The sequence below is a fragment of the Cygnus atratus genome, chromosome 10 (genome assembly GCF_013377495.2).
Source record: "Cygnus atratus isolate AKBS03 ecotype Queensland, Australia chromosome 10, CAtr_DNAZoo_HiC_assembly, whole genome shotgun sequence".
Classification (NCBI taxonomy): domain Eukaryota; kingdom Metazoa; phylum Chordata; class Aves; order Anseriformes; family Anatidae; genus Cygnus; species Cygnus atratus.
This window is the reverse complement of record NC_066371.1, coordinates 20,226,806-20,490,046: the sequence shown is the minus strand read 5'-3', so window position 1 is coordinate 20,490,046 and position 263,241 is coordinate 20,226,806. Positions and strand designations below refer to the sequence as shown.

The following is a 263,241-nucleotide window of genomic DNA, read 5'->3' as shown; positions in this document are numbered from 1 at the left end:
GGAACGTTCAGAGGCATGGGGCTTGGTGTGAGCTGCGTGTCTCCAGGTGGGTGCAGCGCTGCTGTCGTGCCCTGACTCGTGCCTCCTGCGTAGGAAGGGTGCTCATCTCCTTCCTTTCTGAGGGAAGCCAGATGAGACTTCTCTTAGCTGAAGCAGAGGGTAATGCGTGCAAAATGCTGCTACTTCATGGTGTTTACAATCTAAACCTCCTTTCAACCAAGCTGATGAGAATTTTTCTATTGATATGCATAGGAGCAGGATTAAATACCTGGGGAGACTTTGGGATCAGGTCTTCTAAATAAAAGAAAATCCCTTTTTTCCAGAGCCTGCTGAGATAGAGACAGGCTGCGTCATTAGTTTTCCACATCGTTCAAGCGCCTTGTCTCACCTACCCTGACATATTTAATTACATGTAATGTTTAGCACTTAAAGCAGGTAATATGCTGCACCTTCAAAGCACTGAGAGAATATTACCTAATTAATTCTTTATTGTGCGTTACATGTGTTTATGTTGCCCATACTTGGGAAATATCCTTTGAGAGTGTTAGGAGAAAAGGTGATTTGCTCTTTGTTCACTGGGAAAATTGCTTCCAGGAGGTGTTTGTAGACACAAGACACATGCTGAGGAGCTCTTAAGCTTAACACTAATTGGGTACAGCTTGCACACAGATCTGTCACACAGACACATTGCAAGAGAAATGTAGAAATATTCTCTTAAGTCAGTGCAGGAGGGGCCCAGTGATGATATATATTCAGAGTAGTAATTACTTATTTAGTCATCACATTTCTGATGGATTAAGACATTCCCGTGATACCTCTTGCTCTAGCCTGACTTTCAAAGGGTTGGTTAAATTAGCCCCTCCTATTTGCGCAGATGCTACTTATTTTCTTTATTTCAAGTCTGCTTAAACAATTGTGGGACAGCAGAGTACTAGTAATTGAGGGAGCACTATGTTTCAATATCAGCTGCATTTTGCAGGGTACAGCTGATCTACGAATACCTTTCTGTTTTTAAACTGTGAACACCTTTGAGAGGCAGAGAGAAAAGAAAAGCAACAAGTAATAAGTACAACCCGCTCCTCTAATCCTCCAGACTATCACTGATCTAATAACATGCTCTGATGCTGGGAGGTGGACGTGAGAAAGCACCTGTCCTACTTTGCCTGGGCTGACAGGAGGTCTGAAGTTCAGCCATGAAAGTTTTCACAGAATCATGGGAGACTGGATCACATTGTACCTTGCTGAGACTTTTAGGAGGTTTTTCTTATTCTGTACCCTTCTACAAAATTATTTACCACGATTACTAATTCATTGTACTAACAAACATCTCAAACGGAAGTAAAACTTCTGTTAAAGCCTCTTGAAATTTAAGGATTAGGCGTAGTTTTATTTAATGGTGATCTAGAAACAGGAGTTTCTTGTTTGGTACAATACCTTCGGCATCTCAATCATAGTGAGAGCCAAGGAGGGCACTGTGCTGACCTCTGTGACTTTTTTTTCCTCATTCTATTTCCTTAAACTTCTATGTCTAGTCAAAATCATGTTTTCTTCAAACTCATTACAAGCTTTCTAATATGTGTTGTTGAAAGTGGATCAGTGTGCACTAGTTATTTCTTAATAGTAAAATTTCATCATTTACATCAAAAATCTCCAATTTCTAATTGCTACTAAGGTATTGGTGATAGAGGCTGAAGATGCAGATGAAATCTGTGCGTATTCCAGAGCCTATTGACAGTTTCCAGAAGAATGTTTGCTTCCTCTATTTTATTGACTCTCATTATTGGCGATATCATCATTGGTAATAATGGACTACTGTGTAGATTCTCGAGTCTCACAATTCTTACTCTTCTTGCCAGGTGTCATGGAGATATTAAAAAGCTGTCCCATACCTTTGCTGGAAGCTGGGTGCTTACAGACCTTGAACTGAATGAACACCACATCTTGCTACAGCTGGTCCAGAGCTGTGCAAGCAGCTGTTGAGCCACCAGCAGTCCAGTTACATCACGGTGAGTGTTGCAGATGTGTGTCACAGGTATACAAACAAGCTCTCTAATATTTTGTGCAGCTCTGAAGGTGGCTGTGTCTTGCAAATACAGCTCCCAGTTTGGCAGAGGCCAAGTGCTCCAAGTTTCTTTAACTTCCAAGAAAGATTTTTTTTTTTCTGGCTAGTAGTGATCAAGATTTTGACATCCACCATCTTGTGTGGTCAGAGGTTAGGGGAAGAAGACTCCAGCCCTGCCAAACCCCTTTGCAGCAGGTATTGTTGCTGGCTGCTCTGTGCCCCTAGGCGGTGTTTTGTGCTGAAGCATTTGTGCAGAAAGGCTGCCATCGTGTGGCGTTGTCCCTGTCCGTGGGGACGGTGTGCAGGAGGCCCTTGCCAGCAGCCTTGCTCACACCCTACCCTCCTTATCTCTCCCCAGGGATGTTTCTCCATTTTCCTCGTCTCTGCTGATGCCCAGCCTGCCACAGGGACTGAGGCTGTAGCACGCTGGAACAAGCCTTTGCCAGCCAAGCTGCGTTTTTTTTGTTGCCGTGTTATAAAATTAGAAGCTTTGGCTTTTTTTTTGTACGTGGTGGTAATAAAGCAGAACTGAAAGCCAGTTTCAGATTAATGACCGGCAAAGCAAAAATGTCATTTTGCAGCTTAGACTTTCTGTAGAAATGTGTTGTTTCTTAGCACAGAAGTTCAGCACCTTAAACGGTAGCCTCTCCTAAAGCCCAGAGACAGGAAAGTGACAACACTAACGTTAACATCACTGCCCCTCCAAAAGCACAGCCCTCCAGGCTACAAACCCTGGCTGACCAAGGCAGTTGCTATTATGTTTGAGTTTCTGTTTCTCTTATAGTTGAAACATGTCTGAAATGTAAACTCAGACTGCTCTGGGAAGGAAGGAAAATGGACCTGGTTCTGTTGCTGGCAAAATGAGCCATTTCTTTTCCAGACCTCTATCTAAAAAACAAAGACAACCTGTGGCTTTGTGCTTGGGGTTTGGTTAGGGCTCTGAATCAGGAGCTGTGGTAGTACGTGCTTTGTGGTCATACAGGAGAAGAGTAACTGCTGTAGTGAAGCAGATTCATGGACTGTTTCACTTCTTTCTTTTCCCTGACGGTGGACAAATTAAATAATGTTCAAAGGCATGCATGGCACTCAAAGACATCCAGTATGTAATCTTCATTCCCTCAGAGGCATGGACACTGAGACTTAATGATCCACACCTTAAGAGCTTCTCCTAGCTGATCGATCAGATGCTAATATGCTGCAGGATGGATGCTAATAATGTAGGCTGGAGAGAGGAGGAGAGCTGAGTTATTCCAATCCAGTTCCTGCAGTCATCACTAAATATAGAGCTGGTACTGATGCAGCACTTCTGGGTTGGTTATGTAATGTCTGGCATGCTCTGGTTTGGAATATTTAAAAATCTTTTCATATTTATATTAATAGATGCTAAAGCTCAGCTACAACAAACAAAAGAAGGGAGCTCAGTAAACCTGAAACATGCTCCAGCGCACTGCCAGGCGGCGAGGCAGTAGCCAGCTGCCTCACTGTGCATCAGCTGAGACTGGATTTTGAGGCTTGCTGCTGACAAACCACCTGTTCTCATAATGCTCTCTTTCTACTTTTCAAGGGGGGAAATGTATCAGGCCAGATTTGGCAGCTGTAGTCTCAGGGACATCCCATAATTACAGAAGTGCTGTTCCATGTGCATAATGAAGCAGTGGAGGCTGTTGGTGTGTTTGAGCCCTGAAGAGCGCTTGCACTGCATGCCTTTCTTTATTTCCTTTAATTTGCAATATCAATTTTCCTCAAATTAATGTGAGCATCACAGTGGGGATTAGATATTCATATCGTAGAGGAATAGAGACCAAGAGATGATTATATAGTGCCCAGGATTCATGTAATCTGATGTTAGACACTCCCGAGGCAGGTACCTACATTCAGCATGGTTGTTTCACCCCTCCTTTGTGCTCAGTGAGGCCCTTCTAGGGTGCAAATCTTACGACTGTTTCATATGCCTGTCTTAGGGCAAGAGCACTGCCTTGTGGAGGAGTCTCCCCATGGTCATGCTAGCCCTGCAGGCATGGAGCTCAGATGCCTGGAGGTAGGGCACTCGCAATGAGTCCGTGACAAATGTGGGGGGAAAAAGGCTAGAGCCCTGCTGGATCAGACCAAAAGTCTAACCTAGGGTCCCATGTCTGCAGATATAGCCTAGGATGAGATCCTGGAGCAAGGCGAGCGTGTGATGATTCCCATGTATGCTTTCCTGGGCCCTTGAGATCTACAGAACCAATTTCTTGAGCTAGAGGCGGTTCTGTATTTAATAGTTCCTGACAGAAAAAACTCCTGGAGCAAAATCCTTTTAGGTGCTTGTGGACAGAGACAGTAGTATCTTTGCAGTATGTATGGATCACACAGTAGGAATGGAATTTGAGGCTCATGGTGTGAAGCTAGAGGAGAGGTACTTTAAGTCAGATCAACTTTTGTGATCATTTACATCCCTTGGTGAGGTTTTTTCTATCTGTTCCAAGTACCAGGTAAGCACTGAAGCTTGTCTGAACCCCTGAAGGGCCCAGATGCATTTTTAATTTAAATAGACACAGAGAAAGTCAGGGTGCTAGTAAGGGCTGTTGGTTTAACAATGATGAAGATAGAGGCTTCTACTCAGAGCATAGGTTCCTTACAAAGTACCCCAAAGTTTCAGAGAGCCTTGCTGCAGCACTCTGAAGGCAAGGCCCTCTTTTCACTTTGCAGCATTTCCATCTTCGGAAAGGTCCTAACTCCTACCTGGGGGTACCGGTATCCTGGGGTGTATCACCAGTGTCAAGGTGGTGGATTTCCACGTAAAAGTTTCCTGAGGTTTTCTTCAACTGCAGGGACAGCCCTGCTGAGAGGAGAACTGTCCAACACTGTGTTGAAAAACCCAGTGGGTGTTTGCCCCTACTCTCTTTGCCCTGGTGTTTGCAATGATTCTGCAACAAGGCAGGAGCTTTTAAGGAACAATGCTATGAAGACAGAGCAGATGGTGCTAATTTCACCCAGGAATGAGACAGTCTTGCAGTGGTAAAATGCCTGCTGTTCTGTTATATCCACTGGAAAATTTTAGGAGTCTAATTCTGCACTCAGCTGACTGTGTCTTGTTCCCTGATGTGGATTTACTGGGACGTTGCAGAGATTGGAGCCTTGCCTCCAGCACACACCAAGCCCTAGGGCAGCAGAGAAGCAGCACAAGTCCCAGTGAACAAATGCAGTGCAGTAAAGGAGCTGCAGTGCATTGCTCTAGGATTTGGGTTATTTCCTGAGAAATTAACATGTCAAATCAAAAGACAGAAAGGAAAGGACATGGATGCTCTTGGGGCATTTGAGATGCAGTTCAGGACCCATTTCAGGAAAACTAAAGCAGAGTAAGATCAAGTATGAATTGGTAAGATGATTGAATGTAACTTATTTCTGGTTTTAAATCCCCAGAAAGACATCTGAGCCATTTTTTCTCTTTCTCTATTTCTAAATATATGCAAGGTAAGCATGAGTCACTGACTAAAAATAAAAACAAGCCTCTTATCTTTTTGCCTGCTTAAGTAGGAAGTGGGATGTGCTGCGTTAATCAAGGCTTGATTGGAAGTCCTGTGTAGGTTGCATGTACTGAAAAGGAAGACCTGGTAAAGCATTCCTTTCTTGGGCAATTTTTCCTCTCTTGGGAGTTCTTCAGCAAGAAATACAATCCTTTGATAAGAATCTGTTACAGGGAATATCTTTGCTGGGCTCTTACTTTGTAGATAAGTGGGAAGTGTAGACACAAATTAAATTGTGATTTACTAAGGCTTCTTTGAGCCACTTTCTAACTTTGTGGGTCCCTAGTGCATCAGAGTAAAACAACAACAGTATTACAGCCCTTAAATATTTTTTTCTATTGTCTGTGTTTCATTATGTGTACGCTCAGATCAGGTATCAAAGCTTTGTCTCATTAGTTACTTTTATTTTTTGGCTGTCATGGTCTGCTGCCAGCAATTGTTAGAGTTGGTAGGCACTGTAAGGGAGCAGAAGAGTCGCCAGACCAGGTCATCTGCCTCCCAGCCTGCAAAGCCCAGCGCTTGTGTCCTGTCTGGCAAGTCAGCTTGGGGGTCCTGCTGCCTGGATGTGTCTATGCCACGGTAAATCACAATGAAAATCACAGTGAGCTTTCTTATTATTTGAGAAAACCAAGTGTGCTTTCTGATTATCCTTTTCTTTTTTTGTCCTTTTTTTCCTTTTTTCTCCCCCTTTTCCTCAGTGCTGTGCCAGTATCAACCATGTACACAAAGCACAAAAATTAAAGCAGCTCTGGGGAACATCCTTTCTCAGTCTATAAGAAAATTCCCTCTAGCATGTGCTACACGCAGGGAGTACTTGTACACAGGGATCCATTCATCTGCATGCAGTGGCTTGTCCATCATCTAGTGTTCAATAAAACATTCTGCTGAGATGAGTGTGGTAGAGCTGGGAAGTGACTGACACTCAGGGTTTCAACTTTTTTAAAATGCTTCCTGAGTTTGGGTTCACCAGCTCACAAAAGGGGACTGGTACAACTTGATTTAATATGGACATTATGACTTAGTAAGGTGGTCTGGTTATCATCTGGCTTTGCAATTTTGAAAGTATCAGTGTACGTATTTACTGTAACCTATTGCTGCAGTGTATTATACTCCTTAGGGCTTAATCCCTAATTTATCTTTAAGACACAGACACTCTATAGTTTGAGTTGTTGGTAATCAATGACACTTTTTAGGTGTAGAGGTCACTAACTCATTTGTGCACTTAGCAAAGAGACAGAAACAGAACAGCAACAAGGCTGTAACCTAACCTCAGGCAAATCACTGATTTCACTGGTGCTAGTGAAGAGCACACAAAAAAGCCTGGGACTGCTGGTGCTTCCAAGTGCTGCACACAGCTGTGTGTCCTTATGCAAATATCTGAGATAATTTATTAAAAACTGGATGATATAGGGGCTGTAGAAAGCTATTTTTGCTTCAACAGATTTTTTTTTTCCCCAATTACTATAATGCAAATCAGTGTGACTGAAATAGGGGCCCAAATAATCCGTCCCTTGTTCTACTTTTTTTTTAAATGTCTGTGAATTTCAGTGGTTTTATTTTGTTTTATTTTATTTTTGTACACCACTGCATTTTAGGGCTGGAAAAAGTCAAATTGATCAAATTTGAACTGAGTCAGGAGAAAAATGGGCTTTAAGAGGATTTAAGTGACACACTCCTGGAGCTAGGGTTGGGTTCTGCACTGCCACTGCAATTTCATACGAAAAGCAGAAATCAAAATCAGCGTATGCAAGAGTTAAAAGCATACAGTCAGGCAAATGCAGTGCAGCTCCTGCAGTGGAGATCTGCAGCAGAGGAATGGCTTATTCCTCACTTCTTATGCTTCAGGAGAAAGCTCCAGGATGCACAATGGTAAAGAGTAAAGTGCATTATGTGAGAAATGGATGAAGGGCCATAGTTAACGAGTGCTGTTGGGTAGGCACTAGCCAATTCTGCTGAAACTGTGATTTTGTCAGATAGGTAATGTTGGGCATATCCGCTGGATGCTTCCTTGCTTACTTGTTGTAGATAAGATTTCCTCACTTAAAATATCAAACCCTTGATATAAAACCTGCAAGTTTAATAGTATTTTTTTTATTCATAAAATGGTAATTACTTGGCAATCAGTGTTTATGTATGCGTGCTTCTGAACAGAACCTATATCCAGCTAGATAAAGTCACATGTGACATGATAATGACAGTATCTTTTGTGGGATGTAGTTAAATTACTGATTATTTTTGACCACAGTTCCTAGATTACTAACCTTGATAAAATTTAATTAGAACAACACAACAGCCACAAACTAAGCTTGTCAAAGGGCACATGGGCGTTATAAAGTGCTCTTCCGCTTTGTGAGTCACAGACACTGTAAAACTTGCAAATAACCTTGCAAAAGAACAGCAACTTCAGTGCTTGGCTTTGCATCTCCTAGAAAAGGAGTGTTTTATGTCATTTATATTCAAGCTGTTGTGGCTGATCATGTTAGCTCAATCGATTGTTAAGGGCTTGAGTTAATAACAATGGGTCATCTGCAATTACCATCTTGAACATACCTGCTTAGAAAGACCTCAGTTACATCTTACAAACTTTCTGAATACCTAACTGAACACAAGCTAGACACAGGGCTTGAACTGCTTATTTCTGTGCCCCTACATAACAGTATGTATGCTCTGTAATGAGTGCTGGGCTATTTAGTATTAGCGCAGTCCTTCTGCTATTTACTCTAGTCAGCCATAGGAGCATATGCAAGTTGCTGTGTGTTTTGTTGGCTGCACCTATGATTAGATGCTTGGGGCACAAATAGAAAGAATTGAATGGGAAAAAAGAAGTTATTTACTATTCTTATTTCTGTTGCAATAATACTAAAGCAATAACACAGTAACAACACTTTCACTATTAATTGAATGTGCTCAAAGTAAAGAAATAAATAAGTAAACTCTAGAGTATTAGGGTGGTGGGTTTTTGTTTTTGTTTGTTTCACTTGGAGCAATTGTATTTATCACAAATTAATTTTACTGCCCTAAACAGAGTGTCAGTGCAATTTAGGATGTTACAGACGAATAGGGCCCTCTGGCTGACAGGTATGACCAAGACCTTGACATAGTAGACAAGATAAGGTATAACATCTTTTCTTTTTTTTTTCTGCCAGAATCAAAAAATGTGCTAGATATGTTAGCTTGTGTTTTTAAAACAACATCAATGAAGTCAGAATTTGCTGCAATTTTCTGTGCCTACTTGAAAACTTAGAATTTGGTCCAGCCTATAAAGACTAATGCTGAAAAAGCATCCATTTGAAACAATGGGAATTTTTGATGTGTATTTCACTGGGGCCAGGCTGTCTCCCCAGAAGGAGGAATGGGGGAATGTTTTGGTTATTTGTATTGCTTTTTCCTGTTTCTCCTCCTTCCTTCTTTTATTTCCAAGGTCCTTTAGTAAACAATCAAAATAAAAATGAGAAAAGCTTTAAATAATTTAGGATCGAAAGTATTGGTTTCCATGTGTGTATAATCAAAATTATATTAAACAGTATACAGCTAAATAGGCCTGTGAAGGCGATAAGAATAGAAAGATAATTGTGCTCTGTTTCCTTTGACAGCAATGGGGTCCTGTCCCCAAGACCTGCTGTTTGCTCCTGTCCCTGTTCTGCCCCCTTGCTTGGGCTGCTGCAGCACCCCGGGCTCACCCTGTGAATCGGACCAGGTGACTGACACAGGTTAGTTACCCTCTTTCCCTTCTTTTTCAATGATTTATAGCCCAAGGCAGCTCCCTGATTCTGTTACGGACAAAAGCCCACAAGGCAGGGTGCAGTACAACTTGAAGTAGTACTGCTCCCCTCAAAGGCCCCCACAAGGGCAAGGTTAGGCATCACATCAGACCTCCAAAGGTTGATGTCTTGCTGCTCTGCTATTCTTGTGACCCAGCGCTCCCGGGGCTGGGTCAGAAAGCCAACTGTGCAGGCACTGGGTTTGGCTTCCGGCCATTTAGCAGCCTTGGGCCTTGGCTATTCAGAAAAGAGCCTGGTGAGTGGTAAGGGCACCATGAGGAAGGAGTGGACGGGGCAGCATCTCCCCATTCCCAAAGAGGTGATGGGATTGACTGTCCTATAAGACGTGATTTGCCCCGTGGTTACCTCAAGCTTCTGAAGATCCCACCCACCATGCTTCTGTCTCCAGTTTTATCTTTCACACTTTTTCCTGTATCTCTCTTTCCCCTTGTGTTCCTGTATTTTGTTGAGTTAAACACAGTACTCAAAGACTCTAAAATGTTCATGGCACTCGCCTAAGACTGTGGCTTGCTGTTTACAGGGTATGGAGATACGGCACTTGGGTTATTGACAATAATTTATTTGGATTAACAAATCTACAATTGAGAACACAATAATGCTGTTTGTGTTCAGCAGACTCTCAGAGAAACAGAGCATAAGAACAGAGGGTTTTGGTTAAGCCTTTAAGGGTTTTAGGACATACACTACACCTCAAAGGAGAATACTTAAGTGGCCCCATGGACATATGCCAAACACCCAGATTATCTGATAACAAAAACTCTTAAGAGCATGGACCAGGGGATTTCCTGGGGAACTGGAGCAATTAGGAGGGGAAGATACGCATCACTGTTTCAAATGGACCTGTTTACTATGGAAATAACTCTTCCCTAGAGAGCTGGCAATAGAAAAGCAGCAATATCATTTTAATTTATGTCTTGGCGATTTGAGAGTAGATTTTTTGTTGTTGTCTTTCCTGTTCATTGCGTTTACCGGAGAGTTATGGATCAGCAGTTCATGTCTGGGACAGCTGTCCTGGGAGGGCTGTTCGTAGGCTTGTTCTCATGCTGCTCAGAGCGGTTCCATGGCTGGAAATCAGCAGCTGGTGCAGCGAGCACTGGTGAGCCCCGGCTTCGCTCACCCACTGCCACCCATGCCAGAGCTGCACTGACAGAGGTGGCAGAGACTGAGCAGGAGTGGACCAGCAGCAGAGAGGGTTGAACAGAAGAAAGTTAAAGGGGAAAGGTTACTGGGGAAGGATGCAATGTCATTTTGTAGAGAGACATTTCTGGGATTTCCCTGCTGCCACGCAGTACCTGCCAATGAGTGTTCCAGAGTGAGAAACGCTGGTACCCCCCTTATTGGACACAGGGATGTATTTTGCAGAAGACAATATTGTTGGTAGCTGGGATATACTTTAAGCTCCTGGGTTTTAAATGTTTGAAGCAATGTGTTTTTGCTAAGTAGTCATAAAACAATTTTTCAATGCCTGGGCAAATGCTGGTGAGCAAAAGAAGAGCTGGAGCAAACGGCAATGGGCAGGATGCTAGGTGAACGCACTGCAGGGGCTTAAGGCTAGGCTTGTCTGTAACTGGAGGCTGAAGGCAAATTAATGGATAAATACGCACTGTGCTCAAGTCCAGAGCTACTTGAACCCCATTGACCAACCCTGCCGGGGAAAAAATCTGGTTTGGTTTTAGGGGGATTGCTTTCAATGTGATCAATTATCAGCAATTTGCTGTGTCAAATGCCTCCTGCAACTGACCAGGCAGAAATGGACTCCAAAAATGTGACATTACCCAGCTGCTCTTAATTTGAGCAAAAGCAAGCGTAAAAATTTTGGGGAGCCTTTTTACTGTTCACGTTGCTCAGCCATGCTTTCTTCGCTGATAGGGAAAATGGATTTGTTCAACTTGTACATGCAGGTTTTGTCAGGGGCTAGGAGACAGGAGCTTGTAGGGTTTAGCTGCTGACAGCCCTCTTGGTAACTGGCTCCTTGTGCCCAGCTGCAGACCGCAGATAACATCATCTTTGGGCCTGTTCCTGCAGCTCTCTGCGGGGCGAGGTGCTCTTGTTGGGGTAAGAGGGGCCAGTTCATGTTAGTCTGATCTGGCAGAAAGACAAACCTCATCCACAGAATTTTCATGGGAAAATCCAGCGTTATTCTCAGCCTGTTTTGCAACTGCTTTGACTTGAAAAGTTCTTTAAAATGAAGCACTGTGAAGTCATTGGATCTTTCCCACGCTCTCGGAGGGCAGGAGGGAAAGAAGTGGGCCATTCTGAATCAAACCTTCCTAGCTGGCCTTGGCCAACAGCTGGCTTGGTTAATGGCTTTTGCAGATGGTCTGCTTCTGCAGGACTCCCTGGTGCAGTACAGAGCTGCAGTGCCCAATAATGTCTCTGACTGGGGGGAAGGCAGGGTGAAACGCTTCTGAAATAAAACTCTGAATGACAAAATAGAGGATAAAGGGCAAAGGGATAAAAACCACTTATTCTGATTTTCAAAAGAACTTGGAAAATTGCCTTACTGGAAGTAACTGAGGGACGTAAAGTAGTTGAGTAAATAGCAATTTCAGGTTCTCTCTGGAGAGTCCTGCTGGGATGAACTAATTCAGTGTCTCGGTTAATACAGCAGGCAATGAAATGAGGCAGCTGAAAAGCCAGAGTATATTCATTCCAGCTAATTCTATTACAGAAAGGGGAAAAAGAGGCCTAATCTCCAGCAGGACAGGAAGGGCAGCTGGGAAAACTCATCTGCCCCTATAAGCACCTCCAGAACTTATTTAGGAGATCCTAATGAAGCAGAGGAGCTCAGGACCAGAGGGAAAGCATCAGCAGCTTTGTACCACGTCTGCATGCTGAAGCAGAGGTCCTCTGACAATAGTTGACCATGAGCTGAGGACGTAGATACAAAAAGACATAAAACTAAAATTAGTTCTAGGTTAGAGAAGAAAGGAAGAGATAAACAGCCACGTTAACTGGGCACTCACTGGCAGATGACTTCCATCTGGTGAATGCTTCTTAGTGCAGGTTGCAAGGACAATAATGGTGTGTACACGTGAGGAGTTTCCACATGAGCAGGCACATGGGAAAAGATCTGGGCCTTAGCCTATGTAGCCCCATGAAAACTTTTATTTCCTTCTGCCAAATGAAGACTGCTGGAGATGGAGTGACAAAACAATTCATAGGTGTGTTTAGAAACACGTGCGTGAGAGAGCAAGAAATAATACTAACTTAGGAAAATAGGTGGAGGAATTTTGTTTTTCTTTATTCAGAATTGGAGGCAAGGTAAACAGGAAGAAAATGTTTTTTACTTGTCAAGTGTATTTAAAACCACACAGAGCCAAAATGTATCACCTGTCTTGGGAAGCAACAGGCTAAAAGATAATCTAACAGTTTTGTAAGGCATAAAATGATCACACCTCTGGATAATGAGACTGTGTGTGCTCTCACATCTGTATAAAAATATCGATGATATAAACCTTCCCATTTCATACCAAGGGAATAGGCAAGAAAATATCTCCGATTTGGGTGGGTTATTCTTCATTTCCCACCTTTTTTGTAGGACACTTCGTGCTGTTGGGTACAGCAGGCACAACTCTCAGCCGCTGTGGTTTTGGCGTGTCTGGGGACTAATGCTAGTGCAGTACCTGCTTGTGAGCTTCAGAGGAAGAGAACCTCTGCTTGCAAAACAAATTAACTGAGGGATATTATAAACTGAACAGATTAAATCCTACCTGATCTGTGAAGCTTTTACCCATCATTCAGACAGGTTTCTGAATGCTCCTGAAACCTTCTCACCAGTATCAGTGTATCAGCAGGTAGCTGGAAACCCCCAAAGCCAGGTGCAAACTTCTATGGGGTGTAAGGGAGCGCTTTGGGCTGGCATTTGGCCTCTGGTCCAGCCCTACCCTGTGGCTGTGCTAATGACCTTGAGAAAGGACAAGCCTTAAACACTGATCAGGGTTTCCTAGGCCATCAGTTTCTTCCAGATGGTCATTAATCCTCAGAAAAATGCGTGCTGTGCCTCAGTTGTTAAAGCCTAATTAACCCCATAATGGCAACACCTCTGCAATAGCTACAGGTTTGCTGTTTCCTCTCTCCCACCTAACTGTACAGAAGACCTTGGTACTTCTCAGTCAAGCTGTGTGCTTTCCAAGAGGCGCAGCAGCTTGTAACCTATCAGTTACTTCCGAATAACTGCAGAAAAGATCCCTGTGGAATATAAATGTCAAATGACACCTCATACAGCTGAAGGAAATGCGTTAGCTGTTAAAAAACGTGCTGCTCCCAGGGTTGTATATGCATTCCAAATTGCTGTATACAGTGCTTCCTTGGAAGCTGTAATGCAAGGTAGGTGTGTCAGCTGTAGTACCTTCTCTTGCAAAATGTTCCGTCTCAGAATGTCCTTCAGCTGTTGGGCATTTGCATGTTGTGCCTTTCCGGGATTCCTGAGAGCTGTTCTGTCTCACTCGGAGCAGCAATGAGCTTCTGTGACTAAATATTAATTTATTTTTTCTTCTCAATTTATTTTTCTTCTCAAGCAGGGGTTGACTCAAGTCTTACCTCTCACATCTGCGATGAGTGTTGAGAATTACCGAATCCTTCTGGCTGTGGCACCCAGGGTGACAACATTGGTGCTTCACATCTTATTTTCAGCCCTATGGAGAGGGGAGATGTTAAGAGAGGAGCTAGAGCAAAGAGGGAGATCTTAATCCTCCCTCATCTTGGACATTAAGGTTTAGCTGCCTCTGGCCAGAGTTTTAAGAGCATGGTAGGATGTCACTGTCCCTCTCACTGCTCTCGTAGGAGGAGGGTGAACACCCCCATGCATCTCTGCCAGGAAGGCGTTAAGATTTTTGCCTGATGCCAGCTCCTCCAGGCCCTCTTGTTAAGCTTTTCTCTCCTAGGCAATTCCTCTAGCAGCTCTTCGGCAATACCTACCCTGTTCCAGGTCTGCAAAACTGAGTCATCAGTCTCCCTTCCATGGCTGGTCGTTGGAGTAGGAAGTGTTGTTTGCCTCCACAGATTATAAAAGAGAAGCATAATTTGTGTCTCTCCAAGCTACTTACTGTTTAGAGCGAATGTATTTAGAGGAGGGAGAGCTATTTTCGTGTCATTTATTCCTACAAATCATTCAAGCATAGTTAATTCTGGCCTGGATTTTGAAAGCTCGTCCATGCCGGCCAAATTACACATTCCCTCCAGAGTAGGCAAAAAGTCATGGTTGCAATCAATACCTAAAATCTTCCCCTTTTTTTAGGCCTATGCAGAAACCTGAAATATGCTTTGCTTTATTGCTGCCTCTATTTCATTATCTTCTAGTCCTCCTGAAGCCTCTGGAGGGAGGATTGCTGCTGAGCTGATGCTCCTTACTTGCGTGGGCTGTCTGCACCAGACTGCTCTGATACTGCACACGCAGGGCCTGGGAGCTGCTGTGCCGCGAGAGGATGTGGGAGCTGTTAGGACCATGCTTTAAAATGTCTAGTTCCTGATTTTTGCTTTTATAAATAGCTTTCAAATTGTAATAATCAACTTAAGATTTTGAGAGAAAGAATCTTTCTTTCAGAGATGTGCTAAATATATGCAGTTCCTATTTCTCCTGTTGGTATCGATACTGGGGTAAGCATGCTCGAATCACCCAGCAAGGTACTCCAGCCAGCCAAGGGACAATATAATCCCGAGTTGCCCTCTTGGAATTTCTTGGCACATTTCAAAGGCAGAATAAGATGCTCCTAAACACTGTGCTTAAGCCTGCAGTAACTTGCAGGCCAATCTTTATATATACTAAAGAAATAAGGGTCAGAAATCCCCATGGAACACACTAACCCTTTGCTATCACTATTTGCCTTGGCTTTGCCTGTTTTTCTTTTGATCCCTAGATGGTACCAGCCCACCAGTCTCAAACAATGGTACCTTTATTTTAGCTCGTAGGAGTCAGCCCTATGCACTGCGTCACCTGCCACCAGCTCAGGCCCACAGACATGGTCCCTTCCACTTGCTTGGGATGTTTTCCTGTTTATGGCATCATGTTTGCCCACTTGCTGGGGTCTGTAAAGGAAAGATCAGCATTTAAAATGGCAGTGTTCAAAATGAAGGGGGGGGGTAGCAGCTCTTTTGACTTTAATTTTGAGCACTACAGATGTATCTGAAAATGGAGTGAAGCCGAAGTCTGAAGACCTCTCACTCATCTGAGAAATCTGAGCATCTGTGCTAATTCATCAGCTCATTCAGCTGGCTGTTCAGGAGGTTTTCTTGCAGATGATAGAGGTCACCTTGAGTCAACAGCCAGACTGACTCTGATGAAAGACTGCTTGGAAAGCAGAGGGTGGAGACATTTGTTCTCCTCAGGGGCTGGGATTTGGGTACTTGGTTTCCCTCAGGGGCTGGGATTGGGTATTTGGCTTTCAGTTTTGTGGGTGTTTTTTTTTTTCGTTTTGTTGATGGTCATGGTGGTGTTAGGCTTTTTATTTGGCGTGTTTTTTTTAATTTAGTTGGACAATCTGTGTATAGAAGCTTGAAACAGAAAGGGATTTCAAAAATATATATTGTACCTAGCTGTGAGGAATAAAATTTAACACTGTTGCTTTGATAAGTGGGGAAAAACATCCAACCTGTTCTTGCAATCTACAATAAGTGTGTTGATGCTGACAGGCTTTCTTTGGGATTTACTATGGTCATTATATAAAAGAGATGGGAGAAGCTTTTTTCTTTCCTCCTAAACTCCCCTTTGGGTATTTCCATAGTGATACAACAGGTTTGGTTTGGTTTTTCTATTGCCCTCCTTTTTCTTCTTTCCCCGGGGATTAAGCTATGTATACAGGGTAGTGTAAACGATTCTCAGTTCATTTTTACATAGCCTATAGATCGCTAATTTTCCTGGGTCTACTTGTTGATCTAAGCTTTGAATTTGCTTCAGTGGAAATGGAATTAGGTTTGGAAACTATCTAGTTTAAGATAGAAACCTGTTCAAACCTATCAGGCCTACGTAAACCTCACCCTAGGATTCCTGGATGAAATATGCATGGAAAATTCCAAGGCATGGAATCTGATCAAATCGATCTGTTTTCAACTTGGATACCCGCCCAGCTGGACGCCTGAGAGCTTTTCTCCCAGATGAGCTCATCTCTACCGTACTGACGTAGAAGAATTTGATACCACCATTTTAAGGTTTTTCTAAAACAGTACGAAGTCAAAGACAGCCTGAGGAGCAAGCCTTGGCACACAGTACCATAGATCTGTCAGACTGTCCACTAGATGGAAGTGTTATCTGGTCCCTGTGTGGGCGATGTACAAATCATCTATTGCAACACGGGCAGAAACGTCCCACAGACGGGAGAGCCTGCAAAAGTCCCACTCAGAATGCCTTCCTGTCTGCTTCCAGCTCTCTCAGGTCCCATTTGAGCTGAGCAGCACGGTAAGGGGACCAACCCCTTAAGGCACATGTTTGCCCATGGCATGCTGCAGTGCAATGTGGAATTTTTTGTGTTATGTCACAGGAATTGCCCAGAGACTTAGTGCTGTGTGAACAGTGAGGCCAGGGAATGAAAACGCTCAATGAAAATCCAGCAGAAGATGATATTTTGTTCAGCTTCTCCAGCGACTGTCATTGCCTGAAACCTAAGAGACACTTTTGTCTGTTTCTGCCTTGCCTGTCTGTCCTTTTTGTCTGTTTCTGCCATGTTCTCCCTAATTATTTCTTTATTCCTTTCCTCTTTTTTCATGTTTTTTTTTTTTTTTTCAAAAGATCAAGTTCTGTATAAGCACTGTGTTATTTTACTAATGCTCCCTTCCACAGATATCAATCTACTGAGCCAGCAAACTCGTTCTCAGGGAGAAGTCCTCCTCAGACACGACAGGGAAGAGCAGCACTGCTGCAGTGCGTGTAGCCACAGTGAGAAACTGAGAGGTCAGGGATGAAGGACATTAAGTGCATAAAGCACTGAACCACATAACTGTGCCTCATGCAGTGTCTTTGCAGCGGTTTTCTGGATTAGCAGCAAGGAGGTCCTCGGAGCAGGAGCATGCAAAGGGACTGACAAACACTACTGACTGCTACCTACATGGGGCTTCGGCTTTTTCCTAGGCTTTAGCTTCACTGCCCCAACCACCTCTGGGTCCTGCGCAGTTGCTCCTTCAGCCATAACTGCCCTGTGCTCTCCTGGCATCTTCTTCGTTCCCACAGTTGAATTATTTTTTGGTTTTGATAATCCTTCCAGATTAGCTTGGCTCTTTAAGCAATTGCTTTTACCTTTGTCTCCTTGTTAACATTCTCCACACCCTCTTTTTCCTGTGCTCTTGTCTCAGGTGCCATCATGTTTACCTTCAATTGGAAATGGCCTGGGGCTAGGGAGTATGTGTAATTATGAAATGGATGATTAAATCTCATTACTCTGTAGCAATTACAGTTAATAGTGTTCTTAAGAAGCCAGGAGAATATGTATTGAATCATTGATGATATATGGAAAGGCAAGAATTCTTATATGACATTCTATCTTTAAGAAATCAGTCTTAAAGCTTGGTTGTTGTCTAAACCCTTGATATGTCCCTTATAATCTTATGCTGCATTTACTCTAGGAATAAAAGTCTGTTTGTGGCACATTGCAGCATTGGATTGTTTACTACAGAACACCATGTACTGCTAAAACTGTGATTGAAACAGTAAATTTTAAGTGGCATGGATGGAAAAAATGATGGGATCAAGAGCCCTACCCACAGTCAATTGACATCATCATCAATCTAAGGCAGCCTTATTTTTCTAAGCTACTATTTCTTTAGTTATCAGCAGGGCAGATGCAGTCGTCTGAGAGAGGAGCATTAAGCAAAAATGTTAGCAACACACTTTGAAGTCTCACAGTGTACTGGGAAAAAAAGCTTGTCCTTATCACAGCTGGTAAGGATTAACAGCAGCAACTTTGATGTAAAGTACCCTGCACCCACAAGCTTCTATATTTTCTTGGATTTTTTTTGAGAGCTAAATATTTGGAGGAATCATTTGGCACTTCAGCATATGATTAAACCCATTTGTTGTGACACAAGGCCTACTTGCTTTCAACAGAGTAGGTGTGGAGGCCTCTCTGTTCCATAGCAGCTGTTGCTCACTGCTCAGGTCCTCCCACTTCCATGCTGCTTTGCTGAGTCCCCATCTTTTCACCTGCATTTCCTCAGCGATGACAGGTCTTCTGAGGCAACTGCAGCTTCCCTGTCTGAGTGCACAACACCGGGATTTTTCCTCTTTGACTTTTGTTTTCCCATGTTACCAAACTTTGGATGACCCTGAAGCTTCACCTTTCCTGGTAGCTGGGGCTGACCAATCCTGGGGAGACAGAAACTGTGGTTGGTCGTTGTGTATCTAAATGGGTATCATAACAAGGGCAAGGTAGTGGAAGGGTGGGGTTTAGCTAGAATAACGGTGTAATACAAAAAACTCTGGCAAAAAAGAATGTTAACAACAAAAGGGCTTTAGGAACGTGTGCAAGGTACTCAGTTACAAAGGGAAATAGATGAGAGCTCACCACCAGCTGTCACATTTTGTAGATCTCCTAATTATTGCTCAAGTTACTGGGCCCCAATTTGCACAAAATAAATAAATAAAATGGTCTTCTCTCCCTCTTTTCTCTGTCTTTTTGAACTGTTACGTTAGCATAATGAAAGGAGAAGACAAAGACAAGACTGGGAAATATCAGGTGAAGAGACAGTCCACCTCACATTTCCCCCTGTACTGCCCAACTGAAGCACTGAGGCTTTATTTTAAAATCTCAAGATGTTTTGTGGCTGGGGTGATCCAGCAGGGAAGTATGCTGGGGTGTGTAAGCCCTGCTTGCCCAACCACTCCTGCTGGTCCAGTGACAGGGCGACAGAAAACCTGCAAAAAATGTTCTCTAAGATATTTGTATAGCCTAGGTATGGTCACAAAGCATGGGTCATGCGGTGAGGCGTTTGAAGTGGGAATATAAGGAATGTAAACATGCAGGAGAAAGAATTATGGCAGGAATTGAACTAAAAGCTTTGATGACAAAGCTCTAGTAAAGGAGGCTGTGGTCAGCTGCTCGTGTTTAATCTCAGGGTGGGGTGGGGCATTTAAAAGTTTACAGGATGGTGCTTACAGAAGAGAAAGGGAAGGCAAGCAGCACTAGTGAATGGCAGAAAACTGAACAGTACAGAAATTCAACCCCAGAAGTAAAGTTGCACAGGATCACAGCCTCACTGTGAACATCATATATCTGCCAGGAGTAGGGAGGGAGGAAAGGGCAACCTCAGCATCTGTTTCTCAAAACACTCTGGTTCCACTCATTCTTAGTTTACATAGACTGTAAATAATTTAGCAGAGTACAGGCTCTTGAAGCCGGGGAAAGAAGAGGCCAAGTTACAGGGTCTCATTAAGATTTCTCCAAGGGTATCTCACAAATCTCAGTTTTTTAATTGACTTTCTTATTTCTGTTCTCATTGGGAAATCACATTTTAACTAAAGCCTGCTGCAAAACCAGGAGGAAAAGCTGTAGAAAATAATTTCTTTCTTTCACTGTTTATTTTATCAATATCTGGGGAAATGGGGAAGTTTCAGTTCTGTCCAAGCTGAATCACTGGTGTAGAGAAATCTGTAGTGGTGATATGCAGACATAGGCATCTACAGCTAGCATGTATGTTTTAGGGAGCTTGGAGTTGTCAATGTATTTTTGCTTGTTTACAGAGGCAGTGAAACAGACACTTTACCCTACCAATGTTTTATCTGCATGGAGAATAAGGCAACACGGGAAGTGTTAGGACTGCGTAATAAACACAGTTTAAGTTCCCGTTTTTATTTTATTGTAACAATGCATATAAAAGGTGTGGGGTTTGTATTTTTAATCAAATTGTCTGTGAAATGACTCCTTCTACCACACCCGTCAGTATTTCCTTCTGAGCAACATTGGTTTCAAGGCTGATGTTCATGATTCAGTCTCAGCTCTTTTTCTAAAGGGAATACATGCAAGCGTCTCTCCTTGCACGTTGGTCATTATCTTGTAAGTCAGCACAAGAATTCAAGGTACCCAGTTAGAGTTCCTGTATATACTAGTTTGTTAGAAAATGTATATGAATCTTCTAAAAGTAGTAATCCTCCTGCCTTTGCCTTCCTTCCCAAAGGCTGTGGTGGGGAATCCAGTCTCCATTTTCTTTCCTGCATTTCCACTTGTGTATTTACTTCTTGTTTGCTTTGCTTCTGCTGTAGTGTCAGGATAACATCCACCCTTGTGTGAGTAGTTTGCTTAGGGGATATCATGGCTCCTTCTGCTGGAAAGAGGTTGTGGAGAACAAGATATGGAAATTATACGTGCCTTGCTTTATCTACCCTGATGCTATTTACACCGTCTGCATGGCATTTTCAAGGAAGACTGTGCAAAAGCAAAAGAGAAGGCAAACAACCATTAATACGAGGCTGCACCTGGGAAGGGCCTGTGGGATTAATGACTGAGCTATTCATGCTGGCCAACCCCCAGCTAAGTTACCACAGTTTTTATTCCCCAGACCTGAGGAAGAGATATGAAAAATACTAATATTAATAGGATATCAAGGAAAACAAAACAACTTTTTGGAAAACAAAAACAAAAAAAACAAGGAAAACAAAAAACAAGGAAAACAAAAAACTTTTCCTTGTTCAGGTAGAAGCAAAGCCAATGAAGGGGCACTGAAAGCTCGGTGCTCTGCAGAGCGTCTCTGAGGCTTTGGGAAGGAGGCAGCAATAGGAAAGAGCCAGGCTCAGGAAAATGCTTTCTTTCCTCTGTTTGTTCTTTTCTGTGAGGTCAATAGGCAGTGGAATTGGCTGGCAGGAGGTGCTGAAGTAAGGTTAGTTGCAAGCCTCCAGCCTGGGGTGCCTCGGTTAATGGGCAGAGCTCGGCTTCTGTGCATGGCTGCAAGATTCCCTTACCTCAGGGGCCAGGCCGGGGGGGAGGCTGGCAGCTCTCTGCATGGTGCAAGTTGAAGAAATGAAACATGCTGTCTGAGGGTGCCTTTAACAGGGGGCAGATGCTCTGCAGTCATGGTAGAGCTATTAGTAGAGAGGCCATTGCACGCTAGCAATGCTGCCTGAAGTGGGGAAAGCAGCAAAGTGGGAGATACTCCCCCGAGAGGCATTGGGTGGCTGGACTGAACTAGGGGAGACCTGATCTTGTGGTGGGAACAGTCCTGCTTCCAGTGGGATGCTGGACCCGCTCCCTGCAGCTGTGCCCTTCCACCCTGTTCTGCCCTGCCCCGGGGCTGGGTGCAGACCCGTATGGCTGTTCAGACATCTCTGTATACGGCAGCTCCGTGTGAGTCTTTTGGCCAGCATTAGTTAGAGAGGAATAATCTTTCTCCCAGGGCAGAGCATCTACATTTGGCTACATGCAAAGCTCAGTGAGAAGCTGTAAAACTGATGCGTTGTCTGGGGAATTGGAGCAGCAGTTAGCCTTTGTGGGCAATGCCTGTGCTGGTCACTTTCTTCTTTCTTTGGTACTTATGGAAGAGAAGGAAATATATTTAGTTCCTGCTGCTGCAATCCATTAACTGCCTTCCATTTCACAGCGGGTGCTATTTTCCTCAGGGGAAAGAGATGCAATAAACATGCTTCGAATAATGAAAACTCTCTGCCCCATTAATGGCTTTTTGAGTTATGCCTTTAGGGAGAGATTTTCAAAGGTACTACGTGAGGTCTGCTTTCTCCCTCTCCTTTAGAAACCTTTCTTTCTTACTGTACAGACTCCAGGAGTCTCTGGTCACGAGGCACAAATCGTGACAGAGCTGTGGCTTTGGCCAGCTTTCCCCTCAGATAACCAGGCTGCAATGTCCAAACAAGTGAGTTGCTGGTGGACACCACCTTGAGTTACTCCTTGCTTGTTTACACCAGACCAAACACACAGTGGATGCAAAACCTTTCCCATGGGGAGCGTGCCGTTCTCCATTCTGTACAGGTATTTTTTCTTCTCCAGGGGACAGACAGCCATCCAACTGCTCCAGAGGATAGAGGATGTAATAGGTGAGGGATTCAATAAAATACATTTTTATTCTTGTTTCTGAAACAAGGAAAAGTATTGGAGTGATTATAATAGGAAATTGTGATTTTTGGACCTCCTCCTAGCTGAGTGAGTTGTGACTACCTGCCAGAGTTTCAAGGCATATTCTACGTACCTGGTACATTATGGGTGCATGTCTCTGTATTTGCTGGATTTACTCTAGATTTGTGGCTCCCACTGACTCTAGCACTACTGGACATGCAGAGCTAGGGTAGAAATTCAAAATACAAAGTACCTGGAATACAGAGCTGTTCCCAGAAATGCATATCTACTTCTATGTGAAAGATGTTGTACTTCGTGGTTGTTACATGGCTACCATGTAGATATCAAGCTATATAGATAGTAGTAATCTATACCAAATATTCAAATAATCATTATCTAGCTTTGTGAACCTTATCTGAAGACTGTTACACAAATGCAAAGCATACCTTACAGCAGATTATTTGTTTTCAGTGCTTTTTTACCTGCAGTTTATATTTCATGGGTCTGACTCACCTTTTCCACAATAGGCAAAATGTACTTACTGGCCTCTCTCAAAAACAAATTTCCTGTGTGGCAGGAGGGACTCGTTCATGCTCTTCAGGAAGAACAGCCCCTACAAATAGGTACCTTATAAGAAAACGGAATGTACAGGATGTGCTCGGAAGAGCACAGAGTCAGCACCCAAACAATAAAAAGTCAGTCCAACAATGACACTTCATTTGTCTGTGCTATGTACGTATATGTATGTATATGTATGTATGCATAAAAGAATGTACACCAAGTTATACAATTTCCTTTAGGCTAGTTTAGCTGTAAGTTGTATGCCACAATGAAGTCAAGTTAACGTGCTTTTATCTGGTTGTGTTGCACAGGGAGAGAGTATCCCCTTCCTTACTGGACTAACAGTAGTTAAGGAGCAATTTAAAACACTCCTCCAGCCTTGCTGGCTCCCATCGTGAAGCATGATCCTGCAGACACTTAGGTAAGGAATTTTACTCATACGAATAAGATCTTTGAAGTTATTCAAATGCATAACTGTTTGCAGAAATTGGCCTGTAGTTTTCTTAATCATTGTTGGAGTTTGAGACAGATACTTCAGGTCAAAACTCTACTTTCCTTGGTCTTAACTTGGACCTAATTTCTGACTTCTCCTTGTTCCTAAATACAGGTCCAAAGCCCAGTTTGATAATTCTGGTTGGTTTATTTATGTTTCCTAAATGTTTATTTCCCTTACATTGAATTAGACTGTAGAATATATTGCCATTTTAAAGACTTTACGTAACAGTACATAACCAGCTGGCCAAGCAAAACATTTGGATTACTCTTCTGCCCACAAGAGTGTCTACATGAAGCAATGTGAAATTACTTGCATATCTGAAAGAGGTACTAGTTTAATATTCAGTGCTAACAAATAAAGATGGGGCTTATGGATTTGGAAATGCTGTGAGTGGCACTGCACTGTGCCAGGGACCATGCACCTTGGGGACAAAGAGATGCTTTCCAGGTGACTGCAACCTGATCCCCTGCACTTTGTGCTGAGCTGAGCAGGGAAAGATGGGAAAGCAAGGTGAGCTCGGGGAGACTGGAAAGAAACAGAAGCTGCAAGAGCAAAATATGCTGGTGATGAATACCGATAAAAGGTAATGGCCATGACGACTTAAAGACCACAATATGGCTAGTTTCACTGAGCTAACTAACATATGGTGCATCCTTTTCAAGCGTAATTGCTGACAGATCTGGGACATACGTGGGATATTTCTGTGGTAGGTATGTTTAAATGGAATCAGGCTTATGTTTTTGGTATCGAATGTGACGTGGGTTTTCATTTATGGTAGCACTTTGCCAGGAACCTTTTCATTGTAATGATGGACTATAATTACGACATTATTTGCATTCATTACCACCTATAATAATAGAAGGTATTGCAGTCAAGTATAGGACTATTACATTTTTAGAATTTGTGCTAAATATTGAATGACATTACCTGTAAAATACTGTGAGTTTGCTTCATAACAGGATGATAGAGGGTTTTGCTTCTTTGGATGTCGTTTCATATTAGGCTGTCTCTGGCTTCCTGCTGTTCCCATCTAACTAAAGTCTTTTTCCAGATATGATGAAAGATGTGACTTAATGCTTTGGCCAGCCTATAGTCTTTCCTGACAGGAAGAAAGCAAAAGTCCAATTCTCTTCCTGTCTACGTTTTGACCTAGGCACACTCCATTTTAATCCCCTTACAGAAGACCATTGCTCTGGATACGAATGAGGAATGTGGCACAGTACCTGTGCCTTCTGAGTTCTCTGATACTGGCTGCTCCTCTAAAGACCCAGTCTCATGTGAATGAAGGAATGGCAGCACCAAGCCAGGGAAGGATGCAAAAGGGAGGGGGTAAAAAGAAAAAGAGTGGTGCAGCAGAGTAGTTAGACTAAAATCCCCTGCTCTGATTTGTTTCTTGTTTTTCTGTTTTAATTCTCTCTTTGCCTTTCTTCTTTCCCGCTCACACTTACGAGCTTTGCAATACGGCTTGCTCAGAAAACTGTCCTTCACTACAAATGAATACAGACTGGACTGCTGATGGTTTTCTCTTGTAATGTGTTATTGACAGCCCACCATCACATGGGGAGTACTAACCAACTGTCAAAAGAAATTGGGAAGAAAGTGCACTATTTCCCCTGCATTGTACTAGTGGTCAGCCTCGTGGGCTGATGCTACAGCTGCAGATGTCTGGCCCCAGAAAGACTGCTTATGGAAATCTGTGGCATGTCTGCTTTTATCTTTTTATGGAATTAGTTTTGTTTATAGTGGCAAAGAATGTGACTCTGCTGGGCATAAGGATGTGCTTTTTAAAGTAGTACACCTCATTTATTTTAAAAAACAGAGTGTATGTAGGCTCACGCTTGCTTTTTAAAGGCAAAGAGACCTGACTCTTGGTGTCAACCAGTGAAAACAGAACAGCTGTATGCATCTATAACTGATGTGAATAAAATGATAACCAGCCCCCTGCTATGAATCCTGCATGTGAACACTCTGCAAGAACACACCCCTGTGTCTGCTCTGCAGATACACAAAAGTCACTTTGGAAAATAATTCAGATATATAAAACTGTGATAGCTACAGAAAGTAAGTACCCCATTAAGGCCTAGTTTAAGTGGTTACATTTAACAACTTGGTGCTCTGTTTCCTTGTTTTCGTGAACCCACCCATGGGGGTTCTGAACTGAGCCGTGAGGATTTTACTACATTTTAATTGTGGATTCTATAATATCCAGTAAAACCACTGCCCATATCAACACTTTAGAGTTTTCCCTTTTTTATAGGTCTGATGTTTTTCAGTTGTCTGGGATTGCCTTCTCTTCAGTTTTGTTTTCTTTTAATTTTTTTTCTCCTTTTGATAGCAGGTGTTTTTAATCAGTTATGGAAAGGCAGCTTTATTTGAAGGCTAGAGCGCAGGGGGATAGACATCAAAGAGCAAAGACTAAGGTACAAATCTATTTATCTCTAACCAGATGTATAAAATAGGGACCTATTGTTACAATCTTAAATCCACATAGTAATACTTCCAAATGCTAAAATTGAACCCTACCTCAATTACCAGGTGCAGAAATTGACCATAATGATACATTTTGCTTAGATAAAGCATGTCCATTATATTTAAAATAGCTCTATGGGATTTCCAATTATTAGTAATTAATGCAAAAATTATAGCAGATGTCAGGGAAATCTGTGAATACCCAAAATACATAAGTGGAAACAACATTAAAAAAAAAAAAAAAGAAGTACCTGCCTGTCCCATAACTCATTAGCTCAGTGCTAAAAGCACTGATTAATTTATTGCTGGATCACACCCCATTTCCTTTATGATGCTGCTGTCAGTGAGCTGCCTATGTGATAGCTCTTCCCACACACACTGTGATCTCTCTGAACACTTCTACTGAGAAGCTGTTTCCTTTTTCCAAGAGGAGTTTGCTTCTGATTTTTCTTTATTTAAACCCGATGCTCTTGTAATTAATGTTTATATAACATACTCAGAAGAAAATAACAATGGGCTCAGACCTTCTGTGAATTATTTAGTTGATTAGCTTTATAATTAATGGAATTAACTCTGCAGATTTTTTTTTCCTTAATCTAATCTAGAAATTTGGATATGAGGAACAGCGTACTTAGAATAAAACAAAATGAGTAGAGAAGGAACAGCAGCCATTTCACACCTTGTTTATCTGCCTAGCAGTGCAATGGGCATGTGAATCAAGGAGATGTAGTTTACAGTCTAGTACCAGTAGTCGGGGGAAAGTACTCTGTTTTAAATTTATGTGTCATCTGTTGAATGATACCAAGTCATTTGAAATAGATCAAATTCTGGCTGAGACCTAAGGTGCCACAGAAGTGTGCTTGCTTAGAAGTAGAGGGAGAGTAACTTCCGAAAGTGACTTTAGCATAAGCCTTGTCTTAAATTGACAGCAGATCTGATGCAACTCCTAGGCTCTGGTACAGTAATCTGAGGCTTGCTTTATGTTAGGAAACCTGGCATTGCCAGGAAGATATTCTAGTGGTGAGGAATTCATCTGATTGCAGAAATTCTTCCTAGCTGCTTTTTGTAGATTAGCTCTTCAGGAAAAATGTAGCAGGAGGTTCTGGTGGCATGCTGGGGCTCCAGCACATTGTAGGGAGTTGCACAGACACTCTTTAGCAGCACCAAAGCTTCTGTGTCCCATTGGTGTTATCACAGCATCCTCTCTGGGGCCAAAACTCTGACCCACAGATTTTATCCATGTCACCTAGATTTGGAGCAATTCAACTGACTTCAGTGATATTCCTGCTGCTTCTAACAGAGCAGCCAAAAGCAGGCTCTGGCTATGCCTGTCTCACACAAGGTAAAACATACAAATGTCTTTTCTCACACTGGTGGAAATAAGTAGAAATATTTCTTACTTGTACAGAGAAAAAGAAAATCTGTACCTGCCAAGCCCATGCTACATTTCTGTGTAACTGCCTAGCAATATTGCTCCTCTGCAAGGGGCTCTTGGTGCCTGAGACGCTTTCAAGTTACAATAGGAAGATGGATTAAAAAAAAAAGAAGTAGGATCTCAGTGATCTTTTTTGTTATCTTGGTACTCCCCGCTGTGTGGACTCACTGTGGTTTTGTGTCAGTTTAAACACGTGCCTAAATGATTTATCTAAAATGAGATAGGTTTGGTTTAGATCCAAATACGGTTGTGTTTACCTCACCAAAAGAGACCATGTAATGGCGCCTCATTTACTGCTTGTCAGTCAGGCTTGCAGAGATGGTTTAAAAGGGAATTTTTTCCTTCACACAGGCAGAGGCATGAAGCATAAACGTGGTCCCTTCCTGCAGTCCAACTGAGAAGAGGTAGTGTGGCTACTTGGGATGACCAGAGCCTTCCCACAGACCTACAGGAGTGGTGAAGCATTGTTGGGCTGCTGCCTTGTCACCTCTGGCTGCGGCAGTGGCACAGCAGCCAGTTCACACGCTCCGGTGTGAGCGGCCGGTCCACGTGCTCCCAGCCAGTACCCATGGCAGCATGCTTCCCAGCAGCTCCGAGCAAATCCAAAGGCCCAAACCAAAGAGCTGTGGTCTTTTCGAGTCTTTGGCTCTGGCTTACCTAAGTGCATCTTTGTGCATTGGAAGTCAGGTGAATGGGACAAAAGAAGAAAACTGCTGAAAAATAGGAGAGGCACCATGTGGTCTAGAGAAGCTGTAGGTGGCTGAAGGAGGCGTCAGGCTTGCAGTAAAGGGCAGGAGAAGGAAACAGGGAAATGTCTGGGGAAAAAAAATCTTCCCTTCCTCTCCAGCTTGTTCCACCCTGGCGGATTAAGAAAGTATCTTTAGCATCTGCTCCCTGCTATGCCTAGCAGATGGCATGCCAGACACACTGCTGTTTGGACCCTCCAGTCATATCTCCTTTGCAACTCCTGGCAATGGGCCAAGCGTTGATCAGCGTGGATATCTAACTGCTCAGGTCAAGGAGCACACTCTGCGTGTCCTGTGCTCCCCAAATCCAGCCAAGGCATTGCATCAGATGTTGAAGGTTAAGTCACATTTTTCTCCTGACGCTTAGACATCTTAAGAATTCAGTTTTGTGACAAGCAATGTCTGTAATTCCTCTGCTTGTTTCTTGCATGCGGCCGTCACCTCCGGCAGCTGTGTTTACTCTGCCAGTAAAAAGTTTTCACCTACTTCTCCCCTACTTATCGGCTATCAATGAATATCCGGATTTTTCAGTCACTAGAATAAATATATTCAAGCCACCTGAGCCTTTCAGGTTCTTATTTCGAAATGTCTTTTGTGTAAGAAAAGTACATTACTGTATCTCACCCAAACACGAAGCCTGTCCCAAAATGTTCTTTCCCCTGAAGCCATTTCATTTTTTTCTCTGTGTGATTAGCCCTAGCCTTGAATTCGTGGTGGCCCCTGTGCACACATCTGGGCACAGCACAGCAATTCTTGGCCTGGAAAGGGCTTGTGGATGTACATGTCTGCTAGAGCACACATTGCTCAGAGCGCTGCTCACCAGAGAGTTACTTAAGGCTGTTTCAGACCCAGTTCAGAGATTTTTGTTCTGCTATTTGCTAAAGCTGAGCAATACACAAATGCAGTATATAAAAGGAGGATGAACAATGATGTGCCGTACCACCTTATTTTCGTACATTTGAACTAATCCAACACAAGATGTAAAAGAAAGTGGTTTTTTTTTGTTGTTTTTTGTTTTTTAAAGGATTCTCATGTCTGCAGTTGTCCCACTTTTAGGTGCAGGTTAGGTTGGCTTTCCACAATCATTCAGCAGGGTTTATCAGAAAAATCAGCTTGTTTGAAGCTCATCATGTCTGCCAGTTACGCAAACATTTCGCAGCATTGAATTAAAGTGCGTACATGCTTTTGGGTTCGGACTCAGGTTAAATAACTAGCATTGCAGGGCTTTGCACCCACACTGATTTTTGTACCAGGACGGAGTATGTTGGTTAGCTCCCTCAAGAAGAAGCACTCTCCAGCTTGCTTTTAGTAGTGAAGATAGTTTGTGTATGATTCTACCATCTTGTGCTCAGTTGTTAGCTTTAAAACCTCAGCAGAAGAAAAGACCGACAGTCTATCTTCTCATCTGTTGTGTAGGGATAATAGCACCACAGCTACACTTGGTCATGACACCTTGAATGGACGGGGTGACAGTTAAGCCTTGGCATTAGCAGGGTTTGGAGACAGAGCCTGCAATGGGCAGTGACCTCTGGCTGTGCCCAGGAGGTGGCATAAATATATTTATATTATATATAAATAATATATATTTATATTATATAATATATTTATATTATAAATATATTTATGGGCACAGGCCAGGCTGTGCTCGTCCAGTCATTACAAGCTTTTGTTAGACTGCATCATTGCCTTGAATGATTGCGAGAACCTTAGCTATGACAAGCCACTCCGGTTTCCTAAACTGTCCGGAAATGCTTTTGAAATAGCTATATTTACTGCTGGACATTTTCCTTTGCATCCTGGGCAGGGCAGTTTAGCAAACTAACACAGTATGAAACCTAGTAACAAATCTTGGTTTTAAGAATGCCCTAGGAAATAAATACGAAGTGAGGTCACTTGAGCTACTGTGAGTTGATTCGCTCATCTCAATCTCAAAAACTAGTCAGGTCTCACAATTTAATTATAAACCCAGCAGTTTTCAGGATGGGAACTGAAGCCCCACATCCTGAGAGTAAGTTGTTACAAGCAAATTTCAGCTTCTGGAAAGGAGCAGCACAAAAGGTTGGCTAATTTGTTTGAGTCCAGATTTACAGAGTAAAACCTGAGCACAATGAAGGCTCAGAAAGTATGAGGCAGAAGAAAACAACCCAGTATGTATTATTATAAATATTTATGGATTAATTAGTTGTGAGTGCATGGGATTAGCAATGCTACTGATTAGGGGAAGACAAAAGAAAAACATGGAATGCCACAGATTTAAGAAGAAATCCTAATACTTAAAAACATGGTGTGGAGGAGAATCCAAGAGACAACGCTTTTATTTTCGTCACTTGGGTTTATAAAGGAATCAGAATGCTTAACACCCCCCCCCCCAAAAAAAAAAAAAAAAGTTCTAAGTCATGCAGTGACATCAGGGTGTTACAGCAGCATAAATCCAGTGCAAGAGAGTGAAGAAGCCTCTACAAGAGGATTTAGTTTCATGGAAATGGTACTAAACCTTTGTTTTCATATCCATGTCATCTGGAAAGGGAGAGCTGTATGTATGCTAAGCATGTAGGCTAAGCACATTAAATCCTGGCGACACCAAAATTGAGGAATTAAAAGTAACTTTGAGGAAATGTTACTGACTTTAAGTGAACCTCAGTGACACCCCACCTCTCGGCCTCTCTCTTTCCTTTTTTTCATCATCAGATGCATCTTCTCCCACTGAGGACACCTGTCAGAGGCATCTCTCTGTGTCCAAATCCAAATCTGCAAAATTCGTTATGAAGTAACTACCTGGATTTTAACAGATCCCTTTGGGGTGTAATACTAGAATTTACCAATGCAGCACATTCCTTGAAGAAAAAAAAAAAAAAAAAAAAGCTGAACTCTCAGGTTTCTGGTGGAATCAGGGCAGGTCTGGAGGCAGGTGGTGTGCGGCTGCCAGCCTGCCATCCCCTCCCTCAGTCCATCGGTGGGCCAGCGCAAAGCCGAGCTGCTGGTGGGCCTGTCGGCGCTGCCTGGGCCAGGAGTTCTCTTAGGAGGTAACGCAGGGGCAGAGCTTGCCGTCAGCTTCCCACAAAACGGGGTAGCCTGGAGATTTTACGCTGTGCCACCGTGGAGGTACCGGTTACACAGAGGGTATGTGAGTATTTTGTGGTATAGGCAAACTAGATGCTCGTCGTTAACAAAAAAATCTTTCCTGAGGAATTTTGAAGGGAAAAAGCTAAAGGAATTTCATATACCTGCCATGGGGTGAGGACATCAAATTCCTACTTAGATCCCAGGCAACTGTTTCAGTGTTGCATCCGTGCTCTCGGCAGAGATACAGCCCTGCACATGAGGCATGTGGAGCTCCAGGCCCTGATGAAAAACTGACCGAGGCAGGTACATGGCTAAGAGGTAAAATTCAGCCATTAAGCAATTTATTAAAGAAATAAGGGTTTATATGTACCAGGACAGAGCATGATGAGCACAGGCAGAAGTTGAAAATACCTTGAAAAAACCCTGCAGCTATGAGCAGAGGTGGTGCTTTGTGTCCTAGACCTCGTGGAGTGCTGGAGCATGTAATTGTTTGTGTTGTGTTTGGCATTCTCTTGCCAGTTTGTTACCAATTCTTTTTGACACTGGAAGAAACTCCAGACTGTGTTGGGTGTGCTAAAGGAAGGTGAAGCAGCAGGGAGCCAGGCCGCTCTGGTGCTGAGGGCAGGGTGAAGCCGTCACCTCCCCTGCCTGGGCGTGAAGCCGGGGCCTGTTCACACCGCCTCTGCGGAGCTGCTTACAACTTACAGCGGCCCAACCAAGGGGGGTGTTTGGCTCTGTTCTGCCGTCAGTGTGCTGTAGGAATTAATTCTACCTGTGGTGCAGAAATGAGTGTCCATGAGTATCCCCATTTCTGTGCCTACCTCCCATGCCATTGCCGCTGTACCTGCACAGTGGTGCAACCTGTAGCAAAAGCTGATGGCTTTTTCCTACCTGCTTGGCAGCTCCCTTTTCAAGCGGCGTGGTGAAGTTCCCCACGTATTACTGACTCACGGCTATTTATGCCAGCTGAGCTTGTTGCAACAGTTCTCCTCCCTGCTTCTCTCAGGCAGTTCTGTGCTACATGAGCATCTGGGCCCGTGGGTGTGCTTTCCTTAGGGCGGTGATGCTGGGGAACACGGGGCAGATGGCGAACTTGATGGAGCAACTGCTTGGAGATGTGAAACACTGTAAAAAACGAGATAATGGTAGTTCTTTGGTGTGAATGTCAGTCGTTGGGGCTGACAGCACTCTGTGTGATGTTGCCTACTATTAGCTCTTAAGAAGTAGTTGTGTTTTTATTTTCAGCTCTTTCTGAAGCCTGATGACTTCCAGCCGCCCTGGAAGTACTTGCTGGCAAGGGGCTAGACGCCAGGAACGTGTGCTTGGCGGTCAGTTTTCAGCCACAATCCTGCTTGGGCTGAATTAGGTTTCCCTTGTGAAGCTGTGCCTGACGAGTTAGGCTGTTGGAGATTATATTTAGTCCTTCGCAGCACACACATTACTGCGAGTGTGAGGCAAGCATCAACCACTAACCTAACTGCGAGCCCTGGACAGTGCTTTACCTTCACCCAGCGCAGGCGGGGGGCTGCGATGTGGTTAGGCTCCTGATTTTCCCCTTGCCTGCATGCAAGGTGCCCACCATCACCAGCCTCCTGGGGCTGCCTCCAGCTCCAGTGGGGGCCCGAGTGCTCGCCCAGACGCAGGGTTAGGGGCACACACGCACGGGAACTGCCATTTCGGGGGTCCCCGAAGCCCCCCGGGCTCTTCCTCCCCACGCCCGCCAGGGGCTGCTCTGATCCCTCCGGGCGCCGTGGGTGCGAGGGGCGGCCGCCGCCCCGCGCGGTGCACTGTGGGGGCTGTAGTCCTGCGGGCGGCGCTCCCCGCGGGGCGGGCGGCGGGCGGGGACTCCAAGCCCCAGAGTGCCGCGGGGCGCCGGCCCGGCCGTGCCTTTTGAATGATTTCACTGCGCTGGGCGCTCGGGGCCGGGCCGGCGGCGCGGAGCGGAGCGGGGCGGTGCGGTGCGGTGCGGTGCGGAGCCGGGCAGGGGGCAGGGGGCGGCTCGCCCCTGGATGGCCGCCCGGGGGGGCTCTGCTGGCGGCGGGGGGGCCATGCCGGGCCGCGGCTGCTAGGAGCGAGGAGTCGTTCGCCGCCGGCGGCTGCCGACATGTCGCGGGGAGCCGACATGTCGCTGGGCGCGGAGGAGGAGGAGGAGTACGGGCGGCTGGTGATGGAGTCGGAGCCCGAGTGGCTGCGCAGCGAGGTGAAGCGGCTCTGCCAGGAGCTGAGCGAGACCACCCGCGAGAAGATCCAGGCGGCCGAGTACGGGCTGGCCGTGCTGGAGGAGAAGCAGCAGCTGAAGCAGCAGTACGAGGAGCTGGAGCTCGAGTACGAGACCATCCGCGCCGAGATGGAGCAGCTCAAGGAGGTGGGCGACGGGGGACGGGGCTCCGGGCACCGGGGAGGCTCCCCGGGGAGCTCCGGGGCGGGGGGGCACCGGGGGACACCGGGAGGGGGACCCGAGGGTGCTGCGGGAGCGAAGTGGGCACCGGCTGTGGGGTCGGGGAGCAGCGGGCTCGGGAGCTGGGGGGCGTGGGGACGGCGAGGGCAGGAGCCCTGGCTTCCCAAAAAGACAGGGTGCCCAGAGCCGGAGCCCTGGCTTCCCAAAATGACGGGGTGCCCAGAGCCTGGCCTTCGCCGTCGAGGTCAGAAGTCTGACTCAGAAAGAAAAGGCTTCGCTGCCCCTCGCAGGGTGTGTTTTCTGTCTTTTCTCACCCCAGGAGCTGGTGGTGGGTCAGTCCTGGGGCTGCAGCAATAGGGGAGCCCCCTGCCTGCTTTGGGTGGCCAAGTGTTCCCCCCCCCCCCGAGCGAGCAGGGCGTGTGGGACCCGCTGCGTGCCCGCGCCGTGTGCTGCCACCGCCTCGGAGGGGGAAGGGCACGGGGCGAGCATTGGGCACTGATGGGCATCCTGGGTTGCATCTTCTGAGGGTACGGCACGAGGCAGGTGGTTGTCACGTACCTGCTCCTGTGCTGGTCTGACACCAGTATGAGATTTCTCCCCTAATGACTTAACGCGGGCCACCACGAGAATAATACAGTGGGCTTTGGTTCACATAGCTATGCTTCAGTGCAGTTCCATTTGAAATTTTTTTTTAAAGAAACCCCACATGACATCTAATCCTTGCAATGAAGTAAGCTTTGTCAGAAGAGGTGCTATGTTTTACCGGGTCAACTGATGCCTGCATTTTCCTTATGCAAGATCTTCAGGTCTAGAAGATCAGAACTGCACCACCGTAGGAAGAGTCCTTGCACGGAGTGGCACTGCCATGTCAGAACATGTAGACACACGGTTACCTCTCCTTGTGAGGGTAGCTGATGTCCTGCCAATCTACTGTGCACTGAGTCCCATGGGAACACGTTTGTCTGCCTAAGCTCTTGGTTATTTTGGTGACTGCTTCTGTGCAGGCAAACCATATGCTGCTTTTGAATTGACTTAGGCCTCGCCTTGTTTGCAGAAGATCTGATATAGCCTGAGAGGTAAATGCATGCGAATTTATTTGACCGGTGCAACCTGTGTCCTCTTGGTCTTTGGTTTAGCTCATGTCAGATGGAAATGGATGTAACATTGCAATAGAGTGTTTCAAAGGGGAAGTAAATACAAATGGATTTGTACAAATTCAGCTGAACTTGTGAACGCCCTCACTTCCTGCATCCTGTGTGTCTTTTGGTCTTCTAAATGGGGTTTTATTTTGCTTTTATTATGTTAAACAAGTACAAGCAGAGGAGGTTAATTAGTTTGCATTAAATAGCTATAAACTTGTTAACCAAATGCAGGCAGAACTGAGGGACCGCTGTAGCCAAAGCCACTTGAAAGCAGCTCAGTTCCAACTGTCCGAGTGTCAGGGTGCCCAGGCGTGTTGGCGTGACCACCGCTGGGAAGCGGCCGTGCCACCTGGGAGTCCAGGGTACTAGAAACAGCCTCGGAAAGGAGGAGAGAGTGATGGGGTAGTGCTAAAGGGAGGGAGGAATCAGCAAACCTGTTTGGTAGGTGGGATGGGGAGATGTGGCTCTGGGCGAGAGGTGAATGGACAGGTCCAGCCTCATCCAGCAAGCCAGCGCCTGACCCGCATGTGGAAGCTGGGTTGTCCCAGCCACGGGTGGCACTTCACTCCCTGGGCTGTGCCTGCATGGGTGTTGTGTGTGTAGTCTTTCAGGTGGGAAAAGGCTTGAAGACAACTTGGTTTTGTTCTTTTAGGGCTACAGCATTTCAGAGGCTTGTAAGAGAGATTTGGGACAAAAAAAAAAAAAAAAAAGAAAATGTCAGGATCAGCAATGATTCATCCCTTTTTGCTTTTAATATTCTGGAGGATTTGCTTTGTGTGCGTCCTGTTGTAATTAAGTCAAAACCTGGGAGGCAAACAATTCTGGGAACAGTTTGAGGACTCTGCTAGTCATCCTACGCAGGGAAAAAACATTGCTCCTCTAGCTCTCTTGTGATGCTGCGGAGGAATCTGGTTTTCATTAGATCTTGTAAACCTTTAGCAAATGCATGAGGCATGTTCTCAGAGGAGGAGTTTATCTTCTTTGCTGTTTATGCAACTTCTTGCTTTTCCCAGGGATGTTTAGAGGTGCCTTGCACACGAGGCTTGCCGCAGAGCAAGCTCCAGTTGCAAAGGCTTTCACCTTGGGTTACACGAGGTTGCTCCTGGGGAAGGCAGGGGAATTGCTGGTGGGGTGTCTGACTGGAAGAGGAGTGCTTTCTGTCCCTTCTTATCATGACTTTATGCAGCCTTTAAAAAAGAATTCCAGTCTCTTAAATTCTTGTTCTGTTCCCCCACTGCATCTAGAGACCTGGATAGCACAAGGCCATATTATGCCGAGTGCTGTCAAAGTTTCCTGTCCTGCTGGCTGTTGTAAATTTGGATATACTTTAATTTGTTTAATATTATGAAGCATCCCGTATCATGGCTCTGTGCATACCTTAGGTAAAGGAGCTCTGGGCTTGGGAACTTTAGAACATAGCTTGTTGAGAGTACAGGCTTTTCGGCTGTGGTTGTCAGGTCTTGCACAGCTTTCCGGCCAGGTTCTCCCCCCTGCCTGATTGGGGCAGAACTTCCTAGCCGTAACTCCCCAGCTTTATCTCTTTGGTAAGTGCACATGGCATCCTCGTTGCTGTACCCCACTTTGCAAAGATACCTTTGTACATGTGGTATTTGCAGTTCAGATCATTGTGATAAAACTGGGGAGCTGTCCCCTCCTTGCACAGAGGCTTTGCACAAAACTCTCTTCAGTTGGGGTCCTCGGAGAGCATATTTGTCCTTTTATCTATTCACATGCTGGCTTATATCTCATATTACCCCTCTCAGGGTAATTTGTGCTGTGTTTCTTCCACAGTTTTCATTTGAGATATCTAGAAAAGTGCTGTCTTCCCAGGTATACTTACTGGCTATTTTGGTCCCACCCTTACCTTTGTAAAATGAAATTAATATCGAATCTTATTAAATGTTATAGGTTAAAAATACATTTCCCAGTTCAGGCGGATGGGATGCTGGCTTCCAGTGAAATACTACATCACATTGTATGCCTATGGTTTTGATCGTCATTTTCTCCCCGCTAGGAAATGAAGCAACAAAGAGTTGTTTCTGCCGGTTGTGTTCAGCTCGGAAGGCATCCTGTGAGCCTTTGTCTGTGCTGGCGCTAATTGTACAAATGCTAGGGCTGCCTGCCTGCCCCAGCCAACATTTCCACGCTGACGGGGAAGGTGCGCAGGATTGGTGTGGCGATTCAGCTATTGGCATCCTGGTGATTTGTAGCAGAATGTGGCTGGGAAGGCTAGCTTCAAAGAGGCGTTATCTGCTTCGTTCAGTACTTCTGAGTTGCTTTTGAGATGTCAGTTAGATTTATGGTTAACTGTAGGGTTAGATATGAAACTGGCTGCTGTCCAAAGCTACTTTCAGATTAGATGTGTATGTTGTGGTGGTGGTGGTAGACTTGCATTTAAATCTTCTGAAAGCAGGGGCACGATTATATTATGAATTATTTATTTCTGTAATAATGTAGAAGTGTGCAAGTAGACTGTGGCTGTCCTTAAATCCTAAGAGCAGGTGTCAGTACACCACAGCTAATGACAAGGCCTCCTTTGTGCTTTTGTGGAGAGGGGGTGGGTGGCAAAGCTTACAAATGAAAGAAGAGCAGCAATAAAACTAGTGTCTTGTTGTTCTCTCTTGGGCTTCATCAAAATATAGCCTGCCTTTCTGTTTGTTTGGTTTTTGTTTCCCTTTCACTCTTTTCCTTTTCATGTGGTGTCTTGAAGTTGTGCTCTTGAGAGCATCAAATGCACCTAGTAACAGAAGCAGGTGCATGGTAAAGGTGTTGTGTGGCTGAGTGTCCAGGTGTACCTGTGACAGGCAAGCCAATACAAAGGTACCGCAAATGTTAAACACTTCAGGAGAGTATGCCAAATAATTTTACATATTAATTATTTTTTTTTAGGGAGGGGAAGACAAAGGGAAAGTGTTAACCAAATCTTTAGTTAACAGGAAAAGTCATTTGAGGTGACTGCGGAATGCCAGGAGAGAAAGCAGTGAGCTGTACATGACTGTTTGGTTCTCTGTAGGGTGGCAGCAGCTCTTGGTTCTGTTTTTGCCTTCCTGGACTGTGTACTGACTTCATTGCACGACATGAACCCGCTGTAGAGGGCTCCTGGATAGACCTGAATGTTTCTCTCAGGCAGCTTTCAAGTGAAACCTTGAGCTGCCTCATTTCTCATCAAGATAAAGTGGGGCTTATTCTGCTAGTGAGGTGATACGTGCCCAGGCTGAAATATTTGTGCTTCTTATTTGAATATACTGCTCAAATGGAGTGTACACTATCTGATCACGGAGGGAAGTTTGGCTTTGGTTAAGTCACTTACCTATGTAACAGTTAATTGGACGCAGGACTGGTTTAACATTTGAACTGTGTATATTCAAAAGGGGAAAAGAAATCATGCCCTTTCTTGTTGGGAAAAATGCTGAATACCTTATTGACATAAAAGCTCGTCATTGGATTTTACTTTCAAAGCATTTTACCTATTGTGCTGCTGTATTGCTATGCTCATTTTGTGTGATGGAGCATAAGGGCAGAGGAAAGAAATGGCTAGGTTAAAGTCACGTAACAAACCAGCGGTAGACGGGGATTAAATCCTCTGTGCCCCATAGTTCAGCACTTGCTTGACACCAGGTCTTTCCACGGTAGATAATGATGTTCAGTAGTAATACCCCTAAGGCCTTAGGTACACGTCTGCATCCTCCTCCTGACAAATATTCAGAGGTCATATCGATTCCTGTTGAAAGGGAAGGACCCTAGTGGCATTTGACGTTACACCCAGCCATCTACCACTGTTAAAGCAAAGGAGTTAGTGTGTAAAATAAGGGAAGTGTGTGCTGGTTTGGTTTGGTTTTCCCAGATAGACCTTGTTAAGCTGGAGTTGATTCTGGTTGTACGTATGTAAATGTAGAATAAAAAAAGGACAGCTACAAGTTGTTGGGGAACTGATCAGTTTTGCACATACTGATAGAAAATACTTAAGACTTCTGTGAGCTTCTCTTATGGATTTAATGGTGGTTATTACTTGGACAGACTCTAACACCTGCCACGCTTGAAATGTAAGGAGAGGATGGAATTGATGTCTCTGGTCTAAAGTAGGACAAACCTGTGGTGGGGTCAGCAGCCCCCAAGGAAACTAAAAGATTTACATTTTGATAAATTATGATTGGATTACATTAAGAATACAGCTACCTGTAATTTAATCTGATGTCTGGAGCAGTGTGGACACCTGCTACTGTGTTTTGGAAAAGCGGCCTTTCTTGCATATTTGTATTTTTGTGAAAACAAACCTGAACAGTTAAACACTCCAGTTTTACCTGCTGTACTGGAAATAGTAACCTGTAAGGCTTCGTGTTTTTAACTTCATTTTCTTTGCCAATGCTGCTTCATTTGCCTTGTTAAAAATCAGAAAGATTTGTTATTCCAGAAGTGAAGTGATGATTTCCTCATAGAGATGCCTAATTTTCTTCTCGTGCTTTTTCCTATAAAATGCACTTCATACTATTTAATAGAACATCAATAAATATTTGGTAGAATATTTCAGACCTTTGGGTGGCTGTCCTGGTTAGAGTATTTAAAAAAAAAAAAAAATCAGAAGTAGTGGTTTCCCTTAAGTTTCTGTAGTCTCAGCTGAGAGCTGGGACTTGAACTGTGCTGTTTCTTTTTTTTTTTTTTTGATGCTTGTCTGTGCCTTGGCCAGGAATGAGGGCTGTCCCTGACCATCCAACAAACATTAGTTTGTTTTGAATTTTCTACATTTGATTAAATTCAAGGTTTCACGAAACAAAAGTTTGGCAGCTGTAGTCCCATCTGCTGCAGTATCTTTCCCTGGAAACATGGCAGCGCCTGGTGTTGGCTGTGCTGGTGGGGCGGATGCAGTGTTCTGTGCTCTGGAACGGAGGCAAATTTCCCTTTTTATGTTTTTGTTAGCAGGTTTCTTTTGCTTTCGGATTAGGTCAGTTTCCTGATTTGGGTCCCCTGTGCGCTGCAAGTGGTTGTGCAGGTACCACAGCACTGAGACTGGGTTACAGCAGCAGCAGGTAGATGGAGAGGAGCACCTGCAGCTGGTCTTATGCTGAGCTCGACTGTGACACTGCTGCCTGAATGGCATGACCCGTACTCGCAGGGTGCTCATGGGTCCCTCTTGCAGCACTTTTTGTCTTTATCCAGAGAGGCTGCTACTACTAGACACTCAAATTTGGCATCCATCGGCGTGCAGTTCCAGATGAGGGCACTTCAGAGCTGAGGCTCTGCAGATTTGGGGTGGTGGGCTGCAGGATGAGGCTGCTGGGTGTTCAGGGAGCGCGAAGACAGGGGCACCTCCCTGTACAGCGAGATGCAAACGGCTTTGGCAGGAGGAATGCTGTGTTAACTACCACGTGCTGGCAGCTCTTCTGCCCAGGTGCTGTAGGGGCAGATTTCTTCCAAGTGGTTTTGCTGAGGGCTTGAATGAAGCTGGAGGGGTTCTGGTGGGCACCACTACGTGAGTGCCTGCTGTGTCCCTGCATATCCCGTTCATGGGGGCGGAAGTTTGTGCGGCCCCTGCTGCATCAGACATCCTGCCCCTAAACGGAAAGTCTCAGAGTCTGGCTGCGCAGGGGTTTTCTTCAGACTCTGCTGTGGTGATCCCTGCAGTTTACATGTTTCAAATCACAATTCTCACTAGCTGTTTCAAAAACCGCTGGAACAAACTCAGTAGTTTCAGGGGTATTAATACCCAATATATCCCTTTGAATTTAGGAACACATTTCTTTGAACCTGAAAGAAAATTCTGATGATTTGGAGAAGTGCCTCTCTTTCCTAGGAGTGGGGCGAGGGGGTGGGAACAGCAGTTAGTAGGGCTGTGTGCTGCCCTGGAGTTAATGGATTCACCATTTCCTCTTTCACTCTACTGTATGCGAGGTTGTGACTAATCTGTAGCAGTGTGGGGCCATAAGATGACTTCCAGAGGGTGATTCATCCTCCAGGCATTCATTCGCTTTCTTTCTCTGCTTTTGGCAGACTGTAGAGAATGGTTTGTTCAGATCTGTAACTGAGCAACAGAAGAATATAACATGGGTTTGAAATATGATCCACAAAACCTTAGCAGAGGGAAGTGACATAAATAAACTTTGCCATCCAAATGAATGTAGGAGCCTCCATTTTGGAGAATAGCTGGTTTTAAGTGGAAAAGCTGCAGAATGGTGCCTCTTCATTATTTTCCCCTTTTCTCCAGCCCTTTTCTTCCTTCTCTCCATCTCGTGCCTTCCCTCTGCTCCTTTCTCCCCGGCTCTTCTCCCTACACCGGCTGGATGTGCCCCGTGCAGCAGATGCCACCTCTGTCCCCAGCTTGCCCCAGGCTTGTGCTGCGGGTGGTGGCAGGACTAAAAGCCCTCCATCCCTGGCCCAAGAGGACCAAAAGCCCTCCATCCCCGGCCTTGTCAGCAGGCAGGCCAAAGCAGGCCGAGGCAGGCTTGGGGGAGTGCCCAGAGGGTCCTTGACCAAGAAAACCGCGTGGCTGGAGCGGATGTGGGCCGAACTGGGGATTTTGACCCAAGCCTAGTCAGAAATAGGTTTCCGTGCAGTCCCAGGGCCATGTTTGGCACTTGGGATGGGAGCAGCCGTGCCATATTAGGGCTGTGTAGCTCCCGCAGAAATGACTGGCATGTCTGGTGGTGTGCTGCAGCGGGCTGTACGGCCTGGCCTGCCCTGCCGGTATGTCGCAGTCCTTTGTCTCCTTAATCTTTGTTTTTACCCCTTAATTGCTGCCAACGTGCAGCTTGGATCTTAGCGAGCCTGTGAAGCGGTGCAGCTGAGTGCTGCGCTGCAGGCAGTGAAGTATTACGGCTGTAAATTCAGTCGGAAGCCTCTCTGCATCCAGTGCTGAACAGAACTGGCCGTGTAGTCTAGCACTGGTTCCTAAGCAAAGAAGTGTGTTGGCTTAGTGGATGAATAAGCTTATTTCTCCACTATCACTGCAGACCAAACAGATGTTTTAACTGCCCTCCAGCCTGCCCAAACCAATCAGGTTTTGTTACTTCCTATGTGCAGACTTAGTTGCATCAACAGTCCCCTTTTGAGGTCAAAACCCCTTTTTATTTTTCAGACGCTCGAGGGAAGACATTTGTTGGGAGCTTGCTGTGCCGCATGCAGAAGGGGACCGCGTGTTCCCAGCCCCACAGGGATTTTGCCAGGCTCCCTGCGTGCAGGGCTGCGGGTGTGCGGGGAGAGGGGTGGCCCTGTCACAGCCTGCCGGGGTGCCCTGCTGGTGCATGAATGGGACCTTGTGGCACAGGGGTGGTGGGAAGGAAGTTGAAAGAACTGCTTTTTTTGAGCAGGCAGTATGTGATTATTTTGTGGTTTGCTCTGATTTCATTTGGAGAGGGCATTCTCGCCTTTGAAATAGGAATCAGCTATTGTAGGGTGAATACGACTGTTCCCAAGAGTCTGTGAGCAGAAAAAATAGTCGTGTAGCATGTGACCTCAGCTTTGGGACGTTCTGTCAAAAGAAGAAAGATCATTTTGCCAAAACTTACTTTCCTAAATAAACTGTTGATTTCTGATTTAGATGGAACCGTTCAGCAGCGTTCATGATTTAAACTTTTCCATGGCACAGTTTAATCCAGTAACTTTCTGAAACTTGTATCTGTGTGAATAAGGGTCCAGTCTGATATGTGTCTTTGATTCACTGTGTTCAGCAGCTGTGTAAGCACTTCCCCTTGGCTCATTTTGGTGACACTTTTATCAAGTATTTGATTTTTAACCAAGAAATGGTTAAACACAAACTTTCTCCACTGTTTAAAAATCAGGTAATATTTTTTTAACACAAATCAACTCTCTTGGAGTGAAGAACAGGAATTGATTTCTTCGTTTCCAGGTCAGATTTTCTTGTCCCCTTCAGACTTATAGAAATGTACATAATTTGACGGCTGTAATGTCAATAGCATGAGGCTTGACCTACAACAAGAGGTGTCATTTTTCTCCCTTTCTCAAATACCTGTTCTTCTTCATGGTTCTTTTTTCTTCTTCCAACATTTGTGGCTTCAATCTTTGGCATTTCTCATTGCAAAAGTCTATTTTACACACTCGGTAATGGTTTTCATTCTGTCACTCAACAGTACTGGGATATATTCTCCCACATCTTACAGCTGCAGTGGTAGGCAGAGGGTTTTAAAAAAGCATTTGCATTTTGAATACAGTGACATATTTAGTGTGACGAAATGTGTAAGAAAATGCAAGCCTTTGTCCACCCTCTGCAGCATCAGTACTTTAAGGAGGCTTTGTCCTGGCCTTGTCCTCCAGAAAAAGACCCTGATTTTCTTTTCTCCCAGTTACAATGGAATGATAAGCTTTGTAATCTTAAATAAATCTGACCTCTCTAGCTTTTGTCAGCCAGCTCTCTGGTCTTTCATAACAATATGGATGGTTGTTTTTAAATTTGAATGGCTGGCTGGCTTTCAAGATGAATGAGATCCTGTCATGTAAAAATCTGTCTTCTGTGTACGTAACAAGTAAGTCTAGTGTGGAAGTGGGATCTTTAGCATACTGTATAGCTACACTAAATCTGCATTTAAATAGTGCAAATGAGTTAACTCCAAGTGCATGAAAACAATTTTGTTAAATTGGAATATCCCCTTGCTAAGGCACGTTTATTCAGTGTTGCTTGTGGTCTTCCTTTTCTGATGAGAAAAAGAAGGCAGGTGAAGTAGATTGCAATTTGGAGCATTACATTGGATTTATTTTTAGTTTTGCATCACAATTTCTTTCCTTCCATATTTTTAATAAAATTTTTCTTTTAAATATAAACTTTGGTTGGACCAGATCATCTCAGAGGTCTTTCCCAACCTTAATGCTTCCATGCTTCTTGGGTTTCTGTGTCATTGATTCAATCCACGATCAGTTCAGCAAACATCATATAACTTTTTCAGTCTGCTTATACTAGGAGATAATGGTTGTGTTCTTCTTGGCACTTTGGTGTTCAGAGCTGTTTTGGGTGGGCAGGAAGGCATTCGTCTGTCCCCTCCCGTCAACTGCAAAGCTTGCATAGAGCTGAAGAGGGAAGAATTGTAATTTACTTTTCCTAATTAATAAGATATTTCTGACATCTGATTATTCAGTTGTGACAAGAGCCTGTGGGAGTTCAGTGGGGTTAGAGACCATTCTGATATGACTGACTCATATGTGAGTTATGACAGTATTGCCAGAAAAACTAACTGAGGTGAGAGGGACTTAAAACATTCAAGGTCTCTCTTCTGCCATGTGCTGGACTTGCACTGGATGCGTAGAGGAGATCTGTGCCCTAACTCCTATTGGAGACCTATTCAAGAGAGAGAAAGCTGCTGCTGTGGCCTAAACAGGCGAAATCTTGGCTTTGTGCACTGAATATATATTGGCAGTATTGCCAGAGTTAAATGCCAAGACATCAGGAATTGTGCCTTAAAAATATATATATATATGCCTGCAGTCTTTTGGAGCTGAGGGGGGGCAGGTGAAATTGAGAATTAGGTTGATTTGTTTCTTTTGTGCAATGACAAAGGCTAGGAAATCCCTGAACTGCCCCAGCATTTTCCCCTTCTCTCTGGAATAGCAAAAATTCCACGACTCCGGTAGCTGGGTTTTAAATGCCAAATACTTTAAGACCTCTGATACTCCTCATACAGTTTTGGACTCACATGTATGAAGTGTTAACTGAGCATCTAACCTTGTGCAGATGTTTGCACTGCTAACCCCTTAACATAAACAAATGCATACACCAAATCATGCCCTTAACTCTGGAGCTGCTTTGAGTTTAATGTGAGTTAAGGCTCGTGCTTTCAAAGAGCCTTTGTAGCAACTTTTCTAAAAACAGCAAAAAAGTATAGTCTGTGTTGTGCTCTAATTACTTACCAAATGGGAGGTTTAATGGGAATGCAGACAGACCCTGAAATCTAATGACCAGGACAGGAATGACCTTTCTTCCCTGACAAGAGGGAAATCATGTGCTAGCATTTCCTTGGAGTTGTGCCTCGGTGTTTGGTGGGAGAGCCAGCATGTTGCAGCCTGGAAGTCGTGAGACGCCCTCGGAAATACTTGGATTTCATTCTGCAGTTGCAGCATCAGTTTTTTGTCTTGTTTTTCTCCCTCCATTTATTTTAAATGGGTTGGGAGTGTTTTAATGGGCAGGAAATGGGGATGGCTGTTCTGTGAGCACAGCTGTTTTAAATAAATTTGAAGCAGTGGAAGGGTGGTGAACTCTTTCCTTTTGGAAACGGCCAAAAGCTTTGTGGCATTGGAATATCTTGTTTGCTTTTTGAAAGAGCAAGCTTAGTTGCGTTGTTTCTGTTTTTTTTTTTTTTTTAAACTGTCCTCTTATATCCTCAGTTTACAGCATCACAAGTTTCCTTACTGTGTCAATGAGTCTGTTAAGGATGTTTTCCTCATTAAATTTTTAAGAAAGTAAGCTGAAGGAAAGGGATTTTAGATTTTATGCATTACCACTAGAGTCTAATCTTGGATTAAAATTCATTCCTTTAGTTCTGTTTAGAGATTAAATTTCTTATTCTTTTTACCCTTGGGAGAAAGGAAGTACACCCTGAAATTCCAAAAGTTATTTTCAAGTGAAACTTACGTACTTAATCAATTCTTGATAAAACTCCCTTAAAAATAGTCCACGGGATGAGCCCTTTCTCTCACACTTGTGGTGCAGTGCAGGCAATTACATACCAAATGGACTTGGCTAATTTCATGTGACCCTGCTGAATTGCATTAAGAAATCTTTTTGAACACATCAGACCTACTCAATGTAAACACAAATTTCCCCACAACACACAACTAACACCATATCAATTTGTATTTGACACTGGAAGTTAATAAAGCATAGATGTGTATTGAGTGTCGTGCAGCAGGAGGCAGCCACCTGTGTTTTTGTTTCTTCTCTGTGTACATACGCACGTGTCCAGTGAAATCTGGTGAATTCTAGCATTATGAGAAGTCTGGAAAAAAAATGATTTTTTTTTTTTGCATACAATAGCTAAACACAAGAAGAAAAGACCTTCGTTGTATATTTTTTTTTCAGAATGTGTTTTGAGGGATGTTTGTGATCATTGACTTCTTTATGTATAATGAAAGGATGTCTAAATCAGTCTCTTATGTAGACCTTGGCAGCTGCCAGTTGAGTGGGGGGGGGAAGGGTAAGAAGGGAAAAATGAGCCATTAGCTAGGCACTGAACTTTTAGCTTTAAAACCTAGGTTACAGTGAGTGTGTAGAAAACATTCCTCATGGCTGCCCAATCCTGCACTCATCAGAAACCTCCTTCCTGGAGCTGGGCTGATGGAGGATGGTTCAGCCTTGTCTGATAGCTTTTGCTTCCTCTTTTTTTTGCTCTTCTAGATTTTTTTAAAGGATGTCTGTACAGATCTAGTTTCTGCTTTCTGAGTAACTTTTCCTTGAGAGATTCATTGGATCCGTGAAAGGATTTTTGAAGGCATCTTTCCCAAATGGAGTTGGGTAGTTCTAGAGCTGCCTCTCTCATCGTCTGGCTTTTAGTCTGCATGCTTGCCATTTCACAAGGCTCTGGCTCTTTCATTCAAATCCCCTCTGGTTATGGTTGTTGAATTCAATTTCCTAATTTAATATGCATCCTTTTGGTAATTCAGTCTCAAAATTTCTTTGTTTTCAGAAGATTAAAGGAAACACTTCTTTTTCAACAAGTGTGTTCTCTCTCACCTTCCTGTCCTTCCCTACATGTAGTGTGCGTGAAAGAGCCACAGCCTTAACCGACTGGAAATGGAAAGGGAGCCTCTAAGGCTGGGGAGGACCTGAGCTGGACCCCGGGTGGGTGGCAGGTAGCTCTGTCGATGCTCCTTACTCCCACCTGTACCAAGAAAAACTGCAGCTGCTCGGCTCAGCAGACTCCAGCCAACTCCAGCCTCCTGCCTCTTAGGTCATATGTTCCCTTCTAACCCCACAGGGGGTTGGATTTGTGTTTTTTTTTTTTTTTTTTTTTTTTTTTTTGCTATTGTTGATTATGAAATCACTGAAGTTGGGGAGCAGAGTACTTTATATAACCTAAAGTTTCTGCTTTATTTTCTCATGAAGGATTTCTACTGAGAGGTCTTCAAAAGTGAAGTCTTAGAATAAAATATAAGATACTAGGAGTTTTATTTGAAATTTAATGTTACTACTCTGTTACAAACCTGTCATACTTTTCTTAAAACATCAGTCATCACTATGTGTAACTGTTGTATTCATTAGTGTTTGTGTGTATTAATGTGTGTACGTATATATTTGTGCATGTGCCTATATATATATATATAAAAGTAACCATTACACTGTCATTTCTGTATGCGCTGTGTTAACGTTATAGCACTGCCACATGTACGACTATATACACAGCTGGGTTAAAAGGAAAACGGTGAGCCTGTCCCAGGCTGCTATGTGTAGGGCACGGTGGTCGTGGGTAGGAGTGGTGATCTCCCCAGCGTAAGTAACCTCTAGGCAGAGCACTCTCGCTGTCTTGCAACTAATTCCACCAACCAACTTCAAATGGAAGTTTATCCGTGCAAGACAGGTAAGTCTGTCAGTGGTGGCCTGCTGGCTCTGACCTTACAGCAGATTTGCACATAAATCACTTGATGCTTGAGCGTATGTGGTTGCGGGGTGGTTTCTCAGGAGGTGGCATGCCGGGTGCTGTGGCAGCAGCGCAGGGGCTCTTCCACACAGCAGTGAGCAGGCACCTTTTGGGCAGGAGGATACGTGAGGTTCACCGTGCAGTGGTTGTGGGCTAGGATGGGAGGAAAGGGCTCAGGACATGCTTAGGAGAAGAAATCCGTGGTAGGAACATGCGTGTGTGCGAGGGTTTCGAGTATGACATCTGCTCGCTCCCACCTGCAGCTTTGCCCCAGCTTCATTTCAGTCGCATTTGACTCAGACACAATAGGTGAGATACAAGGCAGCTATTTTTGTAGTTTCTTCTTTTAAAGGTAATTAGTGCTTCTTGCATGAGTGCAGCCTATGTTCTTTATGGAGAGTCCAGTTCAGGAAGCTATTTAAAGATGGGCTGAAGCCAAAATATCCAAGCTAAGCCCTGGGAAATGAGACTGCTTGCACTTAGCTGGCTAAATTAGAGCGGTGTTTGGGGAGTGGGGGTGTTTTTAAACACTCCCCCCCCGCCGCCCAGTTACAATGAAGTCTTGTTCTAAGATCCTTCAGTAATCATAGAAATATTTTAAGAGCACATTTGAGTCACTTGGAATAATTCCAGCTATGGAGTTGTTTAGCTCCAGCCTCTAGCGTATTTGTGTTGCTACAGAACAGTCCATAAAAACTAAAGACTGAACCAAAGCACATACATAATTAACCACAAACCCAACGTGCCGTGCTTAACTTATTTTCTAAGTTTCTTTTCTTGGCTCAGAGGTGGTGGGGTCTCCATCTTTGGAGCCATTTGAACCCAACTGGATGCTGTCTGGAGCAACCTGCTGTAGCTGCCCCTGCCTTAAGCAGGGGGAGGGAGGGTTGGACTACATGATCTCCAGGGATCCCTTCCAGTCTCAACTATTCTGTGATTCTGTTACTCTGCTTCTTGTACTAGTTTTTATATATATATATTTTAAATTTCATATTGTGCTTAATAATATACCCCATAGTTTTGGATACAGTTCTAAAGATTGAACTCATTTTTATGATTCCACCCCCTCCCCAGTTTATTTTTAGGCAGTGAATACTTGCTGAAGGATTAAGTAGCTGAATCTAGTTTTTAGCAAGCGGGGCATGTGAGATATGGTAGTTGTTTGACTGGATTTCGGGAGGACCGAAGGAATGCTGACTGCTGTGACACTTGCAGCCTTACCTCTTAGGAAAGGAATGCAGAGATGGGTCGTCTTCTGTCAGCGTCTGGCCTTTAGCAGGCTTTATAGGTTTATTCCCACACTTGTTTTTTTTGCAGTGATCCTACTAGTCACTCTTATTTGCAGGAGTTTTGAAGTGTCATTGTTCCCCCCTCCCTGCCCTGCATTCTGCATCATTTTACCCTCTGTCCTTGCAAACTGTGTTTAACTTCTGTGGGGTTCTGGAGTAGGAAAAAGTATGTTTTGATGGAGTAATCCTGGATTAATGCTGACAATGTTTGATCATACTTTCCTGTCCTCCTGTGTCCCCAGTGGAGGAGAGTATAGTGGTGACTTGGAGAGAAACTGTGTACCCAGAACTGTCCATGTCCAGCAGAACCAGGCTGGAAGTTTGGATCTTAGCTTGTGACTCCTCCTTCCTGATTTTTAGGAAGGTGAGGTGCCTCTGAGGGCTGGGGTGCAGGCTGTGCATCAGGGCTGCCGGGCTTGAACATAGGCATGACCTGGCAGTTTGGAGGAAATCTTTCCTGTCAAAATGTTCTATATTTTATGGATACATGGCAGGGTCGAGAGATCATAGTATTCCAGCCAGTCATGTTTGAGACATCCTTCTCCTTCCCCTCAGTAATTAGGATTTACTAATAAATCAGGTTGATCATATATATTATCTTTACGGAAAGAGATGAGGAGGAGAGGTCTCTCTAAAGATCCCTCATTGCCTGTTTGATTGACTTGGGAAACAAATATAAAGCAAGCAGCAGGAGTACAAGAAGAAATGTAACAGTGGGAGAGTGCTGCTAATATCTGCTTTGAATGAAAGCTGGGTGGACCGTCGTTAGCTACTGTACTAGTTTGTAGCTGGTTGCTCTAATCTAGCCTGTGTGGCCAAGTGCCCCAAAATATAAATGAGTTATTGGGAGTGAAGGAAAAGGACCTTTTTAGCATGACACAGAGCCTGTTAATGTCAAAATTGGTCTGATGTTCCCTCTGACCTTGCCATTGTTAACGGTTTGGGTGAACACAGTAAGGCATTCATTCCTTTCATACCTCTGCTGTGTGGGGGCTGCAGCTGGAGGACGGCTCCGGGAGTCTGGCTCATCTGGGGAGGCTTTGGGGCTGGTGAAGCCCCTGTGGGGTGTCTGTTTGGTTTTAAGGTCCTTGCTCTGGGGATTGAGAACCGGCCTCAAAGAGCATTTATCAGCCTGTGGTATGCTCTGCCTCCCCTTCATCAGTGTAGCTGTGTATATAGCCTTATTTTCAGAACAGGCCTGTCCTGTACTTACTCACAATAGGCCTGAAATAGTACTAAAGTTGGCACAGTATTTCTGTGTGTGCTTCATAAGGAATGTATTTTCTCATTTCTGCTGTCCTTGTTCTCCTCTGTGACAAGCTTGTGTCCATAGAAATTGCTGGTTTTATGGAGGTATATCTCGTGCCCTGGGCTACTCTATTTGTTACATGGTGCCATGCTGTGTTAGTCATGTGTTAGCTTTGCCTTACTGCACACAATATTAGGCTTTGTATGAAGAATGTGGCCTTAATCTTCAGTAAGCACTAATGTGCAAGGGAATACAGCCTCCACAAGATGAGGAGCTCGTCCAGATCTGAGCTTAGTTCCAGTATGTCTTGGTTCAATAAGGGTCTAAAGCTAGGTTTTGCATGTAAGAGCTAGCCAGGGCTATCAAGAACAGGCCAGTATTTGGTGTCTGTGTGCACATGAATACTCTCCAGTGTTACAGTATGGGATTAACTCTTCCTGTTGTGTTTTAAGATCAGTCTCCATACTGCCTTGGGAACTGATACTGTAGCAGAGTGTAACTGTAACGGTTTCCAACCGGACTCACTAATCTAGTGTCATGAAATTGCTGCTACTTTTGCTTCTCAGTATGCAGAAAAGCATAGTAATGGAAAAGTTACATTTGAGGAATTTGAGTATGGCTAGAATACCTCTTACTTTCCTTAAATTTGAGGTCTTTATGTGCCTGAAAACAGTATCAATTTCTAATGCAACAAATAGAGTGCTCCTTCTCAGTTGGCTCAAAATCCAGCTCTGAATTTGGAAAAAACTCTTGGGTAGACAGAGAAATATTCCTTGAAGTCTTAAAAATAAAACTGATCTGCTCCAGTATGTCACTGAGCACAAAATGAGGCTCTCTGCTTCTCTCAATTTAGATGGCAATTTGTTTCTGAATTAATTATGCTTCACAAATGAGTTCTATATAGGAATTTTCTTTGAGATTGAACAGCAGGGCAGCAGCAGCAGTGAATGCAAAGAAAAGAAATGTAACAATATCCAAGAAAAATAGGTGGGATAAGTAGTGTGCTACTGAGTGTGCCCTTAGGAAGAGCCACGTGTTTGATTCTGAAAAGCAGAAGGAGAAATTGAAAGTCATGTCTGAAGAACATGGCTTTAAAACTTACTGCAGTCCTGACTTGCTCTTTATTGCGAACTCTTGCTTGCTTTTTGAAATTTGGGAAAGTGTGCTTTAGAGCAATTATATCTTCCATGTCCCAGAATAGGCCACATGTGGATGGAGATGTGCTACACCAACAAATGATCTGAACACAGAGGCGTAGCTTTATGCACTCCATGGCACTGTGAACGTCCCATGGCAGTGTCCCGTGTCACTGGCATGTGGCTGCATTAAATATGGATGGCATATCTGGGGTCTGGTTTCTCTCCAGGCCTGCTCTCCGCCTACATGTAACACATGTCTCTCAGCATATCTAATGTTGTTAGACGCTGGTCATCTGTTGGCAGTAACTTCAGCATCCAGGCCATTGCACCAGACATTGCACAAGGGATTGCGTCTTGTTCAGTCCTGGGGAGAGTGGTAGAGCAGTTGACTTTATCCGCATGCCAAGAATGTGATACTTTGCAGTGGTGTATTCGGTTAGATAAAATTACACAAACACTCTCAATATATAACTGCAAAATGTATCTCTCATTAAAAAAATAAAAAAAAATTAAGTCAAAATCCTATTGTTTGTTCTTCTAAGGTATTTAGATGTTTTGAGGGTCCAGTGTAATGCCGGGCTACTTAGACTTAGTGTTGAAGGGAACTTTAAATGTTTAGGGAACTTTAAATGTTTAGTTTTACCTTGGGTAAATGACAGTTATTCAAGTTGGGTATTGTTTTCAAATAACCCATGATACTTCTATCTGGTATGTGCTTACTTGCGAAGACTTGAGGCTGGTCATCCATTTTCCCTTCTGTAGCTGTTGCTGCAGCTGCAAGAAGGTCAGAAGTGATCTGGCTGTGTGTGAAAACTAGACCAAAGTGTAGTTCTAATATCCAGGTAAATTTAAAACTGCACTGTTCCTTGTTCCAGCTAGGATTTCTCTGTCCTATATGAAGACTTAAGACTGAGATACTGTCTGGAATAGACTTGTATCTCTGACAGAGAGAGATATTAACTTACTCTGGTTATCTAGGTTTGGTTAATGTGTGATATTCTTAAGGACTGCTATCACAGGGCTGCCGGAGGCGGTGCTTTTTGGTCTTTACCTTGGAGACAGGCATGAGCTGAGAAGTTGAAAGCAATTACCACACGAAGAGAATGAGGACAGCTGGATGCCAATTCATATCTGAAGGGCAATGTGGGCTCATAGCTATAGGCTCCTGTCTCTTCTTCCAGCTCCTGGTTCTTGCTGCCTTTAGTTTTGTTCTTCATCCCAGGTTTTTTTTTCCTTAATTGAGTTGCAGTCTCTGCCACACTGGTTCCCTTGAACAACAGTAGCACTAGGGAGATCTTGTCTCAGTGTCTCTCTCTTCTCTCATTTTTCCCAGCAGACACGTGTGCTTTGTCTCCTTTTATAAGATCTGCTTTCTCCCGTGATACTAGTAGCTCTTGCGGCTCCTAACCAGTTCTTCCGACAGCTTTCTTTTCCAGCTCCCAGCCTCCTTTCTCTGGTTCCCAGCATGCTCAGATGGCTCAGCCAGCATGGGCAGTAGCATCACCTTTCAGCCCTGGGGCTACCAGAAGTAGCAGGCGCCGTGAGGAGTGGGGAGGGAGGAAGGCTTAACCTTGGCTTCAAGCGTTGTCTATACATAGAAGTTACTACATTTCACTGAACTTTTAAAAACAAAAATAGGTTGAATTAAACTCTGCAGTAGGCTCTGGGATTTCTTATGCCATCCTAAACTGGGATTATTCCAGTCCATTGTTCGAGTACGGATGTAAGCCAGACCTCGCTGCTGCAACAAAATGTTTGAACGTGAATTCAATTTTCCTGGACCCTGTTCTGGAAGAGCATTAGGTTTGCTCCAATTTAGGTGACATTTGCAATGGGCTCCTGAGTGGCTACGAGCTACTGGATCTTGGCAGTGATCTGGCAACTCTACACCTCAGGCATGCTGCGCATCTGCTCCAGCAGAGCACTCGCTGCCCAAAAACACAGCCCAAGGCCTCTATGCCTCCTGGCCACGGGGAATGGCAGAGCAGCAGGGAGAACTGAGGTCTGCTTACCTGGCGGATCTGACACCCAGGCGGAAGAAATGCCCAGTACGATCTCTCCCCTCCCAGCAAGGGCCCTGCGCTTAGCCAGCGCCTGCCTTGGCCCTGTGCTTTATTTATGTCCGAGCCCCTCAAATGCCCGCGGCTCCTTCCTGTGCGTTGTTGCAGCTTATCTGCCCCCTGACACCACGATTTCTGATTTGCTCTTCCTGATTTGCATGCTGGTGAATGAGGGGTTTGTGTCTTTTCTTGGACTTCCCTTATGGTACAGAGGAGCCAGCAGCCACAGTCCCCCGTCCTGCAGTGGGGTCCCTGGGAGTCGCGAGGCGGCCATGGCAGTGTGGCTCGTCGCTTCGTGCTGCCTCACGGCCGCTGGTCATTGAAAGCTTTGCGGGATAAAGGCTTTTCATTGCTGCCCATGTCTGCCAGCTCCTATTGCAATTAAAGGGTAATCTTTTCTAAATGGTGCTAAATCAAGGCTAAATCCCTCCCTCATGCCGCATAAGAGGATGAATCCCCAGTTTTCTAAAAACAGCTTATTGTTTGGGCGGCTGTCCAACCCACCAGTGTAACAATGGTCCAGACACTTTGTCTACCAAGGGCACTCTCAGACTTTTTGACCTGTTACTCTGTATAGATCCTACTCAAAAATCTCCTATGGGATACATGGGGAAGGATGTGAATCACTTCCAAACTCATCCTCTTGCTTCTGGTTTGAAACTTGGAGTGAGTTTTTGCTCACTGAAGTCTTATCCTTGCTCCTATGATGGCAAGGAGATGGGGCATTTTGGTGAAGACTTTCCCTGTGGCTGTGTGAGCTGGGCCTGTATCAGCAGCAAGTTCGTCTGCTGCTGGCCATGCACAGCATAAGCGTATGTTGAGGAAAACAGTCCTGGCAGTGTGGTTGGATTTTTTTTGTTTGTTTGTTTTAAATCAGGCCAGCTACATAAAACTGTTGCTTTAGTTACTGTTATTTGACACAGCACTGCCACTACAACATAAATCAGTGAGGAGAGGGGTTAACTTTTGACCTCTCTTTGGGGATTGCTGATCTGGATTAATAAACATGATATGCAACAAATTTCGCCCTCCGGGAAAGGAGAGGGCTGCCTTTTGATCACTGTTAACACTAGGGTTTTATGCCTCTCTTTAGGCAAACTGTTGTGTCAGTAGTGCAAGCTGCAGTCAAAAATTTGTTTGCCTAAAAATATGTGGTTTTGCTTTTAAAAAGGTTTTGAGGCAAACAAGTGCAGTTGAGTAGTAAGGAGGGAGGGGGACAAGAACTGAGGCACAGATTGGTGTCCCATTCATCAATGAATGTGCTGTTGTAAAATCTATCTGAAAGCCTGCTTTCATTTCATGTTTTAATACAGAAATTCCTTAGGGAGAAATCATCAGGGGAATTTCAGTGGGATAATTCCAGCAACAGCAACTGAAATCCTGTCATATTCTAAAGTATCCCATAGACGATTTTTTTTCTGTGGTTTGCTTATGAACAGATGTACAAACGTCTGTAACACTGCTCTAAAGGTCAGACCTATTTTTTGGCTCTGTGTATGTGTGTGTAGCTACAGGCTCCAGGACCAGATAGCTCCTTACACAGTTGAATCTTGCCAGCATGTAGGACTTGGTGGTGGTTCTTGGGATGCTGGCAGATGGGTTCAAATGTGTAACCTCCTTGGGCAGGTGGGCTTAGTCAGCAGAGCCTTTATAGAGATGTTGGAATGATAATTAATGGCTACAAAAACTGCATTATATTCTTACTGAAAGTGAGCTCAAACTTGAGTAAGATGTGTTCACAGAAGTTCCGGGTGAACTTAATTCTAATAAGTTTTCAGTTAGCAGCTACCATCTGCAGCAGGTATTCAGAAAGCAGACTGCACCCATGTGAACAGCCTCTGGCTGAAGATATGTTAAAAATCTTTTAACAGACATCCCTTGTATTGAAAAACAAAAACACAAACAAAAGTGAAAAGCTGACTGATCAGTGTTGATGAAGAGTGGCCTTTGAGTTGGTCCTAGCAGCAACTAAAAACTGACATTCCCTCACACGTCCAAAACCCAAAATGAAGTTTCCTGTATGCCTTTTTTTTAAAGTTAATAATGACATTTGTTTCTTTCTAGTTGGTATGAAAGTCAGTGAGAGCACTGCTTTGGAATGTAAACATTCCTCCATGCTTCCTGCTGCTCGGCTCAGCACCCCTGCGGTCTTCTGTCCTGCCTGAAATCAGGGGTGTGATGAACTCATGAGCAAAAGAAATTGAAATTGGATTCATTCAGAGGAAGGAAAATATTGATTAAAAAATAAAAAGGAAGTATTTTACAATCATTTGTTTACTACTGCTTAAAAAGAGAGAGCCTAAATGTTGCCCTTTCTTTCCCTTTTTTATTGGGGTTTTCGTGTATACAATTCAGGCTTTTGTTGCTTAACAAGCAATTTGGGATCTGCTATTTGTGGTCAGGACTTTGTGTTTATCATCTTGGCTGTATTTGCATGGCAGAAGGTAAACCACAGAATTCTGCACACCTTTACAAAGTGGATGTACAGTCATACTGCATCTACATAAATAGCACTTCATTCCTAAGTATACAGTTGGAAACAATTACCCATGGAGCAAGGCAGCAAAAATGAGATTCTTATCTCCTGAACTGATAAAGCACATGTAATTATTTTTGAATTTGTCTGGAGGGAGGGGGGGAAATCATGTGAATTCAGACTCCTTACCTGGCAATTAATTCTTTCATGAAAGACAAGGTATGTTTGTTTTGATTTTAGCTATAAGCAGGTGTATTCTGCCACTTATTCCAGGACCTCTAATTCTGATCTGCTTTTGAAGACTCAAAAATTCATGGATTTAATTTATAGATATATATAAATATATTTATATATATTATATATATTATATAATATACTTTATATAAATATAAATATATATATGTATATATATATTTACTTCTGAATGTCTGGATCTTTGGAATAAAATAACTACGTAGTTTATTCCAGTTTCCTTGCCTTTGGTAATCTTGAACAGACTGCAAAAGCTTGGTTCTCCTAATTTCCTGTGTAATATTTTTTTTTGCAGTTCCTTGTGTGTAAATTCATCATACAATTTCAACATCTTTATTACTCTTTGTCGGAGCCTCTGTAGCACCAGTGTCATTTCAGGTTTCAGAGTGTGGTTCTGGATTTCCAAAACAGGTTTTCAAAAGCACTCAAAACTTGTTGTGGGGATCTATATTTTATTTCTAACTGTAGTTAAATTGCTCTTTGCATATATTAAACATGCTCTGAACAGTTCTCCATAGAGTTTGGTAATTCTAGTTTTTCTGTATTGAATCCTGCAAGTTCTGATGCAACTTTTAACTACCAAGGTACTTTTTTCCTTTTCTTTTGAGGTGCTTCCCAGTTCAGCCAAAAGTTTTCCTCATAGTCTTTTCCATTAATGAACAGACCTTTGGTATTACCAAAAATGATCAGTACGCTCTAGTTTTGTTAGCATGGTCATCTGTTTTAAATAATTCTGGATTCTCTTTAATAGCCCATGATCATATATAGCTAAACTGCAGTCTGTAGAAAAACTTTTTTTTTTTGACTCTTTCCTGTTGCTTGCTGCTGAGTTGCTGACAAGGGCCTGCTACTGGGTGGTTGTTTTTTTTTTTTTTTTTTTTGGAAGACTTTTTTTTTTTTTAAATAATTCCTCTGAAGATTTTTTTGAAGTCAGGAATAGACTGTGTTAACAGGTCCTCTTTGGGCTTTGCAGATTACTTCCAATTTGGATAATTCTCTTTTTATCCGGATTTCAGATTCTGGGCCTCGCTGAGATTGGTAGGCACGGAGCCTTCCACTTGTCTCAGCAGGTCTGGTTGTGCAAGTCCTGAGACTCAGGTACTTCGTCCCCTTGCCTGGGCGAAGCTTAAATCTGGCTAGATGGAACTGAGAAGCTTCTGTATGAAAAATCTGTATCTTAAATAGCTCTTTTTGAAAATCTTGAAATACATAAACAGGCTTTTCAATTTTTTCCATTTTCAAATTGTTCTCAGGTAGAAGCTTAGACCGTGCCTTACTTGTTATAAGAGCAGTTCACCATTACTTTTCCCTTTCTTCCACAGTCTGCTGAAACCAGACTAATTCTGGCCATTCACAAATGTGAACTGGAACATGGGAATTGTTCCATCTGTCCTTAAATCACCTTCTCATGGCTAGCTACCAGCAGTGGCAATGGAAGTGGCACTATTTAACCAAGAGTGGAAACATCTGTGTCATCAGCGCCAACCCCGATGGCATGCTATTTGACACAGGAGCCCATCGGACGGAAGGTGTGCTCTGTCTTACAAGTATGTTCTGGCATTTATTTGCATGAGGGCAAATCTGTCACGTGTCTTGTATGGAGGTGTATTCATATGAACAAAATATGGTGAGTAAACTCTGGAACTTGAACTTGCCGTGCACGAACCATGATGACGACCTGAGGAGTCCTCACTGGACTCCTTCCTTTATTTATTTTTAAACAAGTCATTAAGATACAGATTTTTTTCCATTGACGTCTTTTGTGGAAGGGGGAAGTATCTAAATAAACTTAATTCTGCTATGCCACCTTCTCTTATTTGTATAGAAATAGACGGGTTGCTTTGAGAAGTGGGGCCTGTTGTTTCTCATCAGTTTAATTATGGCATTCAGTGTTACTTGAGCGAAGACCATTATTTCTAGCTGAAGTGTCAGAATTCAATTCTATTATTTGCTGTTTGTATTTATAGAACTGAGCTTGAGGGAGACATGCCCTCCTTTGCAAATATGGGGAAAAGAAGCTCTGAAACGTGTCTGCCAGGAATAATTGTAGCTCTGGTGATCTTTGTGCAGGCATGCACTATTTAATTCCTCCCGTAATCAGGACTGCATAGCCTCTGTCATGGAATTCAAATGAGTTAATTGGTCTTAATTTACTTTCTCCTTATTTCCATGCTAACTTGTCTGTCACCTTTTTTTCTGCTCCCTAACAGGGGCGTCAGTCCGCAGGACTGATGTTGAAGGGTTTGTGCTTTTGTGATTCCCAGCAGATTGCTGTTGGAGATGATTTCTGCTGTAGCTGTTTTTCGTAATCAGAAATCCAACACCTACTGATAAACTCGGCTGTTTTGTGCACCCTGCACCTGTCTGCATGTTTCTGTGTGTTTAGAGGTCTAGCTTGTAGCTTCTTTGACTGCTCACCTGTATTCTTTTCGCTCTAACCTGTTTGTTTCCAGCAATTGTATTGCCTTGCAGTTCAGGCAGGATGCATAAGACAACAATAAGCTTTAATATCTTAATGTAATCCATTTGGATCTATGCCATTTTGTTGTATTGTCAGGGAGGAGGACAGAAGGGAGCAGGGAGACAGACTGTTGGGCTATATTTGGCTCCTGATCTCACTGCAGTCAGCATAGACTCCTGTCACAGGCTTCCTGTGTGCGGAGCACAAGCTGGACATTATCTGTGGCAGATGACTTCACATGGCTTCAGCTTTGCCTTTCCAGCCAGCTTTGTGCCAGCGAGGATTTCTTTGTGGTTACAATGGCAATTTTTTGTGTGTGCATGTTAGAATAAAGCTTTGTGAAGAAAGGCTGTGCTCATTAGGAGGAATAGATGTACTGAAAATGTGCATGACTGTGTTAAATGTAGACCTAAGTAAAGAAAAATTAGTGGGCAAAGGAGCTTTGAGATTCTGTAAAGCATCCTGATTTGAGTCATTTGGACTGTCCTAATTTAACGAGTGCTCAACATTTTAAACACAGGGGCCTTACATAGGTAGAAGAGTGACAAGCACTAAAGAATTGATGCTTTTAATGGAGATGTGCAATTCATAACACCAGGATCTCTGCCTTCGAAGTCTGCAAGTAGTAAGTCTTCACAACTAAAAAACACATGAAGCTTATTAAAATCAGTAAGAGCAAGCATCTGTACTGGGTGAAGCTTCATGGATGTGTTTTAATTTGTCTTATCAAAACTGGCAATGGCACAAAGAAGTGGCAAGAAGTCACTGCCAGAATGGCATATTTTCAAATCTGGGAAGGGTTTCAGAAGTGCTGAGTACTTGTTTCTTTCTGTGATAGGAATAGAATCTAACTATTTCATATGACTGAAGACTGGGTATCTCTTCTGGTATTGCCTGCTCTCTATACTTATTTTTATTGGTCTCAATCTTTAGCATCTTCCGCTTATATTTCTGCAAATGAAAGCAGAACTTAAGCCCTTAATGTAAAATTTAGGGCAGGTAGTGGGAACAAGAAAAGACTGTTCTGAAGTTGCATTTTTGAGCCAGCAGTTATAGCTGGAGTTGGAATGGAATGAGATTTGTCAATAGTTAACTACAAAGATCTTTAATTGCTCTTGTGACACATTGGAGTTACTCAGTAAGCAAAGGATAAAATGCCTTTCTCTCATACCATGGCACAGCTAGTTAATGTGTGGCTTTGGCATCCATTAAACTTTCACAATGAATCAAGGCAGCCTATCCATGCTTTCAGAAAGACCTCAGGCTTTGGTTGGGAAAGTTAGGGTGGTTAATGTTATGGATGCCTTTTTTGTTCTGGCTTTGTGTTGAATTTTGTATTGCCTTTTGATGCTGTTACGTGTCAAGGTGCTGAAGCCTTGATGCCAAGGAAATTAGAGTGGGCTTGTGTTAATGTTCATTACATCAGTGTATTAGTCTCTTAAGGCTCTGAAACAGTGCTAAAGAATCATACGGAATTGCAGTTGTTTCTCATAACTCAAGGACCAAATGCTAATTAGCAAAACCCCATGGTGTAAATTGGATTATTTGTGTGTGGCTTACTGTGTGACAATAGGAATTGAGTAACCTTGTGTAGGCATCTTTATCAGGGGCGCCAGTTGAATGATGGTCTGAGGTATGCACACAAGGTAGATGGGTAACCTGATTATCGTTCCTCAGATAGTTGTAAAATGGATATCTGGAAATACAGGGATCTACAAAAATAAAGAAAATGAATATGAAAATGTATAATGAAATTATGTTTAACTTCACATAGTATAGAATTAGTATTTAGTTATGTCCAGTAAATTACCCAGAGGCATAAAAAGGAAGCATCATTTTTTCTGATGATTGTAATTGCAAATGGTCTGCAATCCCTAAAACAGTAGGGCACTTGAAAGAGCCTACGTAAGAGGTGCCAGAGCAGCTCATGATACCGTCAAGTCTGGGCTTCGGAGACTCCGAGTCTGCTCCTAAGCTGGAAAACAAAACTGAATGTGAATCCTGAAGTTCTCTTTGAAGAGAAAGAAGAGGCATTTGCTTTACTGCTGATAGTATCATAAGAACGCAGTGATTTAGGGACCCTTTGGATGGCTACAAAGCAGTATTGTGGGGTAACTGGGCCTGGGTGCCATCTCTTCAGGTACCTTGGACGCAGAGCAGTTTGAGTGCAGGGGTTGGAGCTGTAATTGCTATGGGGGTGTGTGACTGTCCGCAGGCGGGTCTCTGCTACAGCCAGTTTAGCAAGATCTCGTGCTCTTATTGTGCCTACCAGTGAAACCAGCATGTTTCTTCATAGGCAGCGACTGCTGTAAGGCTGCCTGGGCTGTGTAAAAATAGCTGTTGCGGTTTTGGGATGTCATGTGGCCTTGCTGCTTCCTCCCTGCTTGCACAGCTTGCTGGTGGGGTGGCTGGGGAGGGATGATGCTGAAAAGGAAGCCTTCGCTTCCTGTGTGCTGTGTTTGTAGGTAATGCACCGGTGCCTTGCTGTCTGCTGGGGCTGTGGTTCCCTCTTCCCTAATGCTCCCCTTTGTTCCAGAAGGCATCTTGTGGAGATGTGTAGGCTGAAATTCACACATCCTCTCCTTTTTATTACGGAAAAAGCTTGTCCTTGAGTCATTTCTGAAGGCGATATCACCAGCAGCTAGACACTTGTGGCAGGTACCCGACAGCCTTCCCTCTAGCTGCATCGAGCATTGGCTGAGCCACGTGTTTGAGATGAAATGGTGCACACCAGTGGCTTGGTCCTGCATGTGTCGGGGTCATGCAGCTGCTCCCTACTGTCTGATCACTGAAATGGGGTTATGGGAAGGAGGCTGGTTTATTTTCTTTGTTTCCTTCCTTCTTGCTTTTTAATTCAAACCTTAAAACTAGATGCAGACACATTTAGGTCTTTATTTTTATTTTTAAACAATACACAACTGTAATGGGCAATGGTACCTGGGTGTGCTGCAGTTCAGTGTGAAGCCTGGATGCAGGCTGCAAGCAAAATTTGTGAAATGGAATCAAGGGACTCACTTGGAGTTTGCTTTAAATATTATTCATAGTACTATTTATATATTTGTATATGTATTTATTTATATAGTACTATTTATAATACTAGCTGGACACTAAACATTATGTAGTTGCAGTTGGATTAAATTCTCTGGTCCTTTGCTCAGGTTCTGAGTAGAAAATACATTTGTTATTCAGGTGTAAAGAGTTCTTAACAACAAGGCCATTAAAATAATAAGTCTGCTTTTGTAGTGCAGAAGTCACTGTTCAAGATAAATCTGAACGTATGCCTCGATCAGTTTGCTGTGTGGCAGAATGACTGAAGACCAGTGAGCCTGAAAGGCCTGACTACTAGGTTAGGTTTTGTAGAGCTCTCTGCACATGAGGTAAATGAGCAGCTGAGCTCACATGAGCACAGGCAATTTGAACATACACACTTACTATAGTCACCATTCAGTCTCTTTTACTATTTCAGTGATGAAAAATGTGCTAGGTATTTTATGTAATTAGTCAGACTTCTTTCCTTTTCCCCAAAGTGCCCATGTCTGGGTTGATGCTGGTGCTAACAGCTCCCAGGTGTGCGTGCCGGGCTGTGTTTACACAACCCTGCTGCTGACACCCTGTGGACCAGGGCTTGTTCACCCAGATGTCTGTTGTTGCCACACCAGAGGAAGCCACTATCCAGTTCAGCAAGCAGCAGGGCAGTGCGCTTTACATGAAATGTTTTGCAGGATGCGATTCACTTCCTCTTGTTGTGTCTTGAGTGGGTGGTGCCTGTTCAGTGGGCAAGCGTTCTTCTTAGGAGCGTTTCTTATACAATGGGATGCTAATTCCTATTAACTAGAGTGTGTATGTGTATAAAAAAGAGGAGACAAGAAGATAACTGCAGGATTTCATGCTCATTGTTAGCTGTATAGATAAAAGATCATTTACTGGGGAGTGAAACCTTCCACAGTGCCCTGTCTCAGTACTGAAGAGACAGGGGCGAGGCTTTAACTCTGAACTCAGTGCGTGTGGGTGGTCTTTGGTTACCAATAATTCTAGAGCGAGTGGAAGCTATATCTTCTCATCTCTAAATGCCCAAACTTGCTCCCTGTTAAAACAATAGTCTTCTCAGTTCTCTAATTGCAACTGCTGGGCTGGGGCAGAGGAGGTGAGGGAGAGGTTAAGTCTCACTCGCTGGAACTGGGTGCTGAGCCAGGGAGCCGGGCCCTCCGTGCAGGCTTAGGTTCTTGGTCGACCTTGCAGCACTCTGCAATTAAGCACTGGTTGCATAAGCAGGTTATGTTCATACTTCGTAAGTAATCTTACCAGTGTGAGAATGACATGTTATATCTTTTATTTTTATGCTAACTTTATAGAAAAGTAATTCATGGTGTAGCAGCAACATGTCACATCGTAAGAGGCTGTAACTGCAGGGAAGCAAACACAACAGACACCTAACACTGAGCAAGCTCTGCTGCAGGTCTGTGCTGCGGTGATCCTCTGAAAGGGCTGTTTTTGCTCCGTGTTCTCAGGTCTGCTAACTCAAACCACAACACTGTGTAGAAAGACAATCCAGAATTATTTGTATATTAACCGGGCTTAAACTAAAGAAACAGTAAACCTTTTAACAGAATTGAAGACAGGTTAAAAACTAGGCCTTTTTTTTTTTTTTTTTTTAAACTGGATTTTGCCCAAAGCTTTACCATTGCATCACCTCTTGGAAGATGAGTTTGGTGGCCACGTGTGGGGTAGGCTGCTATGATGGGAAATGATGTATTGTTTTGAAAAGCCTCCTGACTTCCCTGTAGGTACCAGATCAATGGTGATTTGGTATTTGTGAATCTTTTTCTGCTGACTTAGTTAAGGTTTGCATTAAGCCCCTGGGGATATTTGAGTGTGGGAGAAGGAGCCTGCTCCCACACTTGTGGAAAAGCAAGAGCTTTCACAGTGGTGAGAAACAGATGGGGAGCTGAGCTGCTCGTGGTTGTCCCAACACCCACGCAGTGGCTGCCCACTGTCTGAGCGTGGGCTGGGGCTCCGGAGGCAGCTGTGCTGGGTTGGAGGTGGGAGGCTGCCACAGGGGGACGTGGCCGCCCATGCCTACAGTGAGGCCACACATCTTCTCACTTGGTATGCCCCAGACTGCAGCCAAACTGTTTGCAGGTGTATCAACATTTGTGTATGTGTGGAGCAATTACATTGTTTTCATTTTAGTATATGTGGAGGACATTATGCATATACTTGCTTTGTCAGTTAGGGATGATAACTCCTAAATTTAAAGATTAAATACAATTACACATCTCTTTAGAGGTTCTTAATTCTATTGTTTTCTTTGCACAAATTTGTAGTGGTAACAAAATTTTGACTGGGAATAGCATCATGGTAAGATATACGAGGCTAAAGGTAAAAGAGCAAAAAAAGCGCATGCACAGAGGAACGATGCTGTTGCTAAAGGTATTGAATGTTAGTTAATAGTAATCTCCACGTCAAGCTGTCTTCATGGGTTGAAGGTAAAGATAAGGAATACATTACCATGAGCAGTGGTACCTCTGTAACACATTTACTCAGTTTTCAGGGACTTACTGATCAGGTGCTTGCTGAACAGCAACTGGTATCTTCATGTTTAATAGCACTTAAAGTTTTTTCTCTGCTGTGAATTTGCTCGATATTTTAATAACAAAGGCTTGGGAATGTATTTATGATAACCCTACACTGTTCTGTATGAAGTGTGTTTTTCAGTAAGATTTTCTTGAGTTTTAAGTAAAGAGCTAACATTATAAGAAGGAATAAGCTTTTCCTCACGTTTCTGTTGTACCCCTTTGACCATTTCTATTGACATTTCTATTGTATTCCTGACATTTGTATTGTACCCCTATTGTACCTTTATTGTACACCCTTTGAATGTTCATCACACCTTTTTAGGACCATTAAAAGGCTTTAGTTACAGCTTACATTTTGTAGCCAGCTGCCAGAGAACTAGTGTAATATTTACAGATCACTGATCTTGGTTTTTGATTTATTTTTCTAATTATTTCATTGTAGGTAATACCTACATTATATTTCTTCACTGTTGTTTGATATGTGAGTCCTGACAGTTGCTCACCTCTTGAGTGCCTGCAGAAGAGTGACAGTCTAACAGGATGCTTTTTTATAATCTATTTGCAATCTCCTCTTGATTCATACGCAGGAGAAGATGGCCCATTTAACAGGATCAAACTGATGTTTTGACGTGGCCTGTACAAAAAAAGCATTCCATAAAACTTAGCCCAAGGATTTAAAAATCAACAATTGATTATCAAAATTTCTGTGGTGTGATTTTAAAAAGACCGAATATTACATGTGCTTTGATACCCCGGTGGACAGTGAAGGGCACCCTTTGTACTTGTGGGTAGAAGTTCATAGTCTTTTCTACTCTCACACTAATAAATGGTGCTAATGTTCAGTAGCATTAACTCCTTATCTTGTATAGCTTTCTGTGGCATCTTTCTTTTCTTTGAGGCCTAGGCTTGAACTGTGGTCCTAAAGCGCAGATGTCTGCGTGAAACAGACAAGACCGTTAGCTCATCGATCTGTTATGATGCAGAGGGAGAAAAATGCCTCTGGGTAGTGCTTTTTTTTATTCTTCCCTCTCCCCTTTGCGCACCAGGCTTGAAACTATCCTGAAGAGAGGCCTCTGTGCGGACTTCTTTCTGTAATATTCCCCTTCACCTTCCTACCCACCCCACGTTCTTCCTTTGCTTTGTTTAAAAGGAAGCATGTATGTACACCCCCCCCCCCCCCCCCCCCCCACGACCCTGTAATACAAGCTCAGCAAGATGCACTTGGGGCCTTCTAATTTTCCTTCCCCACTGCAGTTACGGTAATTTTTCTCCCCCCTCAAAAAAAAACAACCCAAAACATCTCTTGGCTGGGTGCTTGGTCCCAGAAGGGCTGGCGCAGCTGATGGTTAGCCACTTACTCGCAGGCAGGCTTTGAAGCCGGCCTCTTGGTGGGTGGCTTTCCCAGGAAGATGAATGTCAGAGGAGCTGTGGGTTCTGATGTGGCGGTGGGGGCACCGTCCTGCTAATTGTACCCAGCATTTGTGGGGGCACCATCCTGCTAATTGTCCCCAACATAGGACAGGGAGGGTGAGGGGGAACGTTCCACACTGTCGGTAGATGAATTTTGGTGCCAGTTGGGTGTGTGTGTGAGCGACAGATCATCTTTTGGAAAGATGTGCGTGCTGGTTTGTAGTGCCAGCTGGGTAACAAAGCAGCTCCTCCTTCACATCTTCCACTGCCAGGCTTGTGGTGAGGGCAAGTCCCTCCCTCCCACAGGGAGGGAACAGTGATGAATGAAATGCCCTGTGACTAATGTCCTCTAGCTTTTAACTCCACACTCTCCAGCCATCCCCCTTGGAAGTCAGCAGGCAGTAATGTGTATGGGCAGGGCTGGCAGCTCGCTGACGCCGACAGGAGAGGACGCGGATGCCAAGCACACTTCGGTGCTTGTGGTTAAAGAAGGATATACGATGGGTAGTGTTCCCTGCTTTGCTCATCAATATGAAGCCGTAAATCTCTGAGTTATTGTAAAGAACAACTGAAGGAAAATACTTTGATTTTGGTCTAATGACATATATATATATATATATATATATACACGTATATATATTTTTTAAAAGAAAATTAAGGGCAGTCATCTTGATTAACTGTGCTTTTTTATTGGTGGTTTGGGTTCTTTTCAATTTCTGGTGGATAAACCCCTTATAAAAGAGTAGCTAATGACAGCCCCTTAGAAGGGGAGCTTCTACAAATCCTATTCAATTTACATCAGACAAAAAGCTGGAATACAGCTACTAGAGGGCTCCCAAATGGCAAGTGAGCATCTGTGTGGTGTATTTGGTGACAGCACATATGTAATGCTGCTCTCCTAGTGCACACACACACATCACTGTGCTTATCAAACCCTTGAAAAAGGCATGGGATTACTTCCAGTTAAGTTGTCTCTTATATCACCTTACTCCTGTGCCTGCTTTTCTGCTCAGTGAGTTTTAAAGTAATTTCCGTTCTTTTTAACATGCCTCTCAGTCAAATACACGTGCACTTTGCTTGTCAGTTCAGCAGTGTGCTTGGGATGGTGGGCTGTACGCTGCGGCAACAAGCTGCAGCCCCTAAACTTCTCTGAGCGAGAGAAAGCAAGGGTTAATGCCTCACATCAGCTCATCTTTTGCGTTCAATTAGCTCCACATAGCAGCGTGTCACTGCGGAGGAAAGGGCAGTGTGGCATTTATTAAAGACTGCCCCTTGTTGCCTGACGTTTCAGCACTGCGTGCTGCTGGATGCTTACGTAGCCTGGAGAATGGGGAGAAATGCGCTCCCCGGGCGGCCTGGTGCCCTCAGGAGCAGCGCGCAGACAAACGTTGGCTTCGCTCAAGCAGAAATGAGCACAAAGGACACTCGTGTCCTATTTTCCTGCATGTTTCTTTTATGAAAAGGTTCAAGGAGAAAAGTACGTGCTGTTGTGCATGTAGGCCGCGGGCTGTTAGTGAGGCCCCATCCCACACTTGCAGCTGACAGGGTTAAAGAGAGCCTGCTGCGACCAGGCCTTCTGGCCCCAGGGCGTTCGCAGTTAGGCAGGAGTTGGTGGTTTGCAGCCAGCGTACTGATTGGGGTTGGATCGATCCCATTTTCATCAGCGTTTTCAACCCCCTTTTATACTTTTGAAGATTACTTTTTAATCTCAGAAAATTGTTTATTAAAGTAATAGTCTGAGGAATTAGGAAAGCTGAAATTACAGAAACGTGTCGGCTTTCGTAAGTGTGTAGTGCTGGTGCTTGCAGGACAGAAGATCAAACTGCAATGAAAAATACTCTTTTATAATTGCCTTCCAGTCTGTTGTCTGATACTGGATGTTACGGAGTAACTGTGCTCATTCTGCAGATTTTGCTTCTGAAGAGATGGCCCTTGGCACTGCTGTGGGTTAGACATGGAGGCTGGCGGTGTGATCATGTGAAAATACGTGGGCAGTGCTCGTCCTGGCTCAGGGTGCAATTTAGGAGAGGGCTGTGTAAACCCCAAGCAAGTGCAACAGTGAAGTACAAAAGCAAAACTTGTTTGTTGTGTCCCCCCCTCCTTTTTTTGCAGGCTTACTGCCATGTCTTCTCTACTTCACAGGGCGCTGAGACTTTCGCTTCTCTCATGTAGGGCAGGAAAATGAGCAGAAAATGATGAAATGGCTTTCCTAACAGTAATGTGAGAAATTCACTGAAGAGCTGGGAATAAAACCAGTCTCTTGTCTTCTGGTTATTTATTGCTCTTAGTGCTTAACTTTCTTACTTAGCAAAGATTTTTATTTTTTTGTCTAAAGGGAAGCAATTGCAAAAATTGCACTCTAATATAAGCAAGCAGTTTTATGAGCAGGGATTTTTGGTGGTGGTTGTTTTTTGTGTAGTGGACTTCTTGATTTTTTTATTTTTTTTTTCTTTGAGATGTCTTCCTTTATTCTTTGGGAGCAGTGAAATTGGGGTGTGAACAGGAAAAAACTAATCTCCTTGGCAGTCCAGTTGAAACTTGTGAAACTCCTCTGTGCCTCGGACTGACCGGGTTAGGAAAGGGCAGTACCTGAACACAGTATGACCATCACAGAAGGATTTTTCTATCTTTTCCTCTTGGCCCACTCTTCTCTAGCATAAGATTTAGCAGCTGTGCCAGTTTGGGGGGTTAGGCTCATGTCAGTGATCTAGCTTTATGCAGATGGTGTTGTCGTATTAGTGACCAGCCTTTTGGCCTCTGAAGTGATTTCAGCCTCTTACCATCATTCTCATGCTGAATCATAGAGAATGAACTAAAGATTTGATGAACTAGTAAGATGAAAAAGACCCAAGAATTAAATAGTAAGATTAAACTAGGTTGTACATCCGGGGTGTATATGCGTGTATCTTTTTTTTTTCTGGATCTCTTTATCAAACTATTTCAGAAAAGGCTTTTTGGCTTGTATCCAAATTTGGATTGCCACATGTGTTGTATGTTAATAGTTTTATTGACAGATCTTGAGAAACTGCTTCACATCCACAAGCCACAATGTTGTTTTGCTTTGGAGAATCCAGGATCTGGCTTAGAATTTACATCAGCCATTACCTTTTTGTTTTTCTTTGGACATTTGAATGTGTGTGTGTGTGATCAGTTACTGTTACTTATGTATTTACCTGTGCGGATACATTTGCTTTGATCCTCAATTTTAATTAACAGACTTTAAATATATTCATGTTTTCTAAGGACAACTTATGTAACAAAGGATTGACTTTCCTCCCTTCCCTCTCTTATCCTATTCCTTGCCCTTTCTTTGTTCTTCTCAAGTGTGTCACTCAAATGTGACACCTAACAGAAAGCGTGCAGGTAAATCCTTGTGTGGTTTTCTTCTGAGATTTTTTTTGAAGTGTTTTGGTTTCATTTTGAACAATAACAGATAACTTATATATCACCTTTCTTTTCATGTAGCACTCTCTATTTAGTGCTGTGGTGACCAGACATGGCCAGGATATTTAGATAATTGTGTGTGATTAAATCATACCAGCAGGAATAAATTCTCAATGTAGGTATTTGCTAGCAGAGAGGAGGACCAATGAATTTGAAGGGTGCCTGACCAGGAGACTGCAGGCTTCGTGTTTATTCCTTCCCTCATGCTGACTGATGTTTAACCTTGAATGTGTTATTTAACCGCTTTGTGTCTGTTTTCCTCATGAAAAATGGGCTGTGACACACGTTCTTTTCTGCAAGAGTAGATTCTCCACGATGAGAGAGTGTAAAACTGTTATATGTAAGGTAGAAAGCTGATGTAAATTGCCTGTCACTTCACTTGTTCCATCAGCTTCAGAGAGCAGCAGCAACCTGAGATGTATGTGCAAATTACCCAGTGTTATGTGGATATATTAAATGGAGATCCTTTTGTAGTCTAACACAAATGTTGACCATGCAGTTCTTCTCTCAGGAAACAGAACTGAGCAACTGAAATCTGAGACATGGATTTGTTAACCTTAGCTGTGCTTATTTTTGTCCTGTGCTGTGTCAGAGACACTTAACACTCCTGAAATCTCTTACCTTGTACGAAATCCAAAAGCTTTTTCTGAAAATGTGTCCCATTACATACCACTCTTAGGTTAACATTATGCATAATACAATCCATTGCAGCATGTGTATGGTACATGTGTCAGACAGAAGGATACAGTGCGACTAATCAGTGACCAATTTTTTTTTATGCTTTTTAATAGCAGAGAGCTATTGGCTAACAGTGTCTGGTTTAATCTTAACAAATCATGGGGAAGCTCGTATGAATTATGCATGACAGCCTGACCCATTTGCAGGCAAATTTGTTTGTGGTGCAAGGCAGGTCACGTGCAGGCTGCAGGATGGCATTTGCGATTAAGCCTCCTGACTGCAGCAGTGCTCGCAGTGGTGGTCTTGCTTGATTTGTCTTAAGTTTGCTTATTGTTCCCTCTCATAGGAAATGGTGGGGAAAGATTTTAAAAATTCTCAGTTTGCATAGCCTACTGGTCTAAAGGTACTGTTTCATCAGGACACTTGGTAAATCTAGTGGTAGTTGAAAATAATTGATGTTTATTTTTGTATTTTGTGCTTAAGCAAAAGTACTTCCTATAATACAATTGAGGCCATTTTGTGGGATGACATGTTAAAGAGATTTTACAAATGACAGAGAATCACCTTTTCCCCTCCTTGCTATGTTTTATGTGTAAACCATGAAGAGGTGAGGAACCACCTGAAATTTTCACTCTGCTGTGGGATAGTGGCATGGGACAGCCCAAAGGATTTCTCTTTCTGTCAAGAGTGTCCAGAAATAATTTCTATTTTATACCTGGTCTTGAGATGGTTTTGGCATAGGCAGGCATCCATATCATGAAAACTTAAAAACTAAGAAGAAAGTAGTTTGAATGTCTAAGACTAGTGTGGAATCAGTGCTGAAAAAGCGCAGCTACAAGTGACTAAAGAAATGTCTAGCTTCTTTAGGAATAAATCTCAAAATCATAATTTTCTTGTCCTAAAGTATCTAGCTTCTACCCTTTTTGCATTACAAAACAACCAGGCTGTACTTTTTTTCTCCTGCAATCATCACTTTTTTTTTCCCTGTAATTGCTCATTGTGTTTTTTTTCTCCAGGTAGCTGTTAGCTTGAACTTCTGTGGCTGAGAACAAATGTTGCACGAACGTTCTGTCTTCACTGCTTCTGCCTGCACTTGTTTGGCTTATGATGTGTTATTTTTGCCTATGCTCATTAAGGTGGACTTGGTTCAGTACTTTGCTTGCTTATGAGTTCTGGTCCAAGCTTTGTTGCTGAGTGAGGAACCAAACGGGAGGGATTGAAATGGCTAAGAATAATTCCCAGATTGACTCGCTGGTGAGGCTGCAAGCCTTGCCACAGGGAGTGGGCAGGGGAGCAGCCCTGCCACACCTGAGCTGTGATCTGGGAGGGCAAGGAGAGGGTGTCTGAGAAACATGCTCTTGGTGCTCCTCATGCTGGATCTTGTGCATTTCTAAATCTCATGACTCAAGGGGTGTCACGTTAGCACCTTTTCACATGAATTCACTTTGGAAGCAAACTGATTCTTAGCTGCTTCAGCAATTTCCACACCTGAAGCCAAACTCAGGTGAATAATTCCTTTAGCATGTCTAGACCCCTTCATTCACACCTCTAAGAGGAGTCTATGCCGAACCACAAAAGCAATGGAAATGGAGCGTTTATATCTAAACAAAACAGTCAAATGCTAATGATTTTAAGTGGTGTATGTCCTAAATCGCTCTGAGCAATTTCCACTGCCTTCACTGAGCTTGTTTTATCCCCCCTCACCCTCCTCTTTATTTTGGTGGGTCATATCATTCATGTTTGTTGGGAGAGGTGAGATGGCTGCAGCCCCTTCCCAGTTGCGTCCAGCCCTGCGAGTTTGTGGCCACTCGCTCTTGTAACCACAGGTGGAGTTGCTGCTTGGCTATTGATTTGGGCACGGCTGCGTTTAGCCCTCGGAACCGTGTGAGTTTGTATAGCTTGTGTCCAGCTAACTAAGCTGACAGGCTAAATTAGACTTTTATCAGCAAACCTTTCCATCCCAGCAGCAGTGCACCGAAGCAGTGCATTCTCAATATAGTCTCCAGTGTGTTTCTACCATTTGGGGAAAAAAAAAAACCAACAACAAACTTCTAAATCATCTGTGGAATGTCCCTCTAATCTGTGAGGGAGAACACTGTGATCTTATAAGGCGTTTGTATTTATTTCTTCCTGCTGAAGTGAACCCTTGTTAAATCTGGAGTACATCTGGTGATGGTGAAGGGAAGGGAAGGCGGCAGGCACGCAGCGGCCTGCTCCTCGATGGCACTGTCACAGCTGTTCTGATCCGCTGTGGCTGGTGGTTTAGGGCAGGAAAGCTGCCTGGCCGGCTTCTCTTCTGCCCTGCTATGAACACTGAAGGTTGCTGCAGGCCCTGGTGTGGCCGTGTCAGCCCCTTGCTCAGAATGAAAGGCAGCGTTGGGCCGGGCGAGGGGCTGAGGCAGTGGAAGCACAGGGTTAGCCCGTGCTGGCAGCGTGGCTGTGTTTATGGAGCACGCCACAAGGCTTGTGTCTCTGTGGCGTTAGGCTTCTGGGACAAGTCTAGTGCACGTGTTTAAGGACATTACTGAGCAGCTGTTAGTCCAGTGCTGGTCTGCTAGCTGAAGAATGCATATGTGACTGCTTCACTTTCATTTTAAATTTTCATATATATGAATGCATTGCACCAGAGGGATGTAATACCTCCTTTTATCCAACTCCTGGCTCACTGCAAAGAGGCTTAAATCTCTTCAGAGTACTGTCTTTACACTTTGCTGTTTGCTGTTTCAGATCATTATGGTCGTAATGAATTTTTTATTACGAAAAATGTGCGATGCTTGTTGAAGCCATGAAAACCTCTTATTTTGGTTCTGATTAGCAGAAAAAAATATGAGCTGAACTGGTGCTAAAATTTTGTAATTAAATTCAGAGGCTGACGGTGCAGAAACATGAACAAAAATGTGAGTGGCTTTTAGTGCTAATTATTCTTCTGATGCATATTAACATATCCTGATTAGTTTAATATTGATAATTAAAATGAAGTGGAATTAAAATGAAGTGGAGTTGCTAGGAGCAAAATTTGCAAATGTGGGATTTTCACTTGGGGGGAAGAGAATACCAGTATTACTTAGTGCCATTTGAAAACTGCTTGCAAGTGAAATTCTAGCTTGTATGTGACCTGGCTAGCTTTCTTGATGAGGAATGCTCTTCAGAATAAATTTGAGAGCCATATTTAGCCTCAGATTGCAGATGGGTTTACGAATAGCTTGTCAGAAAAGCTGCGGTCTGCACTTCAGCAGGCAGAGCTGTCCTGTGCAGGTGAAACTCCCCAAATCACAAAGCTGGGGCGAGGTGGGAACAGAGCATGAGATGATGCAGCAGTTGTCATCACTGGCCCGCTCTAGCGGGCTGGGTGGCTCAGTTAAAGCATTTCTTCTCTCATCTCTCTGTTGTGCCTATTTTTTGTTTTTACATGCGCTTTGGCATGAAATTTTAAGAGCAGCTGGTCCATCAGAGGAAGGAAGATAAGCTTCCTGTTGAGTGCTGGAGGGCAAAAGGGAATGGGCAAAGTGAGGCTCTGTGCCCTGTTAACACTGACTGCTTACAAGCATAGCATAGGTTTAGCTGTGCGATGGTAGGTTGTGGAGCTCAGACCTGTGAAAGATCAGCTGTTCCTTCTGTGTAACAAGGGGTTGCCATAATGAATCACAGCTGTCATCTGTTTAGTCCAGCATGGTTCTGCCAATCAACAGGATCCAGGAAAAAAAAAAAGGCATTAGGAAGATGCAGACTGAAGCTACCAGCCTGAGGTGGCAATCCCTACTGATTAGAGACATTCGTAAGCCACAGCGCCTGAACTTTAGTAACTTGTCCAAAATGCATTGACCTTTGCTTATGCACCTGTAAGTTGTTACTGTGTTTTGTATGCCAAAGTGTCTGATGTTTCATTGGTATTTTCATCTCAGTGATCAGATTTTGTCCTGTGACAGTGTGCTATAATTTACTTTAATGATTTTATTGAAATATTCTGCTTTCTCTTCTTTCTGTTAGGCACTTGGAAAAAGCAAATTTGTAGTTACTTCAGAAATGCACGTAACTTTCATTCCAACCTGGATATAAAGTGTTACTTATTCTACTGCAAGTACATTACTAGCATCTTGAGTCGCCTTCTGTTGGAGGATTTGTGGTTAAACTTTCACCTGAAGCTAGCATTTATTTTCCTTTGCAGTGATAGGTCTCTGAATTTCATTTTCCTAGATCCACTTTCAGTTACAGATAACTGACAGGACTTGAAGAATTGATCTTTGACTGTCTTTTTTTTCTTCTTTTTGCTCTTTTGGTATCATACCCACTTTATGGAATAAGCTGGGAAATGTGCTTAAAATTCAGTACCAAAAGCAAGAAATGTCTGCAAGAGGCTTAGCATTTTTATGCTGTTGATCTTATCCAGAGCTTATATACCAAATATTAATGTTGGCTGGAAATCTGTGATAAGCAGAGAGCCTGTAACTGTGTCTGCTTTCCTAGCTTTGTATTTATGCGAGTAAAAGTGATCTGACTGCTCAAGACAGCAAAATAACCAACAGTACAAAGAAGGTTCGTACAGAGGAGTTTGGGGAACAAAGAAACGTTGGGCAACTCTAGATTTATATGCTCAATAGTGGGGGAAATTAAGTCTTGGCCTCTAAAATATGTAATTTTGAAAACTGCAATACTAGCATTTTCAAAGAGTTTTGTCATCTCTGAACGAGCTGGAGCACGTAGGTGCTAGATGGTGTGCATTGTGTAATCCATGTCCATAAAGGTGGTGGTGGTGCCTTTTTTTTTTTTCCTTCCTTGAAAAACTAGGAATGAAGGAGGCAATACCCTGCCCATCAAAGAGGGGTGCCTGGGCCAGTTCCAGAAAGTCTTACAGATTTATTATGTGTTTACTTCAGTAGTAAGGTGATTTGGGGTCTTTTTTTTTTGTCTTCCAACATTATTTTTGAGGTAAGTTGATTAGCAAAAACATGTCTTTTGTCCCTCTGCAAGCCTTGTTTGCATGTTGCAGCCTTATACTTCAGCTGAGAGAGTAAAGAAGGGAAACTAGATGTTACCAGTAAATGTGATTAAAATATAATATGCATCTGTGCTCTGTAGAGTACAGTGTGTGTGACTGCGTGTGGGGCACCTAAAAAGTTAGCAGGTATTATAATGCAAAATAAATAACCCCACCACTGTTGGGACATCTGCCCACCAGCCTTATTTACCAACTTATAAGTCAGCGTGCTCCAAGGACTGCAGACAAGGTGGAGCTGTGCTTTGGGAAAAGAAAATTAAAAAAGGGTGGTTAATTTAAATTATGCTTTCTCATCCTCTTTCTTTGCCCTTTTAACTGTTTTCATTTAAGGAAACAGAACCGCTATGTGGTATGAAAATTCGGTAGCATAAGCGTCATTAACTGGAAGACGTGTTACTGTCCTGGTCACCAAGGTGTCTGTCCCTCTCCTGTGGATGAAGAGGAAAATTCTGAAAAAAACCTCAAAGCTTGGGTTTATTGAATGAAAGGTCAACACCCTTGAGATGCTGTGGAGCAGAAGTGTGATAACCTTCCTGAACGCCAGACGGAAGGAGGGTGTACTAAAATGGAGAGCTTGTCTCCCCAGCTCCAGTCTCAGCCTGCCCAGGTGACGTTGGGGCAATGCATGGGGTGTCCCAAGTTTCCTCCTGGGAGCGCTCTCAGTCAAGTTGTGCGGCTTGAGCACAGCGTTAAAGCCACTTAGAGGATGAAAATATCCTTAGCTAGTGTTCATTCACAAGTGTTCAAAGCAATTTATATGTGGAGTTGCTTATGCTATGTCGTTAAGTCTTTTCTAGACCAAGAACCACATATTCAAGGAGAAAGCTGTATGCCTACTTCAGAGTGCGACGGAGTAGCACACAGTTACACAAAGGACCGAAAGGTCATTTGCCCTCCTGTGTGTGAGGAGGCATTAGTGAGCTCATTACTGCTGTCTGCAAATGATAGCCAAAGCACAGTACTTGGCTCTAGGCTACCTGGAGACTGGTTAGGCAAGTACTTGCAGCTCTTTGAAGATCGGACCTTTGTTTTTGGTGTCCGCCATGCTCCAGAATGGCCATTTTCCCTTTTGTTACTACTTAACTGTTTCTGTCTAGCAATCAAAGAATGCGTGATAATCTGACCAAAGAAAGAAAGTGTTCTTTCTTTTAAAGTCATTTTGACTTGTATATAAGGCTAAAGGCTTATACTAGCAAAACGTTTTTGTATTTAATTTTGTTCAAGTTCTTCACGTTGGTAACAAGCCGAAGAAGCACATTTTTGTCTGAGGAAGTCAAACTGCATGTGACTAGGATGACACATACTGTCCAGGCGTCAGTTTGTGTTGTGGAGCCCTGACTCCCATCAAGATTTTATTCTCTCTTAATCCTTCAAATCATGTATTCTTTATAAGCAACTGTCTTCCTCTGCCTCCTTGTGTTTGTTTTTTAATCCTAACAGTGTTTCAGTATACCAGCAATGAGACATGAATTAGTGTGCAATTTATCTTACAAAACTCCTTCACTGAAATATTTTTGTTTTCCGTTTTATTGAGTGTTTACTTATGCACAGGAAGCTCCCCGTCATTTTGACGGAGAGAGATGTTACTTCTGCTCTTTGTTGCTCTGTAACATCTCCAGGGTTGTGGGTTTTTTTTTTTTTTTGGTGACTTCCCTTGGCAGTGCAACTGCTTTAAGCAGCTCTGGGGCTATTTCTTCTCCTTCCCATTCCTGCTCCTGTTCAGCCTGAGCTGAGCACTGGATGCAGACGGGTGCCGTGTTCCCCACGGTGCCTGGGGAAGGTGGGCTGAAGACCACATGTATGATGGGTGGGGAATGGCGGTTTTGGGCAGTTTCAGGTTGTGTTAAAACCTGAGGAGGGCTTTTTCCATCTCTTGTGCAGCTTTCTCTGAAGAAATAGATGGAAGCTACTTGTGCCTGTGTCAGCATAAATTGTTTCTTTGAGCACATTTAGCTGAGTAAATAGCAAAATAGTATTTTGGTTCATGAACTCTTGAACTCTATTTCTGTGTTTTCTATAATGTTAAAGCAAAAGTGGCTGGGCAGATGCTGGGCTTCTGCATGTGTGCAGGTTTATAGGCTTCATGCATGTCAGTAAAAAGTCGGTCTGCCTTTTTAATAGCTTGATTTAAAACAGACCTGGACTGTTTTACTCCATAGGAGGTAACTGCATTGCCCTGTAATTTTGGACAATTTTGTTCAAGTTAAATTTCCTGTTCCACGCAGGCTGTTACAATTATGAAAATGGCTGGTAACGGGAATGCATGGGGGTTGGTTAGAGGTATGTACAAGAGAGATCATGGAGCATGGTTAAAAGGGAAGTAGTTTTTAACTATTCCCTTATAGACCCACCCAGATGGAGCTGTTCCAGGCTGCCTGCTCTGGTGACCATGTCTGTTACAAAGGTGCCCTGTATCTCGTGCAGTCTCAGTGCTGATGCCAGCCTCCTGACCCCAGGCAGTACTGCTGTCGAGCTAACGGTAGCTTCCTGCTGAAACTTCACAAGCTTCCTGGATGAGAGTAAATGACCACCTTGCTGTGCAGAAATAACCAGGGCCCACAAAAGTTATCATGGATAGGGCTGATTTCTGCAGCTGGTCCAAGGGAGCCGATGTCTGTAGCTCCCCTTTGGTTCGGATAGTCTTGCCATTCAGGACAAGGCATAATAAAAGGACATTTCTAAAATGGGAGTCCAGCTGTATTACAGCATGGAAAATCTTTCAAATGTAAAAGCGGTGATAGCTTACTGAACTTCATCTCTCCTTCACTGGGGAATAGAAGGAAGCATCTATAAACAACAAATGACAGAGAGGAGAACAGAGTAACATACCTGCAAGTCTCAGAACAAAAGGTATTCTCTTTTATTAAAACATGTCAAACTTGTAAACTGACAAAAACCCCCATCATGTAAGAGTGTAACTTAATATATGGAACATACTGCTGTAGGATGTTTAGAGGCTAAAATTGCATAAAACCGTGAAAAATAAAGGGATATTTTACAAACATAGCTAAATGTTAATAGCTCTGCCAAATTTACGTTAAGGCTTCTGCTTCAAGGCTTAAGGCAATCCACACCTCTGCGAGATTATGGGGTTTCTTGTGCCTTTCTCTAAAGCATCTGCCGTTAGCCTTTATAGGGGACAGGATATTGGATTAAAAAAGAAGTCTCATCATCTATGCCAGTTTGTGTGTTCACATAGTCACTGGCAATAGCGGCTTCTGGAAAATGATTAAATTCTCTTCATTGTTAGAGAGACCCAAGGCTTAGCATCTGGATTCAAAGTTGTAAGAGGAAATTAGTCATTATCCTCAATATTTTTTCTCCTTTAGAGAAATTGCTAAGTTACTTGCTTGAATCATGCTCAGACTCCGCCATCTGGCTGATCAGATGTGGCTTTGAGTATCGCGAACCTTCAGCATGTCCTGCACGGGCATCCCACTGCCAACAGTGTGATGGCACCTCGCTAGGCAAATGGGTGCTCAGAGTCGCTTTCTCTGTGCCATAATATTTGAAATAAATGTACGTCTGTAAGAGGTAGATGTTAATTCTTCATGGAAAAATGATAGTGTATTTCAGAAGGAGCGTGTATTTTTTTTTCTATCCGTTTAACATTTATGGAGATCTTAGGTATTAGGCTTTTAATCTGCTTTGCTGAAACTCATTTGACAAGGACTCGTGCAGATGGTGCTTTACTTTCTGTCTGAAATGTGACGCTTTTTAATTTCCCTTGGGCCATCTCAGTGAATCTGGCTAGAATTTCCTCAGTGGATATTTGTCTCCCGCTTCTCTGATTTGCTCATCTGAAATAAAATTCAGTCTGATAGGAGCAGTAGGTGGGTGTCTTCCTCTGTAGGCAGAGCCGGCGTCTTTGATCACCTGTTTCAGCCATGGTATATTTGGTGATTACTGTACCATGAATGTATCTGGGCTACTATACGGAAGTAAAAAATACTGAAATCTCCTTCTGTTCAAAACAGATTTTTTTTGTATGCATTGGCAGTATGTACTAGCTGAAAAGCTAGTAGAAGATGACTAGTTGAAAACGTAATGCATGTCTGAACAAGGAATTTTACAAGATGCTGATCTTGACCTGGCTGAATGTCTTGTGTTACTGGTGACTGTGGGAACCTGCTGTATGGACATTGGCATCCCAAAAGATGCTGTGGCACTTGAAGGCTCCATACACATCTTGGGTTGGACTGTGTGGTACATGCAGTTGTAGCAATGTGAAGACAGCGTTCATTGATCACACTGACTTTGGTTTGTATGCCAGGCAAACTGTTACAAGTAGATACCTACTTAAATGTTAAACTGCTTGCTTTAGATCATTTCTTAGTGTAAGTCTAGCTGCTTGTTTGTTGAGCACTGATATTAGAGTATTGCCTGGTAGAGTTTCAGACAAAATGAAAACCCCCAAGAAACAAGTAGTAGGAGTTTTTTTTGTTTGTTTAAAAAAAAGGAAAGAAAGTCAGGTCTAAACAGATGCATGTTTTGCTGAAGAGGTTATACGTCTGACCTGCCTCTAACTCCCTTTGTTGGTGCACTGCTAGGGATAAAGTCAGCGAGAGCAGCCAGCAGAGCTGTTGGGTGAGCACATGCTGACCTACTTCAGCCAGGATGACCCAGGTTAGCTTAACCTGGTGGCAGAGCAGCTCTGTGAGCCTGCCCCGCTTCTGGCTGAAGTGGGTTAGCAGGTTTGAGGGGGCAGTAATCTCCAGCAATGAGCAGCCGAGCGTGGTGATAAGTGTCTCTGGCGTAGCTGGATCAGGAAAAGTAGAAAAGAACAGGCTGCTGGTGCTAAATCTGTTTTCAGTGATGCAGTCGTTGAAGAAGTGGGTCTGACCCAGGTATGCAAAATGCATGCACACAGAAGTTTCTGGTCATCTCATGATTGTCTTGTTGCAAGCCAGAGTCTTGCTTTAGCAGCAGACTTGAGTTAACACATTGGTGTTCTCTTTTACAGAGGTTTTATAAACCCTTGTAGGGTTTATACGAAGTTCTACCAAAGTAACCTATGCATCTCAAAACACTGTTTGCGTGGATGATGCACGTTACTTTCAAGAGCCCTGCGTTAGCAACTTGATAATATTTAAGGGTCTAATCCCAGGAGGGGAGGGTGTAGAAAAAAGTTGCTTTGTTTTGTATCAGAAAAACATGTTCTGAAAACAGGAAGAAAATAGTTCTAACTATTTAAAATGGAAGCTATTTATGCACAATTCTGGGTTTACTAACAGAAGGTCTTTCTGACTGTCCTAGGCTTTTGGGCAGGCCCATACCAACCACAAGAAGGTAGCAGCAGATGGAGAGAGCAGAGAGGAGACCTTGATTCAGGAGTCGGCTACCAAGGAAGAGTACTACATGAAGAAGGTTATGGAGCTGCAGACAGAACTGAAGCAGCTCAGAAATGTCCTTGCCAACACCCAGTCTGAAAACGAACGCCTTAATTCTGTTGCACAGGAACTGAAAGAGGTAAGCAAAAGTGAACAATGCACATCACAGCAGGTATTGTGGTTATGTTTTTTGTGCTATGTAACCACATTGAGAAATATTCTTGAGCTGCTCAATATCTGTTAATGCTGATAAATTTGGTTGTCTCCCACGTTAAATCCAGCTGAAGCTGTAATTCAGCAGTGTAGTAAATCCAGCTTTCCGATTCCATCCACTGAACCAGCCTGTCATGGCCACAGTGGTTCTGAACCAGTACAAATTCCCTCTTCCTTGTTCAAATACCTCCTAGTTCTGCAAAAAGTACCATATTGCATTCTAGGTCACTTGACAGAAATGTGACTGTGTGTCCAGGCCAGAGCAGTACTGCGGGTGCTGCACACTGGTGCCCTCAATCAGAGAACTACTGGCTTAAAAAGCAGATGGATCTGTTTAGGCCAAGCACAAAGAAGTTTGGGATGTACTTTTTCTGCCCTGCTCTCCATAGAGATTTTATTGCTGCAAAATATTTGGGGCATAGCTTGTCCTTCTTATACATTGCCAGTTGCTTTTTCCACAATTTTATAAGGATGTGGGAGCACAACAAAACACTGAACTGCACAAAAGGAGTAACAGTAAAGTTTGCCTTGTGTTTTTTCTCATGACAGTGATGGTTTTTACTTTTTCACAGGTTGCTTAACTTACTGTCTCAACGTAGCTTCCACTTTTTTTTGCTTTAGTATTGAAACTGCCTGTTTTTGATGAGAAATAATCACTGAGGAGTTGACTAAACAATATAATTACTTATGAAATCTGTAGCTCAGATTGTTTTAAGAGCTCAAACCATTGCTTAAATGTAGACTGAGTAAAAAGACTACAAAGACTGCAAACCACAGATGGATGTGGTAAAAAAGTCCCCAGTTATTACTCATGAGGTTTCTTGCACCTTCCTTTGAAGCAGTATGTATTTGACTCTTCTGGCCCTGAAACAATCAACAAGCTGTCTCTGCCAGAAGAGAAGGTTATCTAAGAGCCGAGGTCTTAATCTTGGTGCATTTCACATGACCAAAACTGAAAATCACAAGTGTCTGAATTTACTTTAGGGGATTATAACAAATATGTGGATAATATTTGGTAGTGGAATTCACAAGGAGATGAAAAGCCTTATGTTGCCTCTTTCTGGAAAGTGAAGGTTACTTCTGTGGAGAAGTGGGGTTCAATAGTACCTCGTTTTGGGGTGCAACAGAAGTAGATTGGGGATGGGGGGGGGGGGTGCATGGGACTGTCACAGGTGATCAAACAAGCCAGGCTAGTTCACCTTTAATTTTGTGGATCCTGGCTGAGGGATAATGGAGCTGGAATCAATCCATGTGCTCTTGCTTAGCCAAGCAACCAGTTGCTGCAAGCACACACACAACTCTTGTCTTTATTTCCTAACTTAAAAGAGAAGCTCCCCACCCAAGAAGTAGCAGCATTATGTCGGTAACGGATTCCAAGCGCTGCCCAAAGCGTGCTGATCGGCAGATTTCAATCCAGCTCGCTGAGTCACTGCAGTTGGAGGTGATTTTCCTTCTAGATACCGTCATATTTCAACTACTCTGCCATATTTGCTTGGAGCTGCATATTCCTTTACAGAACGCTTGGATGAGCTGGTTTTAGTGTTCTTTCTTGTGCTTTGTCCTCCCACCTCACCCACTCAGCCTTGTGCACAAACATGCTTGCATACGGTGGAAGCTGTTCTGTCCTTTCCCCTGGCACCCTTTGAGAGCTGAGCAGCATGTGAGGAGGGAAAGTAGCTGATGTCAGGTTTCTTGTGAAGATTCTCATTTTTTAAAGCTTCTGTTGTTTTTTTTTAAAGTGTTCTTCTGAAATGGGGAAGATAAAATTAGTTGCTTGAAAATAAATTGGTGGTGGTGGTCAACATTGTGTTTGATTCTAAACTTTGAAACTGAACTCAAAAAAAAAAAAAAACGAAACAAAAAAACTGAATTCTATTTTTAAAATAAATAAATCAAAACCTGATGTGATAGATAATAACCCTTGCTGTTATGGGGGTTTCTCTGCAGGTGGCTTTGGCAGCCAGTGGTTACATATCGCTTTGTGTCATCTCAGTGTGTTCTTTCTTCTTGCCTTCCCTTTTTAGTCCGAGCTTTTTCTTCTGTTGACCATAAATTGTGGTGTGGTGAAGAGGGGAGGAGACAGAAGAGAAATAGCATGAAAGTTTTAGTGTGAAAATGAAAACATCTGGGCCAATTGACCATGTGTGTTTTGGGATTCTTCCTCTTAGGATGCCAATTAGTGTATTGCATTTTGCTTTGAATCACTTTTTAATCACCTATATCAAATGACAAAGGCACAGTGTGTGAACAGAGATACCAGGATTCTCCTGGCCCACAGAAAAATTCAAGCCAACATGACTTTCCTGAGAGACTTGGCTTTGCTGTAGTACAGCACATCAGAAAGCGGCAGAAATTCAAATAGCTGCTGTTTCACCACTGTTGTTGAGGTAAGTGGAAACAGGAGGATGTGCACAAGCCTTCTGTGATGATTTATAGATAAATAGCAAATGAGTCTGGAAATATTCTGTGAGAGAAATCAAGAACATTGTGGCTATTGTAAACCAGTGAGCAAGATGAGTGCTGCGGCTTTCCCCAGCCCCTGCAGCCATGCTTAGCCTGGGTCTCGTGGTAGAAGTTTCTTGTTGACATTGGTCCAAGGAAATTCTGTGTCTCCTTTGCTGTGAAGAATGCTTCTGTAGTCCAGCGGCAGAAAGTGTTGGGCTGAAGGTGGAATATGATCTACTGTTTTATACCACAGAGACATAGTGGAAATTCCTTCCTCGGGTTTTTCTGACTGCTGATGAAAGAAAAACTACAGCAGCTCTTCTCCATTATGTTGTAGAGAGTGTTTATAGATGGGTCTATCCTTTATAATGTGTGTTCTGGAAGTTCTGTCTTACTGCCTGTCCGGAGACCTGACTTGCAAGATGGCTGGGGAAACAGGAAACTTTACTTCTATTGCAACTCTTCTGGACTTAATCCAGGCAACGGGGGGATGTGGAAAACGCTTGATAATGTGTAATGTGTAATGCATCCTCTGGCTGTGAAGAGGTCTTCTGTCAAAACTAAAAGGAAGTGGTGGTGGTGGTTTAGAAGTGCTGGGGGAGGGCAGAAAAGGCAGGAAACTAACGGGGCTGAATCTCAGCTTTACTTCTAGCAGATGTTTGCTAGTAAGGGCTGGTTGTGAAAGTTTCTATCTGCTCTTTCATAGCTAACTGGAAGGATACAGAATTTCATTGTTATGGGGGCTTTTTGTGAAAAAATCTCTTTAGACCTTCGTAGTAGCATGGGGAAGGCTGAAGGAACCATGCAGCAGCTCTTCTCGAGCTCTTTCTGGCCGTAGCAGTGGTTATGGAATGAAACCAGACGTTGACCTGGATCAGCTGGAAGTGTGTTTGGGATGCTGTCATTCCTTTCAGGTCTTCTCAGGACACTTGCAGAAAAGTGAGCTGTTTTTGGAAGGAGACGTGACATTCGGTATGGCTGTAGTTGCTGTAGCAGACACAAGTGGTTCTGACACTTTCTGTTGAATTATGTAACTTGGCCTGTTGAGACAGGTCAGCAGAGCAATTACAGATTATGAGTTTTACTGCTGTCATTAGCTAGCTCAGCAGCTCCCGTGTCCTGGAAAAGTCACTAGAAGGAGTAATTGCTCCTGAGTAATTGCTAATTACCATGCCTTTTGATCTTCTTTCATTTCTGCTGCATTTTAGTGGCACCAAAACATATTTCATAGGTGACTGATTTGGTTGTTAAATCATGAGGTAGCCGTGCCCACATATAAAGAAGCTGAAAAATAAATGAGCAATTTTTTCCCAGGGAAGTAAAAGGTGATCTGATTATGTAAACTAAAGAAGGAGGTATATTTTAATCTGTTTTTAAGTATTAATTGAGAATAAAAATAGCTAACAAAATGAACAATGTAAATGTACTACATAGCATGTTTTACAAAACACAACGTAGGTATGATTTTATTCTTTCAAGCCTATAAAACATAAGCTATTTTTCTGAAGTTGGTTTTAAAGACACTTTGTTTTTCATTGTCGTGCAATATCTGTCATTTTTCCTGAATGCGCTTTACCCATCACTTTGACACGCGTTTTCTTGTTAACCTGTACAGTGCAGTTCTCTGGCTGTGCTATGCACAGGGGACCATCTCCCTCATTTTTTCTTCCTATTGCTAGTGGCAATTCTCTCACACTTCCTTTGCTCCTTACAGGAGTTGTGGAGAGACTCCCAAAGCTCAGTCCACAGAGGGGTGATATTTTTGCGTGAGTACCTATTTTCAAAGATGGTGCTTCCTTCCTGGGAACAGAGCGCTGGAGCGCAGAGAAAGATAATAGACTTTGTATTATTCTTAAGCATTAAAAAAAAAAAAATAGAATAGCCTGGAGCAATTAAGGCTCTGTCTTTCACCGAGGTGTGAGACCATTAGGGCATTGCTGATGAACTTCTTGACTTTCTTCTCTACGCCCTTTGTGGTCATGTGCTGGCTCCTTATGCTACCCGTGCAGCGCAGTGCAGCTTTCTATCATTCTGGGCAGTGTGTGAAACCTGCCTGTTCTTGCTTCATTCTGTGGCTGAGCAGCATTTCCCATGGGATGCAGCTGGAGAGTGGCTTGCAGCCCCACAGCCTCCCAGACACCCTGCCAGAGGAGGCTGGTAGGGGTTTTCAGGACTGTGTAGAACACCAACAAGCAAGCAATCATGTATCCTGGTTTTATTTTCTTCTGAGGTGGGTGAGGGGTTAGCACCCCCCCCCCCCCCCCCCCAAAAAAAAAAAAAGAAACAGAATACCCAGAATATCTCTTCATAGAGATCTGTCCATTTTATTCCTCCATCCTGTTCACTTTTCTCATCTGAGGGGTCAGTCATGAGTTTGTTTTTTCAGAGTCTCAAGTGACTCTAACAACCCTCATGCTCTGGTCGGATCTTTTTGATAACTTCCTTAACTAAGTTTATAGTTTATGCAGTTCACATATGCTCCCAAAGCAAACCTAACAAACTCACCGCCCAGCCCCGAGATCTTGCTTCTTCAGTGAAGACCTAGAGCTTGGTCTGCGGTTGTTTCCTAAAGCTCTGTCGGTAGATCCAAACTCTGTGGATCCCTGACTATTTCACTGAAGAGACCACAAACAATCTCCAGCACTGTGATTAGAAGAGCTTCGCGTGGAAGCTGATCTTCAGTCACGGGAAACATCAGATGCGTTGTGTTAGATCAGGTCAGTTTGATCATTGCTGCCTTCTGCTCACAGAAACCTAACTGTTCGCAGCCATCTCGCCCTGTCCTTAGACACAGCGATATTACAGATGCATTCATCAGCTTTCTGTGGCCTTGCAATTAAAACGTGTGAGCAGAGGTGGAAGAGACATTGCAGGAAAACCCAGGACATAGCCCGTTCCCAGTATTTGACTGTTTTAATTGCTAGCAAGTGTTTATTTTCTGGAGCCAGTGTTTTCACCACGGTAGGCCGCTGTTTGTTAGACTTGACCCTATCTGCTCTGAGCAATGCTGGCTGACACTTCTATAAATACACGGTAATCTCATTGTTGAAGTTCTCCAGGTTTCCTTAAGAACTTTCCTTAACATCATCAGTGGAGGAGGAGGATTCTTAAAGTCACAATAACACTTTTCTTTCCCACTAGGATTTATAGCTGAAATGCTGGACAGTCTTTTGCGTTGCTTTCTGTTCTTCCCTCTTGAACCCACTGACAGACTGTGGAGGAAAATGGTACAAGAGAACTCCCCTGCTGTCAAGGAAGGAAAGCTTCCGTTTTCTGGGTTCCCTAAAAGCTGCATCATGAGCCATGCCTGAAGAATTTGTTGGTTTTATTATAGGAGAGAATACAGGGAAACAACATTTTACTGTGCTCTAAATTATAGACTGTGCACTACTGCGAAGTGGCCAAACGTAACGTGTGCCCAAGCAGTTCATTACAATGCATTACAGATTTGTTGAGGTCCTATGTAGTTGTCTAGTCTGATACATATGTCTGTATCAGATCAACAGAGCTCTTTCTTCTCTTCTTAAATAAATGGAGGAAGGTGGAATTGGGTTTTTAATGCAAGCAAATCATAAAAAAAAAAAAACAAAAAAAAACAGTGTTACTGCCTTAATATTTCTGGGTACATTGGAAAGTGCTAAGAAACTAGAGGTAGTGATAATCATATAGCAAAATATTCTTATACAACGTTTCTGTACATGCATGGTATAAAGTCAGGGAATAGCTTAGGGAAGGGAAAGTGCTGAAAGATTCTGTCTTTTCTGATAGGAATCTTGGAAAAGAAGAGAACAAACAGCTGATACCTAGAGTTCTTTCTTTCCAAACAGAAAGGTCACTAATGAAGTAGGATATGCAGCTTTTGGAAGCAGGAGTCTGAATGGAAAAAGAGATGAGAGATGTAAATAGAGCTAAAATAAGTCAAATGCAGAAGGCAGGGAAAAGAGACCTTTTTCATGGAGAATGTGAGAACAAGGGGAAGGAAGACAATACAAATATTACCACTGAAGTTAATAAGAGTGAGGGAGACTTAAAAGCTCGGAAAAGCGATGGGGGAACTGAGTTGCTGTGATGCGACGGAGCTCGGAGTTCAGGCAGTGTGTAAGCGTGGGCTGCAGTGAAGGAACATGTAAATATGGGCTATTCTGGAAACCTTGCCTCTAGGAGGTACGGCAGGGTGGTGACCTAATGGAGGCAGACTGAATTCAGAGGGAAACTTGTCGTGGTCAGGAACCAAAGAAACAGGAGTGGGGATGACCTAGAGAAAGAAGTGAGAGGAAAAGGCAGGTTGTGGTGGGATGCTGACAAAGAGCGAGGAGGGAGCTCCTTTTGTTTAAAGAGCTACAATAAAAAGCATTGTCTCTTCGCCACAAAATTGGGTGAGCTTTCCTGGAATGTCTCTGCAGGCAGGGTGGTTTCAGGCTTCAGCCTTGTTTACTGAGTGCAGGTATAACAACCACCAGTGCAACCCGGAGGTCACCAAAGGCAGGGAGATGAGACCCACAAGAGGGAAGCACTGCGGCAAAGCAAGCAGAGGCAGGTGGGACCAGCTGTGCACTCACTTTGGTCAAAAATACAGGAAAACCAACTCAGGCAAGAGCTGAGTGCTTGACATGAGCTTTTATAAAACCAGATTGCAGGGTGGTCATCTGTGGGGAAAAGGTTGTTTTGTAAATGTTAAAAAGCAGACAGTTCCCCTGCCTGGTGGGCTGCGAAGGGTGACCTTGTGAGGGTCACTGCTGTCATGCTGTGATTGTGTTGGTGCCCTTTCAGTCCATAGGAATGGCTGCAGGGTTGGTTTGCACATCCCTTATTTCTGTTCCCATATGTTTTGTAGGCAAGACTGCAGGGGGGAAGGTGCATTCACACATTGCTTTTTTTCATCCTGAAAGCATTTGGAATCTGATGCATCGACCAGCACTGAAATGTGTTGAATCTGAGAGGGAGGCAGCAGCCTCGTGGCACACAACACTCAGTGCAACACACTGGGAATGAAGATGGTTCTCCCCCATTTCTCCTCCATCAAGGATCCTGTAACAAGGATCCCTTAACTTGTAATGGAAAAGCCTCTGAGCACTAAGGCTCCTGCAAAGCTCACTTCTTACCTGAGGCTGTCAGGTCCCTTCTGGGACCAGACATAATGCTCCAAAGAATAAAGTGGGGCAGCATATAGAAGACATTCCTTGATTTGTTGCTGGGTTTTAGAACTGTGCAAACAGAAACACGTTTAAATAATGTTAAAATGTGCTGACTTACCTCTGAAGTGAATAACATAGCTGGAAATCAGCTGCTGAACATGGTCCTAATGTAAGAGCAGCTGTTTGCAAAGAGGTGATGCTCCACTTCTAAAAGCAAAAGCAGCGATGCTTCCTTGAAGGAACTTTAACCCATCAAACACAGTGGGCAGTACTGGATTTCTTGTTCTCTAATGTGCTGAGAGAATTAAAAGGGTCACAGTGTGGTTGGTTTGTTTGTTTGTTTGTTTTTCCCACCCCTCTCCCTCTGAGGCTGCAGCCCTGGCAGGGCTGTGTGGGCAGGGGGCTGCGGTGGTCGCCCAGCTTTTGTCGGGTGCCGGCAGCTCAGTGGCGGTGGCAGCGGTGCAATTGCAGCACGCTGCTGCACCCCGCCTCAGCACGCTGCGGATGGCAGCTGTTTGCATCCCACCTTTTTATGTTCAGTGAAGTTGATTTTCATATTGACAGCTTCCTCTTTTTCAAATAATTGAGAATTGAGTATTTTTACAAACGGGAGCTGTGCATATCATTCGTATCCATTTGAAACAATAAAAAAAAAATCCAGAGAAGAGGAATTGTGGTGGAAATCCAGTTGGTGTGCTTTGCACGTATTCAAGGAGACATCTGCTCGTGATTCCTCTATTGTTGTTGTGCACTGATATATTCAGAGGAAAGATGTTAACAACAGCTTTTCTCTGGCAGTAATGGCTGCTGCCTAGAGACTTGGTGTCCAAAAATGAATTGATGCTGAAATCGGGGAGTTGGAAGTCACCCTCTGAACACTATATTTTCAGATTCCAGGTTTTAAAGAAACATTAACATAGACTCTTGTTCTTCTAACACTATAAAACTCTGTAGATAAGCTTTTTACAGTTTCACTTAGCAGTTAAGATTCCAGGGTAGTCTATTGTTTGGGAATTAACCTGGTAGCAGGCTTGCTGGGGGATCTTTTCATTGTTCTGTTTTAATTAAATTGCTACGTGCCCATCAGTGCTGCAGGAATAGCAGGCTGAGCCCTGCTCGTTAGCTGTGGCTGCTCCTGACCTTCCTTATGCCCTGGGCTTCTGACCAGAATCAGCAATGGAGGGAGAAAGTCTCTTGTACACAGCTGTAATCTTTTAACAGATCTGAAATCAATATGCACAATTGCAGGAGTAGCTGGAAACGCTCCAATCAGTGGAACAATGGCTTGAAGTTGCTTTACAAACCGTTAATTAAAGAGGTTGGTTCTTTTTTTTTTCCATGCGAGTGAAAACTTCCGCTGGGGTTTGGTGGTGGTGTGATTTCAGGATGCAGAACTAGGGAGATGGCTTTGTTTCGCCTGTACTTGGCACTGCCTCTGTTACTGTAGGTGGCCCTTGGCAATGTTTCTAAGCAAGGCTTGTTTGGGTCAGATTGGCTCTTTTTGAAAATAGGAAAGAGCGTTTATTACACTGAGCCTCAAAGCAGTACTGTAGTATGTATGCTTGGGGGGAAAAAAAATCCTTGGTTTCATCTAGGAGTTTTGCAGCTGATAGACTGACTCAGGGCTGTATCCTGAGATTTATTTTCAAGTCACATACGGTTGGTTGTAAGAACATCACTCGTGACAAAACATTCAGGCAGAAGCACAAAGAGCCAACCAGGGGCTGTGTCTACAGTACTAGAAATAACACTGCTGTGATGCTGCCGCTCCAGAAACTGTATCAAATCCTGTTCGTTTTTTTTTTTCCCTATGTTTTGGTTTCCAACATTAGTTTTGATGTACTTAATTTCTTGATACTCCTCTTTCACCTTTTTAGGTGAAATAAGTTTGGGGTGGTAATATCGCACCTGTCTCCCAAGCTGAAATGGGTGTGTGGAGGAGCAGATTTTTAAGTGACATTGACTAGTATTCTCTCCCTCTGTTTCATTAATGAGTGTAGCTAACTCATTAACCCCTACTACTTTTTGATTGCCAACTGGGAGGTGTCTTCTGCTGTTTTTAAAGGCTGCGAATGAGAGAAGTCTGGGGACAGGGGACGTGAGCATTGCCCTGAGACAAAGCTACCTGCCCTGTGTGTGTCAGACCAGCATTGCTCTGAGCTGTTTCTGGGGCAGCCGGGGCTGAAGGGGAAATACTGAACAGAGGAACCAAGTGTGGGGTAGTCTCATGCAATGAAATCCAAGCTGCTTCTGTGTGGGGTAGGTAGCTCAGGTCTGGAAGCAGGACATGTATCCTTGGTTTTCCATATCTGGGTTATCCCAGCCCTCCTTTGCTGCAGAAATTGAAAAGATGGCTGATTTCAACCTGATAAATAAGTTCTTTGGATCTGGTTTTTGAGAATAGCTCAGGAAGATCATGGCGTTACAGTTGTGTGGCCATTGTGAAGCAGCAGCTCCAGGAGCAGCATTTGCTAAGACAACTTACGGGTTACTAGCAATGCAATTGGCAGTCAGCACAGGCACAGACAACTGCTTCTGAGAATGGGGTGCCACCACGTGTGCTGTCACAGTATTTGGATTTAAAATAGACGTTCCAGTAAGGCAGAATGTAGGTGTTGCTCTTTTTGTGTCTTAAAGTGTGTTCTGGTGGTTATTCTCACAGAGATGTTTGATCTTTACAGTGTCACACCCATTTGAGTTCCTCTGCTGCTCGGACAAAAGCTCTTGTGGGAGGAAAAGCTAGCGTGAGGTCAACGAACATAGCTTTGTTCGTGGCTAAGAGGCTCTTCTCATTTGCTGCCACCAGTTTTGTCTACATGTAGACTTTTATGCAGTGTAATCTTACTGTGATTTATCAAAACAGTTCTTAGGAAAATAATCCTTTTTATAGAAAGGGCAGTATATTGCTCCCACGTGGCCATTGATTTTTTCCTTCCTTTAGGAAAATATAGGTCATTGACCATACAACAAGCACAGAGCATACGATTTGAGTGCAGGTTGGTTATCAGCAAAACAGTATCTTGCTAATTATGGGGGATAAAATTTCAGCATACTGTGTTGTGCTGGTCCATCCAAAGCATGACCTGAAAGGCTTCAATACATTCAGAATAACTGCCCCAGTGGTGTTTTGAGCTTTTTGAAGCCGCTTGTTAGCCGTAAGGTAACAGTTGAGAGGGATGAAGGAAATCTCTGGAAAGAGCGTTTAGTCATTGTTTGATGAAGGTCCAATTGCTGCGTCCCCACATCTGTTTATTTCTCTAAAATATAAGCTAGCTGTGACATGCTGTTTGAAGTTCAACTGGGAACAGGGAAGGAGACTTCATAATTTAGTCATGTGAAGTAATTGTATTAAGTCATCAGAATGTTATTAAAGTCTGCCCTGCTAAGTGGTAAACAAGACTGCTGAAAGAAAATCTGAGCTGCTTGTCCACAGTTTGTCACTTGGAAATTAAAAATGCAGGCTGTGATGCGGCAGCAGTGAAGGTTATGCTCAATGTTGTCCTTGTGTTTCACCTGCTTTCATTTAATCCTTCCTTTTCGCCAGAGGTTCTGTCTTTGGTTTAATGCAAGTAATACACAGCAAGTTCATATTAAAAAAAAAAAAAAAAAGCACTAGACACGTTCGTGCATTCTCTGCAACTCAGTGTGTTGCATGTGGAGTTTTATTGGCAAATGTTGGTGGTATATCTAAAACCAAACGAAATACACAAAACCCAATAATGAAGCCCCAATACTTTGGACTGGAAATGCTGAGTGATCCCAGTTCAGCAACATTAACCACGCTGGAGCCTGACCAAGCTTTGACCACCACAGCAAGGGTTAGGAACTCTTCCTGCAGCCAGATAAAGACCGTGCCTGAAGCCTGGTAGGACTTGGCCATTAGCACATTCTGCTCAGGAAAAAGAAGGTCTAAGAAAACTTTTTTTTTAACCAGAATCAGCTTACTGTATCCATCAGTGGCATAGTTCCCTAAAACTGCTGAGTACTTGAGTATTTCTGACTGCCCTGGAGAGCAGAGGGAAGGCTTCTGCTTCTGAGGCATGGGGTGTAGCCTCCATATTTCACCCAGCATCCTTAAGGCCTCCATAGGTATTGTGTGGTATTACTGCATCGTCCTTTATTTCATGGTATTTTCTATAGAGAAGTATCACTTCCATAATCCACATGAGCAAAATCATATTACCTCTGCTGCTTATAAGGTGGTATGGTTAGTTTAGATAAATAACTCCTTTGGAGTTTACTTAATTAAAGTTGTTTGGAGTAGTGACGGAGCTCTAAGCTAGTGGTTTTGAGGTGATAGTATCTCAGTAGGATTATCTAATGTAAAGTAAGCACTTTCCACATGTAGGAGCTGTGGCACCTTGTGAAAATAGGTCACTAATACAGGGAGTATAAATTTAGCCCAAGCTTTTATCTCATGCTTTACGTATAAATTAGCTATGACCAAATTAAGACAATAGGAGACCTCTAGTCTTTTTGATATCTGTATTAACTTCAACATTTTGTCAATATTCTTTTAATTGTGAATTGTTTTAAGTCTGACAGATCTGTGGTATATAGTGCTGAAGTCCCATAAAGTTGTTTCTGGTGTGGTGCTGCAGCATGTTGTTGTTACTCTGCCTGATAGTGTCACTGTTGGAAACAGTTAATGAAACTGTAAAATAGGGCTTTCTTACTAGAGTAAGAATTATGAGTAAGAAAATAAATGAGCTTCCAACAGAGCTTGTAACAGAGGAGGGCAGGCTTAATTAACAGGAGAAACTTGTACTTCAGATTATTGAAAATAAGTGGTCTGTGGACATTTCTGGTGAAACAAGCTTAATGGGGTTGCAGGACACGGCGGCAGAGTTGTGCAGCTCTGAACTGCGGGCATGAAGCACGGTATGGAGCAGGCCTCGGTATTGCTGAAATACGAGTGTTTTGGTCAGTGATTATCACTGATTAACAGAGGATGATAAAATCAAAAAGCAGAAACAACAACAAGACCTTGATCAGGCAGTGCAGGTGGAGCACACTTGCCTGCTTCCTGGGGGCCCTTCTGGCACCCGTTTAGGGCCAGGGCTGGGTGGGTTTGCTGGGGGAACTGCCACAGTAGGCTCAGGAGGCAGGCTGTGTCTGCACCTACCCAAAGTCTCTGTTCTCATCTGGCTGTTGGAAATATTCCAACAGCATAGTTGCTTTGGAGAAGAGTCATCTCTTACTGAAACTAGAGCTGAAGGCCAATTTCTAGGTAGGGAAACTTGTCTGTTTTGAGTTTGAGGAATTACTGCATTGGCTTACTTGTGCATGACTGGTAAGAGAGTTGCTTAACCAGGTTGGTTTATTGACTCTCTTAACCTGGTGTGTTAGAGGAGTACAGATTTTATGCCTTAGATGGGAAATGAAACCCCGAGAGCTTTTGGTGGTCTGAAACCAGTTTCAGCAGGTTAGTGTTTCAAAGTTTGTTTTGTGGTCTCCTGTACTGTTAGGCCTTAGAGTCAACAGGGCCTTTCCACACAGAACAGTATCTTGCTCTTGGGTTTTATTCTGTTTTCTGTTAAGGAGTGCTGATATAGTGGTTTATTGTGCTTATTAGCTTTCAATAATTAGTTTCAATTAGAAATACAAAAGCAGTACGTGCAATATCACAATATATGTTTTTTTTAAAAATGAAATGATTTAGAGCTACTATGTAGGATGCAACTTTAGTACTATGTTATTCCCCTGAATGTGGGCTGTTAGACAAAAAAAGCAGAAGATGCAGAGTAGTTTTTTCTGTGTTCCTTATGTAAGCCCGGCTGGCTTGTTCATTTTTGTTTTCCTGGAAGTGTTCATCATCTTTCCCATCCCTTGCTAGCTTGCATCCCCAGGGAGACTGCTGCAGTGCTGCCCCAGAGCTGTGCCAGAGCTTGAGCTCAGACATGACCGAGCTGTGTCTGTGTTCAGCTGTCCCTGTGCCCTCCCAGACCTTGGGGAATGATGGACAAGCCACTGAACACAGCGGGCAGTTGTCTCAGTTACCGGGCTCCTTTCTTCCTTCCCCTTTCAGCGTGAGGAAGGCTAGCTGAAGCTGCCTCAAGCTTGTGTGTGAGCATCTGAAAATACAAGCCCAAGCATGCAGAAAAACCCTTCCAAGCCTGTTAGCCACAAGCAGGCCGCAGGCCGATGAGCGCGGCTGCCACTCGGCCTTGCCCGCTCTGGGGGCTGCTGGCAGTGGGGCTGCTGCCCCGGCGGTGCCAGGCTGTGCCTCTGCACACTCTGTCGGTTCCCCTGTCCCTCAGCTTTCCTTTAGGAGCTCTGTACCGTGTGGGGGAGAGTCACAGTCCCAGCTGATGATTAAAGGCCAAGGCTTCTGGTTATGTCAACAAACTGAAGTGACAGACTGCACCGTGACTGTGAGGGTTACCTGGACTCATGTCCCTAGGCCTGCTCCTGTAGGAAATCCTAGCCTTTTGGGTGGTTTGGTTGTCAGGGGTTTGCTAATACTCACATAAGATGGCAGCCTGGCCCCAGCTGCAGTGAGTAATGTTTCCCTTGACTTGAATGCTGGCAGTGACCAGTAGACAGCTGTGGGCCCTGCTCTGAATATTTGCACTTTCCAGCTCTCCCAAGCTGCGTTTTGAAGTAACAGGGGTTATGCTAGTTAAGGCTGCTCTGATTCAGCTTAAATACAGTAATTGTACGGAGGCTAAAGCGCTCTTTCTCTGTGGACCCTGAAAACACCCCCTCGTCACAGGAAGAAGGGAAGGTGACAACCGCTGGTGACTGAAGAAATTGCGACACTAATTGCTTGGCGCTGCCTTGGTCAGCAGTGACGCTTCTTAGAGCTGGGCTCGGCTCCACTAGCCCTTCTGGAGGGAAAAGGCAGCTACCTAAAGTTTACTGGCAGGCTTTGGAAGGGTTAAACGTGTTCTTTGTGGCAGCGAAGGATATGGAAAGCTGCCAAGCATTTAGATTTGAGATTGGAAAAGCAGCTGGAGTTTAACTGCTCTTAGCAAGCAATTCAGAGCAGGAAGGGGGAGACTGTAATAACAACGTTACCCAGGGCCACTCGTAACACTGTCATTAAGTTTGGGTCAGCCTTTCTGTCCTGGCCCCCAGGCCGGGCTGGGGCCCACCCACTGCAGATGTTGATGCTCCCCGCTACCCTGACAGGGGCAGGGCTCCGGGCTGGATCAAGTGCTGGAACGGGTCGGGAGCAAACACCACGTTAAGCAAATAAACTTGTGCATTGTAGCAAGGCCTGATGTCTAAGTAGTTATGAGGGATTCATATGGCTCCTGGAGACGCTGCGGTAACCGAGTCTCAGCTCAGGTCTCTCTAATATTGCACGGAAAAGAAATCCATGGCAGTGCATTTCTTGGTGTTGCAGTAAACCCATCCCTAATGTCACAGCTTCACAAAGCTTTTTGTTCAGTGGTTTGCAACAAAATAAATCTTGAGCTGTGTGTGTTAATGCTGGGCACCACCCTACTAATCACAGCTAAAGAAAGTCTGAGACATCTATACACAGTGAAATGATTCATCATGGGGTAGGTGGTTGGTTATGAGAGGACAAGTTTTAGAAAATAGAAAAAATGAATAAAAAAAAAACTCATCACCACAGGTGTTTGTACACATCTGCTACTGAAGTTTCAGCGTAGCTGTGTGTCTTCTGTTAATGCTTCAGAGCTATTGAAAGCATTATGAACAAGGTATGACAAACGGATAGTATGTTATTTTCTCCTCTTCCTATGGAAGGATAAATGTGTTGTGAGTTAGTTCCCTGCCATCCCTGATTTTTGTTCACTACAGGATATTTGTCACAGAGTTCAGCCTGACTGTGCTTGGGAAGACTGTGCATGTCTTGTGTGATTTAGAGCTCTTCAGAGCTTGTCTCCTAGTCCAATAAAATAAAACAGCAAAATCTACTGGGAAGGAGAAATCAGATTCACTCACCAAAGTGGCTCCCAACGCATAAAATATAAAATAGACACCTGGCCCAAGTGTAGTAAAACCTCAAAAGAGGTGAGGTTTTGTTGTGGTTTTTTTTTGGTAAGCTCTCTTAGTGTTAGTTGCAGAACGACCCAAAAAAGCAACACAGGTGTTCCCAGCACTGTGTTTGGGAGGCTCATGTCATGCCACTGAGCTGTGTGGCTGGCAGAGCTGCCTCAGTGGCATCTGATTGCGGTTCACATTCCTGCAAGACCACTGCTGACTTAGAGTTTCTCGGGTACTTTTGACTGCAGATACCACTGCATATTATTTTTCACTGTTCACAGAGTAAAATAATATTTCAGAGAGGCACCTGGGAAATGAGCCTTTGAGTGGGATATGGGTCATCTCTCTTGTTTTTTTTTTCTCAGTAATTTTTTTGTTATGAAATGGGATTAAAGCTTGACTTAACTTCTGAAAACACACAAAATGCTATTTGTTCTGCTTCTGAGTGACTACAACGTTCCACCTTCCTCTTTCCTCCCCTATTTGTATCAACCTCTGTCTGCAGCCACACCAAAGCTTAGGAAGTCCAGCAGCTTTTCAGCAGATAGATGGTGTCATGGCATGACTTGGAATAAAAGAGTGGAGAAGTCTAAACTACAAGTTTAACGTAATATCTGTTTTTCTCCAGTGGGCTTGTGAGAACAAGTCACCAAAACCATTTTCTATAAATTCTTGAAAACAGTGACTTTCTCTACTGGCTGTGGTCTGTCTTTTTGCAATATTTCTTTTGAACATGTCTGTGTCATAAAACACTTTTGAGAGCATCTTAATTTTTTCTGGCAGTGTTTGGAGAAGAGGACAAGGGTTCTGGATACAATTACAAAAAAAGGAGCATTTGTATCCAGACGATTGTCTATTTCTCTTTCTCTTGTGTAGTGCCCAGGAGGGATGTCTGTGGCTTATAAATTGAATAAAAGTATAACTGCTATCATAAGTATGTACCAGTAAGTGGATGACTATAGCACGTCAGTGAGAATAGTCTGAATGGTTGAACAAATGTCCTGAGGAACAAAAGTTTGGGGCTGTAGTTATGTTTTGTGTGTATGTTTTATGAAATATATTTTCCTGCATGTAGAACAAGAACATGAAAAATGAGCAAGGAAATAATGATAAAGCTCTGAAGGAAAGTACTTAAACTTATCTTTGTCTTCTGTCAAAAGGCTTTAAAAAAATGGGGTTATAAATATAAATATATATATAAAATGGGCACATAGAATGTGAAGAAACCATATATGCTGCCCTTATGCGCATATACGCATAGAAGTGGCATGTACACTAACCTGCATGGCTACATGTGGTTAGCAGTGGGCCTGTGAATCAGTGAGGAATGCCTGCAGCACCTCATGTTGCCGTCCTCCAGAGCTCCAGGTAGCTGAGCGCTGGGCCCATAGGCGAGAGGCAGCGTGAGGGGGTCATGCCCACAACCATCTCCCATCTCCAGGCTTTTGCTGCACGTGAGATGCTGCTGTGGGCTGCGTCTGCTTCTCAGGATCTTCCATTTCCCTGCTTTCAATGTGTGGGGAGAGTGTGTATTTTATGATATAGTCCAAATTTTGAACAGGGATTGTGTGGGAAATACACATGCTTCTCTTCCCAGCTTGCAGTCGCCCCAGCCATGGTGCCTTCACACTGTTGGCATGTTCTCTTCACACCAGGGCTTACATACTGAAAAGCTGCTTCTCCCAGCCTCTGGTCACACTGTGGTTCAGATCTTGAGTTCTTAATTTCACCATTGGTACTTGAGGTGTATTGAGGTTGGCTCTTCTGGGATGACAGCTGTGAGTATGAAAGCGATGTTCAGAAGGGCACTTATTGAAATGCCTCCTTCAAAAAGCTGCCGACAAAGAAGGCGCTGAGTTACATAAATGTCCGGGATTATTATTCCCAATTTTCATGATGATATTTAATAAAATCGCTAAGAGATTGTTTTATTTTCTTCTTCCACTAACGACAGAATATATGCTAGTTGCTATCCATTCTGACTACACTGCATTTCTTCCAGAGGGGTTGCATCCTTTTTTGTGAACCCTTTCCACGAAGAACTCAAGGGAATGATCATATCTAGAAATATTTATTGCACAAAGCCTTGAATCTAATCCTAGAACTAGTAATAAGTTTGGGCAAACTAAGCTTTGACTCTTGATAATAATGACAGGTAAATTTAGGTGTGAGCATGTTTATTACAGCAAGGAACTTGAGCTCATCCACAGCCTCAGGAGCTTGTGGAGTTAAGTGCAACCCAGTATCGGGCTAGTGATGGTAGAGCATCGCCTGCAAGACCAGCCTCTGGCTGCTGCTGGAGGCTGAATGATGCCAGAGCTGGGCAATAACCATAACACAGGGGGAATCAGCTACCTCAGATTTTTTTGCAATAAATTTACTTCTCATGCTTAGATTATACATGTTGTTATATCGTAGAGTGCGCTAGAAAACCAGGTGCTACGGAGCAGGCTTTGGGCAGTGTGAAGGGAAGTAGTTAGGTTTCGATACGCAGACAAAGCCGATTCAAACCAATCCTTTGTTTGTGGCTGAGGAAATCCCTGTATTTCTAGCACCTGTGCTGCTAAAAGGCGCCCCTTTCAGGACTCTTCTGAGGCAAAGCTCAGAGGAAAAAAGTGCTTCAGACAAACTTTCTAGCAGCAGGGTCACAGTGGCCTGTGGCCTTAGGTGAAATCACTCCAGAATGTCGTTTTCGTGATCTGTACTTTCCTGGACAGGATGGATTCTGTGTAGGGTGAATATTCTCTGGGTGAAGGACTTGAGGGGCTTTGTCAGGTAGGCAAATGCTCAACAGGGTGTTGTGGCCATTGATCCTCCCCATAGTGGTAAGGATGCTTTGTAAATGCCCTGTGATTTCCTTAGGGTGGAGATGCGACTTTCCATATAGCTGAGAGCCCAGCCAAGCACATCCGTGTCTTCCAGCGCCCTCTTCTCTCCTAACCTTGGTGTTATTTGGGGCAGAGGAGGAAGGAAGAAACCTCTAAGGTGCTGAAGCATCAAGAAATACTAAAATCACAGAAAGGTTCTGGTTTGAACTCATCTGTGGGTCAGCTCACCATTTTGTGCGCTTTAGCCACGTAAAACAACTCATGAGAACATCTGAAATGTACATGTGTCTGTCTTTAAATACATGAATACTATTTTGGGTGGGGATAATACAAAAATCTGTTTGAGAAAGGAGGCAGTGGCTTTTCTTTTCCACAAAAAAAAAACATGACATCTGGTCATTTGTATGAAATAGCATGGTGCCCATTTAGCCTTGCAGCTTGCAAGCACACACGTCTATCTGACAGGAAAATGTTAAGAGCTAGCTGAAGGTACTGTTTGCTATCCAGCCAATAAATCTAGGTTATATCTTCCTTCTCCGGCCAGGAAACAAAGGAGCTATTTTTAAATCTGCCCTTCCTGTGCACATTGAAATAGTGATTTTTTTTTAATGCGCTAGACAGAGCATGACAATACTTTCACATTAAATAATGAGCTCTTAGTGTTACTCTGAATTAAATAGACAGGATTGGACAGAAACCCTTCTTTCTCCAAAAAAGAATGGCTTCAATGATTTTTCCAGGCGCCGACCTCTGCAAAGATTAGGTCATCCGTGGACAAACAGCAGCAAAGCAACCTGAATGGTGTTTGGGGGCAGAAGGGGAGAGAAGCACCCCCGCAGCTTGGTGGGAGGTCTCCTCTTGTGTTTCTGACTCGGAAATGGGGAGAATTGCAGGGAAGAGCTCCTAATTTCTGTGGAGCTTGGACTGATGCAAGAGCCTTTTATGGTCTTAGCTGTTAAACAGGTGGGATTATCTGGCTGGAGGCTCTCTCTGCTGAAGGTGAGAGGTCTCGGTGCAGTCCTTACGAAGAGGAAGTTAGGACCTGATTTCGTGTCAGCCTGCAGCCTTCAGCTACCGCCGCGTGTCGTTCCCGTAGCTCTGAGTTTGTGCAAAGACGGAGCCAGTACTTGACTGGGGAAATGTGTTTTGAAGCTTCAGGAGAGTTTAGATATTCTTTAGTTTCTTGGACGAAAGTGCTATTGAAACAGCATTAACTGGATAAACAGTTACAGAGCTTCAGTTCTAAAACTGGGGTATATGTTAAAGGTTTTATTAGACTGCAGCTTTTTACTTTGGCTAGTAGCTGAATGAATCTGCCAGGTAGCTTCCAAGTGGAGTCACAAGATGCATCTTAGCCTAGGCTTGGCTTTGCAGTAACTTGCTCTAACCTCAAAGCCAAAACCATCTATACAGAAGGCAGGGAGAATCCCGCAAGCTCTGACACTGGGCTCGGCGTTGCTGTAGTTAAGAACCAGCAGAGAAGAGTGGTGCTCGCTTGGCTCATGGGGTGTAGCAACTTTTCATCTGTGTTACTGTACCACAGCGTCTCGTTTCAGTGATGAATGTTTGGTTTTGCTTCTCAGTGCACTGGGAAGCAGTGCTTTCTTCTTCACAGCTAGAAATAACAGACAAGTTTACATAGCCTAATGTCTGTCAGGGGAGGCAGCTATCTTTTACATTGTTCTTACAGTTGCAGGTGTTTCTGAGTTGGTGTTCAGAACGTGCCAGGTGCAAGTCCTGGCATATGCTCCCTCCAAAACCACATCCTTTATCTCTCAGCTCTCCGTACGTGCCTGTTGATACCTGTGGTGTATTATTTCTCTGTACTCCTGCTGTACACTCACGAGACGACTCAGACCTTACTTTACTCAATTCGAGGTAGTGCTGCTGACGTTTTTGTTTCTAACAATACAGAGAAAAACTCAAATTCCCTTAGTAATGTACCTGAGGATGAAGCCTTTTTGTCTATGCTGCTTCGTAGATGAAAACAGAAATAAGATCGTGTCACCTGAATAGCTGAGTAGATAGGCTGCCTCTTTCACGGGCGTGTGTTTTGAGTGGAAACTGACTGGAAAACCGTTCTGTCACTTGACAGATAGGATTGCTAACATATTTGGATACTATTTTATGGGCAGCTGTTGCCTCTTTTTCCTCTGAAGATATTTTTGCTAATGTTTTGAAACATTTTTCACTTTAATTAAATATTTAAAGATGTGACTCGAACGGATGGTTGAAAAAAAAAAAAACACACATAGGTAGGTACAGCGAGCCATTCACATAGCTTCGTACGTCCCAGCTCAGTGTGTTGAAGCATCCATGTGTATTCATGAATAGTCTGAAGATCACCCTATGCCATCTACTGATCTTTCCTTCTCCTGTATCCCAAAACAACGATTTAAATTTTTTTTTGAGGTATTGTGTGAGTCTTGGGGCTGAGGAGAGGCAACACTTGGTAATTCACCACAGTTGTTCTTTCTTTCTGCCTGGAATCTTGGACTTCATTTCAGCTTTAGCTCAATGTCTCTCTCCAAAAGGATTCATTAGAACATATTTCCAAACAGTTGCACTAGGCATAAGGAAAAGGTCTGATGAAAAGCAGGAGCAAATACAAGTCCAAATAAGAGTGTCTGGAGTCGTCTGAATCTTTTTCTTTTTCCCATGAAAAGCCCCATCTCATTTAAGTGTTAGTGGAGGCAGGTATTGACTTCCAATCTGGTAAACTTTCATCTGTTGCTTATGGTCGGTGAGATAACATGTATGAATGTTGATTTGCCTGCCTGCTCATTAACTGTCAAAAGTGGAGAAAGAGTTTGTAAGAGAAGCAAGAAAACAAAATCTAGTTATTGTGTAAGACTTCATTTTCTGTAATTTAATTTGGGGGAGGTTCTGTTTGAATAGAATCTAATTGATTAGTGCACAAAAGGAAAGATGAATTTTCAAAATGTAATTGTAGCTGACCAAATTGCCCTTACTTTGGGCTTTGTTTGTTTTTTCCAGGTCAATCAGAATGTGGAGATGCAAAGGGCCCGTCTGCGAGATGATATTAAGGAATATAAATTCCGAGAAGCCCGTTTGCTGCAAGACTACACAGAGCTGGAAGAAGAAAACATCTGTCTCCAGAAACAAGTGTCTGTCCTGAAGCAAAACCAGGCAAGTGTTTCAAAATAGTGAGCATTGCTTTCATAGCACTAGTTAATTCCTGTGTTACAGCATGGTCCTGTCTCATTCTTTGAACATCCAACCACTACTTTTGCAAATGTATACTACTATTGAGACTACAAACTCCAAAATTTTGGTACCGACAGTTGTCCCAAAAATGTTTAAGTCCTTTCTGACTGCTCCTACACAGTCATGAGGCTGTATTGCTTCTACTTTGACCTCTAAGTTCTTCCATTGCCTTCTTTGTCTTTGTTGGAAGTTAATTAATACTTTGCCGCTCTGCTTTGTTGCTTGGTTCAATCTGTGCAATATTCACTACCAATCCATCCTCTTTTACCATGTCTGTAACTGGGTATATTTCTGAACATATATTTATATTGCTACTTAGTGCTTGCATTACCCCTCCAGTCCTGGTCTCCATCCTCTCTTCTAGCTACTTTCATGAACTGTATCAGTAGTCAATAACTACTTTGTACTGTCAGACCTCATCTCACAAAGTCACGTTTCAGTGCACAGTTCCAGCTATGTTCATAATCTTAGAAAATAAAACTGCATTTTTGGAACAACTCAAGAATTCCCCTCAGTTAGTATTTGTGGAGGTAATTAGATTAGACGTCGTCTTTGTACTTCATGTGTTTCCAGGTGAAACTCTTCGCCAATGTTTATCACTTTGGCCTCACTGTGTCCAAAAGAGGGTTCTAGGTTGAACCTGTTCTCACCTGCCTATGCCTGGTCTAATTACGCTGCTTGGGGACTTTGACGTTATGTGATAGGGGAACAGGGGCTATTAAGCTCTACATATGCAGACTGGAAGAGGTAGTGGTCTGGTGAATTTCAGGCTATGTCGTTGGTTACTTTTGATTTTTACCATTTTTGTCTCATTTATACTTTTAGAAGAAGCAAGTAAAAGTTCCTGTCTCTGCATTCACATTCTAAAATAACAATATTCAAGAATGCTGTCATTCTGGGTTGAGCCAAATTTAACTGCAGATGCTATCTTGTCAGTTGCTAGTAATTATTGACTACTGGTATTGTATCCTGGGACCTTTGAAAAAATGCTGCAATCTTAAATATTTGAGCTCAGTGGGCGTATTTAGAACCAAGAGCTAATTCAGTGGCAATGGATTATTTCATTTTCTACCCTGTCATAATCCTACTTGATGAATTTCATTAAGCTTTAATTATCCCACTGACATAACTAGAAGATTCCATCAAGTTTTCCCAGGCTTAAGTTGCCAAACAGAATTACCATGGTTGGATCCTCTTTTTCTCAGTTAGATGTGGGTCAGCACTATTGCGCGTATTGGCACCTAAAATCCCTTTAATAGCTAGTGAAAAGTAGGAATATGTAATTTATCGTGTTTTCTTTCTTCAAGATAAGGAAGGGTATTCTATAAGCTTTTTTTCAATAGATTCAAAATCTTATGTTCATGTTGGTGTTCATAATTTCAGTGCAAGAGAGGTTAAAAAAATAAAATGCAGTTTTAGAGGTATAAACTTAAAGCACGCCATAAAATTTTGTTTAGCTGCCTGAGTTGTAGCCCTCTCAAGATGTGCTGGAATTATGATGACAGAAATAATAGAACATCTTATTTTGAATGTATAAAAGCAGAGTTCGATTGCTAGGTGTGCCTCAACAGTTTTAAGCCCAGTTGCACATTGTAACTGCAGTGCAGCAGAGAATCGGAAGCGTTAGCTTTGAGATGCTGGGTTTGAGAAATGTTGAGACTGAAATTTGTGGGAGGGTTGGTCAGGGAATTTGTTAATCAAACATGAGAAGAGCTTGCATAATGTGCTACGAAAGCCTGTTTTGTGATGCCTCTATCACACGTTGCATCTGCCTGCTATCTTGATTAAGCTGGAGTAGGTCAGCTCATTCCACGCTTTGCTTAGAAATTTTATTGTATGGTCTCAGTGAAGGTAAGCAGGCAGTGGTTACGGTTAAAATGCAAAAAACTAGACTTCAGAACTGAAAAAAATATTTCCTTCTCACCATATTCAAAGAAGTCATTCAGAAGTAAAACTACTTGGTGCCTTGCAGGCAGACATTTTCATTAGTACTTTCTTCCCCTATTTGTGTATTTTCAGGTGGAATTTGAAGGTCTGAAACACGAAATCAAAAGGCTTGAAGAAGAAACAGAATTTCTCAACAGCCAGCTGGAAGATGCCATTCGGCTGAAGGAGATCTCTGAACGTCAGCTTGAGGAGGCCTTAGAGACGCTGAAGACAGAGAGGGAGCAGAAGAACAATCTTCGTAAGGAGCTGTCTCACTACATGAACATCAACGACTCCATGTACAACAGTCACCTGAACATCTCATTGGATGGGCTGAAGTTCAGCGATGAAGCCACAGAGCCCAATAACGATGAAATCATGAATGGATTTGAACAAAATTGCCTCAGCAAACTCAGCAATGGCAAGAATAATACATCAACACCCAAGAAAAATGAAGGCTTCCCTCCAGCACCAAGTCTGGTTTCAGATCTTCTGAGTGAATTAAACATTTCTGAAATCCAGAAGCTGAAACAGCAGCTTGTACAGGTAAATGTGTTTTCCAAATAACTGTAATTCTAAATAGCTGCTAGAGTTTTTTCAGATGGGAATTTGTCTTTTCAGCATCTCAGGTGAATACCATATAGTATGATCTAAACTTGTAAAATCTCTAATTGCTTTAGAATTAGAGGCTGTTATAAATGTCTGGCAGTGTAGAATCTATTCTTTATTTTTATTTTTTATTCAAAGAAGGTCAAGTCGATCGTGTTCTGTTCGAAGCAGTATAGGCTGTGTCCCCTTCATTGTGTCACCCATAGCAAGAAACTTAATCAACGGATTAAGTATTTTGTTCAAAAATGGATAGTTATTCCAGTCACCTTCATCAGAAGGAGTTTTGTACACCCATAGCTGTTCTTTTATATTTAGTTCTAAAATTAGAAAATTTTAATTGGTGTCAAGCATTTTTGTTCTATATATGCGCTTTTGGGAGATTGCAAAACTTGAAACAAAGTACATATTTACGTTGCCTAGGAATATTTTAGGGTTATTTTGTCAATTTTTGATTTTTCTTTAGAGAGCTCTAATAAAAAAAATCTTTGTGGAAAAAATGGGTTTTTTTCAAAATGAGAACTTTCAGAGGAGAAACTTGAAAATTTTCATTATGTCCAAGGTCTTCCGTGTCCATGTGATAATTTTCACTTAATCCAATTTAGAAAATATTTTAATGAAGCTCCAAGTTTCTACCATAGACTGTCTTCTTATATTTACTTGACAATTTGCAAGTTAACAGTCAATTTTAGCTTATCTTCAGCTGAATGTTTTTGTTTTTTACAAGGAGACCATGAGCTATGGAAGAAAAGCCCGAAAATGCACATTTTAGAGTGGAAATTAGAAAGATTTGGGGAGGAACACTGCTTGCAACAGTTGTTTTTGTTTTATTTTTGTGTTTAGAATATGTACATTACTGAAAAGGCTATTTCACAAGTGATCAGGTTTATGTAACCACATGCACCTTGGCTAAGCTTCTGTCTCTTACAGTAAAACCACTTAGTAGAACAGTTTCCTTCATATAGATGTCTGTGTTCATGCCTTTCAGATGGAAAGAGAAAAGGTGAATTTGTTGACGACACTACAGGAGTCTCAGAAACAGCTGGAAAACACACGAGGGGCTCTCTCAGAGCAGCATGAGAAAGTTGGTAGGCTTACTGAAAACCTGAATGCAATGAAGAAGCTCCAGGTCAGCAAGGAACGTCAGTCTGCCCTCGACAACGAGAAGGACCGGGACAGCCATGAAGATGGAGATTATTATGAAGTTGACATCAATGGGCCAGAGATTCTGGAGTGCAAATACAAAGTGGCTGTGGCAGAGATTACTGACCTAAAAGAAGAACTTAAAAATCTTAAGACGAAATACAAAGAATGTGAGTCTAAGTATGAGGAAGACAAGAGCAGATATGAAACTGAGAGCCAAGCTTTCACTGAAAAGATCGCCTCATTAGAGAAATCCAGCAGGCATGATAGAGAACAAGTGGCCAGACTGGAGAAGGAGCTGAAGAAAGTCAGTGATGTTGCTGGAGAAACACAGGGCAGCCTTAGTGTGGCACAAGATGAGCTGGTCACCTTCAGTGAGGAACTGGCCAACTTATACCACCATGTCTGCATGTGCAACAACGAAACTCCAAACAGAGTGATGCTGGATTACTACAAGGAAGGTAAAGGAGGACGCAGTAGTCCAGAGACCAAGGGAAGGAGGTCTCCTATTCTTCTTTCTAAGGGGCTGTTAACTATCGAGCTTGGAAAGGCAGAGAACGGAAGCGGTGACAGCAGCCCATCTCCAGTGTCATCTCTGCCATCTCCTGTGTCAGATCCTCGGAAGGAACCAATGAACATTTACAACTTGATCGCAATAATCCGGGATCAGATCAAACACCTGCAAGCTGCTGTGGACAGAACAACTGAGTTGTCCAGGCAGCGAGTTGCCACTCAAGAACTTGGGCCAGTGGTGGACAAAGACAAGGAAGCTCTCATGGAAGAAATCCTGAAGCTGAAGTCCCTGCTGAGCACCAAGAGAGAACAGATAGCAACTCTGAGAACTGTGCTGAAGGCCAACAAACAGGTGAGCAGGTCTTACAGATGTGATAGCTGTAGTCTCAGGGTCTTAATTAGGTTATTAAGCACAGAGGAACAGTATGTCTTTGGGGACATACTGCCATTTCTTAAACTCAGTGGAGCTCTTCTTCCTGGTACCTGTAAGGTACAAGGCTGAGTAGAGGCAGGCTGTGTCATCACAGGCACGAAGTTGTGCTCCTGTGAAGCTGCGTGTTGGGGCTTTAACTGGCTTTTGGTTGTCACATATGCATGAAAGTTTTTATTTGAGATAAATTCAATCTATCTGAATTATATCAGATTATGTTTAATGTAAGAAACCTAAAGCAAAGAGGTAAAGCTTATTTTCTACTTGAATGAATTCTTAAGTTCATATCCTCTTCTCTCTGAAACTGCTAATAAAGTAAAGTTTTCCAAGGTGAGGATGTGATATAAGAGCATGGACAAAATAAGAGGGTTGAAAGGTAAAATTAGTCTTTGGGGATTGGACCATGCCATTTGATACACATTAGCAGTACAGCAGGTGAAAGTAACTGACATTAAGACAACCTGACATGCTTCATTGTCTCCTCTAAAGTAATATAAGTTGTTTTTTTTAAAGTATTGTATTTAAGAAATATATACCCACTTTCAGTTTTCTTTTTGCACTTGTATTTTAGCATAATGATGTACCATAATGTAAGATAGGCAAAATACAAGTTAAGGGTTAATGTGTGTAAATAGAGAGATAGTAAATACACTTATTTTTGTGAAGTATGTAATGTCTGATTTTTATTAGCAGTTGGAGATAAGTGTCACTACATGTATATTCTGTAACTTCCCAGATGCTGCTTCATGGTTAATGGTAGTAGGAGCCCCAAATGTCCCATCTATTTCCAGTGCTCGAAGATGAAATTTTATTTAACCTCTACTAGAGAAGTTGAACAGAAGTTTAACATTCCAGTACTAAGTAAACATTTCATTATGTGAATGGCCATTTGAAATCTCCTAGATAACAACTTTGTCAAATATTTCATTAACCACTACATTTCTGTTCTTCTTGGTAAACAATAGACTGCAGAGGTGGCCCTTGCCAACTTAAAAAGCAAGTATGAAAACGAGAAAGCGATGGTTACGGAGACAATGATGAAGCTGCGAAATGAGCTGAAGGCTTTGAAAGAAGATGCTGCTACCTTTTCTTCCCTGAGGGCAATGTTTGCTACAAGGTAAAGAAAATATGAACTCTGGAAGATATGTCATTCCTTGCTTGTGGGGGGAGCAGCTGAACATCCTGCCTGCAAGCAGCAAGGCTGCCCTGCCCATGCAGTAAGGGGCAGGGTGGGATGCCTCTTTCCGTGTTCATTGCTTACAGTGTTTGTCTGCAATGTGTTCTTATTGATTGATGAGGGAGGAAAATGGTAGGGCTATAGTATATTGCTACAAAACAGGAATTTAGTGTGGGGTTATTTATTTTATTTAATTTTATTAAAGAACAATTAGCATTTCTGAACTTATGTTCTACATAGTAACTATAGTGGGAAAAAATAAGGGGCCAGGAGCAAAGGAGCTGAGACGGAATGAGTGGAGACTTGGTCCACTGAGCCTTTCATCTTGTGAGCACTTGTATTCCTGATCACTGTATGGCAGGTATGCAGCTGGATCTTGGATTTGCATCTAGCCTGAGACAGCAGCTGTTGCAGGGAGCACGAAGAATTGCTTCTTGCTGTGTGCCACGTGTTTCAGAAGCCGCAACAGCTCTCAAGACCACTGCTGCAGCTAGGGCACTGTCACCCCTTTCCTCCTTGATCTCTGGTCAGAGATGGTTAGTAGCCTGAATGTTGGCTGTGTGCATTTCTCTGGAGTGGCTGTTTCATATAAGTCCCCATTTCAGGTAAGGTTTGGAAGGAGTGTTCCTATGTGCTTGGGTGAAGAGAACATCAAAAACTGTTTTGGAGACAGGTTTTAGGTGTGCTTCAAATATCAGAAGTATTAACAGCCCAGTTTATTTCTTTGCCATCACAAACAACCTGCTAAAGGAGCACCTCTGAACAGTCTGCCCCAGGTCTCATTCCTGCTCTGACCAAGAGGTTTGTATCGGCAGAGACTAGTACCAAGTGATGGGGCTTTAGCCTACCGTGCTTGTTTCAGTATTATGTTCCAGTGTGGGATGAAGCAGACAGCTGCACACACCTGTCTTTTCCACAGGAAACTGACCATTTTGTAGGATGCAAGAGTTGTAGCAATACATGGGAGTTGAAGGCTGGGTGGGAGTAAAATAACTGACCTAATTTCCTTTTTAAACCAGGATAATCCTACTAATTCGACAATACTGCCAGCTATTTTTCATAAGTAATAAAAATACAGTAAGACCAGGGGCTGGAGACAAAGGAAGACTTGCAAAATACAGATTAATAGTTTCCAGTGTTAAGGTGCTATTGAGAGACTGTTGCAGCATTCTAGACAACACTGGAAGCCTAAAATTAAGCTGTCACACAAAGGAATAAATCAAGATATGCATAATGTACTACAGAAGTATATTCAGTAGCTGTGCTGTTGAAGTCCCGGTTTTCTTACTCAACACACCTCTCCCTATTGTGTGTACAAATGGACTGAAAGCACTGGGGGCTGGAATAAAATCTTCCCTGTAGAGCTGAAAATGAAATTTATCTGCTTAATTAGACTGTAATAGCTTTTACAGTCACTGTATTACAATCAAACGTTTTGGTGGCTTATTAGTAAATTCTTCACCAGAAAGAAAGATGCAATCACTTCTCCATTTAGAATGCAAAGAGAAGCTGAACACCTCTTTTGTTTTACTTTGTTGAATAGGTTTGCTCTTGCTAACAGGCAGCTTGTGTGCTGCAAAATGTAAATAAACAAGAAGGCCTGATGAATGTTCATTAGGGTGCAGCGTTCAGCTTTATTACAAGTTGTCAAGTGGTACTTCTTTCTCTTTTGTGGATACCATCTGGGTCCCGCACTTTACCAGTTGAAGGAGCTGTTTGAAAGAGTATTTCCCAAAATAATGTTTCTCAAAATTTATCATACGAAATACACTGCTGTGGTTACAGTTTTGTGGGATTCTCAATGTATTTACTTAGGAATTTAAAACAGAAAAGCTTGTATTAATGGGAACATCGTATGTAAAAAAAAAAAAAAAGTCAATTTTCAAGTGCATTACTTTTCTTAACCTGATAAATGAGGGTTAAAAAAATTGAAATTTTTTTTATATGGAACTGTGTGAAGCCTTACTTAAATGTGAGGAGGGGACATGAGGGTTTTAGTAGCAAATTAGAGATAACATAGTTAATCTTCCTCAAACATACCGTGAGAAGAAAGTGTGATTCCTTTCTTTGCTAGACAAAGAGCTTCTCCTAAGTGTTTTGAATGAGCTTGAAGTGAACATGTCCTGATTTGGGGTGGGAGTGAAGCAGTTTCCTTGTCTTGTAGACCAAGATAGGTTTCTGTGTTGCCTGTTAGCAATTTGTCATTCAAACTTCAAAGGGCAATAGAGCTCAGGTTTCTTAAAATTGGTTATGGGGGGAAAAACAGTGTATTTAAACAGATGAAAAAAATGCAGCATGGAATTTAAGCTTGAGGCTGGCTTAGCTCAACTTTTCAGCAAGGAAGGAGGGAGTAAAATGTCAGCAGGTTTCTGGTAGTTGTTTGGTGAACACCTGAAAGTCTGCTATTTCCAGAACACACCGCAAGTGGAAATGAAGGACGGGTACACAGGTGATTCATCAACTATCAGTTCAGGTAAAAATCCTTAAAGGATGGCTAGATGAAGTGGTTCAATAAAGAGAAAGGGGCCAGTTTGACCATCGCTTCACAGCCAAGAAAAGAATGCACTAAGAAAAGTTAATCCTAGACTGTGTTTAAGCTGTCTTTTCATCCAATTTTGCATTTTAAAATGCAAAGTTTATTTATTTTGTTGTGGTAGTCTTTTCCTTGAGTTTGATCTGCTAGAGTTTATTTATGTAAGCATACTTAAAAAGAAAAAAAAAAAAACTCCACTAAATATAGAAAATGTCAAAAAACATAGACAATGAAAGTACAAAATGTTTTTCACCTTTCTTTTCTGTTATTTTTCTGCTGTTTTTCTCTGTTTTTATATAGCCTGCAAGTTTCTCAACTCTTTAACTTGCATGTTAAGTACTACATGGACTTTTATGAGAAGATAGCATCAGCGTTTCTCTTTAGAAGTACCTCGTGTGTGATAGGGTACAGCCAAAGTCTTGTGGTGGATGGAGTTCCTTGCTGGTTTATTTGCTTAGGGTCAGGCAAGGAAACCAAACAGTTATTCACATGGAGTCGCACTTGACCCAAAAAAACCCTAACAGACTTAAACTGGCGCTGAAAAGTGACTTAGGATACATCTTCACGTCTGTGATTAAAGACACAGGATTATTGAGTTTGCTGTTACGTTTTTTTCTGTTTCTTTTCCAGAGCCTGAGAACAAGCAAGGATAATAAGAAAACAGACATTTCTCATTCCTCTAAAATAAAGATAAAACAGTAATTAAGAAATCCAGCAGAAGCCAAAGGCTTTTGCAAGTAAAGAACGAATGTGCCTAGATGTAATTAATGGTTATCCCAATGTCCCCATGTTTCATAAACAGTAAATAAAGAGAGACACAAACTCTGCAACACGTCAGCGGAGTGGGGGGACAAGTGGCAAATTTTAGAATGTACTGGATGTAATATTAGATTAAAATTACAGAGTGGTGATTATGATGAAGGAGCAGTAAATCCATGACTGTAAAAAAGAAACTAGACTGTAGCTGTTGTTCATTAATGGAGAGAAAGTGTTTCAAATGAATATGTATGTCAGTTCAGTATCATATAAGCTCTGGCAGATTGGTTTTCCAAATTCCCAAGTATTTGGGAAAGTATTCTTGTGTCTTTGGACATTTAAAGGCCTACAGAATATAAAGGAGCTTAAATTCTGTCAGAGAACAGTGCAGTCCTCACAGGACTTAGAGAATTATGGCTAAAGGGTCTTCACACTGGACTCTACACAGTAGAATTATTCAGCTTGTCTAAAAATATCCTGTAGGATAAATTCTCAGAGGAACCAGACACAGAAAATGTGACTTTGAAAATTTCCAGAATGGGATTCACAGACAGGAGTAACGGAGTGCGTCCTGTTCATGCTGCTACCTCTGCAGGTGATGAGTGACACCTGGAGAGAGAATGGCTGTGCCACCAGCACACCTGTGGAAGTATGGAGGCATCAGGCAGGACAGAGGCATTCAGCGATGTTCCAGACGTGTTATAAGATGACATGAGTAATGTCTTGCACATAGTTGTGGCTGATGCCCTGTGCCTGTCAGTGTTCAAGAGGCATTTGGATAGTGCTGTTAATAATATGCTTCGGTTTTTGGGTAGCCCTGAAGTGGTCAGGCAGTTGGATTTGATGATCTTTATATGAACTTTATATTCAGAATCTTTTTATAAACTTTATATTTAGAACTATTCTGAATTCTAAAAATGCAAAATAGTCACGTTTGTAACACCAGTGGGCCTGCTCTAGACTCCAAACGTGCCTAGCAATTAAAATGTCTAATGCGAGTAGTGCTGGATAGATGGACACCCACCCTTGGTGAAGGTGCTCCATGTGGATATCCCGTGCACCTGGTTTGCAGCGCTGAGTCCCCACTCCTGTCCCAGATACTCCTCAAAGCACCACTGACTCCTGTGTGCCTTGGTGCTTTGGAAGTCTGCTGATGCCTGCTGTTCAGGAGAGTAAAGCGCAGGAGATCTTCCTGTGATACAATAGCAGTGCTGTAGGAATATTTGGAGTGAAGACAATGCCAGCTTCTGTCATGTAGCTTGTCTGACATTTTGTTTTTAATCAAATTGTAAAGTGGGTTACTTTAAAATGCCTTGGATGAAAACCATCACAGCATCAGTTACTTGCAATCTGTAATTTTTTTAGGTAGCCGTGTAGTCTTTTTTAGAAAACCGTGTTTTGGTTTCATTTGGCAGTTAATAGGCAGTGTCAGCACTCTTAGCATGTAGAAAACAAAGCATGTACACAGCTTCAGTGGTTGAGAGGAGTGGCGAGTTCAGGATTAAATCTTCTACCCCTTACTTGCTACCCTCCTTCAGTGAAGAGCTGGGAAAAACACCCTGCCTGTGTGATATTTCAAACAGTACTTCTAATCTAGCAGCATAGGATTGTAAGTTTTATCCTTTAAAACACATTAAAAAAAAAATAGTAGTCATCTTTTGAATTCCAGGAGAGAGAATTTGCTGCAAAAGCTTGGTCTGTTCTTGAGAGTTTTTAGCAGTGGAAGTGCAGAACAGCTGCGGTGTCCAGCTCTGCTGGGCTGATCGCTCACTCTGTGCAGGAGATGGTTCTTCCCACATGCTTCAAACTACAAAAGAGTTTTATGGTTTGATTACTTACTTTAATAGCTCTTACTAATGGACATTGATTACTCATGGCTGATTTTAAACATCCTAGAAAACTAAAGCTGGTTATAAACTATTCTCTGTTCTTAGTGCAGATGGCAAAGATTTATATAGATAAAGGCCATAGCATTTATTTGGTTCAAACATACAGCTCAGGTGAGTTTTTAATGCAGGGTACTGAGGAAGAAATTGCAAATGAACAGCTGGCTAAAGTTTCGGTAGATCTACTTGTACTTGCTTAGCTGTGATCCTGAACTGTCTAACTCTGAGGTGTGCTTTCTTCTGCCTTCTTCAGGATTCGTCCTTTATTTTACTGGTGTCTGGGTCTGCACAGTGCCCAGCTGTGCAAACTAAGGCAGGAGATGGGCAGAGTATGCTTCCAAAAAAGTCTTTTAGGTGCTGACCTGGCAGAGGGCTATGGTCCTGCAGTTGGATCTGTAGGAATTTTGGTGCAGCTGAATTTGGACCAGCGTGTGTGGCAAACTTACCTGCCTGGAACATGCTTTTGAAAAAATAATAAAAATTAGCAAAGCATGCTAGGGTTAAGCTTTCTAATAATTCTACTTTGATGGCTTTTTTTTTTTTTTTTAGAAACAAATATATTTGTTTTTATGGATATGCAAAACTATTGAGCTCAGGCAGACTGGGTGGGATAACAGCGAGGCTTGGTAGAAGGCATGGCTGTTTACTGCTGTCAGTGCGCAATGGCAGCCCTCCATTTTCTGTCTCTGTGGCTCATGGCTCATGCCATATCTATTTAAACCTCGGTCTTACCACTTACAAATCCAAATGGTAAATAGCCGGGCAGTAAATCTTTTCCTTCTCTTGTGTTCCTCCTTTGGCAACATAAAATGGTTGCTCACTTTGTAGAGGACCTGGTTTTCCAGGTGGGGCAGAGGGGAAGGGAAGAAGGTGTTAAAATTCCGTCTTTAATATTACAATTTTTAATATAAAGATTTGGTTTGAAAGCAGGTGGCTACTACCCCTTACAGTTAACTCACTCATTGTTCATTTACATGTCATTTTAATTGCTTCTCTTCTTAATACATTTCCCAGATTTTAATGAAAACGAAAAATAGTGAGTTTAAATCCTCCGTGTTCTAATTTCTTACGTAGGTTGACAGTTTAATCTCTTGAGGTAGAAGTTAAAGCAGTCGATGCTTCTGTCAAGAAGCCTCCTTCAGTCGTGGCTCTGTCTTGTGTTCTTGCTTTCCTGGAAATTGTCTTACAGTTCTCATACTAATTGCAGAGGAGAGGAAAGTAGTATAATTATATCTAGGCATGATTGGTTCCATCACTTACTTGCAGAAGAAATCTTGATTCAGTAGTGAATTTAGGTATCAAAGGTACCAAATTTAGTACGTCCTAAAGTTTAAATAAAATAATCTGTATAAATAAGGCACAACTGGCACTTGTCAGAAGGAGTGGTATGCAGCTTTTGAAAATGAGACAACTCAAATTTTCAATGATAATTTGGCTTCAGATAGTTTTAGGGGATTTAGTTTTTATTTCTCATCATAATATCTAACATCCAGAATATTTATTTCCTCTGTGTAGATGTTTGTTTTAGTTGGCGTTGTTTTTAAAAATCTAGTTGATGTTTCCTTAAGCTCTTTGTCTGTTGCTGTTAATTACCTGTACTAAGGAAATTGGCAACATCAAAGCATTCTGTTCAATATCCACTTAAAAATGTGAATGTGTAAATGCACGACAGGCATGTGCTAATTTCATATTCTTTTTTAAAGCGTGAAAGCTCAATTATTTTTTTCAAAGGTGTTTTTAAAACAAAGACACTTTGTGTTCTGACCTAATTATTTTACATTGAGTATGCAGCTGGGAAGTAGCTCAGTGCATGAGCAGATGAGATCACGAAAGGAAGGATATTGTACTGTTATATCTGCAGAGCAACAAAAATGTTGCTACACATACCATGTAGCACATTGTGCTGCTGTGGCTTCTGCTGCTAGCTTTGCATTAAGCTAAAGCAGTGTTAAAGCCACGTCGTGTTATGGTGCTTAGGGAGGCCAACTTTTGGGTTGAGAAAATTAAACTGGGAGTCAGTGAACAACAGGAGGGAGGAAAGTAGGGCACATCCCACTTCACCTGGGCACACAGTGTCTGCATCCACTTTAGCAAATGTTTCAATCTTCACCAGTTTTGTTAAGGGAACCGTTGCTGTGTTTTGCGTTGTGTGTGGTCCCTCTGACTGTGGGCAGCCACACCTGCACCAGGGTAACATTTGGTGTTGAGGCTGTTTCGTTTAATTTGACTTAAAAGATCAGGAAAACAGGTTCAGGGTGCATGACAGCCTGCAGTCATGGTAGTTAGCATTCCTGCCTCTCCCAAATCCCCTCACATGTACAAAAGAGATTCAGGTACAGTAACAATTGCAGCTGCATGCATGCTACTGATAACACTTCATTTTTGCTGGATAGGAAGGAAAAACTCCCTTCACAGAGTTGTATGGAAAAAGTGAATTCAGGTATTCAAAATACTGAATGCTTTATTTTCTAGCGACAGTCTATTGATGTTATAAACCTTTGTTCTACAGAAAGCTTGATGAGGTAACGACTGCTACAGTCATTTGAATTTGGAGTAAAATTTGTGGTTTTATTTATAGCTGAGCTCACGTGCAGACTACTTTACTGCCTTCTAGGCTCTGACGAGTGTTTGTCCCTGCTATCCGGTTTGGCACAACTGACTGATCAGGAGACGTTCGGGTAGTACCAGAAAGGGTTAGAGAAGAGGATTAAGGGACATTCACAAGACCACGTGGGAAGTCCCTACTCTGCTTTACTGCAACTGTTTTATTTTCCACCATATTTTTTTTTTCTAAATGCAGCATTGGGGGTGAAGAAATGTGCCACTCATGCCTTGCTGGCTTTGATAGCACTTCTCTGGTGGAAGTCAAAGGAGCAGACACCACCTTCCATAGGAGAGGAGAAAGGATTGTTATGCCTGCAAAAATTATTTTCCTCTTCTCAGACCTCCTAGGGCTGTGCCAATCTGCCTTCCTTTCTGCTTCCACTCACTGAGGTGTACGGATTGGTTTTGCCTCATAGTCCGTCTAACTATGCAGAGAAAATAGCAAGTGATAGGATTCAGGGGTGGTGGTGTGAATTTGTATTGCAAGATAAAAGTTCTGTTCTTTTCCTTTCCCTTGTTCTCTTCCCAAGCAAATAGAGTTGGGGATATAGGCCTAATTCTGCTTTGAAGTCAGGGAGAACAGAATAGGGGACGTGACTGTATAAGCGCAGATGGTGAACCTGCATGCCAATGTGGTTTTCTTCAGTGTGTTTTTTTTTTCTGGTCATCTTTATATTACTTAACGATGGTAAATGTCACTTAAACTCAGGGGCCTTTCCGTTATTTCATTAGAAGGAACTTCTCTGCAGATATTTTGGCTTTTATGAAGAAGTTGTGTTTTACGGATGTGGCCATTGTAAATTCCAGCTGGTACTTATGGGTAGAAAGATGAATATTCATATTTGTAACCGGTCTCCTATGTGCGATAAATATGCATCTGTGTGTAAAGACATGCATTCTTTAAATTGTTCACGATGCACTGTGCAAGTTAAGTAGCTTCCAAGCTCAATGAAAATGACTGTAGATGAAACAACTTGCAGGCGTACATTTGGCTTCCCTGCAGGGTTTCTAGTAACACCCAGTTCCTTTGTTTAATTATGTCAAAACTGATTTTGATGTTGAAAACTACTATGAAAGCCACTTCCTGTAGAGAAAGCGGTAATAAAGCACTATTTTTTTCATCAGGAATCGGAGTAGATTCAAGTACAATTATAACAATGCTGTTCAGTCTCCGCTGGAAATTTGTTATTGGACTCCCTGTGTAATGTAACAACCTATGAAATTCAGGTGCTCTTCACTTGGTGTGAATCGCCATCTCAGTAATGGCCATTTTACAGCACTCCGACCCGACTGTTCCCCTCTGACTCTTTGCAGCCTCAAGCTTAGAGCTGCTGCAGGCTCTGCATGATTTGAGACAGAAGTAATTTGACTTCATTGCCTATTCTCTGCATCAGGAAGGTTAGCTGTAGGACATCTTACTCATCTTTAGACAGGAGTAGTTTATACCAGGCTCCATACTTTCATTATCCAGGGATGCTATTAATTGTAAGTGTTGAGCGTGTGAGTAAGTGAGTCCCCACAGAGTAATTGCAACTTTGTACAGGTTGGCTGAAGTTCCTGTATATCCTCAATGTTATTCATACATAGTGAATAACAGAGTGTATGCAAACAACTGCAGAATTTTCAGACTTTACTAATACCTGCTGGACACAAGGGATTCATGTTTTATAGATGGAAACAGGATTGCTAAAAATTGATATATTTCATTGCAGATGTGACGAATATGTCACACAGCTGGATGAAATGCAGCGTCAGCTTGCAGCAGCTGAAGATGAGAAGAAGACTCTGAACTCCTTGCTTCGGATGGCTATCCAGCAGAAACTGGCACTGACCCAGCGTCTGGAGCACTTGGAGCTAGACCACGAGCAGTCCAAAAGGGTGCGCACAAAATCTGCTTCCAAAGCCAAGAGCAGTAACCCTAGTGTAAGTCACATTCGGTCCTGCGGAGACAGGTCTGAAGGATCTGTCCTTAATAACCAGGTGTTTTGTAGTGAAAAATATAAAATCTATTGTGACTAGAAGAGGTGTGTAGAAAAATCATATTATGCATCTTATTTTATGCTGTAACTGTCAGCGTAAATCCCCACTATTTAATGTCGCAGTGAGTTGGCTTGTACTAGTAAGTTGTTAAACCAGGTAATACAAATTGTATTATGGTGGTCTTAACTGTAATTCATAAGTACGGGGATGGTATTAACAAGTTAATAGTGGAAAGGAATTAGCTTTTTCCACAATTAACATGTATGAGTTTTGCTGTTTATGGTAAGTGTTAAGAGTACACCTGATATACTCTGGTTACTAATTGTAGTTTGTGTAGCACAAATGTGATCCTTTCTCCAGGGTTGCAGCAGACTTCAATAAATGCTTTCACAGACAGAAGCAAACAGAAAACTTCCCTTGCTAGTGTGGCTTAAGTAGTGGTAAAAAGCAAGTGTAAAGATTAGAAGTATGTCTTGAAAATTCAGAACATTTTGAAACTGGAACCAAAATTAATTTGCCTGTTATGGCAGATATGAAGAACTTGCTGTCATATCACCACTTACCAACATACTAAAGCTTTTACAGGCCATAAAAGGTGGAAAAAATAGGTTAGGTTATGTTATTTACACTCTGCTTCCCTCGCTTCAGAGGGTTAACCAGAAGAAACAGTCACATTTATATTAAAAATATGCAGTATTTACCCCTATCTGGTATAAAACTTAAAATTTTGAGAATTGGGAGCCTACCTGATAGACAGTTCTACTTGAAGAAGTTATGCTGTGGAAAAACATAATGTCTTGAAAGGATCTTTGTGGTGTCCTGTTGCTCCTCGCAGCATAACACTTTGGAAAGAATCTGTTTTATATATTACTGTAGCCACACAACTTATCTGTGTAGAATTAACGTGACTATGGTCTCGTATTGTCAGTCACAAAACAAATTTTCTCAGCTTTCAGTATTAATCTAAACAGGATAGTATTTCAGAGCTCTGATCATTTTTTTAAATACATAGAAGATACTGCATTCATTATGCAAGAACATGTTTCACAGGGCTCTACATTATAGGCACAGGAAATTGAGCAGATCATCCACTAATTAATATTTATGAAGTAGCTTAGCATGCATAATATTCTTTAAGACAAACAAACCTTTGTCTGCTATTGAACTTTTAAGAGGCCTTTTAGCCACTCAATTTCAATATGTTTGAAAATATAAAAGTGTACTTCGTAATTGGTGCCTACATAAGAGAAAAAAGATTGAAAAAGTTGTTTCTAAAATTGTGGAAAATTTGTGGAGCACAACAAGGCACACTTTTTTTTCATATAAAACAGTTTTAAAGTGCCTAGCCTCAAACTTTATTTTAATGTAAAGCCCTGTTCATTTTGTACTCTTTCAGATAATTTTGTATGCCTATAGTATTACATAAAAGCAATGCGAGACTGCACAGTTGTCTGCTTGATAGTGATGTTTTATAAAGCCATTCTAATATTCCTGGTGTGGTACTGCCTCATCTCACTACCATTTCTTATAGATGATCAGCAGCTTGCTTCCTGTGCATTGCCGCTCTGCCTATAAGTAGTCAGGAGATATCACAATACTAATATAAGGTAATAAGGAGCACAGCTTGTTTTCCCAGCGAGGGGAAACCACTTGGGATTTTAGCTTCCCAGATATTGGAAGTGGGGGAAGAAAAAAATACTTAGGAACTCCTACAATGAGACTTCAAATGGAATTGTGGAAACCTTGCTACAAAGCTGAGAAATGTGAGGATGCCTCAGTCAAATGCCAGAATTGCATTTGACGATATTGAGAGGGGGGAAAAAAACCAAATGATTTAAGTCTAGTATGTTGCGCAAACAGCACTGCTTGAAGTTTAAATAAATAGTAATTCTGGCCTTAGAAAATAGGCTCTGTGTGTCTGTTATTACTTTTTAAGAAAACATTGAATTCTCCTGAATTTGAGCTTTAATATTGCTAAGTAGCAGGTTTGATATTTTTAGAAGCAAGACATCCTTTAACAATTTTCAATCCTGCTTTCTCTTTTTTGCTGCACAATCTTCCAAAAGGCCTTTATTCTTCTCATTCCTGCATTAAGTGTAATTTAAAAATACTTTGTAAGAGCAGGCATTTGAGTGCTAACTTTCCTTGCTCCAGTAGAAACAGTTACAATTTTGCTTCCACTATGATAGGGAGCTTTAATGCATTTTTACCGCATCTGTGTCTCTGGCAGTATTTTCACTAAATACTAATGGAAAAAAAGTAAATTTGAGAAACTAATTGAATGCATTGTTAGGCTTTTTCAAATTAACTGGAACTTTATAGAAAGATTTCAGTGTTATCAAGGCAGTGACTATTACTATTGGTCTTGGCTCACACTTTTCAGTTCCAAGAATGAACAATTTTGCTATTAGCACAGTAGTCTTAGTAATCATTTCTACCTTCAATCATTTCTGTGGATCTATAAATTAAAAACGAAAGACAACCCTTACTGCTGCTTGAGCTTGTTAAGGTTATGGTTAAACTTTTAGCACCTGTTATGAAAAAGAAATGAGCCATGGTGGTAAGGTGACTTGATCCTGCTGTTTGTATTTTTAGATGATGATTATATTTAAGATGGAGGCTTGTAATTATTGATTAACAATTTCTTAAAACATTTGCTGTAACTCTTTCATATCACTTTCAATGGGTTGGGCTAAAGCATGGAAAATTTCTTAAGCCGTCACCTACCTCTGCAAGCAGGCTGTTCTGAATGATACTGCTCTTTGCATTGGCCTGCATGATACACTGACCTGCATGTTTCTGGACAACCTAAAGCTTCACTGAAAATGTTTCTTGCACATTCATTGCTGTTAACTTGTGCTTGAACAGCATAGCTTTATTCAGTACTTGTAAGAAACTTTCTTTCTGCAAAGCTATTGCTTCCAGGCTAAACTCATAAAACGTTGTTTCATCAGCTTGGAAAGCATCTTTGAGCTAAATTTGCTGCTTCAACCCTAGTAAGCTAACAGATACCCTCAGCCAACTAACCCGCTATGGAGCTTTTGCAGCACATTGTATTAAGTTGTCAGTTCTTTGAGAAATAAACACTGATTTTTTTTCTAATGCTTTGTTTTTCTTCCATTTTTCAGCTGTAGAATAGTCCATGGAGAAGGCCTTTCCAACAGTGCAACAGCATTTCTTAGCCTCTTCCATTATGGTTAAAAGTGGTAGCCCGTTGCACAAAGAATGCAAACCACTGACCTGATCCTAACTTTTGAGAACACCCTTTCCTATATACTACCTGAAACTTTCCTTTTATATCTCGAGCTATAAAACAAACAAGCTTTACCTATAAGTGCTGCTGCAGTAAGAAAACTTACAAGTGCTGAAGAAACCTACTTCAAATGTAACGATCACCATATTAGTTTATGATCTACTAGAAATGTTCTGATGGGTGGAATTTCTTATTTCATTGCAGATGCTCATTTTTTATCTGATTCTTAAACCTGTGCACTTTTGATATTTTGATATTTTTCTTTAGCTTCTTTAATTCCTTATGTAGAAGAGTTTATATAAATGCAGTGGTTTGTGCTTATAGTTTCTCTCCAACTTCAGCTTGTGACTGTTGATTTCTACATCAGCATGTGGCAGAGATTTTTTTTTTTGGCTCTAGATGTGTTTAGAAAAGAGTTTCAAAAAAAAAAACAGGAGCTCTGCTAAACTATGTGTGTGCTGTGCTTCAGCAGCTTTTTTATTACGAAATGTTAAGCTTTATATGTTTAAATTACTGATTTTTTTTTTTGACTGCCATGTTCATTAAGAAATCCAGGGTATTCAAATTCTGGGGTTTTTTTCATATTGTATTATTATTCTTAGGAATAGTTCAATGTAACAAGAAGAAAACTTGACTTTGCTCTGGTTAAAACAGTAATAGGCACTTGAAAAATATTAAATAAGTAGTATTACCTATAAATTCCAGAATTCCTGGGTTTTAGGAAGTTGAAGTATTATTGATTAACAGAATTTTATACAACTGTACCAGTTAAATTCCAAATTGGAATTGTTTTGTTACTTTTTCATTTTTATTGTGCCAAATTATGGTACATTTAGAAAGAAAAATTCTAAAGTTGTCAATGATAGGGTGTTACATATCAGCACCTTTCTGTCATTAATTATTGCCAGTAGTGCCTTTAATCATTTTAAGGGAGAATCTTAGAATAGGTAGGTCTACACACAAAGAAATGGAATGGCTGTTTTGGAATTTAGTCAAGATGTGGAGCAATAAGTGCAAAGTGTACTCCCCCTTCGCACATTTTTAATGGGTAGTCTTACTATAATAGAGATTATATATTCAAGGAATTGTAAAAAATTCTGTTAGTCAATGATATTTCATCATGCAAATCCTTGCAAATTCAGGGGAATAGAGGGGGGAAAAATAAACAAACCTGAATACACTTTGGGAACCAAATGGACTCATGTTGAACAGATGAGCAAGATGTATTAACACATTTGTGGTAACAGTACAGAGAGTGTATTGGGAATATTGATGTTATGTTAGCTTTGTATGGTGGTGGATGCAGTTAACCATAGTATTGTTTGCAAATGTGAACAACAGAACATTAATATCTTCTCTTGCATGTTATATCTAATCATTGTAATTTCAGGAAACAGAAACAGAAGTGCATCAACAAGCTGTACCTACCTCTCTGGTGCTGTTTGTTGAGGCTCACGTGAATGATTAAATTGGTACTTGCTGGGGGGGAGCCTTCCCACTCCTCAAAAAAAGTACAAATTGAAATAATATTGACGGTGGGAAAAGATTTCTGTTTGCTGGAAGAAAATACAAACATTATTATTCCTAGATGTGGGGACTTAATATTTCCATCTTCTGTTACAGTATTGATTCATAAGAAATATTGTTGCATTTAAAATTACTACATTTGTATGTGGGTATTTATTTGAAATGATGTCGAAGTACTGTATTATGTTCTATGTGCATTACCTTTTAGTGGTGGATTGGTCTCCATTTAATGTCCTATGCATGTATTCTTGCCAAGTAACCTTTACACAGATATGGAAAAAAAAATGTTAAAGAGAAAAATGTGGAAACTGATTCTTAAAAGTATAACTGTGTGTTAATTAGGTAACATTAGGAGACATAGAGGACAAAATGTTACTTCCAAATTAATACAAAAAGTGTTTAATGTAGGAAAGCAATCTGCCTGCGTAAAGGTAGTCACATTGGCAGTATCAATAAAAGAGAAAAGGAATCATGTTTTCTGCTTGTGTTTTTTTTGTTTCATTTTGGTTTTGTTTCAGAAAGCACCATATTAATTGGTCAGTCTTCCTAATCTGTTTTCAGTGTGGGGATAAATAAATACTTTTACCTGAGAGAAACTGGAAACTTAAAACTGTTTGCTGCAGAACTAGAAAATTAATTCTTTATGCTCATATTTGCGTAGCATCATCCTCTGTGCTTCTTTGTGAGTCTTTCCTGGATTGGTTCTGGCCTGGATCAGACCAGTTTAATCTGTTTCACTGAATGGCCATGCAAACACTTGTACGAGTACAGGAAGGGGTCACACATTATTTGTCACCAGTGTGGTGATGGTAAGACTAATGCTTTTGGTAGTAGTGGTGACACACGTTCCTGAAATTACATATTAATTGCTCATATGTTCTTCAAAACATGGTAAGAAAATGTTTAGCCACTAGAATTAACAAACAAACCCCCCTTTGTTTTAAGTCTGAGGGGTGAGGCTAAAGTTTGCCATATCTATGGAAGGATATTCCTGGATCAATTAATTGATACTGACCTGCAGGCATATTAAATATGATTTTATGGTACTGTGTAAATCTCACTTTCCCCAGGTAGGATTCTTAGAACCATTCTGCTGATCATTAATATGCCTGGTAGCAGTTGGTTTTATTACACCAGCTAATCCAAGTCATTTATAATTTGTGAGTGGCATAACAATTTCTACTCAAACCTTGAAAAAGCTTGTTGAATTGTGTGCATTTAACTAGCAGAGCATGTTTGCTAGGACACTTGGCCTTATCATGTAGCTTTACATTAGCTATAATGGGAGCTTTATCTGCAGTTCGATATAAGGGAGGAACATCAGTACACATGCATGCAAGCAACAGAAGAACAAGAAGAGACCTGTTTAGAATTGTTAAATACTAAAGCAGTGTGATTCAAAATGCTTTAGTAGGAAAATAGGGAAAGGGAAGGAGAATATTTAACTTAAAAGCTCACGTAGCAAACGACTGTATGTTAAAAAGATCAATTTCTTTGTTTTCTGTGAGAAGAAATACAGTGCCTGCAGGGGAATGTCAATTACGCTGAGTTGGGAGGGTGAGACACTAGCTGCATTCCAGGCTGCAGATGTTGCTGTATTTAGTATTAGGGAAAGGAATCTACCAGCTAATGTAACACCCCTGCTTGCCACAGAAGCAGTAATTCAGTAGGATCACTTGTTTTTGCAAGTAGGGCTTGAAAAAAGCTACTAACTTCTCAGAGGAGAAACAGGGCAGATTTTTGGAAGTACTTAGATGCCAAAAGATAAGAAAGCCTGAAAGTCCCCAGGTACATAGGATGATAAAATTCAGTTACAAGTGTTTACAAAGGTTACAATTTCATAAAAATATTAACATTTTTGTGTTTTTTAAAGGCTGATGATGTAGATTGATCTACAACACCAGGTAAATATTTTTGCAGCCCAAGGACTTAATTAAAACAATGAAGAATTATACAGATCCGTTCTGTGAGCTAAAAATTAGCACAGCACCTAGCATTTATATATAAGAGCTTCAAGCAAACATTCATTAGTGGTTGTTGGGAAAAACTCTCATACAAACTACTCAAGATGTCTTCATCTTACTCCTTAGTGTTTTTTCCAAGAGCTTTGCTGGCCTTTCCCAGTAAAGGATGGGGATTGCTGCTTCTCTTTGCAAAGGCAAATTTCCGCAGGATGGAGCTACCACAGCTGCACAGTGCGCTTTCTTCCCTTGGATGCTGCACGTGGGGTCTCCAAGGTAATCTGAGGCCTGATCTCATACGCTGAGTCTGCATCAGTCAGCCTTACCTTATCCAGCCCTGTGATGCTGGGACATGCTGCTCTTAAGTCAGCAGATTTGACAATTGTCAAGTGAAGTGCCTCTAAGGTGACAAGACTTAGGTCCTTTAAGTGTTAAGAAAAAAATAAAAAAGATGCTGCATCTGGTTGTAGATATTTAATTCAGAAATAGTCTAATAAAATACAAGTTGGAGAGATTGGAGCAGTGTAATGAAAGCTAATTTCTACATTATGCTGGAAAAAAATAAATGTAATTAAAACCTAATATATATGCATGCATATACTGATATTTAACTAGAATTATATGTATATATACACATAAATATATATACTATGTGTGTATATATATATATATGCAGTGATTTAGCATATGTTATATAAATGCACTACCTACTGATTAAGGATAAATACATAAGTAGACTTGAGTTAGCTACATTTAGTTTAAGTGAATTTAAGCTGGGCTTAAGTAAGTGACAAATACACTCACCCAGGTTTCCACCAGCTTAATAAGTAAGAGTCCAGAGTTGGTTAACTAAGCTGAAAATGTTTTTATAGGCAGAACCCACAAATGCTATGGCTTTTCACTGGATCAAGTGTCTGGATAGAAGGACAAGCTGCGAAGGCCAAAAATGTACCTGTACAGTTCTCTTCTTATTCCAAGAATTTTGACCAACTTAATTTCTTTATTTTTAAAGCAACTGATTTTTTTAAATGTCAACAGGTGGACATCTGAGTTGTATGTTTTATGCTAAAATACTGTAACATGCTCAACAGGCAGGGGAAACTTTAAAATTGAATATTTAGTGTATAGTTTTAAAGAGGTCGTACACTTTAAAAGAGCAGATTATTTTAAAATAAATTCTCGCTAGTGTTTGCAAAATCCATTAGTCTAAGTAAATTTTTTTTTTTTATTTTCCAAACTGATTATTTCTGCTTTTCAAACAGTAATGCACATGAGGAGTTCCAAACCCCCACATTTAAGTTTAGGGAGAGAAGGAAAGTTTATTTCAGTGCTTGCTGTTGCATTATTGATTGACATTAAAAAGATAATTTCTCCTTTATTTTCTGCTTGAAACATTGCTCCTTTTTATTTATTTATTTTTTAAACAGCAACTTCAGATTAAAACAGTATCCTAGTATTCAGGTGCATGCTAACTGAAAGCAAAGTTAAATGCTCGATTTGGCAATTTCATAATCAAAAATATTTTCCCTTTTGTGGTGATGAGACTATTCCTAACTAGGACAGTTTGTATCCTTATTCTAAATTATATCAAGTAAACAGGCAGCTTCTACTTATCTCAAATGTTATTGGTCTTATTTTCCTGTATTACTTCTACCCTAGAATTCAAATTAATGTAGCTCAAGGCTTTACTAAGGGATAAAGAGTAAAGAATTTGATCCAGCAGCAGAACTTTGGCTTCCTGTTATCTCCAAATGAACAACGAGTCTTTATTCAGCCAATTATCGAAGTCTTAGAGATGGGCGTTAGTATCTCTCCGTTTAGAGGACAGACGTCTCTCAGGGAGAAGACCGATGAGCCTAGCCTATTGATAGCTTTGGGACGAGGTTTTCAAGTATCTAAAGAATAGCCTGAACTTGTGCCTTATTCAGATGAGGAAAGAATTAATTGATTTTAGCTGGTAGTTGTGTGGTTATTTAGTAACAGCTCTCAAAAATAAATTTAGGTTTTGTAAAAGCAAATTCTTTGTGGTTTTGTCTTTCTCCGTAGAGACAGAATTCCTAGTGATCAGCTATCTCCAGTCCATGCATGCTTTTCATGCTTAGGGAGGGGAGGCAAGGCTTGCTGCTTAGTGCAGATACTTGAGTTGAACAGCAGAGAGCTCAAGCGTGACCACAACAGCCAGAGCCAAGGAACCTGGCGGCAGTGAAGGTCACCTGCATGCTCTCAGCTGCAGCTACTGCTGGCTGGTTTAGCACTGCTAGCTGCCCTCCACTACAGCCTGACATGCCTGAGATTTGTCGTGCTTCAGGTCTGTTGGCAAAAAGTTGGGGGTTACTCTTTCTTTCCTGACTCCCAATGCTTTAAGCTGAAGATCCGATCGGGGTAACTGGGCGGATTCAGGATGGAGTGCAGTTGTCAGACACAGTAAGATGGGAGGAACAAAGCCACCTTACCATGTTAAGATCGGCTGGCTGTTTTACAGGGCAGTTCACCATGGCTGGCACCTGGTTATGCTGCTGGCCGATTCATCAGAGGTGGTGGAATAGAAGTTGACTTCGCCAGGTGAGGTGGCACCTCCTAGGCATCTGTGAATTACTTCTTCCTAGGGGCTGCCAATGAAACCACATGCCTGAATTTGCATCCCTGGGAGTTGGCTTTAGGGTCTGAGATTTTCTTAAGCTGCTCTTTTCAGGAACAATTCTAGAAAGTACAGAAAGAGAGAAAAAGTTTGCATCTTTTGATTTTCTGCCTTTTCTCCTTGGTGCTACATGGATGAAGCCTAGGTATATTTCCTTTCCTTTAAATAACAAAGGGATATATATATATATATTTCCAATTGGAATGTTTATTTTCTGCAAATACCGTTTGCTTAAAGCTTGTTCAGCCTTTAATTGGAACAATGAGGGTGTGGAATAGCTGAGAATATTTCTTCTAAGAGCTCCATTATGCAGCAGCTAAAGTGTCTTTCATCAACTCAGTAAAATACGGAGTTAGGATCTTGGCGATGTTTACAACCCCCTTCTATTATTGACAGTGCACAGCAGAACTAGAATTACAGCCCAGGCAAGGGCTGAGATCTAGAAATGATGTTTGTGTTCTTTCTATTTAGTCTCAGGCTGTTTGGGTAGTGGAAGTGGTGGTAAGACTGCATGCCTTTCTCTTCTCACCTTTGTTTCTTATTACCTTCATCATCATCGTGATCTTTTCTGATTCCCTTTCTGAGGCGGGTTAGACTCTTCATTTTCATCTGAAAGGCTCTTTCCAGAGGAGCCAGGTGAGACTCTCCCTTTTGCTGCTTCATCCTGTCTGTGGAGCTCAGGACTCTTCTGAGAAACCTGACATAGCATCCCCTAGCAAAGGGGCAATGAATATTTCTTATTCTGTCTCTGTGTCATTTGTAGGTGGCAAAATTGTCACTGCTGCTACTCCCATTCCTCTGAAGGCCAGTTGCGAGCAGTGCTGTTTCAGAAGGCATGTTGCTTTCATAGAGGCAAAAGCAGCCACTGTTCCTGTCCCAAATACCTATCTGCAGACAGACTGTAGTATTTCTGTGGGGATAAGGAGAAGGAGAGGTGGCAGGAGGAGAAATGAGAAAGTGGGGAAAAGTGTAAGCATGAGGCAGATAAAACGTGATGAAAGAGAGGGAGAGATTCAAGAATACGAAGGATGCAGCAAGGAAAAAATGGCAACAATGGTTGAGGATGGACTGTTGGAGCAACTTGGAGCAGCTGGAGCTGCTGTGAGCAGGCATTTTTTGGCATAAAGCCTAGGAACAACTCAATTCCAAAAAAGCAGCTGGCAAGTTATTGCGGTCTGGTAGTACAGACTGCACAGTGTGCCCTTCTCCATCTTAAAGGGAGCAGCTAGCACACGTATTAGCCATTGGGCTAGGAAAAGGCACGTGAGACTACAGAAAGAAGGGCAATTAGGTAGACAGGCAGGAAAGCTGGATAGAGCCACAGAGAGCCACAAGATGGGTACAGGTGATGTGTTGGTCAGTCCCTGAGTGTTTTAGAATTTAATATTCACACCCATGGTATTACTGCGATAACAACAGAGTGCCCAGCTCTACCTTTTTCATTCAGAGCCTGCCATCTCTGCAACAGCTTTGCAACTTTTGTCCTTCCTTCAGATTGCATTCAGTGCACACAGCTAAAATATGATTGTAAGTGCAGATGCTGTTGTAAGTCTGCTGTAGTGCTGCGTTTACTTAAAAACATAGGAACAAACAAAAAAATGCAGTGTTTTTGTGGTTATGGACTGCTAGGGCTCCTGACTCAAAATAAAACTACGTGTAGCAGAATATACTGGACAGTCTAAAACTGGTGTAAGTAGCATGAAGAAGTGAGCTTGAAGAGAGTAGAGGAAAAGTAAGAGTGCGAGACCCACTAGCTAGGACACCTGTCTGTTGAAAACTTGGCAGGATTGCTTGTTCTTTGACCTTTGATGGCTGTGTTTTTTATTCTCAGTGCCCAGCATATCAAAGCATACATTTGGGCAGACGATTTAAACTGGTCTGCTGATACAAGTTTTATGCAGTATGGCTGGAGGATCTGGCCAAGGTGAAGGTGCCTGTTCAGTCATATACTCTACCAAGTCTGGCCACCATTGAAGATCTGCTCTGTTTTATTTCTATGTGCCATTTGTGCTGTAAGTGCCAAATTTCCAGTTCAGCCCCTAGTGCTCTGTTAATTAAAGAATTGCTAACTATCTGGAATGTCTCTTTGTAATCTCAGCTCTGTAAAATACCATTAGCTGTGCTCTAAGAGAAGGGGGGTGGAGGGACCTAGTATGGGAGATAAATCTTGTTTCCATCTTTCCAAGAATTCTCTTCCACATACCAATACAGAGCAAAAACAATAACAACAACAACAAAAATGAACAAAGTCCAAATGTCAGTGTTTAAATTTAGTGCCAGTGGCTGGTTTTGACGTCTTGGCTATAGAACACTGCAATATTTTAAAAGGAAAACCATGAGTAAGCTCATTGAAGCTTGCTGGGAAAAGACAGGATGTCCTAATAGTTCTTTCCTTCTCCTGGGTTTTCTACAGTCTTGTAAAAAGTTGTTTCATTCTCATTAACTCTTAAATGCCAAATTAAGGGTATGTTCCTGCAACGAGCATTTTAAAACCCTTTAAAACGTTTTGTATCTGGTTGGCAGTTCCATGTGACAGAATTCCATTCGTAACTAAGTGGTAAAAATGTAGAAGGGTTATGCTCGGTATGCTTGAGCATGCACTGCTATTGCTTGCCACTCACTTTTAATTTTGAAGAAGGTCCGCAGAGAGAGCACTAGGTGGCAGTGCAATACAGAGCGGCTCCCCAGCGCCGGCCGCACACGCTCTCCTTGTGCAGTGAAGCTGCGAGCTGATGGCAAAGCACAACTTGTCACGGTTGTTCCACGCTGGAAGCTCGCACTCTGGGCTCAAGAATTCTCCCTCCGCCCGCCCCTTCCCTTCCTTCCTCTCTTTAGCTTTGCCAGTGTTCCCCATGGCTTTTCACAGCTCATCTTGAACGTATTTCTTGCTCCTCTGACAAGTTTGGCAGGTTTGGACCATAAAGCTTTATGAATGGTTACCATTGCTGCAACTGATTACCCTAAGAATCACATGAGAGAAAATAAATGGAACCACAAGTTCTGAGAGTTTTTTCTACTTTTTAATCCCTCTGGTATCTCAGCTTGGTTCTTGAGTGCTTGCCATTTGTCACTATGCCATGTTTCAACTATTTGGGGCTTGTGCCGGACCTGCTGTGGCCAGGAACCTGCCCTGCCTGCTAATTTAGGTGCCCAATAGGAATGGGTCATGGGCCAGCCCAAGCTGTGTTTCCAGCTGCATGTTAGCTCAACAGGCACGATGCAGAGGTTGTCAACCGGCAAAAGCTCAGCTTGGATTTCCCACTTTGCCTGTCCTTAATCAAGCGCTTGATAGCACTGGTTTCAAAACAGCACGGCCAGGATCTCATCGCTGGTGAGTACAGCTGACTCTGGCCAGTTTCAGGGAGGCAGCTGCAAATAAGTGAACACTTCTGTGCATTTCAGCTTGCCACTTACCAGCATTACCAGTCTGTGCAGGGTCTTTGTGAAAGGTAGGAGGCTAGGCAAGCGCTGCAGAGACTCTTCCAGCAGATATTGAGTCCCATTGTTCAGAAAGAAACAAAGCTAGAACTATTGAAGTCATAAATCTCGTTACCTAATGGATAGCATGGCCACACATGCATGGCAGACAGAAGAAAATTAAACGTGCAAGTTTATAGAAGCTGTCGTGCTTTGGCTTGCTTCCCTGTCATGCCATCGCTGTTTGGGTTCTCACACTATTTTTGAATCAGAGAACCAATGTTCTTCCCAACAAGGAATCTGCTCCTGCTTTGCAATTGATCAGGAAAAGATTTAAAGCTGATGGGAGAAATACTCTGGGCTCCCTGTCACCCCCAAGCTACTTCCTGTTAAAAAGCAATGGAGGATTCCTGCACCTTTGATCTCCTCATTGGACGTTTGTTGCTGCCTCTGTTCTAGCTTGCTTCAATATTGCGGGAAAGATGTCAGCTCAGGGCCGTTCCATGCACCGCATCATTCAAAGACACAATAGCTTTCCTTATGTTATGTTATTGCGCTTTGGTTTTGTCTCCTCATTATGTCTTCAATAGCAGTTTCCCTAGTTGTAGATACCTTTTTCCCTTCTTTCAGTGACTGCAGGAATTTCCAGTGTCTGGTCACAACGTGATCAACTGATCTGAAAAGCTGCAAAGAAAGGTGGGTCTGGCTGATCACTAGTCTGCGCTGGACCCGAATTCATGATGTACCTTTCAGGTTACCATCATTCTTCACATAAGTGAAAAATTCTGTAAGATGCTTTTACCATCTGGGAAAAACCACCCTGGTGCCAAACAGCCCACCTCTGTGACAAAACTGAAGGAAAACCTAGACTTAGGTGGAGAGTATTAAGGTATGAAGGCAAGAAAAAGAGGATGCATCGATGCTACTGAACTGTGGTAGGATACAGGTGACCATACAGATACAGGGAAAAATTGGCCCTGAGGACTTTTCAAGGAAATCTGATAAACACATAAGGACCTAAATTTAATGATTTCCATTAACTCTACCACCTTTTCAGTCTTCAAAGAGGTGGAGAAAGAGTCCTCTCTTTTGTACAAAGGATCCACACACGTCATGTCTTCTGTTCCTTTGTCTCCACTGGTGGAGAAAAGTATTTTTGAGACACATTGCTCAGTTATTACTCTTTGCATTATAACAATGGGAAGACAAAAAAAGTTAGGTGAATCGAGGCCTAGGTGACAGAATTCTGAGGACTGAAATTAAAATGCTAGTTTCATTGGCTTATGAAGTATTGTTGTGTTGTGTAGGAAGTGTGATAGTTATCTCATGTGGCATATCTGCTAAAATTGGTGTCACTTCCCAACAGGAGATGGACTTACTACATCAACAGTAGTAAGTAATTTTATTATTTAATCAACAGTTAAGGGCTAATAGCTCTCCAGGAAAGACCTGACTTTTCTCAGACATTTAATGAAACTCCATCAGAAACTCCATTCTTGGGTCTGCAGTTCATATTTTCAATTCTGTATTTTTTTTCCCTCCTGAGTAAAGTCACGTTACACAATAGTCAGTATTTAATCCCCACAAATGGATTCCTACTTAAGACTGTGCTACTTAAAGCCTGTCTTTTCTCACTATAGTGACATGTATGAACATCTAGGTAACACGAAAAGCCTAACATCTCTTGTCTATTAAGTATATCCACAATGTATACGCACGACAAAAATTACATCTACTATACAATTCAGTAGACAAAGATCTAGAAATAAAAGTCATCTGACTAAAACCTGCTTGCAGATTCTAGCTTTCAAGAAAGTTTGGGCTTTGTATAAGTCGTGAGATTTTACAAAGTGTTTTTGAAGAGGTCAAATGAAATGATTATGCTGATTCAGTCTACCCAATAAATTCTTTGAAAGGGCTGGCCACCTGGCCTCTTGGAGATGGGAGATGAAAGTTTAATAAATCAGGACAGATTCTGCACAAGGTCTTATGAGACAGAAAATGTTTGCACCATTGTAGGGCATGAACTATACATAGAGCTTTTTCTCCCCCTCTGCTGTATGACTTTGCCAAGCCCAATTAGGAGCAGGGCAGAACTGCAATAATCACTATATTAAGATGCAGCTGTAAGGGCAGCAGGAATAAGACGTGTGCATTCATCAAGATCGTGATAACACATAGAGTATGAGAAGAGCAATTGACAATGGCTGGTTTGAAACTTTTACAAATGATGACTCAGGAATGTTATTGTACAAGGACTTTTTATTAGTTACGTGACAGGTCAAAGACAATCTATTTTTAAAATAATTATGTTTCTATTCTAAATGATTTAGTAATAGATTCCATAAATATTATACTAACCATTCTGATTATATTTTTTTTTCAGAGTAAAGAAGTTCTAAATATTTTGGCTTTAACTTATTTGCAGGGTCACCCATAAGTCAGAAAAATATTTACGCAATTGATTTGGCGTACTTAGAGTAACATTATGAGAATGTCTTTACCAAAACTCAGAATAAATCAGTGCTTGTTTCTGAACCCAGATTAACAGTGACCAGGATAACAAGAATCAAGTGCTATAATTCTCTCTTCCTGTTTAAAAGTTAAGCCTTATTGTCTGATGGACCATTGTGGCATGTCTCAAAAGTCAACAATTCTAGCCTCTTTCCAGCCAAAGCTGGAGTAAATTTCTAATTTAATGTCCAGAAAACAGTATTTCTGTATTTCCCTTTCTGTTACACAGATTCCAGTTTTAGTACCAACTAATCAGTACCACAAACTGACAGTCCTCAGTTTGGCTGATTTTAGGTTACTGAAGACTTTGGGGGTAAAAATCTAAAATGCCCTTTAGGTTATTTAGTACCTAACTCATAATTTCTAAAAATACTTCTTCTAAATCCTGCTCAAAGTTAAGAGCATTTAGGTATGTACCTCTGTCCTTTTCCTTTTGAGTAATGGAGTTTAGGTTCCTGAAAGACATTGCTTTTGGATAATATCACCCTCAATGTATCTGTGCCATGTCAGATGACTCAATTCATAAAGCATATCTTGTTTTTGAGGGTAGTATAAAAGTCAGTGTTGTTTGGAAATGTTTAATCAAACGGTGACAAGCTTTAACTCCTCATTTACTTTATAACGTGATACAAAATAAATTACAAAAGTGGGACTGTGAGGACCCTCTGGGTCACTGAGTTCATCCCTAATTCTGCAGATGAATATACATGTCTGACAAGTCTACAGCTTACAGTAGTCTAAAAATATAAATGCAAAACCTCAGTAAACAGGACCTAATATATGCACAGAGGTTTCTGCAACACTACAGTGTTCTGTCTTAAGTTTACCTTCAGTATTCTGGTTGTGGTTAGCAAACAGAGACACACTCTCTAAGAGACCAAGAGCCTGTTGCCCGCCACACGTTGGCTTGTAGCTAACGAGGTCAGTAAAATCCTCCTCATTCTCATCATCATCTCCTGTGAGTGTGGATAGTTGCAGACTAAGTGTAACTTTTCTGGTCAGGACATTAGGAGTCCACTTATGATCTAGTGTACTACCCTTGTTTTATACCACAGACACTGAAGAAATGAGAGGAGCAAAGCAAGTGGAGCCAGCACTCTTGTAGGTCAACAACAAGTAAGGGCAACAGGCTTATTGTTTTTCCCAGCCCAGCATTTAAAAGATGAACAGCTCTGTTGGCTTCCTTGGGGAATCCAAGAACAACATTTTTTTTGTTGTGAAAATCAGGCTCTGGAAAGAGAAGGTGACACACTGTGATGATTGCTTATCTGTGATATGAACCTACTTTTGCTTTTAAAGCATCCAAATAACTTCGATGCATATTACCTTAAGAAGATCTGAATCGATTTATATGAAAGAACTGTCAGACTGGTAATATAAAGAATACCGCTGAGATTAGAAAGTTCAGGATTTGAAATGCCTCAGTGTTAAGGAATACAGTCCCCAGTATATATTTATGTTCAAGTCCTGTATGAAGGAGGAATTTAGTACTGAGTATTCCACTCTGCGATAGAAATTTCATGCTGGAGCATAAAAGCTGCCACAAGACTTGTGTCCTGAGTGGAGGACTACTTTGCTCTTATATTCAGTTCCATATTTTTTCTCCCTATTGCTCTGTTCTTTTTTTTTTTTTTTTCCTCCCTCTGGATTCCTAGCTGCTCTGGTAATTGGTGTTGGTGGATATGGAATAAACTTGTTTATGCCTAAGGTATCATCAAGAAAGAAAAAAAAAATACACACAAAAAACCACCCTACCTCAGTGGGGTTTCATCTGAAAAATATTTTCCCTTGAAAGCTACCTTTGACGAATCTTTGTTTTTCTTGCTTTTTTGTAGATTTAAAGTGAAAGCAGCAGGATTGTTTTCATTGCTGCCATAAATTTTACATTCTTATTGCAATTGCTGGTTTTATCTCATTGTGAATGAGAAATAAAGCAGTACTTCTTTCTCTGTAATTGAAAGGGCTCAGTTTCAGATTTACGAGGAGAGTAATGTAACATATCTTTTGAGTATTTATGCAATCTCCAAATCTTCATCTTCAAATGAAAAGTAGTCTCTTCAAAAAAAAGCAAAAAAAAAAAAAAAGCAAAAAAAAAAAAAGCAAAAAAAAAAAAAGCTCTGATCAAAATTCTGAGAGTTATAAATAAGGACTCTACACAAAGGAACTTTGTATATTCAATAGTGTCATATGATGGCAAAAGCACATGAGGGTCACCCTAAGGATTACATCAGCCGGAAGAGAATACAACATGAATCTCTTATACGAAAAGCACATCAGATAAAACCATCTATTTGCAACGCCTTAGCTTCTTTGTGTCCAATGTCTTACTACATGTATGAGAGGTTATTTTTACCCTCAACATTTATCTTTCCTGACCATGCAATGGTAATCCTTATTTAACACCAAAGCCTACCATCAGGGAGAATTAATTTGTGTTGAAAGCATTCCTCTTGTAAAAGAATTTTAATTCATTATGATAGTCAGCTTTTTTCTTTTTGAAGGGAGGAAAAAATGAGTATTTGCATGAACTTTACTAAGTGCTTGTGTTGCATTTATTGACCCTTTTGCACTAGACATTAAGGGTTTGAAAACAATAGAAGGTATCCCACGATAAAGGCGATATTCAATGGTTATTGCCCAATGCTTCAAAGCTAAGAGGAAGAATTATATTGTACTGGGTACAAAGTGCAATTTGCATTTGCAAATAAGATTTAATAAAACTAAAACCTTATGGTGCTCAGCAAGATCCAGTTCAATACAGAAGATTGCTAATCAGTTTCTGTTCTATTTAATAGAGGCTTTGACTTCTTTGAGATTAAGCCTGAGAACAGCAGAAATGGCAGAAATGTTGACAAGAGGGACTTGTTCCTATTATGACTTCCTTCATGAGAGGCTGAAGGGAAATAGCTAGGGTGCCTCTGATAGTCATGCTAGGAGGAAAGGGCTTAGCATAGCTGGATATGGATCTACAGCTTGCAACTCAGCAAAAGGTTGAGTGCTGTGCTTTTACTCAAACCGTGCCCCAAAGCACAATCCCAGGTTTGTTCCCCATGCTTTTAAATGACTGGATTCCTCTCAATTCAGGGGGAAAAATAAAGCAACTACACAATATTCAGAGGAAGTGTCCCTTCCTGTTACAAAACTAATTCTGTAGCAGTTTTGCTTTTTGCTTTTTCAGCCTATCTTCTCAGTAGCTTTTATTCCTTCAAATCCTCAGCAGAGTTGCAAAAAAGAGTACTTCTTTTATTTGTTGCTTATCTACTGAAATTGCTCTCTGACTCCTAATTACTTACCTTGGTTGAAGAAATAGCTTATTCTTAGATTTAAAGAAAATTACACTGGCCCTTTGTTACAATCCTGGTTGGCCAAAAGTAATGGCCACGACTTAATGTTTACTTAAATTGTAAACTCCCTCCAGAATTACTCATTGAATTCAACAGGTTCTGGTCAGAGATGCAAATTAAATACTGCCCGTGCCCAGACCATAAAAGTTGAGAGTACCTACAATGAAAAATGCTCTAATTGTCTGAAGGAAACAATGAAACCAAAATGTTGGATAGGATGGCGCAAGAAGCAGACGGAAATAAAACAATCATTTTATTAAAGAATGATGGTTATTTTCTGTAATGGTGCTATACCTAAATATATGCCTAAAATAAACACTTATTTGTCTTAGCTTTATGCATTATAGTAAGGACTTCATTTTGTTTAGAGCAAAGAACCTGGATAATTTCCAACAGTTTTTAAGCCTGTTTTTGCTGCTGAGCATCAGTCCTATCTGATAACCATGTAACAGTAACTGGTAAGCTGTGATCTGCTCTGATGAAAGTACTTCAGCGAGGATCTGTCTTGTTGTCCTAAAGAACATGACTAATTTCATGTACAGGAAGGAGTTTAATCTCTGAAAGGGTTGGTTGTATGTTAAATTCATATATTAATGCTTTGAGGCCGGTCTTGAATGTTACAGATGTGATTTCAAAAGAAACATCAAGAAATCCAGGCTGGCTCCTTACTGATAAATCTCCTACAGGCCTCCTTAGTCTGGTTTAATTGGACCTTATTCATGGATTTACTCTAGAACAGCTAGTATTTTTATTTGGGAATAATTAGTCCAAAGAAATCCATTTTATGAATTTCATTACAATAATGTTCTTCTGCTCCACCACAATATTAAAGTTACTCAAAACCATATTTCCGTGATGGGGCCTACATCTTGGTTAGTTAGTTGTTTCAGGGAAAAGATAAGGAGCAAAGATTGATTATTGGGTAATAAAAAATAGACTAAAGCCTAATATAGTTAATTTCTGAATTTACTGTTTTGCATTTTTTCCTAAGGGTAAATGCCTTTGGGAAGACAGTTTTCTCATTTTTGTTCTTTTGCAGATAGATTGTTTGATATGTGTTTTTAAGCTTAAATTGGTTGTTTTGCTTGGTATTATTCAGTCCTTGCAACGAGTGGTTGAAGATCTTACCTCTTAGAAAGCTGTCCTTTAAATATGTACCTCATCTGAAGACAGGGTTTTAGCGTGGCTGTAGCACACCCCCTGCAGAAAGGCCACTCTGACCACATGAGCGATTCTTCATCAGCACAGCATTAATGCCCTGTTGCGTGTGAAGGACAGCATCACCCTTCGGTTCCTGGCACATTCTTCTCCCTGACAAAGGCACAGAGCAGTGAGTCAGTCCTGGTCTGCCTTTTCAGGAAGCTCTGAAATGTCTTATGGTTTGGTGTGGCTTTCTGGGAGGTGAGCAGCATTTGTTTGTCTGAGGGGACTGCACAACATGGCTCATATTCCCTTTGCTTTCCACCCAGGACGTAAGGGAAAGGGAAGCAGTTTGGGGAGCCATCCATGGCCCTAGGACAAATGCTGTCAGCTTGGCCCTGCCACATGCCCAATAGCTGCCCTCAGCAGCTGCACAAAGAGCTTTTGGCACTGATGGCAACAGCTGGTGTGGGAGCTGGGAGCCTTGTGAAGCTGAGGAGTGGCTGAGGGGATTGGGGTTGTTTAGTCTGGAGGAGGCTCAGGGAGACCCTATTGCTCTCTACACCTCCCTGAAAGGAAGCTGTTGGGAGCTGGGGGTCGGCCTCTTCTCGCAGATACCCAGTGATAGGAGTAGAGGGAATGGCCTCAAGTTGCGCCAGGGGAGGCTCAGGTTGGAAATGAGGAGACATTTCTTCTCAGAAAGAGCAGTCAAGCATTGGGACGGGTTGCCAAGGGAGGTGGTGGCATCCCCGTCCCTGAGGGTGTTCAAGGAAAGGTTGGATGTGGTACTTAGGGACATGGTTTGGTGTGTGACATTGGTGGTAGGGGGATGGTTGGACCAGATGATCTTGGAGGTCTTTTCCAACCTTAATGATTCCGTGATCCTATGACTCATTCCAAACAACTGGGCGGCAGGGCTTTGCCCTGGGCCGCTTCAAGATGGATAAAACCCATCAAGTGGGGCAGCCCGCGGTACTGGGCGGCAGCCGAGCCTCCGGGAGGCGGCCACCGCGCTCCTTTGAGGAGACCAGAGCTCGGCAGCGCCGTCCCCCGGTCCCGGGGCGCTCCCTTCCCCTCAGCCGCCGCCGGCCGGGCCGTGAGGGACGGGGCGGGGGACGGGGAGGCGTGAGGGGGGGGCTTCGCCGCCCCGCCGCGGCCTGCAGGCACGAAGCGCTAGGCCGGCTGGGCGATCCCCTCCCCGCCTGGGCCGGGCCGTACCGTGCTGTGCCGAGGCGGGCGGCGGGAGCCCCTCCCGCCTCCGCCGCCTTCGGGGGCGCCTCGTCCCGCTGGCGGCGCCTCATGGCGCGATGCAGCTGCAGTGGGAGGGAGAGGAAACCCACCCCCCTCGCCCGGCGGCCGCCTTTGTAACCGCGCAGCCCGGCCCGACTCGCAGCGGCTCGGGGAGCGCCGGAGCGCGGCGGCGGTGGGAGCAGATGGAGCCGGAGGGTAAGGCTGCGACCCCGGGCCGAGCCGAGCGGAGCCGGGCCGGGCCGGGCCCCCCGCGGGGGTGCTCCGTGGGGGCTCCGCTCCGCGCCCGCCCGCTGAGTCCTCGGCGGGGCTCGGGCTGTCCAGGCCGGCGGGGCGGCGTGGAACTTCTTTCTTTTCCCTTCTCCCCCTTTTTTTTTTTCCTCCTCCTTCTCCAGCAGCACGCCTGTTCCCAGCTCAAACCCCTTCTCAGCGGGGTGAGACCCTGGCGGGAGGCCCCCAGGCTCCAGCCCGGGCCGGGAGCGCCGCCGCTGGGCTCCGGCCCCTTTTTTTGGGGTGCCCCGGGGGTGGGCGGCTGGCGGCAGGCCCCCCAGAGCCTCGTCCCTCGGCGGCTGACAATGCCCGGGGACTGCACGTTTGTGTAACTACAGTCCTGAGCTGTGCAAATATATTTTTAGGTCTCCTAAAACCACATAAAACCAGTTCTGTTAAACACTTATTTTGGTAAGGCTATTATTAACGGCACAGATCAAATTTGTTTCCTGCCAATCCATATTTAGGCACTCGTGAAATGCCAAATTTTTTCTCCACTCTGTCCTTTTTAAATACCTTTTGGAGCTGTTAGTAGTTATAATGTAAACCACTTCTAGTTGCAAATTGGAAACCTCTGAGCCATAATGGTCTGTTGCATTTAGCTGGCTGTCTCTTGTAAGCTCTACATTCTCATGCAAAAAAAAAAGCCTAAAAAAACTTATGAGATTCATGTTTAGAAAATTGGCTACATGCGTACATCGTAGCTGTTTTTTAAACCTCAGTACCTAAGTCACATTTTCCATTCCAAGCATTAAGAGTGGTTAAACTGTGTTAAAGGGATACATTCTACCTTGGTTCCCGTGCGAGCTTTAGGGAATTTTAGCACAAAGGAAAATGGCTCTACAATTTAACAGAATTGTAGGCTAACCGCTTCTTGCAGTGCCTGAAACGCAGCAGCACCAAGGAGTGAAAGGGACTATTGGCAATTGTTAATGGCCAGAATTGGGTTTGTTGTCCACGCGGAGAAGCGTACAGAATGTAAATGGAATACATATGGTGACAAATACACTGATAAAAGTATTTTTTTATGTTCTTTAAGATGTATATTTGTACTACTAAGCCAGCTTTCACGCCATTAGAAATTAGAATGCTTTACTTATACAGATGATATTCAAGCTAGCAGAACTGTGTTTATAAAGTCAAAATAAGCAAACTGGGTTTGTTCGTATGTCTCCTTAGCTTAATAAAGCTAGAGGAAAATGATAAAAATAAAATAGAATTTAAATGAGTTCCTTCTTTTGAAGAAATAAATCTTTGTGTTTTAAAAATGCAGTTTCTCTTCTGCCCTACTTCTTGGGCAGGTAAAGGCTGGATCAACCCAAGAAAGATTACAGTGAGTTGCAGACCTGCTGAGATTTACCATCTGCCCTGGCTTCAGGGCTATTCAGACAATCTGACTCCTGGCATCTCCTGGGCTACTCGGGTACTTCAGTGCGTTAAGTTTGGAGACGGTCCTCCTGCGTGGATTTGAGCCTGCAGCAGGTGACCAGGGATACCTGTGTTAGCAGCCCCTCTCCATGAGTTACAGAAGGAGCCTAGGCTCCCACGTTAGCCACTGGTAGGTAGGTGCTCTAAATACCCCACCGTATGCACGAATATGTAGCTTTGTTGGCTGTGGTTGTCTTCAGTGAGAGAGAGTTATTTCTGTTTGCCAAGTTACAGCAGCTAGAGCGTGGTGATCTAACTCGCATCTGTAGATGCTAACCTTGCTCCTGGGACTTTGATCGAATGTGTCCTGCTCACATAATTCCTGAAGGGGGCTGGAAGTGGAGTACCCTTCAGTTCAGCTCCTGGCATTTAAATGTATGTCTAGAACACTCGCTGAAGATGAATCTAGGACCCTGTCTTCCCAGAGGAACTCTGTCTCTTTATAGATATGTAAGATAGGAGATCCTTAAGGCATCTTCCACAGAGATGAGAAAGAAAGATAGGGGATGGTAGTAGGCTACCCTTTCCTTAAGGAAATCCAGCGTGGTCTAGCAGTGCCACAGGAACTACTGACCTGGAAAACTCTTGTGGATGCACCCTGTACCACATCACTTGAGGCAATAATGTGCAAAGAGTTTGGGACTTGAAAGCTTATTTGGTCTTGAAGTGACTCAGAGATGAAGGAAAGGATGTTCATACCAGTGAAAATGATGAAATCAACAGAGAGCAATGAAAATCCTTGTGGTTTGTTGTGTGGGATGAGCTTCTGTAGCATGCTCAAAAAGGAGGAAGAGTGTCTGAGGCCAGCAGCAGTGGGAGCAGGTTGCTGAGACACTGGGGCTCCGGGAGGAAAGGCATGGGAAGTCAGAATCCAAGGTGATGATTTTGCCCTTGTGCATTCTTTGCATTGTGATATTTTCAAGATGGGCTCTGTGACTTTTTTCCCCCCTAAGCAACCCTAGATTTTTATGCTGCAAGCTCAATGATTAAGTTGTTAGGTGTTTGTTTTGGAGGAAGCCTTGCTCTCAAGCAAGCTGCATGGGATGGTGTGGTTTGGGGACTGCTGCCCTCTGAAAGCCTATCTAAAATTTGTGCGTTTTCCACTCATTTTCAGCAACTAACGTCCTTGAGGCAGTCTTTACGAGCAGCTTTGTCCTGCATGAACTATTGCGCGGGTTTGATGGGCACTGGGTGAACGTTCTTGTTCCTGGCTGAGGTTGATCTGCTTCTACCACCCTTACTCAATGATAATCAATGTACTGCTTTCAAATTGTTTGTACCTACTTTTGTTTTAGGTGTCTGGTTAAGTTTATCGGACTCCAGTCACACTGATGCAAGTGGTCCTCCTTTGGTTAGTGTGCCTGAGTAGTCCGTGTGAGATCTGAGAGGACAGCGAGTGTTGATGTAACCATGATGTGATTAATGCTTTGTTTCCTCTCTGACTGTAAACTGGTTCCTACTAAAGCAGCTGTAAACTTTTAAAATGCGTTTGAATAAGCTTCATTTGCTTCTCCAAGCTGTTTGGTAAACAATTTCAATCTTTTTCTTTTATTAAATACTGAAAACTCAATTTAAAACTATTTAAAAGAGGTGGTGGGTAAAAAATAAGTAACAAATACTTCCAGTTCCCGGGGCTGAATACAGATGTTGTACTGGGGCTTTGAGCTGTTGGCTACGTGAATGTTAACTTGTCGGAGTGGAATAAATAGTGTTGCAGATTAAAAGTAGTAATAACTACTGTGGTATTTGTTTTTGTTGGCGTTATCAAATTTTAATGTGAAAATGAATGTTTCACTTGAGAGACTCTGGTTTACAATCATCGCATCATGATGAATATTGATACTATTCGCAAATATCTCTCCTCTTCCAAATCCTCCAAACTAGCTGAAAGCTCCCTTGAAGTAAAAAATCAACGTCATGTATTTTTCAGATGTGGGAACAAAGGTAGAGAATTTGAGATAGCCTGAGATCAAGTGAGGGAGGAGGGAGGCTGTGAGGGAGGTGTTTGAGCTCCTCAGCTGGTTCCTTCTGCGGGGGGCAGCCGTCGAGCCACGCTGCCTGCTCGCCACTAGCTCTCAGAAGAAAACTCAGATTTTCGTGCCCCCCTGCCCGTCCCAGCGGTAAGCACTGTGCCCGGCTGCCCCCAGCCTCCAGGCACAGCACCCCGGACCCCCACCATGAAAACCCACCGTGAAATTGGGGATGGATGTCTGCAGATCGGCGTTGCGTTCTCTGGAGCGTACAGTAATGGGGAGGCAGTCACGGCAAGAAACTCTGGCTGGTTTGGAGGTTATGAGTAGTGAAATTTGAGAAGGCCTTTGTTGGTGTAACAATCGTGGAGGTACACGGGGAAGTGCTTGCAGGGGAACTTTTTCCCCCTCCCTCCTGTTCCCCCTCCTGTTCCCCAGCCATCTCCGAAAAGAGAGGTTTAGTGTCACTGTATTTGCATTTTGCTCGCTGCAGTGTCTTAAAACTTTACGAGTCTTTGCGTTTTCTTTCTCAGTAAGTGGTTCTGCACTTTATCTGTACTTGGTATCATTAGGAGTTTCTGGTACTGAGGTTCTGCGTGTTTGCTGTATCGCGACGCCGGGGACTCTGTACCAGCCAGCACGGAGGAGAAATGGTAATGAATGTCCTCTCCTGCAGCACTAGATGGAGAGACAGGCTGGTGCTCATCTCCATTCCTGCACTGGCATGGACGTTGCTTTTTCTGGCAAGAGTCACTGTGCATTTCTATGAGAAATACCTGGGGTGTGCTGCTGTGACCCGGCTTCTCAGTAATGGCATTATTTACAGCACGTTGCCTCTGTGGTCCCTGACCACTACCTCTCCAAGCACTTTTCTTCCTGCTTTTTCTTCTCGTGTCACTGACTTCTGTTGCTATTTTGGTCTTTGTGCAAAATGCAAGAGTTTATTGGTGTTATCAACTTCCTTGTTCTCGGGGCTGTGCTTAGTTATTTTGCCAGGCTGAAGACCTTGGTATGGGACAGCGAGCTGGTGATGGAGCGAGGGGGCTGGGACAACTGGGCAGGAAGGCTGGGAGAGGAGGAGTTTTGCAAACGATAACCTCAGTCGTTTTGTCCAGGATTCCCTTTGTGGCCCTTAGGGTGCTCCAAGAGGTGGTTTCGTGAACTCAGCACCTCCAGAAGCGCCGTCAACAGAGCCCAGGTACCTGCCTTGGGGCCAGACTGCCTACATACCCCTTCGGGGTCTCTTTCACGAGTATCTCTCTGTACGTTCAGATTGCTTTTCCCTCGTGTTTTGCTTGCCATGACACGAGCTGGGAAGTCGCGGTTTGTCGTCACATGGCATCCCCGGGAGGCTGGTCAGCTCTTCCTGGGTCCCACCCCGCAGTTGTGCTGGGCAGTAATAGCCTAGGGAAGGAGCTTTTTTTGCTTTGAAGAAATCTGTCAAGCACTGAGACAGCTTTTGTGTCTTTTAAAGACGCTGGTGACTTTCTTGAGTACTCAGAGTTGTTAAAAGCAAGAATAGCCATTTCTAAGTTTTCAAATTGCACGGGCTCACACGGTACGCTTAAATGCCAGAAGTATTGATTGCTGCTCTGCAGCGAGCTCTTGACATTGAGTAAGAAGCTGTCATCGGGCAGTGAATGAAATAATGTACGATTCATGGTCTTCAAATCTGTTATTAGTAGTAGGAAAAGGCATTTCCTTGGATGACAGAATCCTGAAGGCGTTAACAGAGAGGGATGGAGCAGACCACAGGAAACGGCTGTTAGAGGCAAGGAACTGTTAAACATTTCAGGCCCTCGTGGATTTCAGTGTGGACAAAAATAGTTATATGATTGAAATTATATGTTAAAGTGCTGCAGCTTTGCTTTTTGAAATGTAATTCTTCCAGTTCTTGAATTTCTTTGGAGATTGATTTAATCCATTTTAGAAAGTCTTTGGCTTAATGAAGATTCGGGTAGAGAATATTTTTATGCTAGGCTGAATGCATGAATCTTGCATTATATTTGCTGGTTTTCTCTCTTGGAGCACTTTGAGTATTCTGTGGCTGAAACACACAGAGCCACAGCTTTCAGCGTAGCTGCCTCTGCTGCTACTTTATGGTACTTATTGATCTGGTTAATTAATGTGTAAGGCTAAAACCTGGGGACTTCGGACTCTGGTTAGACGTCAGCCTATTACTGGAAACCCAACCTACATCCTTCGGACTGAGCGTTTGGGTTCAGTTTGTACCTGCAGCGTGCACATCTTTACACATCGCACTGGCAATCTGTACGGGGAGTTTTGGAGGCTACCAGCATTCATATTAAAAAATCTGATTTCCAAAAGTCCAAAGAGCCTGGTAGTCCCAGTATCTTTTTTGGAAGGCAGGGAGACATCTAAATATCCCTTGGATGTCAGAGGTTTCTCCTGTTTATTTTAGACTTCTGAAAAGCAGGCAGGTGTCTAACTATAATGGAGGAATTTAACACTGGGCCCTAGTTTTTCTAAACTCTTGGCCCCTCCTTATTCTTTCTTTTTGAGCTTGCAGGCTCTGAGCAGAAATTCTCTCTTGGTAACGTAACCCTGAGCAAATATTTACATTCATGAGATTCTTGCTACTTCAGCAATCGTTTTGGACCTTGAGGTTGGAACAGGGTGAAAGTTACTGTACCAAACACCAGGGCTGGGAAGGGTGAGGGGAAGGGAGGCCTGGAGGGGCTGCCAGATGTGGATTTACCATGTTTGGGAAGACTCACCTGTGCGATGTGCTTCAGTTGTCGCTCCACAAACGCTGCTGTGCTCCCAGATAAGTTCTGCAGAGATACAGTGTTACCTGCCACTCTGCCCCTGCCTATCTGAAGGGTACTCACAATGTGAATTTCACTCACATCTTCACAATGATGAAGAAAAACGTTTGTGTTAAACTGAAGTGAACGGAGGGGAAGACTGAAGTGGAAAGGAAGGAAAAGGTGGTAAGTAAAATGCAAAAAACATGGAAAGACACTGAAATTTTGAAGAAAGTGTGTTTGAAATTAACCTATGGATGCTTCAGAGGTAAAAGAAAGATGGTCCAGGGTACAGAACAATAAGAACTGGATGAATAAGCCAAATGAGGAATTATTTATGGATTTTGTCTGTTGTTACATCCTCCTAAAACGATGATGGAAGTGCCGCCAGACCTCTGCCTCCCATGTTTTTGTTTTCTGGCTGCTGTTGGTGTCCCGCAGTGCACCCTGTGCCGAGGAGCATGGGGATGACGCTTCTTGGACAGTGAGATGGCAGCTGGGCAGGACCCGTGCAGCCAGCACACCAAGTCCAGCTCTTTCAGGTTTTAGGCATGGGGTGCTGAGTGCTGATTTGCTACAGACTTACTCAGAGTATAAATTCCTTCAAAACTCTTCGACCTCGCTTGGCGCTGGCCAGCTCTTACCTGTCGTCCTCCACCGGGCGTGAAAGCACGAAGGCAGTACAAACCACGCATTGTGTTTCCTGGTGAATTTGACAGAAGTGGGATTGTGCCCCTGCAGTCAGGTTTGTGCTGGTGGCTGACATGGCTCTGCCCAGATCTCCTGGAGCCGTGGCTGAATCCACAATAACTCGCAGTGATTAAAGGTCTAGCCCCCGGGCTGCAGCAGCATATAGCTACATGTTGGAACGGTTACTCTTTGCATTGAAGTAGCATATATGGTTTTGCTATTAAAATTTTTCCCCTCTTTTCCTGTTTGTTGAATATCTGCAAAGCCCTGGGTTGGGGGTGGATGAATTTGCCCAGAGGAAAATCTCAGCTTTCCAATTTCCTGTTGGAGCCAGGTGTGCCACCTCCGTGCGCCGCTCGCACTGGCTGCAGGAGTTGTTCGCTTGGGCTGAGGTTTCCCATGGAGAAACAAACAGTGCTGCCTGCTGAGCCCTTCTGTATCTGTTTTACTAATCGCTATTGAAATTCTTACAGCCAGCTTCTGACTTGTAAAAATACAGAGCCAAATACAGAAGGTGGGGGGGAACAACAGCTCCCCATTATTAGGCAGGGCAGAAATTAATTTCTTACATGTATTTTCAGCTTGGCCAAATAAGTGTCTTGCCTTGCCATTCCTAGTGTATTAATGAAGCTGCAAGTGTACACAGGTGACCAGCCAGGGGAGAGTAAGGTTTCCTCAGAATAAAAAAGTAAAAAATAAAGCCTGCCTCATCCATACTTTCTGGAACTGCTGGAATTGGGTAGTTGGTCTTAGTTATGGCTGCTTGATTTTGATGGTTGTGCAGTCAGAAAAGTTCCTTCACTTAGGATGTGGAACAGATGCTATTCCTATTCACTTAAAAGACAAGACACCAAGACACTTTTTTTTGCATTTGTTTCTCAGACCATGCAAATCCAATCTTCTTGTTAGGACAAAGAAACCGTGCAAGTGGATATTAAGGATAAAGGAACTGATGTGTTGCTGGTTATTGGTTTAGTCCGGGGTTTGAGCTCTGCCAATGGCCACAGCCACTGTATTGGACACAAGAAAACCTGTAGCTAGCAGCTGGGGCTATAGCAGGCACCAAGAGATGGTTTTGTTTTTTTCTTTCCCCGTCTAGTCCGCACTCCTAATTATTTAAAGATTGAACTGTGTCTTAAAGCAGGAGGGTTCATCAACTCCCCAAACTCTTGGCCTTCACTGAAATAGGAAACCTTTTATAGCTGCTAACAGATTTAGGATTGCTAGTATGTATTTAATAAACAAATAAACAAACAAAACAAAAAGAGGAAAAAAAAGTACCTCTGGTAATACCAATGGAAATGCATTTCCAGCTGTTGAGTACTGCTGCCTGACTGCTTCACCCTTGGGGAATGGGTTCCACTGTTGGTGTTTTCAGGACATACAAGCAGAAAAACAACTTGCTGCTTCAGTTTCTGGTTTAGCTCTGATTTGTTGGTTATTCTGATTCTACTTGCAAAGCAAACATAGAGTGGTGCAGGTATTGTATTCTGACAGTAAATGCAAGGAGGTGGGGAGTGTGCAGCCGTGCTGGTGTGTGCCCAGGCATATTCTTGCCTTTTGAATCCAAACTGACTCTCCCAGCGCAGTAAGAAATGTGTAGGTAAGTCACCTCCTTCCCTGGATGAAACTCAAACCCCATTGTTTTTCTCTGAGCTTTCCCGGTTGCCTCTTTGTCCCGCTCCAGGACGACCGAGGAACCCCAGTATGCCACTGATGCGGAGGAATGTCAGCCTCCCACTTGCTTTTTCCATTTCCCGCTGTTGTTGCTCTCTCACCTTTCCTGTCATCTCATGCTTCTGTGATGCCTTAGGTCTTCAGGATATTCCTCCTGAAATCGCTTTCCAAGATGTGTTTATGTCACAACATCTTCTTGGCTGGCAGTATGTTAAAAATTAATCAAAACCGAGCTGTTACAGCTATGGGCTAACCTAGCATTGAGCTTCGGAGCCTTCTGGCAGTCAGATAGCACATGTGCACATCTGTGCTTGCAGCCTTCGGAGACTTTGGGCTTAGATCCAACTAAGGTGGATCATGTGCGCGCAGTCTTGTTAGCTGCTTAATTGTGCTGCTGTTTCCCGTTTTTTTTTTTGTTTTTTTTTTTCTTCCCAGAATTTAAGTTCCTCTGTCTTGCAATGGAAATAACAACCTTATGGATTAAATCAGACTTGTGAGCGTGTAGGCTCTGGGTGTAGCATGCAGAGTTCTGGGTGTGGTGATACGATAAGCTACGAAGCTGATCATCCTTGTCATTCCATAGAACTGCACATCATATGTGGGGTCCCTCGGGGCCTTGCTGAGGAGGCGCTCACACTGAAAACTGATTTTGACTTCACCAAGTAGTGGGGGAAAAACGATGAAGCCTCATCGAATACACATGTAATTAGTAAACAGATGTTTCATATTGATCTAACTTTTGAAATGCATTAAAGATTTCTAAACGTCATGTGTCTTACTTTTAAAACTACTGCATGGTCATCATTTGTACTGAAAGCCTTAAAATACTTTTTGTGGAATATAATTAAAGTTGTTTTTTTTTAAATGATGATTAGGATTTTCAGAAACAGCACAATTATATGAGGGTAGCAGTTCAAATATAACTTGATTCTGTAACTTCCATTTTGGTTTAAGACTTGAAAATCTAATGGTGGGAAGGTTTTTTTTTTTCTTTTTTTTTTTCTTTTTACCTTTTTATTTTAAAGCTGGTGATCCTGACTGCAGTGGTGTCCCCTTTCTGAAAAGGTATATGGCAGACCTTAAAATCAAAATCATTTTTCAGTCTGGCATAATAATATGAAAGAGAAGATTGTCATTTACTTCACTTGGAAGTGCGGTATGCCGAGTGCTCTATTTCTCTGTTTTTCAGCAACTTTGGTGTTAAAAGATTGTGCCTGAAGGAATTTTACATTTTTGCCCTTGATGATTTGCTGCCAGATATTGAGGGGACGTCACATGTGAAGGGATTAACAGAGGACGGAGCAAGATAAAGCCATATCTGAGCAGGCAGTACTTTTCATGGGTATTGATTCTTCCGGGATGTCTTTTAACGGCAGTGGATAAGTAGTACAGGTCTAGAGCTGATCAGACATATTGCATGCCTTTAAAGAAAGAGAATGTCTGACAGACACTTACAGGAAAGGGAACCTTGACTGGAAATATTGGTGGTGCTGTTCAATGTACTGTTAGGTTTATATGCAGAGTTGTGCTTAAAATGCTGCTGCTTTATATGTTTTTGGCTGGTGCTACGGTTGGGTAATAGACTCACAGAAATGTGGATAGCGAGTGAACGTAATTTCTGCTGCTTATTACGTCTGGAATAAAAAATGTAATAAGATTTTTCTTCATTAAGATTGTATGTAGCAAGTAGGTTTGGTTTTCTGTGTTAAGAATGTGCAGAAGCTGGGTGTAGATTGTAATGTTAGATTATGTTTTCTTGTTTTGGCTCTGTTTTTTTTTAGTTGGAGTTTTCAGTGATGAAGAAGTGCTGCCGTGTCTTTAGCCAACACTTAAATTGACTCTGAATTCGTCCCCATCCCCTGCACCCAGCTGGGCTCTTCAAAATGGTACATAGGTCTTGATTCTTCATTTGAACTTGCTGGTGTTGATGCTGGGATTAAACTGCAGCATCTCTTTTTTTTTTTTTTTTTTTTCCTCCTTTAAAAACCTGGTAAATGTAGTTTTAAGAGCTCCATGCTGGATCTCACAATTGCAGGATTTGAGCTGGATTGTTTAAACAAAAAAACAACAAAAACTGGAAGTCTGCAATTTTTCTGTGTTGTTGTTTTTACGTTGATTTAATGGCAGTCATGATAAGGTGTGATTTATGTGGAGTTTGTAGCATAGACTTTGCTGTGGATTTCTACAAGCAGAATTTTAGAGGGCTTAGAAGTGTTTGTAGGAGTTAGATAATGGTGGTATTTGGTGCTGTGCCCTGGCTGAAATATGCAGCACATGAAGTAAAGATACTGAGATATCTGGTCTCCTACTTGGGGCTGGACTGAATGGGACAGCAGTGCTGCTCGCCTTTCAGGTGCATCCATTAAATCTGTTCTCCGTGTAGCCCAAATGTAAGGGCTAAAATCAAGGTAAATACTTTTGCAGGTTTTGTTGACTATTGAAATAAATCTCATGTATTTCTATGAATGTACTTACTTGCAGCGCGATCCCTTCTTGAGAACCATCATGAGTATGATTTCCTTCCCACTGAGGATGTTTCTTTCAGTACTGACAACTGTGCTCTAAATATTTGGTGAAACCCAGCAGATTCATGCTCCATCAGGCAAACCTGTTTCCAAATCCATTCGAGGCACGGTAACTTGTCCAGAATGTTAATGCAAACACTTTTAGTTTCTTCCTTCCTTCAACTTCTGTCACGCTGCTGATGTAAAAATAACTATTTGTGTTTAAATTTGAACAAATGTTTCATTTTGCTCGTCTCCAAATTTAGGAGCTCCTCCTAAAGCTCTCTTCTGCAAAGTGAGCTTGTAGATGGTCAGGACCTGGCTGTTCGGGGCTGCATGTGCGGACTCGGCTGACATATGGCCAGGGTAGCTGAGGGTCTGCTGCCTCTGAAGGCAGCAGTGTCTTTGTTATGAGTACTGGCTTTGGGGGTATATTAACTTTGTTATGAGTACTGGGTTTGGAGGGTTGTTTATCAGTGTCTTGTCAGGAAAAAAAGATTCTTCAGAGTTCGTGGGGATTCAGTATATTCCCTTGTGATTACGTCCAGTTTTGCAAGAATATTGGTATTTATGTTGCTGAAGTCTGGGTCGTAAGTGTGCATAGAGATCTGTAACAGCTGTGTAAAGAACCAAGCTCAGAGATCCTTGCAAGTCATGTCGCAAGTTTTCTCTGTGTCCAAATGTTGCTTAATCGTTAAATTATTTTAAAATTGTTTGAGGATATAGATAGTAAACTAACGTCATATTTAACATCTAGGGTGCCCAGCAGTTAATTACTTTCTTTAACATATCAATATTATTAGATAAAAGCCGTGCTATTCTAAGCTGTTTTTCTGCTGTCTTTTCCACTCTCTAATTACAAGCTTGATATGGATTTTATCATCTAGGTGGCATGATGGACTTTGGTCAATAACAGCAGGAAATGACAGGGACAAGCTCTCACTCTGTGCTACACCCTCTGTTCCACTGTGAAAATAAATGTAGGGACAAACCCTTTTCTCTTTCAGTTTTTTTTTTTCCCTCCCCCTCTTTGTCAGATGGGTGAGAGTTCATTGCAATGGGAATCAGTTCAACAGGCTCCACTTAGAGTTCTCCCTGTGAAGGACATGAATAGATCTAGGAAAAACTAGATTTCTTTGAACTTGGAAGATTTTGTTTTATATGAAACTGTAGGAGACGGGGAAAACCGCAGCAGTCAAAGGTATCTGTCATTCTGGTGAATGTACAATGGTATATAATCAGTGGCTTAGGGGGATACATATATGCTTTGAGGGTAGTGGGAAAAGTAACTTGCTGGATCCTGAAGAATAGGAAGATTTGGGTTCTGTAAAGGAAAGGAGCTTTACAATGACTGTATTAAATGGGAAACGCTCCCAAGTGCTGACTCCCTGCACCAGTTCTCGGGGTCTCGCTGGGAGTCCAAGTGGTAGCAGAGGTTGTCTTCGCATCGTGTGACTGCTCATCAGTGCTAGCAGAAGAGAAGCATTTTCTGCTGCGTTTCTGCTGCAGATCACCAGTGCTTCACTGGTGTTGCAGGAAGCTCCTAATTGTTAATGTTGTTAGGAATGCTTTTTTTCTTCTTCCCTCCCTTCCCTCTTACATTGCGAGCCTGAGTTACTACTGTGCTGGCAGATAGCATACTTGGCACCGACAGTAAAGGCAACACTAGAAAGATTTGTATTTAAGGAATCTGCAAGATGTATGTCAGAAGGTTTCTTTAGCTGGGAGCTGGTGCTTGGTGGAGTTCCGTCTGTTTGTACTGAATAAACTGGCGTTTGAGTCCTCAGAAGACCACAGATCTCTTCTGCTGGAAAAAGTGGGTGTTGTAGGAAACTCTAGATATAGCCATGCTAATTCTCGTAAATCTCTCAGCTTCTTTCCATGCCCCTAAACATAGGGTTTGCAATCCCTAATGGGGTATGAAGACACCGCATTGAAGTGGCTTTACTTGGCACTGGATTAAGACATTCTGGGGCCTTGAGCCGTAACACAACTTGGTTCTGGCACCGTCACTGCGCTGCAGTTCTTGGCAGAGGGCTCCTCTTATCATATAAGTGGAGTTAGGAGCTTTTTATCCTGCTAGGACTAATAGCAACACCATATCTTCACCTCAGAGCAGCAGGGGCACATATGCATGGGGCAGCACACTAAGTATTACCTGCCCCCCCCCCCTTTTTTTTTTTGAAAAGAACTGTTTTATCCTTTGTAGTTACCTAAGTATTTATGGGTTCCACCCAAAACAGTTGGGTTTGGGTTGATGAGGTTACTGAGGGGTAAGATGCTGCTCATGTGACTATTGTTTCAGCTTTTTCTGCCATTAGGCAACCTACATTTTGCATTTAATCACTTTACAGTTTTTAATCAGGAGAGCTAGAAGCTCGCCCTGTCTTAAGTACTGACTTACACTGTATAATTTAAACAAGTGAAGCTTTAGATGTTAGTATACAGGACTTGCACTTTAATCTAACTGTGGATCAGCCACCTTTGAATTGAGCCTTGAGGTAATGCTTTTTGGTCTTTGTCAGCTCAGTTGGACTTCTGACAGCTATTGAGAAAGCTGGAGAAGAGGGTTGGCTTTGTTTCCTCTGATCTGTTGAAGCTTTTTGTCTCTTACCTCATCTGGGGCAGTTGAGGACTTTATTTGGAGTCGGGGGGGAGGAAAGGATTTGAACTGACTGGAAAACACTGCTGGACTTGGGGGGCTCTGTTTTAAGGCTGCCCAGCAGTTGAGGTTGGATCTAGGTCAGCTTGTTACAGGTAAGACAGCTCTTTGCATGAAGAACGGGGTCTGTTAATGTTCTGGATAACCTCTAAGGTTTTAACTTGATGTAGAAGTTTGCTTTCCTTCCCATAGCCTGGGTCATGTTCATAAATGTTGTTGTGGTTGGGTTCCCTGTGTGGCAGCGCTGGGGGAAGACTGGGGGAGGCACTGAGTTTAAATCAGACAAAGAGTCTGTGGGATATTTTTGTTCCAGGTGTTAGGAGCGGGGAGCAGTTCCAGCTGGTCATGTCCTTGTCGTCAGTGTCACTATATGTATGCATTCTTAGTTTTGAATGTTTTTAATGTAATGCAGCCTGACAGAGGTGGGTCTGTGGAACGACACAGGTGCTGAGGACGCTGCACCTGCCCTGTGAGTGTCTGAAGGGCTTTCACATTCGGTCAGCGTGAGGTGGGCCTGGCGGACCCAGTGCCTGTCAGCCGCTGTTGTATGCTCGGAGCTCTCCTCAAACACCTTTTCAGGTTTCATCTCCTCAGGAGGAGCTCAGCTTGTGTGCCCCGAGCCTGACGGAGCCACAAACCAAGATGCATAGGGTGAGCCCGTCTGGGAGACACCTCGCAGGAGCTCTGGGCCAGGGCACCGGCGCGTATGGCGGCACCTCACTGTCAGCCCTGTGTGGCAGGGTGAGGCGGTTGGGCCAAGTGGCAAGGCTCAAACTGAGTCTTAGCTGGGGTTCTCTGCCCAGGTCTGTGAAAAGAGTGGCAGAGGGTGGGTAGATTCTGTATCCAAAATGTATGTACCTGTGGGGACAAAATGAAGTAGTGAGCCTTCTGCGCTGTTGAAGGCCTAGGGGTGTGAGGTGGACTGCAGTCGGCAGAGTGGTGTGGGCTGGCTTTAGTCTCTCGTGCAAGATGCTCTTGTCAGTGCTCATCACATTGACCTCTTGTTGATATGTGAACTTGACTGAGTCGAGCTCCGGCAGCCCTTGACAAGCGAGCCCCTGTTGAGGAGGCTGTTTGGCCAGCCCTGATAGCACAGTGGTCTCTAACAGCTCACAGCAGCTTTAGTGCCGTCAGTAGCCCCAGGAGCTCCCACAGCAAATGATGTTGTTTGAAAGGCCCCGTGAAAATGCTGCTGATTTTTTTACTTTGTGACTTGATTAACACTTTTCCTAAAAACTGGAATGTTTCATAAAGGTGTCTGCCCAGGGTTTGCTTACCAAGTTTGCGGCTTATACAACGATAATGTTTTCAAAATCCATGTCTTTATTGCATTCATATTGGGGCAGGAGGGAGGAAGTTGCTGTTAGAGTTGAAGTGTTAACTGTGTGACCGAAGTTAATCTTTTGGTGGTGATCCTGGCAAAGGCTATTGTGTTTTGTTTGTTTGTTTTCCCTTTAGCTTCATTAGCAGTTTGTTGTAGTCTCTCTTCTCTTTTTCACTCTCTTACCCATACTTCCCTTTGCTGCTAAGAAAGGAGATGTGTATATGTATATTTTAATCCTGATGTCAAAGGGAGTTAACTCTGGTTTAGATAGAAGATACCAAAATGTGCTGAAAAGCCACAAAAAGAAATAGGAAGTTTTGCTTTGAGTTAAGTATTTGCTCTCTTATTAGAGCATTGCAGCCCACTTGTTGGTCTTGATTACAGCATCTGAATTCTTTACCCCCTCCCCCATGAGGGGAAACAATTTTGGGATATCACTGATGGCCACTTCACCTTTAAAGCTCCAGCCTCATGTACTTACTTACACATCTCAGATTACATTTAAAAAAAAAAAAAAAAAAAAAAGGAAATGTAATTCGACTAATTTTTTTTCTCTCTTTGCTAGAGACAGCCAGCACCTTACAGGCTCAGGAAAAAGACCACTTCCCCATTTATTTATACATCTGATGTTTTTGTTTTAAATAGTGTGCAAGGTTACTTTAACCTTATTCCTGATGGGTGAATGCTTTTTAGTAGGTTTCTAGGTTGTAGGTAACTGAAGTTTCCTGAATTTCATCCAGGTAAGTCAGTGAAGTACCTAGACATGTTGTGAGAGTCTTACGGCTGTTTTGGTTGTAAACACCTGCGCATGGTAGAGGTTTGTACTTCTATTATTTGCAATATTTGCAATTGAATATTTGCAAACCCTGAGGTTGTAGGTAAATGTTATCTCCTCTTCGTTAGTTTATATTTAACCCCTCTAAAATATGCTCTAAATTAAGGTTACTTTTAGTGCAGTTCTGTGTCAATCCACCAGATGACACTTGGTGCTTAAAGATGAAAAGAAGATGGATGGTTTTGTATTAAGAATGCTCTAGTCCTTAATTGATTTAAGAAAAAGAATCAGGGCATTTTATTTCCAGAATATTTTCTTGGAACTTGTAAAATCTTCAGTGTGAGTATCAAAAATGCTTATATGCTATAGTTGTGCTTTTCCTGATGGCTGTAAGAAAAGGAGATTGAGGGGAGATTTTTTTTTTCAATGAAGGCTTTGAATAAAATTAAGTACAGAAGATAAAAAATCATAATCAACTTCTGATGAACTGATATGAAAAACAGTACTCATGTTGAATGTGCGGTTGATAGGAGCAAAGACAGACACTGTAGGTTGTGAACTTGTGCTGTTCAGCTCTTCAGAAGAGGAGTGCTTTTGTGATCCTGGTCTGTGTGTAGGTTTTACCACAATAGTGATGGTAATTACAAGTATGTAAAAGGTTCAGGACAGCACTGTCAGTGCGACGCCTTCCTGAAAGCATACCTGTCCATGCTGTGACGGGAAACCAAGGACGGGTTGTTCTGTTTTATGCCTGTGTGGAGGTGAGCTCATTGCTCAGCAGTCGTGTGATAAACCTGAGGATCAAAGTCCACATACATCTCCTGCATGCTCTTTTTGTGTGTATAGAAGACAGTAGGCTAATGAGCCAGAAAACTTGGCTGTAGCAATATTTGGTTTCTAAGTAAATAAAACAAAGTGGTGTAAAGAGTTTTTGGTGATGGTTTTTGTAAATGCATGATTTTATATGAAGCAATCCCCCTTCTGCCAAAGAACTTGTTTTGTTGTAGATTTTTGTTCTCTTCATGTATTTTTGTTCACCCTTTGGTGAACACTACTCAAATGTTGTGCCTAATCAATAGGATCAATTACACCATGGTTTTGAAAGTAACATGCCTCACTGGTGTTTTAAATCCAAGTTTTGAAGATCAATGTTTTATTGATATTATCTTTCAAATAGTAACATTTAGGTAGCTAGCACATGAATTAAGTTTCTTTTCCTAATGGAAATATTAATCTGTGATTATGCCTTACCTGTTTTCCAAGGTAACTTATTTGTGTTTCCTTTTTTTATTTGCTAACCACCTGTTTGTGATTTCTCAGCAAGGTGTCTGCTCTGAGGCCCTCTGTCTCGGGAAGCACTTGGCTTCGCATGACTGTGACCTGGTGAGGTGGTTCAAGGGACTTTTTTCTCCAAGACACTTGACATTCTTGTTCCTCTTCTTTTACGGCCGTTTGTGCTGATTGAAGGAGTCCCAGTGGCCCCTTGTGTACATAAACATGTAACAGGGACATTTTCTTTGACACACGGGGGTGTGTTTAAGTACACTCCTGGTGTCGATGCCAGTATTTGGTAATTGTACTGGATCATTGACAAGAAATTAGCCATTTCCTGATGCTTTTTTTTTTTTTTTTTGCTAGTTAGAAAATACCAATTGATAATAGCTGATGCAATTCCTTTGAAACCCTTAGGAGATAAACACTGGGAATCCAAGGTGCAGCTGAGCAGGACTGTGCTGGGAGCCCCTGAGCAGAGGCGCCCAGCAGAGCGGGCACCGGAGCAGCACCTGGCGTGGCTTCACTGCAGGGACATCGAGATTGCAGACAGCAGGGAGTGCTTGTGGTCCTGAGCAACCGGTGCTTTGTTGTGCTCCTTGAAATTGCCATTTCTAACGCGTGGTTGTAAAGTCTGAAGAACGTAGGGTTTTCTGGGGAAATGTTGAAGTCTGAAATTCAGTGTTTTTTTTCTTAGGTTTTATTAAAAAGAAATAAAATCTGATAAACCTTGCCTACCTCGTCAATTTTAATTTCATATAACTTATTACTCTGTCTCTGGACAACTAGGAGAGGGCAAAAAAGCTGCAGTACATGAGAAGCAAAGGGGAATGATACTTTTTGCTGAAGATCTGGGAATCATCTGCTTAGCAGATGTTTAAGTCTTGCGTAAATTCTGCTTATAGATGTGTGTGAGCGTAGCTCATGGATTTATGTACAATCTTGATGTAATGATTGAGTTCCTCTGAAAAAATCCACGACCAGTTAGTGACATTGCAGTATATATGTTGGCAAGTCCACCTGTGTTTGAAATCTGTCTCAGCATTAGTCTTGGGAAAGTCGATGGGTCGTTTTCATTAGGGGACTCTCGCTCAGGAATTCAGTTCAGTCTGCATAGTTGGAAAGATTGTGTTGCTTGTCTGTTCACTACTGCTAATTTTAAGGAGCTGCAGATTGATGCTACGTGGCCCACCCAGTAGGTTTCCACTGCTTTTTTTTTTTTTTTTTCCTAAGTTGTAGAGAATGCAGAAAAAACTTGGTAAAATGCCCTTGGATATTGACCTAGCACTGCGATAGGTTTCTTCCTCGTTTATTGTAGGAAAAGAAGGAGGAAAAAAAAGGGAGGGAGAGAAGACTGGACAAAAATAGAAGGTTGCAGTGAACGCTAGCCAAACAATCTAGCTAAACGCTCATGCTAAAATCCTGCAGGTAGGATGTGAAGCAGTGCGGTTACACGTGGAGCTGGAGGCTCCTTCCACAATGAAAAAAATGAGCAATGGTTTGTTTATGGTTGCAGGATTCAAGGTCACTTTTCCAAGGCTACAATTCTCCTTTCTCTAGGTGATATAGGTTGGCTTTAGCCCAAGCAGAAGTTCGTATGTTGCCTTGTTCGGTCCAGGGGGTAGTCGACTGGACTGTCAGGGTCCCCCTGCTCAGATGAGGCAGAATTACCTAAACACAGCTTGGAAAGCTCCTAAATGCCAGGAAGGACAAATATTAAGGCTTGTGTTTGGAACATTGGCAAAGTTGAATTTAATAATTGTTAGCCTTTGTAATTTAAATTTCAGTTTCCCTTTGTCTTTTATCCTATGCACAGATTAAAAACACATCTTGCATCTCTGCCCCTTTCACTTCCTTCACCCCTATACCTGGGCAGTATATTAAAATAGAGGAATTCTATGTCTAAGCTCTACAAAGCTCAACTGGCATGAAATAGTTTACAGGACATTTGCAGTATTCCCTGCTGCCCTCCCCCTTCCCTCTCCATCTGTTAGCCAATCCTTTGTTTTTCACTTTTGCTCTTTTTTATTCTCTTGTACTGCTTATGGTCAACCCTTTGTTACTCTCTTCGTCAGTTTTGTCTCAAAAGAACATAAAACAATTATACGGAAAACATAAAGCACTAATTCTAAGACTTAAGCCTAACTTATAAATTGTGCTCAAATGAGGTTTGAAATCAGGTGGTGGGAGTTTATGCATCCCTAATTAGAAGCAAAGCTAAGCGAGCATGACAAATGTATTGATGATAAACCTCAGCCCTGATTAAACGTCTGTTGAAGCTCAACTTAGTAAATTACAGCAGATTATTGCTGCCTGAGATGCAGATACTGGGGGCTTCTGGAGTTCTGGAGGGGTTGCATCGCCCTGCCTTTGTGGGAGCAGCAACAGCAGTCCTCTGCACAAGGCTCGCTGCAAGAGCAAAGAAAGTCCTTTGTCCATTTTATAATCAAGCCAGATTTTTACTTTAAAGTGATCCAGAATCTTTTCAAGGTGTACTACTGAAGGCGTAAAACTTCTTTTTCTTTTTGATTAAAGAGAATCTCAACCAATCCTGAAGGCAGCCAGAAGGCTGTAAATTTCCCGGGGCAACAAAATAGTTAGCTTAGATGAACTTGAGCTTACTTGTGCAGAAAATCGTGTTTTACAGGTTGGAGAAGAGTGCAGCAGGACAGCAGTCACAAGGTGGTTCAATGAAACTCTGGATTATAACTGTTGCAAATAACCCGGGGGCACGGGTAATTTGTTAGACTCCACGGAGTACACGTTTTCTCACTGTGGGAAACCTGGGTATTTCTTGAATAGGTGTTTTGCCTCTCTCTCTGCTTCACTTGTGCCCTACTTTTTTCAGTCCAATAGGTCCAAGTTGCTTTGTGTTTTGTTTTGCAGCCGGTACAGTAGTTTTCCACCTTTTCCACACAGGGATCCTCTTTTTCACATCCACTTAGCAGTATGGAAAGATATTTCCTCGAGAAAATAGGTTTTTCCAGCCAAGAATGTGTTGCCAAATGTTTGTCTAAAGCATGTCATTAGTATGGACGAAACAAATGATAACCAGCCCAAATCCAAACCTCTTGGCAGCAAGCTGGAACAAAGAACTCTTTTGACTCTCTTGTGCCAGACATTTAAACCCATGCAAGAGCCCGTGCTTAGAAGAACAACATTGAAAATAGAAGCCCTGGGTGCCATAAAATAGGCAAGTTGCTGCAAGACAAGAGGGCCTGGTAACTTTATTCCTCGAGCCAGGATGTAGTTTCATGGCTATTTGAAAAAAGTACGAGAACAAAAGTAAATCCTCCTGCAAGTACTGGGCTTGTTCTGGGTCCAACGCGTCTCAGGCTGGTCTCTGGTGGTGCAGCAGTGCCCCTCCGAACAGCTCGGCCTCCTGTAAGGCGGCTGCAAAGCAGCAGCTGGCAAAAATCAGCGAACTCAGTCTGTTGGTTTGTGTTTCCTTTGTCTGGTTCTCCTAAGCAAAAACCTGCTAAATCTCAGCTGGGAGGTGATTGAATTTCAGTAATTGATACATTATTCCATGTCAATAGGAGCGTTGCTTCATAAAGTGCTCTGGGGTTTTTGGGGAAAAAGTCTTTTGTATAAAGCTTGTCATTAAGCCTGATTAATTACAATTGAACACATTCCAGAATCCAGGATGAAGGCTCTAGAAACTGCAGACTTGTGCTGATCACAGTTTTACAGATCTTTGTGTGAGCAGTGATTTTTGGTTGATAAAACACAGAAACCGATGGGAATGCCCAGCTTGTTTGTTTGGTTTTGTTTTTTCCTTTGTATCAGTACAGCTTTAACTTCTGCCTTGGTTTAGCAATATGTGCTGGTTTGCCATGCCAGGCAAGTGTGCTGCTGCGTGTTCCTGGCAGGGAAACCAGGTCATTTGTACCTCTTAAGCCTGGTAGAGAAATGAGCAATTGAGTGAATTGTAGCCTTTCTCTTTACAGTGAAGGAAAAAGTGAAGGAGGAAAACAAAAAAGACTTTTGCTTTGTTTTATGTGGAAGTGTACACACGTACAGATAATTGCAAAAAGCCCTGAATGCAGGAGCTTCTGTCATATATCAGGAGCAGTGGTCCAGACTAAAATTGTTAATATAATCACAGTCCCTTTGTTGCTGTGCAACTTTCCACAGTGCAATTTGTCTAGCACCAGTTCTGCAGTCCCAGAATCGATACGGAAGCAGAGCGAAGTGAAGGCAGGAGGCGCGCGGCTCCAGCTGGGTGTTTCGCAGAAGAAAGCAGCATCACATTCAGGCTGCCCCGGCGGGAGGTGTGAAAAACGCGGCCTGACACCCAGGGGGACACCGCTGCTGCGGGGCTCGCTCACCTCCGCTTCGCCAGCGCGGGGTTACCCGGCCCTGCAGCCGCTCCTCGGGGCTGCCCAGCACTGCCCAGCACTCCCACTGCTTTGGCCAAGGCTGCGGGATTCTTGGCTGGTGCTCGAGCATGAGAATTGGTCTCTCTTTGGAACATCACGTTTACATAGGCGTTCTTATAGAAGTACATAAAAGTTTCTGTTCTGCGTAACGTTACTTTGATAGAAGTCTGTGTATGAGCCCGGCTGCCTCTTTCCAGGTGTCTGTGGGTACCTTTAAAATCAATTCTAAATAGAGTTGTGATGGTAAACCCAACACTCCTACTTGTGAAGGACGAGACCCTTGAAACATCACGACTTGCAGGGCCAGCTGGGACTCACGGCTGCGGTGTAGCACGAAGGGGAAGCAAGTGCTTTGAAAGACTTCAAGTTTTGCTTGGAAGCTCTCATTTAGATCTTTTAAGGAGCGATTTCTTCGCAAATACACTTATTCTTCAGTACAGATGGATCTGTATGGCAGAATACTGCGGTCTCTTTACTTCTTGCATGCCATGCCATTCTGGCACTAAGTGCTTTGCATGGTGTCTGCTCTCCGTGTGCTCCTTGGCGTTTTTTTCCTGCAGGACTGCATATTCTGTTTCCATTGGAGCGTGACTAATGCACGGGTTTGATTTGTGCAGCGCTAGTGATGTTCTGCCAGTGCTTTAGCAGGGGATTCCCACAAGAATTTCCCTGCCTCCTGTGTGCCAGCGAGGAGCCTCGAAGATGCGTGCGCTTCATTCATTTTCTCTAGGGGTGGGCGGGCGGCGGCCCCCGATGCCTCCGGACGCCGCTGCCGGCCCATAGCCACTGCCGGAGGGGAGGCAGCCCCACCGCGGGGCCGGGTGGCCTACTGCTGGCCAGGAGCCCCTGCTCGAGCACTGCGCCTGCTGTGAAACCTTGGCAACACTGGTCGGTCTCTCTCTCTTTTTTTTTTTTCCTTTCATTTTCAAGCATTCTCTGTTTGGACTGTGAACAAAGGCTGTTTTTAGTAAGTATTTGTGCAGCGCCTAGCTTGCTGGGCTCTGCTTTCCTTTAGGATTGTTAGGTGCTTTTGCAGGAATAGTAAAATTAAAACCGGACGCTGGTCAGACAAGCTGCTATCAAAGTGCTCGCACCGAGAGCAAGGGCTGGTGCTCCACGTCCTGGGTCCGTGCAAAGCTCGAGGTAGTCCTGGCTTCTGAAGAACCTAGGGACTCTGCATTAGCACTGGCGATGGCTTACCTACACCATGCGTACGTGCATCTGCACCTAAAGGCAGAGATGCTTTCCCTCTGCTCCCCTTCCCTTCCGTGCCCTCCCCAGAGCTCAGGCACCCTTCCCCTATGTGCTGCCTCTCAGAGGTGAGTCCCAGCTGCGTCCAGCTCAGAGGGAGGTCGGGGACACCTTCTCCCTGCTTGTTGTCGTTGGGCTTTTGCTTTTATTTTCGTGCAGGGAGGATGAAGTGAGATCCTGCAGGACTCCTTGGCAGGAGCAAAGGAGCTTTAGAGCATGCGGCCTCTCACGGAGGTGTTCCCTTGCAGTTTGCTCCGTGAGCTGTTTTGGGAAAGATCCATAGACTAAGTGCCCCACTGCTTACTTGGCAAAACAAGTGGAAGTGTTGAGTCTTCACTGCTTGACTTTCTTTGTAATAGCCGGAGGATGTCAGAGCTTCACACCTGAGCAAAGACAGCGTGCTGCTCTCCTGCACTGTCTGCTGTGGAAGCAGTGTGTGGCTTTGGAAGAAAATTGTTTGCTGACATGTTGTTTGTGAATAACTATTCATTCCTATTGGTCCTAAAAAGATGATGCACAAAATTAATTGCAAAAAAATTACTATAACAGCAGCAAACTACCTCTTTGTAGGTTCCTAGTTATTAAAGGGAATGATTGTCAAGGTACCTAGACAATTCTCACATGGGTGTGTGTGCCTATAAATTAAAATATATATATAAAATTAACAAAGACTTGGCCTGGCTCATGCTCTTGCTAAAGCCATTCAGCGTTATGCACCATTCAAAGTATACAACTGCGTTTCCCTTTGCACAAAGGCTATCTTTGTTTTTTTTGTGTGAAGTCACGGTCTATTTAAAACTCTGTGTTTTAATAACGAGTTTCACTGGAAACTGGAGGAAATGAGTCCATGGGTTTTTGTCCTGATAAACCCAAATTGGAAATTGCAAAGTCAACTGTGGATAAATATGTGTGTCATACTTGATTGTTTCTTCTTTCCAGTTTTGTTCCTCTTTTCTAAATGCTTTAGAAGTAGCTATGAAGCTCACATGACTTCATACAAGTTTGGGAGTTCGTGAAAGTGCTACTGACTTTTAAAAAGTACGTGCTGGTCAAGTGAATGAAAGGAGAGTGGAAAAGGCGCTTCACACCTTTCATATTTTTCTGATACTTTTCATTTAATTGAACTTCCAGGGACCCCACCGTGCTTCTACCCTTCGCCCACTTCTCGCGGGCTCTGCTCTTGGCTCTCCGCTGACACTCCGAGGTGGTGTTTGTAGAGCAGAGCCTTCAGAGGACGTGCAGCCCTAGGTCTGAGCTCTATAATAAGGGTGTCCTGCTTCAGGTAGTCATCAGCACTGCCTTGAAGTACAGCTTGGGACTAGCTGTTTGTGCAACGAAATCTAAGTTATCGGATATGTGTTATAAAATGGATGCATCAAAGATTTTATAAAGACCCATTCATCAAGCTTAATAGCAGAATATATATATATATATTTAGTTTTAGAAGAAAAACTAGTAAATTTCAGTGTCTGAAGTTACTTGGGTACTTAACCTCCTCTTGACACCAGTTACACCCTACAAGTGTTTTAACTTCTCTTTTTTTTTCTTTTTATTCTTTTTTTCTGCAGGATCTGAAGGGGGAGCGTCTAAAATAAGCTGCAGAGATCCATATGACCAGGGCCATACTTTTCAGTTTAGTTTGTTATTGCCTAGGAAAGCAAAGGTTTGGCTCAGGGAGGTCATCTGGGCAATCGAGTTGTATGTGCGTTTACTACCGATTACCTAAGTCTCTTTACGGTCAGCATTCAATAGTTTAATTTCCCTCTATAAAAAATAAAACATGGCAAGTGCGGTACACTTGGTTTCAACCTTCAAGCCTGTGCTTTGTCCTTCAGAAAGGGAAAGCAGATCCTGAGGAAGAAGCTTCCTGGATGCTGTTAAGGCTTGGATGCTGTTAAGGCTTAGCTGCTGCCACCTGAACTCCCTAGCAGAAGGCTGGCTTGGCTCGGCGTGCAGGTGGCAAGGAAGCAGCGCCGCAGCTCCGCGCAGGGAGCCCTGGTGTCACGGTCTTGCACTGCAGGCCCCAGCCAGCGCCCCGCTGCATGCAGCAGTCCCCGAACAGTCACTCCCCTCCAGGTCTGAGAGGTTCAAATTGAGAAATGCGTATCTTGTGCAGAAATATAACCTGCTGAGTTCTCCCAGGAACCTATTTTGGCAGCAGAGTTGACTGACAGCAACACTAGTTGCATTTTCTCAAAATGTTTGTTTGTTGTTTTTTTTTTTTTCCAAAAATTTATCTTGCAACTGAGCAATGGTAAAAACCTGTTGCTGGCTTAATGCCACCAAAGCAACTTCAGGTTGGAATACTGATGCTTTAGAGTTGCAAATGCTCCTCTAGTAATTGCAGATTCAGGAAAAAAAAAAAGGCAAAACATTGTTTCATAAAGATTATTTTGGTTAACATTTTAATCCAGCCGTAGTTTCTAGTGTAGCATCTAGAAGCCTTACTAGTTAATTTTCTGCTAGTGTACAAAAAGGAAGTGCTGGCCATTAGCAGGGACAGGTTTTTAAATGCTGAAAACTGAAGGAGGATTTTGAAAAGTCACCTTTAAAAAAAAATATTAAAAAAAAAATAAATCACTTTACCTCCTTTCTAGTGCCTTGAATGGGGTTCCACGTATTCCGTGTGGAAAAACTGTGTGGCTCATGAAAAGCACACTGAATTGTCCGTCTGCTCACACTGTCAGCTTTGATCAGGACAAAATTATAACACGTTGCAAACTGCCAACTCTCCCTGAATGTAATGGATACCTCTGTGAATCTCCATTTCCATGCGCTGGTGTACCACTTGGCTCTTAGGTGCCTTTCTCGGGAAGCCGCGATGCGTTCACACGGTGCACTTGTGTAGCTCTCAGACAAGATGGTAATTTTTTGTGGTTATTTAAAAGTTATTAATATCTTTTAGCAGTGTTACTGTGTGGCTTGAGTGAGTCTGTTTGTTTTTTGCTTTTTTTTGGTGATTTTTCTGCACACAACTGCTGATGGTATGAACGCATAGCAACTCGTATGTCTGTATCTGATAGATAGGGTTGGGGCTAGGCAAACCGGCGGTGCTTGCCTTTGTTTCATTCAGAGGTGAATGCAGTTGTCAGAGTATTAAATAAGTGGTACACAAATATCAGGGATCTCCTTGTTCTCTTTTGCTGCGTACATGATTTGAAGCATTAGTTTATCCTTAACAAGGGCCTCTTTTTTTTAATTATATCTCTATTTTCTTCTTCCAGCAAGAGGTTATCAATAATCTACAAGCTAACAGCTGAGAGATTAATTCTTCATTTGAGAGTGAACAATTCTAATAAAAAGCTTCAAGCAGATTACAGAGTAATAACTAGCCATTCACTTGTCATTTTTGTTCCATTTATTCCTTCTCAATAAAAGAGTAAAGTCTGTTGTTTTTTTTTCCCCTTAGCTTTGCACATCTGATACCGTGCCCCGTTACTAGGAGACGTGGTATGATGCGAGCGTTAGTTTCCCGAAGCAGGGTGGTGTGAGCCACTTAATCGCAGGAGTGTGGGCTTGGGGGAGTCCATCGCTATTTCACTGTTACGGGGGTTGGAGCAGTAATGCTTTTTTATTTGTTCAGGGAGTCTTTGAAGAAACCTCCTGGCTATCGTTTCCAGACATACCTGGAAATATGTGATTTTTACATACATATATAAAAATATATATTCTTCGACTTCTGGTAATCGGAACACATGCTATTCCAGCTGTGCCTCAGTTGTTCCCTTTGTCTCCCCATGGCAGCCTACCTTTTACCAAAAAGAATAAAACACATCTGAGCTACTCCCATCTGAATTCCCCTGGGCTGACTGAGCTTCCTTGGTAGCCGACAGCGTGGCCTTTTAATCGGGTTTCCTGAGGAAGTGAGGTTTGTGCAGCCGTGCTGTCTGTCCCTCACCGCTCTCAGACTGCAAGCTCATTTCAAACCAGGTTGATGTAGGAGTGAAGGGTTCCGGAATACATGTTTTTTTTTTTTTTTTCCTTTCAGCCTTTCAAAAATCCGCTAGCCAAGCAGCCAGCTCCCTCGGGAGGAGGAGAAAAGCGGGCGAAGCCACTGGGTTGGCAGTAGCCAGCTGGGCAGCAGGCGCACGAGCAGCTCTAACCTGGCCCCATCCTGTGCCGGCCCCTGCTTGCCGGTGGCAGGAGAGGGGCACAGTGGAAACCTGGCTTCAGCGTTACAGGATGAGGGCAGAAACGTGCCAGCCCAGGCAGTGTCATGAGCCGCATGGCTTGCTGTAGCACCGATTTGTTCTGCAAGGCATCGACCCACGAGCTGCTGTGGTGCTTTTTGGGCTTCTGGCTCTTTGGGCGTTGAAGCCTTTTTAGCTCTTCCCCATCATTTCTTGTAACAGTTGTTATTTTATGATGTTTTGCTGTGTTTTTGTTGGAAGATCTAGTTCTGCTCTTCCTCAGGTTTGCTCAGAGATTGGGACTGTGCTTTGAGTAAAACTTTGCTGTTATCAGTTACAGAGACAGCGGCGGGGCAGCTGTGGGAGCACAGGAGAGCTCAGAGCAGCTCTGTGCCATCTGGGTACCATGTAATCAGCAAACATTCCTACGGTGATGCCATAGAATAAGTAAGACTTGCATTTTATTTGTATTAGGGCTTTTGATTTGTGGCATAGTACAGAAATGCTAAAATCATATTTGGCTGGGGAGGAACGTATGTACAAGTACACGGATTAGACAGTTTGCTGAGCTTCACAGGAAGATGGACTACCTTTCCTCTGGGCTTTCCCCATTCCTGTTCCAGCAGTCTGTCTTTCAGGAATCGTGTGTGTATAAATAAATACAATGTTACTTCATCTTCTGCTGTGAAATCATTTCACACTGAAATGTGAACGTTTCACATTTTGATACTTTTTTTTCCTTGAAGAAATGATGGTTTTGCACACGCTGCATAGCTGTAGTTTGTTGTCACCTCAACCTACGGCAGAGGTCGGTGCAGTGAGGGCAGTTGGAAGGGGACCAGGTTAGGGTATTTCTCCCAGCACCTCTCCTGTGGCCCCACAAGGGAGGGAGGCACCAGCCTGAGGGGCACTGAGCCCGCCATGGCATCTCCTTTTCCCCCACATGGGACCAAGGGGAGGAGGAGGGAGCTCCAGAGAGAAGGCAGCTGCTGCTGGGCTGGCTGGAGCAGCTGCGGGAGCAGCCCCAGCCTGGGTTTTCCTTACAGAAAGCCTCTGCAGCCAGACTGGGCTTTCCAGCCTCGTGCCCAGCTGGCTTCTCGCTTTTCTCACGGTGTCTTCACCTCAGCACGACTCTACAGCTGGCCTGTTCCCTTGTCTCCTTGCTTAACTTCCCCCTCGTTAAATTAGCCTCCTGGAAATGATAAGTAAATGCATCCTGGAATGTAGAGCGGTTCCCATTAGCTGCTGCTGTTACTGTGCCTGCAGTCCCACGCGGTCAGGGCTAGCACAGGGTTCGTGGGGGCCTTGGCAGAGGCTGGGGTGAGGGAAGGACTGGTGGGGGGCCGAGGTGGGGCTCTCAATGTAGTAACTGGTATTAAAGGACCTGCAGCAATTCCTGTGTGTTCAGAGACAGTGCCTGGGTACTTCTTAGCATGCGAGATTTGAAGACATTACTTTAGTAGTAGTTAATGGTGAGCTGATGTCTGTGGAAGTTGTTGGGTGGTTGCAGACATCGGCAGCGAGTGTAGCGTGCCAGCCCGAAGCATCGCACTGGTGTCACTGTGCGTACCGGCTGTGTTGCATGTGGCTGGCAGTTCTCCGTCTTTTTGCCTTCTGGACCTTTCCTGACCTCATCCTAATGATAACAACAGCGTTACAAGTTGTGTGTAGTGAAGATGATACGTACATGGGCCCTTATAAGTTCTACGTAGTAAAGATGGGCCCAACTTTGGCCCTGTATACACACCAGTATAATCAACCCAAAATGCTGACTCTTAACTTATTTTTAGGACATTAAACAATGCCATAAAACCATATTAATTGAATTATATTAGCCATCCTTGCTGGGATTTTAGTGCCAGGCTTCAGCCTACAGTGGCTTGTTCGGGCCACCCTTGGGTGGGCGCTCTCACAAGACCCCTGGCGCGAAGCAGGGCAGTCGGGGGCTCGCTGGAGGAGCAGCCAGTGTCGCGGTGTGCCTCAGCACTGACTCTGCCTGCTCTGCATTTACTTAGGGCTTCTTCTGGATTCCCCAAATGTCATTGGGGTGGTGTACTTCAAAATATTCCTGGTAATTGTCAGCACAGAAGTGCTACCTTGCGTTTTAACAATAAGCTGATGCTCCTTATCAAGTCGTCCTGAAATTAGTCAGCCTTGCTACAGCCTACTCTGCAACAGGTTCGTCCTTGTCAATGAATTTTTGATTGCAATTGAACATTAATTGCCATCTGTGCAAATTCCAGTATGTAAACAAAGTTCTTTCCCAATTCTTCGGCTCCTCTTTGGAGGGCTCGGACGCCAGACGTGCTTCATCCAGCATGCCCCGCTGCTTCTCGCAAGTTTTGTGTTTTTTAACGAGTTCCACATTAGTTCGTACAAAATTTTGTAACACTGAAAGTAAGCATGGCTATGGTTATAGTGGCAGTAGTAAAATTTCCTCCTCCTGTTGCAGAGCACCCGCTCAGCCTCGCTTTAGCTCGCATTTAGCAGCAGCGTTTGTCAGAGAAGCCCCCTCCCCTTCCCACATTTATTTCCATGGTAACCCGTGGAAGGCATTCTGCAGCCTCAAAACTACTTTTGCTCTTTCATCATGCAAGCTGGCATTGTCAAGGGCTGAGTGTATTCCTACAGCTCTGAATGAATATATAAAAAAAGGCTGAATTTGGATGGGCAGTTGTTATTTGGGAGGCCCTACAGCAGGAAAGAACGGGCAACCTTCAAGTGACCTAGTGTCCGTACGTGGCTTAGTAAGGAAAAACAGTCTTGCTTCATTAATTGATTAACTTGGAGGGTGGTGGTTATCAGAATTATCATTCTGTGAAGTGAATGCGGCAGTTTCCTGAAACAGCTTCAAGGTAGGGGGGAAAACGGGCAGATGGCTGGCCAGGCTTTGCTGGTGAGCTGCTGGTAAGCTTGCATGCTGTGATCTGTTGCAAACTGCTTTCTCATGGGTTCTTTAATGTCTTTTCAGGTACCGTTTAGAAAATGGTGTCTTTACAAATGCCTGCTCTTTGACTATATAATGCATTTGCCTTTTATTGGTGTAGAAGTGGGCATATTTAGCGGCATTTAGCAATGCGTGGTCAGTGTGAGCAATGTAGAAGCTGGTAGTAAAGCGTTTGCTGTGTTCCCTGCCGTAATGAGCTGGATTGATTTTATGATCTCTTTGCATGCTTTCTAAAATCCGTATTTATGCAGCATTTGCGTGGAGATGTTGAGAGGATTTGATTATATTTGAGCAGGCTAAGGCTATTTGATTGCTGTGTGTGATAAGAGTAGCATGTGGAACTGGTAGTACTTTGTAAAAGAAAAGCAATTGCTTGCAAACAGTCTCTGCAAATCAAGAAGAATGAAATGATGTTGTAAGTAACGATTTTTTTAAATACTCTGAAAGCAGGAACTTGTCTGATATAAGCATTGCCAGAAACATTTCAAACATATCCTAATCTTGTTTGATAAAATTGATTTGGCAGATTATTATTCTTAATTTTCTGCTTGTATCTGTTTTCATGTTATCTGAGTACATGAATCATAATGCAGTAATAGTATTTATTAAAATATTTGAGGGATACTGTCTGATCAAAGAATCGTGTTGTCATTTCATTGGCTTGTGGCAAGCTGGCAGGATTTTTGTTTTTCCTTGCATTATTTGGTTGGGAAGGGGTAAAAATGTAGCTTTCTTCTGAATATGTCTGAAGTACATAATGGCTGTGAAGTCACCATGACAACATGGGGACCAGGATCAGATTCTCCCTCCACCCCTTCTCTGTTTGGTTGTTTTCTAAGTATTAATGCATTTCCTGAGATGTTTGAGGGAAGGGGATCTCACAGCTCCTGTAGGTTCAGTACTTTCAGTGTTATCCAGCTTTTAGGGTATACTATGTTTGTAGGGCTTTTTTGTTAAGCGCTATCCAATAGCTATAATTCAGTGTGCAACTAAGGTGGAAGCTAAACAAGGACATGAGCACCTGCAGCAGGAGCTAGGTGTCTCCCGTGGTGCCGGTGTTGCAGCCCTGAAAACAGACTCATGGTCCTGGGGCTTCCTGTGTTGTAGCGGCATCACCACGTGCTGTGCGGAGCCTGAGGACTTCTGAAAGTTGTGTGTGAGCATATGTCTAAGGGCATCTCCGTTCAGACAAGGATGGAGTCTGACATGAGCTACGGGATGGGAAGAAAAAGCCGGGTCATGTTGAAGAGATGAACGGCTCTTTCACCCTTCTTTGCTGAGGGTGCTGAATGCACCTACCAGATGAGAGGAGATTTTTGCAAGATGTGGTGCTGGCTGTTCTTCCCACCTGCTGAGACTTACCAAAGATACATCCTCCAGGGTAAAGTGAAATCTGCGTTCAGTTCTTCTCTCTGTCCTCACCTTGTGCAAATTTTTCCAGCCTGCCAAGGGCTGGACTGTACAGGAGGCTTCAAGCTCTTCTGAAGTGCCAGCACCCTGCAGAAAGGAATGAAGGCTTAGAGAGGGTGCACAGGAAAGGCAGGGACTGTGGCATAGTGGTTCAGAGGCTCTTTTGGGAATGGTGGTGGGAGAGCCTCTGGATTCCAGTCTCCAGTCCCACAGCCGTTGGCATGTGCGTGGATTGAGACAGCTGCTTACGCTGTGGTTAGTGTTTGGGGTGACCCAGCTCCCATACTTCGGGGATCAGACATCTTATCAGGAGGTCTTTCGCTAGTGCTGCCATCTGCCTCCTCTCAGCAAGGTTTGTAGGATGGGAGTGATGGTGTTTGCTTCATATTTGTAACAGAAACCTGTGTAATTTGTAGGGAATTTGGTGGAATAACATGTAGTAGTAGATGTTCTGCGGAGATGATGGAGGTGACATTTCCAAGTCAGCAGAGATGGGTAATTAAATACTTTTAAGATACCTTCATACTTCTTGAGGGGAAAAAAAAAACACACTGTAATTTAAAAATCATTGTAATTGTCTCTTGTGCCTTATCATATGTAAATCTCGAGAAGCATACTGTCTTTGACATCTTCCTAGAACATATGGGTTTAGTTGCTCTTGTGGCAGAGTTGTGAGCATGTTTCAGTATTATGTCAATGAAAAGCAAATACAACATGACAGAGACTTTTGTCCTTGTCATATTACTGTACCTTCCTGACATGAGAAAATGAAGTTCTGTAGGTTTTCCCCTCCACTCCCATCAATCTGAAGTTTTATTTGCTGCCAGATAAGTGATATAATGACTTTTTATTATTATTATTTGGAAGAGTGTTGAGTCCTGTCTAACACTGGGGCTGTAGTTTCAAGTAATGTTTAACAGGAATTATCTGGAGCTGGGGAGGGAGAATGGTGCCCTTTGAAGAACCGCATGTCTACGTGACGCTGCCTATTTCCCCCTCTTCTAAATATTACCTGATGTTATCATTTTGCATATAGCAACGGTGCAGCAAATACAGTCCTTTGGAAATTCATCTCGAGTATCTGAGAAAAGATTTCATTTGAGCCAGAGGCTGAAAACAATGAGATAAATCAGTGATGAGAACAAGTAAGAGCAAGAGTCTGATGGAGTTAGGTTATACAGACTTTTGTGGTTACATAACTTGCTTTCAGGAGCCTTAAAGTTAGGAAACATACCTTAAATGCTAGAGGCAAAAACTTGAAAGTCGTGAATTTGGGAATAGAATTAAAAAAAAAAAAAAAGACCAGACCAGAAACAGATCTAACAGATCTCAGCTGCTCCCATCACTCCCTTTGCATCTTCTCTGCTTTGTGTACCTAGAAATACTGGAGTTAAACGTGGCAATTGTGTCAATTGCATTCTTTTCTGAGAGAACCAGGAGGATCATTGTCTGGCTTTTGGGAATAAATTACTCTCTTGTATGCCCAGGGTTTGAGCCAAGCGTGGTTCTGTAAGGAAATCCAAACCAAAAGAAATCCCTGTGGATATCTGAAGGTCCAGTGGGGTAGGGCAGATTGACAGCCTATGTGTCATTGCAGCATTCCTGGTATTTCAGGGTCCTGGAGATTGAAATGATGCTTTTTACTCCATGTCAAGTCACCAGTAGTGTTTTAAGAGCCCACTAACACTCACCTCAAACCAACGTATTTGTATGATTGTTTTCTATTATTTTCGCCCATTTTTAAGTGGAGTAAGCAAAGGCTCGCGTTCAGGCTTCTCAGGTACAGAATAGGATCATGTTTTTTTTGGTATCTTTCTAGGAACAACCTATGTTTGCCCTGTGTGCTAGCTTGCAATGTAATCCTTCTCCTTGGTCTTTCCTTAAAACACGGGCAGTGCTGGTGCATGGACTGCCACAAAGAACTTGTCCAAAAATTCTTTCAAAGTTATAGGGTGTATCTCACTCCCTACACCAAAATTGGCAAACTCAACATACTGGGTGAATTCATTGTTAAAATTCAATCCTCTTTTTATAGAACTATTGATCTTTTGGTTTAAAAAAAAAAAAAAGTTTCTACATCTGTATGTTCCAATGGGAAACCCAGATGGAGCATCTTCACTTAAACATGGAATCAGTTTAAGTTTCGTTCCTACTAAAAATACAGATGTGGCATTAAAAGAAATAAAAGCTGCCCACAAAGTGATCGGTTTGGAATAAATGGTCCACTGAAGGAACTGTACATCTCAACTTCTTTGGTTTATCAAAGACTAGTCAATTTTAACATGGGTTAAATTCTACAAACAAATGGCCAAAATGCCATGGTCTGAAAAGGCAGAAAGATGAAACTGGTTGTTTTGTTTGTAGATGTAACTTAAAAAGCAAATACAAGGAACAAAAATATTTTTTAAATGTTTTTCAGTACTTCTGGTTCTCACTGAAAGTATTTTATTGAACAACAACAAAAAAGTAATTTCTCAATATTTTTCCGTGCCATTAGGCAACAGTAATTGACACGCAGAGCTTCTGCGTGCTGGCCAGTGGTGGTGCTGCGAGCCATGGCACCGCCAGGGCTCTGCATGGCACGGGACCTGCCCAAGCTGCCGCGCTGTGTTGTGGCGAGGTAGGAAAAGGCTCAGGGCCCAGTTCCACTTCGTGCTGACTCTGGTCTCTCTGGCTTCCACCCACGGTGCAGCCTGCTTTCACATCGCCTCCCCATGCCACGGGTGAGCTGAATTAATCCGCAGTTGGGTCATTTTATTGATCCGAAAAAACTTTATACCCAAGAATAATGCAGTGCTTGTGGTGGAGGGGGCAGGACAGGAGGACTCCTCATTTTGGCAGAACAGTTAGATAAGGTTACGTGTAGTAGAAAACTGCATCTTTAGTGCCACTGTCAGCATCTTGCACCTGTGTTAAATTCTGCCCTCTAACACAGGACTTTCCATTTCTTTTTGCTGTTGAATGTTGGGTGTTGTTTGTGAAAATGTACTTTTTTGGAAATGTCATGAGAAGCAGGGCAAATGGCAATTGCCACTAACATGCAAAGAGATGCAAGACACGGAAGACTTAAGGGAGTTCACAGCCTGATCCTGCAAGGTGTTGTTTCCCTAAAAAAGGAGCCACCTAGTGCTCTTTTGGTTATTTTAAGCAGTCTGGATGGAGAAATGCCGAGCAGGGGGTTCAGTTCTTGGTAGGATTGGGCCCTTAAAGAGTTAAACGCACAGAAGTACTAATCAGTGAATATTTAGGTCATGGAGGACTGCGACTGGAGAAAGACTGAACATTAGTGACAGCTGGTGTGTTTTAGTTTGGTAAGAGAATACTGGAGAGTATCTTCTGCCTGGTGTTAACACTGCAGTTTGAGTTTCTAACTATGCTTTCTGCTGCGTTTGTGTTAGCTGTGCTTTGCAGCAGGTGAGGTGTGGAAGGGGGCTCTCAGTGGACTTCCAGGAATCAGGATTTGTGTCTTTCGTCACAGCCTGCAGCCCTCCTCAGAGCTGGGTTCCTAAGAATAGCTGATGTTTTGAAGATTAAGTATGTGTATTTTGTTGCATTTTTGGGGCAATGCTTGCAAAAGTCCACAGCTTACTTTCTGTGGGGCTCTGGACCCTAAACCATTTCTCAACCATATTTGTAGTCACCGGTTTGAAAACTGTGGGTGGGATGTTTGCATGGTCCATGTTGTAATTGCCATCCTGTGAGCAGTCCCAGTGAAGCCCAGGGATGGCTCCCGTGTCTTGCTGTTTCTACACTCGGCCTTGAAAGCTTTCACTTGGACTGCAGGGCGAGGTCTGCAGGACTCGGGTGCGGCCTGCTGCGTCCACCCTCTGCCCTGGGCCAGAGCCACCACAGAAGCTCAGGGTGACTGTGCCTGTGTTAACTGTTAACTCAGGGCAGACTTCCACCTGAGCATGGACGTGCCAGTATGGCTGTAAAACCACGGAGCAGGACGCAGAGGTCTCAGCAGCAAGGTGAGAGGGGCTGGGCTGTGGCGGTGCGCCATGGTGGGAGAGGCGCAAGGCCGCAGGGCGCACTGCCTGGATGCTCTCCTTTAAGCCGCTTGGCTGCTGACCCAGCCTGAGAGAGGCAGGGTTTGGTGCTTGGGGACATCTCCGTGGGTGATGCTTAGCGGCAGGGCGGTGTTATTAGGGCTTCCTTTATGGTTGGTGTCTCTACATACTTGGGAAAAGCAGGGTGCATGTGGGTAAGGAACACAGAAACACTTACCCCTCTAGCAGTGCCACTGAAAGTGCCCGTGTTTCTGGGAGGTTAAGATTCGTTTTGGAAGCAGCTTTATTTCATGCCTTTGGTTATTGTGCTAGAATTCATAGATTGTCATTTGGTGAAAGTAATCCTCAGTAATTAATTTTTTTCTCATCACTGGACTTCATGTTTCTAATTAGTTTCTTCTCTGCTTCAGGAGACGATTATCTATATTTGGAATGAGTATTTTTTTCACTTTGTTTAAAATTGCTCAAACTACACTATTATCACCAGTGTTCATGGGAAATTAAAAACAGCTAGCATATAGGTATTATCCCTGAGTAGTCCCCAAGTCCCTCTGCACTCATGCTTAGCAAGCTAACTTTAAAATGTCAGGAAAAGACAGGTGGATATTCCCATTAATGTGGGAATGTTTTCTCCCAATTTCTCGTATAACCAGGAAAATGGAGTTATGTGTGTTTTTTAACTTTAAAGTAGAAATGAATGCCATGTACTTTGCTGTATAAACTGTAACTTTCACATCTTCCTACTTTTACAATAATCTCGTTGGCAATCGTTTTCAGAATGGATAGATCAAGGCAGGGGCATCACTGGTTAGATTAAATGGTGTCACCTTTGCAATTGAGAAAGACAGAACATTCACAAAATTCAAGTGTAGCCATATCTAGAGTATTCTTGAAATAAAGAATTTTAAGAGCATATTTATAACCTTGATTTGAAAGATTGCTCTTCTATGGGAAAATAAGTCATTTCTACCCCATGCATTTTCTGAGCAGCAGTGTTTTGTGCCTGTTCTTAGCAGAGTTTTCTGATGGAAATGTTTCATTACCTTTATTCTGTTACTGTTTTTAAAATGTAGAAATACAGTCTGGCAGTCTGGAGTCCTGAAGTAGTCAGCTGACAGTGAGATTACCTAACCAATACATCCTAAGGTATTCTTGCACTCGTGTGTGTATTGTGTGCCCGAAGCCCAGCAGTTGGGGTGAATGTGCATTTTTAAGTTCGAGGTAGGGTGAGGGAAGAGTAAGAGAACATTTCAAAGTAGGGTAAATCCTCATCCTTTATCCCTCTACAGTTAGGAATGAACTAAAGAGTTCTCTCAAATAGTATGGGAATCTGTTTATTAAATTAACGTGAAATGGGCTTATCTCTAAGCCACTTATTTAGATCTAGAGGGACATGCAAGTCTCAGACTGTGTGTGTCTGCTGACAGTTTGAACCATGCTCAGAGAGAAGGGGTGAAATCTGTGGTGTCAGAAGGCAATGTCATACACTGTGTGGATTGGGTAAAAATGTGGTCAGGTGGGGAGAAAGATGTCTATTGACTTTAAAGGAAAAAAATGTCAGAGGAAAAGCATTTAAAAAAAAATGAAGCTATGTGTGTTGGGAGCTTTTTGCAGATGATTTTTTCTGCTGAAAACAGTGGTGGCTGGCATTTATTTACCTGTTGGCTGAGTTGTCAAATGGAATAAATAGAGGGAAATTGTATAATGTGCTTTTATCACTGACCTCAATGTCATTCACTGCAACTTTGGTTTTTTTTTCTTTTTTTACTACATCCTGTTGTCTCTGTGATATTGCTCATGGTGAGAACCTACATTTAAAGCAGGTAATGTTTTCATCCTTGTGTAATTTGTGCAGTGTTTATGCATCAAAATTCACAGTTCCATGGACAAAAAGGTAGTCATGCTGTGCAAGTGAAGAGCCATCCTGAATGTGACGGCAAGTGTCCCCTACCACCAATCCCACGATCTCCTGCGTGAGCCTGTATGGTGTGTAGGTTGCTCAGCTGAGGAAAGTGGGGAAGGGAAAGTGAGGTGCAAGCACACAAGCTGAATGTGTCACCGGTTTATCAACGCGGCATCAATGGCTTCAGTGGTGAGGCAAAAAGATGACAATCTGCTGTTGGGAGAATGATTCCTTTGACAGGTATAGGCAGATCCATTGCTACATGTAAAGTGGTTCCAAATAATGTAAATGCAGGGAAACAGCAGAAGGTTATTCAATATATGAAATGCAGCAGGTGTAACAATTGTTTCTCTTTAATGTAGAGGAAGTTTGCCTTCAAAAAAAGGAATATCTCAATACCTGCAGAGAGAGAGATTTTTTTCCACTGGCAGGGCTAGCAAAGAAAACCTGAAGAAAGGCTTGTCTGCCTTAAAGATTCTCTTATTTTTATCCATCCATGCCAATTTATCTTAATAACAAGTCAAAATAATAAGTCCTTTCCAGTCTACAAAAATTTGTATTGCCCATGTCCTTTGGCCACAGAAGGTTATTTTCTTGGAAAGGTGTTTGTGCATTGTGCTCTGGGTGTGATTGGCTAGAGATTAACTTTCCAGTCCGTGCTTGCTGGACTCTTATCAGTTAAACCAGTTAAACTCTGGACTTGCTCACCATTTGGGAGTACTTAAAGGGAATGGCAGGAATGCACGCTGTGGTTGGGATGATATTTGGGATCTGAAAGGTAAGCGTGGTCTTTGGCTGCGTGTCAGGGCGCAGGATGATCAGCGGGCAATAGCTGCTATTGCAGCCAGAAGATATTACAGGGCAGCTGTCTGCAAATTGCAGAATGTTAGCCCCAAATGAGTTCCACACTGCCAGATCTGCTGAGCTTCTGGGCCAAATTTTGACTAGGGAAGTCGTCATGGAGGAAGAGTTCAGATGCATCTTTTGGAGAGCTGAATTAAACATAACTTTGCCACAGGTTTACTTGTAATAATAGTAAAAATTAGATTGAATGAGTGAATGGGCTAACAATAGCCGCCTAAGGGTACCAGATTTCATGTTTTCTTTAATCCCTGGACAATCAAGCTTCATTCATATTGAGTTTTCTACCTCACTACTTACTATTCCTCAACACAGTGATGCGTAACGTAGGCAATTCGGTTTTGCAAGTCAGTATTTGTTTCTTGCAATGCTAAAATATTGCTTTCTTGTTTATCCTCCTCTGATCGTTCCACTATGAATACTTTCTTTGGTGGTATAGATTACATTGCTTTCAAGCTTGGTAATTGCATCATCTTCAATGTGCAGTAAAATTTAAGCCATTGTCCATCCAGTGAGGAGTGTCTGCTGATGAATAGCTGCATTCTCTGGTACTCAAACTCGCTCCAATTCATCTGTGAAGAATTGGATTTGGGATGTTAATTATCCAGACAAATCAGCAATTGGTTTAAAGCATTGTTAAGGACAAAGCAAAGGATAAATAGCTTCTGCAAAATATGGCATTGTGAAATGATACTGATAGTAGCTGCTGTGATTTGTCTGTGTGCCTCTGAAAGCCTTGTGCAGAAACACAAGCTTAGCTTTTTGAGATAATTATCAATAGTGAATACTAACCTATTTCTATCTCTATGTTAAAAGACAAAAGAGAAGTTCAGTATGTGCTCTGGAAAAATAAACAAACAAAGGCAAGCTAATTCAAACTTCGGCAGTCCTTCTCCAAAGTTTCATAGATTTCCAGGTTCGTGGTTTTATGCTATACAAGAAATGTTTGCAAGGCAGGGATCCAGTCCTTAGAGCTGTGTTGAAGTGAACTGCATGTTGGAAGAAGTTTGGGAGTCAGACTGGGGGGAATGAGGATGTGTGCATGTATGTATGTACGTACATTTAAGCTACAGTAATGACAGGAGTGATCCAGCTCACAAATTTATTCTGTTGCAGAAAGTTTGTGAGAAAGGAGGTGAATGCCCATATAAAATAGATTTGTGACCTTATGAATAGTATGTTAAGCTCATTTGTAGATAATGAACTCATTCTTGTTTGAGGCATATTTCCTAACGTAAGAATAACCTTGAAAGTTTGTTCATCTAAGAAATTGATGCAAATGGTTATGTGATATATGCAAGATCTTTTGGTTGTGGATGAGTGCTACTTATAAGAGAGTTTTACCTTTGCTTAGTGAGACTTGCCTCTGCTCAGTTCATAGAAGAAACGTTTATCTTTATTAGAAAACAGAACATTTCAAAAATCTCTAGGAATGAATTTGCTTTCCAATTATAACCTCTGAGTCAAGTGAGAAAATAGAATTAATGCTGCTTCTGTATGTTACCACCTCTCTGTTTAGTTCCACAGTGGTTAACGGGTGAGCTGCTAGCCTGCCCCAATTTTGAGATAAAACGTGTCAGTTTGAGGTTGCCTGTTCTCTGTGATCACCCAGGCAGCAATGGCAGGTTTTCTGAGGAGGCAGTAATTTGTTAAGCTGCAGTGACTGGGGCACCCATACTCTGAGTGAGTTTTCGAATGAATCCAAGTTTTGCTGGTGCTCTGTCCTGCTTGGAGTCAGCATCCGAGTGGGGAGGAAGCTGATTGTTTTTCTTGGTGGTAAATCTTTGCCTGTGTTTCTTCCTGTCCCTTGCTGACTTCTGGAGCTCTTATTGCTGATACCCATCGTATGATGCAAATTTAGGTAGAATATGGGTTTGGACCTAACAAAAATGGAATGGAAAAAATTATTTACTGCTCAGTAGGTGGTACCACATTGGGGTGACTGTCTGCACCTCTGTAAAATGGTGTGAAGTGCAAATTGAAATACTCAAGTTTTACAGCCATCTTGCAAAGGAAAATAAAGGTCATCAGTTAAGATTAGATAGGTTCTTACCTACTTTGCCATTCTGCTAGTCACAGGCTGACCTTCCTTCACAGTCCTCGGAGTCTGATATCCTGTTAAAGCTTGTAGTCATTACTGCTTAACGCCGGGGCTGAGTGTTTCCAAAGCATTGTCTGCTTATTCCAGAGAGCTCCCAACCCTGTGGTCTCCTTCCTTCCTCAAAAAAGGGAGAAAAATTAGTCACAGTAGGGACAGAAATGGAGCTTCAGTCCAAGCTAGAATAAATTTCTTGACCCCTGTGCTCCAAATTCTCCCTGTTGCCACTGCTGACCCCTGATCACAGGGAGGACTGCGGGGTCAAGTCTTTGTGTGTGGATCCATTCCTCACTTCCCAGCACAGCACAAGCTCTTTAAGTATTGCACAGTGAGTCAGCCAGGGTAGGAACAAGTGTCCTCACCGTGCCTCTGCGCTTACTGCTGCAAATGGGCCACGGGGATGGGTTGCAATGTGTGTGCAGTGTGTTGGGGCACGCTGAAAAAGGCTTACTCCAGTCCTTCTTGTATGGCTTTTCTTTGTCCTAGTGGGTTTTCATTCCCAAGGGCAGGACTTCTAGCCTTTTATCTGTCTGTGCAATGTCATGGAACACCTGTGGTGTGGTGTAACTAATAATGGTGATGATGGTCTCACAAGGCAGGATGCCTCCCTGGGGAGAGCAGGGCTCCTGCCCCCACTGTTCCCTGTCCTTGAAGGCCAGATGGTGGTGACTTAATCGACTTCTTTGCATCCTCTTTGAACACCAAAGCTACATGATTTGGCAGCCTTGTTACTCCATATGCAGATGTTATGAGTCCTGCAATTGGCCTTTCAGGTGATTTTTTTAAAATGTTTAAAAATTATATTTTTTTCCAAATGCCAAAACCCAGTAATTTTAATTTAACGTTATAATTTGTGTCTCCAACATATCACTGAATAAATTGGGATTTTATGCCCTTAAATATAATTCCAATTTAAGTTCTGTGTTCACAGAAGCTAACTTAGTGTTATGGCTCTAGCTTTTATATTTGTAATTCTGAAATGTTATGAAATAAAAAATACGTAATTCTATAAAGAATGAGAAGCCCAAGCTTATAATGCACTTTAGAATATGTGATAGATGGAATTGAAAAGTTGATATAAAAAAAAAACACCTTTATGTAGTTTTCACAGTTAGAATGAATTTCTTGATTTAACTGTAACCTAACGAGATGATCTTGGAGGTCTTTCCAACCTTAATGATTCTATGATTCTGACTGCTGTAGTTCCATCACCAAATGAAAGCACTGAACTGAAGTATTTGGGGAACCTCTGCAGTTGGGTCACTTACTTTGAGAAGTACATGTGTATACTATGCATGCTAAAATTCTGATATTACTTAGTGGGTTTAGATGACATTTAAAGAATTCTAAGTTTACCAAAACATTTATTGGAATCTACTAATTACAACTTGTCAGGGTAGAGAACAACTGTTCGTTAACACAGTGTGTGTGTGTTACACCTAAGTCAGTCGCACTTTTCTTTTCCTTTTCTAATCTGTATCCTTGTTCCAGGAGATGGTAGATGAATTTAGTTTTTCTCTGTTGTAGATCATGTGCTCAGTGCCGTTCTCTTAAGATAAGCCTGTTGTGTTTATTTTCATAACACTTACCTTTGGTGAAGCCGTATTACTTTTCCCATTTTATACCTAGAAACGGAAATGCACAAAAGGATTAACTCCAGAGAGTGAATTTATCCTGGGATATGTGCATTGTCACGGAGAACTCTGTCCTGAAGGTGAAGGCCATGATGGTTGAAGCCAGCATTAGGAGATTATCTCAGAAGCAGCTGTACGGGAGGGTGAGGAGCCGCACGGGCTGCAGCCGCTCCTCAAGGCTGGCTTGTGGTGTAGGCTGGGGAGCGTCAGGCAGATGCCGTGGAGTCAGGGTGGGCCTTCAAGCTCTGTCCTGGAAAAGAAGCAAAACTGTGGTGTCAGAGGAAAAGGGAGGAAGGAAAGCCCTTGTGTGTGTGTGAGACCTGCGCCATAGGGAAGAAGGGCCTGTAAGCTAGGGGAAAAGCAAAGTCACCTTGCCTTTTTGTGCATCGGGAGAGCCATAGATGGCTGTGGTGAGGAGAAAGTATGGCTACAGCCATTTCTAAACAGTCAGTCAGGAAATCGCCCTCAGTGACTCTTGGTAAGGAGCATTCTGCAGATCACGCTGACCTGAAGAATATGACAGAGTCCAGGACGCCCTGTTTGTTTTCTTTCTGAAGCACTGTGGTTTAGAGCACGGGCGTATGTCCCCTCTCATCTGTGACTGGAAAATCAGAGACATTAACTGGGATTTTTTCCATTTGTCTCTAGTTTTATTCCAGTTCTTTTGTCAGTGACCATGCGTCCTTCAATGAACAAAATACAAGGTAGGTGGTTCAAGCTCTTCATGATCATTAGTGCAAATGAGCTCTTAAATTAAAAAACACCTCAAACCGATTATTTTGCTTGGTGATGATGGCTTTTCCTCTGTCCCAGCCCATAGCAGTACCTTCCCAGAGCTTTTCCATTCTGGAGCACGGCTTCAGCTGAATGAGCGTGGAGCTGGCGGTTTGCCACCGTGAGGTCTGCCGTGGCTGTGGGACTGCCAGCAGCTCAGACAAGGGAGCTCTGACAGGAGAGCTGACCATGTCCATTTAACCCATGGAAATCTTCTTGGTGGCTGTCCCCTTCCTTCCTGGCTTTCTGCAGAGAGAACTGTCACTGCCTAGCACAGGAGGCGGAAGGACGTCACCAGTGCAGTTGGCGTGTGTTTATGGAGGCCGGATTTGGAGACAGGGTGGTGAAGCCTGAGCTCTGAGCTTCTCTAGTTGGCCCCAGTTTATTTACAAGCACAGTCACATTGTTTAAGGTGTTTTCTGAGTGGTAACTTTGTTTGGTGACAAGAAACGTGTTTTTTCATGTTTTTTTTTTTTTTCACACAGACCTCTGGTGGCACTGGGCAGTGCTGGGTGAGCAGCCGTGCCACAAGCCGGCCTCCTCCGCTTCTGGGGCTGTGGGAGCAGGCTGGGCTGGGGCAAACGCAAGGCCATCATTGGGCGTCATTGCAGTTTGCCTATGTGCTTTTTCCTCTTTTTTATTATTACTGCTGTTTTGTGAAGGGATTTTGAGGTCTCGCTGATGCTGAGCAGTATGCTTCTAAGGAAGCAGAAGGTGTGCCATGGAATTTGAAGGGGTACAGGTATATGTTAGTGTTTATTGCTTGATGCGAGCTCGTTTGTTCACCTTAGGTGTGAAATTATGGTTCTAAAAGGTGGCTCATTCAAAGGTGTTTTTCCTTGTGATGTGATATTTGCAGCAGTTCAGGCTAACCGGAGCCTATAGATGATAATATAGCTGATGAAGAAACAACAGCAACAAAACACATTTATCCATAACCCCTTCTAAGGAATTGATACAATTGTGACGATATAAATAAATCATACTTTGACTGTCGAGGAATATAAGAGATCAGAATTATAAACTCATTGCAAGTCATTCATTACCTGAACTAAACTTGCAATAATCTTTTTTTTCAAATTTTCTTCTACTATGAAAACTCTCTGTATTTTTCTTAACAGCTTCTGAGCTTCTGTAATCAATTTTATTCTTAAGTCATTCCATTGTTTCCAGGCATCCTCTCTCCTTAATAACGCAGCTTTGCCAGCAAGCATACATTGTACACATTGAGTATTCTCCATCAATAAAAGGACAATATGGAATAATGAGGCAGAAGTTTCATGAAAACCACTAATTATTGAAACAATGACTGCCATACAATAAATGCTACTTTATGCAATATAATTTTAAACACAACTGTTTAGATATGTCCTGAGCAACTAACATAGTTTATAATTATCCTTATCATCTATACACTTATATTTGAAAATGCTAGTTGCCAGTTACTTTTCATGTAATGACAGACCAGACTCTTTCTTAGTTTATTTCAGTATTGAAGACTATCAGTAAGCAAGAGAAAATGTAAATTGTTTCCGTGGTATTAATTTGAATGCACATTTGTGGTAATGATCTGATTCTGAAATTGCAACATGTATATATATTTCTTTAAAATCATTACTAGCACAGCTGTAATCCAATTTGAGATCATTTATGATGTGATTTTTCTTTAGAACAAAGATTTAGCAGTAAGTCACAACGATTTTAGTGTTTGTGATTTACAGAATGTCCTTACGGCTTGTAGCTATGGATTTGATGAAAACATGGTTATAAATAACAGGAGAAATGAAATGGTTGCTACAGATACAGTAAATTAACTAGAGTTTTGTTGGGAAAACCAACAATAGATCTTTTTACTGTAGCTTTTTTCTGTAGTCCATGTTACAGGCCTTTGAGTTGGTGTTAACTTTCTTTGGTGCTTGCCAGGGTGAGATAAATATAAAGGGTGCTTTATACTATCCTGTCTGCTCTGGGATCCAAAATACTGGAGCCAGTTCAGTGGCTTTCACTCTCTTCCAATTTATTTATCCCTGCCTTGTTTTGGTGGAACACCTTTAACCTCTCTGGGTTCTTCATCCTGCTTGTGCTTGAGTCCTTAGAGACAGCAGGTCATGGTGTAAAAAAGCACTTATTTAGGCCAAGAAGATGCAAGTGCAAGCAAAGTAACACTTTATGCTCAGTTGCTCCATTTGGAAAGTGCATGATAAGCTTGTATACCTCCTTGGAAAGGGGAGCAGTGTTGAGCTTGACATCAGGAGTGTCCGGTGCAACATGCCTTTGGAACAGTCTGTCAGATCTGTATCTGCTGGGCTGGTCTCTGGTGGAAGCAAAGCTCAGAGCCCGAGGCTGCGTAGTGGTGGTAAGGACTGTTTTCTCTAATCTCTTGTATTTGCTCCAGGAGTGCCACTGTGTCAGTTCAGTGGGGGTTTGGGATGAGCCTTGTTGCGGGAAGTGGTGCCTTATCTCAACCACTTTGCTTCCATGTGTACATTGAGGGTTTCTCAGTGTACCTGGTGCGAGATAGGTGCGCCTAACGTTGTGTATCTTAAGTCATGTGTCATTGGGTAGGAACTGAGACAAATCAGGCTCTGCTGTACAAAATGAGCAAGCAGTTCAGCAGTGGGGGGCAGGCCAGTCTGTGGCGAGCCCAGAAGAAAAGACACCTCTGCTCCTGGGGTCTTGGCCCACGCTCTGCTGACAGATCGGTATAATAGTATATTTATTCTGGTTAAAGCCCCCATGGAGGCCTAAAGCAGTCACAGTGAAACATTTCTTACTTACTGAGTGAGATACTAATGAACAAAATGTTCACACAACCAACGGGTCTTCTATGCAAGAGTTGTCTTCCAGCAGACAGGGGAAGGAGCTGCAGCATTTGCAGACACGATTGGAGGTTTGCTGATCCCATTGGCTGAGAAATCGAGGCAGTGGAGCCTGGACCTTTGGTCACCATTGAGGGCTGCCCAGAGTCTCCAAAAGGTGACATCCAGGACCCCGGTGGCTGGACCTCTCCGAGGCTTCCACAGTGGTGGCTGCGCTGCTTCTTAAGGAACTGAGGGTTAGGTAAAGTCTGGCTCAGATATATTTGCTCCAGTAGTACCTGTGAGGGCAATACCCTTATTTAGTATTGAATCTCACAGGGAGGAAGGCTACCTAAGTGTTTCAGCTTTTAAACGTGTAGCAGCCAAGTATGATGACTTTGTTTGAGGTACCTCAAAGACTCCATGACCCTGTCGTTTTCTGTAAAGGCAGTAAATTTCAAATAGAGAGTTACCAAGCAGCAGTAAGAGCTGAAATATGTTCTCCTTTAATGACTATCATGAACTACTGGACATACATTACTGTGAAATTGTTCTGTATTTTGCAGTGAGCAGCTCTGCTACCAAAATAGCATATCAGTTTAAGAATACTCTTTACGCTTTTCAGTAATGAGGCTGACATTTCTTAAATTCTTTAGTACGAAGTGGCTGCACCTTATGGTAATGGAGAAGAGCTAGCCCTGCCTGGTAAAGCATAGCTCTCTAGCAAAAACCTGAGCTCTGTTTTACCTACTTTTATTTAGTACCTCAATAGACTTCTGAATGAGAAGATAATTATTGGTTTACTAAAACCAATAAAACATTTCAGGATTAAAAAAAAGAAGCCAGTTAATTGGGACACTGTTGGAGATGCATTATGCTGTCATTAAATCTTAAGCAATGGATAATTTTTACTCTCCTTATTGGCTAAATGAGAGTTTGCTCATTGTAGTGTGTGCCATTAAAAAGATTCACAAGCACATCAGCAGAGGAGTGTGAAAGAGTCCTGCGTGTTGCTTTTGTCATTAGTAAAAAATGTAATAAGATTCTAGTAACTGAAGAAACACATGAAGCCTTTTTTGGTGGCACAGTGTTAAAAGAAGGCTGGAGTCTTGATGATAGTGAGTAGTGTCTGGCTGTTTTCAAGCTTCTGTATTAGTCTTGTAAATCACTGGAGGGTGGGCAGTGTAACACTTCTCCCTCTGTTTTTCCTTCCCACCGTATAAATAGTGCTGGGAGCTGCAGATCTGCCATCTTTCTCTTTGTTCTAAGAAGAGAATCCCCGAGACAGTAAATCACACAGATGCAGGTAATCTGAGAGGAACAAACCAAAGTGGCTTTGGCTGGGATAATTTGTTTGTGTCTAACCTGTGTAAAATCTCTTCAGATTTGTACAGTAATGGATTGCTCTGGCATTGCAGCTCCTGTGTTCAGGCGGGACAGGTGTGAAGTCCTGGGAGTGTTATTAACTTGAAATATGCTCTTTGATTTGCATAATCAGTGTAATTGTAAATCAGGACTCTTTCATCGTAATGAAAAACCTGTTACCTGTCAAGGAAAAGCATGCTCTGTGCTCATCTGAGAAGGTCTCGGGAGCGCTGGGTTGCTCTGCCCGCCTTCCTCTGTCATGGTTCAGCACCTCCTGCCAGGAGAGGGGCCGTGCTGTAGGCACCTGGGGTCAGTGCGGGCTCGGAGATGGGCAGAATGATGAAATGGTAGCTTTAGCTTAGGAAATCCGTGGTGAAAATGAGTTTGAAGTTGCAGCTATGTCCTGTGCTTCACCCTTGGTGACCTTTCAGCCGACACCTGACACCACGGACGGGAGCCAAAGGCAGTGCTATGTGGGATGGTAACTCTGGGGGGGCCGGGTGGTCCCAGGGTAAGCATCCCAGGGATGTATAAAAAACAGCCGGGCTAAAGCTGGAGAATGGAGCTAGACTGAGCTAACAGCCAGAAAAAGGTGGGATGAGAAGTGTGTTTGGGCCTGTGAAAGAGGAAGAGGCAGGGAAAGGTAAGTTGAAATGCTGCTGCAGATCGCAGTGGTGGTGTGAGGGAATATTGTAGTATGGGATTGGGAATAAATTGGGGAGAGGAGAGCATTATCTTCCATCCTCTTGCAAAAGAGAAAAAGTGGAATGAGGTGTTAGGAGTTAATGACTTGTGTCTTTCATTATACTTGCAATGAAATACATGAACAAAAATCCAGTTGTCCTTTCCCCTTCTGAAGTGGGCCCCTGCAATGCCTTGAGCTGAACTGGGGCATCTGGACCTTGCCTGCTACAGGAATTAAGTCTGAAATCTAGTACTGAATTTACACACGTTCCTTCATGCTTCAGGAGAGAAAAACAAGGCTTGTGTGCACTAAAGAGATGAGCCTGGCTACTCTTCAGTTCTTGCCTACTTCTGTGTTGTAGAGGGATGTCGCTTGCCTTCCCTGCTGGCTGCCTGAAGTCCCCAACGTGTGCTGTCCCTGGTAGGGCTTTTGTCCCATGCAGTGTCACTCTAGCTAACATCTGCCCCGGGCTGCCTCTCCTTGCCTTTGTCACTCTTTATGCTGCAAACTTTACGTCAGTTAACCTGCTTTCTTCACTAGATGGAAGAGTCAGGTTTTTTCTTCTTCTTCCTTTGATGTCGGTGTCACAGAAAGTTACTGTGCCTATCATTTTGGCCAAGAGTAATTCAATTAAGCCATTCAGAGGGAAAAGTCAGGCAAATGCTTCCTTGAGAAGAGTGAGTTTGTCTTAGCCTTTCCTTTTTGCTTTGATAAATCACAAAAAGTTCATAATACTGCCTTCCAGCCATGGAGATTTATCCTGCAGTGTTACTTTCTATATGCCTGTGTGAAGAGCAGCCTGACTGTAGATTTTGCAAAACTGTGACCAAGCTTGAGAATTGACTGAGTCTCCAACACTTGTGTTAGAAATTAAACGTTTTTTAAATGGAAAAGCTGTTTCCTGTATCCCTTGCAGGAATTTCACTTTAAAATTACATGGCCAAAAGTTGGAAATCAAACCTGGTAAGATGTGTACAGATTCTGAAATGTGATGGAAATGCTGTCACACTGCAGAAGTTACGGGCAGCCTCCTTTGTCATCAGCTGCGGAGACAAAAGCAAGGGCGAGTGATACTCCCTGGAGGCATACAAAATATAAGTAAAATTAGAAAGAATTATCTGAGGACGCATTTGTCCCAAAAGAGCGGCAAAGAACTTAATAGTCACTGCTTAGCTAACACTGAGAAGCACCCATTTTCCTGTCGCATCAGTCAGGTCATTCGGTGTGTTACGGTTGTAAGCCCAGATGGCAGGGTTACAGATGCGGGAACAGAAATCAGAGCTAGAAGCTAAGGTACTTGAAATAAGCCACAACAGAGAACACATGACTGCCTAGAAAAGCCCCCCCAACAAAACAAAAAACCCACCAGCCTCCCCCAAACTCCACCTGAACTCCGGCAGCGTTCAAGTTCAATTCACCCAGCAGTTTACTAGCCGAGATGTGATTGCAGTTGGAGTTTGCTGCTCTGGGGACTTGTACCCATGAGCAGTGCTCGGATAGTGCCAGTGCATGGTTAGGAGCTGCGAGGCTGGAGGCTGAGTCCGGTGCCTTCCTGCGGGGAGGTTTGGCTGGGCCCCTGTAGGAGGGGAGGTCGGCACCGGGCAGGGTCCTGCAGCTTCCTCGCTGCCCCCACTTATGTAACGGGACGGGGCTGGGATTAAAAGGACAGCAACGTGGTTTTCGTGTCGCTGGTAACATCAGAAGACCAAGGTAAGCGACTGCTGACTGTGATACCGCATCCTGTTTCATACAGGAAAAGAAAATATTTTTGTGTTTGGGTTTTAACATGCCTATTGTTAGTTCTGACAGGGGAATGTGCTCTGTGGTGCCTTACTTCGGTTTCTTTCTTATTTTCCTTTTAAGCAAGCATATTTTTATTCTGTTTATGGCTGTTCTCAGCATGGTTTATCTGGTCACTACTTCCATTCCTGCAGCCTCTTTTAATCGCCAGTGTCAGGAACCAGCCCTGCTCCCTTTTCCCTGCTAGTTTTCTCCGTTGGTCTCCTCTTCGGGGAGGGTTGGCTTGGCAGCTGCTATAAAACTGCTGCTTTTTTTGCTAGGGAAAAATGGCCTTCCACGTGGTTAATGATAGATTCAGCTTACTTGTCCTGGAAAGTAGTTTAAAGTTTCTGTCTGCTGTGAGTTGACTTGATTCTGTTACACCCCGGCAGATATTGTCCTTCTGCTGTGGTGTGCATGTGAAATATCCAGACAGTCCTTTAAGAGCCCTGGCGTGGAGCTGGCTGCAGACGGGATGACGGCCAGTTGTATTCGAAGCGAAAGAAAAAGCCCCAAACTATCAATGAGTGCCTGGTGGGTTCTGTTGACTCCTCTTTTCCTTTCCCCGCTGTGGGGCTGTGTGTAAGGACTTTCCAGCAGCTGGATGTCTGAGATGTGCTTGTGCTTTTGCCTTTTCTTTTCCTTGTCACGTAATGAGAGTGAAGATAGCAGTAGGGATTCGCTGTATACCCCTACTTGGAGAAGTGCTGTAATAGAGAATTATATATGAAGCTCCTTATTTCTGTCATTTGAAGATTTTCTCCTGACATATATAATTTATAATACGTGTATATATATATAAAAGCAGAGCAAACACTTATCTGTAAGAATCACTTCTATGGTCAATATCTGATAGGTGTCTGTCAGCTTACCGTGTCTGTGGGAGGAGACGCAGTGCCCGAGGCAGCCAGGAGCAGCTGTGCCCAACTGTCCAGGACGTCATCCTGCGGCTGCTTCCTGTGTTGAACTCACAGTGTGCGTGGTAATTCGTGCTGGTCAAATTTGGGTCTGGGCACTGAGGTTTTTTAACTTATGTACAGAAAGCAAAATGAGCGCGGTGCTGTAGTGCCCTGTCAGGACAGGGGAGAGTGGGATGAGAAGTATTTTAATGTGGTGAGTGATACAAGTCGGTTGAAAAGCTAATTCTGATGGTGTCTTTAAAGCAGCTGTGGAGGAATCCCTGGCTGTGTCATCAAGTGTGAAATGTCCCAGAGGAAGAGGTCTCAAGTGGCATTGCACGGGCACCTGGATTCACTGTTGTTCTGGATGTGGAAATAAAAACAGCACTGTCGTGAGAGATAGGGTGATGGTACTGAAATGAGCTTGTAAAAACAGAGAAGCACTGGAAAAGGTTATAAGTCAACACGGAAATCTCATCCTCTCCTGAAGAGAATAATAAAATATTCAGTGCCCAGACAAGTACCATTAATTTCAATGAATTTCATACCTACCTGCATTTGTGGATCTTCAGGATGAGCGTGTATTGTAGCTCTGCTTAGTGAGTTAGTTTTAGGACTGATACTCCTACAATTGGCCTTTGGAAGTGCTTTAGAGAACAACAAAAAGTCAGAGCTAAAAACTGATTCCTCAGAAACGTCTATTTGGATTCAGATGATGAAAGGCAAGGAGCATAAACTGTGTGCCAGTGCCAGTAAAGCATAGCCTTGACTTATTTGGGTTAGCATGCAGTAATTTGCTTTAAAACAATCTGATTATGTTAAAGGTGGGAAATCTCCGTGTAAATTTATGTGACACTGTGACAGTGATGTTCAGTTGTGACCCTCAGGACGCTACAGAAATGTCTGTTCGAGGAACCGTCCTCACCCAAGGCGTTTAAAAGTTGTCAGAGCAAGAGAGAAGTCTGCCAAATCCCAGAGCAGAAATGCTGTGGCAATACAGGTCCGGGGGTTATTGGTCCTTCCTGTGCTTTATATGCACAAATTTGTTTATTTTAGCTGGTTTGTTCCTTCTGGGAGAAGATCGACTTTCTTCTGGGTATATTGCTGTGTGGTTGTAAGCTGAACCAAATCTACCAGATTTCTCACAGCCCTCCTCAGACACTGAACAATTTGGTGTGGTTTACGAACTCCCTGCTTTCCTCATAAGGACACAGCATATCATTTCCCAAGACAGGGCTCTGCTGGAGGAGCTGTGACCAGAGGGAGGGGGAGAGAGAGGGCTGAAAATTGTCAGGACTTAGGAAAATCTTTTAACCAGCTCTGTCCCTGCTGCCTTACATTCCCTGTCATTTCTGTGGGCAGTTTCCCAGCAGATGTAATGCCTTTGTGGTCAGAAAGCTCTTCAGACACCTCATTCAACCCTTCTGGGGAGGTTACGTGCGAGTGCACCTGGGGCAGTGCCGCTGTGCCATCCATGCAGAGAAGCCGTCTCAGAGTTTCAGAGCTGAGAACTGGGATTTCTTGGTTTCCGTGGCATCTTACTGCACTTAACCATGCTTGCCTTGATACTGAACTGTACCTAAACAGAAAGCGTTTTAAGGAGATCTGGCTTTATCTTCTTTACTACTTGGAAAGATTCAGGATTCTAAAATATCTGCATCCTGTGTATTGTGTTTCAGACACGTATGAAGCTTAAAACCAAGGAGCCGGTTTCTGCAGACTTGCAGCAGTCTCCTTTAACTTGTGCCCAGTAAAGCTCCTCAGTTCGCGCTTGCCACGTTTGTATTCTTTGAGTCACCTAACCACACTGGTCGTAGGAAGTGGGATGGGGGAGGCCAGTTCCTGTGAGCATGGCATGGTGAGCCGTGAAATGAGAGCTGCAGAAGGAACCGTTCTCCCTTTTTTTTTGGATGTCCTGTAGGCTGAGCAAATAAGAAAAATGTGGGTGTCTCTGCTCAAATACAAGTAAGTGATCTATGTCTCTATCTTGATAGAAAACTGCAATCCATGTCAAATTCTTGCCTGCTTTCAAACACAGTGTCCTCTTGTTTGTTTCTGTTTCTGAAAGCTTACAGTGAGAGCTTTGCTGTCACTCTTTTTACTTTCTGGCATGCCAGACAAATAGATGTCATGAGAAATAACCGTCATGAAGTCACCGAGCTTGACAGAAGGGCACGCGTGTGGCCCTGCAGTGTGGCTGCGAGCCGTGCCGGTGGCACCGCGAGGCTCTGCTGGCCTGGTGCGTGGGTCCTGGGCAGGGGGAGAGAGGGTTTTGGGTGGGTTTGAGGAGGATGCTGGAGTTTACCAAGCAGGGCAACAGGGAAAAGAAGGGCATGCCGATGGCAGCGTGGGGAAAGGCTCAGCAGGAGCTGGTCTGGGGCAGGGCACCGCGTGAAGTTGGAGAGAGGAGGAAAAACTGTGTAGGGGCAGGCTTTGGGGCTGGGAGCACTTGAGGGACGGCACTGGGCATTTTGTAACTGGCTGTAAGAGGCAGGGTAGTGCTCTGCCCTTGCTAGAGGGGACATCTTTCTTTTGATTTGCAAGACCAGTTTCTTTACAGTGTGTTGTACCAAAGGCTCAAAAGACTGGGTTTCCATACAGTGTAGCGAGTGCTTTAGCTTCTCTGAGCAAGTCCTTACAGACGTGTCTGTGACGCTGCCTGGGCACAAAGGACAAAGTATTATCCCACTCCACAGGTTCCTGCTGACACAGGGAAGGCGTAATCAGCACTGTTTAATTTGTGACAGAGTTGTTCTTAGCAGGGTTTTCTCATTCAGAGGCATGCATTAGCTCTGCCCTTGAAGCACTTTGCTTTCTAGCAGTGGGCCTCTGCCTTAAGAACAACACCAGCCTCTCCTCCTTGAAAGGCTTTTGCTAAAGAAGGAAGGGACAAAGAGAGAGAGAGAGAGAGAGAGAGAGAAGTTCGCTATTGGAGACAGCGCTAGGAAATGCCCGAGTGGGTGGCTCAGTTGAAAACAGAGATGCTTGAACTGGGAATAATGAAAACCTGCTAGAGGAGGTTAGAGGTACATCCTGTGGGCTCAGTTTGTAGCCAGGCTTTGGGAAGGGCCAAGAGTAAGATGTCTAGATAAGGAGAGCAGTTTTCAAAATAACTCCAGAGGTTGACAATTGAGAGTTGTTGTTGTGAGCGTTATCGTTATCATTATTTATCATTATTATTACTGTTATTAAATCTGCTCAGTGCTGGGCACACAGTTGTCCAGACTCCCGTTAGCTGCAGAACCCCCTGCTGCCATCACATACGTCCTGCTTTGTCTTCGTGTTTTTTTCCTGCAGTCAGTTTTTAGCCAGACCGGTGATGGTCGCTTACCCACTTGACGTGCATGGCGCATATAGCAGGCAGCATCAGAAGTGGAGTCCCCACTGCTAGGCCCATCTCTGGGTGTCACAGCCAGCTTCCCCCGGGAATAGTTGCCCTTTTATATATATGCTTGAAGAAAGAACAGGGAATCACAACATGTTCCTGTGCTCTTAGAGCTGGACCCGGTGGATCACAATACACTGTTGCCTCTTGGAGCTACTGACTTCACTGATGTTACAGATGGCCCAAATCAGCAAAATAATAGGAAACTGGAAGCTCCCATTGCTTGGCCACCTTGTGGGCGATCCCAGTGGATGACCACAGTGACAGCAGCCCCAGGAAGCCCTTGCAGTCGTTGCCAAGACCATTTTCTCTTCCTTCGATCCGTCAGGGAGGTGCCCCAGGAGCAGCAGCTGGGGCTGTGCGGCAGCCAGGGCACCAGAGGGTCCCCTCTGGGACCCCCAGAGCAGCTCTGCCTTCCTGCCAGCCCCTCCCAGGCAGCCGTGCCTGCTGCCTGAGCTGGGCTCACCGCTGGGCTGCAGCAGCAGCAGGCTTTGGTTTGCCGCGGGGTGTGCCCAGGAGCAGCTCTGGTCGCTGCGCTTGGGTGCTTCGGGCACGGCAGGGGCTGGAGCAGGCTTCGTTTTACAGTGTGACATCGGAGTCTGGAACAAAGTCACGTTCGTCTTTCTGGATGTCTGGAAAAATCCCCCGATGGTATTAATTCTCAGTGAAGGCAAACTTTTAAAGTAGGTGTTGTTTATCAGTGCCTTTCTGGTGTGTTTAGTCTGCAGAGCCTTCCCCTGTAAGTCCAGCGTCTGTCATCCCTTCTAACCCTTGCGCCTTCCTCATGCCTCGCCTGGGAGAGCAGGGGGGGCTGCTGGCTGAGGTCACAGCTCCCCTTCTTTCAGCTGGACGCCACCAAGCTCTCTGGATCGGCACGAGGACTGGGTGAGAAGCCCCCAAGCAGCACGCTGGGACGCGTGGTGCCAGCCCCCCGCTCACTGCCCAGCTTGCTGCAGGAGATGCAAACCAGCTGCTGCCCTGGCGTTCCTGGGTCTTGCTGCTGGCCATCACAGCCCTCCAGGAAACTGATTATTTTAACCCGGGAGTATCTTTTCGTGCTACAAAACTTTTTGGAGAAGTAGAATTAAAACATGCTGCGAATTAATTTTTTTTTCTTGAGAATCAAGGCGTTATCTCTGCAAAGCACAGCCTTTGTCATTTTCTGCTTGGATTGGTTTTGAAGTGGGAAATTGTCAGCAGCATTGTTCATGCGAGTAAAATTACAAATAAGCCACCAAGTACTTGCACATAAACACGGTAGAGATGCTAGGACTGGGCACAGCATGGCTGAGGCATTTTGGCCAAGTTTGGTTTGTTTGGAAGCGCGCGGTCAGGCTTTTTGCGCCCCGTGCTTGGGGCTGTCACGGGTCCCCAGGCACCTCGTGGCAGGGGGCAGCTGGGCATGGGGGGAGCGGTGGTTTGCAGTCGGCAGCGTTTTGTCAGGTTTGGGGACACCCGGGCACACTTCTGGTACACGCACAGGTCTGCACGTACCGGCACGCTCCCCAGGTGCTCCCCTGGACGCTGCTCCAGCCCGGAGCGTGCTTGCACAATCCCGGCAGGGCAGAGAGGAGGCAGTTTGTACCCTCGCTCCTGCGGGCACAGGAGGACAGGCAAGTGGTCTCTTCGCCCTCTCCCCCCACTGGAGTGTCTGGCAGCAGAAAGCCATACAGCCGGGGGGCTACCCGGGTTGCTCCTGCATCGGGCTGGTGTCCCTTCCATCCCCAGGAGCACCCCAGCACGCTCCACAGCCCGTGGGCTGTGCTTTCGGAGAACTCCATGGGAAATAACCCAGTAAATCTTGTTTTCACAGATCGTTTTATAGCGCTTGAAAAAATATGTAAGGAAAGTGGATTTTTGTCTGGTGTGCAAAAAGCAGCCCTTAGGGGCCACGTCAGAGATGAACAGAGGGAACCAACTTGGCTTAAATTAAAGAAAAAAGAATGAAACTCATTTTTGTGGTTTCACCCATGCATACTTTTCTTGATTTAGGCTCAGCACTACATTTGGTGTTCAGGGCACTTGTGGCTTTCCAAGTTTCTCAGCTTTCCAACTGCTTATCAGTTTTTTTGTCTGCTTTGTGCCCACTTGCTCTTCGGAGGTACCGTCAGCACACGCACGGGCTAAGTGCAGGCAGGAGGTGACCAGCAGTGTTATTTTCATTGGTAGTGTGTATATGCAACATACAAGATGATATAAAATACCGTATTTTTCGAAGACAGTAGATTTTCCTTTTTTTTTTTTTTTAATGGGTCTTTTTTAACAGGAAGTAGTATAAGGCTTTGCTAATTATTTGCTCTGCAGCTGCTTCTGAGCACAAGTCCTGGAGCAGCTGGAGCCGAGTTCAGAGCTCGTTTCAGGCAAGATGAAGGCATCTGCCGCTGTGCTGAGTTATTACTGCCGGGGGATCTTGTGCCAGGAGTGTTTGAGTGGTTTGTGCGGTAGGAGAGAAAAACTTGTACCTGGATTCATAAAATAAGGGTCAAGGCACTTTTCAGTAACCAAAGTAGGGTGCAAGAGCTGTCAGTATAGACACGAAATAGGTGTCTGCTGGTGTCCTGCACTTGAAAGTGAGCAAGTAATCAATAGCCCCGATTTCTATCAGTAAGAAAGAAAGGTGTCGCGTTGTTATGCTTCCATAGTGATGAATCTCAGCAGGAACCAGAAAAGAAGGGTTTTTTTTAGTTTCTTTTGAAACTTTACAAAATGACACCGATGAAGACGGTCCCCTTTTGTGGCAGTGGTTGGACAGGAACCCAGAGTCCTTCAGGCCAGACCTGGAGCTGTGTCACTCCCTAGGGATGGGGCCGGTGCTGTGCTTATGAGCTCAAACAGCTAGGCATGGTTAGAGGCGTCCTGGGGCAAGCTGCTGTGGGTGCTGAGGCTTGTCCCCAAGGGTTGGGTCGTTACAGTAATTCTTGGAGCAAAATGCACGTGTGGAAAATAGAAGATTGCTGGATTGCCAACCAGTCATGGCCACTAGTCAATACACGCTGAAACAATTCCCCCTCTCTTCTGTGTGCTGCCCTTTTTATTTTTTTGAATTATAGCGTTTCCCTTGCGCACGTTTTTTAATTTCTTGCTGTGCTGAGCTGCTGTTAATAAGGAAGAAGTTTCTGTCCTTTCTCTTAAAAGCTGCCACGTCGCGGCACTGCCATCGCTGTCACGGGGCTCTCAGCATCCAGACCGGAGGCATCTGCATAAGCTCCTTCCATGCTGATTTGTTTGTAATAATCTATTTATCTGCTCTAATAATCTACTCTACTTTCTCTGCACTTTCCTGATAAGTGAAATTCTATTTGAATAAAACCCAGTGCTTATAAATTCCTGGTTTCAGACAGAAGTATGTTTTAATAGCTGGTCTCAGATCTGCTTAAAAGCAGATTTCATGGTAGAAATGTTAATGAAGCTTCAACAGCAACAACTGGCAGCCATTCTGAGGAATTTGGGGTTGTATATTTGGGTGGCGGAGGTCAGGAAATAGTTTTGTGCCATCTGAATCTATTTTTGTCAGCAAAATTAATATTTTATGCCTTTTTTTTTTTTTAATGTGTACTGCTGTGAAAGTTTCTGCATCAGCTAATCTTCTAAAGCAGTCTGTGAGGCTCAGATTTCAAAGTCGTTACCCAAAAGGTCACATCCTGATTTAATACCATTAGTGTAAACCCAGGATAATTTAGCTGCTGTGGATGGAGGTGCTTGTCATTTCAGTTTTTTGATCCTAATATAAATCTAGCCACGAGTAGGTTGCATTTGTGAAGCTAATGCCGTGTTCCTGAGCACATCCCAGGAAGGCTAAGATTCCGTTCTTACACTGACTGCATCCTCCCTATGTGGTGAAGCTCACCTCTCTCCAGGAAGGCTCTGGGCATTTCAGCTAGTCCACTTGAAAACAGGGATGTGGAAAGAATGTTTGTCAAGCTTTCTTTGCCATAATTTTGTGGATTATCATTCACGTTTCTAGATTTGATACGTTTTCCATTTCTTAGGACTGCCAGAAGCATATATATTCGTGTGTTCATATGCAGCAATCCTAAATCACACTCTTTTTTAAACCTTCTTATGCCTTCTTATGACACGCTGTTAAAGCTGGTTAGAGGATTTCATGTAGCTGTAGACTTGCCACGTGTCCAAAAAAAACCAAACAACCCCAAGTCAAAAAAAAAAAACTATGTGAAAGTGAATATATGGATTTTCCACAGTACACACAGAATGAATCAAGAATGCTAAATTAAAAGACAAACAAACATATTAATTATGCATTTCTCTATTTTCCCACTGGATCATATCTCAGTGGGATCTTTTAGATTGGAGCCTTTTGAGGGAATGTTAATATTTTATGTAATAAGGAATAATAAATAGCAGTAAAATGCAGCTTGAATGATTAAATCTCTGAAGGAGTGGAGCTTGTACCAATCTGTCCCCCACGGGACATGTTCACCATAACTTAGGTGGTGTTTTTTGTTTGTTTTGGTTTTGTTTGTTTTACCAAACAGCATGATGTTGTATACTGGGGCATATATATCTCTGTTTAGAGGAATCCTTTTGAGATGGCTTTTATCTTTTGTATTTATTCTTTTATTTTGGGTGTTGGTAGTAAAGAAATAAGTCATTAATACATTCTAAAACGCGTTCTGACCTACCAGTCAGCATGACATGACTATTAAGACTGGATATATTGCTTGTAATAACTTCTGAGTGAGTGCCTTGCTCCTTTTCTACCCTCCTTCCCTCAGAATGTAATATGAATGATATGCTTCTAGAAGTAGCTAAATATTTTGCTAGGATTAATAGAAGGAAGTAAATATTGCCTTTTTTTTTTCCTTTCAGGTTGTCCTTGTTCTCCTTTTCAAATCAAATGTCACATTGACTCAAATCCAGCATTGGAAGCATGTGGGGAGCTGCAGCATATCAGCCCAGCGCAATGTATCCATCAAACTGGAAGGAAGCCCAAGACCAAAGCTCCACTGGCCAAAATGCATCCTCTGCAGAAACCCCAAGGCAAGTGGCTTTGACCTCCTAGCAACTGTGCAAGCTTCTATCACACATGATGTGTAATATTTTTAATTCTTTCTTTTTTAAGTCACAGCAAAGTAGTTATTTTATGTTCTAAGGTTCAAATACAACTAGTAGGATTTTATTATTTTCATTTTTCCCTTGTTACATAGCATCTTGGGGAAGCCCTGAAGAAGAATTGGTTCAGGAATAACAGATTAACTTGTTGATTTATATTTCCTTTACTGCTATTAAATGTCATGCAGCTGTGAAATCGAAGTTTAATTTAGCAATAGTGTTTTCATTCTCTATCTTTTTTTAAAGTTTTAGAATAGCTTATTGTTTAAACCTGGATCTGTTTTCCATTTATAGTAAGAACTGTGTGTAGCAACAGGAAATGCTGAAATGGAATGAATGTATTTTAAAAATGAGAAATACGAGCTAAGGCAGTCACATTCATGGGTAGCGTGTGGGCTGTGGTAATTCCACAGTCCCGCCAGACTCAGAGTGAAATAGGTGACAACCCCAATCTATGGTAGAAGAGAAGTCAGGAAGAACCATGATCTAGCAAGTTTTCTGGTCTCCCCAGACCCTTTTTTGACAGGTCCCAGTCAAAATTCCCATGGGACGCTGTCACCTATTACCCAGTACTTGAAAATCAGACGTTACCTCAGACCGAGCCAACTTAGCCAAAGCTACAAATCATCACTACAAGACTTGGTCGTGAATGTGCCAGTCATGTTCCTTAAAGATACTTTCACATAAAATTTAAATAATGATTTTATCATTTCACTGCATTTCTTTATAATGAAAATAGTTTTTAAAATTACCTGCAATGGGCATACATATAACAGTAGAGAACAATGTATAAGATCCTTTGCAAGGTTGGGAGGTGGCTTTTTTTTTTCCTTTGCCATTATTGACTTTGTAAATTAGAAATGGCTTCTTCTCCTGAGAAGTGGGAGTTGCCACCCACTAGATCAGGTTGCCCAGGGCCTTGTCCAACCTGGCATTGAGCACTTCCAGGGACTGGGGCATCCACAGCTTCTCCGGGCAGTCTGTGCCAGTGCCTCACCACTCTCTGAGTGAAGAATTTCCTCCTCACCTCTAATCTAAATTTCTTGCCTTTTGTTTAAAACCATTCCTCCTTGTCCTATCATTATCTGCCTGAGCAAAAAGTTGCTCTCCATCTGTTTTATAAGTCCCCTTTAAGTACAGAAAAGCTGCAATGAGATCTCCCCGGAGCCTTCTGTAGGCTGAACAGCCCCAGCTCTCTCAGCCTTTCTCCCTAGTAGAAGTGCTCCACCCTCTTGATCATCTTTGTGGCCCTCCTGCGGACCCGTTCTAACAGCCTCATATCCTTCTTGATCTGGGATCTCAGGCCTGGATCCAGGCGTCCATGTGGTGCCTCACAAGGGCAGAGCAGAGGGGGACAGTCCCCTCCCTCCCCTGCTGCCCACCCCTCTGGTGTTGCAGCCCAGGACACAGTGGGCCTTCTGGGCTGCAAGCACGCGCTGCTGGCTCATGTTGAGCCTTTCGTCCACCAGAACCCCCAAGTCCTCTGTAGGGCTGCTCTCAATGAGTTCTTCTCCCAGTCTGTACTCACGTCTGGGATTGCCCCAGCCCAGGTGCGCCATGTGCTTGGCCTTGTTGAACCTCATTATGTTCCTGTGGGCCCACTTCTCCAGCTTGTCCAGGTCCCTTTGGATGGCATGCCTTCCTTCTGGTGTATCAACCACACCACTCAGCTTGGTGTCATCTTCAGACTTGCTGAGGGTACACTCAAGCCCACTGATTGTGTCATTGATAAAGACATTAAACAGTCCCGGTCCCAGGACAGACCCCTGAGGGACACCGCTCGTCAGTGGCCTGCATCTGGACACAGAGCCACTGACCACCACCCTCTGGGTGCGGCCTTTGAGCCAACTCCTTATCCACCGAATGGTCCACCCTTCGAATCTCTCTCTCTCTCCAATTTGGAGAGCAGGATGTCATGTGGGACCATGCCAAAGGCCTTACAGAAGTCCATGTAGATGACACCAGTCGGTCTTCCCTTGTCAACTGATGCAGTAGGGCAGTCAGTGCGCTGGGAGGGCTGAGGTAGCACAAAGGCTGAGACGCTTAAGTCACAGTAAAGGAAGAGTCCTTATTCCCTGCTGTTTTACAGAGCCAGGGCCAAGCCTGGGCTATAACTTCTCCCAGATATTTAACCTTGCCTTCCCCTTTTCTATTTCTGTCATGCTGCTTCTCATTATTTCACTTGTTTCTTCTGCAACAAAGGCTGTGTGTCTTGGTTTCTGCCTGCTCCAAATAGCACTGGGCTGCTATGTCAAATCTTCAGAGGGGAGGAGGATTGGGGAAGTGCCATTCCAGTGCGTGGCTTCAGCTATCAGGCACCACCTGAACATGTCCCATGACACTAATCTCTTCTTTGTGGCTGCCTTTTTTCCCGTTCTCCACCAGTTTACCTGTCTGTGCGCAGGGAGGGCCCTGGAAGCTGCCTCCAAGTCGTGCTGCTGTGCTCGGGCCCCGGTGTGAGGGTGAGAGGCAGAAGGGGAGTTCAAAGTAGAGTGACGAAATAGCAGCACTACTTCCTGCAAGGGCTGGGATCGTGGAAGGTGGCTTCAGAGCAGGGGTAGGGGTTGTGGCTGAGCTCCCACGTTGGGTCCTGTATCCACAGCTGAAAGCAGCATCTATTGTTTTTTCAGGAGTGACTGTTCATTTAGTCCTTGTGGTGATATAGATACAGATTGAGCTCATCTACTATTGTTCCTTTTTAGCATGCAAATCTATCATTCACTTCTTTTGTAGAAGCCTAAATTGATTTTGAATTTAAAAGTCTGTAAAATTGACAGAGAGGTAACGAATGTGTGCCCTGTCATTTAATGGATTTTGTCATGTGCTCACGAGTGGGAATTGGCAAATTGGTTATGCTTTTTGAATGCTTTTCACACAACGATGTAATGTGGATTTTGAAAAGCCTATCTTGTCTTTTCCCATGAGTTATAAATAGATGTCTGTGTGTTTATAGGTGAGGCAGAGCTGCCTGGCTGTTGTGATATTGAAGGCTGTTTCCTTGAAAATTCCGAATGTAGGCTCTGTGTGTCAGCTCTTCAGCACATATCTTTTGTGGTTTAAATTTTGCTTTGTAAGTAGCATTTAAGAAAGCCAGCGACTTTGACTCTGTGCTGATGTGTCTGTTTCTCAAAATTACATTGGCAAATAACAAAAATCAGAACAGAAGGGAACACTTTTTCTTCCTTCTTAGTACGGCATATCATATACTGTAGAGTGTAATTTCTCAAATGATTCAGGTGGAGTCCACTAACAGGAAAGATTTAAAGGAAAGGTTTAAAATGTTTTCAAGTGTTTACATGGATAGAAATGACATGCATTATTGTTACTGTAAATACTTTGGCAGAGACAATGAAGTTCACCTTTTGAGTGTTGCAGGCCAGTTACAAGCTCTTAAGGGCCTAATAAGAGATGTAGGGTAGGTTATTGCCTCTGTCTGTCACACGATACTGCTTTTATAAAGAGCATAAATAATTTTTCTGCTTAACTGTTAGTTGTGTGTAAGACAGGTTTCGTGGTGGTGTTTTCAAAATCAAACTATAACACCTTTAATTTAAGACAGGAATTCCAAATGGTTTTGGACACGGGGCAAGTTGGTCATTTTATAGGAAGTGTCCCATTAGGGCTCAAATCATTAGAAAATGTGATTTTGTTCTTTGGTGCTGAAATGACCCCAGTAATGTAGGTAGTTTTAAATCTGCCTATATTCAGAGCTCAAAAACTCTAGCAGTTCTTCATCACTGACCTCAGGCAGCGATTGCCTATAGCTAGAGGAGGGAGGATGCTGAGGCTGACCTGGAGCTTAACACAGTCGGCTTTCTGCAGGGTAGGGACAACGGCAGTTGACTTATTTTGGGTGTATATGCCTCCATTATCTTCCTAAAGAAAGTAACCCTGAAATTGCATTCAGAACAGTTGCTAATTAAAGCTCCATTACAATATTAATCACATTATGCTGATGTGCCATATGGACCATTTAAAAATTGGAAATGCTTGAAGTAAATTGTTCTTGAAAGCATTGTTTAATAAAAATCATATGTAGAGTTTCCTAATTTGTTTATTAACTCTTTGGATAGTCTAGATCAGAAGGGCTATTTGGCAGTACTGCTCCAAGTAGCGTGCGCCTTGGGAGTGATTGCACTGGTGGTTTTCCTACCTCCTCCTGTAAGGTCTGCTTATGTGAAGCTGGTTTCACTGTATGAAACTGTAACAGCACGTGAACCTGTTGCCATGGGTTACTGCTTGCGTGTTTCCAAACCCATTTACCCTGCAACAATATAAGGTCTGAATACATTTTTTTAAAATGACTTTTTTTTTCCTTTTAATACTGTATTAGACTTTGCATCTTTGCCTCCCAATGAATTCTTAAGCAGAATGTATACATTCTTACAATGCGTTTTATTTATATAGTATATAGCTCAATGTAGAACCAAAAGAGGAAGGAAATTTATGAAGACTACACCACGGAAGAGATGGGGGAGGGAGAATGAGAGGAAGAAAAGCTATTATGTTCTGCTTGTGGGTTTTTTGGCCAAGCAAATACCAGGCACTGAAATCCATGGTGGGATTGTTTTTTGGTGGTTTGTTTTGTTTTTGCTTTTTTTTTTTTCTAGTATAAGAGGTTCAACAGAGTGCTAGAGTCTTGAAAAGTTATGGGAAGGGAAACTCGTGTGATTGAGATGGTGAGCCCATTTGCAAAAACTAAGTGTGAGCTGTGCATCCTGTTTGGTAACAAGGAAGCGGTAAATTTCTGAGCCGCTCTGTTCGTTAGCTCATCTGATACAACTGTAGAAATGCAAAATAGAAGACTGTCGTTTTTCTTTAGTGTACAGCAGTCTGCTTTTGTGTAAGAAATAGTTTGGAACTGCACCAGCATAAGTTATAAAGAAGGTTGAAAGAATGGATATTCTTCATTCTGCATTGCGTGCTTGGATTTTTTTTCTCAGTTTAGAATAACGAAGAGGGGAGATTTATCCTTGTGCTTTTTCCCTCTGTTTTATTAGTACCTCCTAAGCCTATACATCTCAAACCTGGGCAGGAAAGAATTCCTCCTGCACCTTCTCGGCCTTTACCAGCTGATCCCAAGTCGTCAAGGAGCATAGTGCCTGGAGAGGAAGAAATACCAATATCAGCAGGAGTCAACACTCTCATTGAGAAATTTGAAAGTATTAGGTAAATATGTCTTTGAGATCTGCTCTAATCTGTCTTTTACAATTTTAACTTAAAATATTACAAGAGAAAACGTTGATTGTAATCATCGTTAGAAACTCCTTTCAGGATGTTTTCTTCTGAAAGTGCAAAACTTGACTGACTACAGAAGAGTTTTTTATAAAAGCATGTATTTCAGTGATTATTAGTTTGTAACTTGGAGCTGAAGGTCCAATGAATTTAAGTATTCTACCACAAGTAAGTAGTCCAGAGTCTGCTTTTGGTAAGTTGTCTTGATATCAAATTGTTTTCACCTTATAGGAAATTGTGCTATAAAATAATTGAGTTTTCTGTCTAAGATTCAGTAAATGTCAGACTTACTGTTATGTTGCTTCTTGGAGGCAGGGGATAGTTCGATGTCAGTGTATTGTGAAATGGCATAATATATAATTGTTTCTTGAAACTTTATATACAAAAGATGTTAAATAGGGTTGTGTATGTGTATATAAATATATGTAAAGCAACTCCTTTTACAAACACAAAAATCCTCTCCAAAGACCAAATCTGCCTGATGGAGCTAAGTGATTCATTTCATAAAGAGGGGGATAGGGACAGAGACACTGTACTGTGCCTTAGAATGTACTATCACCTGGGTGAATCTAGTAAGGCCTCTTCAGATAGAAAGTAATGCATTCTTGTGCTTCAGAAACATCCCCTCTCTGGCAGAAAATAACTTGCTGGAAAAGCTTTGTTCTGTTGGAGAGGTTGAGTTGTTGTTTAAACAAGCCCATAAACAAATGGTTCTTTTAAAAGATGGTTCTCCTTGCCACAAACCTTCAAACTAAACTGTTCTTCAAGGCCACGTGGGGAGTGTTAAAGATCTGGGATTCTAATGGTACTCTTTCAGCTAAACTTATGGCTAGGAGTGATATGCTTTTACCTGAAATTGTTGGGTGAATGTTGTTCCAGTGATGTGTTTGCACGCCTCCTAGGATTATGAGGGGGCTGTAAGAAGTACAGCTTGAATCAGATGACAGTCAGGCCCTGTCTCTTTTGAGGCACTTCTGAAGTCTCTGAGTGTTAATAGGAATGACTGGGGTGCTTTCTCTTCACCTGCAGGCAACCTGTACATATTCTTCAAAGGAACCAGCTAAATTTAGCTCTTAAGATGGAGCCTGGCCTGGACTCATCCAAACAACCGAGCTCGTGTGACTGTGACATGGTAGCTTCCAGCGGCTGTTCGACAAATGAAAAAAGTGAGCCAGATGAAAATGAGCCAGACGTACCGTGCAGTGCGGATCTATCTAACACAGACATAATGAAAATTAAAGAGCTAAGCATAGGCGATAACAAAAGCCATGAAGACTGTACTGCTGTGAATGTGAGCAAAGAACCCTCTAGAGAGCTTAGCAATAAAGACTCAACTGCAGAACTGAGCAGTAATGGTAAAATTCCTAACAGAGACAGTGGCATTGACAGCCCTTCTTGTAGCGTGGCAGGAGAAACTTTCCCCAACGAAGAAGGTGCAGAACAGAAGAAGCCCAGCGTGGCTGGGAATCTGGGGGAAATGGAACCAGACAAAAAGGGCCCCAAATCTTCCTCTGCAGAGCAGAAGAGAGACTCCACGCAGGATGAAGACAGTGACATTGATGAAGGAAGTAGTGAGGAACAAGAGACGGCAGAAGTGCCAAAGTTAGAGTATTTGGATGTAAACAAGGTAAGGTAGTGTGTTACTTCTGTGTTCTCTGGAGCCAGTTCCTGACTCCGGCTAGAGATTCCTTGCATCACTCTGGTCTGTTGTTTGGGTCTTATTGTTCGATTGTTTTTATGTCAGAGGATCATGACAGTCATTGATTTCCTGTTTGATGCAGGTCTTAACTTGTTCCCAATCTAGACTAACTTGCAGAAAGGTTTCCAGTCTTGATTTAGTGTAAGGTTTAATGTAAGAGAGTCCATCACAGCCAGAGGTAAGATATTAAAATTTAAGTGCTTTTGTGGGTAAAGACTTGCACCTTGTGTTTTTTGTTTGAATTTGTGCAGGTTTAGCTCCTCACTTGATCACTAGATCATGTTGCTTTCAGCAGGGCTCCATGGTAAGCAGGGGGCTAACTGGATACTGAATGTTGCAGGAATAGGGTCTTGCATGCTGGAGGGACTTGCATGTTGAAAATCTCTTCTAGCAGGTTTTTTATTTTTATTTCTTAAGAAGCCTGTGTTTCTTTTGGTGTGACTACTACTCGAGTGCAAAAAGTTGTTTTCAGGGTAGTTACTCTTATCAAATTACTCTTCATGTAACTCTAGCTAGAAGAGATTTTCCTTGAATGCAGAGTAATGGAGTCCATGCTGTTGTGCATTTGCTACAGCTGTATAGTGTTAACGGCAGATTCATTCGATTATCTGCTTATCAAGACGGTTATTTTTTAGAAATAAGATAGGTTAGATTTTTCAGAAAAATAAAACACAAGATGCTTAGAGCAAAACATCTGCAAAATATTCCCCTTCTTGTTCGGTGGATAGTTTCAGAGTACAATTAATGCTCTGGGGTGTTGCCTTTTTCCAAGAATAGAAGACAGTGTGATGAGACAAACATACCTACAGGAAGGTATGAAAAAGCCCCAGACTTTTTCTAGTGAATGCACTGCTTTATGCTGCAGTTCTTCCTCTTTATTTCAAGCTCAGGCTTGTGTGATTGGACTCGCCTTCCCTTCATGTGATTCAAATGCCAGCATTGTCGTCTGGGACTGGTGTTGCCCCTGCAATACTTAACAGCTGTACTGCTCGTTTTGCAAATTCAGTGATGTCAAACTCAAATTAATCTGACTTTTTATCACCCTGTCCTTTACATGAAAGTTGCTGTGTTAACAACTGAAAAATGCAAGACTTCATATTCTCAGGGTAACTAAAGAATCGACTTTCTGAAAGAAGGGAAATCCCATCACTACACCAGCTTGAGTAAGAGGAACCCTGCTGTCCAGGAGCACTAGGTACTGTCTCGGTGTGCCAGAGGCAGGTGTTGCTGCCCACCCGAACCTCGCTGCAGGGGGCCCAGGACTTACTGTGTGTTGACAGATCCAAGTGCCAGAAGCTCTGCCTGAGTCCCACAGACCCATCAGGCAGAAACACCGGTTTTGGTGTCAGTGACGCCATCGCTGTCAGAGTAATAGCTGACTTGAAAGCAACACTTCGGAGTTTGTTCTGGTAAATACTGCTTGTCAAAGTGAAAGTTGGTTGTATCCCAAGCCCTGTAATGACCTGTAATACCCAGCCCCACCATACACGGCGACACAATTTTCCTACATAATTGCAATATCTTAGATTGATGTAGCTAGTGGTTTTTATCCTAGAGGGACCAAAGCACACCAGAGCCTTGACTCAGGTTTCACAGTCTCCAAAATCCCTTGACTCCCACCATTATCCTGGCCAGAAGGGAGCCTGAATGCTGTGCCCATCACCCCGCTGTGCTGCGGTTTGGTGGTGGGCATGGACTGGAATGGGCGATGAAACATCTAGCAGAGAGTAAGGGCTGCACGAACCAGCTCTGCTTGGCCAGACCTGACTGCTTTCTGTAGATGGAGAGGGTGTGATCTCTGCCTGTCTGTGGGTCTGTAGTCTCACCTGGCAGCTGGGGCAGACTCCGGAGGAGGAGCCCATCAGACTGTCTCCCCTTCCCAGGAGCAGGCGAGAGCTCCCCTAACTCAGCCCTGACCGCCTTCAGCTGGGCTCGGAAGGCTGTGGTGCACAGGGCCTTGGGCTTGTGCAGGAGTAAATCCGTGACAGTATGAGACAGGATCCAGCAGGACTGCAGGGTCTAAGCTGCCAAAGACCTGTGTTCTACCTTGTGTGTGAGAAGTTAGTGTGGGGTCCTCCAGAAAGCGCTTAATGAGAGAGATTCCTACTGGCTTCCGTTAGGACTTCACGTCCATTGTGTTCACCAACGTTTGGTGCCTCTTCAGCAGCTTGTGGGAGGAAGCTTGTTTACATCTCCGGTGGGCAGCATCACCACCGCAGTCCAGGGCTTCTGTCTGCTGCTCTTCACTTTCCCTGATGTATATGCTTATACATAAATATGCATGCTGTGAAATACTTCAGTTATTTCATATTCTCAATAGATAGGTATGGGCGTATATGCAACTGAAATATTTTTAAAATTATTATTAGTTGCAACATGCCAGCAAGAAAATAATGCATTAAATTAGAAAATCTTTAATCTAGTCATTAAATTTACATTTAAGTTCGGGCTAGGCACGCAGTATCAAACCAGCTGTGGCAAACCCAAGTGGAAGACTTCACTGTATCATTAAGAAGTGCTTTACTGACAAACACCACAAACACTTACTTTTGTAGGAGCAGAGTTTTAGTGGCTGTTTTAAAATCTTGTTCCTTAGGCTAAATGTCCATAGAGAATGAAATAATGCTGATAAAACACTGAGGAGGTCATGCTTTTCTGTAGTGTGCTTGGTGAATTTATAAAAGGGAGAGATCTCTAGAGGAGGAAATGCTTTTCAGTCTAACAAGTTAATGTGTTTTAATCTCGATGAATTAGTACAGGAGGGCAGGTGTGACATCTATGTGATGCACTTCAGGGTCTTCCTTGCCCTTTGACTTGATTTCAGTTTCAGAAGGCAGTTTGAGAATGACCATGCTCCGCTAAGTTAATTTGTTTTTGCAGCCACGTGGGAAGGGGAAGGCCTAGATTTGCTGCATCCGCTGTAGTGTAAGGATTGTGCCCTCTTCTGGGGATGCAGCGTGTACCAGCTGAGGTCCTGCAAAGCCAACTCATGTGTTACGTGTTCACAGCATCCTCCCGGTCTTCTGTTGCAGACGGGGGCACTGTGGGGTGAGTCAGTACAGGTAAAGGGCAGTGGCATCCCACGAGGAGAGCCAGCTTGATGATTTGAAGCTGACGTGTTCTGTGGTTACTCTGAGACTGGAAGTTTGCATCACCCTTGAGAAACCTGGTGATTTTCCACAAAATAATGTACCTGGCCCTGGGAGAGAAAGAGAGGAGAGCTCAGTCAGCACCAACTGTGGTATGAGAGCAGCAGAGATCCCTTAATCCTCCAGGAGGTTGTCCTGGGGGAGAGCTGTGTGTCAGGAGCCAACAGCTTTGTTCCTGCTTCCCCCTTTCTGCCTCTAGTAGCAGGCTTTGCAGCTGCACACGGAGGTAACCAGCACTCTAATTAAACATTCAGGTTTTCCAGAAAGCTTTGTTATAGTTGGAGGAGGATGCATAAGAAGTACAGCTGCAGAATGCTTTAATGATGGCTCAGTAATTCCTAGGATATCAAGTTAAGTGAAGTTCATGAATAAACATAAGTAGAGAAAAAAAAAATCAGTTTTGCTTTTTTCTTCTCTAATTTTCTACTTCAGATCTCTCTCCATCCAGCACCCGGGCTTTCACGCATCCCATTGCTGGTGAAGTAACGCTGCCTGATGCATGACTTGTACTGTTTTATTTAGTCTAGCTTTAGCTCTGGAGTGTGATGTGGCTTCCTTTGGGAGTCTGCTGCGGAGTCTAACAGATCTCACTTATTAGCGCACAATTATTGGATGGTTTAAAGTCGCAGGAGTGCCTTACTGGGATTGCTAGGGATCTGTTAGCAAAATGAAAATGAACGAGGGGAGCTTATTAATTTTGATAGCATCTCAGAAAATGTCAGGAGCTGCGAGAGCTGAGGCATGTTAGCCTTGATGGTTACAAAAAAAGAAATGACAAAAGTGGGACTGAGGGGCTGTCGTGCTCTGCAGCCCGCTACCCGAGGCTTCCGCTGAGCAGTCGACTGCCTGGGAGCAGTGGAGCAATGCTTCTGAGACGGCGAATGCTCCTTCATATCTCCTTATTCAGATATTTTTCACTAAGAGTAATAAATGCTCATTAATAATCCCCCCAAAATGCCTTTCTCCATCTGTCCTGCTTCCTGAGAACCTGCTGTGTAAAATAATAGTAATCATCAAGTCCCCCGTGGCCTTGTGCAGCCGCTGACGTGTTCTCCTTCTGCCTGCATTTCACTGGATTTTCGCTTCTGATTTCATAGTACAGATTGTGTTGGAAAATTTGACTTGCAGTCCTGCTAGTCAGGCCTTTGGGTAAGATTATCTCCACGTACGTTCTGAAAAAAAGATTTTTGCTTGGCCTTGAAGAGGATGTGAAGTTATTATCTCCACTTCCTGATGTGACACTAGGGAACGTGGCCAAAATAATGGTGTGTTTTGTTTTTTTTTGTCTGCCTCCTGACTTGTTCTGTCAGTGGGCTTAGAGCAAGTTAGTGAAAGGGGGCTTTGTATTTGGGGGTTTATGTTTGTTTGATAATTCAGTGGTACTTCTGAAGCCCATAGATAAATCCACACAAGTTACCCAGTACGCAGAACTGTGTGGGTCGGTGGTTTAGTCATAACGCTGGTTAAGAAGAATCAGATTTGTTCTCATCACCATTTTTTTGGAATATGCTAAGTAAAATAAGATCTCCTAGCACAGGGTAACTTTTCCATATTGTTTTCAGCACTTTCAAGTAGGAAGTTGTCTGTAATCTTTGGGGACCTTCTGTGTTCTTTGTAGCAGTGGCTGTTGACGGGGAGCTTGTGTTTTTAAAGCGTAGCCGTGTTCTGATTTTAACCTAGCCATATCCCAGCTTTCCTGCATGATTTGCTGAAAGCCTCTTGCAACAGAGATGCGAACTGAACATAGTCACCTACAACCAACAGTAAGAGAAACAGTTGCTGCAGGCAAAATTGCTGCCCAAATTTTCTCTCATTGAGCCTCTGAGGTTTCTTTTCCTGTTTTATTTTTCCTTTAAATTTTCACCTCAGATTTGCTTCTCATGATAGCCAGGTCAGCCTTCGTGCCTGGGTGCCAAGTCCCCATCCAGGCGAGGCGCTGCCTGCTGTGCGTGAAGCCTGAGGAAGGAACCGGGATGGTCGAGCCGTCACGGGTTGTCCTGTGTTTGTCTTCTGCCTTCGCTGGCATGGCCAAACTGACTGGTAGTTAACGGCGGAGGTTAATAAATAAACAAATAAATAGATAAATAGTGGTTGTGGTGGTTGAAGAGCAGGCTTGTGCGGTGCCTGGAGGATGGGGAGCCTGCAGTGGGTGTTGCAGGGAGCAGCAGGTGAGGCTGATGCCCAGGTTAGCCCGACGCCATCGCTCCTGCCCCCCAGGCAGCCGAGCTGTGCGGGAGGCCGGCAGTGCCCTGGCTGACTGCGCCCTGCGCTGCGCTTGGCAGGCACCGGGCAGGGCCGGGGGCAGGCGCGCAGGAAGCGGCGATGTGCTGGTGGCCGCTCTGTTGCACAAGTCGGCTTGGCGTCTGCCGTCACCCAGTTTGTGTCTGAGATTGTGGCGTTTGCCTATTTGCAGGTGTAAATGTACTCCCACCTAGGTGAGAATCTGCCCTTTGTGGTGCCGGTTGTTTCCAGGCTGGCATTTCCTTTTTCCTTAAAACGTTTTACGGACAGACACAGCTGAAAACAAGCTGTTGGACCTCCATACAGAAGTGAAAGAGCATCACGCAGCTGCTTCTTCAAGCACTGGAGTAGTAAGCTTCCTGTGTCACAAAATAAACACCGACTGCTTCCCTTTTCTCATCTTGCTTTTAACTCCACTGGCTAAACTGCTTTAAAAAGGTTCTGCAGTACTTCCACGGCTGTCAGGTGTGGCTGTGGAGAAGAGTTGTAACAGGCTGTGGCTGTGCCCACCCGTCATGGTGGGCAAAGCAGGAATGAGACACATTTACGAAGAGCAAAACAGCTTAAAATCCATATAAGGTGGGAGACTGAATATTTTGTTTCTGCATCATTTATATGCTTTACACATGGCAAATATATATATATATACATATATATATATACATTTTTTTTCTGCAGGACTCTGTGAGTAAGGTTAAGTATGCCTCACTGGTCCCCAGCAGCGGCCATTCGGTTCCTGTGCAGTTTGTGCTTTAAGCTAAATGTGTTCAGTTTTGCTCTAAGTCATCTGCCTGGGCAGTGGTCTCACTGCTGGGTGTCTGCTCTGAGCAGGCTAAAGATGGTGATGGCCTCAGATACTCACCTGTTACAAACTGATGCAAAATCAAAAATGCGGTGAGGTCTCATTGCTATCAGTTTGCTTCAGCATTAGTAGGGCTCACTGCTTAGATAATACGCCTGTCCCAAGCTTCTTTGAGGTGGGCTCTGCCATGGCTCTGCCAGTTTTTGTTACCTGTCTTCTTCCTGATGATTTTCTTCTCCTGTCTACCTTTGTTGCCAACATCATCCAGCTGAAGCCTGCTTCCTTCCCTCTAGTAGGGTTCCTTTGCCTTCTCTCAGACTGTGCGGTTGTGTGAGTAGATGAGAACAGGGACTTAAACAAGGCTGTTACCTAAGGAATATAATCTGTGTTTGAATTTGCACGTTTGTTTTAATTTTCATTTAGAAACATAGACCATGAAATATCTTGTCCATGGTACCCTGACATACAGCTCAGGCTTTGCTAAATCTGCCCTTCCACGGCACAAAATGCAGAAGGGTCAGAGGACCAGGCTGTCTCACATCATTCACTGCATCGACTATTTGACATAAAGTGTTATGTCCATTGAAAGGTGAATAAGGTGCAGATTAGTCTGAAAAACATGCCTGTCTCTGCGCCTGGCAGAAGCAGCAGCTGAAGATGGTCTCTCTTTAAAACGTTCTGCTCAGCTCAAGCTCGTGTTGTGTTCAGCCGCTGTTTGGTATTTCAGCAGACGTCAGCAAGTTTTTTGGAAGTATAAACCGAGTTGCAGATGTTGAAGGTCAGGAGGTTAAAAAATGCCTGTGCTATGTAAAGATTTACTTTTGAGAACAAATGTATTTGGTTGAAAATAATTATTTTCCAAATTCTGTATTCAAACAAATCAAAGGATGTTCTCGGTGGCTGGCATGCCAGCCTGCTGACATCAGTGCCTTTCATTCAGGCGCCCTGTTCTGCTCGCAGCAAAACTGGCAGATAAATTCCTTCTCAGCAAGAGATCCTTGTAGTTAGTGGAATCCTAATGGCCAGCAGTGTATTTCATTATAAACCGTAATATGTCATGTTTCCCCATAACAGCTTCAAAGCATTGTTGTGCTGTGATTTTTTTTCCTCCCCAAATATTAATATATAGCACATGAGTGAGTGGAGCAGGATGTCGTGTAGCACGTTAGAATAGCTTAGAAGAATATTCAAGTTTGCTTGAAATAATTAGAGTAGTGAGGCAGGCCGAGCACATGTCCGGGCTCCTTTGTGTGGCACGAGCAGGTCCCCAGGTCTGTGCGTGGGAAGAGGAGGAGTGCCTTGAAGGAAGGAGCCTGACACTGGTTCAAATCCAGCAAAGCTCTTCGCTTTCCTTCACTTAATACTTGCATCAGCTGAGGATACTTAATGCTAAGTGGTGCCTTGTTTTAGGTAGGGTCTGGTTTGCTGGGATTTATGGCGGGCTTTAAAAAAGCCTTTAAGGTCTTCCCCTTGCAGTGCAGTTTGCCTAAATGTGTGTGGGTTTTTTCCCCTTTTTTTTTTCTTTTCAACTTTGTTTATAATTAAAACAAGATGGCAGCGAAGCAGCTTAAAGAGGGCATTTCACCGACATTTTCTAACAGCTTGGTGGTGGCCAGTAGTGTGTGCGCAATGTGCTAGCACGCACCCGGAGATAGGTGTCTGGGATAGAAATCCCTGCTGCTGCTGAGGGGCCCAGGTGCTTCCTGAGGCAGAAGCAGTGCTTTGTTCTTGATTGCCTTCAGCTGGACTCTTACTCCCTGGATGTGTCCTGTCCTTGCACTAGCCTGGGTGAACCTTTACCGGCTGCTGTGTCGTGTGCTGAAGGGCTCCTGGTGCACTGCTCAGGGAGGCAGCTCTTGGTCTGAAGCAACACCTCGGTCATTTTCTTTGATACAGTTTAGTTTTCCTGTGGAAGAAATGGTGAATAATTGCAGCAAGCTGATGCTCTCTGTTCCATTAACCGTTTATACGTCTCTCTAGCCTCCCTCACAGTCTTTTTTTTCCTTTTTTTTTCTTTTTTTTTTTTACAGCTCCAGTCCATTAAAATTCCCCTACACTTGCTTGACCTTGCTGCCACTTTCCAATGTTTGCATTCCTGAACACAAACCAACCAGCCCTGAGTTTTGGAACCTACCTTCACTTTGATTATAATATAAGCACAGAGTTTGAAGTCTAGACCCTTAAAGGTATCTAGAGTTTGTCAGAAAGCTGCGGTCTGTGTCGTACCAATTCACGTACTTTTACGCCCTTAGAAAGCTGAGAATCTATGGAGCCTGTGTAGCTTTTGGCTAACCTGTGAATAAAGGTGATGCTTCGTTACTAGTTCAGAACTCCAGGCTTTTGAATTAGTCCTTTCTTATTTTATTTTTATAACGGGCATAATGAAAGACTTTGCTGGGTGATTTTGGTTATGTTGCTGGAATTCTTTCCAGGAAATTGGTGGGTGTTTAAAGCTGCACAAAGCTGTTAGAGATATTCCACAGAGAGTAATGCTTCACTGACTGGGGAGTGAAATCTCTGGCCAAACAGGTCTCTTCTAATTTCTATGTTTTTTTAGTCACAGGACCTGAATTAAAAATGGAGACCTGCTGATTTATAATCTAGTGTCTTAGTTATCCAATAGATAAGCTGTATCTCCAAATTTGGATGGTATTTCTGGTTCTTTATAGAAAACCATAAAGAATTAAAATGATATCCTGACTAGCTGTTAAATACATTCCTAATTGCACTTTCAGAAAATTGCTTTAAAAATGTCTCTAGAGCAAACTGATCCTTCGGTGAGAAATGCGGAGCGGATTCTGAAATGTATTAACCCCATTCACTTCAGGCTTCTGTACTGGCAGGGAATTTGGCCCGCTGAGAAAATGGAAAGGGGAACAGTTGGTGAAAGTTAGGTTCATAGGAGGAGATGGATTGTCTTATTTGTAACTTTTTTTTTTCAGTGTACAGAGCCCCAAAAGCTATTCAACATTGCAAATGAACTGCTCCATACAGAAGAAGCGTATGTGAAAAGACTCCATCTGTTGGACCAGGTAACTCAATTTTGAATGAACTATGCTTTGTCTTCAGTTCAGCCTCTGACCTAAAGCTGGATAGTGTGAAAACATGACTTGGTGGTGGGAGATGGAGTTGGCTTGCCAGGGTGCCTGCTGTGGGGCCCAGAGGTGAGCTTTTGGCCATTGGTTCTCAGAGCTGGAGCCCGAGGGTTAGGAAAAGAGGAATGGGAAAGCAGCAGCCCATGATACAGACATTATAAGCATTTGATTCCTCTCTGAGCATATGTGGAGAAGAAATCATAGGGACACTCAAGGCACCAAAAATGATGAAATCTATGACTGCTCTGCAGAGGACAATAGACTGGATTTGTACTAAAATCAGGCAACAAGGGTCAGCCCCAGGCTCAGAGTGATTTTTGTTTTTCCCCATTGTGATTCGTAATTGTTTTCTGTCACGTTTACACATGAGGATAAAGTAAAACTAGGATGATGAATCCAAACTTCTTCCCACATAAAATGTTTTGGTGAGTCTACACGGTTCAGGCATTTCTATATTTATCTGTATAATGTCTATGTTATGTATTATATAAAGAAGAACATTCATGAATATTCAGGAAAGAAGTAAAAATGAGGATGAGTAACATTGTTAAGAAAGAAAGTAAATTGGCACCTTGGTAGAAATCTTGTTAGAAGCTGTAACGTCCAAAGAGCCCTCTGCCCTCCAGCACTAGGACCTCTGTGGAAAACTTTCCCATGTTTGCTTCGGATGAGCAAAGGCTGTTTCAAGACCCTAAAAAACTAGGGAGTGTCTTTCACTTTTGTTCAGTGTAGTTTTTCCTGCAGAGAAACAAAACAAACATGTTTTATTTTGCTTGATGTAAAAAGCAGTAAGAGCTCTTTGGGGACTGGTTGTTCTTTGCCTCTTAGCTCCCAAGTACACCAGCTCTCATCTTCTCGGTAGTTTTAATCTGTTTTGACTTACAAACCCCTCAGACTTTTCTAATGGAGGAGTAAGCCCATAACCATAACTCTAACCCCATTTGACAATGGGTTTATGTTTGTAAACCCCGTGAAAATACTCGGTGCTGTGGTCCCCAAGGACTGAGTACCAGGAGTCAAAAACTGTAGGTCTGTTCTGAGGCAGTCAGCTTTGTAATGCTGCAACTGTATGCCTGGGTGTGTAGGATTTTTTTTAACTAATATTGGTACTCTCTTGTCTCACACAGGTTTTTTGCACTAAGTTGTCAGAAGCAGGTATTTCATCTGAAGTGATAACAGGCATCTTTTCAAATATTTCTTCTATCTATTGTTTCCATGGACAATTTCTTCTTCCTGAGCTCAAAACAAGAATTACACAAGAATGGTGGGTAACTGTCATTCCAGTTGTTTTTAAAGTATGTTTTCAAGAAACTATAGTGACCCTAGAGCCTAATCATATTCCAGAGTTCTTAATGGTTTAATGCAGTAGTTCAGATGTCATTTAATACATTGCCATGGAGTCTGTTAAGCCTCTCTCTCTCCTGTAATCTTCCTGAATATAGGAATAGACCTGAGCACTCAACATTTCTAGAGTACTTTGTGAGATTTTTTTTTTGGTCCAAAGTATGACTGGAGCTGTTTTTCTTAGTGCACTTCCACTATTCTAGTTTCACAGTACTATGAAACTGTAGTACTAGGAAAGAAACAAACTGCTTATTTTGGCCCCGTGGATGAAGTATTTGAAAAAAGTTTTCCATCCAAAGAAGGAAAATGCATCATCGTGTCACAGTCTAGACTTTACGGTGTTGGAGACTTCATGAGACACATCAATTTTATATTTAAATTCATTTTGTTATGGTTCTATAAAATTTAATGTTACAAAATTAGCATTATAGCAGCCAATCAAAGGAAAATCTAGACAGATAAGATAGATGACTTTCTGTCTATAAATCAGTTTATGCCTGTAGTGCACTTGTTTCTTTTGCTGTTTTGCACCACAACACTGAACAAGTTTTTACCTAAGCATTTGTTGGTCTTCTGTTCTATGAGATACATGTACAGTGTAACCAACAATATTTATTAAGTTCTTTAAGAAAATAGTATTTTTATTTCAATGAGTACTAATGGTCATATACCAATTAAAATTTGGAAACTGTGCTAAGTTGTAAATGAGGCTGAAATGCAGTGCTAGCCAGAAAGGTTAGTTGTAGGGCAGATGTAGGAACCCACTTGGGAGGATGCACTGGCTGCAAAGAGTGTCCTGCAGTGTAAAGTGCTGATGGTGCTGATGCTGCACCTTATTTCATGTTAAAGTCAACAGAGTTAACCTTTCCAACTGCCCTGAGTGATGAAGGTGAGATCAGAGCTAGCATTTCCCTTGGGAGGGTCCAATCTTCTTCACATAGGTCAGCAATGTCCAGAAGCAATAAAAAACGACCCAGCACCTTTGCACCTGACATATGTCTACAGGAACAGCTGTAATAAAGGGGAAGGAAAACTGGAGAGACTGGAAGTCAGACGAGGGCATGAACTTTTTGCATGGCTGAAGGGATCTCGTGTAAACAGACTGCAAGGCAGGAGTTCAGTGTGAGAGAAAAGCTGGGGAAAATGGAAAGAAGTCTTAGACTGACACTGTCAACGGGACTGAAATGTGAGAAAATTAGACGTGCAGCTCTCGTCGTTTACACATCTAGCTCCCGTAGGAGTGCTGCTGCCAAGTGGCCCAGAGGCAACAAACCCAGCTGGGGTCACCTGAGGCCTCCCACGAGAGCCTCTCGGGCTCGGTGCCGTGGGAGGGATGCCCCTGCCAGGTGAAGAGCCGTGGGGCAACTCTGGCATTGTCCACAGCCTGGCTGGCTGTGCCTGCCTCTGAATTTGGAAGAGACAAAGATGTACAGCTACCTCTGCAAAAAGTAGAGCGTGTCCCACAATGTTTTTTTCTGGACAGAAAGTTGGATGTTTAATAATGTGTAGTCAGTTTGGATCTGAGCTTCACGTAAGAGTGACAGTGGGAACAGAAACATCATCCTTAGCACATCTAGATTAATGTTTAAGTTTTCATCTAGGGTACCAAATAGATTGCTTTAAACTTAACCTAAAGGATCTCAATAGCATGCATGTGTAATTGTGGGAGACAATTGTGAAAGTGTGATAATTGTGTTTACTCTCTTAAAACGGTATTGATCTCCACAGATTTCTGTACTTACCCTTCTCTTTCCATCAGGAATGTGAACCCACGGCTAGGAGATATCCTACAGAAGCTGGCTCCTTTTCTGAAGATGTATGGAGAGTATGTAAAGAACTTTGACAGGGCAATGGACATGGTGAACACGTGTATGCAGAGGTCATCTCCTTTCAAAGATGTTGTTCAAAATATACAGGTATGTTGTTAATTGGCTTAATATGGCCTTGAAATCCTCATTTAAATTTATTTTATTTCCAGCACACAACATGTTTGTTTTGGTACAAGATAATATTGCTCTAGAATTAAGGAAGAAACACAGTTTTATTGGCAGTCCTTTGTTTTCTTGCTGTGCAACACAGATTTTTCACGTAGGTAGCTTTTCTCCCATTCATGTATTTAAGAGGAGAATTGGAAGTTACAGGATGAAACTGAGCTGTTTGCATGGCAATCCTGACTATGTTCAGCTTACTCAGAAATCCTTAATGCGTTCACTTTTTATGTTTTGGAATTAGGAGAATGGGATGAGTTCTGTTCTTGGGGGAGAGATATGGATAGCTTTGTTGTACATTGTGTTTTCTGTTGATATTTATATAGCAGAGGGAAGAAGTATCGATGCTTATGGCACAGTTCTTCTGGGGCACTGCTGCCTTTCCCCAGTGAGCCTCCCTACCTTGTGTGCTCCTTTGTGTAGGGCACCCTCTTGCTCTGATACTCAACATATCCATTTGTAAACTCTTCTTAATTTTGTTTCCTTCTTACTAAGTTGAAGTGTTGCTTTTTAGCAAGTTCATTTCCGTTCTGAGCCTGGTGTTTGACTTTGGGCACGTCACCAGCAGCACCTGGCGCAGGAAGCTGTTTGGGTTTCCATCAGCTCTTGCTCTGCTGTTTCTGAGGCTTGTGAAGGGGCTCGCAGCGCTGGAGGACCACAGCTCTGCTGGGGGATGCTTAGCATGGACTTTCACACGTTCATTCTCACTATATAAAAGCTGTGTGGGGAGGGGGAAGAGCTCTGCTTACGCCGGTGTGTCCGTAAAACCTCTGCCCCCTTTGGACCCCGGGCCAGCTGCAGGAGGATGCAGCAGGCTGCAGGCATCCCTCCGCAGGTGCTGGGAAAGTGCACACCGGCCTCTGGGGGAGGCGAAGGCAGCAGGGAGAGGGTTAAGCTGAGCCGGGAGCGCAGCTGTGCCCTAAATGGGAGCTTGTCGGCTGGCCAGCTGTCAGGAATCAAGTAATCCCCCCGGCAAGCTGGGAGAGGAGAGGCCCTATGCGGAGGGTCAGGGCTGCCGGCTGACTCAGACAGAAGCTGTGTCTTGGAGGAGCAGAGGGAAGGCAGCAGGAACTGGGAAAGTTCTTCTTCTACCAGACTCTCACTGTACGTGGCCTTTTCTTAACCTTTTTCTGTCTAAATCCAGCCTGCTCTCGCGGAGGCTCTGCGCAGCTAAGTGCGTCTGCTGGCTGGAATTTGAGACCCGGCAGCGCTGGGCCCCCGGGGGCTCCTGCTTCCCTGCGAGGGGCTCCAGGCCCCTGCTCGCCTCCCTGCTGCCCCTGCTCAGCTGTGTCACCTGCCTGTGAGGACTTAGCTGGGTTCCCAGCACACTCAGTGTGGCCTGACCCATGCCAAGAAGGGGCATAGAGGCACAGCTGGGCTCCACAGGGAATTGGTCCTCTTTTACAGCAAGCACTGTAAGAATTCCTGCTTCCTGTGCACATGGGCGTTTTGCTGTCTTCAGTTCTGCATCAAACTGCTGCCGTGCCTTTCTGAAGTGTAATTCGGTTTGTAACCGTTCTTCCTGCAGCACAGAGATCTGCCCTCCCCAAAATTCTTGTCTCTACACCGCTCACCACCAGACTGCCAACACAAATGATTCGTGGTAGCTGTCAGGCTGTGAAACACGTCGGCAGCTGGCCAAGCCCATGCATATTTCTCGAGCAGAGCTGTGGCAGGTAGTGTTAGCGCAGGCAGTGCTTGTAGGGGTTGCAATTCTGAAGCCTACTGATGACAGGATTTCACTGTAGATTATTCTAGCAGCAGCATCACAGCACCTTCTGCTTCTGTCATGACCACGGTGCATCCAGCAAAGACTTGACCCAAAGCACTCAGTCTACTCATCCAACCTACCTCTGTGCTATCAAAAACTACAGGTACTTTTACAGGCAAAAGTTGTCCTTTTTCTCCCCTCTGTCCCTGCTACTCTGGGAACTTCTATAGCCTGTGTTTATAGAACCAGAGCAGACATTTGCAGTCTATCAGAAGGTGTGGGTGGGCATAAACTAAACTTTAGCCTGGTGTTCTGCTTGTATTATTCTTATATGCAAATAATTAAACAATTGCATTTAGATTTCAGTGGAGCTGCTATAGGTTTTTCTGTCTGTCCCTGGCACAGGACCACTGCTGCAGGGTTCATACAGCCCTGACTGCTGGCAGGGTATCCAGGATTACATTCATGTGGCTCCTCTCCTGACCTTCAGCTTTACTTTTCACAATACCAGTTGCAGCCTGTTGTGACCCTGCAGGAATACACTGTCTACCCAAGCTGTTAATGGAGCAGTTACACAGGCTAAGGCATTAACACTTATTAATTACGCTAACTTAGAGAAAACAAAACCAGAAATCCCATAGGACTTGGAAGTGAATGACTGTGACTTGCCAAGTTTACTTTAGCTGCCCTTGAAGATAAACTTACTTTCTGTTTACTTGTCATCCACCTACCAGTGCAAAAACTTGATAGCTGGTAAGTTTATTATGAGTTTTCTTTTGTAAGTTCTCTAGTTACACCATCAGAAAAGTGCTCTTTTAATATATATTTATGTTTCAGATTCTCACGTGAATTAATTAAACACAGAAAAACATTTATCTTTCCTCTAGTAAAGTCATCTGAATTGTAATGTGAACTCCGTAAAGTTTTGGAAATCACGTAACGTGAAAGTTCTCCTGTTTGGATTGGTTTGTTTTGTGATTGTTGACTTTTACAGAGGATCCACTTGATGTATTAGTCCAACTGACATGAGCCTGGAATGGACTTCTTCCTTTTCTTCCCTATTATTATTCAGTGTTAGGGTTCATCATATTACAGTAATGAAAAGACAATGGAGATTATTATAGTAAGTGGATTTAGGAATATAAACCAAGGGCTGATATGCAGTAGTACAGTTCTGTGTCTCAGTGCTTCCTGGAATCTCCGATTCTTTCCATCCCAGTTGTGTTTTCTGGGAAACGTTGTGCTATAAAATTCTGAGAGACAAATTCACTTAATCTCCTCTAAACAGAAATGCTGTTCACTCCACTACACAGTGGCAAGATATGTTTTTAAAGCCCATTTACATCTTTCTGGAAGGATGGTTAATATTTTTCTATCAGACGGTCGTCTTGTTATCTCCAGGCTTTGCTTCAAGAATCAGGCAAGTCAGCAGCGTGTCTTGGGCTGTGATAGTTATGTGGAAGACTACAAATACCTGAAACAAGCACCTTCCTCTGAGAAAAGAATACTGAGATTAGCATGGTAGATGAGGGGTTGCTTACAGTGGAACAGACCGAGATGTGGCTTCAGTAAGCTGACTTAAAAATAATGCAGTGGAGACGATTGCGTGTGTATGTATTTGGCGTTAAGATGCTGATGAGGGATTCAGGAATGAGATTGTATCACTCACAAACTTCCTGTCTGCTTTAAAACAAGTTAGTTATTTTTGCTGTGTTTCTCATTTCTCCTCCCCATCCTTATAAATAGAAACATTGCTTTACTTCTTAGGGCTTCTGTGACAATAAGCACACTGCAACACTCAGTACCATTTCAAGCAGAGTAATTGAGTAATTATTGGGTAACATTTAATGTAATCAGTCTCAAACCAACCCCCTTTCTTGGTCAAGTAAAATGAGAGGATTTGAGGTAGCTACTTCAAAGGTGAGCAGTGTATCTGCTGCTTGTACAGTAAGTTCTAGCAAACAGTGTATCCCTGTGGGGTTTCTGATTTTATTTAATCTGGGGGGTAGGGGGAATACTACCTAGAGCTTTTTTGATCATGTGAGGAATCACAAAATGTAAGATACTGTTGTATATCTGCAGAAAATGTCAGAGATAAGGAACAAAGGTTCACACTTGTCAGCTCTGATAGCTTGGGAAATTTTCATGTGCTCCTCTAACTATACATGAATGGCCATTTTCCCTTGCTGTTTAACAGCAAAAATGGGACCAAAACCAAAGCCTTCTATGGTTGTTTTCTCTCCATTACAGAAACAGGAGGTGTGTGGAAACCTTACGTTGCAGCATCACATGCTTGAACCCGTGCAAAGGATTCCCCGTTATGAACTTCTCCTGAAGGACTATTTAAAGAAACTTCCAGAAGAATCTCCAGACAGGAAAGATGCTGAAAGTACATGTAAACTCCTCTCTGTCTAATGAACACAGTAAAATCTTGGAGAATTTTTTCCTTCACATGTTCAGATACTTTCAACTAGGGCTATGGTAGTAATGGAGAATTGAATTAATCAAATGATTGGCCAGCTTAGTACAAAGGGGTTCAGGATGCTCGTGGAGTAGAGAAGAAGAGAACTGATAGGTCAGCTCTGGGAATGAAGACAGCTTTATCGAGTAAACAGTGACAAGGTATTGAAGCTGCTAATGGTAGAACATCTGGAATTTTTATTTAATCCATTGTATGCCCAAAGACAAATATAGGAGGACGTCCATGGAATAGCTGGAGGAGGAAAATATGAATGGTCTTAAATGTATGTGCTTCCTAGGAAGGCAGGTTAGGCTCTGTTAACCCAGAATAACAAGAGAAATGGATTTCTTTTGGCATCTAGGAGTTCTCGATCCTGTCAGGAAATGTCTGAAGCATAGTTCACGTTATCATAAGCACACAGGCCCCATTTTAGGAAGACATTCTTAAAATATGCTTCAGAAGACTTAAGTGTGACTACCATTAACTTTAAGAGCTAGACTGATTCCTAGAAGGTAAATCTTTTGTCACACATGTGCTTCCAGGAAAGAAAGATCAAATAATTAGATGCACGTGGACCAGCTGAAAATGCAGAAGTGATTATGTATGTAACTACTTATAAGCCTTCCTTTTAATTTATGGAAGGACAAAATGTAGTCCTTTTGCAATTTTGCAGGAAAAATACTAAGCAGGAAGATGAAAAAAAAGAAGTGCTATTAACAGATGCAGTCTGGACAAGGTATAACTTGCTACTTTTTTTTTTTTTCACAGAATCACTGGAGCTCATATCTACAGCAGCAAACCATTCGAATGCAGCAATCAGAAAGATGGTGAGTAGAAATCGAGTAATGGAAGCATAATCTGTTGGAAATATTTGCTCGAACTGATAGTTCTCCATTGCCACAGGCATAGTAAAGTAAGACTGGAGAGAATTTTCAAATACGATGTGACAGGGTTTAAACTATTGTTGAATATCTGAGTTCTCTTTATCATAAATGATCCTGTTGTGGTTACCATGGCTTGTTCATCCCAAATTTCACCTTCCTCCTTCCTAAGGGAACATCCATCCTCCACTGAAAAAGGAGACCTTCATAAAATCGTTACTTGTTTTTCAATGAAAAATGTTTCAATTCTATCTATTCATAAGGATAGATTTTTGTGCTTACAGATTTTCATGCTATTTTTAATTCAAGTCCTTTCCAGACTGAAGGTTGTTTTGGTTGAATTTTGCCTTGTTTTAAATGCACAGAGGGACTAGTGTGTGTCAGTAGCTTTGGTAAACTTTACTTCACTTCTAAAGTTGGGCGGCCTAAGATAGCAGAGATTTTGACGCTTCACTTTAAAACACAAGGTCTGAACTTTTTTTTTTCCTGTTTTACTGAGGCCTTTAATGCTGAATGTTAGGGATGTTTTACTTACAGGACTGAAAGTGCACTACCATCAAAGTAAAAGGACTTCATAGTTGCGGATGTTATCCCTTTTGTAGACACAAGTGCCTCGGGAGCTTGTGTATCCCATAGTTCTAAAACACCGCTTATCAGGCTTAATGCACACTGATCACTCATGGGTTACAAGGTTTACATCCCATTCCATATCAGACCCTTTCTTCCTTGTTCTGTCCTTTCAAAACATTGTTTTTTATCAAGAATCTCTGTAAGAAAGAAAAAAAAAACAGAAGGAGGTTCTTTCCTATATTTTTGTCTTCACTTCAGTTTGCTTGCATATACTGCTTCTTCTTTCCCCCATCTTCCCATTCAGCTCTTTTTTTCTCTTTAAGCCTTATTTTAGAAGCCTGGTGTTTTGAGTCATGCTAGGTGTCAGGGCTGTGGAGGCAGCAGGGCACAACTCTGCCCAGACGAGAGGAAGTCGCTGGGTGCCCGCCTGGGGCTGGCGCTCCCTGAGCCACCAGGAGCCCGCCTTTCCTGCGGCTGCTGCTGGGAAGTAACCAGCTGATGTCTGTCTGTTTTCGCTACGTCTCAGTGAAAACCAGTTTCGAAACCATCTATTTCTATTTGAGTCTAGCATGTTCTCTTGATGAAGATAAGTGTCAGTGGAAACTTTTCTGGTTTGGGGCCTCGAACGACAACTCCACAAGTAGCAGCTATTTTGCTGGGACCTTTGTACAGCAGCTTCACAGGCAGCACGTAGACGAAGTCACCAGGCAGTTGCTTTCTGTGTTGGATGGTCTTCTAGTAATATGCAAAAAAAACAACAACAACAAAACAAAACAAAAAAACTATTAGGAAAAGCTGCTATAATAATTTTCTACACCCTGCTTACTGACAATGAGAACCTAGAGTCTCGTTGCGTTGATTCTCCTGTAATTAATAGGTTTTGCTTGAGCAGAAGCTCCAAAGAAAATTATCCAAGTAAGAATTTCAGGTTTGACCTCATGGTTTCCCAGCTCCAACACACATATCCCACTTTGTTTGCTGTCCCCAGCAGAAGGTGCCCGGGCGTGCTTGGGAGGCTGGGGAGGGCGGTGGGCTGCTGGGAGCAATGCAGGGCGAGAGCAGCCCCAGCTGCAGTGCACGTCCTGTGCACACACACCTCTGCAGAGCCCCATGGGACAGTGGGAACAGCTGCATGAGGTCAGAGCCAAACCGAAAGAAAAGCAAATGCTGTAGCAAAATCTCAGAAAGCTAGCAGAGGTTTGAATTAATGTTGGCTGCTTCTTCGTTTTGTGTCAGTGTGATAAGTAAACCACATTTCCAAAAGTGACTTTTCAAAATATCTTTTCCTAGATGTGCAGGTATCCCTCAGGTTTTGGACCTGCCCCTAGTATCCTAGTTTCTTCCCCCAAACGGTAGTTTGATAAGTTCAAATTTTCTTTGAATTAGTGGAGTCTCTGGATCATCTTCCAGTTTGTTGGAAAAATCATACTGGCTCTAGGGATTGAGATGACTTCCTTGTTTGTTTTGTGTCTACCTCCACCCCACTTCCATTTTGTTTGGCAGTGTGTTTATTTTAAGCGTTTTGTTTGTTTAGTTGGTTTTGTTAGTTTGTTTTGGTCAGATTAATAGATTAGCATAGAAGCTAGCGTAATGTACGTTTATGGTGAAATAAATGGAGGTAAGTAAGGTGTATGAAAACCTGAAATTGCAGCCTAATCTGAAGACGGATTGAGGTGTTGTTTACAGATGTGTTTGGTCATATTTTCCAAATGTAATTGCATAGATCTCTGTCCTCACTTTCTGACTATTTGCTTGCAGTGCCATTTGGAGCATATCAGTCCAGCATATTGGTTAAAAGCCAAACCTTTCTAAATGCTCTAACTCAGTAGCAAGATTTATGCACCTTTCTTATTCTGACTTGTTAAAGCTGCTGCAGTACTTATTATAGCAGCTGCAAGTGGGTTGCCTTTATCCGTCTGAATGCTGCACAGGAGGGACAGGGGGGACTTTAATATGTAGTTGACTTAATATTAAGTGTAAATGTTGCTTTGCTGAAAGGGGAAGAGTAAACATTTTATAAAGAATTTTGAGAAAGACATAAGGATACTTGAATGATATTAAAACTGTATTTTTAAGTCGATTTAAGCCTATTTCATAAGCTGTTTTTTGCCACAGGGGCACCTGGGTAGGACTGCAGCATTCCCCAGAGAGCTGAGGTTTTAGACTCTGCTTATAAATGCAGAATGTGACTGTGCTTCCTGAACGAGACCTACCTGTCATTGTGTCAGCAACAATGCACAATGTGAAACTTCTAGAAGCTAAGAAATGTTCCTACTGTAGCACAAATCTTAGTCTGAGATGTTAACTGGAAGCTGAATTAATAACTGCAACCTTGGAAACGGTTTGTTAACATACTGGTTTCCAGTCCTGCTAGTGATTTTAGAGGACCTGATGACATTTCTTCCAATGGTACATTGTTGTTATTGAACAAGAACATCTAAAAATATCAAATAGATTGATACTAATGTGTTGATATCAAAATACTATTAAAATGATACAATCCAAGTATGAATCATGAGTGACTAAGACAGAAGAGTATGGAAAAGATACTCATTATTTTTTGAAAATGCAAAGCTGTATCAGAAGTGAAAGACTGCTTTCTTTCCTTATTTTTCTTTACTTATTTACACTTACCACAAAAATGATACTGTGAGTGATAGGCCAAGTGGAATATCTTTTATTTAAATTTCTGGGGTTCTGTACTTGCAGGAAAAGATGCACAAGCTTTTGGAAGTCTATGAGCGACTCGGTGGTGAAGAGGATATTGTTAACCCAGCTAATGAGCTCATTAAAGAAGGACACATTCAGAAACTGTCAGCAAAGAATGGCACAGCACAGGATAGATATTTATTCCTGGTGAGTTTTTTGTTGATCTCTTATTTTCAGAGTTGTGCTGTGAAGTGATATATTTCCAAAGCTCTTACCAACTGAGCCCAGTTACTCCTTCCTCTGAGCAGCAATTTTCATTTGATGTTCTTCCCTTGAGGTTTTCCTTCCTCCTTCCATGCTTGTGCCTTTGCCAATGGCTTGTCAGGCTTAAAGGGGTCTCCTTCCATCTCCCTCTTCAGAGGCTGCATTTTTGTGAAGTGCCCCCAGAGGGGCATTTCCAGCAGTCCCACATTGCTGAGTGAGATGGCCAGCTTCTCCAACACCAAGAGAATAGCTCTCACTTGCTCTCAAGGCAGTTGAATTGGTACGTAGGGAGAGATGTGGAGAAAGGGGAAGTGGCAGGATGACATATTTCTCTGTCCACTTCTTTCAAGTAATGATGTGCGAGTCCAACCTACTCATTAAATTTCTTTGAGAATTGCATCATAGAGTAAGACACGCCAGAGTCCTAAACTGTCAAAGTGCAGGCTGTGTCCTACATGTAACCCATAAACTTAAAGTCTTTCCTTGTTACAGTTTAACAGCATGGTGCTTTACTGTGTGCCAAAACTGAGGCTGATAGGCCAGAAATTCAGTGTTCGAGAGAAGATGGACATTGCAGGATTGCAGGTTTGTATCTCTTCTTTTCGCCATTCTTAATATTTACGTATGCTTCTACAGTAGATAGTGTCAGATCCCCTCTGAATCCAAAAAATAGAACTGTATGTGTACATAGAAATAAAGTAAAATTATAAAGTACAGCATTGGATGTCTTTTCTAAGATTTATTATTATCAGATAGTCATCCAAAGGTGAGTGAGAAACTAGTGAGGATGTACATTCTTCTACTGAAAACCTTCCCTTGTCACCTAGCTGATACAGGAGCCACCTTTTTCCCATACTGCTGTAGGGGGAAAGATAGACTTAGGGCTTTTGTAGTGAAATGAGTAATTGTGGAAACAATTCCTTTGGTTTTTCTACCTTAGTATTGTATTCTGAGTGATCCTTTCAACTAAGCATTTCAAAGAACGAATGTATTTGTAAGTTATTAAAATGGTTGAAAGAAGATGGAGACTAGTAAGAAGCTGACATCTTCTTTTTGCAGGTCCAAGAAATTGCCAAGCAAAACGTAGCTCACACATTTTCAATAACAGGAAAAAAGAGATCACTGGAACTGCAAGCCAGGTATGGTGCTTGTTTTGTCTTTTCAGGTTGGTGAATATTATGTACAAATTTAAAATCTAGGATATGTGGCTATGCTAGTATGACGTAGCTTTAAAACAGAAGCTGAGAAACTGAGATGGTTCATTTACATGTGCAAGACAGTTCATTGGTCCTAAGTCAGTGTGTTGATGTTTATAATAGTACTTGTAGATTCCACTGCAGTGATAATTCAAACTTTTTTGGCAGTTACTTGGTAATAATTAAGGTCAATAATTATTAATGATGATTATAAAATAGATAGCAAAGGTAAAATCTTTATGGATATTAAGCTATGAGGATGTCAACAATTGGATTTAATGAAAATACTGAAAATGTAATGTTGATGTTTTCTGTATTTTTCTTTTGTTTTAACAGGACAGAAGAGGAGAAGAGGGAATGGATTCAGGTTAATACAAAAACATTATGATAGGGGGTGGAAATCACCATGCAGTCAGCACCTTCTGTTTTTGAAATGATCTTTCAGGGGTTTCTGTATCAATGAGGCTCTGTGAGGAAGCTGAGTAGTCCAATGTGGAAAAGACGTTTGTGGAGAATCTAGTGCTCCAGTCAGGGTCCCGCTGCTGACCCACCATGCTTTGAGTGGGTCAAAAAGAGGCTTTGAATGGCTTCCCATTTCCTGCAGTCCTCGAGTGCAGTGAAAGAAGAGAGTGAAAAGTCAGAGATTAGCTTGTATATTCTTGAAGTCTGACTTGTACGAAACACTAAGAATATTCCTAGTTTTTAAGTTAATGGTATTGAAATAACAATACCATTCTTAGTTGTTAAGGTTTTAAAATTCTGATTTCTTCTCTACAAATGTAAGGGTTTTTCACTAAAGTGATGACCCTAAGGATTTTCCTATGAGAATTTTTGTATGTTTTTGAGTATGAATTTTTCCAAGACTTCTTTAGTGAAACTTCTCATCTTCGCTGGAATTTTTGTTTCAGGTTATTCAAGCAACAATTGAAAAGCACAAACAGAACAGTGAAACATTTAGAGCTTTCAATAGCTCTTTTTCTCAAGATGAGGACCATCTTCCTGATTCATCAGTAAGTTTGAGTGCTTAATTCTCCTTCTGTGCTATAACAGTTTTAGCGACAGTTAAACTAGACTTACACAGCTAACTTTAAAATACAGTAGTCTTATTTTTTACATTACAGTCAGCTCCATTTCTCTGGCTCTCAAATGCATATCAGTCATAGTTATTCAACCATGCAGGTATGGAATAAATTACTCAGGGTAGTTCAGTGCAAGAGACCTATCAGTCATGTTTTCCAGACGAGTGGCTCGTTTAGCATAACAGGTGTAGTTCTTCAGTGTTGTGAGTAGTTGGATGTCTGGAATGATGTTTGTGTGCCTGGGAGATTTTTTTCATTACCTTTCTCCATCTCCTCAGAGATGTGGTTTTAGATTTTTTTTTTCTTACTTTCTTATTATTGAAAAAGTTCTAAGGAGTTGAAAGGAAATTAATGCATTTTATAGGGATCTTAACAATACTGTCTTATGGATAATAAACCTGTTTCAGAAGGATTCAACTCTTCAACTAAATATGCAGAATGCTCTTGAAAGTTTATTCTGTTTCTGTCAAACTGGAGTGAATTACTCCATGTTGTATCTGCTACGAGTTTTGTTTTGGAAGTTGTCACATGAGGATAATGATGATATCTCTTCATTCAACTTGAAAATTATAATAACCTAAGCCACAGTCACTTGCTTAAAAGCTAAAAGAGAAGAGGGCCTGGGAGAGGGAAATTGTTGGGAATTCCTTGCAGAGCTGCCTGTGTTGATGTCATCTGTGGTCAACCATGGTAGATCTTGGGGCACAGGGAGAGAGGGTCTATCTGCAGAGATTAAACTTGGAGATCTTTTTATCTTCTTTCCACTCCTCTCCCCAACTTTTATTTTGTACCTAATAATCATAGGAACCTCCACTTTCCCACATCTGCCTCAGTGACTCTGTAATGCTGGATTTTTATCTGTCTGATTTCCCAGGGGGCTCAGGAGAGATGTTAGATATTGTTAGATATTCCTTTCATCCCAGCATTAATCACAGACTGACAGCAGAGATCTTCACCAACCTCCAGAGTCCATGATCCTGTCACTTACAGTGGCTAGTGATGATCCATTTTCAGAGCATGCTATATATCTTACTGATCATGAGCTATTCATCAGCTAAAAATACTCTGAAAAAAAATGGGAAAACAATCAGTTTGTTTCTATATTCTTAAGCTGACTCATGGCTGCCTTCAGAACTGGGGTGCTCTGTTAGACAAAAAAATCTTTTGCTAATAAGCGAACGAATAAGCGTACTTCTCTCTATCTAATTAAGATGGTGTCTGTTCAACTTCATGATTATTATCTTGCTTTATAAATCCCATTTTATTTTTCTTGTATGTCAGTGGTGTAGCCACGTTATACTCTACTGGCTCATAAAACTGAGGCAGAACAGAAGTCTGGCTTGTCTCCTGGCTGTGATATGAATGCAGTATGTACATTAATTTCTTCTATGTCAGAATGCTAACCTGTATTTTTAGGAGATAATATAATCTGGATAATCAGCTTTGAAAACAGATGTCAAGGCTTAAATGTGCCAGAAATTGCTGTCAGTTAAAAAGAGATGAATGTAATTCTGTAAGGAAAACTGGACAAGTACTGAGAGCATTCTTAGTAGCAATATGCTTCTGTGGGCAGCATATACTGTACATATCTCATCATCTGGGCAGTATGCTTCAGAGGAAAAAATGACAAAAATCTTCCTTTTTTTGCTCTCATGAATCAAGAAATGGATTTATTCTCATGGATTCCAAGTTAGATTTGTAACAGCTACTAGAAATGGGACTCTGGTTCTAATAAGCTTATAGAAAAATAGCCAAATTGCTTTTCTCCCGTCCTTGGCCATGGATTTGGTATGTTACGGTGCTTATGATTAATTTCAGTTGTACGTTTGCTGCATGCCTTTGCACGCGATTCTTAACATGCTTTTGTTTTCCCTGCTGACTTACATAATCTCATACAGTTATTAAGGGTTGATACTTCACTTGTGATTCACTGACAGAAGATTTACAGTTTCTTGTAGGTGCAGAGATTTGACAATGAGGTTGACATTTTGACCTGATTCTTAAGATTATCTCTGTACAATAATATACAGCAATTGTTGTTTCTGTTAATATTATTTTCATTAATACTTCCCTTAAAAATAATAATCCTAAAGCCCCTGAAAGGAGTATGTCTCTGTCACCCCCTTGCCCTCTCTCTTCCCTGTGCGTTTTCTGTTTATTTCATGATTACTGTTCATCTCTTCCTCGGTTTGCCTAAGTGTAACTCAGTGAGACTGTCAGCTTGGACACTGCTACAATGCAAGTCAGAGGAATGGCAATAAACTCTCACCTGTCAAGAGGTGAATAATTCAGTGTCATCGCCAGTCAGTCCCCTGCAGGGTTACTGTAGCAGTGATCTTTTAAGGAATCCTTTACAGAAAGCTTCAGGGTTCCTTTGTGGCTAAATTCCTTCAGAAAGAGGACATTCATTTCTCTGCTCTCCATTTTCATCTGCAACATTTCAAGGTTATGGGAAAGATTTTTTTAAACTTTTTTTTTAAAGCCATATAAAAATATTCCAGGACTGGTTTTACCACTGTTTGATGTCAGAAGAGTGGGGACTTGTGATATAGGGAAGGCTGGCATTTAGGAAAATACCTTTTCTACAGAGAGCCAAGCTCTGTGGAGGTGACATCCCTAAGATATGAACATGGTTAAATCATGATTTTTAGATGCTGTTAAATCACTGTTACGTCCACAGCCTTTTTCCTGTTCCTCCCTGTAACCTCTAGTTCTGACCACCTTGGGGTAGTTCTGACTTACATGTGAATAGCTATCTTCCTCCATACCAAATCCTAAATACTTTGAGTGGTAACGGTAATATAAGGGGGTTTCTCATCGGTAGGACTAAGTCTGCATTTTCTGCTAGGGAGGGAGATAAAAACACATCCTCTATGAGAGTATGCTTCTTTCCAGAGCAGTTAATGCTCTGAGAAAATGTGTTTGTGTGCTGCGGTCAGATAAGTTTTCATGTATTAGTATACTTAGGTAAATATAGCAGAATGCTTACTTAAATAGAGGTGAAAACCCCAGTAGTTAGCAAACAGCAGTATTCCAACTGAGTAAGACCGAAAGCAGACGAGTGCCTGGGGAGAATGCAGAAGTTTAGTACAGTGCTGCTGGAGAAGCTCTTTTGAAATCTTTTCCAGGTTAAGACCAGAGGGTATTTTTGTTTTAGCTTATCTTTCCAAATAAAGGCTAAGAGGCTATGGGGATCTGGACAGGCAACTAGAGCCTTTTCTCTGAACTTGCTAGTGATTTTCTCCAGGTCCTTCAGACCCCCTTTTCTCTCCCCACTGCTCAGTACCTTTCTTGAACCCCATGTGTTAGCACACGTACTTCTACTAGGCAGTGATCTAAATACCTGGGGTGATCAGGATTCCAGCTGAAAGAAACCGCTTTCCGTGGGACTTGTGAATGCATGATGCCCGAGACCCTTGGGTTGCTGGGTTCCCACCAAGGCAGGTCCAATTACCTGGAGTGAGGGCGTCCTGTGTTCCCCACGAGAGTGCTCCTGAGCTGCTACAGCCCTGCCCAGGGCTGCCTGCCTTGACCAGGCTGCATTTGCTCACTGCCTTGTTTGCTTTCCCTGTTTATTCTCTGGAGTTGCTTGATTGCGTTAGTTTATAAACAGATATGGCTAGATATCAGAATGAACAGCACTTCAACTTGGCTGCTCGCTCAAAGCTACAGCTCAGGTTGTTTCTAGCAACAGAGGTGAAATCTTTTTGCTCTGAAATGGAACTGGAACCTGCTGTGCATAGGATGCAAAAATGTACTGGAGATTTGGATAAGCTCAAAATGGAGGTATTTGATTGGCAAAGGAAGAACGACCTACGGGTATAATGAGAGAATAAAGAGTCTAATTCTGAGAACCTCCTGTAAACTAACAAAATCCCTGTAAATTAATGACAGATGAAAGGGGTTTTGTTTTAGGATGTAGCCATTTTTGTGTACACAAGCTTGTTATTTGCCCTCAGGTTTATGTATTGAATACATAGAGATGCCAATTAGCATTTATATTTCATGTAAGACATTAAGAAAAACTTACATGAGTACTATTTGAATGAAGTAAATATTCTTCCTAGATAGAATCCACTGACTACACTTAGCACTTGCTCTCTTGGCTGTGGTGAAGACTAGTGGTGAAGTTCAAAACCTGCCAGTTTGCTTTATGTGGTGTTTCTGTGGGACAGATACCCAGTTCAGTGAGAGGCGGGCTTGGTAATTCCGTGCTGTCTGTGAAGTCACCACTTCGTGGTCAGCTGAGTATCTGAGAGTGGCTGAGTGAACGTGCAATTAAAAGATGTTCACGAGTGAATAGCTGAGGGGCTAAAAGCAAATGATGTCTTTTTTTTTTTTTTTTGACATTTCGTATATTTTAGGAAGAATGTCCCTGTTGAACTTGCTCTGTCATTGTGTTTCCCTCAGATAGCAAGCACTAGCTCGGTGGAGTCAATGCCAGGAGCAGATGGCGGTGGTGCATTTGGAGGGGTAAGTAACTCGAAGCTAATACTTGTGGTAGAGCAGGGTGGTTTATGTTCCTTTTGTAGCAGGAAAGAATCAGAGGTACTTCAGTACCTCAGTTTATGTTCTGCTGTCTGTTGCTGCAGCTGTGCTGTCCTGAACTTCTTGTCTGGGTTAGAGCCCCAGCTGCTTGCAGGGTTTGCACCACCAGTGTCTGTAAATCCTTCTCCAGGGATGTGCTGCACGAATGGTGAACCTAGATCGAGGGAAGTTGATTGCTACCTTTGTAGGGTTCTGGTGTGTTTTTCAAATTCTGATAAGGAGCTGTACTGAAGGCTTGTGTGGAGGAGAGCAAAGGGAGACAAGTAAACCTGACTGGTTAGTATTGTCCTATTATGTAACTCAGAATCTGTACTCCAGAACCAAATTATAGTGTGATTTTTTTTGTGTTTCTGCCAGTAGAGAGAAGGAATTAGTGCTTTCATATGTCTCTGGCCTTCCAGTGATTTGCTGCTGCAGAGGCAAAATATACTGTGAAAAAAAAATTTCATTTTGCTCTTACAACATCTGTGATTGCTGCTGAGTCAAACCAGCACTGCCTCAAAAAGAGGATTTAAGTCCTTAATAAGGTCTTTTTTTTTTTTTTTAAATATTCGCATTTCTTCCTTGTGAAATATCATCTGAGAATAACAGATTTTCAGGAAATGTCTTAGGTTCAGCTGAGTTTACAAAAAGCAAACAAATGAAAAAAACAACTGATGAGATACTCTAGGATATTACGTATTAGCTTGGAGCCACTTTAGATGCTCTACCAAACCTCTCTCCAAGACTGTGACCTACTGGCAGAATTTAGGAAGTATCAATGAAACTCTGTTAAACAAGCCAGCAACCTGACCTGTACTAACAAGAGTTTATTAAAAATAAGTGTTTATAATTAGTGTATTCATTACTATTTATTGTTTGTTCACACTTCCTGTTTTCCCTAAGCAATTTTTATTTATTTATAGTTGGTTTCATGCTTAGTGGCCCTGTTCCTTGAGTTGCAGATGCTATAGCAAGGTAGCTACTTAACGGAAAAAAATGGTTTAAAAAGTATTTAAAAACAAGCACATAAAAATTTCTGTTGCTCTTAAGTTTCTTACAGGAAACAAGTTTTAGTTGTAAGCTAGACAACATATATTTAGATCCTTCTAGCTGATTATAGGTATTTGTGCCAATGATTTGCATAGCACATCATTAAGTATTTTTTTGTTGTGCATTTACAGAAAAATTTAATTACTGAAATAAAGATAAAAATTGAGTTAAACAAAAATTCAGAAGTTAAAAAAATAAAATTGAATTGAGTAGTGTTGATTTGGGGATCTAATTCTGCTGTTTTGTAGCAAATAGATAACATCAGCATGAGCAATGAGTTCAGATGTTAGTTGCAGCTTTAGAAAAATATTAATTTTTAATGATGGCGTCCTTTTAATAATATCTCAGTGAGAGCATGAGCAAGTACACTCCTTACTTAACAGCTTCCACATGCAAACCACTTGGTGGTAGTGGTGGTCAGCAAACTGCTATCTCCTTCCTGTGGTTCTGCTGAGTGTACTGAACAATCTGCTGGGATTTTCTCTTAGTGTTACATTAACGAGACAATAAAAACAGTGCAGGAAGTATAATCTGCTTGTTGCACAATATTGTGGTAACTGTTTGCTGCGGTGCACTGCTAGCACAGCTCATATGGCTTCGTATGAAACTAAATGAGAAAAGTACAACCCTTTGGAAGGTTGGTCTTGCATGTAGCGACATTGGTATATAGGGAAACACTAAACACTTCTGTTGCATTGCAAAGTCTGAAATACAGTATATAACTGAATTTCTCATATATATATGTTCAGCAGTTCCAGAAGAACCTGTTTATGGTCTGCCCCACTGTGGGTGTCTGCAAATAAGTAACTTGTAACTGGAAAATACTCAGCTGCATGAGCATATATAAAAAGAAAAAGATCTGAAATAGCACTGGTGTTTGTGTATCTGCCTGTGTATATATTGTCTGTACAGTTTTGAGGCTAGCTATTGGCCTAAACAAATTTGAATACATAGTGAGTAATAAATAACAGAAAAAGAATCTGCTGAGCCTGTTGTGTTTCTTGCTGTTCCTGTGAACTCTTTGGTGTTTCTTCCCTACTTGCCCACATCACGCTCATGATGTGCTGTCTGTTTCCCTAAGCAGTCCAGCCACAGGCCTTGACCTTGCAAGCATTTAGCCCTAGGCATGAGTTGTTCGTGGCACTGGAGTATATGTTGTGTTCTCACCAGAATTTTAAAGTTAGAGGAAAACATTTATTAAGATTTAGAGCTTGATGCAGCTGTAGAGTAAAAGCAAATTAGTGCTCAGAACAGCCCAGTCTGAAAGAGGCTGTTTTAGATCCTGGCTCCGAACAGATTTCATACATGTGTTTTTTCTACCAACTTCAAACCAGGACTAGGTAACACAAGGCAGATGAGAAGTGTGACAATTATTCAAGTACGTTAGTATCAAGATATGCCAGTTGAGGCTAGGGCAGCTTTGTATGAGCTTCCCTCTCAACACACATCAGCAGTAGATAATGTGGCTTGAGTAATAAAGGACAGACACAGTTGCAAAGTGACTGTCTATTGTTGAGCAGGGTTTGTGAATTACAATGCATTTCCTTTTTTTCTACAAAAACTTCTCTGTTCAGAAGGTATATAGTGGCAGGACGTGGCAGTGTCAACTTCCTGAGCCATCACTGGGTGGGATGGCTGGACTGCCTGTTCAGCAAAGCCCATGCATTTCACAGGAATCTTTCTTCTTTCCCAGTGTCAGCAGTTGAATAACATAATATGTTATTCAACTTTTCTTTCTTTCTTCTAGAATTGCTTATTACAATTTGCCAAATTGTAAAGAAAATATGTTTTCATTTTTTATTATCTTTCCTGCAGCTGCAATAGCAGTGGTTCAAACTCTTCTATTCTTACGGCATTGTCATAATGTTGAGAAATGTTAGGAAACATTGTGGTATTTATCAAACACTTAGAGAGCTCTTCATACGGGGCATTTTTTTTTTGATTAGTGAAATTAACATTAAAAGCTTGCTGTGTGTCATAGCATGAGTCAAAATATAACTGTCTAAAATAAAAGCTCATTGTGTAACTGTCATAATGTAAATCAAGCCTAATATAATAGCTTCTCAGCTTTCTTTCCTTTGTCAGATACATGGGTCATGTATTTCTGCAAGTGAACACTGTCCAGACTGCTCCGCAGTAATGAGGCAGTCAAATACAAGGTCCCTGAGAGGAAGTATTCAACTTGAGTCTTATCTGTGTTAGAGACACATGCATGGGTGTGCTGATGGGTATTCCTGCTGAATAAAACAAACAGATTTACACATAAAGCAGTCCTCAGTTCATACTAGAGGAGCTTCAGCATTTTTACTTTGCAGGCATGTGAAGGTATCCATCAAAAGCCAAAAACTGATTTTTGTTTATAGTTCTTCACTATTATCTTCCAATGCCAGCTTACAAGCTTAAATGGTGCCTTCATTTATGCTCTTGCAGTTCCAATAACAGGAGTGAAATTGTTGTGAACATAAGAATCGAAAGACTGCTTATTCTATATTCAAATTTCTCTTGTAAGAAGAGGAAAAAAAATAAGGTTGGCCAGTGGTGCAGTGCTCTAATCTGACAACTGAATGGGAATCCACCCCTGGTCAGTGGAAGGAAACACAGTTTGGTTGAAAAATTAAATAGCTTTATCATCAAAATCAGAGTAAGACATGGATTAGTAGTTAACAGATGTGATACAAGCAGAAAGCCTTACTTTGTAGGTTGCTGTTGATCAGTAAAAGTAGATGAAGTTGCCCTAATTGCTTCCCTTACTTGGAGACATCTAATGAAGTCTGAAGGGAATGTTTTTGCCAGTGATTCATCCAAGGCATTGTTCAGTTGCCGTAATTCAATGTTGTACTGGTTACATCTGGTTCTTTTACAAGAAAAGTGAAATACTTCCCTCTGCTTGTGTGTGTGGGAGGACTTGGATTTGCAAGCATTTTGTTCTGCTGAACAATTCTATGATTCTATGAATTAATACGTATGTATGAATATGGGGGCCGTGTGATTTTCCTGAATGAACAGTCCCGTGTGGCTGTGCTTCACCAAGCTGAACTGCAAAACATCCTATGTAGCCGTGTAAAAGTTCGAGATGTTGCTATTGCAGCTGTAGAAAAGATAGTAAAAATGAAAACATCCAATCCAATTAGAAGTAATTAGTTGCGGTTTCATTGTGTAATGCTATTACAAGCCAGGGTGGTTTCAATAGCTCTGCAGAAAGATACTGTGCTGTCCTCTGTACCCGGGGAACATCAGGGCAGAGTCCAAGGGGCTGGAAGATGTAGGAGTGGTGCCAGCAGTAAGGCCTCCAGGCCTGTCTCCATCTCCCCATCCTTCAGAAAGAATAATTTAAAGTCAAGAGAAGGGGAATCAGTGATATGCAGAATGGAGAATGTGATGCTTGGGGGATACTTGGGGATGAGGGAAAGGCAAAGGTGAAGAGGAATGAAAGAAATAGAGGGGTTGGACTGAAGGAAGCGGAAGACGACTCAGTTTTCTCCTGGCTGGAAGCTTTCCAGCAGTCATCTGGGAAAAGGAGGGAAGGTGACTGAGAGCATGCGGGTGGAATATGGAGCGCTGAAGGAAGGGTGTGCAGCAGTCAGCTCGTGGGTCCCTGCAACTTGGTTTCGTCATCATGCTTCTGGCTTGCAAGACTTTTCTCTGGGATGTGGCTGCACTTTCTCAACCACCCCTTATTTTCAAGACCACAGTCTATTTTCTCCCTACTAAAGTGCCCCTGAGACACGAAACGAAGCTCCTGCCCTCACCTTTCTGTTTTGGTGGAACTGAATTCTCTGGGCTTGCAGTGCTGGTGGCTTTGGTCAGGCTACACCGCTGCACTGTGCAGTGACTGGTACAGCTTATAAAATCTGGCTTTTGAATTGTCTTTGAAATATGTATTAGTGACTTTTGCAGGTGAATTGTAACCCCTAAGGTGAGATCTTAAGGAAAATTACAGGATTTCTGGTAGCACTTGCCTGGAGATCCATGGGCAGCCTCTGCTAATTGTAATTGCGGCTGCCTCTCCTCCCACCCCATGTGCCTGCATCCTTGTGTTAAATAAAGACTTGGAGGAAGGGGAAATTTGTTGAACCAATTTTCTCTCTCAAGTGGACTTTGTGACTTACTGTGCATGCCTCGAAGGGAAGGGATGGTTGTCAGCGAGTCCATAGAGGTATGTAACCTAAAATGGGCTTAATCTTCACCTGACTTTCAGATTTATTTTATTTTTTTAAAATTAGAGGAAATGTTTCCATTCCGGTAGTTTGTGTCAAGCACACGAAAATGGAGGGAGTTTTCAGACCTGTTCTCATGAAAGAGCTGTACCAGAGCATGGCGCAGCACCTCTGTTGGGCTTGGATCTCCCTGCAGATGCTGTCAGGCTGTGGGTTCCAAAGGCTTGCTTCAGGGAGCTGCTGTGCCCTTCCGTGTAGCTGTCCTGGCTAGGAAGGAGAAATGGTATTTATTTATTAAACAAAACAACAACTACAGGGGCTCACTTGAAGGTATAGAGAAAGCTGTATTTTTATGACCTGTACATTGACACGTGGATGATCTTCAGTTTATCAAAAAAATTATACATTTGGATTTATTTACTCATACCTAGTGACTTTATGTACCGGCTTAGGTGCAGAGCTAAAGAGGTGAGTCTTGGCTCTCCAGACAGCTGAGAGTCCTTGCAGAGAGCAGTTAATAGCAGGCCCCTGGTGCAGGTGTCCCTTTTTTCCTTAATGGGTTTGTTTCTTTGTGGGCTGGGAGGGAGCCTGAGGAAACTCCTAAATTAAGTAAGCCATTTGAAATGGGGGTGGTGCAAAAAGTCTTGTACCAGCACTGTTCACTTCTGCAGTCAAGCTGCTTTTCCCAGATCTTTCTACATGGGAACAGAAGTTTTCAGTGCACTCACAAGGTCAGCAGCATTTACCTTAACCAAATCACATTGCACCAGGGAGGAAGAGGTGAGTTCCAGAAGGAAAGCTCTTCTTGGAAAGCCCACGTTGTCATGTCCCATTGCTCCTGATCAATGGACTGTGAGATGGAGTAGCTCAGTGGCTGTAAGGACACACACGGGCAAAGAGGGACCTGGAGAATTAATTCTAACGATCAGAAACCACATAATGCCACACCAGAAACACCCGATGGCTGAAACTGCACTTCCATTCTAACCTTAGGACATCAGCAGAGTTAACATGAATTCTTTTCTAAAATGATTTGAATGGCGTGAAACCCAAAGGTGGTCTTTGCTTTGTCAATGAGAGCTCTAGGAATTGTTTTGAGATTTTTTCTTTTTAATCACATATGTGTACTTCTCATTTCAGAGTGATCCCTGTAGGAAATCTTCCAAATCCAAGCGAGACAAGGAGAAGCAGGCTTGCAAGAGCTGCAGTGAAAGCTTCAACTCTATCACTAAACGACGGCACCACTGCAAGCAGTGCGGGGCGGTAAGTTTCAGAATGCATTGAGGCTTTTAGTTTCTTTTGCAGAGAGCATTGAAGAGAATTTTTATTTTTTCAGTGCAGGAACTAAAAGATGTTTGTGGCAGATCATTGACAGAGCAGATCTTTCCAGTTACTTTATCCCTGGGGTACCCAGGAAAAAAAGGGCAAATATCTGGTGCTGTTTTCAAGTGGCCTAGTCTGTGCTGTTTTACGGACATGTACTGCATCAGTGGTTAAAAGTCAGTGGTGCATTCCCCGGAGACATGCATGTATTTGGAGTGGGGTTGTCCACCATATTCTCTTTACAGAAACAAAATGACCTTCCAATGGCCCTGCTTCGTACTAGTTCTTCCTAGGATGAACAGCTGAACATACAATATTAAAGATGGATGGTCTCTTCTTTCCCTAAAGCAGAACTATTAAGAGTTGTTTCTTCCAAAGAGGTATCCTTGTGCTTGAAAAAATTAGTCCTGGAGAATCAGGACCAGCTTACAAAAGACATTTAGCCACCTTTTCTCAGTGCCATTGACTGACAGTTTAATTCTCAGATTTGTCCGAAAATGGCAGCCATAGCCAAGATGAGATTGATTTCTGTAATACAACTTGAAACCTTCCTTCTGTGACTTGAGTTTCATGGTTCAGTGTTTCCCATGTAACTAGTAGAGAATAATGTTATTTAAATGCCATTATTTATTCGGGAAGTGGAGATAAATTTTCCAATCTCACTGAAAGGAGATCTAAGTGCACTGTTAAGATGTTCAAAAAACTCAGTCTCAGCAATCGAAATAAAATTACCCTGGAGTAATTTTTTCTTAAAAATAATTGTTAAAATCATGCAATGTTTCTGAATGTTTAAAAATGTTCCGCTGTAAAGCTGAGTATAATTAAAGAAATGAAATAACAATTTGTCCCTATGGACAGAGAGATAGTAAGAATTACATTATTAATAATGTATTTTTAAACAGTTGTTGGTTATGCAATATTTTCTGATGTGGCAATAGCATACAAATGAAAGAAGTCGATAGTCTTTTCTTAAGGCAATTTATGTTTCTAAAATGCCAGCTTGCTTTTGTTTATATAACTGGGCAGAGCAGTACTTCGCTTAACACTTACCGAATTAAGGCAGTTACCTTCATACAGTAATTAATGTCTTGCAGTGAAGCATACAGTAACATATACTTGTAACCGAAGGGCATTTGTGGTGTATTATTATACAGCAAATTTTGAATAGATGCTGAATCCATCCGACTGCCCCTGTATTGCACCCTAGGGGACAGTTTGTGTCCTTGGAGCAGCTGTGCAACAGCAAGTGCTTGAGTCAGATTCTAAGTGTGGAAGCAGATTCCAGAGCTGCAGATCCATCGCTCTTCACAGGCACTGGTGTCATGGGACTGATGTTTCCTTGGATGCTGTTGGAATCTAAAGCTGTTAATTTAGCATCAGACAAATAATTTTTAATGGATAGTATATTGGACTACGTTCTTAAAATAGTTGATGGTTTTGGATGCCTCGGTTCTTTCAGGTTAAACTACCTGACTAATGAGGAAGTGTCAGCCACCTTTACTCCAAAAAGCAGTCCTTTCTAGACCATCTTACGGTCTGACATTGAAAAACACTGCTTTGTAAACCAAACCCATTATGACTCATAAAGTTAATTATAAAGTACTTCCCATTAGGCATTTGCTTTCTTTATTAAGTATTTTGGTACACAGCATGGGATCAGTTATAATGTTAATTCTTAATGAAGGTAAATAAAGTAAATATTAGATTGGTCACTTTATCTTATGTTTACAATAGTTTTCAGGATTTTACTTCAATAACATCCATTCTGCAATTCACTTTTATTTGGAATATGAATAAGAAATATTATGTTTTAACAATGCACCATCTTTCTGATACAGGTGATCTGCGCAAAATGCTCAGAGTTCAAACCGCTTGCAGATAATAGCCGTCATAATCGAGTGTGTAAAGAGTGTTTTCTGCAGCTACCAGCAAGCCCATGCAGCCCTGGAGTGGAACCAGTAGGAGAACAAAAGAAAAGACAAGCTGCAGAGGTACGGTATTTACTTAGAAACTTTTGGTGTGCTAGCTGCCCTTGCAAGTCTATTACCATTACTACTATTATTAATATTATTATTTAAATGCTTTTATTTTTAAAATAAACTGTCTGGTTATCTTTTTTTTCCCATGATGATATATGATCCTCTAGCTTGTAACTTGTATTGAGTGTGCGTGTAAACTGAATTCTGTTCATGATTGGGAGGATTCATCCTAGGATGTTTATCATACACAGATGCATATGGGCTTTGCAGCTAAGCTTCAGCGTTCAAAGTAGTCAAAAATAGGAAGAACTTCTGGACACTTTTCATTACGATGTGTTTCCAACCTTGAGTTGTTCACATGAACTGTTGGCAAAACAAGATTTTGTTTTTAACTCATATAGAAGATAGTTTTACATTCCTGCCAAAATATCATTGGAACTAGTCTTTCTTACCTGGTCGTGCAAAAACATGGGATCCTTCTGAAAGACTATCAGGATTCACCAAAACAGTCTCAACCCATGCAGACTGTTTTCTCCAAGATGCAACTTCTACAAATTATGCTGTGTAAGCTACTGCTTCACAAGTGCTACAGATGTCACCAAGCTTTATACCATGATAGCAGCATAACTTACCCTTATTTTTACGAGAACAAGGAACTTACTGGCAAACTCATTCGTTTTATCCTCACCCACAACAACTGAACCTTCTCTTACCAATGCTTTTTTTAGACTACAGGCAGAGCTCTGAGTACCATTACATGACACGCTTTTCCTGGGCTATCTTGAGGAAAAGGCTTTTATTTATTTCACCTGTGAAATACAGCCAGAAATCGCTGCATGCGTAAAAGAGGCCATTGATTTCAATTGAAAGTGGACCCACAGAGTTTTATCTTCTTGAGCCATATCAGATTCTGGAAGGAGCCACTAAAACGCCAAGAGAACTTAACATCATTGTGAACCATCCTTCCCCCTGATATGCTGACACATACTGTCCTGCTTTGAACACTGCATAGAAAATCAGTGAACTGTTCCAACCTATACTGAAAAACACCTAACTCTGAAAAATCTTTCTGGAAGCAACCCCTCATAGCCTCCAGACTGCCTTCCAGCCTTGTTCGACTTCCTCAAGAGAAACAAACTACATGGAAAAGAGCGAGACTCTGCGCAAGAAATATAAACCTGCCAGTGCATGTCCAGAACTCCTGCAATAAATGTTTCCTCAAATAAAGCTTTCTTGGCCCTTCTCCTTGGGCTTCCCAGAATGTCATATTTATTTCCAGGCTACTAAATGTCCTGGAAGTTGCCACAGTGGTAAAAACTACACTAGCACTGTTTGCCAAAGTGAATTCTGCTGCTCCAGTGCTTTGTCAGCTTTGTACCCCACAAAATATCAAGAATCTCAGAAATACAAACTGGAATAAAGCTACAAATGTGCATTGCTCTTCCGTAAAATAATGTGTCCACAAAGCATGGTGAAGATGCTGGATCCAGAGCTTCGTACCATCAAAAACTTTGTGTATACAATACAGCTATGCCTGTAGGTGAAGAGCACTTAATGTGCCTCAGGATAGTCTGTGGTATCTCACTATATAAACTTTCTAGCACTGTTTCAGTGGTGCTGTTTGCCAGTAAAGTGAAAACCTACATCTACTTAGCAGAGAGCTCTGTTAATCTGAAAAGCCAAAAAGCAAACCAGTGAAATGTGACCTATGGCTCTACTTCAGAAAGCAGATTACAGCAGAAAGCTGTAAAAACCAAAGGAAAAAAGAGTATTTCTTCCCTTGTATTCTCAGGCTTCTAGCCTTGTGCTAAATCTTCAGAGGATCAGGTAAAATGCAAGAAAGTAGGTATATAAAAAAAAGAAAGATCAGAGCCAGTCTTCTTCTTTCCCTCCTCTTTACATCAAACTTTCATAAGGAGCTTAATAGCAGCTGAGGAGACTGCCACTTTTCAAAAGTTATTAGCAGAAATCCCCAGGAGACTTCTGTGTAAAGTCTAATGTGAACAGGAATTTTCTTTTTCTTTGCTTTCTATTGAAAGACAAAATTTATTCCACCTTTTTTTGCCATAGGGCTCTCTGATTTGGCTTATGTCTCTGCAGCCATGCACAAGTGTCTGTTAATACCAGTACTGCAAAGATGTGAGTGACAGAAGCACAAGTATTTGCATACTGCTTCACTTTTCAGTCTTGCCTGCTCAATTTTTATTCCAAATTCCAGACATTTCCCCTGTCTATCCTGCAATATTAAACTAAAGCAGGCACAGAGCACTTGGTACAGTGCTTCAGAAAGAATGAATTAAATACATTGATGACAAAGTAAGGCTAAAATGTAGAGGGGTACCGCTTGCTCTCTCCTTTTCCCAAATTCTTGCTTAAGGCATGCCAAGTGACCACTGCTGGCTGTGCAGTGGGTTCCAGAAGTGGTCTTGTGGAAGACTGGTACTCTGCGGGGCAGGTTCTGGGCAATAATTGTTTCTCTGTGTCCAGGCTCGTGTTCCTTTCCCACTGATGTTAGAGCTGTATTCCACACAGACTTGCAGCAGTAGCATCCCTGTACATACATGAGGCTTTCTCATGCTAAGGCACCTTTTTGATTAATTTCAAATCATCTCCCAGCCTACTTTGCTAAGCAAGAAACTAGCTGTGTCATCTTAGTTGCCATTCTCAATGTACTTTGTGGAGGTAGAATTTAACTTCCTGTCCACTGGGAACGGTAGTTCAGCATCTGTCTCTATTATGTGGAATTCTGCTGTTTCTTTATGGTATATTGTGATGACTAAACTTTTGTTTAGTCATAAGCTATCCAGCATTTGTCCTTCAGTATCTTTTAACTGTAGACAACTTAGCTGAGCTCTGTTTTGTATTTAATTCTAAATATTCTGTCCATGTAAACACGAATGGGAACAGCTCTCTCTTCTTTTTGTTTCTTCATCCAGAAGCAAAGCTTATTAGCAGCTGAAAATAGTGTCTTCAGTAGCTACCTCCAGTTCCTTGAAAAAGGGAAGACCTGGTACAAAATGTGGGTGACCATCCCCAAGACCGAACCTCTTGTTCTGTATCTTCAAGGAATTAGCCAGGTAAAGTGACGTTCATGGCGGTTATCAGACAGCAAAAAACATGTAAATTTAGCTGAGAAATAGGTCAAAGGATTTCACTTGGTCTCAACAACAAAAATCAACTCGGTATTCTGAATTTAGCACAAAGTCTCAGAGATTTCAGATTTCCTTCTTATCTATAGTTGCTGCTGATACAGTTCTGAGCAAATGTTTAAACTTACAGCTTTTTTTATTTTATTTTTTATTTATTAACAATGCAGGACAAAGCAAGGATCATTAATTTTGGTAATATTTTGTTTTCCAGAGATTTCAGACAAGTGGGTTCAAAAAGGTTTTATTACCTTTTCATTAGGGAAAGCACTTACCTGTAAAATCTACAGAGCTGCAAAGTAGCCCTAAATGTCACAATTGCTGGTTCAAGCTTATTTATTTATTTATTGTTAATTAAGACACTTCTAGTTCTGGGTTGAGGGCAGAGGAATTTGTGGAAATGTAGATGTTCTTCATCCTGAAAAAGGGGGTTGTGTTTGGCTAAAGCTTCTTGTCATACCATTGTGGTTTCATCTTTACTTGAAATAACTACTGTAGAAAGTTTTGTTTTTTTTTTTTTACTTTTTTAATTAAAAAATTAAGTGCACAGTTGAAGCTAACTAGCATTTGTGTGTGATTAAAGTCAAGTAAAGTCCAAGACAGAGATTCAAATCAGGCTTCCTTAGTCCTGAAGATGTAGAATGACGACACTTAAATGAGATCCCCCACCTCCAATTTTATACTTGACTTTTGAAATGTTTATATGCAGCTTTGTTTCATCCCCTGGATGGGGTGGAAGAGATAATGAGGGCCAAATTCAGCCTACAGTGCTGTAACTGTAATGATATGAAGCGTTTTCTTTTTATTAGCGTCAGTTCATAGGGCTGTAGCTGGGAACAGTCTGGGAAATAAATACTTCCCATGATTTTATAAAGCTATTCAAAATAAAATTTACTCTATAGCAATTATTCCGCAAGAAGTACGTGTTGTCCTCAGAACTGTGTTTTGCTTCTTGTCAGAAAGAACACCTCTGGTTTTGAACAAGTATGTGTAATGTTTTAAGCATAGTGCTCAGGAAGCTGAAAGCTAGAATTTAGAGCTCCAGACACAGCCCACTTGGCTTCATCTGGTATTCAAAGCCCTCACTGGGTAAGCTTCCAACTTATCCCATGGGCAGTGAGCTTCCTGGCTTCCCTTCTAGTCACCAGGAGATGCATGACTGAAATTACAAGTTGAAAAGGCAAGCTGCCTCAGACAAAACACTAAAACTAATGCAACAAGACCAGTTTTTAGATCTCTGTGGAGTCAGTCTAGGGAAACAAAAAAGCTTTAAAAAGTAAAGCAGAGAGAATGGCTTCACTGCAAAACTTTGCAATTGATGTGAAAATTATGCCTCAGCAAAGTGCCAGTGCAAGCCCCATATCCCATGTAAACCGAGCCAGAATGTCTTGTGGGATCTTGGAGAGCATCATATATTGATGTGAGGTCTGATGGCATGGCCAGAATCGAATGGGGTCCTGACTGCAGCAGGTATTAAGGTAAATCCGTTCTCAGACCTCTCACGTGTTTCTTGAATACATTCAGTCATCCTAATCCACAGGCAAGCTTGGGGAAGGAGGGCAAGAACGGAGGGAGGGAGGTGTAAATTCTTTGGCCTTCCTGACTCAGGAGCAACATACGTCATCTAAGAGATGGCTGGAACTAGAAGTCTCAGGAAAGCAACATATCTTATCATGGTATGACCTAGAAAGAGAATTTCTCCTAGTGCTCAGATGACTGTCTCAAGACAGCGTAAGTAATAACCCATGGGACATGAAACAGTTATTTTTAGTGCAAGCAGAATGATGCTGAATCCTCCAGGCCCCATCCTGCCAGTCATGCAAAGCCAGGGTTGAACGCTGGAGGAACTTCCTGTGCTTCAGCTGCTGTGTGCTTTGCTCCATGTCCTGCCAAATTTGATCTTGAGCTTCTTTTGGTACTATTAGTAAGATGCCATATTTTAGGGGAAGGGGTGTCTTTGACACCGGTTGTCAATTTTATGACAGTTAAATTTAGTGGTTACTGTCCTCAGCTATTTCAGATGTGAGATAAATCACCCAATAAAGCAGCAAGAAAGCATACAGGACAAGGTTAATGTGTCTTACATTCAATAACCAAGCCTGGATTTACTACCAGGAATCAACAGTTGCAGGCTGAGACCATAAACAGCAAAAATGAGTCCCTTCTTTGGGGCCTGCCATTCCCATGCTTTCTTCAATTAGCATCCAACTGAAGGAAAAAAAGTATGAAGCAAACCCAATTCTTTTATATTAACCTAATGTTCCTGTTAGTTCCACTTTACATGGAATACACTAGATTTCTTAGAAAAAGCTCTCCCAGAGCTTCCCTCCTCATGGCTGAGTGTCTGCCATCAGTTGGGAACCAGGTGCCATCAGTTGGGAACCATCTGCATATTTGAGTCGTATTTTCCCAGGTGTTTCATTTTGTACAGCAGCCTCGTGGCATCTAGCAAACCTTGAGCCTGCAGAGACGCATGGTGGCTGAGAGCACAACAGAAATGAAAAGCATGAGATAATTTGTCACGGAATTACTGTGATACAGAACTTATCTTCTGAAGGGGTTTTTAAGATATGTGAAATACTAATTTTTTCACAGATTTGTTAGTCCTAGTTGCTGAATAGCATACACAGCCCACCCGAGAGAAGCACAGGCCATTTCCTGGGAAAGCAAAACTGTTATCCTCCTTAGGAGTTGGCGGTAGCAAATCGCTCCCAGCATATAGACCATCTAAACACAGGGCTTGTCATTGCTGAACAAACAGAATATCTGCTGCAAAAGTTTTCCTTCTGGAAAGGTTTAAAAAAAGCGGGGGAGGAGGGAGCATTTCCTTGCCTTAAAAAAAAAAAAGTGTCTTTTGGGAGTAATGCTGCCAACAATGGCATTAAAGGTCTTGAAACACAGATCAAGTGAAGGATGACCCCAGGAGTTTTGTCTTTGAAGGTTGTGGGATTGTCTTTAATAGCTACCTCTTGGGAAGGAGGAATAAACCTAGCCAAATCCGGAACTCCTGATACAGTAATGGCCCTGACAGCAGTCCTCCTGTAGGCTGGGGAAGGGATTCCTGTGCAAATAGCAGTATGCCTCTCAGGCTTTAAAATAGCAAGAGCAAGAAAACTGCACTTTTGCTTTAGATGCTTGTTCCAGGAGAATGAATTCATTTCCTGAGCGTTCACAGTTTAAGTTGTGTACAAGGCTTTATGCGTGAGGATAAAATTCACAGCTTATTTAAGTATGGAAATCATACCAATCCTCAGACAGATAAAATGAGACTGAAACTCATTTGTGCAGCAGTTTGTCATGTTTATCTGAGTGGGATCGTATGAGTGTGCTTGTAAGCAAAGACCACCTCAAGCTTAAGGCTGGCTGGTTTTACGGAAATCACTCTCTTTCCCCAAATTCTACTGGAGCTTCTCATTCTGCCACTGTAAAATGTCCAACTGGCTCCAGAGCACTGACTGACTTGCACATCATTATATGCATCTTTATCTGACAGTGCACCTTTCCAGAAATTATTTCAATCCCTTCCTTTTGGATCAGGCATCTACATAGAAAGTCACAAACACATTGTATTAAGGAAAGGGAGGAAGCAAGACCAAAGACAGTCTGTTTAATTTGTGCATCTGCACATACTGGGTAGGTGTAACATGTACCATTCATTCAAACATCAGCTTGCTCTTACGCTGCACTTCTTGGCTACAAATGATACCATTTTTCACTGTCATGGGTAGCCTCTAATTTTCCATGCGGCAAGTCTTATTGTCTATATCCTAAAACCTAAATACGGGATCAGCGGAGCAGGCGTGACAGAGCTTGCATGTGCTCTTTGCATTTTGTGCCCACCAGTCCCATACTGTCTTGCTTTAGTGCTGCCGTGTATCCAGGCCTAGAGCTATTCTGTATGTGCCAGCTCTAACTGCTGCATGTGCAAGACCTCCCTGTTTGTATGGATGTGGCTGTGCTGTCAGGATCTAGAAACTTTATGATGTTTTTACACAACAAATTGCACTTAAGACAAACTGAATTCTTCAGTGTTTGATGCAAAGCTGCCATAAATCTCCTCGAATAACACTTGGTCTTCAAGCAGATGGGCCTAGCATTTTTGTGCAACAATAACAACAAACAATTAATAAATCAGGAAGCCTATATTAATTTAATAGATCACATACATACATTTTAGACTGTCTGCTTTTTTGCCCCTTTAGTTGCACAGTCTATGTTCGCATTGATGTGAGCCATTCTGAAGCTTTCATTACTTTAGTCTAAGTGTTAGAAAAGTAGATTTTTAATGGCCATTGTTCTCGGGGCTCTGACTCTCTTACAGATTTACTTGTTACACAAGTAGCTGCAGGAAGGCTCCTTACAGATGTTTGGTATGTGTCTGGTGTGGACTTCAGCCTGGGGACTCACCTTTAAAAATGCTGGCATCATTTGAAACAAGTTGCTTGCTCTCTACCTCCTTGGTCATGACACAGTCTGCCTTGTCAAAGTACACCTTTCTTTGGAGCTTAGCAGAGGAGTGCTTTTACGCTCAGGATGTGACTGTTAGGAGCTTTATTGCTCCCTACATCTGTGAGTTAATCTGGCCTTTAAAGGATGTCAGAAAATCTGAGCTTTGACTTCCCTTGACAACACTGAAAGGGATCATAAATAACCCAAGACCTTCTGAGAAGACTCACCGATTGATTTAAAATTTGAAATTCTCTTTTATTTCCAAGTCTCTTCCCTGGTAGTTGTCTTTGTGGGTCTCAGTGTCCAGCTCTGCTTATTTGTATTCTTTTAACCAAACTTATCGGTTAAAAGGCAGTTAAAAGATATTTAACCAAAATATTCCATGGGGCCCAGAGGGGCTGCATTGAGCTGTTCTCACCTGGACCTGATTGCCTGTACCCTAATACAAAGGTTTTTAGAAGAAGCAAACATGTAAAAGGTAAAAAGTTCTGTGAAAATCCCCAGTCATGTCGCTGCTGGACCTGTATTCTTGCTGCAAAAGAGAATCCATTAAATAAGAATAAAAACCTGCTAAGTCTTTTCCTTTTATTGCTTTAGGTTAAGCAGTCAGTACCTCCTCTTACCTGTTTTCTAAGCTGCAGAATTGAACCAGAAGCAGAATGCGCGTGCATTCGTGTGCTCACTTAAGTGTGTGTCTGCACAAGCATGCGTTTGTGCATGCCCCGGGTCCCCAGAGAACTGATCTGTGCTGGAGTTTGTAACAGCACTCCTCTCAGACTTGGTAGAGGTACGAAGTTATCGGTCACGGTGAGACGTGTAAACTGTTGTACCCCAACTGCTGAAACCTGGTGGGGGTAGCTGGGTGAGCAGGGATGTCAGACTGTGAGTGTAGCACAGGGTAGGTACCAGCGAGTGGCACGCAGGGAGGCACTGGTTCCCTGGGAGCTGTGGTGCAGCCGCCTGGCCTGAGGTTGATGGTGGCAAGCACGTGCCTGGTGACCATGCCGCCCGTGGGGGTAGGGCAGTGTGCCCCCGCTCCTCCTGTTTCTAATATGATTTAGTGCAGGGTGTTTACATTTGTTTTTTCTTCTTCTTTTAGGATGGACGGGGTCCACGTCCCATTCCTCTGCCTGGATACGAAGTCAGTTTTCCAGGTTCTGGTGAGAAGTTTGAAGTGAAGCACGTCTTTAAGCTTTGCCAGTCCCAGCAAACTATATATTTCAGTGCAGAAGATGAAGAACTGCAGCTGAAATGGATGGAAGTTCTCTCCAAAGCAGCCAAAGGGGAAACTGAAGATACAGCTGAAGGGCAGAGCAACGCATAGAGCAAGTTCCATTTAGTTTCTTTCATACATGCTATAAACCATCACTTGAATTTGGTATTCATGGCACTTTGGAATCTGTATGGCTTTATATTTTCATGTGTCTGCATAGGAAATTCAGTGGTTTCTCTCCTTTTATTGTACATTTCTCACGTACAGTAGTTATCTGGCATATATTATGTTAAAGGAAAAGATAGTTGTAGTTGGTGGTGGTGTTGATGCTGGTTTTAAAACAAAAGACAAGGAGAAAAGCATTAATTTTATCAAAGGCAATGGAAAACCATTGGTCTCTTGTTTTTCTAAATGTATATTTTCCAGTCTTTTTGATTGCTGTTCAGTGCAGGATGTGTATAGTCTGTGATTAGTTCTATAAATGCTGCCTTTTAAGTTAAATGTTGTAAAGGCTTGTGCTGGCCACTGACATTCCGTTCTCTGTCCTTTCCCTCCTGGTAAAAAGGTCTTTGTGAAGTGTGAGCAATGTACTGAATATTTTCTTTGGCTAAAACTTTGTCTCTGCTATTTTGAGATGACCTGTTCACAAGACAAATACTGTAGAAGGGACTTCTAAAAATGACTGCAAACCGTGCAGGAAAGAACATTAAGAAGCCTCATTGATTTTAAGCATTTATAATATTGTTTTGTTTTCTTTTGAAACCAATACCTTCCTTACTTCTATTTGAACCCATTTTAATGTAAGTGAACAAATGTTTTATACTGCCAACTGGGAAATGATCAATAAACAAGAACATTTTTAGTACACACAGTACAAAAAGGTGACTTTTTTGTTGTTGTACTGGTTAATTTAAAAGAGACCTAGGATTTATTTATATAGTTTGTAAATAATGTTTCATAAGTATTTTAAGAATTTTTAAAAGATCTGAGCTAATTAACAGGATTTAGTGCATAGAATGAGATATTTGTATGAACTGAATTTGTAATTTAATTTTCCTGTTCACCTGTATTTGTCTAATTTTCAAACTTAAGTGCTTATCTATTTAAATAAAAAATCATGCAGTTAACTCCTGAGCCAGATCTCCAAGGCACAGCAAGCTCTAGGTCAACATTTAATACAGGTTTGAAAAAAAAAAAAAGAAAAGAAAAAGAAAAAAAAAAAAGGAATGTCTGTTCCTAGTGGTAGCAAGCATGTAGTTCCGATAAAAATGAAATAAAATCTGTCACAGTACTGTGATTTTTAAATGGTTTGGTTTAACTTTTGTTTCCTCTTCAGCTTTCTACATTTTGTGATATTGGTAGAAAGAAAGAGCTGCTCCATAAAGCCAGAATTGTTAGGATTGTTGAAAATTAGTGATCTGCATCAGTGAGTATGTTTCTTACCTACAGAAAAGGATTTGTTTGGTTTTTTGTTTGTTTGTTTTGATTTTAAGACATAGACATAATAAGTTACATACCTAAAGTCCTTGATGCTAAAAAGTTAGAAGCCATGTATTTAATTAGCTACTGGTAAGATATCATATGGTTTGCATCTTCCCTGTCCTCCCAACCTCTTTTCCCCTCCAATCAGTTAGCATGAAAAAAGTTTTCTGCAAAATAATTTTTATGATAGAGGTTATCAGAAGGAATTTGTTCCAGCCTGTTATTTCTTCCTCTGAGTTTCCTTCAAGATGCGATGATTTAGAATGCTTGCCATGAAACTTCACTGATACTGTAATCTTACTGTTTTTTTTTCCAGTTTTTCCTTTATTCTTCCCCTTGCTTTGTTCTTTTTCTTTGTTACCAAGAGAAAAATAAGAAGGAAGAATGGTATTAATCTAGTTTTATTAACCAAGGAAAAAAAATCTTCAGCACACATTTCCCCCCCACCCTCCCGGATCATTATTTTGTTCTTTTTTTAATAAATAACTTTAAGTATGTCAAAATACACATCTAATCGTTAGCTATTCCTCAGTTCACCTTCTGCCAAAGATATTCTTTCTTAAAAAATAAAAATAAAATTACATGTTTATAGCCTGCCTGGAATGATACCAGATGAGGACACCAGTAGGCACTTGAGTCGTGGTTCTCATGCAGTAACTTCATTTCCAGCACATCGTTCCATTTCCAGGGGAAATGGCAGGGAACATGCCTGGGGAATCTCTGCTTCATAACTAAACCCCAAACTCATTGAGAGCTTTTATGGTATAAGGCCAGCAACTTAAACTCTGTCTGGAAAAGTGATATGAGTCCATTTAAGATCTCAGAGCTGTGCTCCTGTTTGATACAGCGTGAAAATGCTCAGCCTGGAGACCAAAATGCATCAGCTGGTGGTGTTATAGATTTGGGATTTTATTCCCTCAGTCATGGTCAAAGAATGTGACCTTTGTCCAAACCTGTGGAACTTCCAATAGACAGTATTATCTTTTTTCAGAGCGTAATTTAGCTCCTAATGAAGTAATTGGAACGGTCTCCTTTGACCAAGTTGGAGTTGCATTGTATCTGGGTGAGCTAACCCTCATTCTTTTTGAGGCATTGTTCAGACTTTGGGTTATTCTTTCCTTTCTTGAGACAATTATGAGTTGTTTACACAAGTGAATTCAGTGATATGAAGGTTGAGAACATGATACTGGGAGATGAATCCTTCAAAGCATATGAGTGCATGTCTTGTAAGAATGGAGGGAGCAATCACTTCAGACGTGCTTGAGTCCTGGTTAGTTCATGTATCCTGCCACATCAAGGAAATGGACTGTCTTGTTTTTTTTGCCCCACGCACATTAATACAAACAAAAAAAAATAAAGATGGTGATTTAGTTCATGTGAAAATAAGCAGGCATGCCAAAATTGCAGTCAGATAAGCCAAGTCAGGGGTCCCCGAGCTTCCAAAATCAGTTTTTCCACATAATTAGTTTTATAATTGTGCCCTTAAATTCTAAATCTGTTGGCCCCTGGCTTGCAAATTGATGGGGGCTCTGGGAAAGCATCAGTAAATGTTTCCTCTGATACAGTGCTCTTTCCTCTGTACTTGGGTTTGGCTACTGTCAGAGTCTCACGGTGTTATATGAATCCGTAGGCTGACTCATTTTGGTCATTCTTTTTTCCTCTTAATGAGACCAGAGTATTTTTGTTACATGTCCCGTTGGATGAAGAGTTGCAACTGAGAAATACACATGGTACTGCTGGTCAGTGGGGATGGGGAGATGGCATTCAGTCTTTAGTGTTAGAAGGCAAAAGATCCTCCAGAAAATGATACATATGCTTAACTTAGTGAAATATCTCCATTTGCTTTCTATAGAACAAGGCACAGCATGTGTAAAAACCAGTGCCTTACTGGGACTACTATAAGCAACAATTCTAATAGACTTTAAAGGCATTCAACTGTAAAGAGTTTAAAACTAAGCAATAACCTTTGATTTTTGTACTATCATTTCTGTCTGTAACTAATATTTTGTGGATCTGTAACGTCTACTATCTCCCACAATTAATTGCATATGCAAAAGAGGGAAAGCTTTCTGTTTTAGGTATTGTATCTGTAAAGGACAGATGGATATAGTACAATACTTCCCATCACTTTCTCTGATCATTGCGTGCTTTTTTTTTGATGTTGAAATTACATCGTTTTTGAAAATAACACTTTAGTGAAGACCAGCCTTGTGTGTGATATATTTGTCTCTGAGAACCACATGAAATAGGAAGAAATGCTTCTTAGATCTAAGACACTTTGTTGCTCCAGTTGTCCCTCCAGAAACTCAATTACACGAATGGTATGGGCATACGCATGTGAATATCTTGGAGGAGGGCAATGTAATTGTCAACATTTGTGGTTAAAGAAAGGGGAAGGAGGTTACTTCTCGTCCAGAAAACTGGATTTTGACTGTTAGTGGAAAAGAACATGTCAAATGATAAAGCTAAAAGTATTATCTTACTCTGAGAGAAGTAGGATTGATTGTTTTCCATGCCGCTCTGAAATGAATAGAGTATCTTTCTTCGTTTATTTGTTTTGCACAAAAAAAGACAAGTCATCAGTTTAACAGGCACTTGGCAGTGAACAAAGTGAGCTCCAAGACATGAGGAGAGAATTATTACCCTTTTGTATACCTTATGCCTGCAAAATGCCAAAATATTTGTTTCCTATTCTTTATGATGAGGTAACAAACGATTTGGGGTTTTCTTGCCTATTCTGCATCCTAGCATAGTTTCCCAGAAGCAGCTGCCCAGCAATACTGAAACTGTAGATTAAAGGTTGTGGTTAACCTATCTGACACCCGCTTTACTTCCCTCGTTGTCTTTCACTAGTAGCATGGAACATTAGCTGCTAAATATAAGCGCCTGCATATCCTGTAAACAAGCACCTTCCCTTTTTACACACCTTCCATTTCTCTTTTTCTGTTCTTCAATCCATGTGGGCACGGCAAGGTTTTTCATTTGGCTTGCACTTTGTGTTTTCAAATGGCTGGGCGCTCTGCAGGCCCAGGGAAGCTTGATGGAGCTGAGTGATTACATTTTGTTGTAAAATGAAATAGTGATAAAACAGGCTTTTCAGAAAGCAGTTGCTGGCTGTCCTCACAGATATTGTGTGATCTATGATCACAAGAGATTAGGCTAGAGGAGGAATTCTGTTTGGAATCTCTAAAATAGGGCTTCGGGAAGATGAAAACAGCTTACATAGCTCAAATACAGCACAACAAACTTAGCTTTCTGCTAGCATGCACAACGTAAAAGACTGTTACCTAGATGTGTCTTACTAACGTGCCTCGAAATTAAGGCAGCAAATCCTCACCTGGAAGAAATGATGCTAACTTAAACAATGCTTTTAAATGAACCTTGGATCTGGTCAGCAACATTGATTTGGTTTTGACTGATAGCAGCTTTCAAAAAGCCTTTCATCTTCTCGGTATTTTCCCCCTTCACTGTCTACACTGTCCTGCCCTGCATAAATCTTATTTAAAAGCTAATTTCAACACAGCGTGTGCACTTAGTGTGCTCTGATCAGTGATGAGTCATGTTCAGCCTGATAAGGAAATGAATGGAAGTCCTTACAATTTAAAAAGACTCTGTGTTCCCATGGCTAGACCACGCAGGAAAGCTGTGTTGGAAAGCCCTAATTTCCAAGTCCCTGTATTGTTTCTGTCAGGTGGACCTGTTTTCCTTGCAAACATCAAGTAATTTTCCTATATTTCAGGAATATGCTCTGCAGACACGGGAGTTTTTCAGTTTTCAGTTCCCTATTCGGGTCAAAGAGATTTTATAAGGTCTGTAGCTAGTGTACGGAAGTCTGAAAAGGAACAATCAGTTATCTCAGTATCTCGGAATAGGCAAGTTTCTGTCAAGACTCTTCCTCTGCGTTACAAGTATCCATGTGCTCTTGTAAGACCTTGTGCCAGAGTGCTCTATAACTTGCAAGAAGACGTTAAACTGGAAAATACAATGTCGTCCTACTTCTAGTGCTGAAGAAGCAGCTTTCAGATTCCAAGCTGAAGATGGTGGTCCTGTGCAACTGGTGACAACAAATACCAGCAGACTTCTGAATCAGGTAAGAATAATTAAACGTTGTGCATTGGCCTTGTGCATGCATTATTAATTTCACACTTCGCATTGGGCAGCACATTTTTGCTTTGATAAAAGGCCCAGTATTGATTCAGATCATACTGAAGCTGTAAGGAGATCTCAAGAAATTTTAGTTTTCAACTCTTTGAAATTGACCGTGGTGTTGTTACAGTGGTCTGGGTACTTTGAGCAAATCTGAAAGCATTGGGATGTTTCCACAGGCAGCTATGGATAGGGAGGTGTCTTAGGAATTCCACTGCCTTCATATTATTTATAGGTTGATTGGCCCATTTAATTTTTCCACAAGAATAATTGTATATTGGGGTTTTATAAGCTTTTTTTAAAAGTTATTTTTTGATTACAATAAAATGCTGTTGAAGCCACATCATGGAAAACAGAAAAAACTCAGGAACTGAATTAAAATAGGAAAACCTTTGCACTCAAAATAACATGTTATGGAAATAAACTCGCTGTGTTGTACATACAAAGCTTAGAGCTAGGTAGGACTTCAGGGGTGGTACACCAACAGCTGGGGAGAGGGAACAGTAACATACTGGTTCTGTTAGTAAAACTATATAACTTCAGAGAAAATGTGAAGCCTGTTCCTTAGGCTGTGCTAGAGACACAGAGTGCTCAAATAATGACTAGTCCTGTCAATATGTCTAATGCACTTGGAAGGAGTTAGGTGTATTTCCCAAACCTGAGTGTCCAGAGGGAGGGTATGGACCACATGCTTATCAATTCCGTGAGAAAATCCCTTTTGATAATGAAGCTCTGAATCCCTCTGTTAGCCAGCGTCAAGAAGCATCAAATTCTTGAAGTTGGATTACAAAAGGTCTCCTTGAAGTCATGTTAAATGATAGGGTGAAATTGGATTGATTTAATCAACCATAACAGACGTGTCTGTTCAGGTTTGCCAGCAGTGTACGGCAGTGTTGTGTCCGTTTGTACTGTTGTACATCAATGGGAAGGGGACTCGAGAACTTAAAGCTGAGTGGATGGTCCTTGGCTACAAGCGACTGAGGCAGTTGGATTTCTGATGGCTTTAGGCAAAAGGAATCAGTCTGTACTGTCTTGGTTACTGGAAGTTTCTAGTGAATGGGAGATGGGCAGTACCTGTAATTGTTTTGAAGTTGTTGTGAAAAACGACACAGCAGAGAATAGCTTCCTTGGTTATAGGGATCTAAATCCTCCCATGCACTGAATACATATCGCCATGCTTGTAGAGAAGGGGATTAAATTGATTACCCCCAGAAAATGGATATTCTGAACATTTCCTGATGCTGAAGTGTCTAGTTTTGCAGTTCAATGTTTTTCAAGTAATTTGGGGAAGAAGGGGAGATGGTTGAATGTTTTTTGCTTAAAAAGGTAAGTTCATTAAAAAAAAAAAAAGTACTGATCATTTATCCCCCTTTGGTTATCCGAAGAGGTACAAAGGCAAAGGTTTCTGCCATATAACCTAATAAATGAAGTTACTACAGAGTCATCAGATAAATTCTGGGTAGAGTCTGAGAGCAGGGAGCGGTTTGGCATTGCAGAACTAACAGCCCAGTTCTTGTGCATGACTGGTGTGAGCAGGATCCAGTAACACGTGGCCTATTCAGGAATTTCCAAATTCATCTCCCTCACATGTCTATGCTCTGTGCTCCAGAGTGAGCTCTTAGTGCCTCTGGGAGTTTGATGGGGTTGGAAGTACAGGGCTACTTCTTAACAGAGGGTGAGCCTTGGCAACATTTCCCCCCACACACACACACCCCAGACTACTCCTGTCTTGTGTGCATTGTTTGTGGCTTTTGAATCACCAGGCCAAAACAGGAGGTTGCAGTGTTACTGCCTCAGCAGCCAGTAGCCCTGTGAAGCCAGTTGGTTGGTGTATCACTGCCTGGGTTTTCTATTACTTTTCTGTGGCAGTGAGGGGGAGCTGAGCCCTCAGGGCTGCCCAGGCCAAGGCAGCAGGAGTGCGCACTGCAAGGGCCACTTACAGAACAGTAGCCACAGAGCCCTCAGGTTACACGAAGTGTGTGTGCAAAAGCAAACCTTTTGTAGAGAACTAACATATGCCCTATGGCACGAGGAGTGTGCACAAAACACCATTTATTTGTCGTTGTATTGTCTGGGTGCCCGAACTGATGCCTGCACACAGCGTGTGGCCCTATTGAAGACAGCTTCTGCTTGGTGAGCAGGAAGTTCACACCTGGGCAGGACTGCAGCTACACTTGGTGGGGCACGAGCAGGAGCAGGGTTTACATTTTCCAGTTGTCACACTGCATCTAGAGCCACTGCAGTAAATAGATGGCCACACTTTAAATAGATGACCACAAGGAAAGAGCCCTCAGGGAGCCTTTGTCATCACAGGTAGGGCTTAAGGCAGTCTCCAACATGACAGTGGCAGAGGTGATAAGCCGTGGCCCAAGTCCCCAGGTGTATGTTCTAGCATTGTGTTAGGGAATATATTGTAAGCTAAGGAACCTTAACATAGCTGTTGTTTCCTATAGTCTGGTGATCATCCGCAATTACCAGAAGCTTGCGTGATTTTTAAAGCAGCAATCCCCAAGAGCTACGAGAGCAAGGTAAATAAATACTACACACAGAGAGAATCTGTTAGGGCAGAACTGAGTTAAGTGAAATGAAAACAAGACCCTGAGGACAAATGGTTACTGAAAAACGTGCATTTGTGCTGTGAAGAAGCTGTTCCCCTTTGTTCCAGGCATTGCAAAGACAGGAGAAGAGCCACTTGAGCGGCAGTGCCATGGGGAAGGTGGTTGAGCCTTGGGCCTTTTTACCAGTCAGGCCCCGAGCACGCTGTAACTCCCACAGCATCCTTAGAAGGTGGTGCCTTTTATTAGCTGTTTTCGTGTGGGAGTACTGAGGTGGTAGACACCAATTAATGCAGTTAAAGGGTAATTAGACATGCAGAACCAGTCAGAAACATGGCAATTTCTGAAGAATTTCTCTTTCACTGCCACTTCCTTTCTTGTCCTGTGCTTTGGATACACTTAACAGCTTTGGTGTTTTTCAAGTTCATCCTTTTCCCTAGGTCTGTTGATCACTTTTCCTACCTTTGAAATTCTATCGTAGCCTTAGTTGTGTGCTTGGTTGAGGGGAAAAATACCAGCTGGAAATGGGAGGAGGACACATTTCTTCTGAACTAGGGCTGAATTTAAATCTTTAGAAGCATACCACATTAAAACACAATTTTCTCACTAGGTAGTGTTGTTTCGACGGGCTTTTGAAGTGCAGTGGGTACACAAATCCACATTACAACGTGTCAAGACTATGACTGCAGTGCTGGGAGATGCAGCCTGCCTTCTGGTGAAGCAGGGAGCTCAGCATAGGTTTAATCACCTGCTTACATCCAGTGCCAGTGTCTCAGGTGTGCTTTGCAGCTGATCCTGGGATCTGTTTCATTTATACGTTCAGGGGCCAACTTTCAGGGAGCAGTGCTCACTGTGTTCCTCAAAAGCAGCCTCCTGTGTTGCTCGTTCTTCTCCTTTCCCCATCTGCTTCTTCGTGTTTATCCTTTGCTGTCCTTTGCTATTGTTGCTCAAATAGGGGCCACATGTGGTGACAGTGGCAGACTTGTAAAAATCTTTCTAAATATAAAAAGTAGACGACAGAGGAAGACGTTGCCTTGCTGAGCTAAGAGTTGGAGCCATCTCTGAGAAGGGAGAGATTTTCTGCGCAGGGGCTGATAAAACCGTGGTGCTCCCCTAGGCAGATCTTGGTTCCCTTAAAAGTATGTAAATTGCAGCAATCTGAACGAATACAAAACATGGAAATTTGCTGAAGAGACAAATCTGGAAACAAAGATGATGACAGAGGTCTCTAAAACATGCCACATTCTTGCTATGCTGCCAAGCAGGGAAGAAAATGGTGTTCTAGCAGCAAAACAGTAGAGAAGTGCAATAAAGTCCTAACAATAAGCATGAGGGCACAGAAACAGAACAATGCTTCCACCCCTCTTTGACCACCTAGTTTTTCTTGCTTTTATTTTCCTTCTGCTTTGTCTTAGTTCTTTCCCCCACCTCTGCAAAGTTTATTCCCAAGCCTCCTTTCTTGTCATTTGTCCTCTCCCTGCCCACGAGTTGTTTGTAGAGAGGTACACTCTGTTGGCTGAAATGTGGGCAGGATGCTTTGGTGTTTGTATTTTGGGGCTTCTTTTCCTGCTGCCCTGAAGAGGCTATGGAGATGGCAGATCCCCACTGAGATGGGAAGGGCAGGAACCTAGTCTGCTGCAACTGTGTCATCCACATGCATCTTCTCAGGTGCAAGTCCCTGGAGACTTAAATTCAATGCCAGTTCCATTCCCACATCTTCTGTGTGTACACCCACAAAATAATTGCTTTCAAATTGATAGGAGCTTGCTAATGAGCTCATCCTGGAATAGTGTGCTGCTCTGCAATGCCTGGCTCAATGAAGAGCTTCAGCGGCAGTGTGACAGAGAGTACCTGTGGCCAAAAGCAAGATTTGTTCAGAAAGCTGGCAGCTTCTAACAGGTGCTAACTGCGACTCCCTGACTCAGTACTGTAATGTTCACACCCCTAATTACAATAACTCTGAAGAATTTCTACTGCATGCCTATAAATCGTTTCTTATTCAGCAGTGTCATCCTTGAAAATGAGTAATTGCTGGAGTTTTGGTTTTGTATTTTGACATTGGATTTATTTTTTCAAATTTATGGATTTATCCTACTTTGATCTAGCGAGAACCGACAACATGTTGTTTGGGTATTAATCACAGCCATCCCACCATGCAAACTGTGACAGGCTGTTTAAGCTCAATCTCTTTTATTTTTATGTTTCCATCGCCAATGTCTATAAAAATATATCATAGGCATGCCATTTGTGCAGAGTAAGGCTGAAAGTGACTGCCTATCTGTAGCCAAACAAATGTTAATTCTTCAAAATTTGGTATATATGCTACTAGAAACTGGGGTGGCTGAAATCTGAAACCTCTGAAACAAGACAGGCAGGGGCTCAGTGGTGTGGCCAGTGTCACCCCAGGTTTCCTATGCCCTTCTGTGCCCAATGTGAAGCCCATTGCCCAGCCCCACGGGACAGGAGCTGGTCAGCTAGCTCAAAATGGAGCAACTCCAGATTTTAGTTCTGGAAGATTTCTTCCCATGCAGCCATTGGTGTTGCCCAAGATGGGCATTTTCATGCTTGCTCCATGCTGAACATCATTAGGACAGTCATTTTTCAGGATATGTACTGAAGAACATTGTTTCTAGTAATCTGTGAAGTGGGAGCTGGCTGCCTTCAGAGCTCCTGGTGGGGCTGGAGGGACCATTAATGAATTCCCCCGTCCTTCCCCTGTCCCTTGGCCACCAGCTCTGTCCTGCTGGCTGCAGGGGATCGTGGAGCACTTTTGCTCTCTCCTGGGCGTTGCTCTAATGCTCACCTTCAGTGTGCTGTTCTAGATGAAGAACCACCACAAAAGTGAATAATAAATGAAAAATTGTAAGATTTCCAGCCCATTACTCATAAATGAGCCATAACGTTGTTTCAGGTGCGGGTGTTTTCAGCTGACACCAGACTATGTTCTTGAATGTTTCTGTCTTATGAGCTCACTGCATAAGTGATACCTGAGTGCAGGACTGCCAGTAGTCCAAACAGTGATTTCTAGTAAATGTCAACAATCCTTAGGTTTAATTACCTCCATTAGCACTTTCTTTAATGGCAGACTTAGCAGAGAGTTCTGCACAAGCATCAGATAAATTGAAACGAAAAAAAAAAGAGGAGCTGGCAGTGAGAAGGGTAATAGCTACAATTAAAAAGTGTGAAGCTTTGTTTTGTGTTATCTCTCTAAAAGAGTTCTCTGTATTCACCGTACATAATGAAACACTAATTTAGAATGCAATTTGGTTTGAATTTATTTTCGGTGGACTAGAATAAATGAATACTGTTGTCTCATAAACAGGGCTGGGATTCAGTCTGTAGTTTAGCCTCGCCAGCTTTGTAACGTTCTCGCATCTCCGCAAAGAACTTGCTAGCCCTGTGCACAGCAAGTCCTTGAATTCGGTACTCCAGTGTCACTGCTCGGGCTCGCTTTGTGTTTCAAGGCTGCTGCAGGGAGTTTGGGTGGAGCGGTTCACTGCTACACTAAAGTTGGAATAAGATCAGTGAAACGCTGTTTTAATCACAAGCAATTTGTATCCTTCCTGAGAATGCTGCGAACAGCATGTTTAATAACATTTTTAATGGATCCAATTGCCTGTTATTAAGAAATGCTCCAATATAATGCTGCTTCTGATTCATGCAGGGTGCACGGAGTTGTGCGGGGTGCTCGCGGTGATAACAGACCAACTATGAGAGGAAGCAGTCACTCCGAACCCTGTGGTTCAGGTTAAAATAATGGGTTTGTTTTCTGAAATAGGGGAAAACGGAGGTATTTCCCTTACTTATTTTTTCACAGCTTGAAGCCATATCCTGGCCGCTTAGAAATCCAGCGGTAAAATTCCTATTGACCTCTCTTTAGACCTATTTTGCCTTTGTCAAATACTTGTTTTTCTTTCTAGGCTTACAGGGGTTTTCTTTTTCTTCATATATATATATATATATTATATATATATTCTTCCTTGCACCTTTTAAAGTCCCCAGCCCAACAGTGCACGTATGTAACTGTAAGTGCTCTCTGTCAGTGTAATTATTAGCCCATATAGGGCTAGGCACACACTTCAGGGTATCCATGGAGCAGTGTCAGAGTGCCAGTGTTTTCTACAGTGAAGCCTCGGGAGCAAACCTCTGCCTGCCCTTTTCAGTCAGTCAGACGAGGTAGGACTGAATCACATATTTACTTTTTCCTTGCAGCCCCAGGGACCTGGCAGTGGGAGAGTGATGGCAGCGTGCTCAGGCCCCCAGGAGCAAGGGGAGCGTCTGCCCGCGAGTGGTCATGGCCAGGTGGAGGAGAGAAGTGGGGTTAAATGCAGTGAGAAAACTCCACGTAGCTTTCCCTCTTTGGTTCTGAATCGAGTAGTCTGGACAAAATTGCTATTTGGTCATTTAATCTCTTCTGTTCCGATGGGATAAGTTGGAATCACTTCCTTTATGATTTTATAAATTAAGGAATGCCTCGCTTTTGTCATTGGCAAGTTCTGGTGGTTTTCTTTCCACCCACTGGGGAAGATAAAAGTATAAAATGAAAGCTAGTAGATGTTCTCCCAGGCAGTCTCTCAGAGGCTAAAGAAAAGCACGGAGCCAGCCATGTACTCAGCTGGTTGCCTGCAATTCTGGAAAATTCACAGTCGCAGTAAGAACAGCCCAAATAATCCTGCAAATGCTGTGCATGCCTGTAATAACCCGTGAGATGTGTGAATTCAGCCTGAGCTTGAATCTGAGCTCCTCGGACAATTTGCCTTTCAAGTTTCTTTCCCATATGATCAAGCGCCCTTATCCGAGCATTGTACACTGTGCAGATTCGCATGGCTCCCAGGGACTGGATTTATTACCACTTCAAACAGAACAAACACATAAACAGAAACTCCAAGAGATGCTCTCTGCAGTGCCTCTCCAGCAGCCCTTTGCTGCATCCAGCTGCGAGACGCCCAGCCCTAGTCCTTCCCATCTGTTCCACTAATGGCAAGGTGCATCTGCACCAGGCAGGCGGCGGCGTTACGGCCAGGAGCGACGTGCTGGCAGGTCCCATGGCCATAGAGCACCGTAGGAAGCAGTGTACGTCCTCTTCGGGCTTCATCTCGTGCAGCTCTGGGCCTCAGGATTTGATTTCGAGTCACCAGCCTCTCTCAATGTATGGCCTGCCAAGCGTGCTTTTTGGCTGTTCAGTGAGGAAGAAGGCTCTCCTTTCCTCCCGCGGGGGGACACGAGTTTGTTTTACTGAACAAGCACCAGGGGGAGTGTGTGATCAAAAGGGAAAAATGCTGATGGGTGAGTGAGTGATACAGCTCGTTGTTGTACGAGGATGCACTGTGCCGCTTTGGACTTAACTCTGTGCGATGGCCAGTAAGAGCTCATCTCTGGTGTCTTTCTGCAGGAGTGTGCTTTTATGGATTTTAGGTTTTACTTCTAATTCTCCACAGCACCGAAATGGGCATTGTCACCTCCTCACGAGCACTTGCATCAGACGTTTGTTGGGGCTTTGAGTGACAATGCCAGTTCTTTCAGGAATAAAAGCGGGTCAGCCTGATCCAGAAAAATGCAGGGAATAAATCTCACCAAACCTCCACCTCTCCGTGATGTGCACAAAAGCCTTATGTCAGCAGTCCACAGCCTACCCTGCCGTGCGGCGTTATCCCAGCGTGGAGGTGAAGACAGCTCCCTGTTGTACCTGCAGGCTCTGCGTAACTCAAATGTCAGAAACCAGCACACGTTTACAGCTGGCTCCAGCACCTTTGTGAGTGTGTGAGAACTGAGGCCGTACATCTAGCAGCGAGTGAGATATTGCTGATATTTAAGGAAAGGCAGGTACCTCTCTGCTGCAGCCTCCCTAAGCAAATTCCTGCTGAGATGCTGCGCTCTGCGGCAGCTGCCCCCAGTGCGTGAGCCTGGCTGTAATCAGGAATCAGAGTGCGTCTGTAGCTCTTTTCTAATGGTGCCACTGCTGCCTCTGGAAAACACCTAAGTACTGTGAACTTCCCATCAGAGGTTGGCCTTGGTGTGTGCCTGTGGCTGCAACCCTATGAGCTGTGTTCCTCAAGTACCTCGGTAGTGGTGGTTGGGTTCTGGGGGTTCCTCGCACCCGCTCAGGTACCACGTTACAAGGCAGCACACGAGACCCTTGCC

At 42.7% G+C, this 263,241-nt stretch overlaps 2 protein-coding genes and 1 long non-coding RNA gene across 11 annotated transcripts; all 3 read left to right on the top strand.

The window, feature by feature from the left end:
- The first annotated feature begins 32,999 nt into the window (after nucleotides 1-32,999).
- BICD2 (BICD cargo adaptor 2) lies at nucleotides 33,000-122,194 on the top strand. 5 transcript variants are annotated; one of them, XM_035558465.2, is made up of 9 exons: nucleotides 33,000-33,471; nucleotides 79,505-79,717; nucleotides 101,156-101,308; nucleotides 103,406-103,858; nucleotides 104,907-105,926; nucleotides 106,970-107,121; nucleotides 116,673-116,838; nucleotides 118,472-118,547; nucleotides 120,069-122,194. In XM_035558465.2, exons 1-8 carry the CDS (start codon nucleotides 33,001-33,003, stop codon nucleotides 118,517-118,519), a joined length of 2,676 nt encoding a protein of 891 aa, XP_035414358.2. In that variant the 5' UTR covers nucleotide 33,000; the 3' UTR covers nucleotides 118,520-118,547; nucleotides 120,069-122,194. The 5 variants fall into 5 exon arrangements, with proteins under 5 accessions (XP_035414358.2, XP_035414356.2, XP_035414355.2 ...); XM_035558463.2 differs by having other exon boundaries at nucleotides 116,673-116,883; XM_035558466.2 differs by lacking the exon at nucleotides 118,472-118,547 and having other exon boundaries at nucleotides 33,001-33,471.
- A 15,694-nt stretch (nucleotides 122,195-137,888) lies between these two features.
- FGD3 (FYVE, RhoGEF and PH domain containing 3) lies at nucleotides 137,889-249,797 on the top strand. Of its 5 annotated transcripts, XM_035558186.1 has the most exons (21): nucleotides 185,973-185,990; nucleotides 187,742-187,883; nucleotides 188,206-188,324; nucleotides 196,464-196,634; nucleotides 201,707-201,875; nucleotides 202,971-203,568; nucleotides 212,775-212,864; nucleotides 214,055-214,191; nucleotides 216,031-216,187; nucleotides 220,221-220,359; nucleotides 221,200-221,258; nucleotides 224,592-224,738; nucleotides 225,288-225,380; nucleotides 225,855-225,934; nucleotides 226,328-226,358; nucleotides 226,900-227,001; nucleotides 231,481-231,543; nucleotides 237,948-238,070; nucleotides 239,969-240,121; nucleotides 243,046-243,186; nucleotides 248,804-249,797. In XM_035558186.1, exons 2-21 carry the CDS (start codon nucleotides 187,825-187,827, stop codon nucleotides 249,026-249,028), a joined length of 2,856 nt encoding a protein of 951 aa, XP_035414079.1. In that variant the 5' UTR covers nucleotides 185,973-185,990; nucleotides 187,742-187,824; the 3' UTR covers nucleotides 249,029-249,797. The 5 variants fall into 5 exon arrangements, with proteins under 5 accessions (XP_035414080.1, XP_035414083.1, XP_035414085.1 ...); XM_035558190.2 differs by lacking the exons at nucleotides 185,973-185,990; nucleotides 187,742-187,883; nucleotides 188,206-188,324 and adding exons at nucleotides 138,033-138,180; nucleotides 139,526-139,810; XM_035558192.2 differs by lacking the exons at nucleotides 185,973-185,990; nucleotides 187,742-187,883; nucleotides 188,206-188,324 and adding exons at nucleotides 138,033-138,180; nucleotides 139,526-139,814.
- Nucleotides 147,987-153,713, top strand: LOC118253638 (uncharacterized). The gene is made up of 3 exons (XR_004780481.2): nucleotides 147,987-148,127; nucleotides 148,567-148,671; nucleotides 149,267-153,713. It is a non-coding gene; the product is annotated as an uncharacterized LOC118253638 (long non-coding RNA).
- Nucleotides 249,798-263,241: the final 13,444 nt, after the last annotated feature.

Excerpts from the sequence above, each read along its gene's own strand:
- BICD2 (XM_035558462.2), top strand. The coding sequence starts at position 33,001 with ATGATTTCACTGCGCTGGGCGCTCGGGGCCGGGCCGGCGGCGCGGAGC. Across the intron at positions 101,309-103,405 it reads CTGTCCTGAAGCAAAACCAG|GTGGAATTTGAAGGTCTGAA; the intron begins GCAAGTGTTTCA and ends GTGTATTTTCAG. Across the intron at positions 105,927-106,969 it reads TGCTGAAGGCCAACAAACAG|ACTGCAGAGGTGGCCCTTGC; the intron begins GTGAGCAGGTCT and ends GGTAAACAATAG.
- FGD3 (XM_035558186.1), top strand. The coding sequence starts at position 187,825 with ATGACGGCCAGTTGTATTCGAAGCGAAAGAAAAAGCCCCAAACTATCA. Across the intron at positions 203,569-212,774 it reads AGTATTTGGATGTAAACAAG|TGTACAGAGCCCCAAAAGCT; the intron begins GTAAGGTAGTGT and ends TTTTTTTTTCAG. Across the intron at positions 212,865-214,054 it reads GACTCCATCTGTTGGACCAG|GTTTTTTGCACTAAGTTGTC; the intron begins GTAACTCAATTT and ends TGTCTCACACAG.